This window comes from Epinephelus lanceolatus, chromosome 23 (genome assembly GCF_041903045.1).
Source record: "Epinephelus lanceolatus isolate andai-2023 chromosome 23, ASM4190304v1, whole genome shotgun sequence".
Taxonomy (NCBI): Eukaryota; Metazoa; Chordata; class Actinopteri; order Perciformes; family Serranidae; genus Epinephelus; species Epinephelus lanceolatus.
Genome location: NC_135756.1, coordinates 33,352,809 through 33,641,166, shown reverse-complemented (window position 1 = coordinate 33,641,166; position 288,358 = coordinate 33,352,809). Strand labels below are relative to the sequence as shown.

General features: G+C 43.7%; 3 protein-coding genes and 2 pseudogenes across 8 annotated transcripts; 4 read left to right on the top strand and 1 right to left on the bottom strand.

Moving 5' to 3' along the window:
• Window positions 1–15,801: 15,801 nt before the first annotated feature.
• LOC117249158 (uncharacterized) lies at window positions 15,802–19,943 on the top strand (annotated as a pseudogene). The gene is made up of 3 exons (XR_013490449.1): window positions 15,802–17,069; window positions 17,464–18,433; window positions 18,518–19,943. The product of XR_013490449.1 is annotated as an uncharacterized LOC117249158 (transcript).
• Window positions 19,944–48,232: 28,289 nt separating this feature from the next.
• LOC144461830 (uncharacterized) lies at window positions 48,233–52,435 on the bottom strand. The gene is given in 2 exon segments (XM_078165509.1): window positions 48,233–51,555; window positions 51,799–52,435. Coding segments are annotated over 2 exon segments (3,960 nt in total).
• Window positions 52,436–100,474: 48,039 nt separating this feature from the next.
• LOC117249646 (uncharacterized) lies at window positions 100,475–141,011 on the top strand. Of its 2 annotated transcripts, none has more exons than XM_078165021.1 (5): window positions 100,475–100,745; window positions 134,588–136,071; window positions 136,567–140,073; window positions 140,198–140,252; window positions 140,380–141,011. In XM_078165021.1, the coding sequence occupies exons 2-5, from the start codon at window positions 134,637–134,639 to the stop codon at window positions 140,405–140,407; spliced, it is 5,025 nt and encodes a 1,674-aa protein (XP_078021147.1). In that variant the 5' UTR covers window positions 100,475–100,745; window positions 134,588–134,636; the 3' UTR covers window positions 140,408–141,011. The 2 variants fall into 2 exon arrangements, with proteins under 2 accessions (XP_078021147.1, XP_078021148.1); XM_078165022.1 differs by lacking the exon at window positions 100,475–100,745 and adding an exon at window positions 102,470–102,560.
• Window positions 141,012–141,609: 598 nt separating this feature from the next.
• On the top strand, window positions 141,610–144,123 carry LOC144461829 (uncharacterized; annotated as a pseudogene).
• A 19,589-nt stretch (window positions 144,124–163,712) lies between these two features.
• Window positions 163,713–285,326, top strand: LOC117249518 (DENN domain-containing protein 5B-like). 4 transcript variants are annotated; one of them, XM_033615223.2, is made up of 23 exons: window positions 163,713–164,058; window positions 213,132–213,191; window positions 221,116–221,225; window positions 228,010–228,703; window positions 238,445–238,632; window positions 243,701–244,315; window positions 246,329–246,560; window positions 254,862–255,012; window positions 255,827–255,917; window positions 257,894–258,025; window positions 259,492–259,644; window positions 259,951–260,032; window positions 260,132–260,213; window positions 262,203–262,331; window positions 267,389–267,510; window positions 269,039–269,184; window positions 270,704–270,745; window positions 272,031–272,149; window positions 272,650–272,837; window positions 273,418–273,500; window positions 277,513–277,639; window positions 278,062–278,236; window positions 280,325–285,326. In XM_033615223.2, the coding sequence occupies exons 1-23, from the start codon at window positions 163,950–163,952 to the stop codon at window positions 280,506–280,508; spliced, it is 4,014 nt and encodes a 1,337-aa protein (XP_033471114.1). In that variant the 5' UTR covers window positions 163,713–163,949; the 3' UTR covers window positions 280,509–285,326. The 4 variants fall into 4 exon arrangements, with proteins under 4 accessions (XP_033471114.1, XP_078021146.1, XP_033471116.1 ...); XM_078165020.1 differs by lacking the exon at window positions 213,132–213,191; XM_033615225.2 differs by lacking the exon at window positions 270,704–270,745.
• The last annotated feature ends 3,032 nt before the right edge of the window (window positions 285,327–288,358 follow it).

Below are 288,358 nucleotides of genomic sequence, written 5' to 3'. Positions count from 1 at the left end.
ACTAAGAACTGAATTAAAAAACTGTCTCGCTGTTACATTGGTTCGTCATTGAGCACATCATAAATCCATCTGTTGTCAGACTTAAGCTGCCCAAGACTATGAGAATTCACCCTAGATTTCATGTGTCTTAGTTGAAAACAGTTTCTTCCATCCCTCTGCCCTTCCTCAGACCCCCTCCACCTGCCCAGGTCATCGGTGATGACCTTGTGTACACTTTTCCCACCCCCTGATATGGCCACGGACCAAACTCAGACGGAGAAAACAGCCTGGCCTCAGAGGATAGGCTGGCTCTGCACACACACACACACACACACACACACACACACACAGGATATAAATGCTATCTGTCTATACTCAATGGCTGCAATGCAATGGCTGATGTTCAGAGTTTAAATATGTTCAACGTGGTGTCGGCATCCATGACCGTGTGTGATATCATCATTTTGTACTTCCTCTCACTAGCAATGTAGTACAAGGTGTGTTGCACAGCAATAGCCAAGCAACTCGTCCCGTCCTTTTCCAGAGCCCATTCCAACAGTGACAATTTAAAGACGTCTGCAACTGACGCGTGTCCATGTTGGACCCCGCAGCTAAACGGCGTGGGTTGACTGTAGCCACATCGGGTAATGCGTACCACATCATAAAGGCAGACACGTTGGGACAAGGGGATCCCATTCTACTTCTAGTCCCAGGGACTTCACCGATTGCATTTGTGGCTAATGTCACATCACCCATAAAGTATGTGTGGAGGAAGAATGATCTCTCCGCACATGGAGGCCTAGGTAGGGTCCCGGGAAACGTGTCCATGTCCATCAGTATGTACCTAATTCCAAGTGTCTCCCGTTTATAGTCTAACATCTGCACCTCTTTCGGCAATTCGTTCGACAGTCCAAAGAGCCATGTCAGCACTTTACACTCAACGTCCTGGAAGTTTCGACCGTGGTTGGACCACAACACAGCTTGCAACCCTCGTAACCTCAGGATGGCTTTGATGCATGTCGACTTAGTATCAAATCCCTTCCACCGTAGATCGATTACACAGGCGCGGTGTGTCCTCATAGCTACATCGTGATGCTCACACCCAATGGCAGTCGGGCTCGGGCATGGCTCCACGATCCCCAAAGCCGAAGCTTCGCCGTACAGCCTGTTCCCGTACTCAGGAACCGAAAGTGTAAGTCTGCGGCTTATCACATACAGAGCACTAAAATGATCACGCCCTGGGAATAGGTCAATGGTTATCATGCTGGGTAGTCGTTCGTAGCTTCTGAGGTGTTCAGATAGACTGACAAAGTTGAACTGATCCACAACTGTCAGCGGTCTCTCTGCTGTACAGCCGAAATGAGCCGGACGTGTTCTGTACACGTACAGTCCTGGGGGGAGACTTTGCGATTTTTTCAGTTGATATACGATAACGGCATACCGAATCAACAGTCCAGCTGCGTGTTTGAAGTTGAATCTGTGAGAGGGGCACGTCGACACGTCCGCAGATGTGAGATCGGTTAAACTACAGCCCTCCGCTCCAGGTACATATACCATGTCTCCTATCACAGGAACAGGATCCAAAGTCAGAGCCTTGTACAATGGACAGCACAGAACCGAGGCCTCCATCGTCGATGATAACCCTTTCTTTGCCGGGCAGGTTCCAGATGGCCTGCTGAGAGATTGCAACAAGAAACGTAACAGTATATTGGTGAGCGCAGTACGAAAAGCAACAAACCTATACAGGAGAATATCCACCGTTAATTACAGGATGCCCGGGGCCGTGAACCACAAACATCTGAAACCGTCCAACACGAAATGTTTCGTGTGCCTGGTTACTTTGGTCAAGAGCAGCAAGGATAGACAACGGGCTGGTATCAAGCTCCGCTGTCACTGTAATGTTAGAGTATGCATGACCTGCTTTACAAACAACGCGGAATGGTACTTGACCAAGCCGCACTTCACAACCTGTTCGACTATAAGCAGCTTCCTCTGTGCCGTCTGCGCGTGCTTTGATGGTGTGAAGGAGAAGGTGTGTTGCGTGTGGATGTGCCCCCGGTGTGCATACGGACATAAACCACAAGGTCTACCTTGTTCAGTGTGCAGCAAAAGCTTGCCTCGAAGCTCCCGACGTGAGACCCGTGCGTTGTGGCATGAGGCCACCACCGTGTACTGTGAGACCGACAACGGCACCACCAAGGTGTATGACGAAGGGAAGACGGCCGATTACAGAGATCTGATTAAAGCACGAGTCTTCGAAAGGGTTTCGCAGACTCAACACATGGCAGCCTCTGATATCAGAGTCATGTTCCATGAATGCTTTGCCCCGCAGGTATGCACATGTAGGTCCACAAATGAGAGAAACCCCATGTGTGTCAGCTGTACGCCTGTCTTGACTGTGATGCAGCTACTGGCCAAACACCCAAGACCTCTGATGGATTCCCTCGCCGAGCGTGCTATACCAGGCCGAGCCCTGGCGCGTAATGTGTACGACAGAGGTCTGTTGCTTAACATGCTCAATGACCACGACCTACCCTTGTGCACCAATGGCCTATCCTGTAAAGGTATGCTGGTGAACCCGCAGAGCAATCCCAGACCGCTACGGTCGCTAATCACACCCGCCTCGTACAGTACATTTGTTGCCAACAGAGCACGGACCGGAGAGGTTGAGCGACTTCAACCCAATTGTTGCATCCTATGTCTCCTGTTCAACCAGTCTGCGACCGTCGCACAACTGTTAAGCTCTGAGGGTCTACACATGGAGCCTCATCCTAGTGGACCTGTGTACTACTTCAATGTTAAACTAGCCCCTGACATTGGAGTTCCCGAGGTGTGTATCAAGGACTATCAAAGCTACCTTGTCAGTTTTCAAGGTTCGGTGGGTAGCTACAAGCCTACTTTCTACTACAATTGGAGGGATATGATAAAGGTGTTATGTAGAGACGTGCATGGAGAAATAACTTTCTCACCTTAATGTTGTATACCGCTGCTGTCAGATCATTAGGTTATTACACGTCGATCTCCGGCTGACTGTCCCAACAGATGCTCAAATATCCAATGCTCAGCCACCATATGATGTGTGTGTGTGTGTATATATATATATATATATACATATAAATAAAGCCGAAAGGTCCAACGCGGTGTACACCGGAGATCTCGTGTCTGTCTTCAAATATCCAACACACAACACACGTCCAATGCTCATCCACCATATGATGTGTGACCATAGAGCTTAAACGTCCAACGGGGTGTACACTGTCTATAATGTGCCGTTGGACATTAGAGACAGCGGCTGTCCACCACATGATGTGTGTATGTAATGCCGAAAGGTCCAACGCGGTGTACACTGGAGATCTCGTGTCTGTCTTCAAATATCCAACACACAACACACGTCCAATGCTCATCCACCATATGATGTGTGACCATAGAGCTTAAACGTCCAACGGGGTGTACACTGTCTATAATGTACCGTTGGACATTAGAGACAGCGGCTGTCCACCACATGATGTGTGTATGTAATGCCGAAAGGTCTAACGCGGTGTACACCGGAGATCTCGTGTCTGTCTTCAAATATCCAACACACAACACACGTCCAATGCTCATCCACCATATGATGTGTGACCATAGAGCTTAAACGTCCAATGGGGTGTACACTGTCTATAATGTGCCGTTGGACATTAGAGACAGCGGCTGTCCACCACATGATGTGTGTATGTAATGCCGAAAGGTCCAAAGCGGTGTACACCGGAGATCTCGTGTCTGTCTTCAAATATCCAACACACAACACACGTCCAATGCTCATCCACCATATGATGTGTGACCATAGAGCTTAAACGTCCAACGGGGTGTACACTGTCTATAATGTGCCGTTGGACATTAGAGACAGCGGCTGTCCACCACATGATGTGTGTATGTAATGCCGAAAGGTCCAAAGCGGTGTACACCAGAGATCTCGTGTCTGTCTTCAAATATCCAACACACAACACACGTCCAATGCTCATCCACCATATGATGTGTGACCATAGAGCTTAAACGTCCAACGGGGTGTACACTGTCTATAATGTACCGTTGGACATTAGAGACAGCGGCTGTCCACCACATGATGTGTGTATGTAATGCCGAAAGGTCCAAAGCGGTGTACACCGGAGATCTCGTGTCTGTCTTCAAATATCCAACACACAACACACGTCCAATGCTCATCCACCATATGATGTGTGACCATAGAGCTTAAACGTCCAACGGGGTGTACACTGTCTATAATGTGCCGTTGGACATTAGAGACAGCGGCTGTCCACCACATGATGTGTGTATGTAATGCCGAAAGGTCCAAAGCGGTGTACACCGGAGATCTCGTGTCTGTCTTCAAATATCCAACACACAACACACGTCCAATGCTCATCCACCATATGATGTGTGACCATAGAGCTTAAACGTCCAACGAGGGGTACACTGTCTATAATGTACCGTCGGACATTAGAGACAGCGGCTGTCCACCACATGATGTGTGTATGTAATGCCGAAAGGTCCAACGCGGTGTACACCGGAGATCTCGTGTCTGTCTTCAAATATCCAACACACAACACACGTCCAATGCTCATCCACCATATGATGTGTGACCATAGAGCTTAAACGTCCAACGGGGTGTACACTGTCTATAATGTACCGTTGGACATTAGAGACAGCGGCTGTCCACCACATGATGTGTGTATGTAATGCCGAAAGGTCCAATGCGGTGTACACCAGAGAGCTCGTGTCTGTCTTCAAATATCCAACACACAACACACGTCCAATGCATAAAACTCAAACTTCCTGTTACAGTAGGTACTCAAATCCTTGAAAAAACCTCGAAAAGTATGCAAGTCATATATTTGCAAAATAAAGCAGCCATCATGCTGACAGCATATATTCTTACAGTACTGGTTGTTTTAATCAAAAACAAATACATGTGAGAGCATTCTAATGTGTAGTTTGTCAATGCGGAGCCAAGTGTACATACTTTGGGTAGATTCGGAGTAAAAGTACCGCAGAATGCAATATACAAGTGTATTGTATGTGTGGCGTTCAGCATACGAGTGGGAAGTTTAAGTATTAGGGAATGACCAACCAAACCAGACAACGCCACCTTGGGAATTTCACCCAAGGAAATAGTTTTGTTTTACCTTATTGGAGCTAATACCAAGGCACTCAGGTTCGTTTTACTTAAGGAGCAGGAGACGTGGTTCCAATTATGAAAATATATATTTTTTCTTTTTTTATTACAAAATTTCATAAAACCAACATAAGAAAATCAAAACCAACACATGCTGCATCAGGGCTGAGGCAAAAGAAAGAGGACCTAATAGGGGTGAGAAGTTCTGTCGGTGGGCACAGAACATCCCATCCAGCCCAGCCATACGCATACAGCAAGCACGTGCAGGGCCCAGCAGATTAAAGCCAGCACAGGAGTGATGTGAGCAGCGCACTAAGCTAAACATGCAGCAAAACAGCAGCGGGTCTTCAGTCAGCGTCACACCGCATATCAATTAACATCTACAATGAAAATATAAAATAAACTAGATTAATATTAAAAGGATTAATGCTGAGGCGGAGAGGCTGGGCAACATGGGCCCTACATACCGATCAGGCAGCGTCGATGATGCACACACACTGGAGAGGGTCAGAGCGCTTCAGGTCTCCCAGCGGCAGTGGCAAACGCGGCTGACCAATAGCGCATTGAATGGCAGATTAACCGGCGAGCCAGCCCCACAGGCGCAGCGTCCGCCCGTTGAACGTCTGCACACAGACAAACCATAACTGTGACAACCGCAAAATCCAATGCAAACAACAAAACCAGGCAGCTACCGCTACATTACCTGCACAGGCGATGGCGAAGAGGAGGAAGTGAGGCGACCTGGATGTGGGTGGGCCTCAGAGCCAAAGAGCAAGAGGAAGGCGAGATGGACACTGCCTCCCTAAATAAAGTGGCCTCAGGTGTGGATTGGCTAATAAGGTAGGGGAGAGCAACGCAGCACTTCATCCTGCTACATATGTAAACCTGTCACACAAAGTGCACAACATATAAGTAATATAAAATAAAAGTGACAATATAAACACTGAGAATATAAAAATATATTATTTTATGTAAAATCTCTATCTGAAAGGAAACAAGAGCTGTCAGATTAACGTAGTGGAGTAGAAAGTACAATATTGCCCTCTAAAATGTAGTGGAGTGGGAGTATAAAATAGCAAAACCCGAAAGAAACCAGAATAAAGGGTATACATGCACCGAATAATCTAAAAAGCTAGGAGTGTTTATCTGATTTCTCATAATCAGATAATGGCCTTTGTCTGATAAAGCGCATCGGAGTATGTTGTTTACATGACCACTTGAATAATCAGGTAACTCCAGAAATCAGATAAGGATCGGTTTATTAGTATGCATGTAAACATGCTCATTGTTTCCAATGGCTACCCGTTGCGACTCGCAAGCAACCGTGTGGGGGGGGGGAAGAACCAGACACTGAGATACAGTATGAAGATGGCGTGTTTATCAAGCATCAACAGTGGTGTCTTTAAAACTTCAGCATAGAGGATTTCTTATTGCAACTTCGACATTTTCTGTTGCCTTGCCTTAAAACATCACACTGCTGCTTCAAGGAGCAGTCCTGTCTCCCCCTCCTCTCTCTCTCTCTCTCTCTCTCTCTCTCTCTCTCTCTCTCTCTCTCTCTCTGTGCCGCTGCCTGCAGCGCTGCCTGCATCTACCTTCAGTGTTGATTGGCTGTCACTCACTTGTGCGGTGTAGCCAATCAGCGGGGGCTGTAGGCGGGACATTTGTTACACAGCACAGAGTGGAGACTTCAGGCGGACAGGCAGAGAGAGACGGCTGCATGAGAGCCAAAGGAGCGCGCTTTAATTAAAATAAACGTATTGGCTATCGGTGGAAAACGGTCGATGTACATCATCATAAAAAAACATGTTGAATTATTGGTCGATCCCTACTATAATGTCATTCTGACTAGTCAAAACTACAGTTACAGATATCTGTAATTCAGTTTTGCCAAGTAAGATTCAAACTACTCTTGTCATTCATGTGTATGGGGGTTGTCATTATAGATATCTACAATTACATTATGACTATCTATAATTCCAGTTTGAGATATCAACAACGTCATTTTGACTAGCAATGTCATTGTGACCAGTATGAATTTTAATTGAAGATATCTATAACGGCATTTTGACCAGTCAGAACCGAATTACAGATATCTATAACGTCATTTTGACTAGTAGCAATGTCATTGTGACCAATATGAATTTTAATTGAAGATATCTATAACGGCATTTTGACCAGTCAGAACCGAATTACAGATATCTATAACGTCATTTTGACTAGTAGCAATGTCATTGTGACCAATATGAATTTTAATTGAAGATATCTATAACGTCATTTTGACTAGTCAGAACCGAATTACAGATATCAACAACGTCATTTTGACTAGTCAGAACTGAATTACAGATATCTATAACGTCATTTTGACTAGTAGCAATGTCATTGTGACCAGTATGAATTCTAATTGAAGATATCTATAACGTCATTTTGACTAGTCAGAACCGAATTACAGATATCAACAACGTCATTTTGACTAGTCAGAACTGAATTACAGATATCTATAACGTCATAACCGAATTACAGATATCTATAACGTCATTTTGACTAGTCATAATTCAGTTACAGATATCTACAACGTCATTTTGACTAGTCGTAATTCAGTTGCGGATATCTATAACGTCATTTTCACTAGTCATAATTCGAATTCAAGATATCTACAATGTCATTCTGACTATCTGAAATTCAATGCAAGATATCTAGAAATGACCATGTAGACATCTTCACCTGATGATAATTAAAGATATCCTGAACTTGAATTAAGTCAGTTTTATGTCGGTTTTCAAGGTTCAGTGGGTAGCCACAAGCTTACTTTCTACTACAATTGGAGGGATATGATAAAGGTGTTATGTAGAGACATGCATGGAGAAATAACTTTCTCACCTTAATGTTGTCTACCGCTGCTGTCAGATCATTGGGTTATTACACGTCCATCTCCGGCTGACTGTCCCAACAGATGCTCAAATGTCCACTCGCTTGCTGTCCGGGACTTTGTGACTCTCTCGTCGACCATCCAGTCGGTCACATAAGTGCAAGGAGTGCGTGTGTGTGTGTGTGTGTGTGTGACAGCTGTGCTCATTTGTCCAACGTAGAATGTAAAGTGCAATACCGTGTACCTCATTTAGTACTGACCACACGGTTCAATGCTGGGCCAACATTAGCGACCATTCATCTTTGTCTAACTTGAAATTGTAGGGTGCATACTTTGGGACTCACCCAGTACTTAACACATGGTCCGGTGTGTGTGTGTGTGCGTGTGTGTGTGCGTGTGTGCGTGTGTGCGCGCATGCACTCTACCTTCAGCAACTGATGTGAAGTCGCTTCTGTAGGCTTCATTAGTTCATTTAGACATGCATTTAAAAAGTATAGAAGAATATCAATTGACTTTACTTGGCCTTTAGTGTAAACATACTCATTGTGCTGAGCAATGAAATGTGACTGGTATATTAAATACATGTAACTACAAATTACTTTAATAAAACTAAGTCTGGTAACCACTGAAAGTTTCATCTTTATCTATAAACTGATTATGCTATTTGATGTAAAAAAAAAAAGCAATCTGAAAAGTAATGGTTACCAAAGCTATCAATAAATGAAGTGAGCCAAGGTTCCTGTTCCTGCCACCCTCTTTATCGTTTTGCACTTAATCAGGCTGGATCAGATGTACATGAGAGAGAACATAAGACATCGTTAATTTACTGTTATTTATTTCAGTGAACTTTTATAAATGCTGCTAGAAGATCCCTGAACGTTTTGTTTTTAGATAATTTAACTTATTACCGAGACCCAAATTTCAGTACAGTGCAGTTCGGTTTTTACCTTTGATCTTATTAAACAAAAAAATCAGGGAACCATTTCATTTTCAGTGACCTTTAAGAGATCTCTGCATTTTTTTGTTTTGTTGTATATAATAAAACAACCAGCCATTTCAACCAAGAGTTACGTCAGAGTTTGTGTTACTCTACAAAAGTTTAAGGTCTTTTCTTTTTAATCACATATTTTCAGTGTACAAAAACACACAAACAAACAGTATACCGTTGTATTCAGTCTAATCCCAGGTGTGTTATTCTACAGTTTGACACCTAGATTTTAGTTTTTACTGCAAATGAATATTGGTTCTAAATATCGCATGGACTCTGTGTGTATATGTGTGTGTGTGCGCGTGTGTGTGTGTGTGAGAGACAGCTGTGCTCATTTGTCCAACGTAGAATGTAAAGTGCAATACCGTGTACCTCATTTAGTACTGACCACACGGTTCAATGCTGGGCCAACATTAGCGACCATTCATCTTTGTCTAACTTGAAATTGTAGGGTGCATACTTTGGGACTCACCCAGTACTTAACACATTTTTTTTTTATTTTTTTTTTTTTATTTATTTGAAAGGGACAGTACACATTAATGAACATCAGTATGTGAGTACACGTGTAAATGTGTCGGAGTTAGCAAACCTGCTAATTTACATCCGTAGTCCCTTGGCAGGTAATAGACAGACAGACACATAGGAGGTAGACGAGAAAAAAAGGAGGAGTAATAATAATAACAGTACACAAGGAGTTCACATTAAAATACCCATTCATACATAGACATAAAGTGCGGTGTGGATTCTATAAAGTGCCGGGTGTAAAGTGCCAGTTGTTAAAGTGCAAGTGCATGATAGTTAAATAGATCCACATGTGGTGGCCCACTCCTGCCGCTTAGAGTGGACCAAGACATCGGATACTTAGCAGCAGATGAAAAGTCCCATTCACAATTTAGGTACACAAAGATAATACATCACAGTGCAGTATAGTGCAGTGCATGCATACATACGTATATGTAGGCATGCACTGCACAACAACAATAACAACAACAAAGACAGTGCAAAGCATGGCGGACAGTCACAGAGCACGGCACATACGTATATGTATCGGGCTCTGCGAGAGGTCCGCCTAGCCATGATTACAGTGTTGGTTTGTTTTGAGCCAGTTTTTGAGGTGGGCCTTAAAGGTGCTATAGGTAGGGCATTCTCTTATTGTACATGGTATGTTGTTCCAGATGTTACTGCCCTTAACCAACATAACAGATTGTCCAAAAGTCGTGTGTCTGTAAGGTACTTCGCAATCTCCCCTGGAATAGGCTCTGGTGGTTCTGCCACTGCTAACTTTGAGTTTTATATATTCTTTTAATGGAGGAGGTGCAAGTCCATTCAGTGTTTTGTAAATAATACAGGCGTACTTAAGAACTTTTCAAAACTCAAGAGGTTGTACTTCTCAAGGATATGGCAGTGGTGGTGAGAGATCGGTTTTCTGTCAAGGATTTTTAGGGCCCTTTTATATAATGATTCTATTGGTTTAATTGTAGTTGTTCCAGTGAGAGACCAGTTTGTAAAACAATATTCAATGTGGGAAAAAATCATAGCATGCATAAACATTCTGGCCGCGTTAACTGTCAGCGATGGCCTAATCTGCTTGAAGTTAAGTAGATTGAATTTGATTGTTTTTGAAATCTTTTTAACATGATTTTTAAAAGAGAGAGTAGGATCAAGAACAACACCAAGGTACTGGAATTCTTTTACTAACTCAAGTTCCTCTCCTCTCAGGAATACATTTGATTGTGTGACCTTCACTGGCTGTTTGGAAAACATCATACAAACAGTTTTTTTGGTATTTAAAAGGAGACATGAATTCGTGAGCCAATTCTGGATATCGGGCAACGCTGACGTGAGGATAAGGGCGGCTTCTTGGGTATTTTTTGCAGATGTGAGAATTACAGCATCATCCGCGTACATCTGTATGTGAATGTTTTTGCATACTAACGGTAAATCGTTGATGTAAAGCGAAAATAAAATTGGACCGAGCATGGAGCCTTGTGGGACCCCCACTGGACACTCCAGGTATGGTGATTTGACTCCGTTGACCTTGACACACTGTATTCTGCTTAATAGATAAGATTTCATCCACTTGATGGCTTGTTCCGAGAAGTTATAGTGGGTAAGTTTGGTTAAGAGAATATTGTGGTCAACGGTGTCAAATGCCTTTTTCAAATCTAAAAACACAGCACCAACACAACCATTTTTATCCAGAAAGTTTTTGGTTTTCTCTAAAAACACAGTGATGGCCGACTCTGTTGAGTGGTGGGCACGGAAACCAAATTGCATGGGATGCAAGGGGGTATAGCCCTTGTTCAAATGCTCAGTTAATAATGTTACTACCCATTTTTCTAATATTTTAGAAACAATTGGTAGAATGGTGATTGGTCTGTAGTTATTTTTGTCAGTTATATCTCCAGATTTAAAAATTGGATTAACTACACCTATTTTCCAAGCAGTTGGGACAACAGAAAGCTTGATTGACTGATTTATCAGATGAGTAATCGGTGGTATCAGAGCGTCCTTGTGTGCTTTTAAGAAGTTGGTGTCAAGATCATAGATATCCTTGGCTTTAGAGCTGTTGAGGGATCCAATAATATTGGCTACTTCAGTTTCAGATATCTCCTTTATCTTGAAGATGGGTTGTGTGTGGTTGATAGGAGTATAGTCGTAGTCAGGTGGATTGAACAATTGCGATATCTCATGTACAGAATTAATAAAATAGTTGTTTAACTCAGTAGCAAGGATAACAGGATTTTTCACCAACTTGTTGTTAATATTAAGTTCCAGCTCTTTGTTGTCTTTTTTGGTCTGTTTGCCAGTTAGTTTATTAATATTATGCCAAATTTTTTTACCATTCCCTTTCGCACCTTCAATGATAGTCATGAAGAAATCAGCTTTAGCCTTACGTAATGTCTGAGTCACCTTATTTCTTGCTGATGTGAATTTTTGTCTGTCTATAGTCAGACCCGATTTCAATGCCGATTTAAGAAGGTAGTCCCTAACTTTCATTAGTTGTAAGCAGTCTGAATTTAGCCAAGGAAGGTTGTTTTGTTTTTTTTCTTTGGCTCCCTTTTCTGGAGAAAGTCCCCATAACTGTTTTAATTTTTGTTAAAAAACTCTCACTGTTGTAATTTATATCATCGGAGGAGAAGATGTCATTCCAATCAAGTTCCTTTAATGCCGTTTCTAGATTCTGCTGTTGGCTCTTTGGGATTACATTGTGTGGCATAGTATCAGATCTAGTTTTAAATGAGTTTGAGAAACGCTGTTTGGTGAGTTTTCTTGTAAAAAAAATTGCATTGTGGTCTGATAATCCTGTCAGAAAATTATGGGTATGGGTGATTCTTTCGGGTCTGTTTGTAAATAATAGATCAATTCTGGTTTGTGACCGGTTGGTGACTCTTGTAGGTTTGTCTATTAATTGAGTAAGGCTGAAGTGATCTGCAATGGATTTCAAGTTTTTCCTATCCTTATTGTCGTCCCAGTTTATGTTAAAATCACCGATTAAAATGATCTCATTTTTTTGGTCACATAGGTTAAGAAGTGCTTTAAGTTGTTCATAAAAGTCTATTTTAGCTGTAGGTTTTCGGTATATACAGATCACAGTTAAGGACATGTTCACAGAGAGTGAGATATTAACTCCAACACATTCTAATTTGATAGTGTTCGGCCACTCTAAGCTATTGCATTTCAGGTGGCTTTTCACATACAGGAGGACCCCCCCACCTTTTCCCTGAACTCTGTCCCTCCTGAAAACGTTGTAACCAGGCATTGTAATAACTGCTTCAGGTGAAGAATGTGACAGCCATGTTTCTGACAAGCCCAAAAAATCGATATTGGAATTAAGCATTAAGTGCTCCAGTTGTTCTCTTTTGGGGGTCAAGCTCCTTACATTTAAGTGACCTCCAAGTAGTCCCTTTCTTTTATATTGTGGGTCCCATATTATCTTTGCCTGATTTGGAATAATTTAAAGGACCGATATTTTTTCATTACTGGGTTTCTATGAAGAGCTTTACACTTACCCCCGCTGTTCTTAGCTTGAGGGGTGACCTGCCCTAATGAGTGTGTCAGACCTGTACTAGTCTGTGCATCAATTGAGTGCGGTGAGTCCAGCTGCAGGACCTTTCGCCGTTGCCTCAGGACCGTTGGTTGGACTGGCAAGTGAAGTCTCCTCTGCACCTACAGCGGTAACAGACTCCGAAGTCGTTCCTGTGATCACTGTTGATAGCATCCAGGTGCTGGGCATGAAGCCGTAGGCACGGACCCGCTGGAAGGCCCACCGCTGCCGCCGCCGCCGCCGTGTTGCTGCCCGGGAGCACCAGGTTGGGGATAGCATCCAGCTGCTGGGCATGAAGCCATAGGCACGGACCCGCTGGAAGGCCCGCCGCCGCCGCGTTGCTGCCCGGGAGCACCAGGTTGGGGATAGCATCCAGCTGCTGGGCAGGAAGCCGTAGGCACGGACCCGCTGGAGGGCCCGCCGCTGCTGCTGTGCTGTTGCTCGAGAGAAACAGGTTGGTATGTAGCGGCCAGATTGTCGGCTGAGGTGGCCATGTTGGATGCGGTGAGAGCTGTCGCAGCATTGGAGGTGGAGGCCAGGTTAGCTGCGGTATGGCAGTTAGCTGTGTTGGTAGCCACGTTCGCTGTTGCGTTGCTAAATTGGTAGTATCGAGGCTGTGTGTGTTCATAGATAGCGGTCCAGGGTTCGTTTCAATGTCACCAGCCAAAAGCAGGATAACTGTGAGGTGGATGAGTCCCAAGAGACGTCTGGGAGTGTTTGTTTGTTCGTGATGTGTTTGTGGCCCGGTTCGGCCTTTGTCCATGAGTCGAGAAAGCAAGAGGTGCTGGCTCCCTTTAGCTGCGTGGTAGACTTGTTCACAGTTTTTTGTCATAAACCAGGGACGTACCGTACAGAGAAGCAGATATAGGATCACGAACCCAGTTAAGCAGCACTTTGGTGGTGAAATTGGAGGTTTCTCGACGGCTTTGGTTGGTTTTTGAGGCGAGCATGCAGTACCTGCCTGACTGCGTGCAAGCCTGACGGCAGCCATGTTGTGAGTATCATGGTCCGGTGTGTGTGTGTGTGTGTGCGTGTGTGTGTGTGTGTGTGTGTGTGCATGCACTCTACCTTCAGCAACTGATGTGAAGTCACTTCTGTAGGCTTCATTAGTTCATCTAGACATGCATTTAAAAAGTATAGAAGAATATCAATTGACTTTACTTGGCCTTTAGTGTAAACATACTCATTGTGCTGAGCAATGAAATGTGACTGGTATATTAAATACATGTAACTACAAATTACTTTAATAAAACTAAGTCTGGTAACCACTGAAAGTTTCATCTTTATCTATAAACTGATTATGCTATTTGATGTCAAAAAAAACAATCTGAAAAGTAATGGTTACCAAAGCTATCAATAAATGAAGTGAGCCAAGGTTCCTGTTCCTGCCACCCTCTTTATCGTTTTGCACTTAATCAGGCTGGATCAGATGTACATGAGAGAGAACATAAGACATCGTTAATTTACTGTTATTTATTTCAGTGAACTTTTATAAATGCTGCTAGAAGATCCCTGAACTTTTTGTTTTTAGATAATTTAACTTATTACCGAGACCCAAATTTCAGTACAGTGCGGTTCGGTTTTTACCTTTGATCTTATTAAACAAAAAAAATCAGGGAACCATTTCATTTTCAGTGACCTTTAAGAGATCTCTGCATTTTTTTGTTTTGTTGTATATAATAAAACAACCAGCCATTTCAACCAAGAGTTACGTCAGAGTTTGTGTTACTCTACAAAAGTTTAAGGTCTTTTCTTTTTAATCACATATTTTCAGTGTACAAAAACACACAAACAAACAGTATACCGTTGTATTCAGTCTAATCCCAGGTGTGTTATTCTACAGTTTGACACCTAGATTTTAGTTTTTACTGCAAATGAATATTGGTTCTAAATATCGCATGGACTCTGTGCGTGTATATGTGTGTGCGCGTGCGCGTGTGTGTGTGTGTGTGTGTGTGTGTGTGTGAGACAGCTGTGCTCATTTGTCCAACGTAGAATGTAAAGTGCAATACCGTGTACCTCATTTAGTACTGACCACACGGTTCAATGCTGGGCCAACATTAGCGACCATTCATCTTTGTCTAACTTGAAATTGTAGGGTGCATACTTTGGGACTCACCCAGTACTTAACACATGGTCTGGTGTGTGTGTGTGTGTGCGTGTGTGTGCCTGTGTGTGCCTGTGTGTATGTATATAAATGTGACAGTTCCAACGTAGTGCTCACTGGAGACTTTGTCACTCTTCGGATGTCCATCTGGTCACATAGCTGCAAGGGTATGTATGTGTGTGTCTGTGTGTGTGTGTGTAATCATTGGTTTGATTAGACTGTTGGATATCTGAGACGTTGATGTTGACATATCATTTTACACAGGCTGCTGGATGTTAGAGACGTTGCTGGTGAACTACCAGTTGGACATCGCAGCCGATCGGAGATTTTGAACTCTCAGTTGGACGTCTCGAACTACCCGTTGGACATCACAGCCGATCGGAGATTTTGAACTCTCGGTTGGACTTTTCGAACTACCCGTTGGACATTCCCATCCGATCGGAGGTTTGAGTACGCAGCAGCCAATTAGAGTGGGTTATGTGGGGTTATATCATCTCAACTCAGGTTGGTGGAAGGTGATACAGTGTACAAAGTGTGTTGTGATGATACATCTGGGGAGTTCGTAGAATGACAGTGTGGTTTTAGGGGTTGGGGGGGGGGGAGCTACTCTTGTGTGTAAGATGGCTGTACAACAGTAGACCTACATAGTCCCGGGACTGCCGCAATGGAGCGTAGATATTATTCTAACTACACCATGGATAACAATGCATACAACTACCATGATGTTGACACGAGACGAAATGAATATGCGGATGTGAGGGATCGTACACCTTCGCCCTTGCGCAATATTCAACAAAGACGATCCTATGAAGTGTGTGCTAATAGGAGGCTGTATGAAGAACCAGAGGCTCAGGATCATCGTATGTATGGACGGGACATCCACACGAGACGGAACATGAACACTGGAAGGGACAACCACACGGAACATAAAATGCATGTTTACCCAAGACGCTCCCATGTTTTTAATGGGACAAGGGTAGATGTGCCCAGATCCAACTCAGGTCAGCCTCATCTGGCAGATGGCTACATTAGAGGACCGTCTACAGTCACATGTGGGACACAGGTGAAACGTGATATTCCTCCACGGTGGCTCAACCCACCTGACAGTGGTCGACCTGTCAACAAACAACGCCGGATTGACAGATGTAGAGACAACCGCACTGTGGGGGGTAAATATGAAAACCCCACTAACCGTATACTACACTCTGAGGACCGCAAGAGGGTGCATGGTCCTACTGGCAAGGTATATCAGTCAAGGTCTGAGGCAACCTTCTGTAGCCGGATGACCGGGGCTCTGCGTCCATCCACCAGTACTGCTGCTCGGATGACCGAGGCTCTGCGTCCATCCACCAGTACTGCCAGTACTGCTGGTCGGATGCCCGAGGCTCTGCGGCCATCCACCAGTACCGCTGGTGAGACAATGTGCGTCAATCCCAAGACGCATACAAGGGTGGCTCAAATACCCAAGGTACCAGAGCGTCAAGGTGAGCGTGCAAAGACTTTACGTGCACATCCCGCCAAGAGGTCCTGGAAATGTGCTAGGCCGCAGAATACTATGAATAATCTGTACAGGCACCTGGAACCCGTAAGTGAAGTGGAGGCGGTGTGCTCCAGAGACACTGACAGCGGTGACGAAAGTGACAGCAGCTCTAGCAGCAGTAACAGCTCTAGCAGCAATAACAGCAGCAGCAGTAGCAGTAGTAGTCACAGCAGAGATAGCGCCAACAGGAACCCCCGTTACCCTGATGCAGATGCTGCTGCTGCTGCTGCTGCTGCTGCGGCCCCATCCCCTAGGGAGGCAACGTGTCATACAGCCACACCGTCTACACATAACCAGAGCTCTGGTGGGACAGGGTGCGACCATGAACCGGACCGGTCCCTGCTCACTGTGCCCACCAACGTGAGTCTGCGGTCACTGTGGAAACGGACAAGGTGCTCACTGTAGCTGAGGACGATAATACGGGCTGTGCAGTAACGGAAGGTACCCGCTGCATAGAGAGGCTGGTCACAGGGGCGGCCTGTGGCAGCTCAGTGACAGAGGTTGTCTCATTCGTCGCAGCTGTTGATCGGCCTATAACCGACAATGATGATGCACACACATCTGCCAAACCTCAACAGTCCAACCCTGGTACAGATGTTACAAGTGAAGTCTCCTCTGCACCTACAGCGGTAACAGACTCCGAAGTCGTTCCTGTGATCACTCCAGAGTCCAATATCACACAGCCCATCATATGTGACATTTAAGTATTTGGCCATCGTGTCCATTAACACTGCCTATTACCAAAAGGCGACATTGTAACACCTAATGTTCTTACTTTCCTTACAGGTTACAGGCGGGTGGTGGCAGTCTGCAAGTCATCGGTAATGTAACTGAGCACATGAGGAATGTACTAGATGAGGACCTCAGTGATGTGATAGAGGACATTGGATATGTAAACACAATCCAAGACAGCTATGCGGTCCCCAACCTATCTGTTGGGGAACCACAGCTAGCAACTGAGTGGATTATTAATTGTAGTGAACCTCCTGTAGCGACTACAGCAATCAGGTCAGATTCCAATTTTATACACGTAGTCCCAACTGATACACCTGACACCCCCATGACAGAGTCGGAGGTCATTACACATCTGTACCCGAGCATTATAGAATCCTTCGATACGTGTGAGCCCCAATGTAAGCCATCTGCACCGCCCCCAGAGCTACAATGTGATCGATACGGCTTGTCAGCTGTGTTCCTACAACCCAATCCGCCACCCCCTCAAGCTGGAATGCCGACCCTGTTGAGTGATACATGTGAGCGGCCTAACACGTTAGGGGTAACCGTACCCCAACAACCTTTATTCCTCACCCCACCACAGGTAGAGATGTGTGGCACATATGACCATGGCCCCGATGTCACCAACAATACAGGTGCCACTGTAATCACCGGTGATACACTTATGGCTATAGTGAAACGAGCGATTCTATGCTCCACATGTGGTGTCACCTTCAACAGATTTGTCGCGAGTACCTGATTCAACTCAACAGACCAGTTCAATGTATATGTGGGTGTGTGTTGTGTACACTCTGCTACAGAGATCAAAGTGGATGTAGTGCACACAAGATACGGTCCACACACGGTGCTATCAATAGCACGGCTAACAGCCTAGCAAGTTGCCTTGTTCTAATGAACGAAGGACAGTGGGATCTAGATCGTGTTGACAGTGACGCATATAAGACTGAGCGGGATGTAAACATTCATGTGCAGGCCCTGACACAAGCGGAGCAGCCTCCTGATATTGCCAAACTACAAGATGGTAGGTGTGTTGTGCTATGGTTTCGCGTACACAAATCTGGAATAACACATGACACTGACCATTGTTTGTTTTCCATCTTTATAGCCTTCAATCGGCTTATCACCACGGGTGACACTATGTGCTTCAAGTACTGGCTGAACGAAGCACTCCCAGAGGACGTCGCCTACAGATATGTGTGCATCCCACACGTGCAAGGCTTCTGGGATCACATTGTGGTGGGAACGAAACATCATCCTGCCACGGAGAAGCTGGTCGGCCATGATGATCACCTGCCAAAGTTGTTCAACGTCTGTCTCGGCTCATACAGATTTCACTGGTGTTGCTTTGTGTTAAAGAAGCAGATCGTCTTGGCTATGTGGTGCACATCGGTTCCCAAACGAGGACAGCCTAAAGTGTTTACTCTTGTTGACACTGCACTGAGAAGCATTACCACAAGCATAGAATTCAAGAGCATGGTGTTCTATCTCTCTAGATGGTTTACTGCTCAGTATGCATCACCCCCGGGCAGGCAGCTGCATGTAGTATTGGACTGTAAACCGTCTGAGGGTTCAAGTGGGGTCCACATTATAGCTTTGCTGGCCTCCAGGAGTGGGATGGACTCTGTCGCCCTTCCACAACCTCACCAGCGAGCCAAGAGTGATATGCAGTACACATTTTGCCGCAAACATGCAAATGTTATGTTCACGTGTCCAGGCAATGACTCAGGGAATAGTATCAATATTGTTGAAGAGTTCAACCACTATTACAATGAAGGACTTGCCTGTACTGGCCTTACACGTGTTTACACTACCTCCGAGTTGTACTATACGGAAGTGCTGTCTAAGGGTCCTATGTGAAAGGACAATCCTACCTCTCAAGTATTACAGCTATCTTTAAGTGCTGTCTAAGGGTCCTATGTGAAAAGACAATCCTACCTCTCAAGCATTACAGCTATCTTTAAGTGCTGTCTAAGGGTCCGATGTGAAAAGACAATCCTACCTCTCAAGTATTACAGCTATCTTTAAGTGCTGTCGAAGGGTCCTATGTGAAAACACAATCCTACCTCCCGAGTGAGTATTACAGCTATCTTTACGTGCTGTCGAAGCTATGTGAAAACACAATCCTTTTACATTACTGGAACCTGTTATACTATATCTATCTATCTATCTATCTATCTATCTATCTATCTATATCTATAGATATAGATATATGCTGAAGAATATACAGATATATAGACATCTAGATAGCTATAGAACATAGCCGTATGTGGTGGTTTTATATTATGCCTTTTTTTGTACTATTATTCTATTTCTACTATTATGCCTTTTGTTTTACTATTATGCCATTTCTACTATTATACCTTTTGTTTTACTAGTATGCCATTTCTACTATTATGCCATTTCGATATTGTCATTTGTATATTATGCCTTTCCCTTATGACATGTCTTTATATATACAATCTCGAGATGACTATCATTCCTTTGCAATTCCTTGTGTACTGTCAACATATAATGGCAACAATAAAAAGTGTATCCCCGTCCCACCGATTGTGTTTTATATATATAGATATACAGCATATGTATAAACCCAATGTGGTGTTACTGCAGGGTAGGTAGTCGTGCTATCTATATGCAATATTAGTAACATAGGACAGACGCCCTTGCTGTGTGTATGTACGTACATATCATTTATTTATACAAGGTACTACAATAGAACATGCGTTACACAACATTATCAACTGTTTCATTTATATTGTAGGTTCGATACACGTCCTCGACACTGACTTTAGTGACAGGCTCCCTCAGGTCATCCAGATCTCTTTGTACAGCCAGATTTAACACCTGCCTGTTTATGTAAGCAGATGCATTAAGTTGTAGTCCCACGTTGTCCGCCAGAATCTTCACTGCTCCAATCAACCTATGCACATCAAGTTGCCCCCTGAGTGCGCCCAAAAGATAACGCAGGCCAGCTCTCTGGTTCTGAGTAGATGCCAGTTCTTCTTTTAATTTGCCATGCTCATCAGGTTCTCCTACGGTTCTAATCATGGAGTCCTTGATTAAAGTTATGGTGGCATCTAAACTATCTATGGATCTCGAAACAGTGTTTATTGCAGTGTCCATTTCCGCCTCTTCTCGTTTCCTGAGTAGGGTCAGGTTGTTCTCTTGTTCCATGGGGTGCATGTAGAGAGAGGTGAAAAAGTTTACCCCGCAGGACAGCATAATATCGGTCAAGGTGTATAACCCGCGGGTTATAACATGAGCCAGTCCACTGTCCATTGTGCCGCTGGTGCCCAGTGTCAATGACATACCCAAGTGCATCGGCTACATGGCAATCCTAGCACTGCAGGTACCGGGAGTACCGGGTGCTCTCGAATATTCTGTTGAAGATGGGATTGATTAGGCGTGTGGTTGTATGGATTGGATTGCACGCAAATATGCCCGTTCCACTTATTCTAGGTGCAAGCCTGTCAACCAGCGTTTCCCGAGTTGTATCGGTGACACACATGAGCTTCCTGTGGAGGGTATTACAGAAGAGCTTGAGATTACTTTCCTCATTACGCCATCTTCCGCTGGACCTATTTCTAGCCCCGCTGAGTACAGAGCTGAAGGGATGGAGCAGAGTTGGCATACAGGTATATGCTTCGACTCTCATCAAAGGATCTGGGGTGACGGAACCGTTGAGTCTTTCCGATCGGCCAGTTGTAAAGATGTATGGTCGACGGTAGCCACTAGCACTGTCAGACTCTGGACAGAACCCGTTAAATGCATCTGCGACCACCATGTCAAAGGGGCTGTCAGTGTCTACGTGCACATCCCCTCCACGTACATCTTTCATGTATAGATTGGGAATGTATACCCCAGGTGACTCTAATGTCTCTGGTATCACAACAGACTCACAGTATTGGTTAGCCGTGTGTACCTGATGTGTATTATGAGCAGTCGGTTTGCATACAATTCGGGTGCCCAGTGTGTATAGTGCAGATTCTGTTGCATGAGGGAGATTCCACATCCCGTGAAGCGCACGCCTCTGAACAGTAGGTATGCCATGCCAGAGTAGTACGTGGTATCATAGTGGTCCTGTATAACACTATGCGTCAAGAGAGTGCTATAATGTATCCCCATCAACACCTTTGCCAGATTGTTACCAGTAGATGCCAGTTTCTGCAATCTGATCGCCCACATGTAGGTAACTACGGATGTTGAACTGAAACCGGCGTCGTTGAAGGCGGCGTGTTTCATTGCAGTAGGCTCAAACAACTCACTTACGTCGGTTGCACTGCGAACCGCTACCTTAGAGAAGACACAGGCTCCGGGAAGACGTCACACCGTGAGAGCTGTCGAATTGGACAATTGTAACTCGTCGGTCAGGTTGCGGTCCTGAGCTCTGTATAGAATGCGACTGTCACTTACGGCATGCTCATCACCCCTAACCCGATATACTCGGGCTCCCAGGGCAGGGAGGATGATCCAGTACATGAGATTACAGTAGTCCACCTCGTCCAGGGTGAAGGAGGTTGGGTAGCCGTAGTCTGTAACAGGCTGCGCACCCGGTGGCTGTGCTACAAATGCTGGCATCGAGGCTATCACAGAGTTCGTCCTCGTCCCAACTATACCCTTGAACAGCCCTATCAGACTGTTCATCAGTCCCTCCACTTGTACCAATACAGTGCGTTCCTGGGCTGTGATTGTTCCTGCAGTCTCCTTAGCTGCAAGAACACTACGTATGTGTACCGCGCATATTGGATCGGTAAGCCACGACCAAAATAACCTTCCCTTGGTCCAATCGGCATTATCCAACGTGGAACAATGCTCTCCTCCCAGGATGCGGTCTCTCATGTCAAGCATTGACGCCACACCCTGTTCATAATGGAGCGCCTGCTCGAGAAACACCAAATTCTCCCCCAGTTTCCGTGCGTGGTCAGTGTCTCCAAAGTGTGTGAGTAACTCGCTGCCAATCTGCGTAATTTCGTTGTCAATATTGTTCATGCTCGACGAGTTAAAAAGCGCAACGCGGGGTCTAACCACCCACCGTTCGGCGTTCCGAGCGTCTAAGCACGGTACCACCATGTTACGGGTGTCAAATTCCAACACGGACGCTGGGTTCCTTATCTTACAGTACCAGTCCTTACTCTGTGCAAGGGTGGCTAGTTTCCTGACAGGGATGGCACTGGGAGTCCCTCTCATCAGCGCATCCACCTCATGTTGCAGTTTGGCCCTACGTTCCAGTGTGAACAGATCCTTGGGGTTGCCCACTGCATGTAGGCTCCGAAGGGTGACACATGTGACCGTTCCATCGTACTGATGCACATATGAGGACGCGGGTGATCTCTGAGCCACTTGCTTATAGTCAATATCCTTGGAGTCTGTCGTAGATAGCACGTGTGCTGCGGTGACCTGATTCAGAGCGGGTGCCATGCAGCCAACTGTGAAGTATTCCCACTTGAACCCCTCTGAGTTACAAAAGGCCTTGTATTCCGTAGATGTGTCTCTGTTGCTACTGTGCTCCATCTGCACACTGTCCACGTGTACAATGGGAATCTTATCAATCGACCCTCCTCCTACTCTGATGTAGTTCACCTTCACAGTCTTTGGGGGGCCCTGGAAACACGACTCGTCCGTAAACGATAGGTCCCTTTTACCCAGACCCTGCTGAGTGACCGACTGCATAGTGAAGTGGTAACCTCCCCCCGCTGGGCTATTCTCATTGGCCATGGTGTACACTGAGAACTCTGGGTTGATTGTCGTGTCTTCGCTGACAATATCGGATCGTATACTGTGTGAGCTTCTTCGTGATATCACACAGAACAGAGTGTCCCCAACAATCATAACCTCAGGCTTGGTGCTCCCCAGTACCCTTCGAGCATTTTCCAGGGCACAGAGAAACGCATCAGGTTGCACGTTGACCATACCACACATGAGTTCAGCCATAATCAATACAGCGTCAAGTTTCTCCGCTCGACTCGAGGTTTTGGTTCTTTGTATGACTCTATCCGTCAGAGTGGGCTGAGCTGCACAATATTTGAGCACTTCGATTGTCTTAGTGAGCTCCCATGATGTACTGACCCTTTCCAGCTCTCTTCTGATCAGGTCGGCTGCTTCCGAGGGCACCGTGAAGCTAAGCAGACTACCAAATTGCATGGTGACCACCTTGGATGTGTGTTGGAATATCTGGCTATATTCTCTCGTCTGCACTCCATTGGTAATCGTGTCGTACGTACCCTGCTGAGCTTCACGTTGATCGGTGATGGTGTAGCATCTGCGGAATCTAGCTCCTGTCGGTACGGCATCATCTGGTACAAGCATCTTGTACACAAACCCTGCAAGCACACGGGCTGTATCTTTCTGTTGCGTGAACAAGGTAACCCCCATGTGAGCCGGAGCCATCTCTATGATAGACTCCGCGCGGATTGTACTGTTGACAGCCGAGGGTCTGATTTGCCTGTCGTACGCTATGTACTCTGCAAAGGTTTTGGATGGATTGGTCATGAAGTCAGGTGCGGCTGCCAACCCCATCAGTGCGGCCATTGGTTTTACCATGTAGCTACTCGGATCCATGGTTATACCACTCATGTTGGCAGATGTGAGTGGTGTGCAAACGGAACCCTTAAAACATGTGCGGTAACCTAAAGAAGCTCTAATAGTACGGATTGTGCGATCTGATGCTCAATCACAATAAACGTGTATAGCAAAAACAAAACAAAAAAACCCCAAAACAAAACGTATACGTTACACAACACTGTATGCAGGGTACGATGGTCCAGTGCGAGCCATGTTACACGTCCTCCTACCCGGATTTCCGTGAGGAGTTAGAGGAAGCTTACCAAGAGCACGGTTCATTTCCTCCGAGCACTTGCTGTGGTACATTAGTAAACTTGGATCATCGCCGTGTCGCCTAAGTAGGCTTTCTGCTCCGATTACGTCTGTGGTCACAGCAATGGCATTGCGCTTGAGTCTGGCTCGAGCTTTCATAATACTTGTGTCTTCTACCTCATCGTCCTCACTGTCGTCGCTATCGTCCTGGTATCCATAACAGCCAGTACCTTGCCCGAGAGTATTCAGGCTTTGCCTGTCGCTGCACAAACAACAGAAAGCCCTAAACAATAGCCAGAACATCGTGGCGACACATCACATAGATGGCAAGCTCTGTAAGTATATGAGAAAGCATGTTGGTAGCGTTAACCACCCTTCACAACTGCCACAAATGCTGTATACCAGGTGCCCAATGGATAGGAGGACCACAAGGGGTACAGACCGTGCGGAGCGCTGCGAAAAGGAGCTAGCCGAGGTCGCCTTGTCAGACAGGGGTACCCAATGTGTCTTGGAGGCGTTTCGACGCAGAGAGTTGTATCATCAACGTGGTCGTACTGATAATGTAGTGGATTATGAACGGTATGGTTTGATTCCTATTCATCGGAATGTTGATTCCTGGGTCTACGTGAGCGAAGATCCTCAACTTGCCATAGCAATAGAGGAGATTGTCAACACGTACAGTCCCGCTCTTTCCGTGGAATTGATGTTGTACAACGTATTGGGTAGCAACAGTGAAAGTGCAACATGTCTTGTGCGGTACCTAGTCCACTACTACACTTCCAACCATGTATGTGAACACATCAAGACTACCCTTAGGAACATGATCAGCTGGACCGTCCTGGCTGGCTTCGTGCCCTGTATATTCCTACCCTGGAAGAAGGTCAGGATGTTAGGCCTCGGTTTGACAGGGCAGGCAACTGTGACCAACTTAATATCGGCCAAACCGGCTATACACAAGGATATGTACAGGACGTTAGGTTGTGGCCTGGATAGGGCTGAGCGACACAGAAGCTGCAGACGCGAGAGAGGGTCCTTGCGTGAGCATAGCACGCAGGGTAGACAGCGCAAATTGTATCTGCGGACCGTACAAGATGGACTCAGCCCACCGGAGGCAGCGGCCGAAGCTGTACAGGAACGCCAAGCACACGAGCGGGCTCTGCCTTTGGTGTTGACCGTGGCACTTGATGAACTGGCTGATACATTGGAATTGCTGATGACAAAGTCCGTCCCTGACACTCAGGTCGCGGTCGTGTGCAAGATCATACGAGATTGGGTCGCCCGTGACATGGTGCTCAGAGGAGACCCTGTCAAGGAAACGGAGTTGAAGATGGCTACCGTTGCCCTGTGGGGCGTGATGAAAACCTTCGAGTGCGGCCGATGTCCTGTTATACCTGAATGCAGAGCGGCATCCTGTTTGGCTTTCTACGACACTGAGACTAATCTCGTTACGGCTGCCATAGATGGAGTCCTGTACAGACATATCTCCGTGTGGGATAGTTGCTGGTCACGGGGGTCTGACACTTCCTCGTTGGCCAAGAGAGTTCACTCGACAGCCAAATACTGGGCTACGCTGTTTCACAAGATAATAAAGGGCCTAATCTCGGCCTCGACGAGACACGTGTACACTACAACAGGTGTAAATCGTTCCTCCTTGGTACATCTAGCTGATGTGATGCTTTCCTCTCGAGGTGAGCAACCGCATGCAGGTCTGTCAGTTGCAGGTAATGCATCCGGTAAGCCTTTATTGGACAATCTGTCTCGGTTCCTAGCAAGCGACCAACATCGTGATATGTTCGGTCTGACTACCGCCGAACTACCCGAGCTGTTTCTGAGGTCTGGCGTTGGGACTACTGTTTCTGATCACAAGTCGGCTAGCTTCTCCCACAGCCTGAGTAAATTGATGGCTGCCATGATTTCGGACGGCAAGGAAGTCTTGCTTGTCAGACAGTTTCTGGGGGAGGTCACCAGGTATCCCCACCTCGCCTTGGAACGCCTCAAGCAAGGTTGTGAGGATCAAGGGCTCCTGCAGACAGCGGAATCCATCGTGAGACAGTTGGGGCGTGGTATGGACAAGGGCCATGACACTGATGAAGCTGTGACAGACCTTGGACCAGACGTTAAACTCGTGTGTAACTACCCCTCATCTGTCAGCGTAGCTCACCTAGAGGAGACCCTGAGCATGTGGACCAATTTCTGGAGGAGTACATTATCCGGCTTCAGTCAGTTTAACAGACAACACAATACCATTCGTTACAACAACAGGGACACTGTGAGAGAGTTGGAATCGGGGTCACCTGTGCATGTTTTCCACTGTATGCTGGTAACGCTCCTGAACACATCTGGTGTGACCTTTGCAGACAGTCTGTCAGGACGAAAGCCAGAACATTCACTCACCGTCAGTGATATTATGCTTACACGAGGGTCCTTGCATCCTACCGCGTACGGATTATTATTGGCTAACAAGCTTGGTCTTAGGCCATCTGATGTCAGGTATAATGTGGAACCACATCTGCTAGGTCAGCTGGGATGTGGGCCATCATCTACATCAAAACGCACCTCCCTGAGCTCCGATCTGCGTGACTGTGAGGGGGATGACGCCCGGGTGAATGTACTCTCGAAGGAGGTCCTGGGTATACAACCGGTTGCTCATCCCCAGACACACGTGTCACCTCGGGAACAATGGGACTTTCGGGCCTTTGCTCCACTGTCGCTGGGACACCAGGACTCGAACCCTGGGGAGCGATCTGCTTCTCCATATGGGGGGATGTGACAGACCGGACATTCGGCTGTAGCGGCTGAACTTGGGGGGGCGAGGATGGAGGCTGCGATGACACCCGCGTTGTCTTGTGGCGGCTCACTGGCACCCGATGGGACATGTCATCGAGGAGAAGACGTGATGGTATCTTTTTTTTATTATACATGGCACCCCTCTCTCTGTTGACCTTACGTTGTCTCACTTTCATCCTGGTTTGCATTCTGCGATTAAAGACTGTGCGCACAACCTGTGGTGTATGACCTTGTTTTTTCCTTAAGCGCGGGGTCGCAGAACATTGCGTAGGTTCATGTAACACCTTATCACACTGATTTGTACACGCATCACCGGTACCACTCTCACTGTCAGCCTCGGTCTCGCAGCACGCATCGCCGTCGCATTGTGCATATCCAACTAGACCATCCTTGGCATCTTCGACCACTTCCTCTAGCCAGTTTCTCTCTGGTTGACAGATGAGCAGATGCGACTGAGGGTCCAGAAAACAGGGCTCAATTGAGCGATCGTCGATGGCAATTGTAACCCACTCCTGTTTCGGGTATAGCTGAACTATCCCCTTTGTCATCCAAAGCGGTTCCAGGCTAAGTTCTGACAGGTCCGTTAGCATGACTCTAATCCACAAAGACTTTGAGCTTGTTTTTATGAGCACACGCAGAGATACTTCTGTCGATATGTCTCTGTCGCGCATTGTCTGGATGAACATGTTGATCTGCTGAACGGGGTCGATCCTCAACCCCACACACCTTTTGTGTTTCTCAGTTGGTCGGTACTGTACAAAGGTATGCCCCTGATCGAGCTGCACGATTCCAATTAGATAATCGAGTGTCACCAGGTGGTCTGGTATGGGTTCCATAATCCTATCCTCAGCCAGGTGACAGAGTTGATCCCGTATAGATCCTGTGTTGGACTCGGGACACGTGACCGGTATCACGCGAGGATGATATGAGTAGGAAAACATGATCTTCTAGGTTTGCAGCTGTAAAACCAGATGTCAGAACGTGTCATCGAGGGCTTGGGAAAACTCGTTGTCCGAAAGCAAATATTTTATGTTCAGTTCAGCGAGACTCTGTCCAATCTCACACGTACTCTGTAGAGCTCTGGGTCTGTAAATAGGGGTGTTCCAACCCAATGTATTCTCCACTATCCACCTGGGTGTCTAAGAGCGACCTAGAGACTGCCAGGCTGGTACTCGATTTCCCTTATCTGAGATTTCAAACAATGCATGCTTCCAAAACGCGCTCCTCTTGAATGATATCTGGCAACAAGGACATAGTACACACTCGTAATTGTAGTCAAGTTGACCGCATTCATCGTCCGGGACCTCATTCGCCGCCGCCAACACACTTGGCGGGATAGTGAAGTATGCTGTCTTTACAGAGGCACCCTGGCCAGAGGCGCTGGTGACTGAAACCGTTTCGGGGATCAGCTTCATGTAACTGAAAACACTGTTATCCTCCATGTACAAGAAATACCAGTCCCCTGCCAACACAGAGGGTTGTGTTTGCACCACGCGGTTGGTGCCAGTGTGAACACACTCCTGTTTCTGTAGTTCCGATACGTAATCCTCAATTGTATGTAGACGCTTACTACAGGCGTCTATTAGATTCCGCAGCTCCCCGACCTGCGACTGTATGTTGACCTCAGCCCTGCTCTTAGTAGCAGATCTTTCAGATGATGTTAGCAGCGATTCAAAGTGTCTGTTCACTATATCCCATACTCTTAGGATAGATGCCCTACGTGTCACCGAGGGTGCTAACAGGTCGTCTGTACCCATGTTCCCGGTTGCCATGGCTCTCGATGCTATGGGTTGTAATGGCTCATCTTCATCGTACAGTCCTCCTTAAGTATGTCTCACATGAGACTCGCACCTTGCGAGCACTCTGGCAACAGAGCGCTCGATACGTTTGCTACCGTTGACTGATGATGTGCGGGCTACCATAGGGTAAAGAGATTTACGTAACGCCGTACGGAGTGTTTGCTCTGTGTACCCCAGGCCATCGAATTCTATAGTTGCTACGCATGGCAATCCGCGAGGTGGGTTACATTCGGGATGTTGCTCGATGTGATTTACGACTGTGAGAAGTAGCTCCGCTCTCGCGTTAGCCTTACCCTCTTCTCGCAGGTATGCTTTGTGAACTAGTATCAGGTTGTCGTTCAGTTCGCTTGGGTTGTCAAGGAGCCACGGTACCAAGTGGACAAACTCCGGGTTCTTAAGATGGTAATTCGTGAGCACCTTATCCTGGAATGAGGAGAGGTTACTGCGGTATCGCTCACGAAACGCAACCCCCACAGCCTCTCTGTATCCAGACCAGTACTTTGGGTGGCTGCGATCCTTCACCCGTATGAAATACGTCTCTGTTAGATACACCAAGCACATCTTCTCTTGTGACGTAAGCATACCACATCGCTCCTGAGCTAGCTCACAGCATAACCTGTTGAGATGGACGTGTATTTCCACCAATGTAGCCACCTTTCCCAACGCCTTTGATAGCTCCTCGGATACATTTCTCACCTTCTGAGAGTTGATGGACATCGAGGAGAAGAGCTGATGTCTACTTTTCTCCCCGGTTACGTTCACAGAGGAGAAAAAGAAGGGCGTGTGAAAATCCCTTCTCGTGTTTTTCATTCTGATCACCACTGTCAAGGGATTCGCAACCCCGTATATGTAACTGGTCAAGTTCTCGTTGCTCACCGTGAACGGTTTAGTGGATATCACGCAGGTTCCTTGTGACAGGGCGATGGTCTCGAATACCCCTCTGAAGTATGACTGTAGTCCGTATTTCGCGTTGGAGGTGTAGTTGGCACTGCGACTAGGGTTTGACGAAAACTCGATGCGGGTGTTCTTGTATCCATGTTGAGAGCATAACCTCTTCTTGTCTGAGACAAACCTCAATCTACTCAGCAGCTTGGTCTTAGTGGTATTGGACTGCATTCGAGCATACCGCCGGAGACGACTAGAGAATGTAGTTGCACTGAACTTTTGATTGCCAACCGTATTGACGTGCAGTACATGGAGAAGCACATGGTTTTCCAATTCCACCACGCCACTACCCGTCGCCCGGACCGCTTCCGTTGCACTGGACGTTGATACAGTGGAAGGTTGATACGGCAGTCGCTCCTCTACGCTTGGGCTACACGCTGTGTGGTTCAGGTTTGTAAAGCCAGTGAAGGGTATCCTTGTTGCACTCGATGTCCAGGACCCACAGGACGCCCAGCCAGCAAAGGCGGGACAGTCGCGATTCGTACTGTCTGTTGACGGCGGCGACTCTAGAAGCGCCTTTACGCCCGGTATCGGTTCGCCGCACTGGACACGCCTTTGCTGATCCACGGTGGAGCCGGTTGCGTTCCTTACGTTGACAATAGGGGTCATGCTTGCCGTGCACAAAGATCACAGCCCTAAGCACACGTGGACACAGCTTAATTGACTCCTGGGGTCTGGTGAAGAAGAGTTCGAGATTACACAGCAGGAGCTTGCGATTACCAGCGTACAGTAGTACTAAATGAGACCATAAGAGCTCGACGGCGATTTTAGTTTCAGTTGACACGTCAGGCGATTGACCCATTCAGGGGTTGGTACTGTAGAGAGATTGTCAATCAAGTATACCAAAGTTCTGATTTCATAGTCTATGACTTCGCCCCTAGCATTCCCGGCGGCAGTCTTTAGACATTGTAATATCATCTGCGCAGCCACCCTAGATCGGTCGTGACACTCGACTAAAAAGCATAGCCTACAGTGTACGGGTAATAACTTTCCCAGGTATTGAACCACCGTTGGATCTTTGGGTTTTAGAACCGCAAACGTTCCATGGATAGCTTTGTCGAAGTTAACATATGCCCGACCTCTAGGTGACCAGATAGTTGGACCTGAGATCAACTCTCAATGCTTAACCAGACATTCTATTAAGGCTTCGCTAAATAGATGGATCTCGGTTGCGGTAGTAGCCTCCAACTCGTTCAGCAGATATTGAATAAAGACATCGTACCTTACGATGTCCATGTGTGACCCAAGACAAATGCTACGCGAGTCAGCCAAAGGCGTTCCTGAACTATTCTTCATAGCAACCGCCATTAAAGCGTGTTACGGGAAACTGCCCTGTTGGGAGGAACCCTGGGAACAGATGGCTCACGAATCCGGCTCACCTGCAAAAAGACCAAGGTTGCGGCTAGAGCCTGGATCTGAGCACTGTGACACCGTGGATGCTGTGTATACACAACTATACTGTGACCTGAGGACAAATGCTTTGACAGATATAAAGGCCCTGGTGAGAGAGCACGTAGAAAAACAGAGCAACGTCTCCGCCTCCTATGATTTTATGAACATATACGGCATGTGTTCATTTGACCATCCCAATGTCACTAGGAACACTGGGGAGCCTTATGGTTGCTGCATGTTTACTAGGCTCAACTGTCCAGATGATAACTCTCAATCGAATTCGCATAGACTCATCTCTGTTAGCGGGGTCCTCAATCCGCTCATCAGTGCACGTGTTACACACGGGGAACTACAGCTTACACATTGTGGAGAGTCAGACTACAGCCGAGCCGTTGAAGAGTTTGCTAGACTTGACGCTCGAAGTAAAATGAGGGTACCTAGGGTACACAGGGGGAACCTAGGCAGTACGATCGGTAGCATGGAGAATCGATTTGTGTTTGCTGTAAGAGAAGACTTGCATAGCCTGGGGTGTACATACAGGCAGATTGTTGCAATAGTAGAGATGTTACACCTGACCATAATTCATTTCATATATTCCTGAAACACATGTAGTGCTGTCTGTCTGGTGTTCAATAAAACACATGGACAATTTCACCAGTGTATTCGGATGTGTCTTTATTGTATTTTAGTTGGCGAGCACAGCAAACAAAACATAGGGGGTGGGGAAAGAGAGAGAGAGAGAGAGAGAGAGAGAGAGAGAGAGAGAGAGCTGTCCAGAACCTCCAATCAGTCAGCCAGTTCAGAACAGGTGTCACTGTCGAAGTCTGCATCAAATATGCTAAGGTCGCCATCGGGTCTAACCTTCTTACTGTCTGTGCCATCCCAAGGGTGGGGCCCTCCTGCTCTTTTTGTGGCATCGTAAGAGCTGGGTGATACGAGGGTGGCCTTAGCAGCGGGTGACCTGGGACATGCAGTGAAGCTGGGTTCGTCTTGTCCGATCACTTCGATGTTGTTGTCCTTAACAGCTAACAACAGTGAGCTAAAGTCTTTTTCGTTCAGCTCTGGTGCCATCATCCTAATCCGATTCACATCTATCTTGGGTAGTACACAGGACACCCCTCTCTTGATCCTCTCCACTATCTCTTCCGTGGTGGTATCTGGCTCCTTGGTGAGACAGCTGAGGCTGTCACCACATTGGTTGTAGAGCTTCGTGTCAACACACCTGTTACTAAATACCTTCACGGGGTAATAGCAACCCCGTCTACACAGTTTGACAGAGCCGTAGCTTTTGGTATTGTTTGAGAAGGTTCTCATGTTAGACATCACCATCATGGGAACGTGTATCACATATTCCCCATTCGCGAACATAGATGTGAATTTCATCACGCCCATCTCACCTATGAACAGTACCCTGTTGTAGGAGACATTCTTGTCCTGCATGATCTTGCTAACCTCTCTCTTAGTGTCGCCAATCACACTGAGTGATCTACGTATGTAATCCGGGAGCCGGTGATCGCTTTCCTGTAACCACTCCATAGACTCCAGGTCCCTGTGGTTAACACCACCCCTGCCGGGGTTACCGAAGACTTGTCCCATCAGCTTTAGAAACTCTCCATAAGACGCCTGGAATACGTTGGTGTTCTCGTCGTCTTTTCTGCGTCTGAACTTGGCGGCCATAGACAGTGAGATGAGATGTTTACACAGAGTGAAGTCGTTCACTTTTGGGCCGTATATCGCCTGCGCCAGCTCTGCACAGATAAACCCTGTGATCATCATCACGGTCTGTCGCATGGTCATTGCCAGAGTAAGCATACACATGGGCAAGGCTCCATGTGCTACAGTCAGTTGATACTTTGCGTTGGCGGTCAGGTGTTCCTCGTGGACCAGGTTGTTGTACCTCGGGTCACCCATGGCCTTTACACATGCCACCTCTGTAAACTCACCGGTGTTGAACATGTGATGGTATCGCGCGTAGAAGAATGTATCGGTTAGCACCTTGTTGATCCCCACTGGCCTGTATCCGGTAGACAACATGTTGTGTAAACTGCTGCGTGTATCTCGTTTCAGGGCAACATTCAGCATAGTGTTCATCATCGTGGTGGTCGCGATGCCCATCGTCACCGAGGTGAAGACACCCATCCGGGTTGGATTAGGAGGAGGTCTGTTATCCTCTGGCCCCGTAAAAACCTTCCCGAAATACACAGTGTTACCCTTGTCTTGTCCTGCAAATCCAACCCCACTGGTATACAAACAACTCTCTGGCAGTTTACTGAGGTCTGCCATCAGGCCTGCACTCTGGTGACGAACCACGTCCGCAAACGTGACCATGGAACCCTTGATGGTTGTCATGACAGTCTCTGTGAAGTCACTGTTGACGTGACAGGGTAACATGTTAGAGATCGTGCCAAATAGTGCACATTGTATGTACGCCATTACGTTATCACACATCAGGTAGGAGCATATCTTCATATTCTTAGCAACAGTCTGCCCTCCCATCATCTTCAGGCCAGCCTGTCTAACCATGTCCATCCTGTCACCCATCTGAGGTGCCACAAACCACAGTGTCTTGCTCTCGCGTTCTGCGATCTTATACCCCTGCATACGCTGCAGTACGCTGTGATCGGTCCAGCTAAGTGTCGTTTCCATTCCGCTCGAAACATCAGATCTGGCCATGTCTAGCTCGTAACCCGTGAAAAGCCTGTAATATCGCAACTTAGTTTCTGGGTTATCTCGCTCACAATCGTCACCATCCTGACCTTTCTTATGTTTCCTTTCCCCATGTTGATCATAGTAAGGAATGAACATTGGTTTCAAAAGAGTTGCTGCGCACAGCGGTACGCAAAAGTTTGCCTCCAGGAAGATGGAAGCTGCGAGACTCATGATGACAGCAAGCTGCGGCTCCTCCATGCAGCTGCTCACAATTATAGCCAACAACTGAATCAGGTACAGAAACAACACATGTTGAGGCTCCTGACCCTGTTCGTACTGTATGTCATTGTCACGAAGATCCTCCACGTCAAACAGGTCGAGTAACACGCGGATCAGGGCCGTGAGCTTAGCAGCTTTGTGTTTCTGAAAGTTGACAAACACACAGGGGTATGAGTCATCTTCTCCCGCCCCGTTGTTGAGTATAGCCGACACGTCATCGTGAGTGGCGTCGGTTAGGACCTTGGTATATAGGCCTAGGACCGTCTCCCGTGTGAACAGTTTACATAGACCCTGAAACAGCGTACGTTCCATCACATCATTTATTTTAGGTACACTCTGCAGAGCCAAGAAGTGCCCCAAGTGTTCGGCGTGCACTTTTAGCACCTCGCCCTGGAACAGGTTCGGACAGTGAAGATGCAACATCACAGGAGAATCGAGGAGCACCGGCGCAAACGGCCTGACAGTGCATGTGTAAATGATGCCAGCATCGTGTGGCCCCGTCGCTATGCAAAAGCTGTCCTTCTCCAGGTTTACCTCGAGTGTCTTGATGCCATGTGCCATCTTAGACACAGAGAGTGTAGTTCGACTAATCGAGTGCAAGCGGAGCTGGTCAAACTGCTGACATCCAAGACCAAGACTTCAAATTGTGAACAATTTGGTTTGTGTTTAGGCCTGTGGGACGATTTGTCACCTGCCTTAGTTTCAGAATCAACCACGTGCAGCCTTACTCTGCCAAATAAGGATGACGTATCCAGGATGCAGGACTGTGAGGTTGTGCTTAGATTCGCTCTCCTGGCTGACTTTTATATGTTTCAAAAGGAGGATCTGGGTTTAAATGAGGAGGAGTCTACAGAAACTCTGTGCTCAATCAGGGTTGAGATACTCCGTTTTTTAAACAGACAGAGAATCCAACCAGATCCGGAACGTCCGACCGCCTCACTGACAGAGCCGGGACGTCCGATCATCTCCCAACCAGAGCCGGAACGTCCAGCCGTCTCACTAAGACAGCCGGAACGTCCGATCGTCTCACTACCAGAGCCGGAACGTCCAGCCACCTCTCTAAGAGAGCCGGAACATCCGACCGCCTCACTAAGAGAGCCACGGAGCACGTGTGAACCACACAGTAGACCTTCCAGGCATACCAGCAAATACTGTGGTAAGAGTGAACGCAAGTCACTGACGAGGAACCTAAAGATTAAACGGGTCAAACGAACGTCTCGATTGCAACACGTTGAACCCCTGCGACGTTGTGATGAGGCCGTGAGGTGGTCACGATTCAGTTTCACTGTGCGAAAGAAATCATACTACGCGAAGCTCATAAGGGCCTTCCAAGTAGTAAAGACCGTAGGACATCCGATGCTTACACTACATTCTGAATGGAGCCTGAGTTGTTACTACAAGCTTGCCGTATCATACACAACCGATCAACCGCTGGAGATGGCCGCAATGTGTCTGCCTGACATACGCGAGGCTGTACACCTCATCCACAGTGAACAGTTCAATAAGCTTCGCGACCTAAGCCTTGAGCAGCAGATGCTACTATAAACTATTACTATTATTATGCTACTATTAACTGTCACATAAACTGGGTTGAGCACAACCACAAGCAGATACTCCTCATACCCGGCGAACCCGGCGTGTACCCGCCATGTGAGGAAGGAGACCTTAGGTGCTCCAGGTGTCTAAAGAATCAAACCTTCCACTCCTCGGAGGTGAAAGGCAACCCCAGAAACATTGATGTGGAATTTGATTTTGAACAACTGAAATTTGGTTCATCGTGCTGCGCTGCCCCCATGGTAAATGTACCTCTCAGCACCGGAACGGTAAACACGTGCACCTTCACTGAAATGCAGCAGATGTACATATCGTGTTTGAAATGCAAACAGACCATCTTTTCCGAAGTATTAGTGGATACAGAAACACTGTACTCGCGCTGTGTAGGATGCACTGCACAGACGCTCTGACCCCAAAGGACCACAGCCACCATGGCGTACGAGACATCGCGATGCCAGACAGATGTGGCAGTATTCAGAGCCGTGCACAATATACCCTTTGCAACACTGAAAGATATCATCTGCACACATTACGGCGCAAGGAACGTCGAGGTCGCATGGAGCAAGGTGCTAACTCTAAAGGGTTCGGTTGTGGGTAACTGCAACCTGTACCTGTACCTAAGCATTGTAAACAGGCTGGGTAGAAAACATGCTGCGGTTACAGACATATTGAGAGTGTATGATGACAGAATGAAAGTTGCTACACCCGTGAGTGATGCTAACGTTGTCCAAGAGCAGAACCAGCATATCCTAGAATCATCCGCGGTCCCCGCGGCTCTACAGAGGTCACATTCTCTGCTGGACTCCACTGACCCTACTACATGTGACAATGAAATGCTTGCGGTGGCCGAGAGTCTCATGACAGCCCGGACCCCCGAGGATGTGAGCTCCTATCTTGAGGCCTTTACATGTACCACCACACGCAGCTGCTGTCTGGACCTAGGTTGTTTTGAGCGATATGACAGGGACGATTACTACTTCTCCTCCTCCTCCTCCTCCTCCTCCTCCTCCGAGGATGATTCTGACTATGATGACCATGAGCCGGGGCAGGGGCTCCACATCGACCCGGGTCAATACGGGGCTGAGCCACAGAATGTAGATGACTCGCGGCTCGTATTAGAAGACGGGTGTTCAAGCGAACAGGATCCCAGAAGTCATCTGTTGCTCCAAAGCGGCTCGAAACAAGAGGATTGTCAGTGTCTATTAGATGATGACACTGTGAAGGGACCTAAAGTTATCATTGAGGATGAGTGACTAGCAAACCCACATGTGTTTTGTGCATACTTACTTATACCGTTGTATTGTTTGTTGTAACATGTAATAAATGTTCTGAACCAAGTCTGTGTGGTATACAGTGATTCACAGTAACCCGTTGTGGACCTGTAGCGTCTCATGTGCCACGATGGACGTCTGTCAGGGGGACAACTGGAGCTCTACTCCACATATGATCGTGAGGTTCGATGACCTACGTGGTCTACGGTACTTAGAATACATATGGGTACAAATGTTTGACATTGAGAAACTAATACCTGTATCCACTACACTGACGGACCCAGGACCTGACGGTGTTTTTCGTATACCTGTACGGTCAACCTTACACAGTGCACATTATGTCGTTCTACATGCGGTGTACAAGCAGGGTGGAGAGGGCTACGGCCTTGTTACAGCCAAACACTTTTCCAATACGTACACTGACACCAAAGGCCACAAGGTGAAAAGGCTCAGTGTTCTAGCCAGTGCACCCTTGGCTTGGGTGAAGATGTACACACCTAGCAATACGGCACGCACCCAATACCCTTTCACAGGGGACACTGTGAAGGGCTACCAACCTGAAATGCTTGTATTGCATATATATGCCAGTTTGAACCGCCATGTACAGAATGCGCTTGCTTGTTGCACGCACACCTGGGATTCAACGGACAGAGATGTCATTGCGGCGAACCTGATAAACAAGACGCTGGCAACGCTCGGCGCTCCGCTTACGTTCAAGGTCCTACACGAGCAAAGTAGGCTGACCTTAGAATGGCTAAGATACGTAGAGGACGGGCGGGATATCCTCACCCTACCTGATCCGAGAACAGCAATGTGGGGCACGTGCGTATTGTGGGATCTGGACTCTGTCTGCAGTGTCTCATGTGCGGATGTTAACCAACTACCAACCCCTGTCTCGGGTCGGTGGTTGCGTGCGCGGTTGACATACACAGGGTTAGAAGTGTCAGGGTCTACCGTAGGCACCTTTACGGATGTCATACAGACACCGTACTGGGCCATCATACTTGCAGCCTTGTGCTGCGGAGCGCTAGAGAGTTGGACACGGGCACTAGCCGACATTACCGCTGTGTTGAGGGTCGACGCACATAAGCTCACCGGGGAGCAGGAAGGGGTCGCGGTGTGCCAACGTTGCGGCTACACATATCGATCTTCACCGGAGTTGTGTGATCCCATCCCCAAGCGCGTATCAGCCGTGGTACAGATAGACAGGTTACTCCTGGGTCGACTGTGCACCAGTCTGTGTGCGACGGTATTACGTGATGTAGAGGCAGCCTCTGGTTACAGACACCAGGTCCCTACAAGCTGCAAGCTTGGCAAGATCAGATATTGTCTCAATCACCGCAGGGTCTACGCCGCCAGCATAGAAGAACACAGGGAGAATGATGAAGCGTGGGGATCAGACACAAGGGGGGGGCGAGAAACCAGGCAAGGACAAACCTTATTTCTCGACTCATACAACAAAAGACCTAGGGGGTCAGACTGCACCACTTCCAGGCGAGAATACGGAGCAGGTCACCTCGAAGAAGGCAAAATCGCGCAGAAGGATGAATGTGGACAGACGTCCCCGGTTTGGACACGAGACAACGACAGCCGAGCCAGAAAGCTGTGTCTCATCGAAACCAAAGAACCCGACCAGGGTTGGCGGTTGTGGCAGAAAGAGTGTCGAAGGCGACTACGCGAGGGACGTGGATGCTCCGCCGATGTCCTGGGTAACAGGTTCTGGAATGTGTCACATTCACAGCACAGGGACCTCGATGCAGCTGGACCCTCACTCTCGAGCGGATATTGGGAACAGTTCACGTGCCACGTTCTTAGCTATCATATCAAAACTGTTCCCTTCGGATATCGAGGTGTCCCAATCTAACAGTGACGGGGAGAATGTCACGGGTGGCCTAGATGACACCTTACTTACAATCGAGGCCCTGGAGAAGAATTTCGAGAGCCTGGTTGCGTGGTTTCAAGTATTCGAGGGCACCAAAGCTCGGAACGTGATAGGGTTCGATGTGGCCATGGAACTGGTTGGTTGTTATGATATGGTGGTCCGTAGACTGGGGGTTGCGACACGAAATATGTTCAGAGGGTGTAGGTTCATACAGAGTGCACAACATGTAAAACCCGCTGATGAGGTGTTGATGCAACTCCGTGACGTCTGTACTACGATCTTGGATCATTCCATAATACACGAGCTGCGGGCCACGCTTGCGGATTGTAACCTCAGCAACGAGTGCGTAAAATACATCGATGCAATGCAAAACATATCGCAGGACATTACTGTGCATAAACAACCATCGATCGTCCACCTTGAGCGGGTTCCTAGTGTGTATCTGGGCCTAGTGTGCGCGATGGCTACTCTGGTCACCGAGCTGACACAGAGATATAGGACGTGTGACGGTGCCTTAACACAAGCCAAAAGTGATATGGCAACGCTGAAACTGCAATACAATCTTGACACAGCTAGGAGTGTAGCATTCCAGGAGAGCAACAGTGTTGAATTGGAAAAAGCAATCAACCGTAAGTCCCAACTGCAGGCGATGTGTAACAACATAGAGGCCGAGCGATGCAGCCTAGCTGAGCGGTTTAGTGTGCTGTCCATTGCGCAGGTCACAGAACGATCGACGTGGGCTGCCGAAGCAGAGAAACTACACCAGCGTATTGCGGAGCATGCAGCCACAATCGCCAAATTGCACGCCGGGGCCTACAAGGAGCGCCAGGACCATGAGCAACGCATCCGCAGGCTAACATCACAGAATGAGCTGTTGGAGAGCAATGTCCAGGCGTTGCGGAGTACTATACAGGCCTTGGAGGATAGGCACAAGGAAGAAAGTGATATCGCGAGACGCAACGCAGATGCCCTCGCCGACGTTGTGGCCAAACAGCACGCTACACTCGAGGCTCGGGACAGGGACATTGTGAGCCGTGACATTGAGAGAACCGAGCTTACAAATACTATTATGGCGCACACGGAGAACCTCGGAACACTTCAGGATAGGCTTACCGCTGCCACTACAGCCTTGGCAACATGTAAGACTGCTATGCGTGCGGTTGCACTTCATATTGGCTTGGATGATGTTGGCGATATGACAACCGAGCTAAAATATCAGAAGGATGCTTCCGTAAACCGGGTCAAACGTATGTTAACTCGAACGTGTATTAGGGTACGCATGCACCTTCCTGACGATGATGACATGGTGGACACAATGCGGACAGCCGGCATGTTCAGTGAGTACGAGAGCGAGATACGGGACCTTATACAAACCCTGGACGTTGAGCAGGTTCCCATGGATGTGATGGATGAGCTACACAGTAAGAACCGGACACCGAGGAAACGGCGTGGCTGCAACACCTCCGAACCCAAATATAAGAAGGTGGCCCTGCAAACTGAGGATCCCGTGAAGGAAGGGCAAGGGGCCCTGAAATGTGAGGAGTGTACGGAATCTGTAACCCTGGTAGATGGCCAGTTGCATAGAGCCGAATTTACTATCGAACCGCAGTGTTTGGGTCCCTGCGTATATCACAACCCCCCTTAGGCAGCATGGGAACGTTAAGACTGTACTATTGGGATCGGATAAGCCCATCGAAACCTTTCTGGGTGTAATACAACATGAGGATGATGATAGGAAATACACCGAAATTGCACGAAATTGCACAGGGCTCATGTTTGGAGATTGACCGGCTAGCAGAGAGGCTAGCCTGTGCAATTGTAGTATCATGGGTCACAGGGCATGAGTTATACGGGAGTGAATACAGAAACAGCGGTCTGTACATTATCATAGTAGAGAACCGTGTAAGTATGAGATCCTATCACCTGGTAGCTGTCAACATAAAGAGTGTGTACACGCGCAACCTATCAATGGTAGCCGGTTTACAATGGCTGGAGTCCCACAGACTGAGGTGTGTACATAGACAATATAACACGTGTCATGGTCACAGCCCCGGTTCCTACCTCATGCATTGTACTGGCAGGAAATGAATAAACGTGTTTACACAATAACTTGTACCGAATGTTTATTTTATATGCATACACATACAGTACAGGCCAAAAGTTTGGACACACCTTCTCATTCAATGCGTTTTCTTTATTTTCATGACTATTTACATTGTAGATTCTCACTGAAGGCATCAAAACTATGAATGAACACATATGGAGTTATGTACTTAACAAAAAAAGGTGAAATAACTGAAAACATGTTTTATATTCTAGTTTCTTCAAAATAGCCACCCTTTGCTCTGATTACTGCTTTGCACACTCTTGGCATTCTCTCCATGAGCTTCAAGAGGTAGTCACCTGAAATGGTTTCCACTTCACAGGTGTGCCTTATCAGGGTTAATTAGTGGAATTTCTTGCTTTATCAATGGGGTTGGGACCATCAGTTATGTTGTGCAGAAGTCAGGTTAATACACAGCCGACAGCCCTATTGGACAACTGTTAAAATTCATATTATGGCAAGAACCAATCAGCTAACTAAAGAAAAACGAGTGGCCATCATTACTTTAAGAAATGAAGGTCAGTCAGTCCGGAAAATTGCAAAAACTTTAAATGTGTCCCCAAGTGGAGTCGCAAAAACCATCAGGCGCTACAACGAAACTGGCACACATGAGGACCGACCCAGGAAAGGAAGACCAAGAGTCACCTCTGCTTCTGAGGATAAGTTCATCCGAGTCACCAGCCTCAGAAATCGCAAGTTAACAGCAGCTCAGATCAGAGACCAGATGAATGCCACACAGAGTTCTAGCAGCAGACCCATTTCTAGAACAACTTTTAAGAGGAGACTGCGCGAATCAGGCCTTCATGGTCAAATAGCTGCTAGGAAACCACTGCTAAGGAGAGGCAACAAGCAGAAGAGATTTGTTTGGGCCAAGAAACACAAGGAATGGACATTAGACCAGTGGAAATCTGTGCTTTGGTCTGATGAGTCCAAATTTGAGATCTTTGGTTCCAAGCGCCGTGTCTTTGTGAGACGCAGAAAAGGTGAACGGATGGATTCCACATGCCTGGTTCCCACTGTGAAGCATGGAGGAGGAGGTGTGATGGTGTGGGGGTGTTTTGCTGGTGACACTGTTGGGGATTTATTCAAAATTGAAGGCACACTGAACCAGCATGGCTACCACAGCATCCTGCAGCGACATGCCATCCCATCTGGTTTGCGTTTAGTTGGACGATCATTTATTTTTCAACAGGACAATGACCCCAAACACACCTCCAGGCTGTGTAAGGGCTATTTGACCAAGAAGGAGAGTGATGGAGTGCTGCGGCAGATGACCTGGCCTCCACAGTCACCGGACCTGAACCCAATTGAGATGGTTTGGGGTGAGCTGGACCGCAGAGTGAAGGCAAAGGGGCCAACAAGTGCTAAACACCTCTGGGAACGAGTGGCCATCATTACTTTAAGAAATGAAGGTCAGTCAGTCCGGAAAATTGCAAAAACTTTAAATGTGTCCCCAAGTGGAGTCGCAAAAACCATCAAGCGCTACAACGAAACTGGCACACATGAGGACCGACCCAGGAAAGGAAGACCAAGAGTCACCTCTGCTTCTGAGGATAAGTTCATCCGAGTCACCAGCCTCAGAAATCGCAAGTTAACAGCAGCTCAGATCAGAGACCAGATGAATGCCACACAGAGTTCTAGCAGCAGACCCATCTCTAGAACAACTTTTAAGAGGAGACTGCGCGAATCAGGCCTTCATGGTCAAATAGCTGCTAGGAAACCACTGCTAAGGAGAGGCAACAAGCAGAAGAGATTTGTTTGGGCCAAGAAACACAAGGAATGGACATTAGACCAGTGGAAATCTGTGCTTTGGTCTGATGAGTCCAAATTTGAGAACTCCTTCAAGACTGTTGGAAAACCATTTCAGGTGACTACCTCTTGAAGCTCATGGAGAGAATGCCAAGAGTGTGCAAAGCAGTAATCAGAGCAAAGGGTGGCTATTTTGAAGAAACTAGAATATAAAACATGTTTTCAGTTATTTCACCTTTTTTTGTTAAGTACATAACTCCACATGTGTTCATTCATAGTTTTGATGCCTTCAGTGAGAATCTACAATGTAAATAGTCATGAAAATAAAGAAAACGCATTGAATGAGAAGGTGTGTCCAAACTTTTGGCCTGTGCTGTATGTGTGGTTCACCAGGCAGTGAGTGTACTGGCAGAAAATGAATAAAGGAGTAAGCTGTGGCTTACTATGATACAGGCCGGCGTTGTCCATCTAAAAAGGCTGTTGGATACCCCACACATTTAGCAGTTCCACGTGGTTGGATATTTCGTAACACCAGTTGGATGGTCCACACAGTTGGCTATTACGTAGCATCGGTTGGATATCCCACATGGTTGTACATGCCACACGGTTGGATATCCCGTAACACCAGTGGGATATCCCACACATTTGACAGTTCCATGCGGCTGGATTTGTCGTAACACCAGTTGGATGTTCCACACAATTGGCTGTTACGTAGCATCGGTTGGATATCCCACATGGTTGTACATGCCACACGGTTGGATATCCCGTAACACCAGTTGGATATCCCACACATGTAGCAGTTCCACGCGGTTGGATGTTTCGCTACATTGGCTGGATAAATCGCCGGTCGGACGTTTCAGTGGATGAAGGCTATATCAGACACAGAGAGGGATACAACCATTGTTGAATGTACATGGCCGGAGTTCAGTGTATCTAACGCGTGCAGGATCTTACATAGGATAGGGCAACACACCGCAGTCTACCAGGACGTGATAGGCAGTGCCTTGCAATTGACATAACGCCTGTTTTGTGTGTCACTGGATAATAATGGACACTACTAGACCTAGGTTTATTGTTGCGTCGCGTCCTCCTTGGTACTTTAACTGTGATTACAAAGAACCGTTCAGCTGCGCAACCGCACATGGACTCTTGAGCAATGTGGCTGACATAATGATGAGGGAGCAGGATACGATATTTGGAAAACCCTTAAGGTATCAATCAAAAACCCTGTACAAGATTATCAGGGACAATGTCATCCGGGCATTGGATACCATACCACAAAAACCTTCACGGTCACTGCTCATTGCACTAATGGACCTGGTGGACATTGATAACGGAAACGAGTTCAAGTCAGTGGCAAGTGTAGACAGGGCCGGTATCAAACACGTACTCCTGGCATGTGGCAACTACACAACGTTTTACATACCAAATAAGGAGCTGATAAGTACCAGCGGTAAGACGGTCGTTCCCGTGGTCACCCAGTGCTCCGACAATCTAGCATACTACGACAGCAGTAGGTCCATGATTGGAACCTACACTGTTGCAATCCCGTCCCCGGGGAAGGGTCTTGGGAAATCTTACTTTGTGCAGGAAGTGTTGTTCGTTCCAGGTCTTGAGAGCCTGGAACTGTTGCAAATTCTCACAGGTAATAAGTACGACTTCTGGGACATGAGCCTAGAAGTACCCACGCATGACACGGCTCTAACTCCATCCTTTCAACAGATCCAACCCTTTCAGTTGCTGCACACTGACGATAAGAGCTTTTCCAACCAAGGCAATGCCGATGCACTGGCATCTCACATGGAAGAGATATACCCAATGTGCTGTGTCACAGGCTCGGTGTCGGCCGAAAGGTTGAAGAAAAAGCGCGAGACCAGTGTGGATTGCTTCACTGACAGCCAAGTGAGATGCGACCTCACAGACTTTCACTATGAGAACGGAGGGCCTCGTACCGTCTACTTTAGACGGAACGGCAGGTTCGTGGATGGTAGACGGGTGAATCTAGTACCGGTTGTGACTTTGAGAAAGGGTCAACATCATGCATCTGAACTGTACGTGTCTACTACAGTACGGTTCTGCCGGGCCGTGAAACACTGTTGTGTAAAGGGTAATGGAGAGCTGGTGCGGTGTTGGAATGACACTCTCAAGGAACTGAAGAGGGATTCCTTCATCACAGGACCTGACATGTACCAGGAGATACACAATCCGGCTTTGGTGGCCTTCATTAAGCGGGTTAATCCAAACAGCTGGTGCAACTACCTGCCTAAACACGTCGAAAGCCTGATCGTAGACCCTGTCATGGTTGAAGTAGTAGAACTGGCCATTACATTCATGGACAACAAGATCCCCAATGCCTTCGCGGTGGCCGAGCTGTTACACTGTCCGATTACAAAGGTCAAGGAGTGTATCACGGTGTGGAACAAATACGCCTCCGATGCCACGGTTCACACTGCCATAAGGAAAACACGTATCCGCATGGTAACTGAGCAAATGAGAACAGACTGGGCGGCGTTGGCGCACATTGCCTCCTGTTACGGTAGACTGCGATATGGGCAGGTTGGCAATCACAGAATGGCCTTGGCGTGTGAACAGTTGTTCAAAGAACAGACTTTGGACAACGCGGGTAAGGTCCAAAAGATGTGGCACGCACTAATCAAACATGACACAAGTAAGATAAAGGACAAGGAAATATCTCAGATGTACGCAAATGCTAAGGTGCTCTTTCTCAAGCTTCGCACGTATTACAATAAGTTGTATAGGCGTATAAATAAGCGTATGGACACTCTGCTGCTGAGCGAACCGTGGCTAACAACCTTCAGCGATGACGACGATCTCAGGAGAGAGGCGGTGTGTACACTTCTAGGACTGGACGATACACTGTTACACAAGCGCAACGAGGCTGTTCTTCGAGAGTGGGTCATTAACAACATATCCGTTGTAAACATATTACGTACCAACGGACCACAGGATAGACTCAGCAAAGCTCTGATTGAATGCTTGGACTCTACATCAGTTGGAAGGTGGAGCCGCGGAACGGTGTCCTTCCGTCAGGGTCAACATTGCACAGCGGCACACCGCGATCACAAGGATCCGGGTATATGTATAACCGCCGCCACGGAACCTGGAACGCGTGTAAGAAGAGAAGGAGCTCATATACAACATCAGAGTGTCGCAGCTTGCAACAGCGGCCCCGTGTCTCCACCTTGTACACCTAAAGGCGTACCACATAACAGGGAACTCCGTGGTATACAAACATCCAGCCGGCGCAAAACGCACCGTGGGGGGACTGTATGGCTGAGCGAGGCGGAAGAAGCAAGTGAAGACGAGTACGAATACAAGTACTGCGAGGACGGTGATGTTCCGGGTGAGGACCTAGAGGACACAATGGACTACGATGACGCCGAGAGCCCTGATGAATATGACCAGAGTGATGACTTCATAAACGACGGACCCATTGAGGAGGAGGATGATAGTAGTGATGAACAGGAGGCTGAAGAGGCATTCTGTGATCAAAGACAGAGGAGGATGCAGCTTATGGGAGCAAAGCGCAAGAGGGCGCCCGTGTATAAACACATAATAGCTACAGAGCGTGACGGTGATCAGGGGCTGGCTGTAGAGGAGGAGAGCGGCCCATTCAAACGCAGACTAGAGACAGATTCCGACCCGGACGAGATTCCGATCACACACAAGCGTATCAAACAGACAAAGGCTAGGTCTTCGGGTGATGAAAGGTCTGTTAGTGGCAACTCCCCCAAAGTGAGGCGTGATCGCTCGCCCAAAGTCAAGCGTGATTGCTCGCCCAAAGTCAAGCGTGATCGCTCGCCCAAAGTCAAGAGTGTAAAAAAGAAACGCAGATCCAACACGCTGTCCACCAAGGACAAGTCCAAATCTCCACAAGGTAGGCGGTCGGATAAAAGGTATATGAGCAAAAGGGAGGAGGGTACAAAAGGCAATATAAACCCGTCCGTCGACACTTGGGATTCAGACCCGGAGCAAGGACCAAGCTCGAGCACGAGGCATCCTGACCACAACCCATCAGATCTACCAACAACACCTGAGCAGGTGTCCAATCTCCAAGATGGTAGTCACCCCCGCAAGGCTGAGAATCTAGCAGTACAAGGTGTCAGCTGTAGCTCCACCCGTGCTCATGTACAGCCACGGGGCGACTTAAAGGAAAGTGACACACGGTGGGGACTGTCCGCTCTAGCTCTAGATCAGACTGATCGGGAGAGTGGGTGTGACGCCGGGGCAGAACACCCAAGGGCATTACATGAAGAATCTGCAAATGAGGATCGCATGACGGGACTCAAGGTTGTTGCACGTGTGTCAGAAGAACTGTCCAACCTAGAGTCGGACAGTGATGATATAGGCAGAGATACCTGGTGCAGTGACTCTGACCCTGATATAGGCCGAGACACCTGGTGCAGTGACTCTGACCCTGATATGGACTCTGGTGACACTGAATACTGTATGTAAAATGTCGTCCCATGTGGCCAAAAGGAAACCCATGCCGGGGCCTCAAAGTTCTTGTATGATACGATACTTGGAGACTCTAGCTAACAACGTACATTTGTCCCAACTAAAGGAACCTTGTTCATCTGTAGTACTATCATCTACATATTCGAAGCCAGAGTGTAAACCAGAGACATCCATGGGTGTCCGTAACACACTGGATAGGTATTTTGTTAGGAAGTAACGTGATGTAATGAAAATGGACAGTCTATGTCCTCCCATGAGCACGTCATCACATGGGTATCATCTGCAATATACCAAACGTCGTTGTCTCGCACATATGCTGTGTAGTGGCCGCAATGCTGACTGCCACTGTGAGCTACAACAGCGTACAGATCATATAACGCAGGCCCTGTGGGGGTCTTCAGTGCGTATTGGACATCGAGGATCTTGGGGAATGTGACACCGGCACGTCTCTTGGTCGTGTGTGTAGTCTCGATCGTGACACTCGTGTACTGTGGAATATACATACACATAACCCGGGGTAGAGTTAGAAGCACACTCGACATCTCAGCCTGCGTGTCACTGTAACAGTCCGGGCACCGGTAATCACAAGGTGTCCGAGTGCTGACTGTGTATCGTTTAATATATTCCTGCAGGTCATCTGGAAAGTTATTTCCTATGTACACAGGGAGCGTGTTGACCCCATAGATAGTAGAACTGATTACATTGCAACATAGACATCGGCGGCAATCTTCTCTCTCAAATGTCCACATGCGTCCAATGTGATGCGCAGGTCCAATGTCGGCAGCTAGTGCGTCGAGGATGTAGGCGAACACAAGGTTAGCGTCCTCGGGAACGTCGAAACCCACTCCACTGTACATACTCAATGAGTCTACGAAATGTTGTGGATCGCATGCAGCTTGGTCATCTTTGCACATCTCATAGATAAGACATTCGAGCGTTATAGCAACCGTGTTAGAAGACCGACACGCCCGACCACGGACCTGTCTAATGCAGTTCCGTAGTTCCTGTGTCCCGTACAGGCACTGTATCACACTGGTGATACTGCAATGTGTGCCACGATTGATTAACCCGCACATGTTGCCCGATTGGGGTAGCTGTCCAAGGCCTCCCACTGTATGGGTCAGTAATCCCCCACACCAATGTCTACGTTCTGAAACAGTTCTGTAAGTGTACGCACCGAGCCCTGTGAATGCAACATAACCACGATAAGAGACATCCTATAATAGTCGAAAGTGAATTACAGCAGAGGACCGTGTCTCTTAAGCTTCGTGATTATTATAACAGGGGCCCACTTAGAGTCGCTCCCAATGACATCGTGCGTGAAACACTTTCCGTTATTGTTGTGCGGCCTCGTCCTGTCCAGTTGATCGACGCTGGGAATCCTACAGAGTGCCGACTTTGCAAGGGTCACCTTCAGTAGACCCTGTGTGCAGTCAAGCGTTGTAACATCAACCCTATGGGATCCAAATACAGCAACTCTCATTCTCATCACTATGTTCCTAACGAGTGCATTTAGTTTGATGTCCCTGACAGCTGCATTCTGAGTGCCTCTCGAAGGCCTGGGGTTGCCATACATCAGTAGTTTGGAGCTACTGCTATTACAAGAGTCCTCTTCCTCGCCCAGGTGGTCTAACCAGTTTGGTATGTCGGACGTGTAATCTCTAAATGTGAACACGTTACCATCTAGGGTCAGCATTCGGGGCATCGTTCATGTAATATGACGGACCCCCAACATCTCAAGTGATCCGAGCAGCACATCTGAGACTGGCACAGGCACAGGTGACGCGTGTAGCTTGCGCAGCCATGAACATAGATCCGACCCGGGTAGATGTCTTGCCACAATGACTTCACAGAGATCGATCAGGCTATTGCACTGCTCACCGAACATCTCCGAACCGGGTTTTGTGAAATTCCTACTAAGGTAGGGTACTACGTCGATCACCACGGCTCCGTTACCTACCAAAACATCTCTCCAGTCACACATGTGCGTAGGTAACATTTGCACATCTAGGGCAGCCTTTAGCATGAGTAGGACCTGATGTAAAAACAATGTGCCGGATTCGCGGGACTCTGACTCGGTGCAATTGATTACACGCTTACAACCTCCGAAGAACTGAGGGTATTGGAAAACAAACACTCCATTGCGCCTGGACGACCTACACATGTCATCTCTGGGACCTGCAAATATAAGTGGGTGCTTTCGGGTTATATGTTGGGACAATAGGATCACACTCTCCTTGAACAGAGCTATTTCCCTCTCATCGCGACTCTTGAGAATAACCATGGTTGTATCTAGTTCTCCTTCTACTGTTTTACCCCTCGTGATCACAGTCCCCGAAGGTAGAGTCGGGGGATCTGAGGCTGAGGTGACCAACCGTCCTTGTGACTCTTCCGATTCACCTACTCTTCGATCCATCACTTGAGTAACCCCGCCCTCCCCCTGTGTAGGTTCAAGCTCCGCTGGTGGGTGTACGGCCGGTTCCCCCGTATCCTCTTGTTCCCTTGTTGATACACGCTGTTCTTCTGTGTCTCCTGACTCCAAGTCTCGGCGCCCTGAAGATGTATCCCATTCACCCGATGATGGAACATCCCCTAATGACAGGTCAGCCAGGGCACTCGATTCGAGGCTCTGCTGTTCTGATATTTGTAGTACCGAGTCACTGGCTACACAATGACCCCGCGGAAGGCTGTGTGTAGTAGTGTCAGCGGAATACGGAGTGTTGCATATACCACCCACATCGCTACAGGTCAACATGTCAACAGCGTTATTATTACTCCAGTCAAGGTTGGTGGTCACAGTAGACATGGATGGCGGTTCAGTTGATATAGGTTCACCTGCAGCTGGCAGATCTACGATGTGACCACCGGACCACGGCCCTGGTATGACATTATGGGCTATCGGGCCCGCGGGTCGACCACCGGACCACGGCCCTGGTATGACATTATGGGCTATCGGGCCCGCGGGTCGGCCACCGGACGACGGTCCTGGTATGACATTATGGGCTATCGGGCCCGCGGGTCGCAAGGAGGGCTCACGGTTCCGCATCACCCCAACGTCGGCACTGTCTCTCAAAGCCGCACCCGGGCGCTTAGCCTCCACGCTTGCGTCCAAGGTGCGGGTTTTACGTTTCTTACGTTTACTCATGTATTCCCTGTTGTATACACGTTCAAGAGTCCGGACCTTGTTACGGTACCAGGCGTAAGGCTGGATAATCTCAGGTGCAAGTCTAATAAAGTCTATACTGTAGTACCACTTTGTTTCTGACCCGACTACACCTATGGGGGCTCTGGTGCCAGATCTGACTTTAATCAGGTTGGCAAGTGTCGTAGGGGTGCAGTCGTCGCTAACCACTATGTCGGTCGACCTGTATTCCCCTACTTGTACAGACATCGGGATGCGTTCGGATGGTAACTGGGCTCCAGTGATGTCGTGCTTCAAAGACTGGTACCTGGCTAGATTCAGCAAAGCGCAAGGTGACCACCTTTCCTGGGGGAACAGTGTAATGCATAGCACACCCATTGAGACAAACCGTTTGTCCCTTATGTTATGACCCATTTGTTCCAGGCTACCCATTGTAGCATCCACTGTAGGCCTTTGACCCCTGTGCTTTGTGTGAAGGTCCCGAGCATTGATAGCTTTCATATGCCCGTAGTCCAAGGTCGCCTCCTGCTCCGGGTTGTACACTCCAACCAGGGCAGATAGATTCGCAGCGTAGGTCTTTTTACAATAACCCTGCCCCTGTGGATTCTTGTATTGGACCAGGGGTGAGCCGCTGTGCAACTCCCACATTACACAATACCAGCTGAATATATCACTCCCTGTGGCTGAGGTCAAACACCACAGTATTTCGGGAGCCATGTTAGTGCGGTTCCCTCGCGGTTGGTCTGGGGTAGAGAAGTTGCAAGACGTACCGAAGTCGCTGATCTTAAAGCTAACAGTTAGGGGCTTCCTGTCCGGGTCATAGCACACCAACACGTTCCTGTACGTGAAGTCTCTGTGTTGTATGGTTCTAGATCTCAGGTACTCCAGCCCCTGGAGTGTGTCCAATTCCACCGCTGGTACAATCGAGGTATTCCCTATACGCCACATGAACTCCTGTAGGGAACACAAGGCCCGTTCCATGACGAGTACAGCTCTACCTCCCAGTTGGTAGCCAGGGATGTCGCACCAGAAACCGCCAAATGTGCGTAGGATGTTGGGATGTTTTATCGATACACCAATCATAACCTCCTCCATCTGCGATGCGATGTGTGCGTAGCGATTGAATTCCTCCTGAATGAAGGGCACGCTCCAGTTTACCATTTCAGGAAATAAATTGGTTTTAGCAACAATGCGATCGCAGACCTCGACTGTTACCCCAAACCTCCCTCGACCCAACACTTTACTTGGTGTGGTTATCAAAGCCTCTATATCAATGTCACAGGTCCTATCTATGGGTATACCTGTGTCGGTGTATATAGTCCACGGATTAGCTTGCACTGTGGACTGTAGACACTTGTACAATCACCCGAATCTATCTACCGTTAGCGCAGGCATCCTGGGCGTGGTTGTCTCGTAGCGTGAGGGTAGGTATCCGTCCAGGTGATTATAACCGTGTCAGCTCCTGGGTAGCCACTGGCACCTGGGACTTGACGAAGGTGGGGATTTCGATTGATTGGATGTGGAGTACTGATGGGTGTCCCCACCATGCTGTCTAGTAGACAACCCGTAGCCACATCTCGCCCTCTGGTGATCCCGCAGTCCGTTATTGGTCCTCATGGGCCATCTCGCCCTCTGGTGATCCCGCTGCCCGTTATTCGTCCTCGTGTGCCATCTCGCCCTCTGGTGATCCCGCTGCCTGTTACCAGTCCTTAAAGGACCACCCAACCGAGCTTTCACAGAGACTCTGGTGTGGCGTGGTGCAACATGTGAATCATCAACAGCCTGAGGCCTGGATGGGAAGAGTTGTTTACGGACACCCAGAGTATCCCTGACAGATAGTCTTTCGACGCCCAGTGTTAGATCATGCCCCTTTTTTCGTGGTGCGGGTGGGTATGACTGTGGTCGGTCTGCCACAGTCAGCGGCGCGGATGGCGGTGGGCTTGAACAAACTGTCACCTTCTGTCTAGTTGTACAGGACTCTGTTTGGTCTACCAAGACCTTTTTTATTAGCACCTTATGAAGAACATTGCATAGGTTCCGATGTTGGTCGGCGAAACGTTCTCCGTATTCAACCTTGGCTTGCCTGTATGGAATACTCAGAAACCTGATGAATGTCATTTCCTCGAACGTCTTAATCAGATGACATTGGTCCCACGCCAGCAGGTACGACTGTACAGCCATGCCCATGTACTTTGGCTACTTCGGTGAACTCGTAGACCGGGGCCGAGATTGTAAATATCCTCGTCTTGTGCATCCTGCTAGCTTTTATTACCTTTACCTTTGCCTCGGTCGGATAAATGATATCACAGTATGAGCCACGGCTGGTCATTGGAGTACCAGCTAGTTGACCGTTGGGTGGTGCCGGTTGGACGTTCGACTACCTCCGGTGGGAGGTACGAGTACTTGCAATTGGGTTGGACATATGTACATGCAGTCGGATGTTTGAAATACCCAGAGTTGGGACAGATAAGCATCGTTGGTTGGATGTTTGAGTAACTCCAGACTCCAGAGGTACTACAGACACACAGTGTTCATGATGCGTTTGATCCTGTCATACACTGAGCGACATGTTTTGGTTGCAGATCTGGCCTCCCTCGGTAGCAGGGCTCCCACGGCAGTAATCCCCTGTTGTGTGTAGTAGCATTACATCTACATTCATGTTAAAGGCTGTACACAAACTTCCGTACAACTAACTAAAGTCAAATCTACTAACAGTATGTGTGCAGTGTAATATTATGTCCCTAATAGTGGATTTAGACGTCTCGCCTTATAAGTGTGTAAGGCACGCACTTTCATCGGAACGCTAAACGCTAAATAGATATGATGGTAGACCACAATGAATATTACAGTAATTACTGGTGGATCTATGACAATGCCAATTGGCTCAAGGTCACCTTAATAGCCGCTCCTCTGATGATTGTGTTTGGCTTGACCTTGCTTGTACACAGGCTATAGACCACACGCTCATCAATCATATACAAACCATGTTTCTTGTCTGGCGATGCCGTGTACGGTCCCACAACGTGTGCACTGGAAGATGTGAGGCGTGACGTGGAATGCGGACCTGTCGAGTTTGCATTGGCTGACACTATGTGCGACACTCACACCATGTGCGGCGAACAATACACCGTCAATGCTAACGGTCCTTCAATAATAGGAAGGTGAGAGGTGTTTGTATGTGCTATATTACGACTACAGGCGGGAGGCCACGGTGTGTGACTCACTCTTACTTTACATGCCCAACAGACCCCGTGAAGACAGCCATGTGACGCTGAGCCCAGATGGACACTAGCAGCTGCGGGGGATGGCTGCGTGGCAGATTGTGAACCTGTTTAGGTTTTATTACAATTGTGTTACAAGTATGTCTTGCTATACAATAAAGACACTATAACATGAAGTTATATCACACATGAAGATGTTTATTGAATTCAACCATTTACACTGTAATCAAAGGCAGGCTGCGATATCGTCTCCTTGTTGTGCATAACCCATGTATGTAATACAACCCGTAAATGAGTACCATCACGGCCACTGTCAAATTCATAGCCACACTCCATATACACAACTCTTCGCTGTTGCGTACACTCGAATGGCGCACCGCTGTATTCACTGTGGTGTACATGTTTATAGGGTCCTCTTTATGCCTGGGTATGTGGAAGACCCGGGCCTGGTGTTGTGGCAACCAACAACTTGTTGACGAGGTTTAGTGCATATTCTGCTGCCATGCGTTTTGCGCCTCGCTTACAGGACCCGGAACCTAGGCAAATCATACAGATAGTTTGATGTGTTACAGAGATCCACAAATATCTTTAACGGGGGTGGTGGTGGTGGTGGTGGTGTTGATGGTGAGGAATACCTTTAGCTCGTATCTCGACCTCACACTCGCTGTCCAGGATTGTGGTCACAATGCATCGGCACACATATAGGTGGCTCGTGTGGTCTTCGCTGTCAACGTACGTAGGTGTAGGCCATTCGTTCTTCCGACACAGGTCCTAGGATGCACACATAGCAACGCGGGACACTATTACACACTGGACGAAGCACATGTGTTACATATTCAAATGTGTGGCCCTTGGCGCAGTGCAACTACCCACCTCTAATTCTCTAATAGGTAGGTTTCTGGCGTATTCCTTCGCCTCAGCACACCAATCCCGATCCTGGATGCACGACGCGGTGCTGGCATGCGTCTGTTCATCGTTGTTCATAAGAACAAGTAACGCTTGAGCAGCTTGACGCCTAGCAGCTTTCTTAGTTTTACCGGTGCCCTTGGCTTCCAGAGTAGTACCATTGTTATAATCATCGGTCTTGGGGTTGTCGGTGCATAGGATCCGTACAGTGACAGCGAATGTTAGATCGTGAGCTGGTCCACTTTCCTGGATACGGTAGTCCACGGTACACCTGTTAGCCTCTGCGTATTCCTTCAGCACACCACACCAGTTTATCCTTGTGCCAGTAGCCATTGCTCGACAAGCGTGTAACACAATCCCGTTGTTGATCTGAAAGCAGGGGCTGCAACAGGACAGTGAATGAGTTCCTTCTAATTAAACTGTACACATATGTATTCCGATGTATAGCCTACTCAGTCGGACATTTCGAGGTCTGTACACAGAAATGTCTGTCTGACATTCCGAGTTATGTGCACAGCAATGTCGGTTGGACGTTTCGTCCTCTGTAGCCAGAAAGCTGGTCTGAGATTCCGAGTTATGTGCACAGCAATGGCGGTTGGACGTTTCGTCCTCACGCAGCAATGGCGGTTGGACATTTCGTCCTCTGTAGCCAGAAAGCTGGTCTGAGATTCCAAGTTATGTGCACAACAATGGCGGTTGGACGTTTCGTCCTCGCGCAGCAATGGCGGTTGGACGTTTCGTCCTTGCGCAGCAATGGCGGTTGGACGTTTCGTCCTCTGTAGCCAGAAAGCTGGTCTGAGATTCCGAGTTATGTGCACAGCAATGTCGGTTGGACGTTTCGTCCTCTGTAGCCAGAAAGCTGGTCGGAGATTCCGAGTTATGTGCACAACAATGGCGGTTGGACGTTTCGTCCTCGCGCAGCAATGGCGGTTGGACGTTTCGTCCTCGCGCAGCAATGGCGGTTGGACGTTTCGTCCTCTGTAGCCAGAAAGCTGGTCTGAGATTCCGAGTTATGTGCACAGCAATGTCGGTTGGACGTTTCGTCCTCGCGCAGCAATGGCGGTTGGACGTTTCGTCCTCTGTAGCCAGAAAGCTGGTCTGAGATTCCGAGTTATGTGCACAGCAATGTCAGTTGGACGTTTCATCCTCTGTAGACAGAAAGCTGGTCTGAGATTCCGAGTTATGTGCACAACAATGGCGGTTGGACGTTTCGTCCTCTGTAGACAGAAAGTTGGTCAGAGATTCCGAGTTATGTGCGCAACAATGGCGGTTGGACGTTTCGTCCTCGCGCAGCAATGGCGGTTGGATGTTTCGTCCTTTGTAGCCAGAAAGCTGGTCTGAGATTCCGAGTTATGTGCACAGCAATGGCGGTTGGACGTTTCGTCCTCTGTAGACAGAAAGTTGGTCGGAGATTCCGAGTTATGTGCGCAACAATGGCGGTTGGACGTTTCGTCCTCGCGCAGCAATGGCGGTTGGACGTTTCATCCTCTGTAGCCAGAAAGCTGGTCGGAGATTCCGAGTTATGTGCACAACAATGGCGGTTGGACGTTTCGTCCTTGCGCAGCAATGGCGGTTGGACATTTCATCCTCGCGCAGCAATGGCGGTTGGACGTTTCGTCCTCACGCAGCAATGGCGGTTGGACGTTTCATCCTCTGTAGACAGAAAGTTGGTCGGAGATTCCGAGTTATGTGCGCAACAATGGCGGTTGGACGTTTCGTCCTCGCGCAGCAATGGCGGTTGGATGTTTCGTCCTCTGTAGACAGAAAGTTGGTCGGAGATTCTGAGTTATGTGCGCAACAATGGCGGTTGGACGTTTCGTCGTCGCGCAGCAATGGCGGTTGGACGTTTCGTCCTCTGTAGACAGAAAGTTGGTCTGAGATTCCGAGTTATGTGCACAACAATGGCGGTTGGACATTTCGTCCTCTGTAGACAGAAAGTTGGTCGGAGATTCCGAGTTATGTGCGCAACAATGGCGGTTGGACGTTTCGTCCTCGCACAGCAATGGCAGTTGGACGTTTCATCCTCGCGCAGCAATGGCGGTTGGACGTTTCGTCCTCTGTAGACAGAAAGTTGGTCTGAGATTCCGAGTTATGTGCACAACAATGGCGGTTGGACGTTTCGTCCTCTGTAGACAGAAAGTTGGTCGGAGATTCCGAGTTATGTGCGCAACAATGGCGGTTGGACGTTTCGTCCTCTGTAGACAGAAAGTTGGTCGGAGATTCCGAGTTATGTGCGCAACAATGGCGGTTGGATGTTTCGTCCTCGCGCAGCAATGGCGGTTGGACGTTTCGTCCTCTGTAGACAGAAAGCTGGTCTGAGATTCCGAGTTATGTGCGCAGCAATGTCGGTTGGACGTTTCGTCCTCACGCAGCAATGGCGGTTGGACGTTTCGTCCTCTGTAGCCAGAAAGCTGGTCTGAGATTCCGAGTTATGTGCACAGCAATGGCGGTTGGACGTTTCGTCCTCTGTATACAGAAAGTTGGTCAGAGATTCCGAGTTATGTGCACAACAATGGCGGTTGGACGTTTCGTCCTCGCGCAGCAATGGCGGTTGGACGTTTCGTCCTCTGTAGCCAGAAAGCTGGTCTGAGATTCCGAGTTATGTGCACAACAATGGCGGTTGGACGTTTCGTCCTCTGTAGACAGAAAGTTGGTCGGAGATTCCGAGTTATGTGCGCAACAATGGCGGTTGGACGTTTCGTCCTCGCGCAGCAATGGCGGTTGGACGTTTCGTCCTCTGTAGACAGAAAGTTGGTCGGAGATTCCGAGTTATGTGCACAACAATGGCGGTTGGACGTTTCAGCCTCTGTAGACAGAAGGTTGGTCGGAGTTTCCGAGCTCTGTGCGCAGCAATGTCGGTTGGACGTTCTGGGCTTGGTGTAGGTATATCAACGGTGGAGCAACTCAGTTCCTGCAGCTATACACATAATACAGTGTGGCTGACCCCGCGCGACGGGTCGCCATTGACCGTGAGTAGACCAAATGGAGTACCTGACAATGGTTGTCAGATGGTGCTGTACCCCACAGCCTCACATCAACCTAGCTGGTACTACACCATTTCAGGTGACTACCTCTTGAAGCTCATGGAGAGAATGCCAAGAGTGTGCAAAGCAGTAATCAGAGCAAAGGGTGGCTATTTTGAAGAAACTAGAATATAAAACATGTTTTCAGTTATTTCACCTTTTTTTGTTAAGTACATAACTCCACATGTGTTCATTCATAGTTTTGATGCCTTCAGTGAGAATCTACAATGTAAATAGTCATGAAAATAAAGAAAACGCATTGAATGAGAAGGTGTGTCCAAACTTTTGGCCTGTACTGTATATATATATACATATATATATATATATATATATATATATATATATATATATATATATATATATATATATATACGTGATTGGTATCATGTGGAAGGGAGGGCACGATGTATGTAACTGGACAAGGATCTACAATGAATTGTGTCCAATGTTATTAATAGGCCACACACACACACACACACACACACACACACACACACACACACACACACGCTTGTATGTAGCCGTCCCATCTGTAGCTGGACAAGGATCTACAATGACTTGTGTCCAATGTTATTAATAAAACGGTCATGACTGTGTTTGTGGCAAATAAACACACCTGTTTTGATGTACGAGTGTTTATTTACATCCATATACAAAATACACATACATACATTTATAATATTTTAGCTCGCCTCTTGGCATACCGATTTAGCACAACTCCTCCGCCTCCGCCTCCCCCTCCCCCTCCACCACAGAAAAACAAGTACCCAATGCCAGCCGAGAGGGCTGTACACCAAGCCATAAGTAAGGCCACAGAGGTCCATAAGGCGGCATCACTGGCAAACCCCGACAGCCAGCCTCCTAGTTGAAACGGAGTGACGCGTTTGCCCGTAAGCTCATCATACCGTTTGTCAAAGTCCTCTATAGTCCTTGTGATGTTGTCCAGGTCATCTTGAACAGATAGTAGCTTTATGCTTGTGTTGATAGCTTGCAACAGTTCAACTCCGGGCATGCCCGGGACAGTATCCTTCAGTAGATCCGAGAATGACACGGGTCCATCCGATATATGGGGTCGTGAGAATGGCTTCAACAGAGGTGACTCTATCTCTATGGCTGCAGAACCCTCCATCCAGGTGACTTTGTTATCCTGGTAGCAAATGCCTCGATGACAGGGCGAGCATAAAGTCTTACACTCACTGGGATCTTTGAGGCATCTCAGGTACCTTTCGTGAGGTTCAGGTTTGTAACAGTACTTTCCGTAACATTTGGACGGTTCATAGTATCTACCGTCTATAAACCACACCTTATAGTCAGGCCAACATGGGACCCCATCCGTGCTCATCTTTGGCATGGGTATGAGCCCTCTGGCCACGCTCTTTTCTACGGTCCCGGGTATAGAGTGCACTATGAAAAGCTTTCTATCTTTGTACAAAGCCGTACCAACGGTTGGAAATTCTGACAACCCGGGATGTTCCCGCATGACAGTCATGCCACTGGGGCAGCTTCCTGTGCGCTTCGATGCTATCTGCCGAAGACAATTTTCCACTCCTCTAGCCATGAACTTGGTATGCATCGCAGCCTGCATCATTTGATGCGTTATGCTCTGCATCTGCCCGTACCACATTTGATAACTAACCATAACAGAGAACTTTATATTGGTGTCCTGCATAGCAGCCTCTGTGTTCCTCATCATCGTGTCCCTCATCATAGCAAAATTGCCGTTTACAATCTCGTTGTTCTTCCGTATCTTCTCCTCCTGGTTGGTTATCCTACCGTTCACCAGGGCTATATTGGCGTCAAGCTTGTTGCTCACTTCTACGTTCTTGTTTGCCACTGCCACAAATGAATTCTTAAGCGTATCCATTTGATCCTGCAGTACGTCAACTCTATCGGAAACACGCCACGCGAGCCCCAGGGCTGCGCCGCCTACCACAACGCCTAGAAACCGCTTGCGTCGACCTCGACCAATTGGTTTATCCAGCCACGGGAAAGGCGCGTTGTCAGGTAATTCGTACATCCTAGCTTTGGTCTCCTGTACAGCCAGGTCCGCAAGACCTTCCCTCATCAACTCCCCGGCCCTACGAGCATCGTTGACGATCTCGTGCGCGGAGTTGCACAGCCTCCCGTAGTCCCTCCTGCAGCTGTTGTCACCGCCGCATATTGCGATCAGACAGGGGCGTAGAGCGCTTACGTCGTAGTTTATACATTTGATGTTCAGATTGATGTAGTCTATACCTGGCGTAAAGTTGGAAACGAAATACAATGCCTCCACAGGTTTCACTATCACTCCGTGGTCGGCTTCTACCATTGGTTTGTCGACCGTGTACCCATCGTCGACCGAGACCAGGTTCATGCTGTGTGTATTTTCCCCGCTATTGGATGTGCGGCACACCTTGTTTACAGGAGGCACGTACTCGACTACGTACTCGGAATCTAGGATTCCGACCATGTAGTGATTGCGCTCCGTCGTCGGGATGAAAGTGTTGATGTTCACAGCGGTTTGGGGTGGCTTGGGTGATATCGTGGCCTTTTTGGTGGGCTCTCCAGGTGTACACGATTCCAGTTTATACAGATCTACAATGTAGATTTTATCGTAACTGGTACTGTACATTTCCTTGTGAGGCTCCTTGAATATACCTAACGCCCCGTGTGCGGCTATGAGCCCTGGACATACAACCGTGTTGCTCAAGCCTATGTTGTACTGGGGGTCCAGACAGTTCTTGGACCCCGATGCCGGATCCTTATACTGCGTTTCAGGGATGTTGATCACGACGCCGTCCAGCTTCAACACCCCGGGCTTGTCATTACCCGTAACCGATCGGCTGCGTCTGTGGGACCCGGTCGTGACAGTAGATATCCCAGCGGCGAGCTGTTGTTTTTTCCAGTTGCGCAGCCGGTGCACGGCTGAGGTGATACCCAGTATAGCAGGCGTGTCAGAGCGAGTACCCCGTCTGAAATCCGAATCGACCGGTGATATGACGAATTGATTGATGCCAAATGCAACTGCTACCAGTTCGGGAAAGCGCTTAAGTGTCTCAAAGGAGGTTGATGTTACGGTGATGTTCACCAGTACATCTCTGGCCCACACGGTAACGCTAGACCCGGAACAACACTTGGTATTGAGATCTTCCTCACACTTTAACACAGTATTGGTTTCCATATTGGCAAGCGATAGCTCACCCGTAATGTCAGACTGTTGCCCGTTGCATTCGAGCGGGACGATCTTCAGCCCCCCCGTGAGCGACAGTGTGAACATCACCTTGTTTGCACCGACGCCTTGCCTTAACAGAGTCAACAGATACGGCATGACTCCTTCCGTAGGTTCACTGCCGGAGGTCCACATATTCTGGCAGTGTCCGATGCGGGTCATATCAACCGTTCCCTGGGGTGTAACGAATGCTTCGAAATGACCCAGCTGTGGAAAGTCGATCTTATTCAAGAGCGTGTGAGATCTGGGCAATCTGAGGAATAGTTTCGTCACCCCGTCTCTGCGTAACGCGGTTGCAAGGTTAGCTGCTACCCTGGTGAAATCAGACTCGTTCCATCGAGAACGGGAGCACGCTGCTGCACCCCAATCGGTCCCGTCCAACATGATAGCCGTCGCATACGTGGACACCCTCACGGTAGATAGTGTTTCGGATACAGTATTGATGACCGCCGCGTAGTCCCGGCTAGTGGATGCTATTGGAATGAGACACTCGTCAAACGGAACCTTCATGATTACGTGACCGGCTTCGGCTACTGTGTAGAATGTGGCTACATCGACCTCGACTGAGAGATGGTTCTGTGTATAGACCGCCCTGTCCAGGGACAGTATGATTGCGTCACATGATGACGGTATGAGAAAGTCCCTAATTTCAGAGGCTGTGGGTTTGTACGCCGGATCTCAATTCCTCAGACTAGCTGCACTCGAGACTTCACAGATTGCTATGGGCGCTGACGCAGCACTGTCCGCGTTGGTTATGCCCACTCTGGGAGCCCTGGAATCTCCTATACAGAATCTGTTCCCTTCGGACACAAAACAGCTCTCTCCGAGTTGTGTGTAACACGTGCCGATAGATTCACTGTCTCCCAAACCCACATACGAAAGGACACAAGAGTAGGGAGAGTTTCTGATAGTCAGCACGTCGTCCGTATCGGGCCATCTTCTACTTGCAGGGGGTGCGTGTAGCGTCCTCCTCAAGAGTTTGAAAGCCGCATACTGAGGAGCGGCGCCACAGTCGGACATCGGATCTTTGTCGAAGTAATAGTCTCTGTTGCGTGGACTCACGTGGAGTAGAATGGATATTTTGTTCGAGGGGGTGTTTGTAACAATTCGGTCTGAACACTTGAAACCTCCCGGGACCAGAAGACACGATGCCTTGTCTAACCTCCTCACGTATGCACCGAGCATAGACCCGCCTGTCGTAAATCTGGTAAGATCATCGGCCAAGTGGTCGAGGGGTCTCCAATGAGCGTAGATCATCCCCGGACAGTAGTGGGTACACATGTCAGTTCGATTATAGTGGCCCATGGCCAAAGTGAATCCACTCTGGCTGTTACCTTGACACCACCCGTTCTGTAAGCTGCATGTGCTGACAGTGATCCACACGTAGGGAGCGTAGCCATAAGGGTCGTTGCTGCCAGCGGTTACAGGCGAGCGTAGGATACAGGCGGAGGGGGGTAAGAGCATAAGAGCTATTAGGAGCCTCATGGGTATGGCGCGTTAGGCCCCGTATACGTGCCTTCAATAAGGTTTCGACGGCTCGAACAAACGATAAAGGTGTATAGTATCTTGTGTTTGGCGGAGGTGTTTCTTTACAGTAGAGGATTATAACCCGAGAGTCTCTCGCTGTCATTATTTCTACATTTCATCAAGGCCTGACACGTCGAGGCTAAGCCAATGAACTGTTTTACAGCATCGTTGTGCACCCTAGCCAGGTCATGATCCATGAGAAAGAGAGGTCTGCCCATGTGAGGCCTGATGCTATTCATTATGTGAAGGGACGCGTCGTTTGCAAGCGAGTACGACCTACCGATCAGGTCCACGGACATGTTCTGTAGCACACCTATAACATTTTCATCTGTCGTACTGTGGGCCAGGTGAACGTTCACCTGCGTGTCTGTAAACGTGTGCTCGTGTGAATCTAGGTAGGCCTTCACTTCGTTAGGCCTGAGCACTTTAATGGAGTCCAAGGTATTCCTATCCAGGTTGCACAGGGGACAAGCTGTATCCGCAGCGGCGTACTGAATGTCGGCTATAGCCGGATGCTCCTGTGCACTCAGGTTCATGTACAACATGGGGTACTGTCGTTGTAGAAACCGCTCACACTCCCCAGTGCTATCCCCACTGCCGTGCTCCGCCGGGGGTTCCGGGAACATTTGAAATACAGTATCGTCGGCCATTCTGGACGAGTACCCTTGGTTGACCTCTGGGTCAGCCGCCTGGCGGGTGAAGCGAGTCTCATCATCATCATCATCATCATCACCATCATCACCACCATCATCACCATCATCACCATCATTGCCACGATGTGTGTTGTACCTACTAACAGATGCTGCACCGTCCCCTTGTGAATGTACATACTGGGCGCCGGCGCAACGGTTGTTAGCGCAAGATTGTACAGTGTCCCCGACCCCGGACTCTGTGATTCTTCTCACCCTCTTGAGCACCCGGCTGTCCGCGCAGGGTTGCACGTTGTCTTCGTCGCCAGACTCTGTGATTCTTCTCACCCTCTTGCGGACGCGCCCTCCTTGACGGCGTGCCTGCGGACCACCTGCGAGACGGGATGAGGAGGGGCGCGGTGGGCAGGGGGAAGACTGTGCCGAGGAGGCCTGCGCGTTCATCATCGGTGGACAGCGGATACCTGTCCAGGGCAGTTGTTGCGGTTCTTGAAAGTGATAGATACACAGTGTGCGGTGGCCTTATCGCATTGTGTTGCGACCTACGCGAGGGTTCACACTGCGTATTCCGTACAGATTCCAAGAGGTTCATTATCATTGTAAACAGTGAACATTGTAAATGTTGCAAAGACGCATCGCGTAGATCCGCGCGGGGTAGTGATCATTACGAGACCAGGACGAGTACATACTTACGTGGCGTGGTACAGCTAAAGCTATCGGATGCGTTTGGGCTGTCTGAGTTGATATCGGAACTCATTCGTACTCAACCATACGGCGAACCCCGCACTGTCCCGTTCACTAGTACCCCTCCGTATTGCACCGTAGATAACGTGACACACATATCGGCCACAGCGTTGTCTAGGTTGTTGCAGATCGACAAGGAGTTTGTGTGGGGAGATAATCTGATTTTCAACACCACAAATACGGAATCACAGGACAGTCCCTGATAACCACACAGTGTCGCCCCGACAGGTGAACATGGCCAAGCGTGCGTCTCCGTTGCTTAAACACGGGTCCAGAGTGGGACCCGTGTTTAGCATAAAGGACCACTGTGCGTTTGTAAAGGTGTCAAAGTGTGACACGAAGAGAGCTGTCGTAGACATGACCAGCATGACCCTGGTGGAATACGTCGATAAGCAGGCGTACCCGGAGGGTGAGCTACATTCAGACCAGTCTGTTTTTGTGCCGATCTTCTGCAAAGAGTGCTACGGCACCACTACGGACGATTACCAGGAGGCTATGGCTAGTATTGGGTCATGTGAGTGTACTAGATTCCTCGTGGGAATGTGTAGCGTGTTTGGAGTTGCCCAGGGTGAGGTGTATCCAGACACACGAAAGGATTACATGGTGGACAATGGACTGTCGTACTCCGGCGCGTGTCATCCTCCGCCCAGGAAGGCTGTTTTTCTACACAACATCGACAACGATATAGGTCGAGTGAAGTGCTCCTGGCACGTACATAGCAGGTCGGTTGGTAAGACGTACCTGTACTGCTGTATTGCCTGCGATAACACGGACTACACTAATGGCGTTGTCACACCTGAGATGAGTATGGGGTTCAGCCTAGGTACGGTTGGTGATAACAAATACGGCCCCATTACAGAGGAATGTAGTTTAGTCTCTGTTCCCATGAGACCGGGATGTTTCTGTACACTCGTGACATGTGGAGAGCTTATACCCACTATGACCAGGATGGGGTTCACCTCGCTTAAGGACCGTGTTCTTGATGCTGGCATCACGTCGCATGGAGACTTGGGCACTGTTGCCGATCTGGCCATTGCAGACCGGTCATGCCAGGACATGGCGGACCACCGTGTCATGGATATAGTGGCATCCCTGAGGAAGGCTGTGTTGGACCAGGCCACTGAGATGCGAGTGCTCAAGGGTGTATTGGAGGCCGTAAAGGTTCAGAATAGCGTACTAACGCAGAGGCTGAAATGTCCGGACGACCCAGATTCGTTGTTTACGCTGCAAGGTGCACGGAATTTCACTACACGCACCGGGGTGCGGAACAGACTCTGCGCCGGCACGCGCGCGAGTGTGGACACGGGAGCGGTAACGGACACAGATACTGAATCTGCATCGATGGCGGGTGCAATGGTAACACAGAGCCACCTCGATAACCTGATCGCACTGTTGCAGCAGCAACAGCAGCTGCTGATGCCCCAACAGGGGCAACAGCTATCGCTGTCCCAACAACAACAGCAGCAGACACCGCTCCAACTGTACCAACAACAACAGCAGCAGCAGCAGCAGCAGCAGCAGACACCGCTCCAACTGTACCAACAGACGCAGGTTCAGCCACATGCCACGCAGACCCCCGTGTTCCATCCACAACAAAGTCATCATATGTGGAGCCCGTGGCAACAGACAAGCCAAGGGGTGTCCTCCGGACACATGTTCTGCGGTCCCGGTTTGCATGGAAGTGTGTGCAACACCGCAGATGTTCATTACGGTCCAATGACCGACGAGCAAAGGCGGACCATAGCGCTTGAGTACAACAAAGAGGCGTCTGAGAGAGAGACCGCGTTGCAGAAAGAACAACAGAGACTACTCGATTTGATCAAGTCTAGCATACGGGATGTGATGGTGGAGCAGCAGCATGACCTGTTATCACAGGACGTATCGCGCAACCGGTCACCCGTGGAGGACCTGCAGACGTTAGCAAGGGACACGCCTTATAAACGTGTACACACTCGGCCTGAGGAGCCCTCTCCAGCGGACGTGGGTATACTTCTGGCTGAATTGCTGGAACTTACCAAGCAGATCCGACGCGGCGGTGAGACGGGTGGTGACGGTGGCAACACTGTTACAATGGACGCTGAGGACAACAGTGGGTCTGCACCCACGTCACAGAAGGACACTGCTGTGACAACCAAACAACAGGCGGGGTACTCCGCATCCTCTGATGAACGCGGATCCCGTGTGCCAACCGCATCCACCGTGGCAGACTTCATAGCATCTGTTGTTACAAAGATATGACGTGTATTCTGTGTGTGTGTGTGTGTGTGTGTATGTATGTAATGTAAACTTGCACAATATAATAAAGATGGTACACAGTAGTCACGTTGGCTATGTTGTTTTATGACCTATTCATGATAGTCGGGATATCAAGTGTTTACACTTATGAGGACAGGTCATTGAATACTCCCGTCGGCGTACTATGGCGGCCGCCAGGTCCACCTGTGCATTGTGCAATGTGAGCCGTGTACAGGCAGTTCCACATACAGGCGCGATTGTACAACAACAACAACAACAACGCCTGGTGACAGATGAACAGCATGAGGGCGATGTGATACTACACAGGGCTAGCTGGTATAAGGGACAATGGAACAACTTAGCCCTGGGTAATCTGGACTTCAAGTACGTGCCCTCTCAATTAATCGCTTCGACCACGAAGCACAATCCTGCAGTCGGAGATGTATGCGTTAGACTCATGCCCATCGTAAGCCGAGCCGACGAGTACGTTTCTATTGTTGACCTGTACAATACGTACGTCGTAAAGGGGAGCTCTTTCCTGGCCGTGACATGTATAAACAGCTATACCGGCACCAAGGACCTGTGCATTCCTACGATTCCCATCCACACGTTTGTGTCAGAATGGAATAAGTCGCTCCAGCGATTCCATGACATGATCAGATGCGATGACCTCGGTAACCAGCAGAACAGTCGTCAGCGGCGCCTAGCTGTGATTTCCAACGTCACAGAGATAGGTCTCAAGCACGTACCCCTTCGCAGCGACCATCTGTGGTTCATATTACACTGTATCGTATCAAGACCATCCTTGGTTAAAGAAGTACTGCAGCTGGTAGGGTCCATCGTGTCGCGATCCGGAGCCATGTACCATACGGGCGACACGGAGGGTGTGACGGTCCCCTCTGAGGATTGCAGTCGTCCTGCTAAGCTGTATCTCATAGCTAAATCCGTACCCGCCACCGGTGACAATGTCACACTGTTAGGAAAGGAATCCGGCGCTAGGTTAGGTCTCATCTGGGCCGTCAGTGAGGATGACCTGTACGATCACCTGCGGAATAGTCACAACAGTTACTATCTACACATTGGATCCCAGGCCGGTAACACCTTCAGATGTGCAGAGGTTAGTAACTGGCGCTATTATAACCATGCGGTGTTGAATCGAATGACTACAATTGGACTGAAGACAACGTGTACATTTCCAAGTACAACACTAGTCGGAAATACAGGTGATTCGGCTAGACTCCTGAACTGCATCTAAAGGTATCTGTCTATCCATGATGTTACCCAGACGGTTTCTGCCTGATCGGGATTTGATCCTATGTGCATCTCTGAATAGGACTATGATGACAACAAACATACATCCTCTTTATCTACCGCCCGTAGTGTGTTGGCTCAATCGCGTCTCGGCTCAGGTGCGCCGTGCCAAGGGTGTATTCTTCAACATACACAAGGTCATCTCAACTGTATTAATCTCGAGTACTCTCCTTCTGCACATACACAGATTGTGGAACTCCTTCACATGGGGTCTTCTTGGGACACTGTGGTCTCTGACGGTGTGCATCACCTTTGTCCAGGGGTTAGTCATGACCTTTCACAGCGTGGATAGGCGAACATGTGGCACCGTCAGCGCGCTTGTAGAGCCGCTCTCGGGTATCACATATGTTCGCAAGCTCCTAATGTTCATCTGTTTCCTGACTGCGTACATGGCAACGTGGTTATACTACGACATCTGTAGCAGTACGGAACCTGCCAGCTCACTGCTTACATGTTCGCATGAACGGGGTCCAGACATAGTCCCTGTCGTACAATGGACAACGTTTATCTTCGTCTGGATTAACACAGTTGGGTTTATTAGGCTGGTGTGAGCCTATTGAACACATGTCATCCTACCGTATGCTTAGGTTGGGCCTCCTGTTACTGTGCGTCCTATACCTTTCGTATGGGTTAGCTGCGGAGGACCTGTCAGAGAGGGGTGCGTTATGGCTCGCTGGGTACCAGGTGATATTCGTGTTTGCAGGTGTCAAATCACTCATGGCCCACATGTACGTGGAACTGAGCACTATCAGCGAACGCGCCAGACAGCTGCAATACTCTGCGGTATCTACAACAAGCAAAGGCGAGGCTCTCGCTCTGTACAGAGAGGAACAGCTGTCGAATGTACAGGGTGGGGATCGCTACAGTAAGCGCGCCCTTGGACACACAGAAGACACTGTGTTTATTCAACGGGACCGGATTCCTCTATTTTGGTGTGGCCTTAATGTTCTTTTGGTCCTATACAACACAGCTCATCTCGCTGCGGTGCCCTTATCATACACATCACCCCTGGTGTTTGGCACACCCGCTTACGTATTGTACTGGGGATGCATACGTACGGTCCACGTGCTGCTACGATGAACATTTGACATATTAAAATGGGCTAGTGGACCATAGGCATTGTTGTTGAGTATGGTCTACCCAGACGCAGGAGGGGTGCAGCGTCATCGGGCGACGGTTGAGCAACGTGTGGATCGATGTATACGCGGACTCCTATGCGTACTGGTCGTAATAAACATTGGCCTGTGGTTCACAAGACTGTTTTTCCACACGGGTACGTTATAGAATCACATGCGGGTAATGAATAAACAGTCGAGCTCGTGGATGCCCATTGTGACAAAGCAAGAGGCTGGAGGGGACAGCTGGTGGACGGATCTCATGAGACAAGAGGCGGTTACTACTGTATCCGGCGACCACAGTACACCGTTTGGGGAGACTCTCCCTACATCTCGGCGGACGCACACTCGATGGTGGATGAACATTGCTTGTAGGGAACCCCAAGGCGTTAGAGTCCACACGGACAGTGTCGGCGTGAATCGTAATGTGCACGACAATGGGTCGTGTACGACGCCCCTTCACACCGGGACCTCGGCTACCGGATCCTATACAAGCGCTACCCCGCTCGCCGACGATGAGGAGGATGTGTTACGGAAGATGTATGTAATGTCGAGCAACGCAACACCTGTCAGGTACCACGCAACACAGGATAACCTGAAAGTGTATAGAAAACACACAAAGAGGATCGCCTTTGAGAACCCTGAGCGGCAGACGAAAAGGAAACTATGCGACCAGTCCGGTGAGACGAAAAGGCAACTATTTGACCAGTCCACTGATGCGTGATACAACTGTGATTGCTGTTTGTCAACCCTTGTTATGTATCGGTGTGCCAATAAAGACAATGCATAGCTTATGACAGATGTTCATGTGTTTATTACGGCTACATACAGCACATACAAATCACAACCATTACACGACATACGTTCATGTGTTTATTACGGCTACATACAGCACATACAAATCACAACCATTACACGACAGACGTTCATGTGTTTATCACGGCTACATACAGCACATACAAATCACAACCATTACGGTATAAACCTTCAACGTGTCACAACAGAGTCTCTCACGACAGCCATCTGTTCATGTTGAGCTGAGCCATAAATCGGTCTCCGGTCTTTATTGTGCTACCGGTGTGACCATTACAGGATCAAACCACCTGGCCTCCAGCAAAACCTTGCACGCTTTCCATTATAGTCATAGCACGTGTAAGTACGGTCTTCAGAAACCTTCTAGCGCCATCGTCCTCTATGACACTGCCTACGATGGCATAGTTATAGTCGTCGTTGACCGCCGCAGCCGCTGCCATTCTCGCGTCATTAGACACGTTGTGATAGTCAGCTCCGGTAGCCACAAGGGTTAGCATTGACAGTAGACTCTCTGGTGCGTAAGGTGAAATCAGCTGAAACACATCGAAGTCGTGGTCACATCTAATAGTCTGTAGCACCTCCTCAATTGGATCGCCGCGGGACTCGCAGTTCACCCGTCTAGTAGCCAGCAGGCCGCCCCAAATGCCGTTGTTCACATACATGTTGTAGCTTGGAGAAGCAGCCGCTTCCAGCTGCGCTGTCACATCATGCTGGTTGGGGAGCTGTACCGTAAAACGGTCACCCTGCATCAGGGTTTCGTGTCCGGTGTTAATCAGCTCCACCTCATACAGGTGCGCGGTGTTCAGGAACGGTCTATTCGCAATAGCACTGGTACTGGTGCAGACGGCCACATCCTTTAGGGATTTCAGACCATCGGTGGTCAGGCCATGTAGCGTAGGCATGTACAGGTCCCCATCCTTGACAAAGTGGAACAGTCCACCGGGTAGGAAGTTCCTAGACGACTCGTATTTATAGCTCCCGTACGGTATGTAGGTGCTACCGGCCTGGGTGTCTGTAAGATTGTGTGTATATGTGCGTATCGGCTTGTGTACTCTGGTCGATGACATCCTTGATTATTCGCTCTGTGGGGGCTTGTTACGGCACTGTACTGGACAATGCGCTAGTACAGCTACATGCCAATCCGCTACGGAACAGAAACATTTCGGCTTGCTGTGGATCGCAACAGGTTGGCGAGTACGGTGTGTTGGGTATCGTTAGTAGAAGTGCTGCAGCCGTAAGTAGTTCTAGGAGAATAGGGTTGTCATCACTGTGGAGCCTGAGCAACCGTAATGTAAGCATATTAAGATGTGAATCCGACAACACGCCGAATGTCCATGAAAACCACGGGCACCACCTGAGAATCACGTATGAACTGAGATCGTCCTGCACAGAGGCCCGAGGTGGGCTCACCTCAATTCCTGGTTCGCTTGTGCAGATGGTCCCACTGGTAAACAGCTGCACATGGTTAGGTTTCTTCTCATACTCTCGAGTGAGGTCCTCCAGAGTCTTGGATGATGTGAGACATATCAGTTCTTCCAGTGTTAACTCGTGCCACGGTGTACCACAGCTCGTCCCGGTCGCTTGCATGGTGTTTACGGCGGGGGGGGATAAGTGGTCCGCTGTGCCGCCGTGTTTGTATATATAACGTAGGTGGGTGCGTCACGTCACGCCGAGTAGTTCATCTCAACCCTCTTGCGATAAGCCACTAATGACTCATCGTAAAATGAGACAGCTCTGATCCGCTCAGCAAAGTTACAGTTCGTAATCTGCAAATTCTCTCTTTGGAGCACCCTGGTGAGCACAACATAAACCGATGGCTTTATCGGCGACATGGAAAAGTGTTTGGGTGGGTGGTAGAGTACCTTGCCACACATGGTGGCACCTTGGCAGTCGTAGGTGTTCATCGCCAACAGACACGTCAGTGGGTGCGTGGACACGGTCCAGTTCATGTAGTTCCAGGCGGCAGGCCGGACCCGGTACAATGTACCGCTCTGATTACCCTTTACGTAGAACTCATTGTACAGGCCTTCTTTGTTGAAACGAATCCGTTTCACTACGCCGTCCGTGTCCACTATGGAAGACGGACCTCCGTGTTGCGAGCCAGCAAGGGAATGGGCGGTCGTTGGCGTAGTCGCCACCTGTATTCTATTCCCTTGCATGTGCCAAAGAAGTCTCACCGTGCAACCTATCCAGAGTTTGTCTACCTTCAGATAATCCCTCGATGTGGGGCGGATCCCTTCACGGTATCGGGGCACCGAAAACAGCTTGGGCAGAGCAACGGACGCCTCCTTCATCACGTCGTACCAAGCGCGTGGCCCTTTGGAGCACACCACACGCCGAGTTACATTTAGACATTTTAACCCTGTTCGAGCCGTAGCTGTGACCTTGTTCATATAGGCCGTTGTGTACGTCCGTTGCTGTTCGTCCTGATGAAAGATTCGCAACTTGTCTGGTTCGTAGGTGGGGTCCATCACGTCCGTTTCGCTAACAGAGACCTGGCTCCTAAATATACGCTGGGATTCAGCCGTTATTGTATTGAACTGCAGGTATGTTACGGCTTCAGCATAACCGGGATCCAGACACTGGCGTCTGTTGACGAACAGCGGGGTAGACAAAGACAGGAGCCTTTCAAACCAAGTGCTTTCCCAAAGGCGCATGTTAGGTCCCACGGGCTGCAGTTGCGATACGCTTCCAGATAAAATGATCAGAGGACCCCTACCCAGGCCATAAAAAAGGGCCAGGCAACACAGCATCCTCTCGAGTAGCTGAATGTTCAGCAACCCGTATTCGTCCACAACCAATACGTTCATACCCAGGAACAGCGGGGCATCCGCCATGGGCGCGGGTTGCGAGGGGCGGTCCGATACCCTCAGTCGCTGGAATAGTTTGCTGCACATGGCACAGGACTCAGGTCTCAGGTGTTTACATGTGTGGTGTGATACCGCGCCGGGGTGGCTAACAGCCATGTCGGATCTGTGCAGTGCACTGAAACGAGAAATCACGTTCCCGTGTACCTCACAGTACAGCTGTGTGAACTTGTCCAGTGACAGGCTGTCGTCCAACAGTGTCTTTGTAAACCCCATCATCCTGTGGAATGTACACACACTATCCAGTGAGCGTGATTCCATCAGGGTACCAGCATCAGGGTACCAGCTGCCTTGTTGGTCATGGTGCCCACGACAACACTGATGCCCAGACTCTTCAGTTTCCTATCCAGCAATGATATAGCATAGGATTTACCACATCCGGCGTCTCCACTCAACAGAGCCAGTTTCAAATGGTCCCCTCGTGACATGTGCAACATTACCATTCTCTTCACCCATTGTTCTTGGCAGTACCTGGACGTGGCCAGCAACGCTTGTGATCTCAGAGTCTCACCATGGATACAAACCCTCTTGATATTGGGCTCCCTGGTCGACGTACCCGCGGCCCGCCCGCCACACGTGGCCCTAGCTGCGCCGTCCATAACAACTACATGTCATTTGACCAAGGTGAATGGAACAACACTCGTTTTTCAAGGGGTAGGGAGGGTACATGTGACATCGCGTTGTTACGGGGGAAGTATTCTTGGTTGCTCCGATCGGCCGAGGCCCTAGCCTCGCCGCCTCCGCCCGCCAACCCCCTGCGTTTCATGAATGTCGATAGAGATCGGTCCAAACCAAGTGGGTCGTTATGCGAGACTCTGTCTGTGGTGACGCTTGCACTCATATTACAGATAGGTGCGGGGGGCTCACAGCCCTCAAGTACGGATCGTAACACTCTGTTCCTGATGTTGGGTTGTGGGTCATCTTGAGACTCTGGCTGGGTTGCACCTAGACCTACGGTGAGAGGCATGTACACAACACCTTGTGCCTTCCGAGCCATCTGGGCTCAGTCGTGTACACGTAGGAACCCGTCGTATGCTTTCGATACCGTCTCCTTGAACAGTGTCACATACGAGCTGTACATATTCTTGCTTGTGCACAGTGCGGCAACAGTCACCCCACCTTTGCCTGTGCTGGTGAGCACATTCATGAGCCCGGCGAGAACCTCCACCAGTGGAGTGTGTGCACCATACTCAAATAACAGCCAAGCAAAGTCCTCTGTGTCGATCTTATAGGCTGACTTATAATTGCCACATACGTGGGCTCTACAGAACCCGAAATGTTTGGCATACCAGTCAGGCTCCACGTGCAAGAGCATGATGTGTATATTCTCTAACAGCAGGCTGAACCCAGTTGCAGGTTTATCACCTACCCTCATTTCAAACAGCTTCTGTAACACCCCAACCGGTGTGACAGCCTGACCAGGTTTGAACATGCGATCCTCAGGCAGCATAACCGCAAGGTAGTGTCGTCCCACCCAGTCTAGGTGTGGGTGAGCGTCTCCTGTCTCCTTCGTGACACACGATTCAGTTGACTCGGCGACTGTGACGGTCTGCGTCTCAGCCAGCTTTACTCTCAAAGCTTCCCATTCTTCACATCCCTTTTACACAATTCCAGTTCGTGTAAGGTATACCTGTGAGCATCACTCACGCAATTACCTGTGGTAGCTGAAGACCCTCCATCTGTATGTTTAGCGTTCCCCAGGCATGTAGGACAGGGTCTCTCGGGGAGGGTGTTAGCTCTCTGTTCACGATCAGCTTCCAGAGACCTGCAGAGTTCCAATATCTCACGTTTGAGGTGCACTATCACATTGCTATGCTCACAGTCAGTGCATTGCCCAGATGGTTCCTCTTGCGATACGTTCCTGCACAGAGATGACCTACGTGTAGGTGGCACAGATGTCACCTCCCGTGGCCTCCTTTTAGAGTGTGATGACCTACGTGTAAAGGGTGTAGAGGCCTCATCGTGTGTTGTCTCTTTACACAGAGATGACCCACTACGTGTAGATGGCATACCGCTGTACGTAGATGACTATGCACACACCATACCCGCAGATCTTGTACGTGATAGTGAAGATGTTCCTTTTTGTTTGTTTGCTCGCGCTTCCTACTTAGGACTACTATAACCACATTCCGTCTACATTACGGTTTGTACATGAATATGATGACACCACACACGTACTCTGTGCTTAATAAATGGGTTTTATTTACATGTATGCATACATCTGTAGTCTGCGCACACACGGTTTTGTAGTAACATGTCTGTAATCACAGTTACGCTCGCACACCCACATTCAATAACAGGTCATCACATGCAGGTTCCCCTTTCACCCACCCTGACAACAGTATGAGCAGCATCACCACCAGCTCCAATCCCGCTCGTTGTGATGCCTTGTGCCTTGCGTGCCTGACCCCGCAAGACTCTGCCTGACATTGATAGCGCTAGTCCATACATAATAACACATGGGGACTTTCCACAAGGGCATGTGGCCGAGCAGCAAGGTCTGTAAGAAATGCCGTAGATGATCCATGGGTGTAGATCATGCATAGTGCCACTACACGTGACACGAAACAGTGGTGGTCCATGGTACATTTGTAAACGGAAATATGTTTCGTTGCAGTACTGTACTACACCTATTGTTGGGATCATGAAGCTGAGTGAATGTGATGCATCATATGTATGCAGACCATACTCTTGCCACAATATAATAAACAAATTCACAACACATCTACGTTTCTCATATGGAAAGTTTATTCAATTCAATTTCAATTTTATTTATAAAGCCCAATATCACAAATCACAATTTGCCTCACAGGGCTTTACAGCATACGACATCCCTCTGTCCTTAAGACCCTCACAGCGGATAAGGAAAAACTCCCCCCAAAAAAAACCCCTTTAATGGGGAAAAAAAACGGTAGAAACCTCAGGAAGAGCAACTGAGGAGGGATCCCTCTTCCAGGACGGACAGACGTGCAATAGATGTCGTACAGAACAGATCAGCATAATAAATTAACAGTAATCCATGTGACACAATGAGACAGAGAGAGAGAGAGAGAGAGAGAGAGAGAGATGCAGGTAATGACAGTAGCTTACAACAACATTAATGAAAGTAATAATATTATAGTTATAGTTCTGGCTACTGTGGTACAATATGTTGAAAGTATGTATTAATATCTGACAGTATACTTGTGTGACAATAGTCATATGTGTATAATAACAGTAGAAGTATGACTAATGACTAATGATGGCAGCAGCAGCAGGAGGCATCTGGCAGGACCACGGCAGCAGCACAACCACACACGTCACGCTGTCCAGGCACCACTGCGATATGAGTTAATCTGAGAGACAGTGGAGCACAAAGGCTCCGGAGAAGAAGCCGAGTTAGTGACATCCAGAATGGCCGAGTTAGCAAGATGCAGTAATAGGATGAGAGAGAGAGAGAGAGAGAGAGAGAGAGAGAGGGAGATAGAGGGAGCCCGGTGTATTATAGGGGGCTCCTCCGGCAGACTAGGCCTAAGTCAGCCTAACTAGGGGCTGGTACAGGGCAAGCCTGAGCCAGCCCTAACTATAAGCTTTATCAAAGAGGAAAGTCTTAAGTCTAGTCTTAAATGTGGAGATGGTGTCTGCCTCCCGGACCGTAACAGGAAGATGATTCCACAGGAGAGGAGCCTGATAGCTGAAGGCTCTGGCTCCTGATCTGCTTTTGGAGACTTTAGGGACCACGAGTAACCCTGCGTTCTCAGAGCGCAGTGTTCAGGTGGGATAATATGGCACTATGAGCTCTCTAAGATATGATGGAGCTTGACCATTTAGAGCTTTATAAGTTAACAGTAGGATTTTAAATTCAATTCTGGATTTTACAGGGAGCCAGTGCAGAGAAGCTAAAACAGGAGAAATATGATCTCGTTTCTTAGTTCCTGTTAGTACATGTGCTGCTGCATTCTGAATTAGCTGGAGAGTTTTTAAGGACTTACTAGAGCTACCTGATAATAGAGAGTTACAGTAATCCAGCCTTGAGGTAACAAAAGCGTGGACCAATTTTTCTGCATCTTTTCAGGTCAGGATAGGCCTAATTTTCGCAATATTACGCAGATGAAAAAATGCAGTCCGTGAGGTTTGCTTTAAATGAGAATTAAAAGACAAATCTTGATCAAATATTACTCCGAGGTTTCTTACGGTAGTGGTAGAGGCCAGAGCAATGCCATCTAGAGAAACTATGTCATCAGATAAAGAGTCTCTGAGTTGTTTGGGGTCAAGAACAATGACTTCAGTTTTGTCTGAATTTAACATCAGGAAATTGGTGCTCATCCAATTTTTTATGTCTTTAAGGCAGTTATGGAGTTTAGTTAATTGATTACTTTCTTCTGGCTTCATCGATAAATACAACTGTGTATCATCCACATAACAATGGAAATTTATAGAGTGATTTCTAATGATGTTACCTAAAGGAAGCATATATAGAGTAAATAGGATTGGTCCGAGCACAGAACCTTGCGGAACTCCAAAACAAACTTTGGTACGTAAGGATGATTCATTACGAACGTCAACAAATTGAAAACGATCAGATAAATAAGATTTAAACCAGCTTAGTGCTGAACCTTTTAGGCCAATTAAGTGATCCAGTCTCTGCAGTAGAATTTGATGGTCAATTGTGTCAAACGCCGCACTAAGATCTAATAAAACAAGAACAGAGACGAGTCCTTTGTCTGAAGCAATCAGAAGGTCATTTGTAATTTTAACTAGAGCTGTCTCAGTGCTATGATGCACTCTAAATCCTGACTGAAATTCCTCAAATAAATTATTATCCTGGAGAAAATCACACAGCTGGTCTGCGACTACTTTCTCAAGGATCTTTGACATAAAGGGAAGATTAGATATTGGTCTATAGTTGGCTAACACCTCTGGATCCAGGGTGGGCTTTTTTAGGAGAGGTTTAATTACAGCTACCTTAAAAGACTGTGGTACATAGCCTGTTAATAAGGATATATTGATCATATCTAATATATGAGTGTTAACTAAAGGAAAGACCTCCTTAAGTAGCCTAGCTGGGATGGGGTCTAAGAGACACGTTGATGATTTAGATGAAGAAATCACTGCGGTCAATTCTTGAAGAGAAATTGGGGAGAAGCAATCTAAATATATATTAGGTTCTACAGCTGTGTTTGAGGTTAGATAGGTAGGCCTACCATCTGAGGGCAGGAGGTCATGAATTTTGCCTCTAATAGTTAGAATTTTGTCATTAAAAAAGCTCATAAAATCATTACTGCTAAGGGCTAAAGGAATACAAGGCTCAATAGAGCTTTGACTCTCAGTCAGCCTGGCTACAGTGCTGAAAAGAAACCTGGGGTTGTTCTTGTTTTCTTCTATTAATGCTGAGTAATAGTTTGCTCTGGCATTGCGGAGGCCCCTCTTATAAGTTTTGAGACTGTCTGTCCAGATTAAACGAGATCCTTCCAGTTTGGTTAATCGCCAATTCCTTTCAAATTTTCGTGATATTTGTTTTAACCTACGGGTTTGAGAGTTATACCAAGGAGCAAACTTTCTTTGCTTTGTTAACTTCTTTTTAAGAGGAGCTACAGAGTCGAGCGTTGTTCACAGCGAGCCTACGGCGCTATCAACAAAATGATCAATTTGGGAGAGGTTAAAGTCGGCACAGGAAACCTCTGTTACTGAAGGTATTGGTATTGAATTTAACGACGAAGTAATCTTTTCCTTAAATTTTGCGACAGCACTATCTGATAAACATCTAGTATAGTAACTGTTGCTGAGTGGCGTGTAATCGAGTATAAAGAAATCAAAAGTAATCAGATAATGATCTGATAGCAAGGGATTCTGTGGAAAGACTTTTAGGTTATCAATTTCAATTCCATACGTCAGAACTAGATCGAGGGTATGGTTAAAACAGTGAGTGGGTTCATGTACACCCTGACTGAAGCCAATGGAGTCTATTAATGAGATAAACGCGGTAGCCAGGGAGTCATTATCAACGTCGACATGAATGTTAAAATCGCCTACAATAATAACTTTGTCTGATTTAAGAACTAAACTGGATAAAAACTCTGAGAATTCAGATACAAATTCAGAATACGGGCCAGGAGCACGGTACACTATAACAAATAAAAGTGGTTGTGAGGTTTTCCAGGTTGGATGTAAAAGACTAAGAACGAGGCTTTCAAATGAATTATAATCTAGTTTAGGTTTAGGGCTGATTAACAGACTAGAGTTAAAAATGGCTGCAACTCCCCCTCCTCGGCCGCTGCCTCGAGGAATGTGGGTATTATTATGACTGGGAGGAGTGGACTCATTTAGACTAACATATTCATCTTGACACAGCCAGGTTTCAGTGAGACTGAGTAAATCAATATGATTATCTGATATTAATTCGTTTACTAACACTGCTTTAGACGATAGAGACCTGATATTTAACAGTCCGCATTTAATTCTCCTGCTTTGTCTTTCTGTCACAGAAGAGGTTTTAATTTTTATGAGGTTGTTATGCACAACTCCTCTTTGTTTAATTTTAGATTTAAATAATTTAGGTGGTCGGGGGACAGACACTGTTTGTATAAAACTATGAAAACTATGGCTGGGTAACTGAACTAGAAGCTCAGAGAGACGTTTAGGACTGCAACTCTCTGTCCTGGTCTCAACTCTGGGTTGTCAGGGATTTAAATTACTAATAAAATTTGCCAGGTTCCTAGAAATGAGAGCAGCTCCATCCAAAGTGGGGTGAATGCCGTCTCTCCTAATAAGACCAGGTTTTCCCCAGAAAGTTTGCCAATTATTAACAAAACCCACATCGTTTGCTGGACACCACCTGGACAGCCAGCGGTTAAATGATGACATGCGGCTAAACATGTCATCACTGGTCAGATTTGGGAGGGGTCCAGTTATTCAGTGTTCACAAGGTCAATGTAATGCAGCCAACAACCCCCATACACACTACATGCATAGAAATAGTCATGTGTGCCAGAACCGAAGACCAACAGGTGCCTTGTTGTATATGTCATACTCCGCATTACATTCCAGAGCCTCGCCACGTTGATCAGCCGGTATCAGGTGCCCCAGTTCAGACCTTAGGTGCGTGTAGCAACTCTGAAGTACAGCAGAGTTGAATCGGCCGTCGTCCTGTAAGGCCTCCCGTATAGTCCTAGGGGGATATATGACCACCACCATCTTACTGGGCACGAGACCTGTTCTTCGCACGCTGAGCAGACGAACAGTAGAGTTGGTAATGCCGGAATCTATCAGTATGGTAAACATGCACTCCAGGGGCACTATGTGTCTCTGGGGGCACGGCGGTTCAGATGTATGACAGGGTTCTACAATCACGTCTTCAGGCATGAGGTTACATGGGCAGTTGTCTGGCCGCCAGTGGTTATGCGAGTTCAAAATTCTAAAGTTATGTGCAGTCTTCCTGTTCCAATGTACAAAGAAAGGACAGTTAGCCAGTACCGACCTGATGGTACCCTGGTTCGTGCAGACACATCTTATGTGTAATACAACGTTCCTACCATTCCCCACTCGGTACAGGAAGGTGTGATGCACCTGCTGGAAGATAACGTAGGATTAGCACAGTACACAGTGGTATAGTGAAGACAGTCACCTGTACTATGGACAACGTACGTGGGCATATGCGACACGGTCAGTCTGAGCATCACACGATGAGCCTCGGTTGCCTGTGACGGAGAGAGCCATTGAGAGATCAGACTGTCTAATCTGTCCAGCGTTTAACGTACTAAGTGTATATATAGGTGCACAACAGTCACCATAATCTGAATGCTGCTTTATCTGACAGAAGTACCCTCGTAACGTCCAACCGCAGTAAACGTAGTCCGTCCAACAGACACATACACCCACACCCTTGAAACGCCCAACAGACACATACAACCACACCCTTGAAATGCCCAACAGACCCATACACTCACACCCTTGAAACGTCCAACAGACTCATACACTCACACTCTTGAAACATCAAACAGACGCATACACCCACAGCCTTGAAACGTCCACCAGACCCATACACCCACACCCTTGAAACGTCCAACAGACCCATACACTCACACCCTTGAAATGTCCACCAGACTCATACACTCACACCCTGGAAACGTCCACTAGACACATACACCCACACCCTTGGAACGTCCAACAGACACACACACACACACACCCTTGAAACGTCCATCCGCAGTAAACATAATTCATCTACGGGCTACTGATTTGATAGTTACACAGTACATTGCCACACAGTACAAGGTTTTTACAAACAAGTGTTTTTATTGTATTACACGTCATAGGGCTCACATCACAGGTGACTCACGCCATAAACCCCAATAGTAGCAACAGTCAAACATGTACAATGCCGTCACGTACAGAGAATCCATACTCAGGTCCGGGAGTCGGTCTCTTCAGGGTCCAAAGCTCGCACACATATTTCATGGTCTTGGCCATTAATTCACATTTCATCTCAGTCCAGTGCTTAGTCCGAGTTGTAGCAGGAACCCCGGTGATATCGGCCAGCTTCATACCCATATCGTAATAGTCGCAACCGGTAGGAGTCCCAGGTCCCCACAACAGAGTCCTCATCTTGTCACACCACACGGAAAAGGACTTGTAGTTGGTCACTGCTCCGGTCATCAATCTCTTAATGCCCAGCCCCATGGGCACTATGTTGTAGTCTGTACCACACAGAGCCATGAAAAACAACTTTGTTGTTCTAGTCAGCTCATCGCGACGAACGTACTGCTTTATGCGCACGAACACATGTCGACCAGCCTGGTTCAGCTTCAGAAAGCGCCCGTAGCTGCCCCTGGGGACTAGACCATTCGTGTACGCCTTGCTCAGCTGGTCAAGCCATTCCAATCCCGGTCCTTAGCCGGAGCCAATGCTCCGTGGTCCACCGCAAGGTCTGCATTGTGCTCCTCGGAACACAGTTTTCTCTTGTTGCCGACGCACGGGAGCCCCGGCTCACCTGTATGACGATCTCCTTCCGTGGCCGGACATAGTTCTTTGAATATGTAATTGCTGGTCGGCCTCTCTACAGCAAAGCGGAGTCCATTCAATCCATCTAGTGTATCCTTCTCAAAGAATCTATGAAGGAAGGTGACATATAGAGAGCCTCTGATGCCTCCTGAGCACAGGTACCTAGTTACGCGGTCCTTAAAGGTCGGATCCTCATGTGTCTCCAGAATACCCTCGAATCTATCGTGTTGTTCTCTAGTGCTTGCAGGCAGCAGGTGTTGGTTGTCATCGGTTATGTTGCACAACGTTAGGAATCTATCCTTGGGTGACAACGGGCTATCCCAATGCATACCCAAGATGGTGGGATTGTCAAACAGCAACTCCCCAAAGGGTGAGGTGTGCATATCACGGCCCTGGTAGTAGGTCCTGTTGTCTATCCTCATAGTAACACCCTCACGTCCACAAGCCGTCAGCACGGCTACCACATCGGAATCACCTGTGCATACGGTCACGTGTCCTTGTAGAACATTCGCCAACTCTACTAGTAGCGTGTCAGCCTCTGTGCCCCTGCACTGTATACACGCCGCCCTCAACGTAGCCAAACGGGTATCCTCGTTATCCGCACACGTTGCCACAAAAACACCATTGATTCCCTCCGGTCTGTCTATCGACTTAGCTGTATATCCGGGATCGAGGGTAGATGGCACTTGTGCGTAAGGTGTCCCGTCTTCATCAAGTGCGGTCACAGATATGCCTACACGACTGTTGTGATGGACGGACACCACGTTGTCCAACGAGCCTCTGTCTAGGATATCCGACACCGAGGCGTTGCCCTCGGAACCGACAACTAGATACACTTTGTTTTTCACACCCATGTCAGCCAACAACATCAGCATAGTGTATTCTATAGTGCGCAGATTACGTCTACAGAACTCGATATGAGGTTCAACGGTGCGACGGAGCCTCATCTCCCGTACGGCCGGCTTCTGTGCACCCGAACCATCCTTTACAAGCACCACACAGCGACTGCCCCTAATCTCGGAGATGTAATTTAGCACCAACGTTCTGGCCATATTCGTTATAGATGAGTGCAGGTCACCCTGAACGTAATCCCGTTCAGTGATTCTGTGAATCACCATGAGATGGTCTATCAGGGTCCAATCCTGCCGATGGCATGGTCTGTCAACCACTTCAAATGGGGCCAGATGAGGATTGGCTAGCATTGCATGGATAGCCTTGTGTTTCAATCCCATTTTACTATGTTAGACGAGATGTGCACTGTAGCGCTAGCCCTATGTTGTACAGTGACCATGTACTTGCTATGCTGGGTTCTGTATGTATATATATATATATATATATATGTACACACACACACACACACACACATATATATATATATATATATATATACGCGTGCTGTCTTGTATCCTCCTCTCCCCCCCCCCCCCTCCCCCCACTGTAATGTCCGACCTAGAATAGGGGCCAAGTGTCCGACCCGCGTTCACTGACACGGGGACACATTTGATCACAAGCCTGCGATGTAGACATCCGTTGGACGATTGGACCCTATTAGCAGATGATACTTTGGATTTACCAGATGCTGTTTGGGTCTAGGTTGGGCTGAGCCACTGCTATCATGGAGTATCCGGACAGTCTCCGCTTGTGCTACCATTGTCATTGTGGTTGCTGTGGGCTACTTACCGCCTACTCAGTTGTATGGTACGGACGCCTTGGCGGTCCTGATCTTCATCTTCATCTTCTCCTGGTTGAAACATATGTTCCTGTAGCACAGGTCCTTGCGGTCTAACCATGGGGTTGTGGCCTTTGTGGCAATAGAGGAACGGGTCTCGATTCTCATGTTCACACACATAGGAGCTAAACAATTGAGCACCTGAGGACAGAAGCAGTTCAGCCACGGGAACTTGTTGCGTATAGCCTTAGAAATTGTGGGTCGTAAACAGCGTCGTATAGTAACTTGATTCGTCCCTGGTCTAATCATCACCAGATACGCCGCGGACCTCTCTGCCATGCTCGGGTACGTGAGTGAGAACATAATCCACGTCAACCACAGTTGTGCGTTGTAGCGCCATAGGGTGGCACGGTCCAGGACGTCATTGTTACGGGTTTTGAGCTCTAACAATGCTATCGTGTCTGTCACGGTGTCATGTGCCACAAGATCCACCTTGGTGTAAAATCCCCATGTGGCCCGAATGGAGCTACAACCCCGCGTACAACCGTTGTGGTATGTATACCGGCCTGGCGTACTACTCATATCAGGCGTGGGTATGCCTGCGACCTTGAGTCCGCCGCATACAGGGGTCAGATGCAGCGCTTGGAGTTGTGTGAGAATTAAACGTGCCACCGATCCTACGTCCTGTAGCAATCTCTTTCCGTTGTAGACATCCTTACACTGTGTGTCCACGGCAACACCGATGCAGGCCGACAACAAGCTTCTATCCCACGCACGTTTACATGACGCTAGGCTCAATGTTCTATGCCGGGTCAGTCGCAACAGCGTCACTCTGAACATCACAGTCTTGGCTTCGGGCGCGTTCAAGTGTCTGAGATAATCGGCCACCCAGTCGAGTGTGCTCTTCGGGTTCAGGTGTAGGTCCTGTACAATTCGTCTATACAAATCCATGCTGATCATGTTATGACACCGGCGCCGCTTTCCGTAACACAGGATAGAGTCAAGACGTTTGGTAATACCCTGAACCCTGTACCACCGATGGTCACCTCTAGACTTTGCCCTCAGTGTACCACCTGCACCCTGAAACGTTACGACTGGGTCCTGGAGCTTCATTGTATTAAATGTTCTACGATCGCTACCCTCACGGCTGCATGCTGCACCTGCGCACCCTTTGGATCCCTGACGTGTAAACACGCACCTTCGAGAGATGAATCGCAAAAGGCAGTTCCAGGGAGGGTTTGAATCCTTGATATCCACAAGCAAAGATATGTTTAACACCAGACTCTCGGCAGCGTCCACGGGGGCTATATTGAGCGCAGCCCGATTCAGGGGTAAGCTCGGCGCCGCCATCGCGGTGATCACGTCTCTCATTGTCGGGTTCCTGATCGTACCAAACAACATTCTGTACTTTATAGACAACAATCACGGCACAAGGATCTCAACCGGGCCTCGTGCTATAGGCTCCAGCTCGCAGCCGTCCGACGGTAGACCCGAATACGAATCGGCCTACATTCACGCTGGAATAGCCCTGGTCGTACTTGGGTGTTTGGCTATGGTTGTGAGCATAGTGCTCAGCTACTTTGCGGCTAAAAGCAAGCAGAAGATGGATGGCCCCGACACATACAGAGGCTCGGACGCTCCCAAAAGCACTAGAACCATGCTTGCGTGTCTCACCATGATGAACATTGAGCTCTTCATGGCCGTTATAGCAGGCTGTATGGAGCAGCTCTACAGACCTCTGGTCGGCAACGCACAGAGGTTGCACAACATGGAGTGTGCAATTGCAGTGTTTAACATTATAATCTACATCATGTACGTGGTGACCATGGTGCTTACGTCTACTATCCTAAAGGGGAAACATGAACCGAGCCCGGTTGACACTCAGAGGGAATTTCAAGACGCTGTCACGGTGACCCCATCAGCTCGAGAGTACATGACCAGAAGCGCAAACCCTTATAATTCACAGAGTAGTTTCATATAAAGAAATGTTAGGTGCGGGATACTAGTGTCAGAAAACACGGTCAAGTGTATATAGCATAGCACTGTGTGGACATAGACGGTGCTATAAACCAGCGGGGGTCGCATCCCCTTCGCTGGCCACTCCGTCAACACATCGGGATCGACCAACCCTTACACAGGATATTGTCTTTCTGGTCCAGTCAGCATACCTGGAGTACCCATGTCATTGTGTGTCACGATTCACAACTTCATCGATGTAAATAAATGACACTGAAACACATTCCGAGTCAGTTTGTCTTTATGGATAGATAGATAGATAGATAGATAGATAATATACATAACGCGTAACAGCATATGATGTTAAGTCATATTCCCTGGCCTGCTGTGAGGGACAGTATTAGTCCTGCCATGTTAGTCAGTGTGCAATATCTCCATCTGCCATAATAGTGCATTATATACAGTACAGGCCAAAAGTTTGGACACACCTTCTCATTCAATGCGTTTTCTTTATTTTCATGACTATTTACATTGCAGATTCTCACTGAAGGCATCAAAACTATGAATGAACACATGCGGAGTTATGTACTTAACAAAAAAAGGTGAAATAACTGAAAACATGTTTTATATTCTAGTTTCTTCAAAATAGCCACCCTTTGCTCTGATTACTGCTTTGCACACTCTTGGTATTCTCTCGATGAGCTTCAAGAGGTAGTCACCTGAAATGGTTTTCCAACAGTCTTGAAGGAGTTCCCAGAGGTGTTTAGCACTTGTTGGCCCCTTTGCCTTCACTCTGCGGTCCAGCTCACCCCAAACCATCTCGATTGGGTTCAGGTCCAGTGACTGTGGAGGCCAGGTCATCTGCTGCAGCACTCCATCACTCTCCTTCTTGGTCAAATAGCCCTTACACAGCCTGGAGGTGTGTTTGGGGTCATTGTCCTGTTGAAAAATAAATGATTGTCCAACTAAACGCAAACCGGATGGGATGGCATGTCGCTGCAGGATGCTGTGGTAGCCATGCTGGTTCAGTGTGCCTTCAATTTTGAATAAATCCCCAACAGTGTCACCAGCAAAACACCCCCACACCATCACACCTCCTCCTCCATGCTTCACAGTGGGAACCAGGCATGTGGAATCCATCCGGTCACCTTTTCTGCATCTCACAAAGACACGGCAGTTGGAACCAAAGATCTCAAATTTGGACTCATCAGACCAAAGCACAGATTTCCACTGGTCTAATGTCCATTCCTTGTGTTTCTTGGCCCAAACAAATCTCTTCTGCCTGTTGCCTCTCCTTAGCAGTGGTTTCCTAGCAGCTATTTGACCATGAAGGCCTGATTGGCGCAGTCTCCTCTTAACAGTTGTTCTAGAGATGGGTCTGCTGCTAGAACTCTGTGTGGCATTCATCTGGTCTCTGATCTGAGCTGCTGTTAACTTGCGATTTCTGAGGCTGGTGACTCGGATGAACTTATCCTCAGAAGCAGAAGTGACTCTTGGTCTTCCTTTCCTGGGTCGGTCCTCATGTGTGCCAGTTTCGTTGTAGCGCTTGATGGTTTTTGCGACTCCACTTGGGGACACATTTAAAGTTTTTGCAATTTTCCAGACTGACTGACCTTCATTTCTTAAAGTAATGATGGCCACTCGTTTTTCTTTAGTTAGCTGATTGGTTCTTGCCATAATATGAATTTTAACAGTTGTCCAATAGGGCTGTCGGCTGTGTATTAACCTGACTTCTGCACAACACAACTGATGGTCCCAACCCCATTGATAAAGCAAGAAATTCCACTAATTAACCCTGATAAGGCACACCTGTGAAGTGGAAACCATTTCAGGTGACTACCTCTTGAAGCTCATGGAGAGAATGCCAAGAGTGTGCAAAGCAGTAATCAGAGCAAAGGGTGGCTATTTTGAAGAAACTAGAATATAAAACATGTTTTCAGTTATTTCACCTTTTTTTGTTAAGTACATAACTCCACATGTGTTCATTCATAGTTTTGATGCCTTCAGTGAGAATCTACAATGTAAATAGTCATGAAAATAAAGAAAACGCATTGAATGAGAAGGTGTGTCCAAACTTTTGGCCTGGACTGTATATATGTATATATATATATATATATATATATATATATATATAGTGTGTTGAGGGCTTTAGGCTACATTCAGTACAGTACCATGAACAGACCCATGATGTCGATGACGAGGAGCGACCTGTGTTCAACAAACAAGCCTGGAACCACACGCTGTCACGTAACACCAGTGTCCGACGACAGCCCACTGTTCTACTACACCCAGGTGATAGACAGCCCACTGTCCTACAACACCTGGGTGATATGTGCAACCGAGACCGCTGGCACCAGAGGACAGGTCAAGCGTATACACGTCAGTGACGCCGCAGACCAGGTCGACTTCGTATCTATGTCCCAGGACGCCGTAGATGCACGAAAGTGCTATTGGATGCTTGTCGCAGTGGACGCCGAAAGGTCTGCACGGAGGACCAACAGGATGGAGCCCGAGATAAGTAGGTGTCTGGAGGAGGTCCACCGGGACCTGCATGACTACGACGAGGAGCGACCTGTGTTCAACAAACAAGCCTGGAACCACACGCTGTCACGTAACACCAGTGTCCGACGACAGCCCACTGTTCTACCACACCCAGGTGATAGACAGCCCACTGTCCTACCACACCCAGGTGATATGTGCAACCGAGACCGCTGGCACCAGAGGACAGGTCAAGCGTGTACACTTCAGTGACGCCGCAGACCAGGTTGACTTCGTATCTATGTCCCAGGACGCCGTAGACGCACGAAAGTGCTATTGGATGCTTGTCGCAGTGGACGCCGAAAGGTCTGCACGGAGGATCAACAGGACGGAGCCCGAGATAAGTAGGTGTCTGGAGGAGGACCACCGGGACCGCATGAGAAAATATATACACAGTAGAACCCAGGTCTAGTGTCGCGGAACCCCTGTATCATTGTATTTACCAGCCGGCGCAGGTGTAATGGACCCCGTTGTAATCCAGCGTGGACCCGCGGTGTACAAGTCCTACATCGGGTCATGCTGATTGAAAGCACAGGAGTACACTTGGCAGACCATCGAGGACAGCGGGGTGTACTATGACAATGACATCTTGGTACAACTGTATCCTGGTGAAGGACAGGATTCTAACCCACTATGCCCCAAGGGGTCCAAAGCGGGGGGCGGGGGGTGGGGGTGGTGTCGGGTGTTGTCGAGCGGTAGTGCGCCCGCTGTCCTAAGGGGTCAGAACGACCCGGGGCTCGCGCGCTGTCGAGCTGAAGTCTTCCTTTGTACGTGCAGCAGCAGCAGCAGCAGCAGCAGCCCGCTGTCCTAAGGGGTCAGAACGACCCGGGGCTCGCGCGCTGTCGAGCAGCCCGCTGTCCTAAGGGGTCAGAACGACCCGGGGCTCGCGCGCTGTCGAGCGGTAGTCTTCCTTTGTACGTGCAGCAGCAGCAGCAGCAGCAGCAGCCCGCTGTCCCAAGGGGTCAGAACGACCCGGGGCTCGTGCACTGTCGAGCAGCCCGCTGTCCTAAGGGGTCAGAACGACCCGGGGCTCGCGAGTGGCAGTAGCAGTACCAGTAGTAGTAGTAGTAGTACCAGTAGTAGTAGTACCAGTAGTAGTAGTAGTAGTAGTAGTAGTAGTAGTAGTAGCGTCTTCTTCTTCTTCTTCTTTCTTCTTCTTCTTCTTACTAAAACGCCGCATGTGTCTCTTACTAACGGCATCCAACTGCACGCGCGCGCGTCTGTGTGTGTGTGTGTGTGTGTGCACGTGTTGCACGTCTCCGTGTAGAGTCGTGTGACAGCACAAGGATGGCGACGAGAATGGCAGCAAGGACGACCGCCCGTTTCACAGTCCAAGAGGTTCTGGAGCAGCTTGCCGACGATCCGCACCACGAACACTCGGACCCTCCCTCCGAAGCCGAAGAGGTGTCAGAGGAGGACGAGGGTGACGGGGATGACGAGGATGAGCAACGCGCCCCGACCCATGACGCCTCGCGTTCTGACGCAGCGGAAGGTGCAGACGACAACGAATACGACGACCGCGAAGGAGACGACGACGGAGACGAAAAACGGAGACGATGACGGAGAAGAAGGAGACGAAGAAGGAGACGGAAACGAAGAAGAAGAAGTAGAAGAAGAAGGAGAAGAAGAAGAAGAAGAAGAAGAAGAAGAAGAAGAAGGAGAAGAAGAATGGGGTGGCGGAGGAGTACGCGGACAAGGAGTAAGAGTGCGAGGAGGCCGTGGTGGATGCGGACAAGGTGTAAGAAGAGCGAGAGGAGGCTGAGGTGTATGAATGAGAGGAGGAGGGATAGGAATAGGACGAGGACGAGGACGAGGAGAGGACGAAACAAACTCATTTCTTTCGAAAAACGGGACTATATCATGGTCTCCGGCTCCGCAGTGCGGGACGTAAACATCTCGGAGCCGGGACCACCGGTCGGCGTCGGGTGACCCGGGGCCCACGGACCGGGCCAGGCGCGGGGCCCGAGACGTGGCGTCTACGTTCCGACTGTTTGTCACGGCAGAGTTAGAGGCGCTCATACTGGATCACACCAATCGGGAGGGTGTCCGCCGCCGCGGAGACGAGTGGCGGGAGATGGACTCGGTGGACCTGCGCGCATACATGGGTCTGCTGATTCTGGCGGACGTGTACAGGTCCAGAGGCGAGGCCGCCGCCAGCCTGTGGGACGCGGATAGCGGTCGAGCTATCTTCAGAGCCACCATGTCCCTCAAAACGTTTTACACGTACTCCAGACTGATACGCTTCGACGACCGCGGGTCCAGACCGCCGCGGCGTACCGCGGACAAGCTGGCTGCGATATGAGAGGCGTGAGAGGCGTGGGAGGCATGGGAGGCGTGGGAGGCGTGGGCCGCGCGGTTGCCGCTCATGTACAACCCAGGGCCCGAGGTGACGGTGGACGAGCAACTGGTTCCGTTCAGAGGTAAAAAAAAAAATATATATATATATATATATATATATATATATAAAAACAAAAAACAAAAAACAAACCAAAATGTGGCCAGGAGACACACAACCTCCTCTTCCTCCTCCTCCTCTGCCCCCTCCTCCTCTGTCATTGCTATTATTATTATTATTATTATTATCATTATTATTATTATTATACCATGTGTCTGTGCCCCAAGGTCGGTGTCCGTTTCGACAATACATGCCCAGCAAGCCTGTGAAATACGGGATCAAGTCCTGGGTGGCGTGCGACGCTCGGTCCAGCTACGCGTGGAAGATGCAGGTGTACACAGGCAAGCTGCAGGGGGGTCGCCCAGAGAAGAATCAGGGGACGCGGGTGGTGCTCGACCTCACGCGAGGACTGAGCGGGCGCAACGTCACGTGCGACAACTTCTTCACCTCGTACGACCTAGGACAGAGGCTCCTGAGGCGAGGGCTCACCATGGTGGGGACCGTTCGAAAGAACAAGCCCGAGCTCCCGCCCGCACTGCTGGCGACCAGGGAGAGGGCTGTCCTTTCCTGCAGGTTCGCATTCACGCGCACCACCTTGGCTGTATCGTACCTACCCAAGAGGAGCAAGAACGTGGTGCTGCTGAGCACGCTGCACGCCATGCCCGAGGTCAGCGATCGACCGGACGGCAAGCCCTCCGTGATCCTGTGTTACAACGCCAACAAAGGCGGCGTGGACAACCTGGATAAGGTGATCGGTACGTACAGCTGCCGGAGGATGACCGCTCGCTGGCCCATGGCCGTGTTCCACAACATGCTCGACGTGTCCTCCTACAACGTGTTCGTGATTTGGAGAGAGGTCAACCCCGACTGGATGCCCGGCAAGCGGAACAGACGGAGAGTGTTCCTGGAGGAGCTGGGCAAGGCACTCGTCGCCCCGCTCATACAACGTCGGAAACGCGTGCCCTGCGTGGACGCGGCGGCCGCGCTCGTGAAAGCCGTTCGCGTTGTCGGCGGGACGCGACCCGGTGGCACGGACGGCGATACGGAGGAGGAGGAGGAGGAGGAGGAGGCCCCGGCGCGGCCCGAGCCCGAGCCCGAGCCCCCTGGGCCTGCTAAGAGGAAGAGGTGTCGGTCGTGTCCACCCAGGACGGATTGTAAAACGTCCACGGTGTGCTGCCGGTGTAAGACGTATGTGTGTAGACGCTGCGCTCTCACATACTGTCCCGCGTGCGCAGCCTAAGCGGCAGCGGGTTCTAGCCCACGTCGCGTGATGCAACGACGGACGGACGAACGGACGGACGGACGGTGTACTACACCGCTCTCACTACATACTGTCCCGCGTGTGCAGCCTAGGTTGCAGTGGGTTCTAGCTGACGTCGCGTGATGTGACGACGGCCGGCCGAACGGATGGTGTACTACACTCGGCACATAAATATGCACATAGCACAGAAGGCTAAAGGGTAGCGGGTTGGGTTGGAACGGTATACCTTGTGTTCTACTTATCAAATGAATATATATATATATATACATATATATATATATATATATATATATATATATATATATATAAAATAAATAAATAAATAAATGTATCGACACATGGACTTGCATTGAGAAGTTGTTTATTACCGCACGCACACAACATATGCAGTGCCACGCAACACCCACCCTCCCTGCCAGGACACACACACACACACACACGTACATATACACACACACACACACACACACACATACATACAGTACAGGCCAAAAGTTTGGACACACCTTCTCATTCAATGCATTTTCTTTATTTTCATGACTATTTACATTGTAGATTCTCACTGAAGGTATCAAAACTATGAATGAACACATGTGGAGTTATGTACTTAACAAAAAAAGGTGAAATAACTGAAAACATGTTTTATATTCTAGTTTCTTCAAAATAGCCACCCTTTGCTCTGATTACTGCTTTGCACACTCTTGGCATTCTCTCCATGAGCTTCAAGAGGTAGTCACCTGAAATGGTTTCCACTTCACAGGTGTGCCTTATCAGGGTTAATTAGTGGAATTTCTTGCTTTATCAATGGGGTTGGGACCATCAGTTGTGTTGTGCAGAAGTCAGGTTAATACACAGCCGACAGCCCTATTGGATAACTGTTAAAATTCATATTATGGCAAGAACCAATCAGCTAACTAAAGAAAAACGAGTGGCCATCATTACTTTAAGAAATGAAGGTCAGTCAGTCTGGAAAATTGCAAAAACTTTAAATGTGTCCCCAAGTGGAGTCGCAAAAACCATCAAGCGCTACAACGAAACTGGCACACATGAGGACCGACCCAGGAAAGGAAGACCAAGAGTCACCTCTGCTTCTGAGGATAAGTTCATCCGAGTCACCAGCCTCAGAAATCGCAAGTTAACAGCAGCTCAGATCAGAGACCAGATGAATGCCACACAGAGTTCTAGCAGCAGACCCATCTCTAGAACAACTGTTAAGAGGAGACTGCGCCAATCAGGCCTTCATGGTCAAATAGCTGCTAGGAAACCACTGCTAAGGAGAGGCAACAGGCAGAAGAGATTTGTTTGGGCCAAGAAACACAAGGAATGGACATTAGACCAGTGGAAATCTGTGCTTTGGTCTGATGAGTCCAAATTTGAGATCTTTGGTTCCAACCGCCGTGTCTTTGTGAGACGCAGAAAAGGTGAACGGATGGATTCCACATGCCTGGTTCCCACTGTGAAGCATGGAGGAGGAGGTGTGATGGTGTGGGGGTGTTTTGCTGGTGACACTGTTGGGGATTTATTCAAAATTGAAGGCACACTGAACCAGCATGGCTACCACAGCATCCTGCAGCGACATGCCATCCCATCCAGTTTGCGTTTAGTTGGACGATCATTTATTTTTCAACAGGACAATGACCCCAAACACACCTCCAGGCTGTGTAAGGGCTATTTGACCAAGAAGGAGAGTGATGGAGTGCTGCAGCAGATGACCTGGCCTCCACAGTCACCGGACCTGAACCCAATCGAGATGGTTTGGGGTGAGCTGGACCGCAGAGTGAAGGCAAAGGGGCCAACAAGTGCTAAACACCTCATGGAACTCCTTCAAGACTGTTGGAAAACCATTTCAGGTGACTACCTCTTGAAGCTCATGGAGAGAATGCCAAGAGTGTGCAAAGCAGTAATCAGAGCAAAGGGTGGCTAATTTGAAGAAACTAGAATATAAAACATGTTTTCAGTTATTTCACCTTTTTTTGTTAAGTACATAACTCCACATGTGTTCATTCATAGTTTTGATGCCTTCAGTGAGAATCTACAATGTAAATAGTCATGAAAATAAAGAAAATGCATTGAATGAGAAGGTGTGTCCAAACTTTTGGCCTATACTGTACATACATACACCACCCAGGCCAGGCCAGGCCAGGCCAGGCCAGGCTAGGCTGTGGTTAGTTGTGTACAATAACTGTCCACGCGTTTCCTGGTGCAGCGTGAGTCCTTTTAGGTGCTTTAGCATTGCCACGCCTGGCTATCCTAGTATTAGGCTTAGCAGAACCTCTCTTAGTTCCTGGTCTGGTCCCTGTGCACTTTGCACCATTGGGCCGTCTGCAGGTAGTTGTTGATGTCACATGCTTATGGGATGCCCCTGGTTTGCAGTTCAACAGAGCATCCACTACACCGCCAACACCCACTCTCCATATATCCTTTGGCCTGTTTGTTGTTGTTGTTGCCGCTGCTGCTGCTGCGCGCTTGGCCGTCGTAGCCTTTGGCTTGCGTGCTGCTGCTGCTGCTGCTGCTGCGCGCTTGGCCGTCGTAGCCTTTGGCTTGCATGCTGCTGCTGTTGCACGCTTGGCCGTCGTAGCCTTTGGCTTGCGTGCTGCTGCTGTTGCGCGCTTGGCCACGATGACCCTTTTGGTGGTGATAGATATCACGTCCCATGCCTCGGTGTCGACAGTGCCGCCCCTACCGACCGGTCCGGACACGCCGCTGGCCCCCGTGACTGGGAGGACGCGCTTAGCCGCGGCGTGAACACAATAAACTCGATTGCACCAGATTCTGCCTATCTCCAGTGTTTTTCTAAGTACCTGCCAGCCGAACCTAAGATACTGAATTGACAACAAAAGACATTTTAGAAGAAACAAGGAGGACGGGGTTGGGAGCCGTCAGGCCCAATTCCAGGCACCGATTTTTGTCGCCTCAGTTTAACCTAAAAGATGTATGGCGATTTGATAATCCTTATACCCAAATCTACACATGGTTCAAACCAGATGGCTCAATTAAATCCAGAATTGATTTTTGGTTGGTGTCAGATAATAGGCCTGGGCTGGATCCAACTTCCATAATTTCTGCTGCACCTGTAACAGATCACTGTTTGATTAAACTTAATTTCATGTCCACAAACAAATGCTTTAAAAAAAGGTTATTGGAAATTTAATTCAAACCTCCTGAAAAGTGAGCGTTTCTGCCAAGAAATTATTACAGTGATCAATAATATAACCACAGATTCAAACCTCTTAACTTATAGAAGCAAATGGGAATATTTAAAATACAAAGTACACCAGATTTCTATTTCAAATAGCAAAATATTAAGCAGGGAAAGTAAGGAAAAAGAGATGGAAATCATCACAGAAATAAACAGTATATGTAATAAATCATCTCTAAATGAGAACAGCAAACAAAAACTTATACTCTTGCAATCATCACTGGATAACATCTATCTTTCTAAAGCCAAAGGAGCATATATTAGATCAAGAGCGAAATGGATAGAAGAGGGAGAAAGGAGTTCTGCATACTTTTGTAGATTGGAAAAATCAGAATCAGAATCAGAATCAGAAATACTTTATTGATCCCCAAGGGGAAATTATTTATGTTACAGGTGCTCCTTGCAAGAGAGGAAAGATACATGAAAATGTAAGAAATTTAAACAATAGTATTAACAAATATATAGTTAAATAAACAGGAATTATTAACAAACATAAATGTAAATATATATATATATATATATACATATATACATACATATATATATATTGTAAACAAAATTTACACAAACAGAATATAAACAGTCAGGGTGAATGGGGTTATTGCACAAGTTAAATTAAATTATTGCAGTGTGTGAAAAAGTTTCAGGGCCACTCAGAGGGAGGAGTTGTACAGTTTGATGGCCACAGGCAGGAATGATTTCCTGTGGCGCTCAGTGGTACATCTTGGTGGTATGAGTCTCCCACTGAAAGTACTCTTGTGCCTGACCAGCACATGGTGGAGTGGGTGTGAGACATTGTCCAAGATAGTTCGTAGCTTAGACAGCATCCTCCTCTCTGACACCACCATCAGAGAGTCACACTCCGTTCCCACAACGTCACTGGCCTTGCGGATCAGTTTGTTGAGTCTGTTGGCATCCGCCACCCTCAGCCTGCTGCCCCAGCACACAACAGCATAGAGGATAGCACTGGCCACCACAGACTCATAGAAAATCCTCAGCATAGTCCGGCAGATGTTGAAGGACCTCAGTCGCCTCAGAAAATAGTGACGGCTCTGGAACTTCCTGTTGAGAGCGTTAGTGTTCTTGACCAAGTCCAGTTTATTGTCAGTGTTTACCCCCAGGTACTTATAGTCCTCTACAATGTCCACACTGACCCCTTGGATGGAAACAGGGGTCACCGGTGTCTTGGTCCTCCTCAGATCCACAGCCAGTTCCTTTGTCTTTGCCACGTTGAGCTGCAGATGGTTCTGCTCACACCATGTGACAAAGTTATCCACAACAGCCCTGTACTCATCCTCATCACCCTTGGTGATACATCCAACTATAGCAGAGTCATCAGAAAACTTCTGAAGATGGCAGGTCTCAGTGCAATAGCTGAAGTCCGTGGTGTAGAGGGTGAAGAGGAAGGGAGAGAGGACAGTCCCCTGCGGGGCCCCGGTATTGCTGACCACTCTGTCTGACACACAGCGTTGCAAGCGCACATACTGTGGTCTGCCAGTCAAGTAGTCTACAATCCAGGACACCAGGGGGGCATCCACCTGCATTGCTGTCAGCTTGTCACCCAGTAGAGCTGGATGTATGGTGTTGAATGCACTAGAGAAGTCAAAAAACACGACCCTCACAGTGCTCGCCGGCTTATCCAAATGGGCGTAGACACGGTTGAGCAGGTAGATGATGGCGTCCTCAACTCCAATCAGGGCTGATAGGCGAACTGGAGGGGGTCCAAAAGTGGCTTGACCATGGGCCGGAGCTGCTCCAAGACGAGTCTCTCCAGGGTCTTCATGATGTGGGAGGTCAATGCCACGGGTCTGTAGTCCTTGGAGCCACTGGGACGTGACGTTTTTGGCACAGGGACGAGGCAGGATGTCTTCCACAGCAAGGGGACCCTCTGGAGACTCAGGCTCATGTTGAAGACATGCTGAAGTACTCCACATAGCTGGGGGACACAGGCTTTGAGCACCCTGGGGCTGACACCATCAGGGCCTGCAGCCTTATTTGAGTGGAGTCTCATCAGCTGTCTTCTCACATGGTCAGCAGTGAAGAACATTGTGGAAGTGACGACATGTGGGGGAGGGATGTAGTCCTCATGATGGAGAGAGCAGTCAGTCTGACCACGGGGGGATGAGGTGTGACGAGGAGGAGGAGGGGTCAAGCAGGAGGGTGTTGAGGTGTGAGAGGGAGGAGTGGGGGAGGAGGGCAGAGTGGGAGATGGTTGACCAAGACAGACAGCAGAAGAGTCGGGGGGGGGGGGGGGGGGGGGGGATGGGCAGGGCCAGCAGTGTCAAGTCTGTTAAAAAACAGATTCAGTTCATTGGCCCAAAAAAAAAAGCCAAAAAAAAAGGAAACAAAAACGAAATGCAATGAGAACACTACTGATAGATAATCAAGAATGTACTGACCCAGACTTAATTTCTAAGGAAATCTTTAAATTTTACAGTGAACTGTAATCCTTTTCTTATTCATCCTCAGATGCTGATGCTTTCTTTGAGTATATTAAAAAGTGGATCCCCAGAATTGATGAGTATTTCAAAAGCATGTGCGAGGTAAGTATGGATGAAGTGAAAAAGGCCATAAAATGCTTAACATTAGACAAGTCCCCGGGCTCAGATGGTCTACAAGCAACTTCTATAGACATTTCTAAAGATCTCCTTTTTGTATGTTAAAAGAAATATCTGAATCTCATATTCTTCCAACTACTATGAAGCAGGGGTTGATCACTCTCATCCCTAAGCCTGGTAAAGATTCCAAATTAATTGACAACCTTAGACCCATAACCTTGCTCAATACTGATTACAAAATATTAACACATATTCATGCAAACAGACTGAAATCTGGTATTACACAAATTATCTCAGATACACAATCTGGTTTTATTAAAGGACGATCAATTCATAATAATATAAGGCTTGTGCTTGACTTGCTGGAATACAACCATCTAATTGAAGATGAAGGTTTTATTTTATTCTTAGATTTTTTAAAGTGTTCGATACAGTCGAACATAAGTTTATTTTTAGCACCTTAGAACTATTTGGTTTTGGAGAAAACTTCATTAACATGATTTAACTAATTTATAAGGATACTAACAGTACAGTCATACTATCACAAGGAACATGTCCAAGATTCTCAGTTAATAGAGGAATTAAGCAAGGCTGTCCCATTTCTCCCTTACTATTTATCACAGCAGCGGAAACGCTTTCTATTCTTATAAAAAACACAGATTTTGAAAATTTGATAGTGTTAGGCAAACAACTGGCAATTAGCCAACTGGCTGACGACACAACCATATTCATGAAAAATACTGAACAAATCCCCAGAGTCCTCAATACAATTAATTTCTTTTCCAAGGCATCTGGACTAAAATTAAAACTTAAAAAATGTGAATTATTACCAATACATAGTTCCCTCTAACAACAATTCATAATATCCCTGTTAAATCAACCGTTAAATACTTAGGCATACACATTACTAAGGACATTAACACTCCAGATAACCTCAACATTTGGAATACTTTAGGTAAATGTAAATCATATTTAAATATGTGGTCTCAAAGAGACATCTCTATTATTGGTCAAATTTTCCTCACAAAAATGGAATGTCTCTCAAGATTCATTTACCCAGCCTATTCGCTATCACTCTCTAAAAGTGCAATAAAGACTATAAACCAAGCAAACTTCAATTATATATGGAATAGGAAAACACACTACATCAGAAAAGGAATTATGGTTAAAGGATACGAGGAGGGAGGACTTAAAGCCATCGATATAGATTGTATTAATGGCACCATTAAAATTAATTGGCTAAGATCCTTGTTAAGAGATGAAAATAGCCAATGGTTCCACATCCCAAACCATATTTTTATGAGTTTAGGAGGCATTAACTTTCTCCTTAGATGTGATTTTGATCTGAAAAAGATCCCCATCAAATTATCTGCCTTCCATTAACAGGTTTTACTATACTGGAAAATGATTTTCAAGCATAATTTTAGTCCCCATAACACCCCATTATGGAATTGCAGGTATGTTTTACTTAGAAATAAATCAATTTTTCCCAAAATTGGTTAGGGAAAGGAATATGGTCTGTAATGCATCTGTTAGATAACACTGGAAATATTATACCCTTTGCAGAACTTTGTTCCAAATTTAATCTTAATGACAGAAGACAATACATAAATATAATCAAAGCAATTCCTCAATCTATAATTATAATGTTCAATAACATACCTCAAAGTAATATTAACCCAAATCTTCCTTCACTATTGGTGAATGGTCATTATATCAATAACTTAAAATTACCTAACGTCACAATCCGGCAAACCTTTATTAAAGAATTATATCCATTCTCAACAAACAGAAACTCAATTCTACAATTATTCTCTAAAAAGGAAGCTGAGAATTTAAGGGCCAAATTCTTTAAGTATCCAATTGCACCAAAAATGAAGGAAGTTCACTTTAAAATTCTTAATGGAATATACCCTTCTGCTGAATTTTTACGATGTCGTTCTGGTTTTGAGCATAACAACTGCTCATTCTGTGATGATGAAATTGAAACCACAGAACATTTATTTTATGATTGCAAGTTATGGCATACCTGTAAAAGATCCAACACATGATCTGGGAATTAATACAAAAAAAATGTTTATACATAAGAACAAATTCATGAAAACAAAACCCCAAATCTATGTTTTTCATAAGGAGCTGTGTCATTATTTCTCATCTTTAAAATGCATGGAGAAAAAGACGGCTGTGAAGCTTCGTAATTTAGTAGAGGAGCTTAACCTCACAGAGTTCCCCTAGCTCTCTCCCCTTATTTCCTATTTCTTTACTTATTAAGTTTTTTTTTTTCCATTTACTTATGTATTTATTTTCTTTACTCTCAGTAATTGGGTAAACTTTTACTGTGACATTTTGACTATTTGTACTGTTAAAACCCATCTTGAGGCTTGTCTGTAGCCTATATGGTTGTATAACACTGTTCTATGCCAAATTGTATTGTAAATTTGTCAATTAAAAAAAAAAAAAAAAAGAATTCAAGTTTTCCGCGTTCCGCTGATACATCACATAACTTCCTGCATGTTGTTTCAAAATAAAAGCTGTCTGGTTTACCATGCTGTTTGGGGCTTCTTCTATTATTAGGGTTCGGGCAGCTAAGCCACCAGGACACTATTGTAATCCTAGTTCTTCTTCTTCTTCTTCTTCTTCTTCTTCTTCTTCTTCTTCTTCTTCCTCCGAGGAAATCATACTTCCCATGGGTGAAAACTCACCAAACTTTGCACAAAGGTCCAGTCTCATGCCAGATATCCTCAGCTGTAAACTCAAGCCAATAGTCCTGATGGTGGCGCTACAGCAAGCCTCCAAATTTCGAAACTTTGAAAATTCCTAACAAATCAACCATACGTGCTACAACTTCACAACTTTCATTAAACTGTAGCCCCAATACTGAAGAAACTTTTGTACACTTAAACCTATTAAAAATTATGAAGTTCATCACTCTGTTTTTTCAAAAACTGTAAAACTTCTTAAACCTATCTCCTCCCACAATTTTTGCTCTATTGACACCAAACTTGCTACAGAGCATCTTCAGACTGTCCTACAAAAACTATGTTTCTCCGATTTTTGATTTATCAAGTATTGAGCCTACAGTGCATCAAAATGTTTGACTGTAAACGGTACTTTAAACATATACATGCACATTCTTGCTAAATAAATCTTCAATGTTCATGAAAAAAAATGACAAAATTCTAGAGTCATGGTAGATGACGTGTGGCAAATTTCAGAATTTTATCTCAAAAATTTAATTTTTGACAGCATTTTGAATTTTGCTCTAATGTGAACAATTGGAGTCAATGTAAAAATGGCAATTTTAAACATCAGTTTTTCACTTATGGAGCAAATCAATCATTGTTACAAACAAATTACCAACATCTCCATGCTGTCTAGATGCAATATGTGTATTTTCAGATGTTTGTCTTAATAACTGAATTTTTTACAGTGGTTTCAAATCTGCCTTTCTATGCACGGATGGCTGCTTTCCTACACAACAGTGAATGGCTTACTCAATTTGTGAAGCCACTGTTGAGTTGCTACTTGCAAATTAGTTCAGAGTGGTAGATGACCGTCTAAATTTCCAGCGGTTGCAGATTCAAGCCTCACCTGGTGCAGAATCCACATTGTAATGTAAACATCTTCTTGGATGCGGTATTCACCAAATTCACCAAACTAAAAGTGTTCACCATAGTAAAACTTTAAATTCTGGTGCACCATCGATTTGGGGTGATGAGGGGTGTAAGAAAATCGATTAACTTAATGGCTTGGGGCTTTTCTTGTAAATTATATTCTTTAAATTAAAAGTTTCACCGCATTTTTATTAGCTTGGTGCTTTTATTTTTACGGAAAGACACATTCATCGAATTCCGGATCCTGTCTCACTCGCCCTGGTTCCATTTCCTTACCAAAACGGCCACTAACGGCCCCAGACCATATATGTCTATGCCCCAGACTATGTTTTTACACAACTTATTCAGTATGACACGCCCCTTCAAAAAAAAACACCAATCAGAGCTCACGCTGAACCTCCTATAAATTGTCCTGCCGAGCTCTTCTCCCCCTTGACGTTACTGAACGTTGAGACTGTCGGGAGTGAAGCAGGAAGTGAAGCCCAGCATACGGGGAACTGCTGAATTCTAAACTCGTCTAAATTGTTTTTTCTTCTTCGGACCCATGGGCGTTTATGGATAACAACAAGTGGCTTTCAAGTTTAACCGGTGAACATCCACCAAAGTAAAAATATGAACGCTAGAGAACGTTTGCAGCGGTTTTTAGGGAGCTTTGGGAGTGCTGAGAAACGGATTTAATAAGGTGAAATGCGAATAACTTGATCGGTAAGTAATGTTTACCGTTAGAGAGCACTTCGACATTTGTATTGTTATTTTTAAAGTGTTTTTTGTCTCCTAAGTTTTATTAACGGTGACGAACGGTAAGTTGCACTATGAAGGCATTTACTGTGTTATGTATGTGGCGCAGTTTAAGTTTCATTTACTAAAAAGTGTTTGGCGGTAACGTTACTTGGCATATTTCAGAATACGTTAACGTTACCTTTATTTATTTATATATATATATATATATATATATATATATATATCGTTTTCAAAACTACTTAAGAAAAAGTAAGGTAATGTTAACTTGTGTTGTCTTGTTAGCCTATTTCGTCCGTATAACGTTATGCATTTGTTGTCGGTGACGTTTACGTTCATAAACGAGACAAGATCCGGGCGTTGGCTTGTTTAATAAGAATGATTCAGTCGACAGAGAGAGTTGACTGAAGCCATGTGCAGAAGTTACCATGGCCTCTCCTCGTCTTTGTTTGCTGCAGCTAGATTTTTTTTTCTCCTCTGTTACCAGTTGGTTTCAGCTGGGTATCTCCAATCTCACCATACACACGATGACTGGCTGTGCAGGAAATCACTCACTACTCACTATTAAGTGAGTAGGGAGTAGTGGGTGAATGATTTCGGACAGTCTGTGGGTCATTATCAAAATACGGTGATTTTCCAAGTCAAAAAAGTAAAAAAAATTAATTCAGTTTTCACAATGTAATTTAATGGGAAGTATTTATTAGCATGTTGACCATGTTAACAACTGTAATGGACAACTAGAACATTTGTCTTTTTTAAAATTTTTTATGTTTTTTATAAGGCGTACTTAGTTTTCTGTCATTGGTGTTACCACACTTTCGGTTATAATTACAAGATTCATGAATGCAATAAAATGAATCAAAAGGCACATATCACAACATCTGGAAACTGTTGAACAAACTCCATGAAATAAAACAGTAATTTTTGGAATTAATTTTGAAATATTTAACATTATTACTCAATTTCAGTGATAATGTTTTATTTGACTATATGTGTACTTTTGATAAAAGACAAAATATGCTGATAAAATTACTGAAATTTACCATGGATGAAGTCAAATAATAATATATTTGGATAAAAGTTAAATTGCACTGACATAAGTAATAATAATATCTTAAATGATGTCTAATGTTATATGATCTTCAAATTTCCTTGTAGTAACACCACTGACGCAAATGTAACACCAATGACTTTATACTGTATGACAAATAATTTCTATTCATTGTTACATTTAACATTCCAATAAATGGCACTGTACAACACTGTGTAACAATTAATTTAATTTCAAATTCAATTTCAATTAATTTCATGCATTTCAACTCAGTATGAATAAAATCTAACTGTTCTCATTCATAGCTGATGAAGGTAAAGATAACAGTAAAAAAAAGAACAGAAAACAGGCAAGGATAGGCCTGAATGACTTTAAAACAGCTAAAGACTTCCATTAAAACAGTCATTAAAAATTCCATAACATGGAGTAAACAGGCATAACATTAAAACGTAAACTTCAAGAGCTATTTCATCTATCTCTGTTATTAGTGCAAACAAACAAGGGCCAAAAAAGAAGGCACTGGTCTCTGCAGCTCTGAAAGAGCTGTAAATTCATCTTTGCTTGTTGTTGATTTTTGATGTTTTCTTTTTGTAATGTTTACATGCGAGTTTCTAAATATCTCCACGTCATGGGATCGATCTCAACAGATCTCCGGTTGACAGGGCGAGGTTCAGGAATGAAACACACAATCTGGCTGTCATCATACCAGTTAACATCTTCCCTTGGGCCAGGCCAGTAAAACTTGTTAATTCCATTCCTGTGCATGCACTTTACTTTAATGTTGTGCTCCTCAACATCCAAAATTACCCCAGGAAAGAGGTCTTCATCATAACTGAGTACACACCACCGACCACTGTGATGGTTTCCAATGACATCAGGTCGGGACGGCACTGAGGCATTATTTTTTTCAACTGTGTTCTCCATCATAAAGGTAGCTTCTTGAAGCTCATAACAGGGACAGTCCCACACTCCTTTTGCTAGCTGACAAAAGCAACTGATGTCCCTGTATTTGACTGTTCCAGGTGTGGTGGAAATCACTTGGTGAACATTCATTGTCCCTTTAATAGGGAGGAGAGGGCATATTTATATGTTTTAGTTGAGATAAAACATGCTAAATGATGATAAAACACAGGCCTATAGTCATTGGTGTTACAGGCAAGGGCGGTAACACCAATGACAGTAACACCAATGACAAACATCTATAACAGGCTAATTGCACAAAATGGTGTCTAAGCTAGCTCAAATGTGGCATGAGTCAGCATTTTAAAATCTGTAAATTACACTAATTAACCTGTTTTTTTCCATAAAAATATTTCACTCTAGCACAAATCAAAGTAACACCAATGACACAACAAAAAGAACCACGTCGAAAAACAAAACTTTAACTGAAAATATCTTACTTTTACTCAGTAAAGAGACACTCACCATGCATTGACTTAAATGGCTCTTCTTCTTCTTCTTCTTTCTGACCTTGACCTGACCTCTTACATATTCTTGACCTTTCAAAATAAGGGTCTGTGATACCAGTAACACCAATGACACCCAATCAAGGGACAGATATTCTTTTAAAAAATATTTTTATTATTAAATAGCCAATTTAGTTTTAATTTTATTCATATATTAAGAGCAGTGTTTGTCCATAATTGACCAATTATTATTTTTTTAAACAAAAAAGAGGAAATATTTTTACACCGTCCAATACCGTTGAATCATGGCAGTGGGACAAGTGTTTTTTTTAGCTACAAAGGAAATTAAAATTTAAATAAAAAAATAAAACTGCAAATATATAAACTGAAATTATCATCATTTAAAATGGTATTGAATTACATAATTTTGGTTTAATGTGGATGATTTTTTTTAAATTTTCAAGCATTTGTGTGTCTGGAAAATGCAGGGACATGTTTTTCACCGTATTTTGAGAATGACCCCTTTGTGTGGTTAAGCTAATTGGCCTTTTCCACTCTACTCTTGGCCGCGCTTAGTCGTGCCATGCAAAACAAAGCAGATATCGATAGATATAGAAACGCAAATCGGCACGGCATGGCACGTGCTGATTTGCGTTTCTATATCTATCGATATCTGCTTTGTTTTACTGTTTCATGTCTGCTATCAGTCATATTAGAAGTTGTGTGAAGCTGCTGCTTGAAAACTCAGCATTTCCTTATTTTGCTGCTTCACAATAACATTTTTTGTAACAAAATATGGGGGGACTTTTATTGAGAAGAATCTAATAGGAAATGAAATGTGTTAATCACTGAATTAGCGTAATTTTGTCAGCTATTTTTCTTCAATAAGGAAGAGTGTAATAATACTGCAGGGAGGAAAGTAAAAGTAGAAACAACCGCAGTGAGATGTTAGATGAAGAGCTGTCTTACTGCACCTCTGCAAACAGCTCACCTCCAATGGGTAAACGTCTTTCACCTGTCATGTTTGGTGATGGAAAAACATGTGCAGTAAAAATAACAGGAACTTTAGCCATGGATCAGCCCACTGCTTTTAAACGTCACTCAAGACAAGTCATCATCAGTTAAATACGCACCTTCCAGACCACCTACCAGTGGGTAGCCCTGTTTTAATGGAGTTGCAAATCCCCACCGCACTGGGATGATGGCCCAAACCAAGACATGCCAAGCCAGGACAAGGAGTATAACTGTCAGAACATTAACTACAATTTGCTGTAGCTTGGTTGTCATTTCAATTTCTGCACAGCCTATCATCGACTGTGTAAGATGTGGATGTAGCTACCGTGATGTGACCATTGGTTTGTGGACTCCTGCTTTGAAGCCTCAGGTTTGACATTTTGGCACTCGCCATCTAGGATTTTTGGAGCCAGAAGTGAACACATTTGGACAAGAGGACGGAGCAGGAGAGGAGTTACATTTTTGCATCATTATTCTCTCTTTTTTTTTTTTTTACTAAAAAAAACATGTCCTTTTTTAAGATTTTTATTTATTTATTGTGATAGTCTGCACCAAAAGAGATTTTTTCTTAAGTCTGTAAAATACCATCTGTAGCCCTAGACATCTCTGCAGTACCACAATATTTAATTTGGATTTGTATTTTGACACATATTTACACCTCTATGGTACATAGTATGATGCAAGTTGGTAAAAAAAATGTGGTTTCTTGTTAAATAGAATTACCGTTTTCATTTTTTTTTTATTTATTTTTTTTTTTAAATACATCAATTTTTGAGGGGGTCCATTACTTTAAAGCAACATTGTACCATAATGTTAATAAATGGAAAAAAGGGGTAATGTTTACATTTTTATACAAATTCATAGAATAATCTTACAATTATTCTGTAAATCGAAGAAAAAGGTGTTTGAAATAGAAGCATGCAGTATGCTCTGCAGAGAGGAGTCACACAGTGCCACAGCCTTAACTATATCAAAACTAACATTATTAAATTTATCTAGGTTAATTTGTCAAGATAAAAAGAAAATTATGATGACTATTATGCATTTGAATGGTATATTAACCTATTTAGCTGTCATGGAACCCCGATACCTCGATTCACCATGACAACTGGAGAGAAAAAGCAATGAACTTATTTTACACCTGTGGAATTGGAGGTGTTCATGAATGCCTACAGCGAATATGAGCATATATTCCATAAAAAAAAAAAAAGTAACACTGTTAAAGCTGCCAAGGAGAGAGAGGCGGCATGGGAGAAAACTGCTGCCCGAGTCAACGCGTAAGTTTGAATGCACTAGTCCATTAGTTTAACATTTAACCACACTTAATATAAATCGTAGCATACAGGTAGAAGAGTGGTGGAGTGATTTTGAATAAAATTTGATTTTCATGTAGGTGCAATCTCACAGGGGAAAACGCATTTGGAAGCAGCTTAAAATGAAAAATGAAAACATCATTTAAACAGATAAGGCATATTTTAGCCATGATTGTACCTTTCTTTAGTTTTATTCATATTTGATTTATTAAACAAAGTAGCTTAAATAATCTATCATTCAGTGGCTATTTCATTATGTACTGTAGGTCACTAGTAATTTAAACACCCCCCCCCCCCCAAAAAAATACTGTTGCAGCTTTTATGTCCTCTTGACTAATATCCTGCTTAGTAACATTTGAGTTCTACTCAGCCAACAGAAAGAAGGCAGAGGCCCACAAAACATCACCAATATCATATAAAAAGCTACCGTTTGCAAAAAAAAAATGTAGTGCGATGCACAACATTTGCTCTGAGAGCGCACGTCTGCAATGTGTCAGATTTGTTTGGTATGTGTGGTCGGAGAATGTTGTTGAGGTAAATGATTGAGTCTAATGAAAAACGGTACCGTTCAAACATATTTATTGGGGAATGACGGCAGATCTAAGGCGTAAGGCATTGCGAATTAATTCTGCCTCGATATCGATCTTATTTCCTACATACAAACAACCCATGTCTTTCTGACAGCTTGCTTCAGGTTCGGCAGTAGGGAGGAGACAGGGTGAACTCAGGGTTTCTTACAGAAAACCTGCCAGCGAGCAGGTTAGGTTACTCAGTTTTCACTAAACCCGCTTTCTGGAATACCCCCCAGGTCACAAGTTGGTTCTAAGCTTTCAGCTCCCCTATGCTCTCCCCAGCCAGCTGCAACCTCATTTAGGTTTTTGTTGTGAAATATGAACCATATAGATAGTTCCTTATTTCAACTTATTGAATCAACTGTTCAGCGTGAATTACAGTCCTTTCAAAGCGAGCAATAGAAATAAATTAAAATACTGCATCCAAATAAAGTTCATCTCAAAATGGCGCTTGCAGCCAGTTGGTAAACATCTTTTGTTTGCTTCATATCCAAAATATTTTCATATTGGCACAGTTTTAGTCCTCTTAAGGATCATATCTCCTCACGCCATCCCCCCAAAAAACACACAAACTTTCAAGTAAACAAACAATATGTGCTGCTCTCCCACCTCTACTGAAATTTGGTCTCTTGCATGTCGTCAACAAAGGCCTGGGCGTGGTAGAAAATTGCACACAGCCTGGTAGACCCTCGTGGCTCCATAAGTCAGTTTATAAACATAGCAAGTTAATCTCACTGTCATATTGCTTATTACTAATGCAACATGAGTTGGATTTAGGGCTGTGGCGCTGTTGGCACAGGTTGCTGCTCAATGTTAATTGGCCAGACTGTGCCACAATGACAAAGGCCAGTTCAGCTAATTCTTAAAATCAAACTGGTTTAAGCTCGAACATCTGACCAGACCAGCAAAACCAGAAACGGACCCGAGTCTACAATATTTTTTGTTAAAAAAAAATATATTAATATATCCCACTGCATTTGCTTTTTTTCCCACTGCACTGAGCTCACCAAACCTGAGTATGAACCAAACGGTGACTTCTGTGTACCATCATAACCCCAATAGTCACCCTACACCACTGTTTTCAGTTATGTTCTCTGATTAGATCTCTTCTCAGGGTCGTGTTGGCATATCAAGACATTGCTTATTTGACATCTTGATCATTTGATTGGTTTTTCTTAAGCTTCTGCACAGACAACCGCTGAGGCTGGAGACATTATGTTTTACGCTTGTCTGTCCATTCTATTCATGATATCTTAGGGATGTGTTATCTCGGTATATCTCAGGAGGCGATATCTCAAACATCTTGAGGGAATTTCTTCCAATTTGGCACAAACCACTTGGACTCAAGCATGAGCTGATGATAAGAATGTAGTGGTCCAGGGCCGAGGTCACTGTGACCTCACAAAACAAGTCAAGTATTTTTTAGATCCGTGCAAAGCATTCGATCCAGTCAGTCAAAAAGTTTTAATATATGAACTTTTCACTTTTCACCAGGTCCCCTTGTGTTTAGATTATTTATCAATGACCTGACTCAACAGTGTCATGGTGTAGAATTGCAGATGTATGCCATGACACTTGTATGTATACACACACAAGCAAAACCAGCTGAGTTAGCTGTTGCCAAGCTAACAGTTGCCTTGGAAACACAGACTGTGTAAAATTGAGGATGTAGCTACCATAAAGTCACCTAGTGGTTTATGAACTCTTGTTTTTAAGACTTGAGTTAAGCATTTGGCCGTCGCCATCTTGGTGTTTTGGAACCAAAAGTGACCAAATTTGGATGAGAGGCTCCAGCTGTGGAGGAGCAAGGGTGGATTGGACACACACACTTTGGTGGTGCCTTGGAGTCAGAGTGGCCTGCCCTTAATTATGTGTAACTTTTAGCCTTAATGACATTTAAATGGGTGAGTTAGTTGTGGATGGGTCAATTTTTGGCACTTGTGTGTTGGCTTTATTTTTCAGCCCTGTAGTTTACCACTTGGTTGGAAAGGATCACACATCAGCTTGACCAATTATGTGTAAGTCTAAATGTTAACAGAAGAAAGGGTATGTTTTTGCTGTGTTTTGTTTGGTTGGTTCTTGTTGTTTTTTGTTTTTTTTAAAACCATGGTACAACCTCCTAATGTTGATATTCTCATCAAAGGTCAAAGCATTGACATAGTCACTCATTTTAAATACACTGCTCAAGAAAGTAAGGGAGCACATAATCATCCCACTATAACACCAAGTCAGTTAAACTTCAGGCATATCAGTCTGTCCATTTAGGAAGCACAAGTGATTGTAAATCAATATCACCTGCTTTGGTGCAAATGAAAGTGACATCAGTTGCAATGGAGAGGCAAAAGCAAGACAACCCCCCAGAAAGGAATGGATTTGCAGGTGGTGGCCACTGACAGTTGCTAGTGTCCTTGTCACTACTGGTTGCATGAAGTGGTACCTGCAGCCCAATCAGAATGCAAAGGCAGTCCAGCTCCTCCAGAATAGGACATCCATATATGTGGTCGCAAGAAAGTTTGCTGTGCCTCCCAGCACAGTCTCAAGAGCATGGAGGAGATACCAGGAGACCGGTCGTTACATGAGGAGAGCTGGACAGGGTCATAGAAGGGCATCAACCCAGCAGCAGGACCGGTATCTGCTCCTTTGTGCAATGAGGAATAGGGGGAGCACTGCCAGAGCCCTACAAAATGACCTCCAGCAGGCTACTGGTGTGCATGTTTCTGCCCAAACTGTCAGAAAAGGACTCCATGAGGGTGGCATGAGGGCCCGACATCCTCTAGTGGGACCTGTGCTCACAGCTCAGCACCGTGCAGCTCGATTGACATTCACCAGCGAACACCAGAATTGGCAGGTCTACCATTGGCACCCCATTCCAGAGTCCTGCACGGGTCCAGTTTTCAAGATCCGCCCCGACCCGACCCGGTGACGTACAAACCCGCACCCGAACCGCAAACCCGCGCATCAGGCCAATTAGTACCGCAACCTGGTCTGACCCATTGAAACACGGCCCGCAGCCCGACCCGTAACCCGGATTTAAAGTAATCATTTTGGGTCATATTGGCTGAATATTCAACAGCATATCGCCACAGTTAAGGTGCCAGAAAGTAAACAACGACCTGAATGAAGCAGCTCTCGCAATAAAAACCTGACTTCAGCTCCATCATCAGCCCTCTGTGTTCTTCTCCCATATGAGTGTAAAAGCACTCGTTTATTACGTTTAATGCTTTTAAACTTTTAATCTATGTAAAGGAACTTTACATGTGTAATAAAAGACTTACTTTCTGTCCGGAGCGACGTTCAGCAGTTACGAGCCATCACGTGTTTTTAGAATCCATCGAGGAGAGAAGTAATCCATCAGGGAAACACTTCAGAAACATAAAGTGATAGTTGTACGTTTTAGCCACTTATTTCTCAAATACCTAAATAATTATTTTCTTCTTTGGAAGCGGCGCTTGTTAGACGGTGGCAGCCATGTTGATTCTGTCATCCAATCACAAATTGTGTTATTAGATGGTGAAACGCGTGTAAACAGCTGAACCAATGACCATTGCGAAATAGTGGAGGCGATCCTCAGAGAGTAAATAATGCCCAAGATAGTTATCTGTAGTTTACCGAACTAATGACTGATGTGTTTATCTAAAACCCACGATCCAACCCGCATATTATTTTTTCCACCCAGATCCGAACCCGGGAAAAAATGTTTTTTAAAAACCACCCGCAAATCAGCTGTTAGGTCTGGGTCGGGTACCCACAGGTACCCAACCCAGTACAGGACTCTGCCCCATTCTCTTCAAGATGAGAGCAGGTTCACACTGACCACATGTGACAGGAGTAGAGTCTGGAGATTCTGTGGTCAACGTTATGCTGCCTGTAACATCATCCAGCGTGACCAATCTGGCAGTGGATCAGTGATGGTCTGGTGAGGCATATCCTCGGAGGGTTGCACAGACCTCCATGTTAAAGCCAATGGTACCTTGACTGCTGTTAGGTACTAGGATGAAATCCTCTGAGCAACAGTCAGACCTTACACTGGTGCACTGGGCCCTGGGTTCCTCCTGGTGCAGGACAAAGCCCAGCCTCATGTGGCCAGAGTGTGTGGCAGTTCCTGGATGACGAAGGCATTGATGCCATTGGGTGACCCTCTAGTTCCCCCGACCTAAATCCAGTTGACACCTGTGGGACATTACGTATTGGTGCATCTGTTGCCACCAAGTACCACCATAGACTGTCCAGGAGCTCACTGATCTCACTGGGAGATCCCTCAGGACATCATCCAGTGACTCAACGGGAGCATTCCCAGACGTTGTTGAGAGTGCATACAGGCACATGGGGGCCATACACACAACTGAGTCACATTATGAGTTGCCATGATAAAATTCACACAAGATGGATCAGCTTGTGATATTTTATTTTAAATCCAACCCTCAGTGGATTGATTTTGATTTCCATTGACCGTTGTTACGTCATTTTGTTCAGAGCAAATTATACAATGTACATCAGTAAAGATTTTCAACTTTCATAATTCGTTCATTGTGGTTTAAGTGCTCCCTTAATTTTTGAGCAGTACATTTCAAAAACATGTTTGATTGTTTTGTTAATAATAATAATTATTGTTATTATTATTATTATTATTATTATTATTGTTATCATTATTATTAACAAAACAAATAATAATACATTTTATTTAAACAGCGCTTTTGGGATGGTTTCGATCTTTGATTGAAAAAATGCCAGGAAGGAGTTGCATTTGTCTGTTGTGATGGAGGAGAGGGTGTTGTTGCAGGGTTTGAGGAGTTCATTGACGGTGGAAAAGAGAGTCTTGGGGTTATTGGAGCCAGAGTGAATGAGTTGTGAGTAGCAGTTGGACCATGCGGCAGTGAGGGCGTCTTTGTAGTTTGAAAGGTGGTCTGTATAGGCATGGAGATGGACTGTGAGACTGGTTTTCTTGTAAAGTCTTTCAAGCTGGCGCTTAAGGGTTTTCATGTGACGGAGTTCAGAAGTGTACCAGGGAGATGAGTGAGTGAATGAGACAGTTTTGGCTTTTAAGGGAGCCAGTCTGTCGAGGCAGAGGGACAGTGTGTTGTTGTAGTGGGTGACCAGGTCAGAGGGGTTTGGGGGCAGTGGGGTGGTGGATGTCGACAGAGTATTTGCCAGTGAGTCAGAGAAAGCTGAGGGGGAGATGGACTTGATATTTCTGAGCGATATATTGCGTTTGAGTTTTGGGGGAGGGAGGGGGGTCTTGAAGTCCACAGTTATGGCCAGGTGATCCGAGATGTGGAGGTTGGTATTGGAGAGTTGGTGGAGGGTGGGACTGGTCCCCCAGCAGGAGAATTGAGGGGGATACGGCAGATAGCTGGGTGAGGAATTTGGAAGGACTGAGCAGGAGGTATGGAGATTGTGGACATTTTAAGCATTTCCTGTAGATGGCAGTAACGCCACCAGCCCGTCCATCTGGGCGGGGTTTGTCAGTATAGGTGTAGTCAGTGAGTGTGGTCTGGTTTAATGAGAAGTAATCCAGAGGTTTGTGCCAGGTTTCGGTGAGGCAGAGGAAGTCCAGTTTATTGTCAGTGATGAATTCATGCAGGATGGCACTTTTGTTGGTCAGTGAGCAGGTCTTGAATAGAGCCAGTTTCAGGTGTTGTTGGGTTTGAATAAGACAGGGGGTGGCAGGAATGAAGAAGATGGGGCATAAGTTTTTGTTATTCACAGTCTTAGTGCAGTAAGGGCAGGGTGGTCTGTGCTTTATGATGGACTGTGTGGGGAATGTCTCAGGTGGGAGGGTTAATGATTGATAGGGTCGGACGGGGGCGCTGAGGAGCGGGGCTGTGCTCTGTGCTGCTGTTGGCACGGGGTGAGGAAGAGTGTCGGTGGGGGGGCATGTGATGTAAATAGTCATCGTGTGATGTACAGCATGCTTAATATTGGCTGCCAGCGTGTGGCTTCCCAGGGTGGTAGGTTGAATGCCATCGTGTTTGAAGAAAGAGGGAGGGTTCCAGAGAAGATTAAAATTGTCCGCGAAGTTGAAGCCTCGAGCGTAGCAGGCAGGCTTGAACCAGGTGTTCAACAGGAGTAGTTTGGAGAAGCACACATCCCTGCGAACAAGTGTGGGGAATGGGACCAGAGATAAAAACGGACTTTCCACAAGTGCGTAGGAAGTCCAGGAGGGAGGTGAAAGCACTTTTGGTCAGCTCAGAGGCACCCCAAGCCAGGTCGTTGGTCCCCACCTGCACCACGATGGGGGTAATGAAGGATGGGAGTGACTGCAGCAGCCCAGGGAGTTTTCCCAGGATTACTGGGACTGTGGCTCTGGGGAAACAACAGGTGGTGGCATTGAAGAAGCGGATATTCCTTGTGATGGAGTCTCCGATGATCAGGGTGGTTGGAGGGAAGAGTGGGCGAGGAAGGGTTTTTGCCGGGTTGGATGGTGGCTAGCCAGCGTCCGGGCCGTGTGCTGGTCCGGGAGGAGAGCTGGCGATCCGGGACCACAGCAGAGCCACTCTGGGCATCAGCGGGTGCTGGCAGGGAGGAGGGCTCCATGTCACCCATGGGTGCCGGGGCGGCGAGCCGCGGGGACGCTGCCAGTGTGGAGCCAGCCACGATGATCCCAGAGGCAGGGCAGCTGGAGCAGGAAGACGGTGCACCATCAGCCGCAGGTGTAGGACCAGCTACCCCAGACGTGGAGCCACCTGAGCCCGTGGGCGAAGCACCAGTGTCCGCAAGTGGAGAGGGGCCAGCGGCCTTTCCAGAGCCAGGCGTTGCACAACCACCAGCAGCCGTGTGCAGAGAGCAAGCGGCAGGGCCTGCCAGCACCAGGCAAAGATCTGGGTTGTCTGCTAGCGCCTCGAAGCGGTTGGAGAGGCTCAGGCGAGGAGGAGAGGCAGTCGCATCCTGGAGTCTCTTTCTGTCGCGGATCACAACTTCTGCTCAGGATGTCTGGAGGCTGGGTGTGGAGGAGGAGGAAGGCCGTGGACAGATGGAGGTATCCCATGGGGTGGTGTCCTGTAGGGCTGCTTTGAGGGAGACAATGTGCAAGGACTGTTCAGACCTCCAGGTCCAGGCAGGAGGACAGCATGGCCTGTTTATCTTGCAGTTCCTGAGAGAGTTGGCAGATGTCTTCCTTAAGGTCTGTGATCTGTTTGTTTGCTTTTGTGAGCATTGTGTTGTCACAGACCATGGATGTAGCACGTTGGCTAGCTTGAGCTGTGCTAACGGCTAGGTGCAAGGGTAGGAGGTGCCGGTAGTCAAGGCGTTGGGTAGATGCAGAACTAGGACAACAGTAAGTAGGACCCAGAATAGACTAGAATCCAATATTGTGGAATACAGTAAGCAAAACATGTGAGAGATCAAACTCTATTCGTCAAGACTTCGAAATATATCTCATTAGCGGAACAGCTTTTTTTGTTTAGCAAGCAAAATAAGTGGGTTAATGAAGAGTTTGTTGGAGTGGAGGCTTGGATAACCTCAACAGCTAACGTCTTTCTTGTTGTCTTATTTGTTACCGTTTTCTTTAATCCTAATTTATGGTTGGGCACTCAACACTTTTGATGAGTGATGCTCAACAGGAAACATTTTCCAATTGAATGGTTTTTCTTTTTTTTCTGTAAAAGCCACAAGGTTGAACACCCTGCCTGCATTGTATTGCATGTGTTGTGTGTTCTATTTTTTTGTATCACGTCATGTTGTTTTTCTGTGTACTGTTTCTTATTGTGCAGTTTTTTGTTTTGACCTGTCAAGGGACTACAGATGTGAATTAGAAAATGCATTTCCTGCTGAGAATGCAGAAATATGAAACAAATTGCCTGAAAGATATAGAGCTTGAATGCATTGACTGTGCTGCCGATAAACCTGGAAGATAAGTGTAAAACTGGAATAAGAACTACATTTCCTTGAAGAAACTAAGAGCTTAAAGGACAGCTTCGGTATTTTTCATTCTGGGCTCTAGTTCCCCATGTGTATGTGTGCGTATGATTCACGGGTACCACTCTTTCTAAAATTGGTTCAGTATTGAGCCGCAAAACGAGCTAAAGCGGCAATGGGGGCAAATGTGTCCCGTATAAAAGTGTTTTTTTTTTCGCCACTGACCGGTTCAGATCGCCAGTGCTATCTCTGTAAATAGCATATTGTAGCGGCCCTGGGGCAGTGGTGAGGGTGAATGAGTGGAGTCAGCTGTCGGTCAGAAAGGCGGAAGGCGTCCCCGCTTGGTAATGTAAATGAGTATGTGTGTGTGAAGTATGTGTTACGCTAGAAGAGTCAGAGGACGGAGTCTTTTACGTGCTACCTTCTGGAGTGTTACCGAAGTTTTTGGAGTGCTCAAATAAACGGGCCTTTTTCCCCCGAACGCAAGAACACACAGCTTTCACAGGCTGCCTTTGTCGGACGGCGAGATGCTGAAGTTGTGGCTAGTTGTCCTACAAATGGATGCTAACATTGCTCTCCAGACACTGCGCCTTGCAGACCATCAGGTCTGCAGTGCTCACTTCTCCCAAGATGACTACTGCCAGCCGAAGAAGAGAAGACATCCAATCCCGAAACACCTCTTCCTCAAGAAAATGGCTGTCCCACGAGTAGAGAGAGCTACAGACACAGTGGAGCAAAGCTCGTGACATCACACTGCCCAGAGGTAAGGGAGAGGCTAAGTTAGCATGCTATTTACAGAGATAACACTGGCGATCTGAACCGGTCAGTGGCGAAAAAACACACACTTCACACACACATACTCATTTACAATACCGAGCGGGGACACCTTCCGCCTCTCTGCTCCTACACTGACTGACAGCTGACTCCACTCATTCACACTCACCGCTGCCCCAGGGCCGCTACAATATGCTATCTACAGAGATAACACTGGTGATCTGAACCAGTCAGTGGTGAAAAAAAGCACTTTTATACGGGACGCATTTGCCCCCATTACCGTTTAAGCTCGTTTCGCGGCTCAATACTGAACCAATTTTAGAACGAGTGGTACCTATGAATCATGTGCACACATACACATGGGGAAATAGAGCCCAGGTTGAAAAATACCTAAGTTGTCCTTTAAGTACATTGCTAGAAAAGGTGGAAGCTAAACTGTAATACCGTCAATTGTTGAAAGTAACTGATTGAATGGAACACTTTGTTGCAACACAACTGTTTTGCTCTTATTTGCACAGGTTTAAGTTAAAGATGTAAGATTTCTTTATACTCAGTTCTCTGAAATTTTGGACACAAATTTGTTAAAATCCTGTTAGTGAGCATTTCTCCTTTTCCAAGATCATCCATCCACCTGACAGGTGTGGCATATCAAGATACTCATACAGCATGATAACTACATAGGTGTGCCTTGAGATTGTCAAAAAGCCCACTCTAAAATGTGCAGTTTAATCAACCAACAGATGCCGAAGGTTTTAAGGGGGCAGGTCATTGGCATGCTGACCACAGGGATGTCCACCAGAGCTGTTACTTGTGAACTGACCGTTCAACGTCTCTGATGTAGTTTCTGTGAATTAGGCAGCACATCCAACCAGCCACACATCCATAGACAACGTGTAACCACACCAGCCCAGGACCTTCCAGCTGATGCAACAATTGGTTTGCATAACCAAAGAACTTCTGCAGAAATTGATGCAGGGAAGTTCATCTGCATGCTTGTCGTCCTCACTAGGTCTTGACTTAACAGCAGTTTGTTGTTGTAACTGACTTGACAGGGCAACTGCCCACCTTGGATGGCATCTGGCACTTTGGGGAAGTCTTCTTACCACAGATGAATCTTATAAGGATTTTCTGGAGGCTGAAAACATCCCAGTTCTTGCATGGCCTGGACACTCACCAGATATGTCACCCATTGAGCATGTTTGTGATGCTCTGGATCGATCCTGCCAACAGCAACTTTGCACAGCCATTGAATAGGAGTGGGCCAACATTCCATAGGCTACAACCAACAACTTGATCAACTTTTTGTGAAGGAGATATGTCCTATTGCTTGAGGCAAATGGTGGCCACACCAGATACTGACTAATTCTTTTAGGTATCTGTGACCAAAAAATGCATTTCTGTAGTGCTAGTCATATTAAACCGTAATGAATGTCTATGTCAAGATAAAGCTGGTGGACGGATTATGTGCTTGCCACCTAAATTTGAGAGAAATATCTGTTGAGTGCACAATTAGTGTTAGATGCTTAAGTGTTGTTTACCATATAAACTAGAGAAAAAAGTGAATTGTCTTTAAAGAACATAACGTTTTGACACTCAACACTTTTTGTCATGTTGCGCACATGGAGAATTTTATTATGTTGCAGATATCATCATATTTTGTTGCACAATGGGGTTGTTAGTATTACTGTCATCATTATGGAAAAAATAGTTTTAAATCCAAACGGACTTTGACTTACATTCAGTGTCTTTGTCTGGTGTCTCAGCTCCTTAGCTCTCCTGGAACTGAGAAGACAGTGACCAGACAAACTGCCTTCACTAAGTTGACTGACAACAGACATTTACTGAACCAATTTTTTTTTTGTCAGCTGCACGAGTAGAAATCAATAGTATTTATTTAGTATTTATTGATTCATTAATTTTATTTACCAGCGCACTGTAGTGAGTGAGGTATATCTGCTGCTCACAGACTGAAAGCTGCTCAGCTAATGAATATAAGGTCAGGTCATAATATTGAGAGTTCTCACTAAATGTGACAGAAAAAATCATATAGATGAAATAGTTCTTTAGACCATAAAGAATACAGGGGGTCTCTGGTTACCATGGAGACAGCTGAAACCTTTCACCAAAGCAAAATTTGAAAACGTTAGGCTGCTCTTTAGTTTCGGTCGAGCGACACTCTCCAAAAGTCTAGGCTTTACAGTCTCCTCCACATTGATGCAAAGCTGTGAACTTCATGGATGCTTTTTTTTGCATTTACATGCTCTCCCTTTGCCTGGGTCCATTCAACCTTAGTCTGCTGGAGATGGCATATTTGGTGCCATCTCAAGTGCTTGTCTGTTACCATGTCCTCCTTGGTATACTCCTTTGAGGTTCTGCACCAATACATTCTTAGTTTGGAGGATTTGCTCCATTCCTCCTCCTTTCTTTGTGAACAACTCAAGATGAGTTCGATCGATGTCAAGTTGGCTTCTGGTGAGATCACAGAGCAGGATTTTGAAGCGTGTCACTATGGAAATTACCTCCTTTGGAATGCTTTTTGGAGCCTTGGATGCTGTCTCCTTTCCCCTGGTTGCAATGAAGATACTGTACCACTGTCAGTGAAGGCATGGAACACAGTAAGGACTAGGGGTGAGTCCGTGTACACTTGAGATCATAAACGTTTATGAAAAATTAGTACATGAAAAATGTTTTTTTTTTTAGGAGGGAGGGGGTTGATACTAATTGTTGACTAACTGTGATAGTCTGTGTTACCTTCTCGAGTCTGGTGCTCCGAACCGTAGTTGGGAGACACTGGTTTCCTGTAGATTATCTTTACAATATGGCTCGTTGCTGGTAACTAGCTCTAGGAGTCCGGACCAACTCTGCTTGAAGAATGAGGATGCAGAACTGACATCCGTGCAGAAGCACATTTATTTCTCCTCTACAGCAGGAAAACATAACATGACATAACGCAGGGCCTTCTCACAGAGACTATGCTGTAACTGGAGCCTATCTAAACACTGTAAACAGACTGCAACGACCCGTAGCATGAACAGTCCTATTTTCAAGGTGCATTTCCGTCCGTACACTCTATACACCGCTTTACTTCCCACAACATCTCCTACATCACACCCACATGCCACCATCTTAAAGCGAAGGGCTGACCGGTAACAACTGTGAATATGACAAGAAATGGTGTGAGACCGGGTTTGGCAACAGGTCAGTAGCCTACGTGCTCAGTTCTATTAAAACGGCGCGTTGGTTAAATGGCCCATTCGGTTGGTATTTGGATAATTGGGGCTTTACTGGTATAATGCAATAGCACCACCCAGCAGTGAAAAAATTACCCACTCGAAATATTTAGAGATTTTTGTACATGAAGTCATCCCTAGTAAGGACCTTGGATTGCCAAAGACTTGGCAGTCTCACAGGCAGGTATGTATCTGAAGTTCTTTCCAGTCCCAAATCGTGGGTCATTTCCACTTTAGCACCTAGTGGTCTATCATCTCATCCCCAAGAAACTGATGAGTTCACCTTGTAGGCATGAAGAGACAGATACAGAGACAATACTCCATGTGGTGGATGGTGCCATACAAGGATTTCAAAAGCTCATGCTGGACACAGGTCTTGTGGTCCTAGCCATTGCACATGTCAGACCTGGACATTCAGACATACCTGACAAAATTGCCAAGTCTTTGGCAATCCAAGGTCCTTCTGTGTTCCACGCCTTCACTAGGTGTGACACATTATCTGTATTTGCAGTGGGGGAAAAGAAGACAGCATGGGACACCTGGAATGGGGATGATGAGCCAACAGAGGCCCTCCATGGCTATGGTAAAGGCTCCAACAAGCATTCCAAAGAAGGCCAATTCCATTGTGGCGCAGGGCTCGACAGTGCGAGCGTTTCACTCGCATTTGCGACTAAAAATAGGTGTGTGCGAACTGTAAAAAATATTTAGGGGCACATGTGCGCATAAAAAATCAGCCGAAGCAGCCTATATTTTTGTCAATAAAAAAATATGATAATTCAACCGCAAATGTTGGAGGAACTCCTGCCGCCTTCCCTCTTCCCTCTTCCCTCTTCCCCGTGTGACACGGTTATGGGCGGTTTTTGAAGCCACTGTCGGCACAATAAATATTGTGCGCGACGCCAAGGCTAGCAGTGCCGCTTTGTCAGGCGTTGCTGCCCTCTCCATAGACAAACAATGGGACAGCCAGCGCAAAGCGGTTTGACAGCTGATCATGTGTAGAGGCCTTTAGGGACCGTTAGCCACGGGACTGTTCGCCACAGTACCGCTGCTGGGCAGGGTGGAAATAAAGCCCTTTTCACACAGAGCGCGCAAAGCGCAGACCCCGCCGACGAACCCATTCATTGTGTATCTGCTACCGCGGCGCAAGAGCGCACCGCCAGCCTGCGCTCGAATTGAATTTTTTTTTAATTTCACAGCAACACGCTGTGACGACACCTCGGCGCCACGCGTCCAATAGCAGAGAAGAGCCTGAAGTAGACCCGAAAGCGGTCACCATGGAGCTGTAGCTCCTGAACGAGCCTGTACTCCCCCAAATACTGTCCTCTGCGCCTTACCCCGCGGTGGGCGCCGCAAAAACTCTGTGAGTCCTGCAGAGTTTCAGAGGACCTGGAGAATGTTTTAGGATAGTAATAATATTATATAAGATAATCATATTGCAAAGATAATAAGATAATAACATTAAAGACAAAATTAAATTGCAATACTTTTTCAAAACTTGATGATTTTACCTTTCTGTACATTTTGTATACAAATTCATTAAATAATTTTGCTTGTAAATGTCTATTTGCATCACGTTTATTATGGAAAACACATTATTTGATCAATTTACATTGTGCCCCTAAAGTTCTTTGTGCGCTCCTTACTTTTTCAACTTAGGAGCACCTCCTTGGGAAAAAAGTTAGCGTCAAGCCCTGTGGCGTGTGTCACAATCCTGTGATCGCACCAGCAGCCAACTCATCATTGATCAAGCTCATCTTAAGTTGTTCACAAAGAAAGTAGGAGGAATGGAGTAAATCCCCCCAACTAAGAATGCACTGGTGCAGCAGTGTACCAAGGAAGATACTGTTTGGGACAAACACTTAAGGGGGCACCAAATATGCCATCTCGAACAGACTTAGGTTAGACCTATGTTTTCAGATACTGTGAGTTCCTTCATAGGTCACCAAATTCATCCTTAACTGTTCACCTCCACAGTTTGTATGAACAAGTGAGCATAATTTTCACATACCTGGATTACTGGCAAGCCTCAAGGGCTTCATAATGAGCAGATCATTATAATTGGTAGATTAGGGAGAGATCTAAGTAATGCAGCGCAGTAGCTTTCCAGGAGCAGGGTTGGGCGCCACTGATCTGGGGATTTTTATTTTGAAAATCTGGACAACACCAGTGCAACCATAGGCAATTTTCACGGAGGACATTTTGACTTGTTACAATTAGAAAAGTACAGGTGTGAATCATGAAATTTATGATTTCTGAATTTCATTTAGCTGCTTTTTCCCCAGGTTCCTGGTCTCTTGTATGCTTGGTCATGGTCACTGTAACACCAGAACAGAACATAGCCATCGTTTTACTGTGACAAGTCAAAATGTCTGCTGTGAGAGAGGCCTGTTGTGAGCTCTTCTTTACCTAGTCGTAACCAAGGAAAATCTTTAAGAGGGAAAGTCATGACATTAGTGACAGCCTTTGAGGAGCCAGACTTTGGTGTCAGTTCTGTTGGAGTCAATGGGGCGGGCAGGGCAAATCACACTATAACCCATCATATCTCATCTTCACATCATATCTTGAATGAAAAACCCTTCCACCAGATCATAAAACACACATTACATGATGTCAGCTGGCTTTTTTAAATCTAAATATACGCTTTTGTTTTTCTTGTTTTTGGTCTCGAAATAGATCATCGCTCTGTCAGTCATCTGCATCTTGAGCCCCTGTTTGGTCCAAAATAGCTAACGTTACATCTTGATGCATAAATAAGCAGGGCATGTCTGACCGGTTAACACTGACCAGACTGCAGTTAAAACCAGATCCATTCTTAATGGGTCTAATTATTATTCTGGCTGGACTTAGTGACATGGCTTGTCAGTTAGGTAAAAATCTGCCAAATTAGGACTACCATATGCTATAATGCCTTGCAGTTTGCCATAGTGATTTATATTCTTACTAACGTAAGCGACAACAAAGTAATATGGAAGTTTTATGATTAAGAACATGGCTGTCTGTGGCGAGGCAAGGCAGCGTTTTGTCCCACTGTTTTGTCCTACCTAATGTTTGTCCTACCCCTGAAATCCGCAGCAATATCAATTCATCTTTTGTCAGGAAGGAGTCTCATCATCAGTAGCAGCTCGTGGTGAAATTGGGTGGGAGGGCTAACGCATTAGGCCTGTGGCCTATACTGATCAATAGTTCAGCTGCAGTAACAGTAACATCACACCGAGATACAGTACCAGCAGAGGCAGCTCTTAGGCATGCAGAGATTGTAGGTAATGTTCAGTTTGGCCGGGGAGGCCTGGGGCTTGGCTCAGGCAAACCGGTATGGAATAAAGCAGGTCTCAAAGATAAAAGAAAGCTGGTTGTAGAACAGATACGTAGACAGGAAGAGATGCTAAGGGGTGCAAAGGTAGTGGCCCAGGCTGAACAGGGACAGTGGTTGAATTGGGAAAGTGTAGAGAAGAGGAAGCTTAGTTGGAGGGACCTGTGGAGTATGGAGGAGAATCGTTTTAAATTCCTGGTAGGGGCTACATACGATGTGTTACCAACCCCCCCAGAACCTAAAACTGTGGGTAAATGAGGACCCATCATGCCCATTGTGTTCACGTACCGCAACCTTAAAGCATATTTTGTCAGGCTGTAAAGTTAGCTTGTCACAAGGCTGATAAACATGGCGACATAACCAGGTGTTGAAATGTTTAGCTGCAGGCATCGAAGGGAAACGAAGACAGGTGAATTCAGAATGTGTTAAGGATAGGAGTTTAGTAATTCAGTTTGTCCGTGAGGGAGAGAAACACAGAAGAGATAAGTTAGTGAGGAGGCAAGGGTGTGGCCGCCTAGAAGGTGCTTGTGATTGGGAAATGCAAGTAGATTTAGGGGGAAAGCTTGTTGTTCCCCAGGAAATAGTTTGTACCAGGCAGAGGCCTGACTTAGTGTTGTGGTCAGTGAGTCAACGGATAGTTTATTTCATTGAGCTGACAGTTCTTTGGGAAGACTCAGTGGAAGAAGCCTATGAAAGAAAAAAGCTTAGATATGCAGACTTAGGAGCAGAAGCTGAGCAGCGAGGATGGAAGACTAGGATTTGTCCAGTGGAAGTTGGGTGTAGGGGATTCATAGCAAGATCAGCTGTCTCGCTCCTGGGGAACTCGGAGTGCGGGGACAGAGTTTGAGGAAGACAGTGAGGGAAATGTCAGATGAAGCAATTAAATGTAGCCAGTTTATCTATAAGAGAAGAAATAATGTCAGTTGGGGGCCAGCAGGGGGAACTACTAAACAGGGCACATAACTCCTTGAGATCAGGTGGAGAGATCCACTTCCTCTCAGGAGGAAATCCAGGAAGAGGAAGGTTATTTAAGTGTGGGAGTGGCCTATCTGAATCCATTTTGTTTGAGGCCATGCGGCAAGGTGAATGTGTTTGCTGATCCTGTAAGTTTATTTAGCTCCTTTCACTTTAGCTTATATTGTAGTTATGCTATGTAGCATGTGAAATAGAGTGTGGTGAATGTGCTAGGAAAGGTAGTATCAGCCCTGCTTCTACCTAGAGCTCGCATGTACGGAGCCTGGGTTTGGTTGAAGGTGGCAGTGCTGTTTGGGCTGAGAAAGCCATGTGTAAGTAAGGTAAAGGAGGTTATTGGGTTGGTGCAGGGAGGGGAGCAGTGAGACCTGGCATTAGGGGAGTGTCTCTGGGACGCTAGAGATCACTGTCTATCCTCCTGGAGGTGTCGTGGGACCAACTAGACGAAACACTGGTGAAAGGAGGTTCCCACCCGATGACCCCAAAGACATGCTAGTTATCACTGCTCATTGGTTTGTATAGTTAAGCCTTGCCATATTAGCTTATCATAGGGCTTAGTTTTTTCACTGAGTGTTGATCCTTTCTCTAGAGCACAAACTTCTTGTGTTTATTTGAACCCAGGTTACAGCAACAATGCACTACAACAAAACTAGAGAATTAGGCTAACTACAAAAATGGTCTGATGCCAAAATCTCTCTCTCTCTCGCACACTCACACACACTGACTATTTTCCACTGTACACACAGACAGGAAAGGTAAAGAAAGGAAAGGAGTAATGCTCCTTTAATAAGAGGTTAGGGTTTGGGCCTACGTTATTTGAAGAGAAGCTCACATCGATGGCCTTTCTGGGATGCGAACAGGTTAATCACCAAGTCATTTAAGTCTGATGATTTTTGGATGAGGTCCCGCTCGATGGACAGCATTTAAAATAATCCACCTCGTTCAGCATGATGCTAACGCAATTTGCAAGACTCAACGCTCACTCTCCCACTACGTAAATTAAGGGGGCTTGTCACGACAACTGTCACTCACGCTGTGACAGCAATGATTGGAAGCTGATACTAGGAGTATTGGCTGTAAAAAATCAGCCCATTTAGATAAATTCTGTGTTTTTGTGACTATTTTAGTGCTGTTGCTGCTATAGGTTCAGTTCTAAGGTTCAGTAACTAATATTTTAATATTTTCTTTAATTTAATAATTTTCTCGTCTTTATTGTAAAAGATAGGCAGGGCGTAGCCCTGATAGCCCATTTATACCAGCTGTCTCTGCTCATCATCATTATGGATGAGAACAATGATAGTGGTGCTGTCCACATATAAATATTATGACTGAACTGTAATGAAATGTAACCACTTAAAGGCAAGGCAAGGCAGCTTTATTTGTATAGCACATTTCACACACAAGGGTAATCCAAAGTGCTTTACAAAGCAATGAAATAGAGAAAGAAATAGAAAAAAAGAGAAAAAATGTAAAAGGTAAAATTAATTACTAATGTTAAAAATTTAAAAAAGAAATCACCATTAAAAATAGCGAAAGTGCAGACAAGAGGTGTAAAGATAAAAAGGTTATTTAAAACTAGTCCATACCCATTGAGTACACAGTTGCCCACATACAGTTTCACATGGCATGTGTTTGGGATACAGGTCATAGGAAATTGCAGATTAAATAGTCAACTGAACCCATTAAGAGGAGCAATGTATTCGGACAGAGTTTTTGTGAATTTGATAGTACAATTGTTTTATTTAAAGTCCAGTAGTACCATTGCCAATAGTGGGATAGTTAGTGGGCTAAAACTGTACATTAGTAGTTGAGGTAGCACGTTGAAAGTAGGGATGGGCAACACAAGCAACAACACTATTCGAAAATCGTGGCAAGTATTCGACAATTTTTCGAATAGTCATACCAAAAATTAGAAAAAAAAAATCCAAACATTCGGCCACAGGGGGAGCCATAGCGATCAGTCGCATTTTAGCCATTTTTAAGCATTTTTCTGTTATAGCGCCACCCAGTTGCCAATTAGAGTTAAATTTCCCCAGTCACCTTGAGACGTCCTGTTCTACATATCTACCACGTTTAGTAAAAATCGATATGGTGGTTAGGCCTAGATAAGAAATTATTCTCTAGCACCCCCATTTTGTTTGACTGGGTTAAAAATGGAGGGGTCCCTCAGATTATGTGTGGTCATATGCCTACAAAGTTGCGTGGTGATGGGTGAAACCCTTGAGATGTTATACCTTTATGTGATGAGCCACGCCCTCTGCAATATTCATTGCCTTATAGAAGCTCAGGTTTAGTAAGTTTTCCAACTTTTGCCAAGAGATAACTTTAGATATTGGTCCCTCGATTATGTTCACCGAGTTTCATGCAGATCGGTCAAACTTCGTAGGAAGAGATCGATTTTAAGTGTTTTTTAAAAAATTCAAAATGGCGGAAAATTTGTATGACCGGAAGTTATGGGTTCTTGAGGTAAATTTGTTCCTCATGAGGAGAGGCATCTCTGTGCAAAGTTTCATGTCTCTACGACATACAGGGCATGAGATATGCCTATTCAAAGTGTGCTATTTCAGTCGGTTGCTATAGCGCCCCCCTTTGGCCAATTGATGTAATATTTTGGATTAAAATATTTTTTATTTTACATTTTATGATCAGACATACATATCCCCATTCAAACAAACACACACACACACAAAAAAAAAAGATGTAGTATCGCTTCATTCGCATCCTCCCATTACCCTCTACCACCGTGCCAAATTTCACATGGATTGACCACGTCAGTGAGGAGAAAAATGTGGAACAGACACACCCACAGACAGAGTTTTCGTCATTAGTAAGATTGAGTGTAAAAAATAAGGTTGCAGTCATTACAGGGCGGAGTAGGCAGGGTTAAAAAAGGAATGTTTTTAGCTTTGACTCAAAAGTGGTCAGAGTCAGGGCTTGTCTAACATCATCTGGAAGGAAATTCCAGGTTTGTGCTGCATGATAAAACAATGCTGCTTCACCATGTTTTGTTCTGACTCTTGGGACGGTCAGTAGGCCAGCCCCAAATGTCCTCAGGGTCCTAGAAGGTTCATATGTTAGATGCTTGTCAGAGATATATTTGGGCAGAACCACAGAGTGATTTATACACAAGCAGCATTCTCTGAATGACAGGTAGGCAGTCTAAGGATTTTAGAACTGGAGTAATGCGATCATGTTTCCTAGCTAACCTAATCTACTAGGAATAAAAGCTTGGGTGAGCCTTTCAAGGTCTTGCTTTGACATTCTGCCTCTGACTCTAGCAATGTTTTTGAAATGGTAGTAGGCAGATGACATTACGGATTTGATGGGGCTGTGGAAATTTAAATATGAGTCCAGGATAACACCAAGGCTTCTTGTGAGACTCTTAGTTATAACACAGAGGGATTTGCGGTGAGAGCTGACTCTGTCTGTCTTTCTGAGGCCCAAAGACAGATTTTGAGGCAGTCAATCATTTATTTGCTCAATAAAGTGACACAGGCTTTCAACAGGTCCGTAATCGCCTGATGAAAGTGGTACATTTGCGTGTCATCTGCATAATTATGGTCAGCTACGTTATTATATTGTATGATCTGGCCTAATGGAAGCATACAGAGATTAAACAAGAGGGGTCCCAAAATCGCTCCGTCTGGGACCCCACGTCATGTCCATCTGCTCTGACTTATAGTTACCAATTGAGACAAAGTACTTCCTTTCATGAAGATATGACTTGAACCATTTAAGAACAGTTCCAGAGTCCGACCCAGTTTTCTAGTTTTTGTCACAAAATAATGTGGTCCACTGTGTCAAAAGCAGCACTTAAATCCAGCAGCACTAAAACAGACTTTGCCTGAGTCAGTGTTCAGGCGAATGTTATTTATTACCTTCATGAGTGCAGTCTCAGTGCAGCGATGGGGCGGAATACCTGACTTAAAGTAACTGAAGCAATTGTTCAGCTTCAAAACGTTGTTAAGTTGCTAGTAGACAACTTTTTATAGGTGATGGCAATGCCCATGAGTGGGATCATTCTAATCCTAGACCTTACTAGCTAGCATCTGGCTTGTGAATCTAAGCGGTGGGACAAGGGAGGGAATGGTTGTTACAGAGTCCGAGGAGTGTGAGGATACAGGTGGAGAGGTGGAGCAGTGTTATTTTTGTCATCCTGTGGCTTGCTCTCGCTCTGCAGGGGAGACAGAGAGGGATGCTGGAAGTTTTTTGGTTTCTCAGACTGGAGAAAATTGTCTTCAGTTGCCTTAGTCCATGTCTATTTAGGTGGGGTCCCTTTCCTCTGAAGAGGTTGTTCCGTTCCCAAAACAAGTTGAAGTTATCAATGAAGTTTCCTTGAATCTGTCTTGAGACTCACAGGCATTAGAAAGCCATGTATTGAGTGCAAGTAGGCAGCTGAATTTTTTTTTTTTTTTTCTAATAGTTTTTTTTATTTTTAAATTGTGTGACATATCACAATACAAAACATTGGATAGACAACACAAAACAAACACAGTAGACAGGACACCGCTAAGGATACAGCTACAGATGCAGATAGTTTTAAATATACCAAATAATAAGTTGCAAAAATTGAATTTCCCTTTGGGATTAATAAAGTACTTCTTAAATAACGGAATATTAGAGACTTTGATTAACATTGGGAGGAGGGATTCAAATATCAAAGATAGTTCAAAATGTCTATACATAAATATACAACTGCAAGGACGGCCACAATAAAGCACAGCATTGGTCTATTTCCAAATTAATACAAGCCCTAACCCCAACAAACAACCACACCTCAGTATTGGCAGAAATCCACTTTAACAAATATTTAACTCTTTAACTGTTAATACAAGCTACATAAGAAGTCCATATTTTCTCATATATATCCAGCTTTCCTTTCATTTTATAGTACAAATAATCAGATGGGATGTAGCTTGACAATTCTGCCTTCCACTGAGGTAGGGTTGGAGGAGCAGGGGCTTTCCAGTTGACAGCAATGCATTTTTTTGCAGCTATGAAAGCAAGATTGCAGAATTTCTTTTGGTAACAGTCACCAAAATTAAAATTACCAAGCAAACAGAGATGAGGATTGGGTATACAACTGAGATCTAGACATAGGGAGATAACAGAACATATTTCCTTCCAATAGTGTGTGAGTTTATCACAAGACCACAGCATATGCAAAAGTGACCCTTTTTGTCTTTTACATCTCCAACACAAAAAAGACATTTCTGAATGCATGGCATGCAGTTTTACTGGAGTATAGTATGTCCTATGCAGAATCTTAAATTGTAAAAGCTTATGCCTCCAATTGTAGGTGTCAGAATGTACATTTGACCAGATTTGCAACCACTCCTCCTTATCAATATTTTCCTCACGGTCATCTTCCCATTTTTTCTTAGTAGAAGATGTGTCATCTGGAAAAGCTTTTATCAAACCTTGGTAAAGTCTAGACATTAATTTAGCTGGTTTCTCTGATTTTATTAATACCTCCTCTATTACTAAAGATTTCGGTTCCTCCAATGTTTGTTGTATCGACTGGCTCATGTAGTGAATAGAGGAGAGAAGGGGAGGAGGGCGGTATCGCGCATGTGCGACTTCTGAGAAACAAAATAAAATCTCCAGGCATCCGTGACCAATAATCATTTACCCTAGATTTCATTAATTTTGAAATTGTTTGACCTCAAAATCGTAATCACGATCACCAGAGGATTAATTGCACAGCTTTAACTATAACATGTTTGATTCCAGGGTTGTTTGACAGTACCTGGGAGAAAAGTCCACTTAGCATGGCACTTGGATGGCTGTATGTGATGATCCTTTCATTGTTTACAGCACTGATAACACCTTCTCCAACAAGGAGGAGCTCTTTCCTTCATTTCTGGCACAGGCTCTTTGTCCTTGTGTGCTTTGTGCTTCTTCTGCGTGCCAGTGTTAGTTTCATGTTTTCCCTTATGAATGAGATCATTTTTTATTCCATGCTTCCCATTCATGAAATTGCTTTCCGGCTCATTCACTCAACAGACAGTGGTCGATATTTGATTTTTGGCTGTGGGCCCGGCTGCATTTCTTCCTGCGATGCCATAATTTCCTTATTTGTTCTGTTTTGGCTTAGCACAGTGTTCAACATAACATTTTTTCCCCTCTGGCCCCCCGGGCCAGTAGTTCAGAGTTTCACTGGCCCCTTGTATATTCTTACTGGCCCGAGTAAAAAAAGAGAGAGGAGAGAGAGAGAGAGAGAAAAAAAAAAAAAAGTCTATAAAACTTAATTTCATGTAACATTTCGTTTAACTCCATTATACCTCGCCCTAGTGCGTGATGGTGTATACAGCAGTCCTCACAGAAGCTGATGTATGATGTCACAGCCTCTGTGTACTCATCCAGACTATTGGTGGCGGTCCTGAAAACACCCCAGTCAGTAGTGTCCAAATACGCCTGGAGATCCTTTACAGCATCACTGCTCTACTTCTTAGATGACCTCACAACAGGTTTACAGAGCTTTAACTTCTGCCTATATGAGGGAATCAGGTGGACGGTGGCATGGTCAGAGTGGCCCAGTGCAGCGCGGGGGACGGCGTGATAGGCATTATTAATAGTTGTGTAACAGTGATCCAGGATATTCTTCTCTCTGGTTGGACATTTTATAAACTGTTTGTATTTGGGGAGTTCATGGGTGAGGCTACCTTTGTTAAAGTCGCCAAGGACAACAACTAAGGAGTCTGGGTAAATCCGCTCCACACACAGTATCCGGTCAGCGAGCGTGTGCTGTACCTCCTGCACGTTGGCCTGCAGTGGGATGTAAACACCGACCAGAATGAATGAAGCAAACTCATGGGGGGAGTAAAAAGGTTTGCAGTTGATGAAAAAAGATTCCAGATCAGGAGAGCAGTGCTGCTGGATCACTGTCACATCATTACACCAGCCACCGTTAGTGTAAAAACAGATACCTCCACCTTTAGTTTTGCCAGAGAGTTCCGTGTTACGATCCACTCTGAAGAGTTGGAAGCCTGCCAGCTGCAGCGCAGAGTCCGGTATCAATCCACACAGCCACGTCTCCGTGAAGCACAAAACTGCAGATGTAGAAAAGTATCCGTTTTTCACCATCAGTAGCTGAAGTTCATCCAGTTTATTGGTCAGCGAACGCACGTTGGAGAGAAATATACATGGCAGCAGTGTGCAGTGTCTGCGTTGACGGAGACGCACAAGCACACCGGCACATTTCCCTCTCCTCCAGCGTTTCACTGCAAAGGTGAGGGCACCGTTGGCCTAAAAGCCCAATAAATCCACCAATGGCTCGAGGAAAGTGGGGAAAAAAGTATCCGCTGGAGTTGTTCACCTGACAGCCTGATATATTAGCCTACTGAGGTAATGAGAAAGTTAGCTAATGGGGCATGCTGAGCATAGAACGTCTCACTTGGCTTACAAACCACAGAAATCACGCACACACACAATGACTCAGGCCTGGGTGCGTCTGCCACCAATATCTTTGGAACAGCCTCTGGGCTTTTTATCCGCTTCCGTTGGCTTTATAAAGTTAATGCATCGTGCGTCATTTCAAACTCAACACTTCCTGAATTTGTTTCAGATGAAAAGCCCCTTATAACCTCGGCTGAGAGAATCCCTCCATTTTCCAAATAGGCTTTTATTGTGAAACATTTGCAGGAACTTGTGGAGGATTCAGTGACTTGTATGTTTGCGTACGGTACTTCAAATGTAGCTTCTGTTGGAGCAAAATAATTTAAATGGTCGGGAGCTGGGCCAGTTAGCTCGCGACCTCGCTCTTTTCCTCTCAAACTCAAATACTCAGAGGTAAAAAAAAATCACTGGAGACACGTAGAATCAGATGCAACTGAGTTTAATGTGCTCGCAGGCAACAAACACATCACAACCCAATGAGTCAAGCTCCGGAGCAAGACTGAAATTTCTTTGTTTGCGCACTTGTTTTTATTGTAAAGATTTTCTGCTGAGTCATCTCTTTCTTAATCCTTCCCACTTGGATCTGATCGTAACGATATCCCACCTCTGCTGAGTCACTTTTTCTCCTTTCATCCTACCACCATAATGGTGTCATATTTCTGCTGAGTAATGTTTTTGCTAGACAATCTAAGACCGCCTCCTCTTACTAGGGTCATTCTCAGGACAAGCTGTAATTCCCCTAATTTTCCACCAGTGTTTCTGAGCCCATTCTCATGCTATTTTTAGAAATGATGCCTAGGTACTTCTCCACCACAATGCTTAAATGCTCAGTGAGCGTGTGTGTCATAGGAATACATGAAATAATAAACCAGTGTGTAATTTGTCAATGCACAGAGTACACTGCTTCAACACGTATCTTTTAAAAGTCAACTAAAAGGTACAGTATATGTCTTTAGTAAATCAGTACATTACACTACACTCCTTCCATCTGCTGGCACTTTTTACATTACTACAACAACAATTCGGCTGGCACATGAACAGACACAGTGACTGAACTAATAAGAGATGGCTCATCAAATTTGTGTGTTACCCTCCTTAGCGGAGACTTTTTTCTGCATTTTCTGCAGACAGGGTGACTATCTTCAATTAGTTTCCCCTCAGCATCCTTATAAAATCCAAAATACGTCCTGACTTCAGACTTTGTCCTTTTAGAGGGGGAAAAAATCTGCGGAGCACTGTCCGTGCGGGTGCCTTCAGTGCCGGGAGCGTATCTATGTTTCCAGGGTTCTATGTTTCCCGGGTTCTATGTTCCCCACTTAACCCTGCAAAAAAAGGTTCTATGTTTCCCGGGTTCTATGTTGCCCACTCAACCAAGCGGGAAACATAGAACCCTGGAAACATAGGGATGACCCCTCGGTGCCTTCTGCCATGTTTTCAGAGGCCAAACATTGCAAACTGCGCATGTGTCTGAGGGACTACTGCTGCTACTTTTCCAGGCAATGAGCAGTATCACCGTTTTTCGAAGTGGGGTAATCAAATACGGTTTTAATGATAATTAAAATTTGAAACAGTAATACTAACTTTACCTAATTTTACCGCGGTTTATCATTTTACCTGTAATCGTTACATCCCTACCTTATATACAAAATGGCATGGTGGAATAATGGCGCAATATTCCTGCCTTGAACAGGCAGTGTAAAAGGTGCCAAGGACTGAGTGCAGTGGCACTGTCTGAAGTTTGTGTTCAGAGACAGGATGAGAAGAAGGGTTTTCATCCAAATGTAGCACGCATTTACTGAATTTCCAGAAAATTGGAAAATGGAAATGTAAATTTATGCCATACCTTTTCCATCCTCAACTGTTTAATAGTTGTAGTTGGTTTATTTAGATAAGCAGTAGGTGGCAACAATTCATTAGTCATACTTCTACTGTTATTATACACATATGATTATTGTCACACATGTATACTGCCAGATATTAATATATACTTTCAACATATTGTACCACAGTAGCCAGAATTATAACTATAATATTATTACTTTCATTAATGTTGCTGTAAGCTACTGTCATTACCGTCTGTCCTGCATCTCTCTCTCTCTCTCTCTCTCTCTGTCTGTCTCTCTCTGTCTCATTGTGTCATATGGATTACTGTTAATTTATTATGCTGATCTGTTCTGTACAACATCTATTGCACGTCTGTCCGTCCTGGAAGAGGGATCCCTCCTCAGTTGCTCTTCCTGAGGTTTCTACCCCCGTTAAAGGTTTTTTTTGGGGGGGAGTTTTTCCTTATCCGCTGTGAGGGTCCAAAGGGCAGAGGGATGTTGTATGCTGTAAAGCCCTGTGAGGCAAATTGTGATTTGTGATATTGGGCTTTATAAATAAAATTGATTGATTGATTGAACAAAGCCCCTGTCGAAAGAATAGGGTGCAATTAAATGATGTAATTTAAACAGCACCAGTCAAAAACCAAGAAAAAATGAATGTATTAACACAGGGTTTTGAGCAACTAATATTACAGCTATGTGTTCTTTGAAGAGTTCTGGTAATAGCCTTGTGTGTATACATAGGCATATTAAAAGCCATCCAGAAACGGTGAAGAGAGTTTGCAGTGGCCACTGCAGTGACATGTCAAGACTGAACATCATAATTTATTCGCTGAATCTGTTTGCATTACACTTAGTCACATTTACCTTTTATTAATATTCCATTTTTCCATCTTTTTTGTGATATGTCAAGATTCTTTTTCCAAATGTTTGGCGTTTCCACGCAGGTATTTATACCTCTGCACCGGCGATAGCCATGGCTAGAGGCATTATGTTTTGGAGTTGTCTATCTCAGTAGTTTCTGGTTGACGTAGATCAAAGGTCAAGGTCACTGCTACCTTGTCTATCTCATTCTCTTGAACGCAGTGTTTCAAGAACACCATGAGGGAATTTCTTCAAATTTGGCACAAAGGTTGACTTGGACTGGAGGAGTAACCTACATGAGTTAGATTATCATGGTCAAAGGTTGACTTAGACTGGAGGAGTAACCTCCATGAGTTAGATTATCACAGTCAAAGGTCAAGGTCGCTGTGACCTTGCATCCATCTTCTTCTCGTGAACACAGTATCTGATGAAAAGCGTGAGGGAATTTCTTCAGATTTGGCACAAATATTCACTTGGACTCAGTGACCTGAGTTAGATTTTAGTGGTCATGGGTCAGGGATTAAAGTCACTGTGACCTTTTTGTCTCATGAACATGAACATGATATTTCTAGAATACCATAGGCACAAACATTTACATGGACTCAGTGATGAACTGATTAGATTTTATTGGTTATAGGTCAAAGGTCAAGTCTGTGTGACCTCATCTGTTTCATTCTTGTGAACATGATATCTCAAGAACACCATAAGGGAATTACTTTAGAATTGATTCAAACATCCACTTTTAATAAACTGATAAGAATTTTGTGGTCAAGGTCAGTGTGACCTACCAAAATATGTTTTTGGTCATAACCTCAAGAATTCATATGCTTATTATGACAAAACGTCACACAAATGTCCAATACGATAATATAATGAAGTGATGACATTTTTTATTCAAAAGGTCAAAGGTCAACTGTGACATCATAATTTTCTGCATAAAACATTTTTCTGACTATTATTCAATGTCATATCTAGGGAGCAGAAGGGGAAATGCTTAGTCAGTTTACTTAATTAATGACACTCATTTTGGGTGCCCACCTTGAAACTGTGCTTATTGTACAGATCTTCTGTGCTGTCGTTGGGACAATGGGTGTGAAGTATCTATGCTTTCACAGACATGGATGTAAACTGTTCGAGAAACTTGAGTGGTGTGCAGTAAGGAGGCTTAAAACTGCGTGGCAGTAATTCTCGTTATTTCTCACCTCTTTCCAAGCAGGTGTAATCGTAGTGTGTACATTAGAGTAGGGTGTACATAAAAATAATGGACACTGTAGCGTTGGTTACAAGAACCATCCATTTTGGTTGTTGAAGCCACAAATTTAGCTAACTTAGTGTGGTTGTTGGTATTGTTACAGGAAGGACTGTACAACAGGTGCCAGAGCTCTGCAAGGACATTTTAGAACTTATTTAACATTGTTCGATATCTGTTAAAAAAACATTTGAAAAGTAAGTTCCCTTCCCTTTGAGAGTATCTGGTACTTGAATTTAGAACCACCACCTGAGCAGCTCTCAAATAAAGGTTGAGGAACTCGCCCCAAAAGAAGAGGTTGTTGAATGCAAAGCCTCATTTATGGTAGGACACTTGATACTTTTGATGAGTTTTGCTTGATAGAAATTTAACAGTCAGGTGCCATTTTCAATCTATGCTTAAGTGAAAGGTTTAGGGTCGTCTCCATTGTAACTAGAGACACTTTTTTTTATGGTCCAAGACTATTTGTAATGTTAAGTGATGCATAATCTGCACCAACAGCTGTTTAAATCACAGAAATATCCGGCTGTATATTTGTTTTTAACGAAGCCCTATCTACATTGAATGTTGAAATATTTTGGTTCAGTTAATATCTGCTTCCAGTCAGCCTGGTGAAGGAAATTTGACCAGCTGTTGTCTTCTCATCTTACTATGAGCTGCAGCTGACTGAGGGATACTTCTGGGGAGAGAGATATGAAAAGCATGTCAGAGTTGGTGTGGATTGGATTGAAAACTACTATATCCATGGCATTGTTAGTAGCACTGCAAAAATGACTATGTCCGCAACATAACAAACTTTCCAGGTGTGTGATATGAAAATAAAGTGTCAAAATTTCATAATTTCTGTCGAGCAACACTCATCAGTGGTATTAAGCATGCTACCAAAAATCTGGCTTTAGGTTCCCTGCTTAAAAAAAGACACATAATGTAGTGATTATGACACTAGTTGACCACTGATTTTCCTTTGTTTGTTTTCTAGACCTGAGAAGTGAACTGAAGTCATCGCTTGAAAGATTGCTCTGCATGCAATGCGATCTGGATTTCCACACAGCCAAGGAGGGGCGTATTCTGCGTTCCAGTGCCGGAGTAATGTTGGTGTTCTCCCATCACCTCAGGACATCAGTACTGCACCTGTACCAGTGGTTCAACCTGAAAATGGAATACAAAACAATATGGTAGCCACTCAATATCCTGGGGAGCTTAGAGTGGCTCACACTCCAGCTAAGTTGAAGCCAGGCTATTCACAATCACAACAAAATTTCCAGGAACTCCACCACCATCAGGAGTCACAGGCAAACAAAGTAAGCACTGGGTTGCAGCATCCGTTACCCACAGATAGTAAATATACTTCTTGGAACAGTCACCACCAAATAAGCAGAGAAGATAATGCTGAATTTCATACATCAGTACATGTCTCTAAACAATGCAGCAGTTACTCTGGGACATTGGTGAATGAGAACTCTGTAAGACAATCTGTTTATAATGGTGGAAAACAAAGGGAATGCCACAGGCAAAATTTTAGTAGACATTCCCTGAAAGGGTCAAATTTGAACAAAAATCCTGGACTACGGCAAAGACATTTGAATTCTGCTTCATCACCCAGTACCATTGCCACTGAATCTTGTCCACTGCTGCCTGCCTTACAGAAAGGAAATGATTCAGATTCCAAATACTCTACCACATCGTCGTCTTCATCAGAGGAAACTAATGCCAACAGTGAGGTCATTACTATTACAAATCTTTCAGATGGAAGACACTGCAAAGCTCAGCAAGTCAAGCAGCAGGTTATGTTTCCTTTTCCAAGCAGTCAGTCATCCACAGAAAATGTCCATCCTGTGAGAAAAACAAAACCGCCTACAGATGACGATATACTGGACTTTGTTCATAAAAGTATTGCAGAATATCAGACTATTTTAACTCAGAAAAACATAAAGTACGAACATTCCAATAAGGACTCAGACAGGGTCTACTCACCACAGCCTGACAGCATCATGCCAAAGGTCAACAGTGTGGCCCATCTCCCCACAACCTCCGCCCCTGACAAAGAAGATGTGGAATGGCAAAGTCTCAACTGTGCTGTGACTGAGCAGTATACTGCTGCAGTTGGACAAGAACTTGAAGAGGACAGTTCAAAGGGCAGCAAAACAAATGCTGAATTTACAAACAGGGTTAAAGAGACAGGTGACTGTGCTACATCTGCATCAGAGAGGCATTCAACAGGTAAACTAGTCTCTGCTGTAGAAAGCTCGAAATGTGCTGCCAAAATTGAACCTGTTGAGAGTGCATCAGGTGAGGAAGCATTCTCCATGAACACTGTAAAAAATCTGCTTTATGAAGACATACAGCCAGCCACAAAACCCCCAAACCCGGAACATGTGGAAGTAAGCTTTCCAGCACGTTCTGAAAACCCAATGTATGAAGATGTAAGTGAGGATGAAAGTCAACAGATGGAGGATATCGCTGGTGAGACGTTGTCACATACACAAGCACCTGAACACAACGTTAAGCAGTCACTATTTGAAAATGACAGTTATTATTGTGCTACGTCTGCATCAGAGAAAAATTCATCAGGTACACTAGCCTTTGCTGTAGAAAACTCAAAACATGCTGCTGCTATTAACCCTGTTGAGAGTGCATCAGTAGATTTTAATTTGTCAGTAAAAAAGCACTTGGATGTAATTATGCCTGCAAATGGCAATTGCAAACTTGTTTATTCAGATGACTGCGACTATAAAGCACTTGTTGATAGCAATGATAAAAGTTTCTATAGTAAATGGTGTTATAAGTACTTAAAGAATGGCATGGCCACTCTTCAGTATTCATTAACTGCACTGAAGGAGCTCATTGCTAGTCTGGAGAGTGTAGAGACCATTGCAGAGATGGAGAATTTTTCTGAAGTTATACTGCAACAATTTTGGAATGGAAATATAGATAACATTCATCTTTTTACATCCACAGAATATCAACAAATAATGAGGGAAGTTGCTTTCACCTGCACAAAGAATGAAGATGAGAGTCGAGTGGTTCTCACATCCATGCCTGGAATGACCCTGGATGATCTGACTGAGAAGCAAACCAGTTTAACGCTCAACTGCAGCATGTCACAAGAACAAAACAATTCTCTTTGGTCAAATTCCAAAGATTTGGACACAAAAGTTGAAGTGCCTGATGACAGAGAACGATACATGCCAGAGCGGCAGAGTGGAGCCCTAAAATTAGTGGAGGCAGAAGGGTTGGACAGTGTGCAAAGTATAACTGACATCTCAGAGGATCTTCAAACCAAGTCAACTTCAGTCGCACCTAAAAACAAAACATTCCAATCCACATCACTCAGTAAAAATCTAATCGCAAATACAAAGAAAAAGAAAAGCATTGATGATCAACAACATTGTGGTGTTACCAGTAAAAAAGCAACTGCTCATTCCAAGTTAAATTCATCACTTGATAAAACTCAGATTCAAAATGTAGTATCAATTCCTATAAACCACAGTGAATGGCTGAGCACCCAAACAAGTTGTGAAGATCTAGGAGAGGACGCAGGGTGTGTGGATTCACAAACTGATTTAAGCATGTCACTCTCTGAAGCCAAAAAACATGCCCCTCCATATGAAAGCGAGGGTGAGGAAGCATTCTCCACGGACACTGTAAAAAATCCACTATATGAAGACATATCAGATAATGACATGCCACAGCTGGACACAAAACTTCCAAACCTAGAGCACTGGGAAGTACGCTCTCTAGCATGTTCTGAAAACCCAATATATGAATATATAAGTGAGGACGAAAGTCAACAGATTGAGTATATCTCTGGTGAGACATCTTCACCTACACAAGCACCTGAACCCAAAGTTAAGCAGTCACCATTTGAAAATGAAGCTTATGGACTCGTGCAGGGTCAGGCTCTGATGACGACGGATATCATTTCAGATGAGGAACTGATTCCAAAGAAGCAGGTTTCACCAGAGATAGAGGCACTTACTGTAGCACAACAATATTCTAAAACTGATCCTGGTTTTGAAGGTCAGTTATGTCCAAAATATGACAGTGAGCAACAGGAAAACCACTCTATTTCATGTAGTCCTTACCCCATTTTGAAAGATAGAGAGGAGACTGATGATGAGATGGATGATGACTGGTTAATAATTCCCATAGTTGTGTCAGACCTTAACTTTGAAGCACATGAGCAAGACCAGGATAGCCCACAAGAAAATGTGCATGATGTTTGGGAAACAGGGGAAAAAGAACAGCAGTGTGACACAATTCCAACACACTGGCCATCTCCAAAACCAGAAGCTTCAGCTTTTTCCCCTTTAGAGGTATTTGACACACTTGCAACCTTACAACAAAAGACAGCTATGGAAATTAAGACAGTGGTTGAGTTGGCACTAAGGAGGAGCACACCTGAGCGTGAAATGGACTCTGAGGGAGAACCACTTACACCCCAGAGCAGGAGAGAGTCTGTAGACAGCTGTGAAACTGAAGACAGCCTTGATTACTCACCCGAATTAGAGCACAACTTTATGACAGTGTCCAAGAAATTGTTGGAGAGCTCAGCACCTCTGCCCTTAGAGACAGATGTAGTTGTGTCTGCAAAAGAGGGTGTAAACTCTGATGTGACAAATACGCAAAAAGTTCAAACCAGCTGCTTTAACAAGTCTAGCAGTTTGCAAAGACTTGGGGAGCTGATTAAAGTCAAAGCTGCATCTAAGCGTGTTCATCCCAAAACCAATGGAAAAAAGATTTCAAAAAAGGATGAGATATTTATCAGTGGTTCTGATTCGGAGGATGAATGTGACCAATATTGCAAAAAGAAGGCAAAAAGGAAGAGATTTTTCTCTTCAAGCTCAGACGACAGTGAAGATGCTGGGAACAGTTGGTGTGAAACTGTTGAAAAAAAGTTTCAAAATAACAGCCTGCCATCTAGAGACTTACCAGCACAGCAGCAGATGATTGGCACCAAAGCTCCCTCTGAGCATGTTCAACATAACGGACAAAATGTTTCAAAAGAAGAAATTATTACAATCCATGACACTGACTCAGAGGATGACAGTTACCAAAACTATAAAAAGACAAGCAGGAAAAATTATTTCTCTTCGGGGTCGGATAGTGATGATAACTCATGTGTAGAAGAAACAAGAAAGACCTCTCGAACTGAGGACAGTGAGTGTGAAACTGCTGAAGAAGAAACCCAACTCTCTTTTACAGACTCAGCACTGTCACAGCACCCGTCTAAACTTTATGTTACACAGTATGAAGAAGTGATGCAAGATGCATGCTCTGATGTGTCACACAGTGTGAAAAAGAGTGGACAGCCGATTGAAGCTAAAGGTGAACGTGAGCATGTTCAAAACACGACCAACAGACAAAGGACCTTAAAAAGAAGAGTAACTTTCTGTGATTCTGACGAAGTGGTTAAAAAAAGCTGTTTTAGCCAAAAGAAAGCAAATACACAAGATCTACTCTTGTCAGAATCAGAGGATATTGGTGATGACTTAGTTTCTGCAAAAAACAGACCTTCAACTGAAACTGTGGGGCATCTTTGTAGAACTGGTAATGCCCAGCCTCACAAAAACAGACTGTCATCCAAAGACTCACCAGAGAAGCAGCGCCAGTCTGCGGACAAGGAGTCCAACTCCACATTGGATCCTAATCATTTGATTCCTCGCTTTCTTCTTGTGAAACCCTCCCAACCCGCTGAAAGAATTCACAAGCAGGATGAAAAAGGAACTCTGCCTCCAAAGACCTCCACAGTATTCAGCAAAAAGCCTGACATCTGTGAAAAGAATAAACCACATTTGTACAGAAATAAACAAGGAAGATTTGTGCCCAAACCACAACCTGAAAATGATAAACACCACGCAAAGGAGAATAATATTCAGGCCAAAGTACCAAAATCTAGAACGGTTTCAAGACAGCTTCCCTTACCTAGCCAGGACAGCCCATCCACCTCCCTCAGGAGCTTGCCTTCCACAAGTGGACAACTTTCTGAAGCCAGACAACGCTTAGCCTACTCAAGAAATATATCTCTGCCTGGAGAAACCACATCCTCCAGTAGTTCTACTTCATCTAAGCAGAGCTCATCTATTCCTACACAGCATTTGTCTTCACCTAAACGACACCGGTCTCACAGCACCCCCTCAACATTAAATCCCTGCACTAACACAAAAGGCCCATCATTTTCTGAAAAATCATTACGGGAAAGACTGGTGAAAGGGTGGAAGGAAGGTTATACCCCAGTTCACTTCCAGACCAGGAGAAATGGAAAAACTAGCCTGGGAATGAAGGAGGACTTGAGAACTTTGAATAATTCATTGAGGGAAGCTAGACCAGGACCAAGTCACCGTGACAAGGTACCCAAACAGAGGCACAACTTGCACAAGACCACACCCCTCCTGATGAAGAGGAGCAGGACTGAGGCCATACAGAGGACAAATGACATACATCGGGACCCCACAGTAAAACTAAGTGTGTTCTTTTGAAGTCGCTAAAATGATCATTATTTGTCGTTAATAAATACATATAATAGTCAAATTAAGTTTTTTTTAAGGTGTCTGATTAAAACCCATGTTCCTAACCTTTATTTTTACAGAAGGCTTTGTTGGTAAAAATTACAAGTGGAAAAACGGTGACAAAGCCAATGAAAGGTAATACATTTTCATATGCATAACAACAATTGTTTTAAAGCCAACAGACACATTGTGTATTTTTCATCTGGTTTTCTAGTTTGAGAGATACAGGCATAATCCATTTCTTTCCTGCTGTTCTTTGTAGAATTGAGCTGGACTGGGAAGACAAGTAGACCCCTCTGAGACCCAGTCAGTGAGGGAAAAGGTGGCAGCTTCTACAATTTGTTTCACTCCCAAACTGACAGGTGCTTGATGAGTGAAAACATCAGTTACTGTTGTTGTAATTAAGTGGATCTCCTGATTTTCCAAAGCATTTTCTGTATTTTAACAGTTTGTGTGTGTGTGTGTGTGTGTGTGTGTGTGTGTATGTATATATATATATATATATATATATATATATATATATATATATATATATATACACTGTATGTGTATCACTATCAGATGCCTATTGGAATGGCATTGTTTCTGAATGTTTAGGTGTCAACAAAAAAATTGTTCTTTTTACCAGCTACCTCAAAATGTATGAATATTCTGCATGAAGTTGTTCAGTGTTTTTGCTTTGAAAACAGTTTATATTTGAAAATTTTCACCTTTTTCAGATGTTTCAATCCTTTTTTTTTTTTTTTTTTTTTTTTTTTTTTAAATTTATCATATGTTCGGATTTGTTTTTTAACTTTTTTTACTGTGAAAACTTGGCTCTGATTGCAGTATTTTTGTGTTGCATCTCTTTTGAAAGAAAGTTTATGTGAAAATGCATAAAAGGCCTTAAACAAACTATTTGTCTCGTGCTCTTCTTTTTCAGCACTAGACCAGTGCCTGTGTTAAACCATATATTGTACCTGGTTACATGTGAAATTGGCAGCTTCAAAATTTTGACTCCATAGCTTTGAGATTGGGGGTGGAATTAGCCTACATGAAGTCAGTTTTTGACTGCCTGCATGCCTTAAGGTATAGGCTATGGCAAGAGATTTTAAAGTTAAATCAATAGGGCTGACTAGTAGTGTTTTCACTAGTGGAAATCGTTGTGGCAGTCTTGTCTCAAACTGGGGCCAGATTAGTCCAAAACAGCTGCCCAACAATCTACAAAAAGCCACTTTTAACTATTCAAAAAGAAACCACGCTGGATTCCCAACAACTCTCTGGAGATGAAAAAAAGTCTGATGCAAAAGCAGAGTTTCCTGTGTTCTCTAAGACAGCAACACCAACAAACTCAAGCCCGGTCCTGGGAGCAGACTGAATTGTTATGAACACAGCACTCTTTATGCAGTTTTTCTAGGGGCTGGAAGGTCCCTCCTTCCCATTGGTCACTCAACCTCCGCTCAACTCTAATGGTGTCTGGCAAATAAGGGAAACTATATAGTCATAACCGCTCATGCCTGGCTGCGTCTGCCACCAGTATCTCCAGGACTTCCTCTGGGTAATTTTTTAATAAGGTTAGCATTGACATCATAAATCAGGCTAGTTTACATAGACATAGTAAATGGTACCAAAGGTGTACATAGATATAGGCCACCATCATCCTGGTACAGGTCTCCATGTGCCTAGTAGCAGGTGGAATGGCCAAAGGGAATTATGACTACACGCAGTGGAAAGGTTACATTCTGTTCTAGTCACATCTGTTCCTTGCCTAACACACACAAAGAATATGAGATATATGACAACCGATTACTGTGTACTCCTGTGCTCTAAGCAGTGTGATTAACACTTTTTAAATCAGGAGAGACACGTTTTTATGGTAAAAGAATATTTATTAACATGTGAACGAATGAATAAGAATGTGGAAAGTCTTTGGCGATTAGACCCTGTAGAGATGGTTTGATTTAAGGAGAGTGATGAATCCATAGTCCAATAGGGAACCCCTGGGAAGTCTGAAGGAGGTTGAGGAGGTCATCAAGGCAGCCTGCACAGCATCTACCCTAGGCCGCAGTGGCGTATCCTACCTCGACTACCAATGCCTACGTGTCCATACCACACAAACTGGTTGAGCTTGCTCTACACCTTCACCATGTTCCCAGTAAGATCAAGGACCTGATCCTGAATTATTATAACAATTTCAGGCTCAGGGTCACATCTGGGTTAGAAACATCAGACTGGCATCACCTTGGGAAAGGAATAATAACAGGCTGCACCATCTCTGTTACCCTCTCCGCCCTTGCAATGAACATGGTGGTCAAGGCTGCCGAAGTGGAATGCAGAGGGCCCTTAATAAAGTCAGGTGTACGACAGTCCCCCGTAAAAAACATCACAACAACATCAATCCTAGGGAGCAGGTGGATTTTAGAAGGACTTGAGAAACTCATCACATGGGCAAGGATGAGTTTCAAGCCCTCCAAGTCAAGGTCCATGGTGCTGAAGAAGGGGAAAGTAATTGACAAATTCCGTTTTTCAATCGCAGGAATTGTATTCCCATCCATCACTGAGTAACCAGTCAAGAGCTTGGGGAAGCTCTTCAACTCCAGCCTAAAAGATTCTGCTGCCATCCAGAAGTCCAATGAAGAGCTTGGAGCTTGGCTCACCAAGGTGGACAAATCCGGTCCTGCCTGGTAGATTTAAAGCCTGGATCTACCAACATTCCATCCTGTCCGGAGTCTTGTAGCATCTGCTCATCTACGCAGTCCCAGTGACAACAGTGGAATCCCTCGAAAGGAAGATACCCTGTATGTACAGGGCAGCTATCCTTCAGCGGTCTCACAGAAGAGTTCATGGTGGCACACACAAGAGAAGCCCTGCAGTACAGGGATTCCAGAGACTGTAAGGTGTCATTAGCCGGCATTGAGGTGAGGACAGGAAGGAAATGAAGGCAGAGAGGCAGTGGAGGTGGCGGAGTCACACTAAAGGCAAAAGGCACTGGTGGGGGCCTTGGCAACAGGAAGAGCAGGCTTGGGCTACTTCCCAAAGATCCAGGTCAGCAAGGCCCGGGGCAAGGAGAGACATCAGCTACTCCAGGAAGAGGTCCGGGCAGGCATGGAGGAAGAGCAAGTGTGCAGGGCAGTGGGACTCTGGCAGCAGGGGAAGTGGACGGGGTGGGAGAGCACGTTGCAGTGTAAGGTCACCTGGTCTAACATCATGCAGGCAGACTTCCATCGCATCCGGTTCCTTGTGCAAGCAGTCTATGAAGCTCTGCCAAGCCCAGCAAACCTCCATGTCTGGGGGAAGAGTGAGACACCTTCCTACCTCCTTTGCGGCTCTAGAGGCTCCTTAGAACACCTCCTCAGCAACTGCCCAAAGGCCCTGGCGTATGGCCGCTATCTTTGGCGTCATGACCAGGTGTTCAAAGCAGTTGCTGAGAGCGTAGCCTTAGCCATCAGCACCAGCAAACACCATCATTCTCCCAAGAAGGCAATCCTGTTCATCAAAGACGGAGAGAAACCCTGAGCGCGTCCACAGACAACAACAGGCCTCCTCCACACAGCCCCTGATTGGCAGCTGCAGGTCGACCTGGGAAAGCAGCTGCAGTTCCCCCAGCACATCACAACAATGATCCTCCGGCTAGACATGCTCATCAACTCTGAGTCTTCAAAACATCTGATCATGCTGGAACTCATGGTGCCCTGGGGAGAGCGGATTGAGGAAGCCAATGTGAGGAAACGCACAAAGTACCAGGAACTGGTGGAGGAGTGCAGGGGCAAGGGCTGGAGGACATTCTACAAGCTGTAGAGACTTTGCAGGGTGCTCACTCTGCAAAGTCTTTGGCTGATTGGGCGTCACAGGGGTGGCCAAGAAGAGGGCCATCCAGTCTGCAAGTTAGGCTGCAGAAAAAGCCACAAGGTGCACTAGGGATGCAACGGTCCTCTGTAAAATATTGAACCGTTCGGTCCACCCTGCACGGAACAATATGCCCTTATGGACCGCGGGTTTTTGGGTTTTGCAATTAGTTTTACATTGATGCTTTCGAGGCCACTGTGTGTGTGTGTGTCTCCCTATCCACAGGCCAAGTCCATGGATGTATAAAGAGAACGGCCGAGTCAGCCTGCTGCACAAAAGCCCTCCCCGCAAGTTAATGTCCAATCACTGTTGTGGCTCCGCCCTCTCACCCCCTCACAAATAACAAATTCCAGCACTTGAATAGGCTGGATCACAACACAGCAGCATGTCAAGGGCAAAGTCAAGCAAAATAAAGAGATAATTTTGGGTCTTTACGCACAAAACACATACCGAACCGAAACCGTGGCCCAAAAACCAAGGTACGGACAGTGCCGTGGGCTTCCTGTACCGCTGCGACCCTATCATTTACATGTTACAATGCCCCAGTGGCATATTGGTTAGACAACAAGACCTTTAAAAACTAGGATTACTGAACACAGGTGTACTATTAGAAACCATGACCCATCCAGTCCTGTTACTGTCCATTTTACACGAGCCCACCACAGTATCTCTTTATTGAAGTTTATTAGCATTGAATCTATCAAAGTCAGAGGGGGAGTTCAAATAAACACAAGAAATTGTAGAAGCAGATAATGTTTCATTTTATACCAAAGGTGAAAAATAAGGCCAATTACACTAGGTTTAGGAAGCAGCTGGTCAAATATCAGATTTGGCAGTAAAAAGGACCCATAAGAGGTGTTTTGATAATTTGAGTAGTTTGTGCGTAAGTCAAGCCTTGGGAGGTTAAATGAGGGAGAACGTTCTGGGTTAGGGTGACCTGACCGTTGGAACAGATGTGCCAAGTTTCGCAATAGGAACGGTTGTTTATGCCAGAGAGACAAAGGAGACAGGAAATATTGACGCACGAAGTCCAGCTCTAGGAATAAGTAGGAAATCAGGAGAACTTTAGATTTCCAGGGAATACGACCCAAGCGTGTTCACACACACATACACACACACGCACATGAACGAGCAGACGCCCATTATAAACGCATTTGAAGGGTGATTGCTGTTGGGCTGTTTCACTGTTTTGCTGTGTAGACTAGTATACTGTTGTATGCTGAGTTCTGCGATTAAAGTAACCCCGTTGGCTGTAACTTTCCTCCGTGGTTCTCCGAGTTTCTTCATTTCAGTGTTTGCTGAAGTTGAGCATTTTCCTTACAAAATTTGTGCTCTAGATAAAGGATCAGTGCTCAGTGAATAACCTCCTAAGCCCTATGATAAGCTATTATGGCAAGGCTTAACTATACAGACCAGTGAGCAGTGATAACTAACATGTCTTTGGGGTCATCAGGTGGAAACCTCCGTTCACCAGTGTTTTGTCTAGTTGGTCCCACGACACCTCCAGGAGGCTAGACAGTGATCCCTGGCATCCCAGAGACACTCCCCTAATGCCAGCTCTCACTGCTCCCCGCACTGACCCAACAACCTCCTTTACCTTATTTACACATGGCTTTCTCAGCCCAAACAGCACTGCCACCTTCAACAAACCCAGGCTCTGTTTATGCGAGCTCCAGGTAGTGACTGTGCCGATACTATCTCTCTTAGCACATTCACCATACCCTATTTAACATGCTACATATCATAGCTCCAATATAAGCTAAAGTTAAAGGAGATAGAGAAGATAAACTCACAGGCTTTCTCAGCCCAAACAGCATTGCCACCTTCAACAAACCCAGGCTTAGTTTATGCGAGCTCCAGGTAGAGACAGTGCCAATACATTCCTAGCACATTCACCATACCCTATTTCACACGCCACATATCATAATTCTAATATACAGTCCCTCCAGGAACTCGTGGCATAAAAACCTTGAATTTGCGGCCAAACCCTTGCCTTCTTACTAACTTATCACTTCTGTATTTCTCCCCCTCACGGACAAACTAATTGCTAAACTCCTATTCTTAAAACCATCTGAATTTGCCTGTCTTTGTTTTCCTTCGATGCCTGTCGCCATGTATACCGCCATGTATACCGGCCTTCTGACAAGCTAACTTTACAGCCTGACAAAATATGCTTTAAGGTTGCGGTACCTGAACACATGGGGCATGATGGTTCTAGGGGGTTATTAACACATTGTATGTAGCCCCTACCAGGAATCTAGTACGATTCTTCTCCATATTCCACAAGTCCCTCCAACTAAGCTTCCTCTTCTCTGCACTTTCCCAATTCAACCACTGTCCCTGTTTAGCCTGGGCGACTACCTTTGCACCCCTTAAAGGGATAGTGCACCCAAAAATGAAAATTCAGCCATTATCTACTCATCCAAATGCCGAGGGAGGCTCAGGTGAAGTTTTAGAGTCCTCACAACACTTCCGGAGATCCAGGGGGAGAGGGGGTAGCAACACAACTCCACCTAATGGAGGCTTAAAAGGATAGTGCACCCAAAAATGAAAATTCAGCCATTATCTACTCACCCATATGCCAAGGGAGGCTCAGGTGAAGTTTTAGAGTCCTCACATTCCTTGCGGAGATCCAAGGGGAGAGGGTAGCAGCACAACTCCACCTAATGCAGGCTGGGTGCCCCAGATTAAAACATCAAAAAAACACATAATTGAAACCACAAAATATCTCCATATCTGGATATCCATATCTCCATATCTCCGCAAGGGATGTGAGGACTCTAAAACTTCACCTGAGCCTCCCTCGGCATATGGGTGAGTAGATAATGGCTGAATTTTCATTTTTGGGTGCACTATTCCTTTAAGGCACCCCAGATTCAAATATCCAAAAACATAATTGAAACCACACAATATCTCCATATATGCGCGCAGATGGCACTGGGGATGGGGGGGACTTGTCCCCTCCAGATTTATAGTGACCCCGATCCGTCCTCCCCACTGCTCCCCCCCCCCCCCCCACACACACACACACACACACACACACACACTTAGGTAAAACAAGAGGATCAATGTTCCATTAGTTAGCCTAACTTACATTGCAGCACAAACTTGAAATGGCAGCGGCAGTAGCCTTGTCAGGAAAGATACGTGAAAATATAAGAAATTTAAACAATAGTATTTAACATAAATGTAAATACATATATATATATAGGTTGTAAGTTGAACAACATTATTTACACAAACAGAATATATACAGTCAGGGTGAAATGGGGTTATTGCACAAGTTACATTGGATTATTGCAGTGTGTTATTGCAGTGTGTGAAAAAGTCTCAGGACCACTTAGAGGGAGGAGTTGTACAGTTTGATGGCCACAGGCAGGAATGATTTCCTGTGGCACTCAGTGGTACATCTTGGTGGTATGAGTCTTCCACTGAAAGTACTCTTGTGCCTGACCAGCACATGGTGGAGTGGGTGTGAGACATTGTCCAAGATAGTTTGTATCTTAGACAGCATCCTCCTCTCTGACACCACCATCAGAGAGTCACACTCCGTTCCCACAACGTCACTGGCCTTGTGGATCAGTTTGTTGAGTCTGTTTGCGTCCGCCACCCTCAGCTTGCTGCCCTAGCACACAACAGCATAGAGGATAGCACTGGCCACCACAGACTCATAGAAGATCCTGAGCATAGTCCGGCAGATGTTGAAGGACCTCAGTCGCCTCAGAAAATAGAGACAGCTCTGGCCCTTCCTGTAGAGAGCGTTAGTGTTCTTAGCCCAGTCCAGTTTATTGTCAATGTGTACCCCCAGGTACTTATAGTCCTCCACAATGTCCACACTGACTCCCTGGATAGAAACAGGGGTTACCGGTGTCTTGGTCCTCCTCAGATCCACAGCCAGGTCCTTTGTCTTTGCCACGTTGAGCTGCAGATGGTTCTGCTCACACCATGTGACAAAGTTATCCACAACAGCCCTGTACTCATCCTCATCACCCTTGGTGATACATCCAACTATAACAGAGTCATCAGAAAACTTCTGAAGATGGCAGGTCTCAGTGCAATAGCTGAAGTCTGTGGTGTAGAGGGTGAAGAGGAAGGGAGAGAGGACAGTCCCCTGCGGACCCCCGGTATTGCTGACCACTCTCTCTGACACACAGCGTTGCAAGCGCACATACTGTGGTCTGCCAGTCAAGTAGTCTACAATCCAGGACACCAGGGGGGCATCCACCTGCATTGCTGTCAGCTTGTCACCCAGTAGAGCTGGATGTATGGTGTTGAACGCACTAGAGAAGTCAAAAAACGTCTTTGGCACTGGAATGAGGCAGGATGTCTTCCACAGCAAGGGGACCCTCTGGAGACTCAGGCTCATGTTGAAGACATGCTGAAGTACTCCACATAGCTGGGGGACACAGGCTTTGAGCACCCTGGGGCTGACACCATCAGGGCCTGCAGCCTTATTTGAGTGGAGTCTCATCAGCTGTCTTCTCACATGGTCAGCAGTGAAGCACATTGTGGAGGTGACGACACGTGGGGGAGGGGTGTAGTCCTCATGATGGAGAGTGCAGTCAGTCTGGCCACGGGGGGAGGAGGTGTGAGGAGGAGGAGGAGGAGGGGGGGTCAAGCAGGAGGGTGTTGAGGTGTGAGAGGGAGGAGTGGGGGAGGAGAGCGGAGTGTGTAACCCAGGTGACAAATTCTCTCTGTCTCTCTCTCTGCCTCTCTCTGCCTCCTACATGTTGCACTCATCTCAAAATTTCGCGATATTTCCTCTTGATCTCACGTGACGATCATGTAGGCCAGTTGGCCAATCATTGTTGACGCAGTTGGTGACGTCACGCGGTCGCATGGGTCGGCGCGGCCAATCGGGTTCAATTAGTGCGTGCTGCTGGTCAGTTTGATTTGAAGCAGAGGGAAGACGGCATGTTTCACAAGAGCTACAGGTTGGTTTAAAACTTATTTCTGCCTCGGTTTGGTTGAATAAAGAATGACACTAAGCACTTTGTAAACTTTAATTTATAGGAGCCCTCTACCGCGGCCGAAACAAGAAGAGCAAGAAGAGCGAGTCATGTTAGTTTAAACCCAGGACTGGTGAGTCAAATTGTTTGTTGGTCGTGCTAGCGTCAGCCTAGCCGCCGCCATTCATTTTGAATGGACGCGGTTAGCCTGCGTGTTTAATTAATCAATATGCCTGCTTCTCTAAAATGTATTTATAAATGAGATGACTTGGAAGGTTAAGTGTCCTTAGAATGATTGTATAATGGTTTGTTTATGTGTGTGTAGAGTGCCTTAATGCTGAAAGCATTTAGCTTCCTTTAAAGCATTTTACCATGAGTAAATGTATTTATTATGTCTATGAATTATATGAATTATGCCATTATGCCTGAATAATACAGCAAATGTTATTTATTACTTTTTGAACAATGTAAAATATATTTTTCTACAGTGAAAATATATGTATATTTATATTTATAGAAATTAACTATAGTGCAGTAGTGCTATTTATAGAATTGTGTGCACACTAGGATTTATATGTATTGATAAATGTTCATTTTCATTTATTTGAACTCGGGTCCTGTTCTCCAGGCCAGATTATTGATTTCCCCTGATGGCGAGCTAAGAAAAGGAGCCTGTCTTGAACCTACTGCCAGACCAATTGTTGGAGAGTCGCACCCCTCCTGCCAGGCCGGTAGGGGGCTCCCTGTAGCCCGAGAAAAAAACTCATACCCCACTCACTTTGCCCACTGCCCTTGCCAACACACATTTTCCCCCACAACTTGTCCCATCACTACTTTTCCCCCTGGACTCAAGTCAAACCCAGACGTGGGTTTCCCCAATGAACTGTGGGTGGGCTATTGGGTCTATTGCTGTTATTGTGTTCATTCAGTATTGAAGTTTTTGAACTTTCATGATCTATCTTTTTGGTTTTGTATATAATAATGAATTGAAAGTATTTTTCTAGATTCTGAGCAGCCACTCTGAGTATTCATAGCATATGTCAGTTTTTCACTGTAAATATTTTTCACTGCATTACTGTATGTCATTCACTGTCCTTCAAAAAAAAAATATTATCTCATCTAATCAGCAACCTCAGTCTCTTGTCCACTCCCTCCATGAGCACAATCTAGACTTCTGAACTAGCCCTAGAATAATAACTGTGTCATATACTGTATAACCATAACTAAGTATTAATAAACAATAAATATAAAATATGAATAAATATTAATAATTAATATTAATATTTGACACAGTTGCTACAAGTGGGAGATGGTTGACCAAGACAGACAGCAGAAGAGTCAAGGGGAGGATGGGCAGGTCCAGCAGTGTCAAATCTGTTAAAAAACATATTCAGTTCATTGGGCCTGTCCACGCTGCCTTCAACTCCTCTGTGGTTGTTGGTCCTGAAGCCAGTGATGGTCCTCATTCCACTCCAGACCTCTCTCATGTTGTTCTGCTGGAGTTTCCTCTCCAGCTTCCTCCTGTACCTCCCCTTAGCCTCCCTTATCTTCATCTTCAGCTCTCCCTGTATTGTTCTAACCTCCTCTCTGTTACCAGCTCCGAAGGCCCTCTTCTTTGAGTTGAGGATGACTTTGATGTCCTTTGTTACCCACGGTTTGTTGTTTGGATAACAATGGACAGTCCTGGCTGGGACAGTGGAGTCCACACAGAAGCTGATGTAGTCCGTGATGCATTCTGTGAGCCCGTCGATGTCCTCCCCATGTGGCTCACACAGTGCCTGCCAGTCTGTCACCCCAAAACAGCCCTGCAGTGTCTCATAAGCCTCCTCCGGCCATCTCCTCACTGTCCTCATGGTCGCAGGCTGGCTCTTGACTAGTGGTACATAGCAGGGTTGAGGTGCACCAGGTTGTGGTCTGACCTACCCAGAGGGGGGAGGGGGGAGCAGCTGTATGCATCTTTGGTGTTTGCATACAGCAAGTCCAGTGTTCTCTCCTCTCTGGTAGGACAGCTCACATACTGTGTAAATGTGGGCAATGTTGTTTCCATGGTGACTTGGTCGAAGTCATCCGAGATAGCTATGAAGGCACTCGGGTGTTTAGTCTGCAGGCGGGCTATGGCGGAGTAAATGACGTCACATGCTGTTTACTTCCTCCCCTGCATCCTCTGTGTGTTTTCCTTCACAGTTCAGCTGGTATCTCCAATGTTCCTGCCGCCAAGCCGGCCGGCCTCAGCGCAATCAGCTGATCTCTGGAGTAAACAATGCCGCCATGAAGTTGTTGTGCAATGGTGCCGGGTCCTAATGAAATAAGTAATTCCAGAGTGAGGAAAACGAGCACAACTCTCTCAATCAGCATGTTTGGAGAGGGCGCAGTTTCAAAATGACAGTCACAAAAAGCAAGCACAAATCCAATCTACATTACACCGATTCAAGAAGGGGAAAGGCTGGAGCAGATCCTTGCTGAGTTGGGAAAGCAAGGTGTTCAATTTTCCACGTAATTCTTGGTTAATAACACTGCACAGCTGATCCATTGATAGCTCGTTTTTGTGTTACAACTAATGGTGCGTTCAGTTGTACTCATAAAATGGAGTTTTGAAGTCGGAAAAGCATTGAAATCTAGCATCTACAAGCATAAACGTTGGGTTTTTCGTTTCATTTCATTCTCAGTTTGGAGGTTACGTTGTGCGGAGCTCTGAGTTACGACTTCCTATGTAAATGTAACGCACCATAAGGCACGGGGGTCCTAAGAGGAGCTGGTAGCTGTGCCTGTGCCTGTAGCGGTAACCATAGTGATCATATACAACTGTCTAAAGCCCATCTGCGCCCCTGTCTCCATACTGCTCGTCCGTAGTGATCCAAGTGTCCTGAAGCTCCGACATAAAAAGTTGTTTGGAAAAACGTCATTTGAACTCTGTTTTTAGACTCATTGTAGCCTGTACCTCTAACTGCCTCTCTGTACACCGCGCTCGTGTGTGCGCTTGCGTGCGAGACCAGCGAAAGCACGTGAACACACATGAACGCGGTGCCCATGTCTCACGGTCTCGCACAAGGAATTTTCATTTTTGGGTGCACTATCCCTTTAATATCTCCTCCTGTCTACGTATCTGTTCCACAACCAGCTTTCTTTTATCTCTGAGACCTGCTTTATTCCATACCGGATTACCTGAGCCAAGCCCCAGGCCTCCCCGGCAAAACTGAACATTACCTACAATCTCTGCGTGCCTAAGAGCTGCCTCTGCCTCCTAGAGTGCTGATCTTGGCTTCCATTTCCTTCCCTTGGTTGGATTTGGAACCACACTCCTAACTTCCATGTCCTACTCCCACATAACAACAGCTCTGTCCTCTGTTAAACTAGATACTGGCAGCTGAAGTATCCCTTTTCCATACAATGCAACATTAGCTAGACACCTAGGAGCACCCAACCACTTCCTAATATAGGAACTAACCAACCTTTCAGTTCCCTCCACAACGAATATTGGAATTTCATAAATTGACAGTGCCCAAACTGCAAACACCACAACTTCAACTTTCCTGGAAGTTCTGATTTATCTATTCTGTCCAATCCTTCAGCCACATCTTTTCTAAATGTCACCACCTGTTCCTCATCATTCAACTCCACATTGTACCACCTACCTAAGCTCTTTACTGACTTTTCTCTAATTGTTGGGATTTCCTCATCATCTATGACAAACTTCCTATCACTTAACTTCCCTCTACAAATTGAGATGCTTCTAGACTTACTAGGCTTGATCTTCATGCTGGCTCACTTGAGGTTCTTATTTACCTTCTCTAGTAGCCTCTTTGTAAATGGCATTGTTGTGGTCACCAGTGTCATGTCATCCATGTAAGCCCTAACTGGTGGAAGATGCACCCAGTTTTGCCGTCTCTCCCCACCTACTACCCACTTGGAAGCCCTGATGATTACTTCCATCACCATAGTAAATACTAATGGAGAAATTGTACACCCTGCCATAATACCTATTTCTAGCCTCTGCCAGCCTGTTGTGAAACCTGCCGTACTTAGACACAACCTAATTTCCTGAAAATATGCTTTCACTAAGTAAACAACTACCTGTGGCACTTTGAAGTAGTCAAATGCACTCTGAAGTAGCTCAAAGTAGTCCATGGGGACTTGGGTTGGGAATTGGAAGGTCGCCTGTTCAAGTCCCCGTCCAGACCAAATATGGAGCATGGACGGGTGGCTGGAGAGGTGCCAGTTCACCTCCTGGCCTTGAGCAAGGCACCGAACCCCCTAACCGCTCAGGGCGCCTGTCCATGGCAGCCCCCTCACTCTGACTTCTCTCCACTTTTTGCATGTATAGGTCCTGTTTGTGCATATGTGTGTCTTTCAGACCTGTGTGTAATTGACAAAAAGATTTAAAAAATTGAATTTCCCCTCAGGGGGACTAAGAAAGTATACGAAATTACCAAAATTAAAATTAAATGAGGCTATGTGGTACTGAAGCAAACGCGTTTTCAAGATCTAAAAATATTACATGCAGGTCCCTTTTTTTAATCTTCGCTGCCTGAATTTGGTGCTAGATCATACTAGTACGCTCTAAACACCCTGCAAAACCTGGTATTCCTGCCTTCTGCACTAGAATATCTATTAAGCTATTCCTTTCCAAGTAGCTAGCTAATCTCTGCGCTACTACGCTAAATAAAATCTTCCCCTCTACATTCAAGAGAGAAATCATCTGGGATTGGCTATGATCCAGGGACTCCTTCTCCTTAGGAATGAGGACACCCCCTGCCCTACGCCATGCTCTTGGGATAATTTGGGATAACTATTCTTAGCTGTTTCCACAAAAAATTAAGGATATCAGGTGCACTTTTATAAACCTGGTAGCGGACCCCATTAGGCCCTGGGCCCGAAGAAGCCTTTGCACGCCTGACCACCTCCTGAACTTCCTTCCACCTAGGTGGTCTGACATCCATCTCATGCTCTATCCCTCCTAATGGAGGGATATCCAGTAGAAAAACCTACTATCCTATTCTTCTCTAAATCTGAATATGTATTTCTCAAATATTCTTCAACCTCTAGCCTTGCTGCTTTAAGCTGCCGTCCCTTTTCCTGGCTAGACAATCCTTTAACAAACTCTGAAAAAAGCTGTCCTTGTACATTCCTTCTTCCTCTTCTTTTTCCTGAGATGCTCTGCCCCTCTAAGAGCTGCTAGCCTGCTTCTCAACTCCTCTTGCAACACATTAATTCCCTCCCTTTCTTCTTCTGTAGCCTTTTTCCACTGCTTTCTTAACCGTCTCCTTTCCTTAACTAACTTTTCTATTTCTCTTTGCCGCCTAGACTTACCTGACTGTACCCTCTCACTCCTCTTTCTCTCATGCACCCCACTGCATTTCTTCTAAGCCTGCTTAAGACTGCTGACAAATCTCTATTAACTATCTCCCATTCTTTACTGTCATTTGCCCTAGGCCATCTAACTCTAACTTTTTGCTCCATGGTTCTCTCTCTGACTGGCCTGCTAACCTCAGTGTCACCTGCATCCCCTCTTACTACCTCCTCTTCCTCAGTGGCAGTGTTACTGATATCCTGCGAATTGTGGTTTTCTACCTGTTGCTGGACTTCATCTGACTCAACTGACTTCTTAAGAAGTACTGATCAATATTGCTACTCTGCCACACACTTCTTCTTTTATTGATGTTACTTTCTGCCAGCCGCAAGGACAACCCTGAAGCATCTTGTTCTCGATTGTGCTACTTTTGTCTTCTACAGATGCGCTCGCCTTGTCCTGAGTGCTGCTAATTCTAGCCCTGGTGGATAGGTCCGTGCCCCCATCCTTCACTGAGTCACAGATCCAATGCATAGTCGTGTCCATTCCAATGTCTGTTACCGTGTAATCCACCTGTGAGTCATCTTCCACCCCTTCTCTGACTCTTGTGGTATTTTCCCTATGTTGGCTGTAGCTAATTTTGGTTGTAGCAAGGCTGCTAGGCCTCACCACTGCTGCCATGGGTTGCTAGCCCATGCCAGCACCTTTGGGGTCTTTTCCCTCCTGTCAGCTGTCTTTCCAAGCAGTCACATGGTCTTTCCCTTGTTGTCAGCTGCCCTATTCACAGCAGTCACTAGCTGGGCTAGTTCTGAGTTCTCCTTCTCTGAGTTGATGTTGACTCTCTGCCTCTGAGGAGAGAATTGTACTGGATTTGCACATTGGACACCCTAGCACCAAAGGGTCTCAATGAGGACTTCAATATAAAACCATTCTTTTGAAACCTGTGATATGGGCCGTATCATACAGATAGGCCCTGTCCAAATACCCGCACTTGCGCCCTGAGGTCTTCCTGAAGTGCACTTGCCAAAAATGCAGTTAGGGGCGTAAGTGCGCAAGGGATCGACGCTGTTTAAAAAGGAGAATTGGGACAGTTGCGTACACGTCACTTCCGTTTGGGTCCAGCTGGTCCGTCTCCTAGGAGACGAAACATGGCGATAGAGGAAATAACGTTGTTCACAGCACTGCTGCTGCAAATGATAAATAGATACAATCAGTGAATGATGAGGAGGATTAGGAGCCACAGGAGAAGGCGGCATCTACATCAGATCCAAGTATTGATGCTGATGCCCAACCAACAGGTAAATTAAATTAAATTTTACTCTTGAATTTACCTGTTAATAATGTGTATATTAGCTGTAACATCTTTTTTTACTCTACCGTTAACGTAGCCTAGATTACCGTTATTACTATTAAAACGTTTTTTGCTTTTTGTGTGGTAAATTGTGATATAAAATAAACTATAAAGACATACGGTAATAAAATAATAATAATTAAATACACAATCAAAACTGTAAAGTGATGTAGACTATCATACAAACCTCAGGTCAACTGTAAACTGTATATTATTTCATTATTAACGCCCTGTCATGTATTATTAAGTCCACACAGTGTGTTGATTGACGTTATGTTCATCTATAATGGTTGTTGTCAGTCGGAGTTAACGGCTCGCGGACACATCAGTTACCGTTTGAAGATGGTGAGTTGTACCGGCCAGCTGTGCAGTGTTACGGCGTCACGACACTACAGAGGATTCTGGGTAAAATCCTTCAGCGAAGTGAGGTCTGATGCGCACTTTCGGAAGGGGTGCATTAAGGGCGCAGGTTTGCACCCCTTGATAACAACAGAAGACAATTTGGACACCCTACGCACTTGCGCCCCTTAGCGGGAGCGCGCTATTAAGGGGCACAAGGGCGCAAGTGCGGGTATTTGGACAGGGCCATAGTGGAGTAACTGATCACATCATTTATTCTGGATCAGAATGTTTGTTTGTTTGTTTTTTAAAAAAATGTGATCTTGATTATATCATGTGATCTATGTTACTTAAGATGGCTTCTCACAGCACCTAAGTTGTCTGACGAAGAGCATACGTTGCTCGAAATATGTCACTGTTTTTTTTGTTGGGATGTGCTAAATAAATTTATATTGCACTTCAACTGGGAGCAAAAAGTGTTCAGACCTTCCTCTGCTTTTCTGACTGTCGTGCACCAAATGCCCATGACTTTTTTTCCCAACCTCCAGCCATGACCAACAGGGGACCAAGCACACAGCCACTGGGATCCAAAAGTGCTTGTGTACAGGCCATGGCAGCCAAATGAGCTGAAGGAGGTTGCAGAGGAGTTGCCTGATCCACAAAGGACTGGAGGTGAGGAATGGGTCACAGCCATGCAACAGTTATTAGCCTTGTATAATCCAACCATGCAGGAAGTGGAGGCTGTCTTTTGCAGATGTTTCAAGCTCCAACTGGTACACCAGCCCAACAGTTGGATCAAGGGATTTCACCACGATGGTGGACAGGTTATATGATGCAGTCCACACTTTAGGGTCTACTGGCCTGAAATTCACAACACCAAGCAGAAGGAAGGTGAGTCAGTGGCTGATTATTGTACACGTATGGAAACTGTCTTTGCTGCTCACCCTGGCCACAAGTTGAGGTGCTACAGGTGTGAAGGCTTCGGGCATGTTTCACGTGATTGTGCTACTCCTTGGACTGAGAAACGTGAAGGACAAGATCAGGGGGACTCCTGGCCACATGCACCACCTCAGGGGCTCTTTGTTCATTGTCCGGGATTGCTGTTGATGCAGCCACAGGAGTCAGTGGTGGCAGATCAGCACATTGAGCAGCAAACACAGACACACATACTCAAACACTCACACAAATACACTTATGGCATTGACTGCTGAAGAGGAGACATTGGGTATCAACAGTACCTGATACCCTGTGGGCTTGAAGCAAGTTTGATTTTGGGACTATAAAGGGTGCAACTCCTGTTACTGTTCAGCCAAAGTCAACTTTTAGACAATGTTAAAGACATTGTCCACTTAGCCCAGAGGCTATTGAAGGCATTGCTCCTGTCATCAATTACCCATAGATCAAGGTGCCATTGTGGACTTTACAGGCAGGGTGGGGGTGTTACATGGTAAAGAAATTAAATGGGGGGTGGAGACCAGTTCAAGACCTCAGGGTAGCAATGGGGCTGTGCAACACCCAGCTCCCACTGTCCCTCTTTTATTAATGCAGGCCTACAACATTTTTGAAAAGAAAAAAAGAAATTTACAAATTCCACTTGTATTAACACTTTACATGTTATCATTAACATAAATACTTGTATTTTTTATATTTGTTTTGTATATTTGTTTTGTTTTGTTTTTTTTACTTTGAAAACTCAGCTCTAATTGCACTATTCCTATGTTGCATAACTTTTTTAAAAAGTTAATGTGAAAACACATAAAAAGTCTGAAATGATTGGTTTATCTAATGTGTCCTTCTATTTCACCACTAGAGGGAGACATTGCAATGAAATGTTTAAATTGATGAAAAATTGATTTGAAAAAAATGGATTTATAATAATAGTAATGTAAAGTGTAATAGTAAAATATGCTTTATATGATAATTAGGTAGTAAAAAACTATTGAAATATAAATGTTGCCCTAAAGTAAGGGACTATTCGTTACTTATGAGGAGACGGGGTGGTGTAAGAGAGGAGAGGTATGTCAAATGTTTTTTTAAGCACTGGGGAGGGACTTATGTTTTTTATTTTGCTTAGGGAAGGGAATTTTTAAATAAAATATGCCTTCGGGTTTGGAATGCATGTTTATTATCATTAGATGTCCAAATTATACTTATAGTGCTTGTAGATACTTCATATGCAATGACCGGTTCTGTCAGACAAAAAAACAAAAACAAAACTTAACCATAAAAACTTTATCATAGCCAAACACTGTATAAAGAGAAATTATCATTAGATATTTCCGATGGTGCTTGGAGACATCGTGTGACGAATGCTTTTGTCAGAAAAAACAAACACATCTGAGCTTAAACTAGTGATATTTCATCTAAGTGACTGTCTTCTACGTCTATAAAAATTTAAAAAAAATAATCAGCATGCATGACAAGAGTGAAAAACAGGCTTTTTCACCTCCAAGATTTTGTCTTCAACTTTTATCTTTTAACTTTCAGACATCGAAAAATAGATAATATGCATATATATCCATCCATCCATCCATCCATCCATTTTCAACCGCTTAAGCCTGATTTATGGTCCTGCGTTAAATCAACGACGTCGCTATGTTGTAGGGTACGTGGCTACGCAGAAGGCTCGCCGTAGCCCCTGGCGTAGCCTGACGTGCACCTCCCCAAAAATGTAACTACACGTCGAGGCAACGCAAACCCAGCGCAGACCGAGAGGGCTGTGATTGGTTTGCTTGGTAGCAACGCATTTCCGGTTCCGTATTTCCAGATTGCGCCATCCCCGCCGTCTTTAAACATCTTCTGTTGCGATGTAGATGTTGCAGTATTAAGGCCCATTTATGCTCAACGTTCAATACGGATATGGATACGGACGGAGCCGTCTGTCCGTGCTCCGCGTTCATTTCTCTGTGACCGGAAAAGCCGGAAGCTAAACAAAGAATCAACTAGAGACGACGATAACCATTCAGGAAAGGAACGCAGCCTCCTACCGCTCTGGCGGTGAATTGCACCGCAACGAAATGGAGTGATGGAGAAGTTTGAAGGGTTCATGACGGCGTCACGGCAACAACATAGGTACGTCGTAGGTACGCCGCAGGACCATAAATCAGGCTTTATCCTCTTGATGGTTGCTGGGGGGGTGGAGCCTATCCCAGCTGACATTGGGCGAGAGGCAGGGTACACCTTGGACAGGTTAGGGTTAGGATTAGAGTTAGGGTCGATCGCAGGGCTGACACATAGAGACAGACAACCATTATATATGTATGTATATATATATATGTGTGTATATATATATATATATATATATATATATATATATATATATATATATATATATATATATATATATACATACATACACACACACATATATATATATATGTATATGTATACATGTATTTCTTTAAATTTCTATAAATTATGTTTACTTAGTCTATTTCATGACCAAAAAGATAAATAAATGAATAAATACAAAATGAAAAATGAGAAAAAAAACAAGCATGTTTTTATTACCAACTGGCATTAAAACAACTACCATCAACAGTTGTTGTTTGTCTCAGCTGCTTTTCTATTTCACCACTAGAGGGAGACATTGCAACATATATGCACAAATGGTAGCTCTCCATTTGAAATGATGGACATCATTTCCTGTGTTAAACCATATATTGTAACCTGGGTACATGTTAAATTGGCAGCTGTAAAATTTTGGCCCCATAGTACTGACATTGTGTCATACATTTCAACAGCTGTGATATCACTGGAGCGTAAACACCTCATCTGTCAACAATGGATAAATTCAAATGTCTTTTTCAATAGCTGACCATTTTGCATCACAAAATCTGATGGATTTTTGTGCAGTGAAATAAAATTAAATTAAGTAATTATTTACAGGATGATATGGAGTTCATGTCCACCTTGATAAACTTATGGTTGTCCTGTTACCGTGGGCCACAAACACTGGTCTCTTCCTTCCCTTTCTCGTATTACTGTACAGCATTTTGCAGTGGAGCCTCTGCAAAATGCTCAGAGAGTGATTTATTTATTTTTTGCACGGACTGGGGACTAAAAACTATAAAACTGACCTAATACCATGGAGGTCACCCCAGAATGCGGAAGTTGAAATTGTCCTAATATTTCCTTTTTAGTGCACATTTAGGGCTGGTCTTGTTACTTTGTAAATGTGACCAGACTGACCCCAGATTTGGGAATAATTGATTGATTAACTAATAGATCATAATATGATCAATGATTTTTAAAGGTCCAGTGTGTAGGATTTGGGCGATAGATTGGCAGAAGTGGATTAATCTATAACAAATATGTTTGTTATGCGTGTTTGTTATGTATAATCACCTGTAAATAAGAATTGTAGTGTTTTTGTTACCTTCGAGTTTGCCATTTATATCTATATAGGGAGCGGGTACTCATCTATGGAGATTGATATGTTCACTGCTATGCTTCTGTGGACAAACCAAACACAGGCTTTAGATTGGGCCATTTGCGTTTTTGCAATTTTTCATTGGCCACTGTAATGTCTAGCCCTTCCATGAGGAGAACGTTGGAGAAACACTGATTTGTAACATGATACTGCTTTAATCAATGTTTCTAGCAGTTTTTATCACCTGCTCCATTTGTTTGGCGAGGAAGAGACCTCTGCAGATAATTCAGCTCTTGGTAAAAAACCTCCTGAACAATGAATACTTAAGGAATTCTAACCAGGAGAAGTTTCAGCTGGTTGCAATCTGCATCCTCACCACTAGACGCCACTAAATCTCCCTAAATCTTACACACTGTTCTTTTTAATGTTGTGTTCACACTGGGCGCAAATGAAACAATTTGCGCCAGTGAATAACAAGCAAGGTCAATGTAAAGGCGTGATTAGATGCAAATTCCCACTAGGCAGTGCAATTGACATGTCACGATTTCGCGTCATTTGTGTTTTTGCGAGAAGCATTGAGATCCTCCAGGTGCGTATGACACCAAGGATGTACCGGTGGAAGTTTATTCATAGATTCAGCAATTTCATGTGTGTATGACGTGACTTATTTGCACATATGAAGCGAGTTAACACAAAATATTCTAGCGTTCAAAGTTTGACGTGAACACAACATAAGTCACCACTGAATTTTCATCTTTGATTAAAAATGAAGGCCCCTTTAAAGTATGAATCAATGAGTAACTACCATGATGCGATCACATTTTCTGGGGTTTTCTCTCAAAAACTTCTATAAACCATCCAAAATCACCATTAAAGGCACCTTAAAATGTTAAAATATATGAATTAATCCTTAAATATCACAGGAAAATTTATCCTATCACAAAACAATATCCGTATATCAATATGAAATTAAAAATGGTTCAACTAAATTTACCAATCTGGGGGGCCAGAGGTTGTCCAAAGGCATAAAATGGGCACTGATTAAGTATTAAATTACTAAATGCAGACAAAATTAACATAAACCAAAGTGAATATCCACAACACAAATAAATACAAACATGCACATTGAAATATAACTATTATAAACATTTCCAATCCATTCATTGATTGTAGAATAACTTCTGTAACCAAGGGCTACCTTCTTAGGCGTTTGCATTCTCTAGGAACATAGGCCATCAACAAAAGCCCTCCATCCTCTCCGGTCTTGTGCCTTTGTTCCAGTTGTTGCTATGACAGCCTCTATTTTCATAATGTCTGTGTCTTTTCAAGCTCATCCAGCTGTACTTACAGGGACAGTACTGTTACTATGTTTATAGCACATTATAACACTAAGAACTAATGTTAAGATTTTTTTTTTTTTTTTAAATGGGAAGATTTTTTTTAATTTCTAATGAAATTTAATGATTTTTTTCCTGGTACTATGAAATCAACTTTATCTATATAGCATTTTAAACACAAACAGAGTTGATCCAAAAGTGCTCTTACAGCACACACAAAGAAAAACCAAAACAAAAGAAAGAAGATAGACCCCAAAATTTGAATTATAATAGCATGTTTACAATAAACAAACCATACAACTGAACAATACCAAAACATACATGTTTAAAACAACAATGATTACACAAATAATTACAAATAAGTGTTAAAAATGATACAAAATAGGCTATCTTTTGATCAGAATTTTTCTGATGTATTTGTAAGAGTAAAATGAAGGACCTTGTGCTACATAAATCCTCTATTCTTCTACGTCATCTAAAGTGGACTGCAGTAGAGCCACGCCCCTTTTTTAACAAGCATGGTCAACCATGAGGAAAGGGAAGTGCCATGCATGTTTTAGTCTATTAATCACATTATTAAAGTACATAATTTGTGTTTAAACAGTTTTTAAAGTAGGGATAATATCAGTACATCATCAGTATTGGCTGATATTGGCTTTACAGTGAACTATCGGAATTGTCCAACATGCTTTTTCTCATTTTGCACAATGAATGAATATTACATACATTGTAGTTGTATATTTTACGAGCCAATCTGAATCGCTCTCAAGAACCCACTCTTCTCCCAACGCTCTATGGGCCCCCCCACCCCACAGGCCCCAGTGCAACCACACTGGTCGCAATGTTTGTATTTACGCCCCTGGTTTCATGTAATTACATGATCCTGTATCACATAATAATGTTTAGGCTACTAAAAATGTTTCTTGGTGTAACATAAAATTATTGTGATAACATGAACATATCTCGTAAAAACAATCTTGTTATATCAAGAAACTTTTCATCTTATTAGCCTACCTAATACTGATATTTTTGTGTGTGTTTTGTTTTCTGGCCTGGCAGTTTTACACTTCTGTAAACCTAGGAATAAAAAATTATTAAGCAGGATTTATAGTTGTGTGCAGACCCTACACACGTAACCTACGCACATTGCCTACGCTGTTGTGAGCGTGGTGTGTCTGTGTCACTCTCCAGTTACACCTCCAAAACACTAGTCGGCATTGGAGTTTCTGTGAAGTGCTGTAAAGTTTAGTTGATTCAAAACACACCCAAAACACACATCAAACATGGATTAATAGAGAAAATTTCAAACATAAGTACACAAATTGGCTTCACTATAACTCTCAGGATTCACAGACAAAACACTTGTCTTTTGCTGGACACATTTTCCCCACAAATAGGCTACGACATGTTAATGTTATTAGCACAAACCTATGGCATTTTACACTGTATATTTTAGCCTAGCAGCCGGCGATCTTTTCCTCTTCTCATATTAAACCAGGGACAACGGCAGCATTTAACAAAGGTAACGGTACATACTTCGACTCTGTTACAATTCACAAGGTTCAACTACTAAACACATACTTTTACAGACAAATGTAACATGCTAACGTTATTAGCACAAGCCTATGGCAATTTACATTGTATAAATTAGCCTAGCAACGAGCGGAGATTTCCTCTGCTCATATGAAGCCAGGATAAATCCCGAAGTATAAATCCCTTAAGGATAAATTACACACAAGACTTAAAATGCTATTTTTGTGGAGGCTTTACTGTCTTCATAATTATTGTTTCTTAACTGTAAAATAAAAGTAGCCTAAATAAAAGCTTCCTTTCTACAGAGGGAAATGATTTCAGCTTGCAAAAATAGACAGGAGGGCTGCAACTAGTTTACCACTAGTTACATTGGGTGCACATCAGGTTATGGCATAGGCTCTATAGAGCTACAGCCCAGCCTCGATTCAAACAAGCAGATTACCCAGGGCCCCAGTCCCACCTTTCCCTCACTGTGACGCCTCTGTGACTGTCCCAGTGAACGGACTAAATGGACTGAACGGAGGACTAGATTTGAATATCCCGCCCTGACAGGCGACTCCTCCGAACGCCACCGAGGCGGAGATTAACAACGCTCTCCAGTCCAGCACATGCAGCAGTGTGTCGGTAAGCTCCGCGGACACATTCACTGAAACACAACTAGCACTGGAACAACATTTAAAAGCAACTTCGGTTTACTCTAAAGCTTCAAGTTACTCGTAGGAATCAATACCGAAAAGCAGTGTTCCCGAGTGGAGCCTTTTATCCAGTTTTTCCTTTTTTTCCTGGAGATGTGTCGCTTGGAGAACTAGTAGCGGACAGCGCTGCACACTGAAGCCGGGATGAGTGGGAGCTCCGCGGTGTCCGGCGCGGCGCCCTGCCGCTTCGCCCACTACTTTGTTATCTGTGGGATAGACACAGAAACTGGACTGGAACCGGACGAATTAGCAGGTATGAGCTCACTGTCCTATGACGTCTTGTTGGCTTGAAAGGAAAAAGAACAACAGCCCTCCGGCTCAACACATTTTAGAAATATTGTTGACTAAAAATATTCCTCCACCGCTATGCCGCTAAAGCATGTGTATTAAATTCAGCGTTATTGTATTATGATATACACCACAGAACCCCAAGGTCAGGGACCTAAACAGATAACACTGTAAGTCATCACCGTGACACATACACCAAGTACCTAATTGCTGGCTCATTGTTTCTGCATAGAGTACATACACTAACAAAAGGATAAAGAGTTAGAGCAAGTTTATCTCAGCAGCACCTCTTCCCAGTGAGCTGGTGTCATTTAAAGTAGCCTACTGTTCGTTACTTTACAGCCAACATTTATATGTAGGGCTCATGTGGGTAGTAAATAGGCTTAAAAATAGGCTCTATATGGGATGTTCAGGGGTTCCATAATGGCCCCATGTCCATTAATCACAAGGGTGGGTTTACCTAGGTGAGCCAAATGTCATCAAAATCACTTCATTGTATGTCTTATTTAAAATTTGGTCAAAAACCATGAACTAACCAGCATGCACAACAAGAGTGAAAATCTGAAGTTTTTTCAACTCCAGAATTTCGTCTTCAACTTCTAACTTTAAGAAATCAAAGGGTAAGTTTTTAAAAAATCTAGTCACTCAGGAAGGCTCCAAGAAAAATATTTGTAGTTTCAGGGTCCAAAAACAAAACAAAACAACAAAAAATAAAAAGAAGTCACATCACAGCCACTCCCCCTCCTCTGATAAATAAAGAACAGTCCCTAAGGTAGATGAGCTTCTTGTGTGTCAACAGTGGCAGATCATCTCTATCTTTTCTAAATGTTACAATCTGATTTAAGCTTCCTGTGCTCTGCTGTACCGCTCTGACTCTGTCAAAGTGAAACTACTGTTCATAACGGTTGTTTTTACAAATTTTTTTCCTCACATAATTTGATATTATCTGTGGTCACATATACAGCATGTAGGCTCCTGGAGAAAACCCGTCATATTCTACTTGTCTTAACTGACTTTCATAGCAAAATAAAGCCTACAGGTTCTCCCCCGTGACCAGTATGTCTTGTTTGAGCGAAAACAGAGTTGCATTAAAGCCTGCCACGAGTGTGGTTAGAGGTGGTGATGTTGCCATCACAGCTGGAGGGACAGAGAGCAGTGTTGATTCAGGGGTTGCAAATTTAGAGTTTTGATTAATACCTGTACATTTGACAGGATGTTGTTGTGTTTATTCAGAGGTATCTGCTCTCCTCCTGCCACTACACCTGAGGTGGTGCAGCGTGTTTACTCTGTCACCAGATACATTCACTCATTGGCTCAGTTACTGTACTCCCATCCAATAACAGCCTATTCATATCACCCCAGAGTGGGGTTTTGAGAAGCTTTATATTCTGGATCTGGCTCTAACAGCATAGAGGGCTGCATGCTTTGTTGCTGAGGTGTTGCATCATAGTCAGATTGGTAGCTTCTGTCTGCGTAACTGAGCCTCTTGGCCAAAGTTCAGAATAGTAAAGTGTTTATGTGTCAAAAGTGAGCTGTGATTGCACAATTTTGACCCGATATCAAGGGGACTTCTTTTAAAAAAAATGTACCAGTGGAAAATATGTTTTATTTGAGGGAGACATTTCGCAGATTCTTTAGTGTGTTTAAGTGTCAGTTAATGTAAGTGAGACTTTGTTTATGTCTTTGGGTGTGCTTTTGGATTGGAAGGATCGTATGTGTGTGTGTGTTGTGTGTGTGTGTTGCCCTCAGGCTGTTGCATGTCTCAGAGGAGGCACTGCTAAGTCTCCACCATACTGAGTCCATATGCCCCGCTGTCTGTTCTGATAACACCAATCACCCCAACCCAACTTGCTGAGCACAACTTGCTGTGTGGTTTAACTATTACAAAAAGCAATTAATTGACAATCAGAATAGTTTCAGAATAATTTTCTGTTGATTGATTAAAGCTAGGTTGAGCAGAAATCTGTAAAAGACAAGAAAGAGGGCAGAATGTTTTTTCATTGTACAGATACACGCAGCTCTTTTGCTGAGCCCTTTCTCAACTCGCTCTTTGTTTATCAGACCACAGTTAAGATAAGTATTAGCCGCTAGCCACCCTACAGTCCCTCTGCATCACTCCCTGCTGCTGTTGACTGCTTTGCCAGAAGGAGAGCGGAGACACTGTTGGTCGACAGCGTGTCACAGCAGACCAGTGGTCAGAGGCAGCGCTGGGTCTAACCTGTGTAACGGCAGCAACAGAATGTTTGCTGATCCGACAGGGAGTTGGGTCTGTCCGGTCCTCTGGAGCTGGGGTTTGTGCTGGCTGGATTCAGGTTGCTGCTGTTGCTGAATGGGGGTCTGTCTCTGGAGCTGCTGCCCACTCTCCTCCTGGTGAGGTGGTCTGTGGCAGCGGGGAGGCTTTAGCTAACGTTAGCTACTTAAATATGAAATTGAAGCCGCAGCTGTGTGCCTTTGGCACTAGTTAGCAAAAGGCTAAACTATTGGCAACAATTTATCTCCATTTCTAAAACATTTCACCGGTACTAACGTGTGTTTTATTTCATTTATTGACAGACTCTCTGTTAGAGAGTTTGATAAGTCCGTCTTCTTTTTTGGGTTGCTTTGTAGTGTAGGCAGTTGTTAATGATGCTGGAACAGCAACTTTCTCTGCAGGATTCCCTGCTATTGAATCAGGCTTTCACTAGGGGGACGTGCACACACATCTGCACTTGTAAAACAGCCAGAGTTTACCACATATTTCTTTATTTGTGGCGGCTTGCCATGATTAAAACATCTGCTTCCACATTTTGATTTTGTATTTTTGGAGCTGGACCATAAGCGCTGTTGGAATACTATTCAGTTATTCATTGCACCATGCTCTCGGAGTGCAGAGTGTACTCTGGGCACAGATGGAGCAGCAGAACACCAGACCAGTGAAACTGAAACTTTACCGTTCATTGCGCTGGGTCTACTAAAAGTTTGCATTCACTCACAAACAGCTGCTCCTCTCATCCATCGATCTGATCTGATCAGCTCTGATTGGATCGACTCATCAGTTATCCACCTTGGGAGTTTCGCAGTGTGTACTTTTCTAGTTTTCTATCAGACCACTTGAATTACAATAGGATCAAAGGTTATTATGGGATTTTTGCCCAGTGTACTAAAATTAAACTGCCTATCCCAGCTTGAATCAACTAATCATTACAGCTCAAGGTTAAACTTATAAAAGAGCTCTAGTTATTGAGATATCCATCAATCAGTTATCCACGTAAACAAATGGTTGTGTGAGGTGTTGATGATGCCATTATTGTTGTAGCTGCTGAGATCATGTGAAATGACACATCTTTAAGCGGGGTGAAGGCTAATCAGACATGATTAGCTGCTCATATTGCGACACTACCACCCGTGACATTTACAACTCCTTTTTCCTCTGATGTGTCCTCAGCATTTTGATTGTTTTGCTCAACACAGAATTATTATTTTTGCTGCTATTGTATGAAAGTAGAAGATCTATTCACAGAGCTGTTGGCCTTGGAAATGTTTTCATAGCAAGGCTTCCTGGGTGAATTCTAGGGGTGGAGGAAAACACTGATGCAGCATATTATTGCAATTTTTTTAATATATATATTTTTGTGTGGCAATATGGTATCGTCACACAGTATCTATCTTTTTATTCAATAAATTATTAATATCACAAATACAAATTAAACTTTAGGTAGCCCACTAGATATAAGTATATATAAATATAAGTTGCTTTTTCAGTCCTCTAAATAAATTTTGTTGCTACAAAAAAATGGAGTGAAGTGTTTTCCTTTGGGGACATAATTCACAGTTGAAAAAAGGTTATAAATCGCAATATATTAAATTTTTTTTTATCACAATACTTATTGCCACATATTTAAAATCACAATAATATTGCATCATGACTTAAGTATTCTGATAATATCGTATGGATATATTGAAGAACCTTCTCAAGTTTTTTACCCATGCATGCTGAGGTTGAGAATGTTCTGGGAAGAGGAAAAGAAATGAGCAGAATCACTGTTTGATGTCCTCTCATTCTTTAAGGTCCTACTGGGCAGTGAAATTCAGTTAATTCACATTTTGTTCTGACTCCTTTGACTCCTGTGAACAACTCTGAGGACCTTTGGATCCCAATTTTCTGTTTTTCCTCAACCACGGCCCTAAACGTACTAAAATCTGTACAGTACTGATTAGGATGTTCTTGGAGTCTCTGAGGCAGGGTGTTAACCAAAAGCCTTGTAATAAACAGGAAATTACAGTTGTAGCGATAATTAGATGAATCAATTGGTTGATCAACAGAGAATGAATCTGCAGCTATTTTGATAATCAATTAGGCCTATTAGTTTTAGTCCTTTTTTCCATTGTCTGGTTCCAGCTTCTGAAATGTTAACATTTGCCGTTTTTTTTTTGTCTCTCAAATCTTTGCATATTTAAGTGTTGGTTGAAGAATAAATGCATTTTGAAGATATAAGGACATAGTCCATAAAATATTATGATCAAAAATTCTTGTAATTAGGGATGTGGAGATATACCCGTTTCAAGTTATACCATGATATCAGAGTTGACAGTAAACTACAGTGTACATTTGCTTATCTACAATATTTAAAAAATGGACATTTAATTTCCCCTTCATTTTAATTATTTTCTAAGGGGAGACGTTTTACACATACTGTATTTTTATTAAGAAAATGGTTTCAAGTTGCAGTTATAGTAATGAAATGTTTGTTTAACCAACAATAACCCTTCTGTTTTCATTCTTTTAAGGGTCATTCTGACTGATAATATAAATTCTGTAATACTGTGAAACCGCAATATTTTCTGAGATGGCTATTGCACCATGAAAATCTCATACCATTGCAACCCTACCTGTAATACATCCACAGTTGTGTGTAAAACAAGCTAATTAGTTTGATCCAGCTCCTGTTGGAAGGTGGGTTCAGAATAGAAAAAGAAAAAGCACATTAACAGATATTTAAAGGAATACTTCCCCCTCAAAATGGACCATTTGTATATCAATTACTCATGCGTGTTTTGTCGAATTGTAAAGAAAACTTTCTGGCATTCCTCCATGGTGAACGAAGAATCCAAAAAAAGGGAACATTCTTCATGAATTGAAGTTGTAGGGATCCACATTCAACAACAGCAAAACTATATCAAAATATTTGTTCACAAACTCACTCACAAATCGTGCAGTAGGATCAACATAAATTTTTGCTGAAGTGTTACAAGATTTACACTTCCACCTACAAGTAGCGCATGCTGAGTGTGCCCAGTGCATATGAGCTCCATGTAAGAGTTGAAACATGCCCAGGCATTCAGTGAAAACGCATGTGTTTGGGAAGTACTGAGTTTAAGACTGCATAAATGAGACTTGGATTATACTACATGAGTTGTGTGAGAGTTTGTAAGTGGATGTTTTGATAGTTTTGGTGTGGTTTAACATGGTCCCCATTTTTGTTTATTCATAAAGATTTTTTTTTTTGTTCGCCATGGTGGTATGCTAGAAAAACAACAATTTTTTTTTCATAAATTCAAGGCAACATGTGTTGAGCAATTTTGCAGGTGAAGTATTCCTTTGAAATCTAAAAACAGTATAAAATTTGTGTAAATATCTGTGAATGAACCCATGTCCACCCCCACAAACTGATGCTGTCAAGAGGATCATTATTGCAGTTTGATGGACGTTGATGCATCAGGGACACCACTGTCCTCTTGGCGATGCAGCAAAGCAGCCTATGTGATGTGTCCGGTGTGCAGCACAGGCATTAATGGACATGTTGCCTTTGTGTTTTGGACATGAGGCACCAGGAAAGCAACTAAGCAAAAGTATGTGTTGTACCAGCTGATCTATGTACATGTTACCAGAATACTGAAGAACACTATGAATATAAGTTTATATCCCAGCTTTTGTCTGAAGCGAACATAAATCAAGCATTAGTAGAGCATTATATCCCCCTCCCTTTCATTCTTCCCCAAAGCTGCCCACCCCCATGTCTTTATCATGTGTCTCAGTTTGCCCCTACCCTTCTACACTTCACTGGAGATAATTTACAATTCTGATCAGGCCTGTTGCTGTCCTCCCCCATGATGCACCATCATCCAGACGACACTAATGCTGCCATGATTGATATCAACATGTTGCCTTTGGTGCTCCATAAACCATATTTATTTATTTATTTATTTATTTTTGTCAAGCACATCTTCACAACATATTCCTGCACCCTGAGTTTGAGGCAGCCATAATGGCAGTGACCCACATTAAGCAGTGTTTTATGCCTTCACTTATTTTAGGCTGTGATTCCCCTCCTCCCTGCTCTTTGTGTGGCAGTGTGGCCTTATTTCCTTCAGCCCATTGTTCTACTCAGAGGGCCAGACTTCCTGTAGACCTGCCTCAGGCTTCTTCATGGTTTACACAGCCTCCTCTTTCTGTCTGTGTGTGAGTCTACTGTCTACAAGATTAAACAGTATTTAACTCATTTATTTCAGCTCATGACCTGCTATAGATGCTGAGCTCTTTGCTCCCCAGCTTGTAGGCTAATGAGCTGCTTTAATTCCTCCCATAGCTGGCCTCTTTATCAGTCCAGCACCCAGCCCATACCATGCCATCCAGCCCCAGTGGTATAAATACATCCTGGCTGGCATACAGAGCCTGAATTAGTCCCTGCATTCTAACACCAGATGCATTTAGGGTCAGCAGCAGCACTGTGGAGTGGAAAGGTGAGAGGAGGAAGGAGCTAATTTGGGGAGATGTTTGGCATGCCAGTTGTAGATTGAGATATGAGGTCAGTGCTGCCACAGCATAAGATGTGTATCTTCTACCCCTGCTCTGGAGATGGCAGTCATCCAGTAAGGACACACCAATGTGTGTGGAGTTTGCATGTTCTCCCCATGTCAGCGTGGGTTTTCTCTGGGTACTCTGGCTTCCTCCCACAATCTTAAGACATGCAGGATAGGTTAATAGGTAACTCTAAATTGAAACACTCACTCTGTGCTTGGTATGAACACACTATTACTGTTGTTGGGATTTCTAAATTTTCGTGAAGAAAATAACCCAACAAATGTTTATATTATTGATTCATCTGTCTGTTATTTCTTTGATGTAATGTTTAGACTACAAAATTTCAGAAATGTATAAAAAACACTTTCCACCGTGTTTCATCTACAGTGCTATGAAACACTGGAGCTAACAAATAATTGACATTTTAGAAAGATAAGTGACTCGCATGTTTAATTGATCATCTGAATGGCTGGCAATTAATTTCTGACATCAGCTAATCACTTAATCAACCATAATATTAATCAGTAATAAATGAGGAAAGTGGCAATGCAAAATCACTTAATAGCCCATTTGAAATTATTAGATACAGTAGATTAATCTACATGAGGAAATAATGTCTGTTAAAGAAGAAGAGATCAAAAACATTCCCTTTAAAATCTTGATTAATGAGAAGCAATGACACTGTTGGAGTGGGGCAAAAGGTTTGTATGGTTTGTATGCATTTGCATTTATCGTTACTGAAATGCATGCATGAACACACACAGATGTTTGTACCGTCACACGCATAGACACACAGTGGAGGCTGTGATGATGATGATGATGATGATGATGATGCACTTCTGAAAACAACAGACTGTCAGTTTCACTTCTGAACTGTTCTTTTAGGTGCTCAACTTGCCAGCACTTGCCAGCACTTGCCAGTTACTATTGGCTCTAGCAGCTTTAGACTTTCTCCTCCTCCTCTTCTTCATCATCTTCCTCCTCCCCCTTCATATACTCCTTCTCTTTCCCTTTGTGTCTCACACCTCCCACTCCTCACACCTGAGCGTCGCCCACTGCTCTCCCACAGCAGTGATCCCCTGCTTTGGTCTAACAGACAGGCGGTTGTCAGCGTCCTGTCCCAGGTTAGTCATTGGCCGAAACTTGGATGTAAATGAGTTAATATCACCTCAGGGAGAATTGGCTGAGCTGGTTAAAGGACAGGGATTTATAGCCACCTCCACTTCCTCACCAGGTGCCAATAACTTGCCTTAGAGCAGTAAAGGTTTCCTCTCTTCCTACAGGTTTCGGCATGTCTACTTCAAGGTGAATGTCTGTTATAACAGCTAGACTTCAGAAAAACCTTCATGTAAAGATTCAGCTGAATCAGTGAGAAGACCTTTCTGTTCGGTCTGTTCAGTAACATCAATGTCCAATTTTTACTTAGTTACAGCATCAAAGACTAACCATGCAGCAGAATGACCTGTGTTTTTTGAATATGCATAATGATGACAGCCTTGCTGGTGTGCAGGTAGTCATTTATCATTCTTACTCAGCTGTCATTCAAGTCAAGAGTCATCACCAAGTGTAAAAAACAGACAAACTAGATTTAGTTGATTTGGCCACATCAACCAGCCCTATGTCGATGCCCCAATGAATAACCATTGTTAGCATGAGGGATGCTCACTTCTCTTCTCACAGTCAGTTTCCTGATAATGTTTCTCACCAGTTTCTTCATTTATTAGAGAATCTGCACACAGTCTGACAAAAAATGACATAAAGTTAGTCCCATTTTCTTTCATGCTACATGCTACAGTGTTTTGATGGATCTTCGTGGAGTTTAATAGAAAATAGGGAGGGAGTCCTTGCTTGATGTGGTTGGTTTGGTTCATTAACCTCCATACTTCCCCCCTCCCTACCCTGTTCATGACAAGCTAGCATGACATGGTTGGTAACAATGGATGCCTTAGTTTGTCTAGTTTCATACAATACCCACTTCAGCCTATGAAAGTGTCTGGCATCCGAGGTTTACAGTGTTTTCTGGATTATTGAACTGATTTTTGATGCATTATGTGCATATTTGACCTTTTTGTGTTGCAGCCTCTAGGTTCATCTGGCAGCATTCATTTCAGACTTGTGTCATGTTTAAAGTGATACAGGAATATTACTAGGTCTGATCTCGTGGGATGCAGCCATGACTTTTATGTGAAAGTGACTCAGGTGGCTATTTAGACATGAACTGTTGTGATGGTGCTGCATTGAAGTAAAAGGACTATGCTCATAAACATGACTACTTTGACCTGTTCTCCTGAGGTAGATGTGATAAATGTATAACCCTGAAACACACCTGTGTAACGCTGGCCTGACAGTTTAATGTAAACAGTCTGGGCCGTTTGAACCTCGTCTGGGAGAACTCCCACCCACAATGGGCCAGTCTGATCCTGCTCCTGACTATTAATATTCAGATTGTTCAAAGAGCTCCCTTGCTGCCATTGGGAGCTGGGAAGTTGGCCAGTGCAGCTTTAAATTTGACTGGAGCACAGAGGTGTGTATGCTGGGGCTGAGGTGGGAGTGTCCTCGGGCTGCAGTGGGACACAAAGGGATTTGAGCAGCTAAAGCTCCCCTCTGGCCTGGACCATCTGTCCACACATAGACCGGCCTGGGAGTCAGTCAGCACAAAGGCTGCACACTGACACTACCCACTGACATATGCTAATGATGACAGGGACTAACAACACTGACGCACGCCCCTGTTGACTTATGCTAACAAAAGTATGCTTGGGTAATGGGCAGATAATAGTATATGGCATGTACAATGATAATGCTCAGTAAAACAGAGCAAACCACTGCACACTTACTGTGAAGGAGGAATTATCTTGTTTATCTCATTCTGTATTCAACAGTATGACAATGTTGTAACCTCTCTCTTTGTCACATCTGTTTGTTTGTTTGTTTTTTGTTTTTTTTATGATGAATCGGCTTTTGCCAAGTCTGCTTTTGTTAAGCGTCTTTCCTTTTTTACTCTTTCTTTCTTTCATGGCTCATCAGTTCCTTCCTCCTCTCTTCCCCCTGTGGTGATTTCCTCCATCTCTCTGCATTTTGTCCCCAGCTCCGTCGCCTCGTGCTCCGTCAGCCCAGCCGGGCTGCTGTTAGGCCTGTTAGACTAATCCATTCAGACAGTTCCTCCGGGCTACACTGAACGCATCGCTGTAATGTAACACATGGCCAAGCCTCACTACTGTCTCCTCTGTACACACATGACCAAATCAACTCACTGTTGGTCAGATGTTGATGTTGATGTTTTGGCCTCACTGGACAAGTTATGATTTTGTGATTGATTTTTTTTCTGGATTCTTTCAATAAGTGGAGTTTAGGGGTCTCATTTATAAAACAGTGCATAGGACCCATACTAAAAATGTATGTACAGACAAAAGCCATAAATGGCATACACCAAAAAATATTTGGCAATTTCTACAATCCAGCTTCCACATCACTATTTGCGTCACAAAGTTCCTGTCTCCAAAATGTTCATAAGCATGGGTCAAAGTTTCTCCCATCAAGTCTGTTTTTATATATCACAACTTCTGTGTTGAAAGTGGCACACACCTCTTTCGGGCCTTGTTTTTGTGTATGCAATGAATATGAATGAGACCCTGGTCTCCAAATTTCAAGAAAGAAGCAATGCACCTGCACTGCACAAAAAATAAAATATATATGATTCCTGCCCAATGGAAAGGAGTACAAGTTGGGGGTTTTGTTCATGAGTCAAGGTAAAATGTAGGATGAGATGGATAGGTGGTTTGATGCTACGTCAACAGTGTTGCAGGCTTTTCTCCAGACCAGAGTAAGAGGAAGCTGAGCTGGAAGGCTACATTCCAACCCTTTATGGTCACAAGCTTTGGGTAGTTCCCGAAAGAATGACCTTGGGGATACAAGCGGATAAAATGAGTGTTTCCTCCATAAAGTTGCTGGGCTCAGCCTTAGAGATAGGGTAAGAAGCTCGAATATCCAGAGGGAGCTTGGAGTATAGCCACTGCTCTGTCATGTCAAATGGTCCCAGTTGAAGTGGTTCGGGCACCTCATGTTAGAGGTTTTCCAGGCATGTCCAAGTGGAAGCAAAGGGTAAAACCAAAACATACTGGAGGAACACCTTGGGATCCCTCAGGGGGAGCTGGAAAACATTGCTGGGGAGAGGGAGGCCTTGAATACCTTGCTGAGCCTAATTTGCAACAATTCTGACAGGTGATTAATTGAATGTAAAGGAGAAGTCCCGTATTTTGCACGTTTTCAAAGCCATGAAACTCACCGAGTGGTCAGTGGTGTTCGTTGGTGTTCTGACATAAAAATCGTAGCAAACTGTGGTTTCCATGATGATTTATTTGACATTTTGTCTACCCTATGGTTTTCTATAGAAGCCTCATTGCCCGTTGGTAGTAATCCGTCGCCAGAAATGGAAAGGGGGTTGTTTATGTCAAGGTTGTAGTCATTGTAGTCTTTTAGCTCAGCGGAAGTGCCGTCTTGACAGTGCTGTGTGTGCTCCTGGAGGAAGAACGAGAACGAACGAAAAAGTTTTGTAATAAGTTTAAACAACTGCACAATGGATTACTCGCAACCCTAAACAACCCTTCGCAGTATGATGCCTGTGAAAACAACGCCAACCTTCTTCTTCTGCTTCTTCTCTGTGTCCCATTACCGCAACCAGTTACTATGATTTTTATGTCAGACCATCAACAAACACCACTGACCACTATGTTTCATGGCTTTGAAACAAACATTTAGGGTGGTTTTAGGACAGGTTCACACATGGCCATAGGTAGCAGTATTAAGCCAGGCAAGGGAAAGCCAAATTCTCTGAAAATTAGCAATCATCACTATTTTGGTCTTAGCCACTCTATTTCATCATAAACAACCCAGAAATGGGGCTCACAAAGCAAAATACCAGACTTCTCCTTTAAGTCAGTTAAGTGAAAATGCCTAACATTATCTGGTTGAAGCTTCTCCAGTTTGCTTCTTTTGTCTGTTTTGTGATATTATGAATTATATTTATTGTATTATAAAGAATATCTCATATAATAGCTTTTGGATTGATTGTTGGACAAAACAAGCTTCAAACACACTATGTTGTCCGTATCTATATGCAAGACTAGTTCCAAGTGGCCACATTGTAAGCTGGGGCAAAAAGCCTGCTGTGTCTTTGTGGTCTTGATGTATTGAATCCTATAATAGGGATAGTAACTCTCAAGACAGTTTCTCCTCCTTGAGGGCCCTCCTGGTGTTGGACTACATTGTACACACACACCTTGATGGAAGTAGCTGTGTGAAGAATGACTTAAAGGATAGCGCACCCAAAAGTGAAAATTCAGCCATTATCTACTCACCCATATGCTGAGGAAGGTTCAGGTGAAGTTTTAGAGTCCTCACATCCCTTGCGGAGATCCCAGGGGAGAGGGGGTAGCAGCACAACTCCACCTAATGCAGGCTGGGCGCCCCAGATTAAAACATCCAAAAAACATATAATTGAAACCACAAAATATCCCCATACTGCTCGTCCGTAGTGATCCAAGTGTCCTGAAGCCCCGACATAAAAAGTTGTTTGGAAAAACGAGCCTGTAGCTCTAACTGCTTCTGTGTACACCAAGCTCACGTGTGCAAGCTTGCGAAACCAGCGAAAGCACGTGAACACACTTGAGGGCGGTGCCCATGTCTCACGGTCTCGCGCAAGCTCACATATGTGAGCGCGGCCCACAGAGAGGCAGTTAGAGCTACAGGCTACAGTGAGGCTAAAAACAGAGTTTAAATGACGATTTCCAAACAACTTTTTATGTTGGGGCTTCAGGACACTTGGATCGCTACGGACGAGCAGTATGGAGATATTTTGTGGTTTCAATTATGTGTTTTTTGGATGTTTTAATCTGGGGCGCCCAAGCCTGCATTAGGTGGAGTTGTGCTGCTACCCCCTCTCCCCTGGGATCTCCACAAGGGATGTGAGGACTCTGTAAGGAAGCTGGAGAGAGACACTCGTACCCTGCCTACTTCCACAGCTGTGCACACCTGGACAAGTTGCTGGGTAAAATAAACATTGTCCATTTTGGAAAGTTAAGAAATAGTTTGACAGTCAGCTTCCCATTTTGTCATTGGAAGGTTGGTGGAGGAAGAGGCTTCTCACACTGTTAGACAATCCGACAAGTGTCTGAGTCCCTATATCATTTTACTGTATTCAGCATTCCAGTCATATTGTAGTGTGTACCATTAGCTGTGGGTGTGGTTAGAAATGAACACAACAACAACACTTGCTCACGTCCCCCATTGCCCCGAAAAAGGTGCTTTCTGTTTAAACAAAAGTAGGCAGGCGGCATTTTGCCGCACTCCCTGATTTTGCTTTTATACTGCCAATGCTGAAAAAAGAGTGATTGGGCTTTCCTGCAAATTTGCACAATCCCTATCTAAAAAGGGCTTTTGGTTGCCTCTATTGTTTGCTTTGCTAGGTTCAATGCTCTTGTAAGTTGAGGAGTCCTAAGCCTGCCTGTCATTTGACTGACATGTTGGGTGTCAGGGATGTGTGGTCTCATCCTAGATTCATACAGTGTAGGAGAGGCTGCCATGTGCTGCTAGTCAAAGTTCAAGGATCGGGGGGGGGGAGCAATAATGATGAATCGTTTGCCTGTGGGAGTCAGTGGGACCCGGTGACCTCAGAGGACACTGCTAGCTGTTGCTGACTGATCATATCCCTTTGCAAATGCCTCTGTGTCTCCAATAGCAAAGAGAGCAGTTGATCTTGGGAGGTTTGAGGAGCCCCTCCCTCAGAATGACCTCTGACCTTGAGCTCCATATGTTATCTCTATGAGAGACGAAGGAGACAAAGGAACCAGGGGGAGTTTGGGAGCTTGTTTTGGCTTATCCGAGGGGCCTTGACCATGGAAAGTCAATGTCACTGTTCTTTTGCATTTTTGTGTGTAACTTTATGTAAATTGTGCTTTTTATAAACAGCTGAAGGTTTGGATTTGATTAAGACAAACTAGTTGATACAGACTGTCATTCAGCCATGTCTAAAGGCCAAGAGTGTTTATAGCTGTTGTGAACAACCACTCTTGAAGGCCTGATGTCAAAGAGAAACGTGAGACTAGATAATCAATTAAATGGGGATAACTACACACAATTTGAGAAAGCCTTTCCTAAATGGTATTCATGGCGTTCAGAGAAGAAGTTACAGAGATAGTTGCATGAAGACTGAAAAAGAGAGCCTGGGAGAAAAGGTCAACTCTGGCCTACCCTCTCAACAATGGACACCTGAACAATCCGGTGAAGTGGGCACAATATTTTGACTGTCAGCTTTGGAAAATGTTAAAAAAAAAAAAATGTAGAATGAGCCTCCAAATTGGGGCGGCACGGTGGTGTGGTGGTTAGCACTCTCACCTCACAGCAAGAGGGTTGCCGGTTCGATCCCAGGCGTGGGAGCCCTTCTGTGCAGAGTTTGGGTTCTCTCCGGGCACTCTGGCTTCCTCCCACAGTCCAAAGACATGCAGACTGGGGACTAGGTTAATTGATAACTCTAAATTATTAAAAGGTGTGAATGTGAGCGTGAATGGTTGTTTGTCTCTATGTGTCAGCCCTGCGATAGTCTGGCGACCTGTCCAGGGTGTACCCTGCCTCTTGCCCGATGTCAGCTGGGATAGGCTCCAGCCCCCCCGCGACCCTCAAGAGGATGAAGCGGTTAGAAGATGAATGAGCCTCCAAATTTAGACTTCAGAAAGGTGTACCATGGAAGTGGCTCCAGAAGCCCTTGATTCAGCAACTTTTTAAATAACGAAAGTGGATCAGAAGAAGCAGTGGTCTGTATAGCCTTGAGGGTGTGCTAGAGTCTGCATGATGTTAACTTAGTTGGCTGTTAGTTAGTAGGCTGCCCATATGTGCATTGACAAACAGTAGAAAAGTAGTAGAAAAGCAAAATGGATGCCTTATATGCAAAACATCCTCCATCCTCACTTTACCCAGTGCAGCGTGTGTAGCACCAAGCGCACATTTTCCGTCCCTATATGTTTTTATGTATATCAGCATTCCAAGTTGTAAAAGGTCATTAACCCCATCCTGAAAACCAAGTTTGTTGTTTCCCTGTGGTGCCATCTCAGAATGTCAAATCGTGTCCTGCAGGAACTCAAGCTTTTGTATGAAAATGTCACTGACATTTCCCTCATAGCTTGTTGTGTTCAAGGTTGCTCAGATAAAACGGTGTAAGCTCAGAATTGTGTTTAACTGTAGCTAGGCAGCCTACTACAAAAAAATCTATCCTGAGAATCTCTTTTAAAAATGATTTTCAGTTCCTGAGTTTGGGCAATAATGCCAAAGCTACAGCTAAAACAGTTGATCAACAGAAAAATAATCTTGTTCTAGCTTCTCAGCGGTAAGAATCAAATCATTTACTATCCCTATATTAATAATAATAATATAATAATAATATTTTAAGAAATTTAAAATCCTAAATTGAATACCGTACTAAACCAGCTTTTACTAGAGATGTCCCAAACCTACCTTAAGGGTCAGTTTTTTTGCTGAGCATATTTTAATTGATCTTTTTGTTTTTTAGAATGGTTTAAAACTTGTGGTATTCTGGCATTTTGATAGACGTACCTGAAGGCAAGGAATGGGGCTGCAAGAATGTGACATTGTCAGTTAGGCAGTTAGTTCTCATCAGGATTTGCTCAACTTGAACATTAACCAGTCAATGAGGGTTTGCAGTAAAAGCGGCTTATTTTAAGTATACCCCCAAAGGTTTTGGGTATACAATAAAAACACATTTAGGCCTATCACAATAATTACGTTACCATCTTATGGTATTTTACATAGACATGACCATGAGCATTTCGCTGACCTTGATATTGCCAGTTGTGTTTACATGAGTGTTTGTTTGTTTGTTTGTGTTTGTTCGGTAGTACATTAATGAAATATTTATGGGAGCATAGTCTAGTGTTTGGGCTTACACAATCTCTTGTCCAACACCAATTATTTATTGTCTGGATGTGCTTGCTTTTGTAAACTTTTTAAGTAACCAACATTTTAGCCAACATGATGCCAGAATAAACAGCAGGGCTTTCCAGACCATTGTAAGACTTGGGTGCAGCAATTCTACCTTTTTTTCCTCTTTTCACCCCCGCCTACTACAACTCTAAAAAATATAGCAAATATTTCATATATTGTCCAAAAAAAGTAGTTAACATCAGGGACCTATAAAAGTTCCATAGGTATTTCAAATCTAATATAACTGCAGTATACCACCCATACTGTCATCTTATTCACTATTTTACCCTGCCTCCCTGCTCACTGCCCTTTCCCATTAGTGCAAAGTTTGACTTGTGTTTAATTTGCTGTGTTTATACTGAGGAATCAATAGAACATGTTTATGTAGTGTGATGACACACTCTTTGCTCTGTATGTTAATGTGTGAGTCTGTACCCAGGCCATGCTAACACTGACAAGCATTTTAACCAGCAAAGAGAACTTAGCCTTACAGAGAGAGAAGGGAACACAAGGGAAAGAGTTGCAAAAAGTAAGTTTTATAAAAAGTAAACTAACTTAGAAGTATTTATGTGCACTCAGAGGCAGGTAAAACAGAGATGCAGGGTGGCAGTGACTGGGGAAAACAAGCTGTCCAGATTTTAACCACAACCGACACAACTATGATTAATGAGCCCGAATTAATTTTTATTGATTGCTGAATGTAATGCCGTAATATAATACCTCCTAGTCCCCAGTGACACACACAGGCGACATCAGCTCAAACGAACCTCATCATTGTAACAGCGTGGAGTGTGGTGTTATGTCAGGCAGGCTGTAAATCTTCTTACGTAACTGTGATGGGCTGCACAGCGGTAACTAAGGCCCCTTATGACAGATTAGAGCCGCTGTGGTACAGGGGCCCTGCTGCCTACTGACAGGCCATCACCTCACTGTGAGACATGCTGGACACACACAGCAGACGCTGGATTATACAGAGCATTACAGCTGAAATGCATTTATTTCTTATATAATTGCTTTTCAGGCTAATAATAAGCAACAGTGTGTTTGACGGAGATTGCAGGGGCATGAAACTTCACAAATATACAAACTTAGTTGCCTCCTCTCATGCATATAGCTGTTTGACAAGCTTTATTTAAGATCAACACATAGTGCTCTTTGCACATAAGATTAGGTTTCACTTGAAGGCAGACAGTGACATTCATTAGAGGTAAGGATGCATGATAACATCAGCATGTCATCAGTATTTGTTTGCACAATGAATGAATATTACATACATTGAAAGCATTCTATTTCATGTCTCCATCTGCTGGTGAGCCATCACAATAAGAGTATGCATGCATAATATGATGTTAATGTTAATGTTGATCACTAAAATTAGGTAGAGAAAAAAGTGGATATATTGATATTGGTTATCGGCCAAATAAGTTGTTAGATATCAGGAAAACATCCAATATTGTGCATCCTTCATTGGAGGCTCAATTTTGGCAAATTGAGTTATGAGCTTTATGTGAAACCCTTTATTTCACAAAAAAATGACAAATAGCATTCTGATCTGAGCAAATCCATTGACAACACTGGATATATGATCAAACATTAATGCCTGTGTTTTCCTAACTAGTATCCTATTGTGGCTGCGGAACAATTTCTCAGATTCTGAGTCTCTCAGATACAAAGGCAGAAGTAGCATGAGGTTTTATATTGCTAAACACCACCTAAGAGTGAGGAGATGAGGGTTTGCATTAGGAAGGGATATCACGAGAAGTGATACTTTGATACCAAGTCAATGCCAACATTTTGAAAATGACAGTACTTGTTTTTGTCCAGTACTGCAATTACTACAATTGTAATTCTTCCGGATATAAGGGGGCGACACAGTGGGCTACAAGTGTACTAGGCTGCCATTAAATGCTAAAGGAAGAAGAAAAACGCCTTCCAGCACAGAAAAACAACAACACATTGAAGATGGCAACCACAGTTGTCAAAAAGAAGTGTAGAAGTGAGCGCTGTGTATTTACACTCTGCTACAAACACCAGCAATGTGACAAGGCGCTGAGCGTCTATTCTACACTGACTGCTGCACATTTATTGTTTCTTTCTAGTTGCTAAAAAGTTGAAAATGTTCAACTTAGGGTAAAATGCTGCACTTGTCACTATCACTTTTTAGCCGGCCGTCCAGTCAGAGTGACAGAGGTGCGGGACTGTCACATCTTCTATGTACAAGTGCTGAACAGCATCAATGGTGGATGAGAAATATGTTCATATAGTATAGGCTGTAAAAATCATTCTTTATGCTTTATTCAGGATTCCCATTAGTTATTACCACAGTAACGACTGCTCTTCCTGGGGTCTAAATATGAACCCATATAGACTAGTACTTTGCCTTTTAAGGCGGATTGGTGTGTTGGTTGATTTTTTTGTGTGTGTGTGTGTCACGTCAACGTCATGGACAGGCCAGAGAACAGGTAAACAGTAGACAGCAGCATGGAGGAAAGAAAACTTTACGGTGGTTACTTTTTTTATCTCTGACTTATTCAGTCAATCTTTCAAAGTCTGTACAGACTCATTTGGACTGATGTTTGAGCACTGCTCGGGCGAAGACTGACAATGTTTTGTGAGGACGGGTCATTGCATCCCGATAGCTAAGGAGCTAAAATAAGCGTGTTCACCCGGGTGTTGTGTTCCCATTAATGACGGTTAGAGCCAGAGACAATAAATACTTATGACTACTACAGAGTCTGATTTGATTTGGGTGTGAATTCAGATTAAAACCTTTCACATTGCATAAAAAAGCCAGGTGGATTTTTTTTTACAGTGGTTTTGTATTTGGTATTGAGAACTGTGGAATTTCACTGATATTGGTATGGACTATTAAAGTTTTGGTATTGTGACATGGCTAGCATTAGGGTTGGGCTGGTATAAAAAAATCTGAAAAAAATGCGCCTGTCTGTATAATGAGGACATTTGGTTGTCTGGCCATACTCACTCTAGAAGTTTGTTTGGTGTGTGTGTGTGTGTGTGTGTGTGTGTGTGTGTGTGTGTGTGTGTGTGCGCGCGCGTGTGTGTTTTGTTGGCTGTTTAATTGGACTTTGATCTCTGACTGATTGAGTTCCAACTCATCGGCTGATCTCTGGTCTGAGTGATAAGGCTGGGTAAACAAAGCATGACCGCTATCCGATAAGTCCATGTCATATTGTCCCTCGTGTTCCAAACTTTATTTATTTGTTCTAAAACAGAGTGGATTGAATTATCTAATTTTTGCCTTTGTCTTGCTCTCTGATGTCTATCTCATTGTTTTATCCTCTTTACCTCCTTTCTTTCCCTCCTCCCTCCCTCTGCTACATCTTCACCACCCACCCCCTGGCAGAACACACCATTAGGCTGAACACCCTGTACGACTGCACAAGACGGTGAATGTAGTGAATCAAATCAGTGAAGCCACCTAGTCATGACCTCCCTCTGCTGCAGCAGAAACATCCAGGCCGGAGGCAGCTCAGCTCAGCAGAGGCTCACAGCTCCTGGGTGGCCATCACGCAAACACACGCACACACACACACACACACACACACACACACACAGAGCAGTGATGTAAGGCACCGCTGGCAGACACAACTGTCTAAAGTGTAATGCTGTAAGGTACCTGATTGAAGCCAATAACCTCGATGTGTGCGTGAAGGGGGGATTGTGTCGACTGCTGTTTGTCGGACTCGTCAGAAATGAATGACCTCAGGCAATGAATGTTCCCTGGAGAAAAATAAGAATTAGATGGCAAAGAAGTTTTTATGTTTTTGGCAAGAATGAAATTGAAGGTTGTTTGCATTTTGTCCTGTTTATCAGGCCTGTCACAATACTTATGTTATCAACTTACTGTACAATACATGGACATGACCTTGATCATTTTGCTGCCCTTGACATTGCTGGTTGTGTTTAAGTGTATGTTTGTTTACATAAGAATGTCACCTCTCCACCCCTGCCTACTTGTGCGAGTCTAGAGAAAAAAAACAAAAACTCTAAAGACACCGGGACAGCTTACCGTAGCCTGCAGCTGCACTTTTGGAGTGAAAGAGGCAAAGTCCTGACAGTCATCAGCTTGCCAACAAGGGCTCATCGACTACATCGTGATATTTTATTTCCCTATATTGGCCAGCCCCCTTTTCACATTTTGATGTTGAGTTCTTCACCATGAATGATGCTGGGGTTGATGGCAGAGTCTAGAGGACAGCCTGCAGTCGTTGTTTCCAGAAACCCCAAATGATCTATGATCTAATGATTTTTTTTCTGATTCACTCATTTAAATCCTTCCTACAAACACAATAACAATTTGCATCAAATTGAAATGACTAAATAATGAGTTACAGATGAAATCAATTAGCATTATTAGCATTATTAGCGGGAGCTCAGGGCAGCAAGGGATTAGCTCAATATGATTATGTCACAGCACACAGCCGCTCAATGTGAATCCTCCAGAATGATTTAACACACAGCCCAAATCTCCTCCAACACTACAACATAGTCACTTATTAGTCCACTCTGTTTTTGTGTGTATGATTGGACTTGGGTCACATTCGCTCCCATCCAGACGAAGCCCTCTCTCCTCCCCTAAAAACAGGTTATGTAATTGGGCCAGCGGTGGGCCTGTCATCACAGATCAGACAGACTCTGCAGCTATTTCTGAAGCAGTGCCTTGGATTGTTTATCACAGTGGAGTGAAGGGTAAAACGTGACAGGAGAGCAGAAATTAGAAATGGGAGGAGTAGGTGTCCTAATGTGAGGACAGGGGAAGGATGGGATCAGTTTTGATGTGCCCCTTAGCTCAAAGGAAGTTTGATGTTTTTATTTGAAGGAAATTGGACAGGACTTGATCATTGTAGATACAGACTGAAGCTTGAAAAAGAAAAGAATGAATAAATCAAATTTACAAGATAAAAGGTCGAGATCTTCTGAAATTTATGCTGCATTAACGTGTTCCTTGGATGGTCCCATTTTCAGAGTTGGAAAGTAATTTTCAGTTAAAAAAAACACTGAAATAAAATTGAAGCAATCTTGTCCTTACTTGGATCTTGTTTACACCTGGTATAAATATGCATCTTTGGGGATCCAGTCACAAGTGGACAATACAAATGTAAGCGACCACCAAGATGATCGTGATCTGATCACTCAAACTACTTGCAGTTGCAGAGTGGTCGGGGACACATTTTATCACATATCCTTTGTAGTGCAAACGATGCAGCATGCTAATGCTCTATAGTAAGACGAAGTGTTGCATGACCATTCATCGTGTTTCCTTATGGAAGGAGACATGTTGGATTCTGCTGACAGCGATATCTCCAGCCGTACTAACCTAACTGCTAACGTGACTAGCAAGCATGATAGCGAGAGTGTGAATGTATTAACTGTGTGTAGGGCCCTTTGATCTTCTAGTGTAAGTGACATAGAACAACAGTTCGTATGATATTCTACTAATACCCCAAGAATGATGTTACATCCTTGGCTTAAGTTATGTTATTAACCAAACCAAGTAAAGTTACAGCGGTTAGAGTTACGTAAAGAAACATGCTGAGGATGTAAAGTCCACACGGTTACAAACTCCAGTCTACTGGGGAAAATCCTGGGGGAACCTCCTGTGTTTTGTGACCCATCAACTGCCCCAACCTTCCCCCAAACTAGACTGCTCGGGACCGCTTCCTTCTTTACTTGCGTCAGCGCATTGGTCACATGATTGCTGCCATCCAAAATATGTGGGATATGTATGAATATTGGTGCATTACTTTTCATAGGAAAACATATGAACATACATGCATGAGAACAGCCTGCATAGGAAATAATGAAATCCAAATACAAGTGGTCATGTTCAGACACATGATAGACACAGGTGTAAAAAGCAGTGTGTCTTGGCAAACCAGTCTCACTCCTAAGTTGTCGAATACCCGTGCTTGGTCAGTGACCTCTGGTGTTAGCCACTGAGGAAAAAAGCTGTCCTTTCATGTCGGCATGATATGTGGCCGGTTGCCGGGTGAGAGGGGTGGTGGAGGGTCCAACAACCACCAACTTTCTCCCTGGAAGCCAGTGTTGGCTTCCTGTAAGATTGTAAAACCAAACCCTGTTCTTTTTTCCTAAACCCAACCACATGCGTGTGTTGGCTAAACGTGACCACATGTGTTTGTTGTTGACGGAAAAAAACAGCAGTTTACCCTGTTGTACCGACGTAATTCATTTATTTTGAAAGAGACTGTATGCAAACTGTACATTTCCTGTGAAAAGGGAACTGCATTTAGAAAACAGACAATCCATGTCACAGGCTGAAATTGACACAATGTCCCAGAACATCACTAACCAACAAACCCAGGGTACCTTGCATATCATATCTCGAGGTGGAAAGTCCAAATGTTGATATGTGACGAGTTCAGAGTGAGAATGTGTTGAAATAACTTACAGAAACATTGCTTGTAATAGTCCATCTTTCATCTTCTCTTGCTTCTTTTTCTGTGACTGTTTTTCACACAGATGCAGCATATATGAATATGAATGATTTCTTTTACTTTTATAAATCGTGCCAATAATTTATTGGCCCTATATTTATCATGCGTCCCCCATTGATATGTTACAAGGTAGGAGTGAGAATGTGTTGGTCTCAGCCATCTACTTGTGTTCAGATCACTGAAAAGCATGTTAATACCAGGTGTAAACAGACTCAGATGTTGTGCCTTGACATTTTATAAGAATAGTCATCACTCTTCTAATTTTGGACTGAAACTGATCCCTGTAAACAGGTCCAGTGCTCCCAGCTGTTTTTATCTGAGCTTCAGTGTAAAGCTGAAGATGTAGAACTGTGTGTGGACAGATGTTTTTCACTGTTTGACAGATGAGAGTCAAGCAGATTGGCTATTTGCATGAAATGCACCAGTGAGTTGTGTCCCTGTGTTCCGGTGTATCTCTGTGGTTACTGTCAAGGCAGCATACACTAAACACACCCACCTGCATACACATACACACCCATATCCACACATTTCAGTAGTTCATTTGTCTCCCTGGGATTTTTAAGGTGAGGTTGTTATACCTTAATCAACTCTAATGTTTTGGGTGTTAAAGTGAAGTTTGCTTCATACTTTGCAAACAGTTCATATATACAAAGATTTGTATGATTTTGGTTAGGGCTGCTGAAAAAACAACATTGCGATATTTTTTTCTGCAGTATGTATTGCAATATAAAATAATACAGGAATTTGCACCAGATGACTTAAATGGCTTTATTTGGAAGTAATTATTTTAAGGGGGCCTCCCTAGTGTAGTGGTTAGAGCACTTGTCTCTAGGGTTCAAATCCTGCTGGGGTCGACATCAATAAAGGCCAAGTCCTCAATGAGGGCATTTCCAAAGCCAGTTGTAGAAGGGAGGTTCCAGTTGTAAGAGCATTTTCATTCAGTTATTCATTCTAAGATTATTAGTGTGATTGGCATAGAAATTAGATTACAAATAAGGAAGGCTGTAGTTTGGAAATAGTTCACAAACCGGTACTTCTTTGGTGATGAATGGTCGGAAGATGTCGTGATAATGTTGCATTAAATAGATGCTTTATATCTTCTGTGTAGCAAACACAAAACCTTTTTACAGTTGTTAACTGTGGACCCTGAGCATATCTAGACACTTTCTGCTGACTACCGAAAAGCATGGGCTTCACTGTGTCTACACCACTTGTTGGCTCAGTTACCATACTTTTCTACACACATGCAAGAGAGTCTCCCTTCTCATAACATTAGTCGCCACACGACATCACATATACATGCAACCTGTCTTAAAGGGGAAGGCTTGGCAGCCAACATCATTCACATAAAATGAGAACCCTGTTATTTTTTCCTTTTGTATCAAGCAGCAAAAAAGTTGTGACATGAAGTCTCAAACCTTTATTTAGTCTCGAAGGACATTGAGGTTTCCCTCATTTCCAATGTCGAGATTACAGACACATTTGAACCACAGCACAATAAAAACAGTACAGAATAATCACTGTGAACAACAATCTCATCAGTGACCAGGTAGATAAAATAGAATCAGGTACAGGCCACATGTTTTAAAACAAGGGCTGCACGGTATGGAAAAAAAATAAAATGAAAAATTGCAGTTTTCTTCACAGATATTGCGATATGATTTGTGATTTTAGTAAGAATGGTGATTTTTGTATTTTATTCTCACTGAAAAGTGAAATACATATAAATAAAAATGATAATGATATTTGTGATATCATTATCAGTGATATTTGCTGGGGTGTGTACCAAACAAGCATGTTCCCTTATGTCTGGAATATGATGTGTAGGCCGAGGCCTCTCTGTAGCACCCAGCGTTGGTGGTAATGTGTTGTAAAAGTAACCTGTTACACTAATATTTTACCTTCAGTAACGAAGTAATATAACGCATAACCAACAGGATTTAATTTAAATAAGCTGTTTATTTTTTTTATTCTTCATTTATCCACACTGATCCACACCACTCCACTTCCGCCAGTGTGCCACCGGAAAAAATACCCAGAAGGTTGTTGTGTGTTGTCATGTCATTATAGGCCTAGATGGGTGTCGGTGATCGGCACAGCTAGGTAATGTCGTACTGTGCGTTATCACGTTCAGTGTGTTTGCATTAATACACCTCTAACGTCTACAATGTACTCTGTTCTGATCTTGCAGCCTAAGGCCGCTAGAAAGTCACAGAGATAAGGAGCTGGCCTCTGGTTTGTTTTTTTCCTCATCCCTGTGATCTGCACATCTGGGTGATGTTAGTATATGTTGGATATGTACGAATATGTATGTACAGATATGTACATGCCCTACAACTGCAGAGCAATGCTGGCACCCGCTCTTATCCATAATTCTCTCTCCTGTGCGGGAACCGGCAGGTGGGTCTTCCAGCTCCAATGTATTAATTTGGGCTCATCATAGTGACTTGAAACAGGAGTTGTAACTGTGATGCATCTAATGGTTGACTGTAATGTAAAGCACACACAGTTTATATATGGTCAAAACATCAGTATGGTCCTGTTGTTGAAGTGACTTAAACTTTTGTCTCTAATCTCTCCAGAACCTTCTGCCATCTTCAGCTTTTACTCACCTCTGTGAGTTTCAGAAACAAAATGGCATCCTCTGCTCTCAGTGTCTTTTTCTTTTCATCCCTCCATTCACATTATATCAGCCGTCTTGCTTGAAGGCTGCAGTATGGGATGTACGGCTGAAGTAGCTTATGCAACTGTCCTTTATATCCTGCTCATCCGTAGGGCTATTTTAATAAACATGTCTGTCTCTTCCTTTTACTTGTTTTCTGTCTGCATCTCTGCTCTGAGCCTTTATCATTTCCTCCCCTCGCAGCCTCCTTAAACCTGAGGCCCCCTCACCATCCTCTGGGTTTTATAGAAGCCAGAGGGGGTGTACCCATTCTGAAATAACACTATTGTCTGCTGCTTGTCCATCATCCACCCTACACTCAGGTACCCCTGTGTGATGAGCTGAGGGGTCTGTTCAAAGGCAATGCAATTACCATGCGCCTGGGTTCAAATGGGATGATGTAACCTCCATTAACAGCAGCCCTTTAGCCTTTTCTGTGTGCTACAGGATGCACAGCGGTTGCCTTGGAGACCGCAGAGAGCATTTAAGCAAGACAAATTATTTCGCTGAAGGGGGTTGATGAGCTAAAGAGAGCTCCTAACATCTCCACACACCCCTCTGCTGACTTTCTCTCATCCTTTCTCCTTGTGATTATGTGCAGTCATTTATGTTGACTGTCAGCTGGCAGTGTTTGAAAGCATTTAGCTTCACTGTGTTTCTGCACCTTCTTTTCTAACACAAACACACAATATAAAGGCTGTACATCTCCATCAAGCACGGCTGCCATGCATGATGGGAAAACACCATGTTTCCTATCTGTTCTCATTGTTCAGTGGACAGTTGAACAGTGCAGCTGCTGGAACATTATTGGACTTGGAATAGTACGCTAAAGAGAAACTTGCAAAGTACTGACAGGGACTTTATCAGCTGGTCAACAAATTTAGTTTCCCCGATGTGTTCTGACAAAACTCAGGATGGAATCTGTTTGGGATAGATGTGTTTTCAATAAGAACAACATCAGACTCTGATTGTATAAGCATTTAACAAACCAGAACTAACAGAGAGATAACAACTACAAAAATTAAGTAATTTTTTAGAAACAAGGCTGGTATTATACTGTGTTTTATTCTCAACAAATCCCATGAAAAGACTGTAAGCAACAATGTTGTTAGTCTTTTACTCAGTACTCTGTGACTTTCCTTCAACAACAAATGCATGTGGTCACGTTTAGCCAACATACGCATGTTGTTGGGCTTAGGCAACAAAAGCACGTGGTTGGGTTTAGGAAAAAAGAACAGGGTTTGCCTTCACAATCATACAGGAAGAGGACACCGGCCTCCTGTGTGAAAATCGGTGATTGTTGGACCCTTCCAACTCCCACCCAGCCTTACACAGTAATGGCATCCAGCCGTGTGAATGCTGACATGAAAGGATGGCTTTTTTGTCTGTGTCTGGTGCGGGAAGTCCCTGACAAGCGCAGGTGTTTGATGACTTCCCAGTGAGATGGGGTTGGTTTGCATCATGAAACTTGAAACCATTTTTTTAATGGATGTGTAAAAAGTCTCCCCTTAGAAAATGACTAAAATAAAGAGGAGATTCACAGCCAGTTGCTTTTTCTCAATATTGTAGATAAACAACTGTACACTGCATAACAACCATCAACTTTGATATCATGGTATACCTTGAAACCGGTATATTGCTGGAGCCCTAGAGAGGGTCAGTGACTGCACTAAAAACACTTCATTCCTGCCACCTCCTTTCAGTTTCCTCCAGCATTTGTAATGGTGAAAAACAAAACAAAAATCGAAGCATTATAATACTGATTCAGATGTTAATTACCATGGCAAAGATTAAAGCTTTGAAGCTTTGAAGCATTCTGGTCAGCCCAAAGTGTAATATTCTATTAAAATGGTTCAATGGTAAAAACTGGTTAGCTAAAACTATTACTTTACTTTGTCTTTCTCTTTGAGCTGTTTGATTAATATGGGTCCAGACATGTAGACTGCAGGGGAAGCTCCCTACAGATGTGTTCTGGGGATTCAGTTACTGTGTTGTCATGTCAGCTTTAAAAGAGCAGCTCTGTTTCTGTCCTGTGTAATGAAATGTCCACAGCTGTCCGCTCTCCTTCGCTTTTTCTTCCACCCACCATCTCTTGTTCCAGCAGTCTTGTTTGTATTCCCATCCTCTCTCTCTCTCTGTCATGCTCTTTGCTTCATGTTCGTCTCTCACACCTCGCTGTCACACATCTCGTTGTTTCTCAGCATCAGTGCGCGGCTTGCTGCGTCTCAGATCTGTCTGTTGGTCATCCCTCGCGGTGGATTGCCACATCTATTCATGTGATGCCTGTTGCACTGCCTTCATCTTCTGTATTCATTCAGACAACACAGGGGCTTCATCATTGCTGCCAACAAAGATGATGTTTATAACCCCCGTCTTTCTGTCTCTGTTAGCAAGATGTCTCACAAAGTTACAGATGACTTAAAGGTTTTCTTCAGCCATAATGCAAAATATATTCTACTAGGAAAGTTCAACATTTCAGAAGTACTATTACCATATTTTCTCAAATAAAATCCAGTTTTAAAATAAGGCTGCAGCAATAGAATTATGTCACACTTCTCTTTTCAACAGAATTAGGCCTCGATCACACAGAAAGTGTACAGCAGCTGGAGGTGGCTTTTTGTAATTGTTTGTAATGAGAATGAAGCTTTTGGCTCCTGGACTACTGGTGGTACTCCCCATGATCAACCCTCTTTTTTGGGGTCTCATGTACCCACACAGATCTCCGTTTCCCTGTGCCCAGCAAACTATTTGCTGACAGCCTCTCACCCTCAACCAGAGCTACAGCAAGTACCCTCTGCCTGTTCATTTTAGGAACTAGCTGCTAATTACTGTCAAATAACTAAAATAAATAAATGAAGGGTGGATTGATTACATGGGGAGGTCAGAATAAGGAGATGATTTCGTGGTTGCCTGGCAACAATAAAAAGGCGCAGCAAGCTTCTTCTTTTTTTCACTTGTGGCGTTCAATTTAAAAAAGGCAGCATGGTGCACCCCGCGTTTTGCAACCTGCAAAATGGTTTCCATGTGATTGGGGCCTTACTGTTCTCTGATCTATTTCAAAAGCAAATCTCAACACTTTTAAAAACGTTTCACATTAAAATAGGGTTCCCAAGGTCATAAAATTAATTATGTGATGAAATTGGAAATTATTAGAAATCTGAAAAATAGTCTTCCAGGCCTGGAAATAGTTTAGAATTAAAAGAATATTTTTGAAAAGTTTTGAATTTACATTGTGTTGGATATTATTCAAAATATGTTCATAAAATTCCCCAAACATGGCTAAGATTATGAGTAATATATTTCTTGTATTACTAATTTAAAATCTAGCTCTGCTTGACCATTAAAATGTCACTAGTATCATGTGATACATTTAGACCAGAACGCCATTGCATTATGGCAAAGGCCACAAAACAAGCTGTCATATCAGAAGAAAAACAGGGAAACATCAAAAAGCAGTCATGTAGCTGGTTAGCAAGGCTTTCACACTGAGATCTGGGTGAGTGGGAACAGCACTTTTGTTTAAGAAGAACAAAATGGCAACAAATCAGAAAGCAAAGGAACTCCTCTCTAAAATCTGATCAAATCTACTTTGAAGGAACAGTGTGTAAGATGTAGTGTTCATTGTTCAGGTTTTTTTTACTGTGAGCCAAATTATCCGCAGAGGTCTCTTCCTCTCCAAAACAACTGGGTGATTTTAAGCAATAAAAACACTGAAAAAAGCAGTTTCACGTAGCTCTCTAATCGCAGAGGGGCTTCTTACTATGGTGGCCGATACGAAAATTAAAAAACTTGAATGGCCCCATCTAGAGTCAGTGTTTGGTTTGTCCATTCTGGGCTACTGTAGAAACACGGCAGTAAACAGTGATCTCCACAGAGGGGGACCCGCTCCCTATGTAAATATAAACAGCTTTTTCTAATGTAAGGAAAACATAAGGATTTTTATTTTCTGGTGATTATACACTAAAGAAAACATACTTATTATATTCTGTTTCTGCAGATATATCCTCCTAAATCCAACACACTGGGGCTTTAAAATTGAATATTTAAGACATTTTAAATAAAGGTCTGCTTCCCTCTTCGGACAACTAGCAGCAACAAGAGCCCCCTGCTGCATCGCCTCACGTTGTTGTGTCTCAGCCAGAAAGTTGCACATGAACACACCAAATCAACAGCTAACAAACATGTATGTCCTGCACCTGTGTGAGAGGACATACCCTTCCACACCAGCAGACTGCAGTCATCTGTGATCATCATTCAAAAAGGGAAACCTGAAGACCGTCTTGACGCTAGTTAGCCAGTTAGCACATGAACAACCCAATTCAATGTTGAAAGAACAGAGCACATTTAACTTGCACCAGTGAACAATAACACAAACCATCAGGGAATGTTTCTGCTAAAGAGCTTGGTGTATTAAAAAAAAAAGTCTTACCTCATGTAACAAGTTTGTTTTGGTCTCACTCCCTCTTGACTTTAGCTCTTTGTTTACTTTCCTCACTTCCATTTTACTTCTTGTGCACTGAGCTGAACTGCCAATCACCGATTTAAACATACTGAATCGTAGAGAAAAAAAACGACTAGCACTAACGAGGGCCAACGGTGTGGGACGCACCACACTGATAAGGGCAGTAGACGGTCACCAGTGGCCTAACTTTGACTGATGGCAGACTGTCAACTTGGTGTGTCAGGGCCTTGTAAATGAGGTAAATGAAGGCTCTGACCAGTATGAGAGAGTTTATAGAGACTTCTTTGAAATGCCAGACCAACAAGGCAAACAGTTTGAGAGTATTAGTCTCCACTGATATGTATATGAATTGAAATGAACTTTTAAAAACTATCATGAATGCAGAGGAGCCAGATGAGCCCTGAGCCTGACAGACACACCTGCCTGCCTTTATAATAAACATATATCTATGTCTCTTCTCTCTACAAAGAGTGACTCACTCCCATCAGGCACATCACCATCACCACCTCATCATAGCCTTGCAGCTGCTGTGAGAACAGCTGCCATTTACTGACACACATATGCACAGACACACACACACACACACACACACACACACACACACACACACACACACATACAACTACTTCCTGCCTGCTTGACATAGCTATTTTTCATAATAAAATAAATATGTGGAGGAACTGTGTTTTTCATCCCTGTTGAATCTAATGCTTATTTATTCACAGTCTTTAACCTATGTTTATACAGGATAGGGTGCCTGAGATACATATTCTTTCAGCGAAACACTGTTAAACTTTAAGAAGAATAACAGGAACAAAATATTAACGATAGACAGAGTTATTGATGGAACAGAAAACAGACTATAAACCAGTTACGATTCTAGCTGATTCATTATATCCCTTTAAAAGCGTATTAAAGTAGCTGTCACTTCAGTGGTCACAGTGGCCTAACCCTGTTGAAATCTTTTCAGTTTACATGAGAATATTCAGCATTTAAAGTCACCACAGGCCTGTTGAATTTTGTGGCAATTAATTTGCATAATAAGATAAAATAAGGTAAGATACACCTTTATCAATCCCGTAATTGAGAAATTCCAGTGTTACAGCAGTCAAGGAGAAAGTCAGATTAAAGATTTCAAATTTAAACTTAAAAAACTTAAATAACTAGGCATGCAAATAAGTACAAAAAATACAAGAGATGGCGATAAATAACAATAACAATAATAATAACAATAATAGTAATAAAAATAATAGGAAGTAGATAATAATGAGCAGCAGTGAATGAAAATGACCAGTGGATAAGGTGCAAGTGATTGTATGTGCAAAAACAGCAGACTGCTGTGGTGTCCATAAAGTGTCCATAGTGTCAATAAAGTGTCCATGGTCCAGTCTACTGTGAACAGTGCTGGTTATGTAGCCTGACAGCAGCAGGCAGGAAGGACCTGCGATAGCGTTCCTTCACACACTTTGGGTGAATCAGTCTATCACTGAAGGAGCTCTCCAGAGGTTTTATCTCCTCCTGCAGAGGATGGGCGTCGTTAGTCCTCAGAGATGACAGCTTGGCTGTCATCCTCCTGTCTCCCACCACCTGCACAGAGTCCAGAGAGCATCCCACGACAGAGCTGGCCTTCTTGATCAGCTTGTCCAGTCTCTTCCTATCTGCAGCCGAGACGCTGCTGCCCCAGCAGACCACTCCGTAAAAGATGGCTGATGCCACCACAGTGTCAAAGAAGGTCCTCAGGAGCACCCCCTGCACTCCAAAATTCCTGAGCCGCCTCAGCAGGTAGAGTCTGCTTTAGCCTTTCCTGTACAGTGCTGTTACGTGATTAGTCCAGTCCAGTTTATTGTTAAGATGAACACCCAGGTACTTATAAGATGTCACCATCTCAATGTCCTTTCCCTGGATGTTCACCAGTGTTGGGGGGAGGAGTCTGCGCCTGCGGAAATCCACCATCAGCTCTTTGGTTTTCCCCGCGTTGATCTGAAGATGGTTCCTCAGGCACCAGTCCACAAAGTCCCGGTTCAGTTCTCTGTACTCCCTGTCGTTCTCATTTGTGATGAGGCCGACTATGGCAGAGTCGTTTTTTGTTTTTTTTTGCGCATTTCCAATTCGTGCATAAACAAATACCAATGGAAGCACGAGAGATTAAAAAAGAAGTTAAAATCTTGCAAAATGTGTTAATGCCTGGCTGAAATATAAATAAACAGTGTACTCATAAAAACAAAATGTGACAAAGTGCAATAGAAATAGACTTGATGAGTACACTTGATAGCCATACTTCCAATTTTTTGCTGGCATCTCGGCACGCTGAACTGCCAACTCCCTTGAATACACCATGCTCGACTTTACCACACTACAGACTATACGGGTTGTAGCTGCTGCAGGTAGTGGGCTACTGATACGTCACATTAAACCAAAGAATGCTTGTGGTGATTGGCTGACAGCAAAACCATATAAATAGTCATCATTTTCTAGATCTGGGTACATAAAGAAATGGATGCAGGTATCATTCGAGTGGAGAAGATTTGATATGATTTGGTACTGGGTTACCTCAGTCAATACCTTAAAGGTATTGCGTACTGGGGATGCACCGATTTATTGGTTGAACATCAGTATCAAACAGCATTCACCTTGTTGACTGCCATCGGCCTATTGGCTGGCAGACTAAAACGCAGAGCTCCAGACTAATGGCCACAAAGTTAAATTTAAGAGCAGGTACAAGAAGTGTATAGTGACTGTTTGGCAAATGATGATCTCACTGTTGAGGGATGACATGCGTAATAGCAGATGGCATCTGGTCCTCTCTGGGACACCAGAAAATATGTTCGGGAGAAACAGAGATCTTCGTGATGAAAGGATGCCATAAAGTCACTTTTATTGCATCAGGGATGCACCCTGTTGTTTCCTTGATAATGCTACATTGTGAACAACAAATCCTTTTTAAAATCAGCAGGAGGGGAGCTAGTTAACGTTGGCTATTAGCTGTTAGCTATTTGGCTGCTGATACCCGATATGCTGATAAATAACAACTCATTCGGCCAATAACCGAAACTGATATCGATGTATCCACCTATTCCCCACCTAATTTTAGTGATCATCAAGTCTCTTCTATAGTGGAATTAACATCATGTTATGCATGCATACTCTTATCATGATGGCCCACCAGCAGATATAGTGATTATAGTGAAAATCTATTGGACCAAAACGTGGAAGTGGACTGCTCTCCTCTGCTATCTAGTTGCATTATGGAAATCTGGAGGCCAGATGCTTAAACACCCTGCACACGTGTGGTGAGAATGTGTGCACCTCACGTATTCTTCAGACCAGGTGTATGCACAGCTGGATATATTAAAATGTGGGACATCTAAGATAATAGAAGGTGTGTATTTGAAAAGTTTTTATCGAACTTTTAATAAATTTAAGGGGAAGTTTATGGGCAAAATCAAGGTGCAACAGGTTGGAGGAGTATTGCTGGTTTAACTTTCCATTACTATAGTTGGTTTGAGAAGCTGCAGCAGAGCTCTTCTCTTACTTGCAGCCAGCCTGCTGACACGATTGTGTCATGAGTAAAGAATGCTGGATGTTTGGCACTGTGGCGACTGCAGCTCAACAGGGATAAATGGACTTGTGGGACACATTTTCCCCTTGAAATCCCTCAGTGCAACAATGCCTTATCATCCTGTATCACTGCACATGTAAACACATCCTCCTTCATTGTACCTATCACTGATTTCATCCAGTGCAGTGAGGGTTTTCTATGTTCCTTACATCAGTCACATCTCAGAGAGCTCTGAACAACAAGTAGATCAACAGCAGCTGCTAATCTACTAATACAGTCAGGTGACAGTGAGTCATGAAGCAGGGACACAAAGGCCTCCCATGATGGAAGGACCCAGGGGAGCCACCAGAGCATGTGCCTGAATGAAAATGAATCTGCCACCCTCAACACCTCCTGCCTCAGCCTCCCCCTCTTTTCCTCTCCCTCTTCTTCTCTCCGTCCTCCTCCTTGCCACCTTAAAGCGAATAAAAGAACAAAGCAGTGTTTGACAGCATGACAGGGTGGTGACATCACTGGGATAGCGTCCTGAATAGGGCCGATAGAGCCAGTTTAGCCCTGGCACTGGGACACTGGACCATTGTAACACACACACACACACACACACACACTTACCCAGTGTTCTGATTCAGACTCCCATCAGCCCTGATCCCCATCATGTATGGATAATTCATAATGATTAAGAGATTAGAAGGTGTTAACCGATGCCTCCCCACTGCCCAACACCCTACAACAGCCCCCCATCCTTAGTTGTCCTGTTGCCAAGGAGACAGATGGGGGCTGCTCTCACCCAGCCTGTGCCAGGCATTGGCAGCCCAGCGCAGCGTAACAGGCGCTAGCTCCATTAATAGAGAATGAGCTGTTTGGATGCTCTGTGTGTGTGTGTGTGTGTGGGTGTGTGTGTGTGTGGGTGTGTGCCAGGCGGGCTGCCCAGTTGTAGCAGGTGCTGCTGGTGGAGCACTGGGTGGTGGAATGTGTTGGTGAAGCCAAATGGATGAGCGTTATGGGAGCAGTAGATCAACTCCTGCTGATTTGTGGTGAGGCTTTGGCCATGATGAAGAATTTTCTTTTCTTAACTGCTGCTGAATAGGGACAGAGCTGAAAGTAATAGCTTTGTTGGCCTGCAGTGTGGGGGAAACCTTCATTAAAATTCTGAATGTGGAAAAACATTATCTTGAAAGTTAAGATATTACTGCTATAACTAAATCAAATATTTTATCGTTGTTTTTTGTGTGATTTGTGTCAGTTCACTAAAGTTTTGGGAGCATTATTTTGGATGCAGATATTGTCCATATTCTCCTTTATTGAATCGGTTATCCTGTACTAGCCTAAATCATGGAGGGATTTCTAAACAGGCCTACTGGACACAGGCCCAGTGGTTCAAGAGGTCAAAGGGCCCCTAAACAGCAAAGAGAGTCAAAATAACCACGTTGAGACTCAAAATGACAATGAAAAGATGCAAAATGAGGCAAAGCAACTACTAAGAGATGCAAAACAGCCACAAAGCGATAAAAAGCAACTACAGAGAGACTCAAAACAACCAATAGAGATACAAAGCAACTACAAAGAGATGCAGAAAGACTACAAAGAGATGTAAAGCAACCAAACGGATTCAAAGAGACTACAAGGAGATGCAAAGCGACTACAAAGAGATATAAAGCAATAACAAAGAGATGCATTACAACCAAAAGATCTGGAATGAAACTACAATGAGATACAAGACAACCACAAAGAGATACAAAGTGACAACAATGACATGCAAAGTGACTACGAAGAGATTCAAAACAACCAAAATATATTCAAAACAACCACAGAGATGCAAAGGAACAACAAAGAAATATAAAGCAACAACTAAGACATACAAAACAACCCAAAGAGATTTAAAAAGACAATGAGTTAATAAGCGACCACAAGGACATCCCAAACCAGAAGAGATGCATAACAACCACAAAGAGATGCAAAGCAACAACAAAGAGAAATAAAGTGACAACAAAGAGATTCAAAACAAACTCAAAGAGATGCAAAATACAGAAAGAGATGCAAAGCAATGACAAAGAGATGACCACAAAAAGACAAAAAAACAAAGAAGACAAAAAGAGACACATAAAGAAAGAGATGCTATCACATTGCATCTAGGGGATGTAGGATCTATTTTTTGTAGGGCTCGATCCATACAGACCAAATTTCAGGATATCTCAGCCTCAGCTTTATCTGTCTCTTGTAAGTAAGTACCCCAGTCTTGTGATGTGTAAAATCTGTCGGGATAGCATATGCATGACAAATGGATCAATTTGTATCTGCAGCTTTTATTTTTTATTTTTTTACAAACGTGACTCTACCTGTTCAGATTGAAACTAGACCCGAGTGCTTTATGAAGTGGTTGTTTGTTTGTTTTTTAGTCCATATTTCCACGTCAGTAGTGATGGTGTGTACTCCACAGGCTCTTTGTGCCCAGGATGCGTTGTTGCTTTCATGCATGATTGACTCGTGGAGGGGGATGATTTAATGTATTCAGAAGTGCATATTTAGGATATGCACAGACAGATGCTTTTGATGTAGCACAAGACATACAAGCCCTGGGGACTGTGAATAATGACGACCACAGGCCTGCTGTCAAAGCCATGAATGCACACTGTCTGTACCTCTATGCTGCAGGTGAATCAGTGTCGTCTCTCAGTCGGCTGGCGGTTGCAGAGTTTTCCTTTCTGTCTGTCAGTTCCGTCTGCCTCTAAAGGACTCACACACACACACACACACACACACGCAGTGATGTGAATCTGCATGGCCTTGAAGCCAGGCAACAAAGCCAGTTACTCAAACGCCGTGACTATGGAGTCCACACACACACACACACACACACACACACACACACACTGATTCTCACACACACTCGTAGAGCACAGTGTCTGATCACCTGGTCTAGCAGGGCAACAGGCTCCACATGCATTATCCATCAGTGTCTATGGCCAACACATGATTAGTTCCTCTGTTTCTTGTATTTGTCTGCATGCAAGTGTGTCTGTGCACATGCATGTGTGTGTGGTAATTGGGCTTTTTTCCTCAGTGTGTGCTTATTAAGGGGCTGGGCTTTAACATTTTGGTCTAATGAGATGCTGTCTCACACATGCTATCGTCATTGAGTTCTGTGTATACAGCGTTTTTGTGTGTGTGTGTGTGTGTGTGTGTGTGTGTGCATTTACATGCAAGTGCGTATTTATTCTCCTGGGGCCTATTGCATGTAATTAGAGGTGCATTAAGTGATTTGTGGCTCTAATGATGCAGAGTTTGTCATAGAATACCCCACCCCTGACACCGGGGGACCTCTCCTGCAAGGCGTAGCAGACTGTAATGGTTGTCTGTTGATGGAAATGACCTCATTATTTTGATGATTGTCAGCAGAAATACAGAGGCGAGGTGGGGGGGGGGGGGGGGCTAATTTTTGCAGCAAAAAGTGTGTGCAGAAAGATTTTGTAAATATGAAAATGAAACAAAAAAACTTGTGAAGTACAAGTACTTTAAATTTGTACTCAAGAACAGTAAATTTATATTCCACCACCACACTACTGCTGGGTGGGGTTTAACAAACGGTCAATTACTATTTGGGTGCTGCATGTAATGTGTGATTGAATGGCTCAATATTTACTTTGGTAGGGTCAAGGGTACTTGCTGACGACTTGAAGCAACTAATCCAAAGAGCAGAGTAACAGTGATGTTAGAGCATCACAGCAGGAAGTTGCTGGCACACGATAAATCAGGCACTCTATTGTTCCTTTATTCCCTGATGCAAAGGTCAAGTTCCTCTCAGAGCCTTCTGCTAGATGTTTGTGGTGTGTGTATCCATGCAGTGGCTGTTGGTGAGAAGTAGACCCAAGTATACAGTATTTGTGATCATTTGTTTCAGAAATATAAAATACGTATTATGCTATAATGTTCATTACAATATGTACATCAATAGAATAAAGATTTCATCATCATATAATATATGTTGAATAAATATACACATAACTTTATTATGGCAGTACTTACTTTATTTAACTTTATTTATGGCTGCCCCTGACTAAGAATTTTCCTGGTCGACCAGTGGTCGTCATTTAGGGTCATTATTCGACTAGTTACCCATGTGTTTACAATATTAATGTAATTATTAAATCATATATTTTGTGCGAGGCAACACAATGGTTTGAGTTCAAGGTCTGAGAGGGAATAGTATCAGTATCATTGTTAACACTGTGCTACATTACAGAGAAATACAAAACCATACCAATGAACCTTCATTAATATAGGTCCATATTTTATCTACAAGTGCACGTCACACACTGAGCGAGCCACCTGTTAATTACACTATCGGCAAAGCAGTAATGATTGTGCTAAGTGGCTAATGGACATGTAGCTACTTCCATGTTTCAGATGATACTTCATGTTTGTAGTCGACAAATGTTTGCCTGCAGAGTTTACATATCACTTTAGGTTCGTCCTCCACCTTATGAAAATGATCCCACACTTTTGATTTGCTGTGTCTTTAACCACTTGGATAATGTGAGGTGGGGCGCTGGGTGCTACTCCTGTGCCTTTTTTGTGCCAGCTTTCAAGAGCATGGCAGCAGGTTGTGTCTAAGGTTGCTAAGCAGCCTTAACAAGCACCATATCGTAGCCTATTTACCTGCAATCCTGAGTGCGGAGCTGATCTTCTTCCAGACGCTTTTTATAAGTGTGTAGGCTTATTGTCTGTGGGCCAAATCTAAAGCTGAGATTTCAAAATATGAGGATGTATTGCGAAACAGCCTAGAAATATCACAATATTGTGTTTTGGGCAGTTGTTTGGACAAAAGAAGCAACTTGAAGAAATAATCCTGATGACAGGCATTTTTCACATTTCAAAAAACATTTCTATATTATCATGAGGCTATTTTTTAGAATGACTGGGGTTTAATGTCAGGCATGATAGGCACTTTGAGATACATTTATTCTTAAAACAGTTCAGTGTCAGTGTCAGTAAATTAGTGTCAGAAGAGGTTTGCAGTGGAAACCAGAAAATAAGCTGAGGGCCAGAAGTGGGACTGTTTTTAAGAAGACTGTTTGAGAGGATAGCAGAGAAAGAGGCAGGTAGAGACACAGTCACAGTCTTCATTGATCTGTTGTTGCTGAACTGTTGCACAGCTGCTGCTTTGCAATTCAATTTGGGAGGCGGCAGTGAGGGCTGTCCACAGGGGCCCAATCGGCCCTCATACTCATAACATACTCTCATTCACTTTTAATAGCGGAGCTGCTCTCAGCAGCTGCTTTCTCAGTCCAGCGGTATCCCATGGCAACCAGACACTTTCACCTTGATGAGGGGAAAGGGGAGGAGCTGAGGAGCAAGTGGACAAATTGCTGTTACTCCTCACTCAGCTTTGATCATGGAAATGAAAGACGAGAGTAAAACAGGTGGTTTGTTAGTTGCGTGATAACCCAGCAGACATTGTTCTGTCCACAGTCAAGAGTAGTCCTGAATGTTCATGGTAATAGCTTTAATTGTGAACGGCAAATGGATGACGTTACAGAGCGCCCGCTGGAAAAGACTCCATCGTAATGAAATAGACCTCAGATTAAATTGAATGGAGGGCCAAGGGAGTGAAATCATAGTGGCAATTGTGGGTAATGAGTGTATTATAATAAATATGAATCTGGCTGAAAACAGTCAATCATCTGCATCAATACTGAGTCCCAGAGGGTTGTGGGGTTTTGGATCGACACTTAGTATGTTAACATGACATAACAGAGGATCTATTTATTGTGTTGTCCGACCAAAACCAGACTTTTAAAATGCATGTAAACATGTTTGTCTAACTGAAATCGTACTACATCGAATTTCTCAAAGTCAGACTAACACACCTAGATAACGCAATTGGGAGTTGAATTACTCCTGCATGTATACAGTCAATCGGACCCAAACTGGCCTACACGCTCTGCACAGTTCCCTATGTTCGCTATGTTCGCTATGTTCCTATGTTCGCTATGCAACTCCCAGGTCAAAGCCCTGGGAGTTGCATAGCGTTAAATGTGTAACTGAAGAAGAGGCTGGTAACAACATGGCAAAATCTACATCCAGAGTCATGCATTTTTGGATGGACAAAGAGGCACAGTTCTTGCTGTGTCAGCTGAAAGAGTTAAATGATGATAAAATACATGGATGGGAGGAAAACAAGGAATGGCATCCTATTCAGAACAGCTGGATGACACTCGATTGTTTGGTCTGTGACCTAACAGGTCAAGGGGAAGAAAGTCCAATTCTAACAAGCTGAAAGGGAGCATATCACCACCTATGGTAGCAGAGTCTGACATGCTTTGGTCAATAAATTGATTCCCTTCCCGTGCTTGTATACTGGGACAAAGACAGTAGTCCAATTAAAAGCGCTAGTTGAGCTATAACCATAGCTCCACTTAACTGTACATGTAAATGTACTGACTGACTCACCATTGTAACTGCTTTTATTTGCTGTACATTGAGCGACTGAGAGAAGATTTCTGCTCTCATGCACACGGTTCCCACAGTCATGGAAACCTGGAAATTCCACTGTCATTTTCCAGGCCTGGAAAAGTCATAGAATTTGTAAAATCACTGAACGTTTTGAAGAAGTCATGGAGTTTGGTGGTGTGTAGAGAGATTATCACAGTAGTTTGGGTGGCACATGGAAGTAACCTTTTTTACTGTTACGTAACAGCAAATTTATTTTTTGTAGCTGTTGATGTAACGTAGCTCTAATATGCATCTATTTGTGATGTTTTGTTTACCATTACAATGTTTCTACATTTTCTCCCCCTTACTGCATGTCAGCTAGCTGGAATTATGTTTGAACAGAGTTTGAGTCTGATATGTTTGAATAACATTGGACAAGTGGAGGAAGAAATATAATGTTGTGACAGTGTGATTTAACATGTAGGTTCATGAATCCCAAAGTTTCCATACCTATACCTGACTACTACTTTTAAATTGTTCTGTGTTTTAGAAATGGAGCTGTTGACATCAGCAGCATAGGGCGTTCAGTTATCACTTGGAGCACCAGTGTGCACTTTGGTTTTGTTTTACCTGCTCTGAAAGTAGAGCATGGAAAATCAAAGCAGAGCCCTGCACAGATCCATTTTTGAAAGCCTGCACCTGCCCATACCTGTAAAGCTCAGTACAAGAACCAACCCATTACCCGTCATTATGTTTAAGTCATAGCCGCACCCAGTCGCACCCATTAGTAAAAGTCCTGCAACCCTCTTTACCTATGAATTAACCACAGGGCCAATCAAACTGTCAGCTGTCTCCCACTCTTAATACAGGCGGTCTGTGTCTGTGGACTGCACCTATAATAACAAAATTAAGATTTGAAGTACTATACAGCTCTGTTTGTGTTATACATTATGAATGGCATGGAAATTTTATTATGGGTCCTTGAAAAGTCATGAAAAAGGTTAGACATTTTTGTCCATTGGAATGCTGCATACAGCTTTTGTGCTTTTCTCGTCTTTCTCACCATATTGACCTCAGTGCTGTTAAAGGACAACTTCGGTATTTTTCAACCTGGGCTCTATTTCCCCATGTGTATGTGTGCGTATGATTCATGGGTACCACTCGTTCTAAAATTGGTTCAGTATTGAGCTGCGAAACGAGCTAAAACGGTGATGGGGGCAAATGCGTCCCGTATAAAAGTGCTATTTTTCGCCACTGACCGGTTCAGATCACCAGTGCTATCTCTGTAAATAGCATATGGTAGTGGCCCTGGGGCAGTGGTGAGTGTGAATGAGTGGAGTCAGCTGTCAGTCAGTGTTGGAGCAGAAAGGCGGAAGTTGTCCCCGCTCGGTATTGTAAATGAGTATGTGTGTGTGAAGTGTGTGTTTTTTCGCCACTGACCGGTTCAGATCGCCAGTGCTATCTCTGTAAATAGCATGCTAACTTAGCCTTTCCCTTACCTCTGGGCAGTGTGATGTCACGAGCTTTGCTCCACTGTGTCTGTAGCTCTCTCTACTCGTGGGACAGCCGTTTTCTTGAGGAAGAGGTGTTTCGGGATTGGATGTCTTCTCTTCTTCGGCTGGCAGTAGTCATCTTGGGAGAAGTAGCTCATTCATTCAAGTGGTTTCGAGTGGTATGTCCACACCTTTAGTGTGAGACTGTTTGAATGTGGCTTGTCTCAGCTGCAAGTAACTGCCTTCTGAGTGAGAATGGAGTCCAACCTAACCATAGGAGATGACAGGGAAACACAAGGCTTTATGGGTGTAAGGAGGCAGGTGTTAGAAGAGACTGTCTGTACTGATCCTTGTACTTTCTTAGAGGGAAACAGATTAAGCTGCCAAGATCACAGGATCACAAAACTCCACTTGTGTCAGTGTAAAAATCAGGCTCACAAATATATAGTTTCATTTTAGATAACGTCTCAGTAATTTCCTAAAACAGATGGTCACTGTAGTTTTGACCGAATGTTCCTCAGAAAGCAGGAAATAGTGCTTTGTTGAGGGATATTTTTAGCTGTGGATTAATCCACATTTGGTGCTCTACTTTGTATTTGCAGCAGGACAGTATATGTGCAAATGTAACTGTGGCTCATTGATGTTTTTGATATCACAGTGGTGCTTTATGGCACAGAGGGGGAAGACACATTTATACATACTAGTGCTGTCCCCAACTAAGAATTTATAGAGTCGAATCTGATTGGTCAAGTCTTGCTTATTGTCAAGCAATGGTCAAATTGTGCTTTTTGTTGTTGTTTTGCTCACTGATGCATATTCTCATTATAACATTAGCTTATATTTGTTCCACACTAGACAAAGTATGGGAACACACAATTAAACAATGTGTCTTCTTGGCTTGGCATAAAAATTGACTTTGTAATGCGACGTCTATCATCTAGCGCGCTTTATTGTGTTTTGGGGGTGTATGTAACAGTGGAGTATTGTTCATAGTACTGAAACTAAGCAGAGTAGACTGACGGACAGACTGATGGAACACGTCACACAAACAGCTGTTTCTACGAGCCTCCCTCTGCTGATTTAGACAGAGAATTTCTCATAACGTCAAAAAAAATTCAGCACTCTGCTAGTGCTGTGCTCTTATGTGCGTCTTCTGTTCAGTAAATTTATACATAAATAGCCTATATCATGTTTTTTTAGGACAGACCAAGCAGTTCAGTGTAAAATCAGATATTTAACACCCCCATGCCCAAATGGAATGATCTATTGTTTCGTAACCACATTTTCCCGCCAGTGACAGTTGACTCAACTGTGAGATTGGGAGTCGAATCAAGCTGCTTAGATTGAATAGTCAACTACTGAGCCCTAATGCACAGACAATACTTAAGTGTTGGTTTGTCTCTGCACGTGAGATTTGGTATACTTTATTACTGAACCCAGATGTAATCCCTGTGCACACATTAAAATGGATTACCAGGGCTGAGCTGGAAGAATATCAGAACAATATTAGATGCAGTTTAGATGTTAGAGGCATTTAAGCAGCATCAATAATCATCTTATGCATGGAGTGCTTTAAGCAGCAGAATATGCAGACCAATACCTAATCAGTTTAATACGCTACTGATTGATCTCATGCCAATTCTGATCTCTATAAAGACTCCAAAGTGCCTCATTGGTGCAATCATTGCATGTCAGAAAGAATCTATGGGGGCAAGTGTGTGTTTGTTTCATAATCCAGAATATGTCCAAAATGTATTTTTGCATCTTTCTATAGTATGTGACTTTGATTGATTTTGAAAGTTCTTGAGATGAATGAGAGTCTGAGACATGAGAACGCGCAGATAAGAGTGAACAGAGGCGGGCAGACAGACGGACGGTGGTGCAGTGATGTAAGAAGCAGATAGTGCCAGCAGCACTGTGTGTGTGGTTTTCCTGTCACATACTGTCGCAGCTGAGCAGTTTCCCTCACTTCTGATTTATTCACCATTTGAACTTGGTGACACGTCATTTCACAGAATGACTGGTAAGACTTTCAGTTCAGTCCCAGGTGCCACAGCAAACCCTGTGGTGAAAAATACCAACCTGTGCAGAATTTTTGAACTGAGAACAGGTTAATCTTTTACGTCTCTGCAGCTCAGGGGAGGACGATTAGATGATTCTTTGGACGTTCTCAGAATTACTTAGTTTTTAAGAAAATGAAAGAACCAGTGGATTAGCATATTGTAGCCCATTAATAAATGTCACCTCTACTATTGATTGGTTTCCCCCTAGTTTATGTCAGCACACTAAGACAACTAACTTGCAGAGACTTGTACAGATAATCCATTATAAAGATAAAGCTAAAGGTTTGATCGAATCTGTCTTTTCTGTTTAAGTGATTGTATCATATGGCACAAGGTCAGGTCCAGTTTGGCAAACTCAAAGTGAAGTCAAGTCAAACTCTTAAGTAAAATAGTGCAGTGCAGGGCTGCAAAATTAATCGAATATTAATCACGATTTTGGCTTCCCACATTAAATGTACATGATCAACTGTGATATTGATGTTTAGAATGCGTGCTCCACCCATAGAAAGCTCTGCTGCATATCAAATCAAGCACTTGCTAAACTAACAGCAGTCTCCACTTTTTAAGAGCTGTCATGCAGCTATGCATGCACCTTGCAGTGACAGCCATGAAAACCGTAAATGGATGTTGTAGCTGCAGACGTGCAAAACAAAATCATCCGCCACCATCCATCCGTTGTTTGGAAGTATTTCAGATTTAGGAGGGAACAAAGAGTGCATAACATTAATTTATTTGTGGCGGCTTGTTACAGTTGAAACATCCGTCATCACGTTTTGATTTTCTCTTTTTGGAGCTGGACCATTCATTAGGCGCAATGTTTTAATTTTTTCAACCCATTTTTAACCAGGTAAGTCCTGTTGAGATCAACAACCTCTTTTTTCATGGGAAACCTGGCCAAGACAGCAGCATCCAAAAAAGTTACAGCCAAGCAGCAACACAATATAAAACTTACAAGATATCCAGTAATATGTAGAAATATTAGAGCACCTATGTACAATGACAAGAACCAACCAATCCATTCATCTGTGTACTTATAAGAGCTTTAAAATCAGGCAGAGACATAAAAGCTTTTTTACCCAACTCAGTCCCTGCACTCAGATTAAACAACAAAACAAAGTCTTGAGATGTCAGACTATAGCTATAGTCAGATTTCTGTTCAATCAACGTACAAATGTACGAGGGGAGTTTACCTAGTATGGCTTTATAAATTAACAAATACCAGTGACTGAGCCTACGAAAGATCAAAGATAGCCACTATGATATGCAGTAACTAACATGCAAACAATGTGCAGATGCATTCATGTACAACAGATCACTGTAATCCAGAACCAGTTAAAACATGGTAGCAACCAGTCTTTTTCTGGCCTCAAATGAGAAACAGGACTTGTTTCGAAAATAAAACCCTCAACTTTTTGAGAAGATTATCAATCTGAAAAAGTCATCAAGCCAAATACAGACATATTTGTAACAAGTGACAACCTCTAACCCCCCCCCCCCCCCCCCTTCAATATTGATCAATTACAATTCAATCAATTACAGCCATTTCAGGCAGAAAACAAGTACCTGAACATGTGCACAGATAGTAAGTGAGCTGGTGGAAGAAACTCTTTTCCTGTCCCAGACGGAGTCACACAGCAAGGAGGGAACTGCAGAGTTAGCAGACTTAATGTCCTAGACTTATATAACACTTACAGGGAGGTGTGTGTGTGTCATAAAGATCAGCAGTATAGACAAAAACCTGACGGGTGATTCACAAAAGGATTGCACAGCTTTTGCAACTGCTAAATCTGCACAAATTATACAAGAAATCATGTAATTGTCAAAGCAGCCACAAAGGGTGAAATGCACCTCTAACTGCACTGCAAAGCAAATAGCGTCTCAGTGCTCCTGTGCGGTTTGCACATATTTAAATTATGTAATATACAAATATTTCGGCAAAAAATTGGCCCTTTTCTTAACAAATTAGCTACATTGCAAAAACAGTCTAATTCACAATGGTCTGTGCTAACAGCTACACACAGTTACAGTGAAATTATTAGTGTCTTCAGAAAGTTGGTAACTAAAGCGCACTGACAGACTGGGGTGTTAAGACTTATCCAAAATTCTGTGTCTCTCCGTTATGTTTAAATTCTTGCCTGAAGTTTTGAGGAGTGCCTCTGTACCTTGTCAGTCAGGACCTTTAAAGTCTCCTACAGACTGTGAGGTTTTAGCAATCTTGTAAGTTTAGTACAAGTTTGGGTAAACATGGGTACGACATCAAGTTTGAGGTATGCAAACTGTACAGCTGTAGCTCAGGAGGTAGAGCAGGTCGCCCACTAATCGGAAGATTGGCAATTTGATCCACAGCTCCCCCAGTCCACATGTCAAAGAATCCTTGGGCAAGGAGCAATGGCCTTTTATACACTTGAAATATGTACAGGAATATAACTGCCACATTTCAGTCCAGAGTGTTGAGCTGGATTGTCTCTAATGTCACATTATTAATAACCTAAAGATTTGTGGGCACTATATACTGCTGTGTTTCTGTGTCTGTTTGCCAGCTGCTAGGTTGCTCACCTGGCAGCTATAGCTTTGCCGCTATTTCCTTTCATGAATTGTCCTTCTTTACTGGATTATGGTAAGAGCTTGAGGGTTGGAAGGTTTTCCTCTTTGCTGGAATCTTACACATTTCTTTTTTGCCTCCATGGCAAGCTGCTATCCGTCTGTTTGTTTGGGTCTAGCACCAATGCGTCATTTCATGCTGCATTTCTGTTGGTTGGTTAGTAGACATAGGTTGTAACAGAAGTCACACAGTGAGATAGTCATCCCAAATTTCTGACACTGTCAGAATTTTATCCCAGGCTGTCTTTGATTGCAAGACCATGACAACCATCCTTTTTTTTTTGTTTTTTTTTAAGATATTTTTTGGGGCATTTTTAGCCTTTAATGGATAGGACAGACAAGTGTGAAAGGGGGAGAGAGAGAGAGAGAGGGAGTGACATGCAGCAAAGGGCCACAGGCTGGAGTCGAACCCAGGCCACTGCAGTAACAGCCTTGTACACGGGGCACCTGCTCTACCACTAAGCCACCAACACCCCCATGACAACCATCCTTGAACCTCTCTCACTGAGCGACGTAGGACCACTGCTACCACCAAAGCTATTTCTATATTTCTTTCACGTTGGTCATCTTTTGTGCGGGACAGCCCAAAATCCCACAGTGTAAAAGCTGCAAAACTTAATGGACCTTTGGACCTTGAGACAAGACAGAGGGGTCGCAAGTGAACCGAAATCATGGTGCTATCACGGCGGCAATCCACTCATTGTGAATTTGCCCCTCAGAGTGCTGTCCCTGTAACACAAACACACACACCCACACACACACACGTCCTGAGTGTGCACTTCAAAGTCTATTTTAGGAATTTACTAGCTGCATAAAATTACTTACATCACCACAATGACCTTAAAATCCAAACTTCTACTCTGTGTGTGTGTGTGTGTGTGTGTGTGTGTGTGTGTGTGTGTGGAAGTTATATTCCTGTACATATTTCAAGTGTATACAAGGCCAACACTGCCAGGATTTGGGATTAATTTCTCCCTTTGCTGTGTTCAAAACTTTTCTCAAAACTAAGGCACTTTTCCTGGGGAGTTTTGTGTGCAGGAGAGAGCTGATTAAGGCTTCTAATCTCCAGCCTGGTGACTCCAATTGCAAGAGCAGAGATGATCTCACAGGGATTAGCCTACACTCTGTATGCTCACAGAGTTTCTCCATCAACATACAGATTAGACTGTTTGTATGCTGGTGTAATCGAGACATTTACAGTAGACGGTGTAAGCCTGTTTTTACTAAATATGGTTATAGTGTGTTAAAGGGGAATGCCACCAATTTTACAGAGTGACGTAGTCCTGGGGAGTAACACTCATCCTGCCCTGTCACAATAGTTGTATAATGTCTTCTGTGGCTCTGGAAGAGCTTTGTCAAGTCTAAGAAAATAATCCTAAATATGTCATAATGATGTCATCAGAGTTATCTCAGCTTGGGCTTGGAGACTAAAATTTATAACAGAAAGCCTGTATTATAAACTATGGGGGCTTTGAGTTTGAAACTGTTCAAGCTTTAGGTCTTTATTTTTAGGGCTGCACAATAACTGTATTTTTGCACAACAGACACATTGCAAAAGACTGCCTGAAACGGGATGAAGTTTTTAAAAAATATATAATTTATCAGGGTCCAACATTAACACCAGCCAGACCTATATGTTAGATTTTCCGTTTGGCGAGTAAATCTCAGAAGGCTATATGATAGCATCATGCATTTGCTGCAGATTTGTCGGCTGCACATCAATTATGCGAATTTCCCGTTCCACCACATCCCAAAAGTGATCTATTGGATGGAGATCTTGTGACTGTGGAGGCCATTGAGCTTTGTGACATGGCACATTATCCTGCTGGAAGTAGCCATTGGAAGATGGGTACACTGTGGTCATAAAGGGATGGACACAGCAACTCAGCAACAATACTTAGGTAGGCTGTGGTGTTCAAACAATGCCCAATTGGTACTTAGGGGCCCAAAGTGTGCCAAGAAAATATCGTCCACACCATAACACCACCCTACCATCTGAATGTCGCAGCAGAAATCGAGACTCATCAGACAGGGCAACAGTTTTCCAATCTTCTGTTGTCCAATTTTGGTGAGCCTGAGTGAATTGTAGCCTCAGTTTCCTGTTCTTAGCTGACAGGAGTGGCACCCAATGTGGTCTTCTGCTGCTGTAGCCCATCTGCTTCAAGGTTGATGTGTTTTTTGTCAGAATCAGAATCAGCTTTTTTTGCCAAGTACGTGTGTACATACAAGGAATTTGACTCCGGCAGACTTGCTCTCAATGTACCAGAATTGACATAAGTACTCAAATTTAGGCAAGAAGTGGAATATACAGAATATACAATATACAAAAAATATACAACTATACATCAAATATAAAAAAATATATACAAGGATGCAGTGTTGTTTGACCTGCCACTCTTTGAGTGTTTAGGAGTTCATCAGAGCGACAGCATGGGGAAGAAACTGTCTTTGTGATGGGTGGTTTTGGCAAACAGTGCTCTGTAGTGCTTATTGGAGAGGAGTTTAAACAGATTTAAACAGACGTGGTCTTCTGCGTAACTTGGTTGTAACAAGTGGTTATTGGAGTTACTGTTGCCTTTCTATCGATTTGAACCAGTTTGGCCAGTCTCCTCTGACCTTTGACATCAACAAGGCATTTTTACCCAGAGAACTGCCGCCCACTGGATATTTTCTCTTTTTTGGACCATCCTCTGTAAACCCTAGAGATAGTTGTGCGGGAAAATCCCAGTAGATCAGCAGTTTCTGAAATACTCAGCCCGTCTGGCACCAACAACCATGCCACATTTAAAGTCACTTAAATCTCCTTTCTTCCCTATTCTGATGCTCAGTTTGAACTTTAGCAGGTTGTCTTGGTACCATGTCTACATGCCTAAATACATTGAGTTGCTGAGTGGCCTATCTATTTCCTTGGAAACCGTCCAAGGTTTGACTGAGATCTAAATATGACGTCAGTGGTTTGCTGCTCCTGGATGTCTTTTTGTTGTACAAATGCTGCTTGGTGCAACTCCAAAGAGTTTGCTGCTCACTAACACTAAACCACAAGCTACTACTTCACTTACAGCTTCATCTTTCAAGGCATACGCTGACATGCATCTTAACATTTTCATTGAGTCTTGCACGTCTGAAATGGCACTTTTTACTCTCTCAAAGAATACATATATTTATGGACAAAGTCTTATGATGAAAAAGAAAGGAATGTTACACTACGCAGACGATTACCAGCAATTTGTGTCATACATTCTGCTTGTGTCTGCAGTTTGTGGCAATTACACTTTGTTGGTGGTTCAGTGTCTAATAAAAGTAACACTAAAAAGTGCCATTTTAGAATAATACACCCTGTCAAGCCTATGTGTTAAATGCCATGCCATGCTCTGTTGTGATATTGATAGTGTCTTGTTCATGCTCTACTCATTCCCATGCATTTATTAATCTGCTTTTCTGTGTGCATTTGTTTTGACATTGCGCTCTTTTTCTTTGTTTTTTCGCTCCATGTTTTTCTGCATGTGGCTCCTCCATAGCTTTGTACCAATGGCTTGAAGCAGACCGCCAAGGCAGGGATCCAGAAACTGCAGCCACAGGTAAAATACCATCCACTGTTCACATCTTCATAACAGAGCGCAACACCTCACACTGTCTGCATGGCCCGCTTGCTTTACCTCAGTCAGCTGCTCACCTCGTAAGCTATGTGACCTAATATGATGTCAGCCATGCCCCGGTATAGATTTACAGCTCTAAAGTGATTTCACTGGAGAAAATGAATGGGATTTTTACAGAATCACTTCATGCACAGACCAAGTTTATCAGGTTTGTTACACTTAAAGCTATAGTGCGTAACTTCTACAGGTCCGTAAATGTCCGTTTCACCCAAGCCACTACAAGAGGAGATGACACAATGCTGATTAAGCCGATCGGCTCCTCTAACATCTTGCGGTATTTTTCAATATATATCATTTTTAGTATGCAACATTCCCGCGCTGGCCACAGGAAATGCTTCCTCACAACAAGAAGGGAGGGGGAGGAAGAGCAGAGAGTGTCATAGCAAGAGGTAGAGCGCAGGTAGAAAGAGAAAGCAACATGGTGGAGAAGCGGCCGAGACAGAAGTTCAGAAGCGGATCACAGAGCAATCAGCTGATAATAGAAGCAACAATAATAATGGTTTGAGGATTATGGTGCACTACATACAGCCATGTTCATATTACATTCTTTCTTTATTTAGAGTATCAAACTAGCTGACGTGATCCAGCAATCCAGGCTGATTTTGAGAGAAAAGAAATCACTTCAGTCTAAATTTGTGTAAGGCGGACATCACTTCTATGGTCTCCAGATCCCTGTGTCCCCCACCTGGATTACTTCCTTCAATACAGTTCATCCTCTTAGCCTCTCTCTCTCTCTCATTTTCTTTCTTCATGGTACAGTATTTGGGTCAACTTTCTCTGAGCTTGTTATCCAAATCAGTCCCTCTCGCCCTCCCTGGTTGTAGCTGACTATTTTTACCTCCGGCCCTCACCTCATCCAAACCCTAATGAAAGAAATTCAGTCATCCTGTTTCCCTGCCTCTGGGTTATTGTTTGTTTCCCTGCTTGCAGACCAGAGTTTGAGGAGGTAATGAGAGCAGAGGGTGGAGGGGCTTAAACATGGGGCATCTTCTCTTCTCTTTCCTGTTTTCTTTCCTTTCCTCTTCATCCTTTCCCTGTCACCTTCTCTTTGTCCTTCTCGTGCTGAGAGAGATACAGATACACAGCCCTGGACCCCTGGGGCACACAGCTAAGTAGTGAAATCATGATGTGTGTATTTGGATCTGTGTGTGTGTGTGAGGGAGAGGTAGACAAAGAGATTGAGTGTGTGTGCGCAGTATGTCCTCAACAACTTGAGGCCACTGCGCTGCTGTTTGTACATGAATCAAATCAGATATCGCCTTATCAGGTGTTGTAAAAGTCATCTCATCCTTTGTGTACAGTAGTGTGTGTATTGTGCAGGTGCAGGGGAAAGAGCTAGAAGGAGTCAACCCGTGGCAGACAGTCCACCCCTGACTGTGAAACATTGTTTTGCTTTGTTTTGTTCCTCGAGCCTCCTTAAATGTCAGCTAGCCTTTTCATTATTCATCTGGCGCTGCCTCTCAACCTTTCACCTTCTCTCTCTCTGTCGATCATTGAGGCCTCAGGGGTACACACAATGCAGTTTAGAGAGAAGCATTGAGTGTAAACATAATTGTGTTTATTTGCAAGAAAGCTCCACAGGGTGCAACAGATCCTGGCTGGAGGCATTATGTTGTCGTTGTCCATCCATCCCATCCTTGTGAACATGATATCTCAAGAACACCTCAAGGGAGTTTCTGCAAATTTTTTATTAAACATTTATCATGAACGTTAACCTGGCTGGTGGCACACATTAACATTAGCCGTTTTACTATTAGCATTGGGTGACAGCCACATTAACTCACCCATTTACATTTTGCATTAAGCCTTAAGGCTTAATTAAAGTTACGCATAATTAAGGACTAGGCTGCGTTGAGTGACAGGCTGTCTACAAGGTGTCACCACAGTCTGTGATTCAGATCCACCCCTCACCCCTCTATAGCTCCACCCTCTCATCCAAATATGGTCACTTTTGGCTCCAAACATTCAACATAGTGATGGCCATAGTGCCAACCTCGAGGCTTCAAGGAGTCCACAAACCAATTATTTTTACATTCTATGGTTTTACTGACAGTAGATAAACACAGTATGAATAGTGCTATAGAAATATACATTGTACTGTATTTATTGAGACAGCTGGTAAACATCAAGAGAGTATTGAGTCTTACTGGAATATGATAAAATATTCTTTAAAACAAAGGAAATTAGGATTAAAGGCCTATGTATAATGTAATAAAGGCTCCTACAGGTAAGATTAACAGGTTCTATTTGAGAATTTCTTGTAATTGTAGAGAGTCATTGTGTTAGCCTTGTGTTAGCCATATCATCACACAAAACCCTTATTGATCCAGTGACAGGGCCACCCTGGAATGATCAATGATTAAATGTTCCAAATGATCAGTCTGCCCCTCCTCCTTCATCCTGCACTCATCTTCAGTAACCTTCTGACCTCGTCCCAATCATATAAAGGTCCATACTATCTGCAGTCAATACACCAGTGCTCCCAGTTACAGAGCTCATTCACTCAAAAGAAATCAATGGAGGTTTGTCTCCATGTTGTAGCAGAACTGTCGGAGATCTGGTCGCTGAAATGTAATGAAATGGTGGTGATTATTGGTGAGATTTAATAGTCCACAGAGAGTCATTACAGAGCGACAGATTTGACTCCAGTATGAGAGCACCATCAGCACTTCATCATTGAAAAAGTTGTGAGTATTTATCCTGTTGAACTGCCCCAGAGTAAGACTCGTCATCATCTTTTTAATTGGTTATTGTCCCACTGTGGATAAATGAAATCAATGAATTGACTTGATTCAGAATGGCTTTCAACTCGTGGATCACTGGTCTATAGCTGACTGCCAAAGGAGACTAGCCAAAAGAGAAAGCCCACCATTGTTGTGCTTTTAATGGTTGGTTTACCCAAACTCCAAAAAACTTTTGGAAGTACTTTGTACTGAGGAATTAGTCATTATGATGTCTAAAGGTTGGATGTTGTATGTTTCCTTGTTTCCTGTTAAATCAAACACACCAGGGGAGAGAGAATGCGACAACAATGTTGTATGATATTTTTGACATTACACAAATGACAATAGTCAGCAGAGCAAAATAGGTCATTAAATTAGGGAGCAAAAAAAGAAAAAAAATATATATATAAAGTACAGATAGAGAAACGTGTATATATATATATATATATATATATATATATATAGATGCGTATTTCATATGTCTCATATGTTTACCTTGTTTTATGAGTTTGTGTGTGAAAACAAACAAACATAAAATAAAAGATATGGAGTAGAGGAATAAATAAAAAGCAGTCTGTGAGCTGTAAGGAGATGGACTCTGGCTTTTGTATGTTGTTGCTCGTGTGTGTGTGTGTGTGTGTGTGTGTGTGTGTCATAGGTTTACTGTGTATATATAAGTTACTCTGCTTAGGATCAATATAGAAACAATTAACAATGTATTGATACAAAATTATAGATGCAAATTGTAAAGAAAAAAACTCATGAAATGTAGGACTTAATAGAAGGATCTGTCAGAGAGTGTATCAAGTTTTTTGTAAAGATAGATGTCTTCATATATGTTACATTGTAACACGTTGCTCTTTCTCCACCTGTCTCTGAGGACAGAGCTGACACAGCCTGACTTCTCTCTCTGTCTCTCCCTCTCTTTTTTTTATAGTTGCTATTTGAATTGTGCCATTATGAGTGGCCATCGGGGCCTTTTTCTCCATTTTTTTGGGGGGCCCCAAATATTTGCCTGGTCTGCCTCTCCTGACGGAACACCACTATCTATTGTGTAAAGATATAGCGTCCTAAGCAAAGAATGAAGTCATGCCACCACTGTTAGCTCTGTTATCACTGTTTATGGAGTAAGCACTGTTAGCTGTTAGTAGGGGTGTACCGATCCATTGATCTGGATTGATATATTGATTTAATGATCAATGATCCAATATCATTGATGTAAAGTGAAAACATTGATCCATATCGTATGTCTAGCATAGGCTTTTAGTCTGTGTCACTGTCAAACAGTGGCAGGCAGCTGGCAAGCAGCCAAGAGAAAGACAATGAGGATAATGTTATTTATGCGGGAATAAATCAGCAGAGTGGAAATATTTTGGTTTTCAGAGAAAATACAGGACAACAGACAGAGCACATGGCATATGTAAACAATGATGTTATGAGATAAAACACTAACATAACGTTACCTGCCTGGAACAGCATCTCACGCCGCTAACTTCTTGCTTTAGCAACATTAGGTGCGCTGTTTTAACAATGTTCGGCTGAAAAACCGTGCATGCAGGCTGAAATTCAACCGTGCTGTTCTGTCAGGAGATGCAGTGACTTAAACCACCGGGGAGTAAGAAAAATAATAATGCTGCATGTAATTCGTTAAGCTATGAGTAGAGGAAAAAAGTCTGCTAGCTGCTAGGCTAATTTATGTTAACATACTAAAGCTAATAATGGGTGATTAGCAAAAAAACAATTGTTTTGTCCATGAACAGTTTTTGAATAGTTTTGTTGAATGATCTTGTCGTCAGTCTGTGTTTTATGGCTGTTTGGAGAAGTTGGCCTTCAGGGCTTTAAGACAGATATTTCTGAAGTTTTATGAAAAAGATGATGGTTTGGGTTAAAATGAAAAGATTTCTTCCAGAAAGGTCTCTCTGACAGAAAGCCCTGCAGGTTAACTTATCCCACTTGCTGTGTTATTTGTGTCGGTGGAGTCAGATTAAAGTGAACTTTACTGTAGGCCTATTTATTATTTATGTGTTGTTTATGTGTTTTATGGCCAAAAGTAAAAAAAAGAAAGAAAGCGGTGGCAGTGTCTTCTGTAACAAACTGTGTTAAATGGCCAGATAATATTGCTTAATATTGATCACAGACCCCTGAATTGTATTGAATCAAAATCGTATAGTGGCAGACTTTGTCGAAAATATTGTATCATGGTCTAAAGAATTGATATAATATTGTATCGTGATGAAACTGGTGATTTACACCTCTAGCTGTTAGCCACTGTCTCAGCTAGCACGTGGAGAACCGTGTCCAGACAACTCGTAATCAACAAACCTTACACAGAACCCCATTAAGCTTTTCATTCGAGTAAATTTCTGTTTCTCCTATAATTAGTGAATGATGTAGTTCCCTTTGGGAAAATTACAGGCGTGTAAAATGAAACAAATAAATATTTTTTTAAAAACAATTATAAAATGTTATGTAAAAAACTGAAACGTAGGCTTTTATTTTGCTCTTTTTCTATCCAGAGCTTTTGATATCCCTTCTGCCATGATACCATCATATTGCACTTAGGCCTACCTACATTTCCCATATTTTCTGCCTTTGTGCATTTTGCTGATGCTGTGATTCAGAATGATTTAGAATAAGCCCAGGGTCACAGTCCATTTCTATTCTCAATCACCAAGAGCAATAGTGTGACTGTGGTTGAGTGGTGCATACACGGAGAGCATTAGAGGAGAGTAAGACTGTGATGGAGTCAGTTGTCTGAAGACACAGATGTAGTGAGACAGTAGGTAATATAACCAGCTCTGGTGGTTAGCTGAGCAGCTGTTGGGCTGTCCAGCATTAGACACAGATTGTCTCTGCTATGTGCCGTGACAACTGTCTGTCTCACACACACACACACACACACACACTCACACACCATGACATGTCAGTTTATGGAGGAACACAGGGCTGTGTAGGCACTATTAGCTATATTTGATTTTATGCTTTTCACCATGAGGTTTTGCTTACAATCTCATTCCGACAAACATATATACAGTTCCTTGATGTAGTATAAAATATACTGTTCTAGGAAGGTATAGGCTAACATGAAAACATCAATACATTTACATACACCAGACCTAAGACACAAGACTCATATACATTCATACCACATTCGTTCATTTTCATAAAATACATATACCTGTTATTCCGACTGCCAACCTCACTACAAACACTACACAAAAACACACTCACACACAGATTATGTTAGCCAAGCACATGCTGTGTTCTCCAGCTGTGTAAGCAGCAGAGGAAAATGGATATTAATGACCTGATTATTTAATTGTCTCCTCTCCATTAGTAATAATAACAAAACACTTACCACTGATTCTGAGGGTGAGCCCGAATGTATCCCTGATGTCCTTTTTCATGATAGCATCTTTTTCTTTTTTTTCCTTTTTTACTTCAACGGCTTTGTTTACATGCACACTAATATTTCATTATTATTCAGAATATGACAATATTCCAAATTACATATGGGTCATATAAGCAGCATATTCTGTTTAGATATTCCAAATGAGTCATTTTACGATTAAGATGTGGGAAATGTTGGTTTTATGGCAGTTTGTGACACATGGCCACTTGCCTGTTTAAGGTCATCTCTGTGCATTGTAGGGTTGCAGTGATATACTGGTTTCAAGGTATACCATGATATAAAAGTTGATGGTTATCATACCGTGTATATTTGCTTATCTACGATAAAAAAATAAGTGTAATTGGACATTGAATAAAACGTTTGTTCAATTAACAATAACCCTTCTGTTTTCATTACTTTTAGGGTCATTCTGACTGATAGTAAGATAAAATTCTTAAATACTGTGATAATGTGAAACTGTGATATTTTCTGAGACGGTTATGAAGCGAAACTCTCATACTGTTGCAACCCTAGTGCGTCATCATGCATACGTTGTACACAAACCACAAACTACTGGTCGGTAGAAGAAACACACCTACATTAATTATTAAGACCTGGATATTCACAGGTTTTTAGATATGACCATATATTATGACACCGACCTTTTAACAAAGTGGTTGAAGGAATAAACAGTGAGGCTGTGTTCCCACAGTCCAACAAGTCCACCACCCGTGGAAAACTGAAAAATCCTATTTTTATGCAAAGAAACAAAATAATAAGCAGCACCAGCTGTTCCACTTTTTCCATATGTCTGTGAGATAGACAACATGTTACGGCACGTTATGTAAGTCATGTAAAAGCTTAGAAGGAATGTTGTCTTTTTGGAATAAGGGCAAAAACCAGAATATTGTGTATGTAAGCTTAGTCACCGATGAGTCTCTTTTTTAAACAATAAAATTATTACAGTTATCGTTCTTAGTGTGGACATCCCTTTACTCTGCATTGGAATCTTAACCATCGCTGTCATCCATACTATCTCAGCCTGGTATTAGAGTTGACACAGTTTGCAAAGCTGGAATGATAAGGCTTTAAGGCATGACATGTTTTCATTGTTGGTGTTTATTAATGTTGATTTTTACAGAAGTTGGTGCACTTCATAGAAGCTGCTCATTTCGTGTAGTTCTCTGATTTTACTGGGGGTTGACACAAGTAAGGAAAGCACTTTCTGTGACAAAAACAGACGTGCAACTTCAGGCTTATTAGAGTTGTGTGTGTGTGTCCAGTGAGGTGTGTGTTAATATGGGGGATGGGGGAAACATAGAGCTGTCCAGCTGCTGACAGAGAGGAATCTCATGCATGCAGTCAAAGTGGCTGTCAGTGACACATAACTGTATGAACTCATCCTCCCACTGTTGTGTTCTCTCCTCCAGTACAAAGTTTCATGTGTCTTCCATAGATTTTCTATTTGACACTTGCTTGATCATTTGCACCAAAAACACGCAACTCTGTAGCTTACATAAAACTTACTGTAGACTTAACACATTTATCACAATCTCCCACTAGTGATAGAAACTGTGTGTTAATATGAAACATTTGTCAAATGGATATTTTAAGCTTCATAGGAATATAATAAAGATTGTTTATATTGGAGGTTGTTACATGATTACCTGGTAGACATGCTGAACTGCTGTGTTAACGCTGCATGATTGCCTTTGTCTTCTTGTCTTTTCAGGTGAAAACTTTGAGCAGAGCCCCTTGAAGAGGACGTTCAAGTCCAAAGTTCTGGCACGCTACCCTGAGAATGTGGAGTGGAACCCCTTCGACCAGGATGCTGTTAACATGGTAGGTGGATTGTACAATTATAAGGGGAAAAATGAGCAGCACCATGTTGCCATGTCAGTGGTCTCAATTTAGGTGGTTCATGTCAAGGAATTAGAGGCAAAGTAGATTGAGTGAGGTGGCAAAGGCATAAAGGCAGTTGTCTCTAATAAGGGGAAAATCACTCCTCTTCTTAATTTAGTCATAATTTAGCCACATAGGTTTCTTATATTCTACCTTAAAAACGTCTGATCAACATATTACAGGAAATTATAATTCTCATCTGTGTGTCAAAATGAGCTTGTGTTACAAGCTCATTTTTTTGAAGAAAGGTCATGCAGTATCAGTATGCAGGCTCAATGACCCATTGTGACTTGTGTCCTCCCACTGCTGAAACATTCCCACTCTGTTTACATGATTCTTCATGATTCATTTCCATCTGGATTTTTTTTACAGTTACACTGCAGTTTGTATTTAGAATCACTGGGTGTAGAGGTTTAGGTTTAGGGTTTCACTTATTTATTTCATGTTTTAAATGGTTTAAAGGTCCAAATATCATGTTTTTTGTATTTAACATGTATGAAGCTAAACTTATACATAACTAGAAAAGTGTACTCAGTGGAGTGCAGTGTTCATTTTGACAGCTATTTTAGATTAAGTCTTAGTCTTGAGATGAAAATGTTTATTAGTTTTAGTTACATTTTAGTAATTTTTATCATTCATAGTGTTAGTCTAGTTTTAGTCGATGAATTATTCAAAATGTTTTAGTCAACTTTGAGTCATTGTGTTGTCTGTATGTTTTTTATCTTCAAACGAATCCAGTTAGGCTAATTCATGTATCAGAGATTTGAATCAAGGTGACGGGTTGTATACAAATTACGTTTAGACAATTTTTTCTACAACTACAAAAACTTTCTACACACTTACAAACTGTCATTTCTCCAGCGGATAGCTGGTACAGGTGATTTACAAGCACACACTTATTGCTCATCATTTGAAAAGCTCACCATCTCCCTATCTATGTTCTTAAAAAATTTGACACCACAAATAACTAATCTGAGACAACTAGGATTTGTACCCAGGTTCATGGTAAACTCTGACTTATGCATCTCACTGTTAAGAAGCAGAAAAATAGTTTGATTAAAGCCTGAATTTTTTCTGAATCTGCAACATGTTAGTCTGGAGGTTTAAACTCATGTCCTCTCACATAGTTGGTGATTAAAACTAAACTTTCATCTCTGTCAGAGAAAACTGATCTGAGTTCAGACTGTTATAGCACAGCTACACTCACAGATAACTGAGCCTCCTACCTGCCTGTTAAAGAGCATTGATCCACTGAGTGGAGTCCTGTGGGGATCAGCTGTGAAGTCTGGCAACCAGTGGCTGCTTGCTCCGCCACCATTCAGCAGCTAATGAGCAAAGCTAACCGCTAACAGCCACTGCTGCGACTAACAAACTCCACAAATCCATTCAGTAGCTCCACCATCCACAGTCAGACACACACAGCTGATTATTTACTGCTGAATTATAGTTCAGAACTCGCACCAATGGCTGAAGCTGCTCCAGTGTGAGTGTTTTTGCTGGTGAGCGAAACATCTTGGTGCAGACTATTCACTGGAGTTTACCAACCTGTAGCTCATGCAGCACTTGAAGATAATTACAGCCACGACAGTTCTCAGCTTTCAGTGTCCGATAGTGCACCACTAACATTTTTGTCACGTCTTGTCTCGTCAGCAAAAACGAAACATAGATTTCGTCCTAGTTTTTAGGATCAAGATTTATTTTTAGCTCATCATCGTCTCGCTTTCGTCATGGAAAAAAGATTATTGAAAAATTATTTTTTTCGTCAAGGAAATTAACACTGGTTGAGTGCAGGTTTCCGCCAGGTGGCTTCCCGAGCTGATTGCGGCCAGTCCAGACAGTTCCTGTAATTCCAGTAGGCCTGTCAAAATGCATTTTAGAAGCGTCCCAGAAGCTAATGAAAATACACCCCTCGGCTATTTTTGATGGAACTGCACTTGGTTGCACAGAGCAGATCGAGTCTTCCTGCTAACATGCGCTGTATGTGAAATATACATACAATGTGATTGTAAGGATAAATGTATTTTTAATAACTGAAACACAGCCACAAATATTTGATCCATGTATTCAAAACTGGACTTGTAATGGTAATAACTTTGTCTGTAGGCTGTCGCTGCAGCACAACAAAATAGGAAATAACATCTACAAACAAAATTGAAATGAAAATAAATGTAACTAAAATTATAACTATAACTACACAACTGGCTTACTTACTCATGGTAGAAACACCAATACCAAGGAAATATGACCAAATCAACAAAACCTGCAAGTTTACCAAATTGGCAGGCAAAGTGCTTTGCCTCTGAAACGCTCCCACTGTGGTTTGATGCCATGCGGTGGATGAAAAAAAACTGAGTCACAGATATGGCAGCCAGAATGCGGCGCAGCTGCACTCAGTGAAATTGTTCCCCCTGGCTCCCTTACAGTCAAGTGAAGATATGGTATCACTGAATAACTAAAGTGGATCATAATATATCTGGTATAAAATCAATCTGCAGATGCTCTGATTCAAAATGAGACCGAACTTTTCTATGGATGTCGTTTTTGAACCACTACAAAGGCCAAAATGTGTCCTGCAAAAGACAGTAAGTCTTGTTATAAGCCGAGTTGATTTCTGGAAAACTTGCATCCCCTACCGGCCTAGTGAGAGGAGTGAGAAGTCAGCAGTCAAAGACGGTATAAAACAGATTTCTTAACAATTGTGAATCACCGAAACCACGAGAGATTCTTGAGCATACAGTCATAAATGTGCACAGAAAATATGAGGCTGATTGGTACAGTAGTTTGCAAGACTAGCTGCAGACATACACACAGGAACACACATATACAACCAAACACATGATCAAGGCGAACGTCCTTTGCACAATGAGTCATTGAGTGGGTTTTTTGTTTTTTTTTAATTTATCATCCGAGAAAAAAGTGATAAAGCACAGAGACCTTGCACACTGAGTCTGTGATGCATTTTTTTGTTCTATGCTTTGTGAAAATTTGCAATACCAGAGACAAAATGAAAAGACATACAGTATTACCTCCCTGGCTTCTCTCCATTGGAGTTATTTATCTGTCACCACCCATGACTTGCATTCGGCACCAAAGCTTCATGAAGGGGCTGAGCTGTCCTCCATCTCTGTCTCCTACTCTCTCTCTCTTTACAGTCCATATCCTCCTCCTCGTCATCATCACCATCATTCACCTGAATATCATTATTTGACCTGTTGAAAGTAAGCTATCTGAGTTATGAAAGGATACTGTGTGACCCGTTCCTCTGTCTCATTGTGAATGTGTCCAACCGATACATTTTCGTCACTGATTCTTGGTCAGACAACTCCCTAAAGGCTTCTGACGGTTGTTCCGAAAACTTTAATGAGGGACGGAAATTTCAGTGTCAGCGGTCATATTTATTTTTAGATATGTGACAATTGCGGACGAAAAAACAAACTTAGTGTGCAAAGGCCTTTACTCTGGCGGGTATAATGACAGTAGAAATTAGTATAACACTGAAAATGAGACACAAAGATGTGCATGGGAGTTTTGCATCACACACTTGGTGATAATGTCCAGGAAGTGTGCAGCCCGCTGAAGATTCTGAAAACTCAAAAGGAGATTTGAGACATTTAACAGACAGAAATAAATAAACCAAAACAATTATATTTATTCACAATTATATCAACAAAATTCATCAATCTGAGCCTTTCTCCTTCACCATATCCCACTGGGAGGAGAAAATTGTGATGAGAGATGATGTTCAGAGTTACAATCAAAGGGACGTCTTGACAGGATAAGGGCCTGTAATGAAACATCTGTTTCAACCATGCAAATTTCTGGTCCTTCTGTTTCACAAAACCAGACCTTGAGAGTTATTGAAAAGTCGAATTTGTTTTTGAAAAGTGTGATTGTTGGACGATGTTTTGCTGAAGGTGCTAAATTGTCAGTACAGTGACCTTGACAGGATAAACAAGAGGGAACTGTCCATGTGAATGTACAGGCGGTGTGTGTGTGCGTGTGTGTGCGTGTGTGTGTGTGTGTGTGTGTGTGTGTGTGTGTCTCGTGGTGACCGCCTATTTTTCCACCTGCCCTGGCGTCAACACTGCTGAATAATTCAGCCATGCTTCTCACCTTACGTCGGCATGGAAACGAGCCATTATGCAGCAGTGCAGCAGCAGAAACCCAACACCCAGATGATTGCGAGCCGTCGAGGGTGATGACTTAGAGACATTCTGTATCATTCTCTCTCTCTTTCAATGTCTTGTGACCGACGCACCCCTCATTTTCCCCTCTTCCTCCTCCTCTGTACCTCCATCACCCACTCTACCCATCATCCTCTCCTCCTCTTTGGAATGTTCTCATCCCAGCTGCTCCTCCTCCTCCTGCTGTGAGGTGAGAGATGCGAAGGTTGGGGGAGTGTAATCACACTTCCTGTGCTGGCATGCCGTCACTAAAGGCCCCAACATGCACATACACACACTCACACACAACTGTTACATTTTGTCTTTTCAATAACACTTGTTTTTTTACCACCTTGGCTCTCCATCTGCACTAAACCAATGGTTTCAACCACAAAAAATGGATCTAAAATATTAGAAATCTCTAATTCATCACTGTATTGTGAATGGAGGTTGTCTGATGCTGGTTTACTGTCATTCAGGTTTTTTCTGTACACAACAAACAATAGTTTGAAAGTTTTGTAGGAAGCTACTGTATTAACTGCTGAATGTATGCCTGTACAAGACATTGTAGCATTTCTTTCTGTTTCTGTAGTGTTTGTTTCTTTGGTTGAATGGGTCTTTATGCCTCTGTGCTGAATATAGCCATGGTCAGAGGCATTATGTTTTTGAGTTGTCTGTCCATCCGATTGTTGTGAACACAGTATGTCCAGAATGCTGTGACCATTAAGTGTTCCCTTAATTTTTTTAAGCAGTGTAGTTACCATGAGATAGATGAGATAGATGATAGACCATGAGCCTAGATACAAATGGCATATATGCTGTAAGCTGACAACAGTTTCTACTGTTTGATAAAAACCTGAGCATTTTTCTGCTCTGTGAACAATAAATCATACGCACCTCCTCTGCTCCTGATGTCCTCGTTCCTTTTTCACATGAACAGTGTAAACAGGAAAACAGTTGAATGAGGTCATTTCTTACTGTGACTCCTGCCTCATCAAGGTCAGATGTATATTTCTTCCCACGTCACGCCTAAACTTGTTGCTTCCCACTAATGCAGCTGAGTGATTCTCAATGCGCCCTGGCTTGCCGGTGATTTGATACTTATTTGACACAAAGCTTGCCACATTTCATTGCCACGTTGTGAGAGATTTAGAGCATTTTTCTCACTGCTCTGTTGGATTTCAATACCTTCCTCAGCTCGGCGGGGCTGAGAGGTGAAACACATGAAATGTTGTTCTCTAGACAACAAAAGCAAATGTAAAATGTGGTAGTGGTGATGACTAATGACAGACATGGGCTGGGTGTAGGGAGAGATGATCTGTCAGTACTGATCAGTGAGACACATGACTTATGCATAATCCAATCAGATCCAGTCAGGCCAGCGTGGGAGTGTGTGTTTGTTTCATTTGTTGTCTGTGAAGACAACATGTTCGTAAATAGGAAAACTGTAAAATGTCACAAATGTTTATGTTAGTAAAGGTAAGGAAAAAAAAAGCATATGAATGTAAATGTATGAGTTTGTTCATGTATGCAGACTCTAAAGCTCATCCATATGCATGATGTATCTGTGTTTGTAAAGCAGTGAGCTCTAACACATTCACAATCTGAATGTGTGTTTATGTGTGTTGGCACGGAGCAGCTCTTCTCTCCACTCAGTTTCTGTTCAGCTCTCAGCAGCCACAAAAACATAATGATGCTAATAAGTCAGATTTATTGCACGCTGCTGCTAACGGCGTGTTTATATCAACAGTTTATGTGGGTTTGGCTGTGAAAGCATCACACACACACACACACACACACGCACATAATAGCATCTTGTTAACCTGTAAATTTTGGTTTGGATAAAATTTTAAAAAATCACAGTATTCCCAAATCAACTGGATTATCTTGATACCAGCACAGTGATCAACCTTAATTGTGACTTGACTGAAGAAGATTTCTCGTTAATTGCATGTATGTATAAAGAGACCTGGATACAACATTGAAGATGGGCCCCTGTTAATTTCTATGAAAATTGCTCAGTGGTGCATGAAGCCAAAAAAGTTAAATTTTAACGCTATGAAATTACTTGAATCTTGTGCATTATGGGGCCCATAGAGCAAGCGCGGCAGAGCTGTTTACTTCTGTTGGCTAAGCAGCAAATTTCTAGGGGTGGGAATCACCACCATCCCATGATACGATATTATGACGATACATAAATCGCAAAACAATATTATTGGGATTTTTAAGGTGCTGCGATATGCTGACTTTGGGGATAAATGCAAAATGTATCAAAAAAAAAATGTATTTTAAAAAGCAGTTGATAATATTATTCTAGTTGGCTACCAAAAGTTTAATTTGTGTTTGTAATACTAATAATTTCTGTAAGAAATACACATACAATGTACTGAAGAAGAGCTAATATACACAACAACAATTTTCACCGGGGCTCTATAAAGAAAAACTCGTGCCGTCAGAATTATGTTAAAGATAATATCCATAAGAAAATAGTGGTTTTCACTAGAACTGACGATTTGTGTTGAAGCAGTGACTGACTCCTGTTCCCTCCCCTCTCTTTACAGCTGTGTATGCCTAAAGGCCTGTCGTTCAGGACACAGGCAGACCAGCGGGATCCACAGTTCCACTCCTTCATCATCACCAAGGAGGACGGCTCTCGAACCTACGGCTTCGTCCACACCTTCTTCGAGGAGGTGACCAGCCCACAGATCTGCTCTGCCATGCAGACCCTCTACCAGATGCACAATGCAGAGAGTGCCACTGCCAACACCCCTCCCTCCTCTTCCTCCTCCTCTTCCTCCAGCATGGACTCCTTGGCCAGCAGTTTAGACGAGGCCGACTCCCCTACATCCTCATCTTCCTCGTCTTCGACTCGCAGGGTAGGTGGCTATGACTCATCACGGGACACCCTCTACGTGTCCAAGGCCTTGTGTCTGATCACGCCCATGCCCTTCATGCATGCCTGCCGCAGCTTCTTGTCACAGCTGCACAGGGCTGTTACTGCAGCCATGGCCCCTCCGCTGCCGCTGGAGAGCTATGTTCACAACATCTTGTACGAGGTACCGCTTCCCGCTCCAGGACGCTCGCTCAAGTTCCATGGTGTATATGAGCCTATCGTGTGCCAGAGGCCCGGGCTAGGGGAGCTGCAGCTGGCTGACTTCCCCCTCGCCGAGGCCTTCAGTCTGCTGGGAGTGGAGAACCTGGTCCAAGTGTTCACCTGCACCCTGCTGGAGATGCAGATCCTGCTGTACTCACAGGGTAAGGATGCATGTTGATTATGCCAAGATCAGTATGCCTGTCAGACATATCAGACTTATCGGGGGTTTGCCATTACAAACTCATATTATGCACTATTCAAACAGGCAAGATCCAAGGATATACACAATCACTAGATGTGTCAGAATTACCAGGAAATGTGCCGTGCCCTAACTAGATGCGACCGTCAGACTATCGCGCAACACTGTGTTACAGCGGACACTCTCCGTCCACACTGGAGCTGCTAAATATGGAACTCTGGTCACTTCATGTAAACAAACCACACATCTAGCAGCTGTGGCCTCATTGAGTGAATTAGCCGTACCTACAGTACTGGATACCTCCTTATTTCACTACAAAAAAAACAAAATAAGTTGGTATCTGGCTGAAGGGAGATTGTCAGGATAATGAACATTTCTAGTAAGAATTGTGTGGGATGCTAGTTAGCTACCTTGTTTTACAAAGTGGACATGGTGGTATGATATAGTATGGGAGCTACAACAATGATATCTCCTGCGATAGTCTTGTAAGTATAAATAAGTAAGGGTTAATGCCCGACGAGGTGTCCATTATCAGGAATTAATGGACGACGCGGAGGTGTGAACCGTCCAACGCGACGGACAACAGTTAGTGTTTATTGCTACTAGTTCTTTGATGTCAGTTTGGTGTGTCTGGGCCTTTAAATTATACTCATATCGAGAACATGATAGTATGCCTGGAATTTTCCACCTGATGTAACAGCAGCCCTGACATAATGGCAATTTGGATTTTTTAAATTTTTGTTCTGGACCAAATGCAAGTGAAATAATAATAATAAGTGAAATAAGCTTTCACTTATTTCATGTTTACATTGACTTCTTACAAACATCAAGCAGTGTGAACATGAAGTCATGCAGAGTGACAATGAGCTCACTCATTGTACAGTTTTCGGTGATGTCATAGTAAATTGTGGGCATCAGATCAGGGGGGAATCAGATACCACAAACTGACAGGAACTAATCTTTATAGAATCTAGCTTTGAATCAAGAGTTCAGGAGGTGCTGCTGTTGCATGCTTGAAGAGGCAGGAAGTGATTAACTTCACCTCTATTTTTGTGGTCCAATTGCATAAAAGTACTGTACGTAAATATAGATAGATAAAAAAAACTCTTAAAGTTGCTTTTAAATTAACATAATGTTGGAAGAAGATAAGAAGGCAGGCTGTTCCATAGGCTGTGTTTGGACCATCAGTGGCACTGAGTCCAAAAAGGCTTTCTTATTCACTACAATCAGAGCAGTCTGTTGGCACATCAAGGGAATCTGCCAGAGAGGAAAGTTACAACACAAACTTATGATGAAGACAAAGATATATTAGAGTGACTCATTCCTACATAGGCTGATTTTTCAGTGCATTTAATATGTAAGTCGGAGTGGGTGGCTGTTTTCAGTGGAGACGTTTTGTTCAAACGTAAAGGCAAGAAAACCTCTTTCTTAGTGTTCAGTTAAAACTTGGTGGCTCAAAGACAAAGGAAAATGGTCTCAGGTTGGTTCAGCTACACATGAGGCTAACTGAGACGCACAGTGATCAGATTTTCCTCCTTCTGGGTTTCCCTTCATCCATTATTCACATCTGCAGTGAGGCTCCGTTGTAGAACATCACATAGAGAGCAGCAGCTTCTTTGAACTACTCTGTGGACTGAGATCACCTTTTGTCCTACATTCCTCCGTCCTACTCTTTCTCAGTTTCACTCCTCCAGTCTGCTGCAGCGCACTCTGTAACACTTTCTCTGTTTGTTTATCTTCAGTGTCGGATGAGTCATGTAAATAGAAAAGCTCCGCACGCACACCGAATCCACAAGCCCAAACTAAAACCATGTCTCTACTGTATTCTGCAGCATGCACACAGGAGGATGCAGTCCTGTGGTGCAAACTAATTACAAGAGGTGAACAAGTGAAATTACTCTGAGTAAACTAACTTGCGTGGAAAAAAAGGCTAAATTAGGAAAGCGCAGCTGTAAAACCCTCTGAACTGCGTCCTTCAACTAAGTACATTCCTCATGTTTGGCACGATAAATGATAAAATAATTTTCACAACTCGAGTTGCAGTGTCCTTTGTCATAGTATTATAAAGTGCTGTGCAGACTTTTGGCATCTGAAAAGGCTTCAGACTCATGGATCTGAGAGATTGCTTAGTCAAGCAGTTTATACTGCCAACCACTATGAGCTTTGTAACCTATAATTGTTATGTTATCTCATAGACCACACACTTATTGTGTGTTTTAGTATTTTATTTCATCAGTTCAAATTAGAGAGGAAAGTTACAAGAGACACATTGCAGGAGGAGCTCACTGGTGATCATAAGGCTTGTAGTCTTTTTACCACAGCAGCATTCATGTGTTCCATATAGAGCAGGCTTCTCTGCAGATCCTTGAAAGTCCAAAAACGCTCTGAATTAGAAATAAAACCTCAACTGGTATTAAAATGAATTAAATCAATCTTTCAAATGTCTTAAAAATTGTAAGACATAGGAACTACAGTAGGATTTTATCCATCCTGTGTTTCAGATGTTGCATTGTTCGTCCATACATCTGTCCCATCCTTGCGAATGCAATATCTAAAGAATGTCTCATGGGAATTTCTTCAAATTTGGCACAAATGTTCGCTTGAAATCAACAACAAACTGATACGTTTTTGGTGGTCATAGGTCAAGGTCACCTTGCCTGTTTCATTAACATGAACGTGATATCTTGACAACGCCTTGAGGGAATTTCTTCAAATTTGGCACAAACATTTTCTTGGACTCAACTGATTTTGGTGGTCTAAGGTCAAGGTCACTGAGGGTAATTACATGCACAGCAATATACGATAGTCCGCCACTAACATTTTCGTCACGCCTTGTCTCATCGACGAAAATTAAAACAAAGATTCGTTCCAGTTTTATTATCATTATCTTTATTTATTTTTAAACTCTTCATCGTCTCATTTTCGTTAGGGAAAAAGGTCATTGATGAAAATTTTCATCATTTTCGTCAACAAAATGAACACTGACTAATAATGACGAAGGCTGACTCTTGTGTCAAATTACTTTGCCTGTGTTGCACTTGAACACACCTTAAAGACTACAGCCATTGGCCAACCAGCACGGCTGTTCTGTGCCTGCATGAAAGGAAATAACTCTACACAGCAGCAGGCAGTGGTAGTCTGTATTTCTCATTTAAGAAGGGAAACTGGAAGACCCACAGGATGGATTCAAGATGCTAGTTAGCCAGTTAGCACATAAACAACAAAAAGCGATGTTGAAAGAACAATGGATATCACTTAGTTGCTGTCGAACAATGACACAAACAAACACTTCTTCTGAAGCGCTCAATGGCAAAAAAACATGCTGAATAGTCAAAAAAATACAGCCGACAAGAGCTGACTAGTGCCAGCATTGTGGGAGACACAAAAACTAAGGTGACAGACGTTAACGGATGGCCTGACACTGACCAACAGCTGACCATCAGCTTGGTTTGTCAGGGCCTTTAGCTCATTAGCATTTGCTAACTAAGAAGTATTAGCTTAGCTGATAAGTCAGTTGTGTCACCATCATTTTTTATTTCCCAAATTTGAAGTTTGCCATTACTGTTGGAGCAGCTGAGAACTGTACAGGTTCTTCCTGAACTCCTACACATCACTGTCAAAAATAACATTACATAGAAAGAAAAGATAAAAGCTGACAATTGTACAGTTTGTATACTAATGCATGTGTATGGCAGAAAGACATCACAACCGTAATGGCACCTTATTTACTTCCGTTACTTCCCTGGACCCTAGTATGCATATTCATACTCCTCCACCCTAATGGAGCCCTGGGGTTCTTTCTTTCTTCAGCTTTCCCACCACATTGTGAGATGGTGTGTCTCTGCACCAACAGCTTGTAATGACACCAAATGGGTTACGGATTAGACGCCTTAATCTGATTGGCTGGCTGTATTGCTCTGGACTGTACTGCAGCACAGTGGCTCAGCTCCGAGGGAGTGATTTTGGGTTGTCAGTAGGTCACAGGGTGAGATTAGAAGACAGCTTCAGGACTGGTGGGATATACTGCAGTACTGCGACAAAGCTATTGATTTCTGCTCTGGATCTGTGAAAAGTCAGCATCTAAGTAAAAATCATCTGAAACATTCTTTAAGAAGAATTACCTGATTTGAGCAATAAAAGATTGAGTGCAATCCAATTCTGTAATATAATTAAAAAAAAATGTTTCCAGTAGTAGCAAAAACTCAGATTGTAAGTTAAGTAAGACTGCGTTTAGGGCTATTTGAGGCAGAGTCATATTAAAAATGTTAACAGAAGCGTTCCCTGTGGATGAAGAAAAAAAAAAAACACGCCTGCTCCTCTCTCATCCCATCGTCCTTTGATAAAAAATGGGTCTCAGTGTTTTATTCATCAATGTCAGCGTCAAAGGCACTTGCTCCTGGAGGGAAACGATTAAAACCAGCCCTCACTCCAGTGAAAAACATCCCTGTTTTGTTCAAGTGTTCATCACTTTTTATCAGGAATCACCGTTGGCATTCAGCCCAGGCTTTGCATGACACGTCTCTCTGAACGAGCCCTCGTTTTGTTGTAATGAGGGGGAAAAACCCTGCATGAAGCGTCATTTTGCTGGAGTCAGGTGATGGAAGGGTTCAGCTCAGGGCAAACATGGAGAATGTTCCCTGGATGTTAATGAGACACCACTCTGCCATATGTTCCCACGCTCCTCCTAATCAATCCACAAGTAATTACACCATGACAGATAGAGGCATCATCAACCCCCCCACCCTACAGTACCTGTGCTCTTCACACACGTATTGGCTGTGACAGGTAGTAATAGGGAGTTAAGGAGAGTCTCTCCTCCAATTATGGGGCACAGTGGGGGCTGGAGGTGGGGCATGCAGGAGTGTCATTATATCAGTGAAGTTAATGTACTGTCCTGGTAGGCAGATATGTATGTAAATGCTGATAGAGCTTTCACCCAAATTATATAACACCATTTTTCTAACTGCCACTGGTACACTATTTGAACAATAGGTGTGGTGTGTTTCTCATGATTTTGCCTGAGCCCATTAGTTCCAATAAAGAGCAATCTTAATGCTACATCACCAGTGCAGGATGGCAGTGCTTGTGTCCTGTATATTTTTGTACAGTAATTGGAAATGGAGACCATGTTGTCCAACCTTATAAACAGTCTATGACCAAGCTTAGCCCTCAATGCTATTGTAGCTGAATGGGGGCAAATTCCTGCTGCCAGGTTTTGTAATCTGGTGTAAAGCCTGGAATCAGACAGTGGGGAGACTGTTTTGAAGCATATCCAGGAAATTCAGTGGCAGAGGTAGTGGTCATAGGATTTAAGGTAACGTCAACATTCTGCTAAGATTATACTAAGCTTTCTTGACAGTCACACTGAAGACACACTAAGACAAATACCCCTTGCTTCTAACTGTCACATGCGTGTCAGGGCTGTTTGATTTCATCTATTCTGTTTACTGTGTCTAGTTTTCTGTGTGTGTGTTTTTCCCAGGTGAGTTGACCATGTCTTTGCACAGAATAAGTAATTTCTTGACTTGATTTGTCATGGGATAAGACACTTCTCTAAGCTTTTTTTATTTTGATTTCTTTCTAGTCTTCCCTCCATATAGTCATTTTCTGACTCTTTTATTATATCACAGTAATATCACATTATGTAGATGAACTAAAGTCTACCATCTCTGCATTTGAAGAACACCTAAAGTCAGCTGTTCACCACAGACAGCTTGCTTCTTCCCTTGTGAGATTGAGCTGCCTGTGTTTATCAGTCCCTGATGCACAGTTGCAGTTTCACAATGACTTGACATGTCCTGTCCTGTTTTTCAGCATCCTTGAGCCCTGTCTCTGCTGGGGCTTTCTGCAGCGCTACAGTTTGCCATATCAGATTTGTTCTTTTTTAAATGATTACGCGCTTGCTCATCTGTCACAGGCACTTGTATTTGTCATATTGCAAAGGGAGTTTCTTTGGCGAGGCAGCAAATGTTGTCAGAGATGAATCTGCCCTTTTGAGAGGAACACCCATAGCTGTTTCTAACTGGAGCAAAAATGATGAATCAGTTCAACTCAGTTCAGCAAAAGGAGAAAATAAAATCAGTGACTGTTAGATTTTGTCCTCATCTTCTTGTTTTCCCCCATGAGGCCTTGCTGTGTTGAGCTTTGATGTTTTTCAGTTGAGAAAAAGAAAGAGGGTGAAATTTATGAGGCTATAACAGAGAAGTGTTAATGAAGCCAGTTGAGACGCCGAGGCTAAACTTATCGTAGTGTGACGTGAGTGTGAAAGGAAACGGGTTGGAAAGGATTTGATGTAACATGAAAAAAGAAGTGGTGTGTTTCAGTCAGACTCCTGCGCTGTGTTTCCCACAGAGGGGGGTGTGGGGGGAGAAACTACGAACCTGTTCAGACTTGAGAGAAAACAAATGCAGCCTTGAACACACAATACACACACACACACACACAGAGGTTGGATGATTCTGACTGGCATGTCGACTTTCTCTGATGTTGTATTGATGCAATGTTTTGTGGTTCACATGAAATGGAAAGTTGGCTGATGGGAATGTCATTAGTGTTGCAGGTATCTGATCATAAACCAAGGTCATGCACAGAGGGAAATTCTGTGGTGGCACTAGATGAAACTTTGGGGTCATCAAAGTTAATACAGTTCATTCTGAAGGGAAAAATGTCTGAACAAGAGTTATCAAGACATTTTAGGACTTAAGTGGTGACCAAAAGTCTGACCAAAACCAGATGGACTGATTATTTATCCACCCTGCAACTCAGACTCAGGGAGAAAAAACAACTCTGCTTTTTAATTCTTACTCGTGTTACTTGTCATATCTTTACTACTACCTTTTCAGCTACAAAAGCCAGTTTAAACATGGAAATAGATTGCTTCGGTAGAGGTTAAATGTTGTGACTGAATAAGGTTACATAAAGGAGAGTGGACAATGATTGTATTCAGGTGGTTAAAGGTGAGATTACACCACCATCCCAGCATAAAAGATTAATTACTACTGCAGCTACTAGACATTGCGCACAAAAAGTGAAAGTAGCGTAAATATGAATTCAGATATGAAACAAAGAGAAGTGGTTGAAATCTCTCTCTCTCTCTCTCTCTCTCTCTCTCACTCACACACACACACACACACACACACACACACATTTTCCTGTCACAACATGCCTGTTTGCCTGTCATCATCCCTGATGCCTTCTACAAGCACTGGTAATTGTTAACACACACACACACACACACACACACACACACACACACATACATTTGTGTCAGGCTCTGCTCGCTGTCACTTTTCAAACACATAAAGGAAAAAGCAAGTGTGCTGACACTGATTTATTGGAGTGTGTGTGTGTACCCTGCATTTTTAAGCTAATCTTGTCAGTGTGAAGCATGGAGACCTGTCTCAAGTATTCTGCCCACTTTATCAAACTCTGATTCTTAAGAGCTGTCGTTTAAACAAAGTCAAGACGGCTGTGATTTTATGTGTGATTAAAAGACATGTATAGTATATACTTACACACACACACACACACACACGCACTTTGAGAAGTGAACAAGCTGAGCAGCTGCTTCTCGTCCTGGTGAATATAAACCATTGTGCTCTGTGGTTACAGCACTGGAGAGCTTAATGCATTTTCATTGAAATTGCACAGATTCCATATGTGCACATACAGACAGGATGACACTGACTGAACCTTACACAATGAAAGGAAATGAGAATGTGGGGGAGGGGTGTATGGTAGAAAGCAACTGATTGGATACATTGTTATAACTCTATCATTTTTTATTCTTATGTTCCCCCTTCCCTTTCCTCGAGGTCGCGCAGGCTTTTCACTCTGGCCATCACAATAACGTGATGAAACTGCTGCTGAGCTCAATACTAAAGCCAGCCTTCAACCACTGGCCTTAATCTGTTTTAGGGAACAGAGGCAATACTCTCTCTCACACACACACGTGAAAACATGATTGAAAAGAATCCATCAGAATGTAATTCCTCTTCTTTAACCCTAACTCACTCTTAGATTCAATTTGAATCACTTGATTAAAGCCTCTCTTGCACATCAATACTCTAAATTTATATGTATTTTATCAGCCCCTCACTCTTTCCTCCCTGCTCCCTCTACACAGTTCAACAGTCTCTGTGTTGCAGTAAAATCACCCTTACATGTTCATTAAAAACACATCACGGACCTACTTTTATACACAATTCAATAATCAATCACTGCTTTTTTTCTCTTTTTGAGAACAGCTTTATTAGGAAATTAAAATGAAGCCCCTAAGGGGACATGGGTGAGAAAAACTTTAATGGATGAAAAAATAAAACATGGGGGAGAAAAAAATTTATATGAATACTTCCGTGTTTTCCTGAGAAACTTTTGCATTCTACCGAGAAATACTATGCATGTATATTATATAGTACGGAGCAGTGAGCTTCTGCTGAGTGAACCGTGATCAAGCCATACTGCCTCTGAGGGAGGCAAAGGTCCTGAAAGATAAATATATGTTTTCTTCAATGTTTTTATGGCTCTGCGCTGTTGATAGCCGTGGCCGGAGGCATTTTGCTTTTGGGTTGTACATCCATATGTCCATCACTAATGTCTCATTCTCATGAAAACGATATCTCAAGAACACTTTGAGGGAATTTAGTCAAATTTGGCACAAATGTTCACTTTGACTGGACTTTGAACTGACTAGCTTTTGGTGGTCAAAGGTCAAGGTTACTGTGATCTAGTTTCCATCTTATTCTCTTAAATGCAATATCTCAAGAAGGCCTTGAGGGAGTTTACTCCAATTTGGCACAAACATCCACTTGGACTAAAGAATGAACCGATTAGAAATTGTCAGTCAGAGGTCAAAGGTCAAGGTCACTGTGACCCCATAAAACAAGTTTTTGGCCATAACTCAAGAATTCATATGCTAATTATTTCAAAACTTCACACACATTTCTAATAGGATGAAAAAGTGGAGTGATGACATTTTATATCCAAAATGTCAGAGGTCAACTTCACTGTAACATCACAGTGCTCTGCAAACACTTTTCTGGCCATTATTCAGCATCATAACTCAGGAACAGAAGGGGACACATTTGGTCAGATACTAAACTGGTGACACTACTCTTGGGTGCCCACCTTGAAACTGTGCTGATTGTATAGATCTTCTGTGTTGTCAGGAGGAAGATGTGTGTGAAGCATCCATGTTTTCACAGAAATGAACAGAAATGTGAAAACATAGATGTAACTTCACCTTCACTAGCGGTAATTCTGTTCTATGTTTTCTTTTGAACGGAACCCCCAAGGAGATATGGGGAGAAAAAATAAAGAAGGGTGACAAAAAAATTAATGGGTAAGAAGAAAAACAACACTTTGTTGCCTGCTGAGAAATATTACTGCAGTACAGAGCCATGAGCTGCTGAATGACCATGATCAAGCCAAGGTGAAGGTCCTGAATAATAGATTTATATGTTTTCTGACGGACAGCCTCTGAGTGAGGAAAAGGTCCTGAACGATACATATGTATGTTTTCTTGTATGTTCTTTATGTGTACTTTTATGAACATAAAAGTATTAATAATAATTTAATATAAATGCAAAATTTGCAAAGCATTTCACTCACTCAGATATCTGAACAGGCTGTATATGCTGTACATAAAATTAAATTATCTTATTCTTATTCTTATATTGTTATGATTCTCTTCTCTTTCTGTCAGACTACCAGCGGTTGATGACAGTGGCTGAGGGCATCACCACCCTGCTGTTTCCCTTCCAGTGGCAGCATGTCTATGTTCCCATCCTGCCAGCCTCTCTCCTCCACTTCCTGGACGCTCCTGTTCCCTACCTGATGGGCCTGCAGTCCAAAGAGGGCACAGACCGCTCCAAACTGGAGCTTCCTCAGGAGGTACACAGCCTACCTATGTAGTGTTAACCCCAGAGCTAAGTGTAAGCCTCAGGTTAATACAAGTGTGAAATGATGCTGTTAGCCTGGGCTTTCTCTGGGGAATGTGGAAGGTATGTGGACTATACTAGGACTCTGGACTTGGGACTCAGGGTTTAATGACTGGAGTCAGGCTTACATTTAGGCCCGGGGGAGGGCTTGGTGAGCGCATAAACTAAAATGGAAGGTTCCCACAAGTGTAGGAAAACAAGTACTGTCAGTGTGTGCATGCACAAGCTGCAGCAGTTTGCAGTCAGTGCTCATTACTGCTGACAATACATTGTCCAAGGCCAATACCAAACACACACACACACACACACAAACAGGCAGACTACAAGGCTCCCTTTTAGACAGACAGGAAATTGCAAGAAACACCTCTCTGTTAAAAACAACTTCCGTACACACACACACACACACACACACACACACAAAATCACCTCACAGCAACGTGAGTATGAGGTGGATTTCAGTCACTGCATTCTTAACGCCCTTTTATTTCGGCCTTTACAATTGTCACACAGTGAGGAGGTGAATGTGCACTGGATTTAACCCAGTATTTAGCCCAACACATTTCATGTGTGTGTGTTCATGTGTAAAAGTGAGATAAGGCCCCAACAAAGCGGAACATCCAGGCTCGCCGGCTTCCGGCTTTGCTTACATCCCCCGACTCCCAGCGCTTGTTAATCCGGCACATTCCGTATGGATGCTAATTATCCCAGCCAGCGCAGGAGGCTGCAGCAGGGCACCCACGAGCCCGTCTGTCTCCCTCCTCCCCCCGCACAGGCTCCCCCCGCCTGCCTAGACTGGTGAATCTCTCTGTTTGTGAATGATCCTTTGAAGTGGCGCTGACCTAGAAATGAGCTGATGATGAAAGAATGGCTCAAAGCAAAGCAGAGAGGACATGATGAGAGAGAGGAAACTAGGGATGTAATTGGGGAATTAATGCCAGACAAGGTTTGCCTTTCTGAACCCTGCACTTCAATCCAGCTCTTCTTCTTTTTACCTCTTGTCAGATGATAACATTAGTTGTTTGCATTGTAGACAAGAATACGTGGCACTATTATCATCCTTTTTCTACATTTTCTTCCTCTTTTTGAACATATACAATTGTTCCTAGTGGGCTTTAGATCCAAACTAGGGCAGCCTTTTTGGAGACAAAGATTTGTGATATGCAGAGTTTGCTCATGTTCTTTGAGCTTTTTTTTTTTGTTGTCTCACAAAACATTGAAGAAAAGTCAAAGTATCTGAGCCTAACCAAGCCCCAAACCCAGATTTGAAAACTTTGATGAATATAGTAGTCTTATGAAGAGTAAAGGTTTTAGTGGCAACAAATACTTCTGTGTTCAGATTCCTGACTTGAGTTGTGTTCAGGGGTGACCAGAAAGCAGTGGTTCTCAAAGTTTCTCTGCCATGGCCCCTGTTAGAAGCTGAAAAAAGTTCATGCCCCTCAACCTTAGAGTTTGTATGCCTCCGCACTGGTGATAGCCATAGCCAGAGGCATTATGTTTGCGGGTTGTCCATCTGTCTCATTCTCCTGAATGCAGTTTCCAAAGAACACCTCAAGGGAATTTTGGCACAAATGTCCACTTGGACTTAAGGCCTTTGCACACTGAGTCTGGGTTTTTGTTTTTTTTTTTGTTTTTTCAGATGCATGTTTTTTTTTATCTTGCATCCAAAAAGCGTTACGCACAGAAACCTTGCACACTGATTCTGATGTGTTTTATTGATCTATTTGTTGTGAAAATTCGCAATATGTGACAAAATGAAGAGACACATTTTCTACTTTGCCTTTCTCCAATCTCTACCTATCTGGCTGTCACCACTCCCACCCTGTCTTTCATTTGGCACCACAGCTGCATGAAGGGGTGGAGCTGTCCTCCCTTTTTGTCCTCCACATTCTATGTGCAGTCCACATCCTCCTCCTACTCCTCTTCCTCATCATCGACCTGAATATTACTATTTGAAAGTGAGCTGTCTGAGTCATGAAATTATTCTGTACACCCCGTTCCTCTTTCCTGCCACCCATTTTTCTTCACTGATTCTTGGTCAAACAGCCCTCTTAAGTCTTCTGACAGATGTGAAAAACATAAAAGAAATCGAACCTGATCAGAAAACTTTAATGAGAGACTAAAGTTTTACACTCAGTATGTAAATGTGATTGACACAACATGAAGTCGTATTTATTTAGACGTACAACACTCAACAGACTCAGTGTGCAAAGGCCTTTTAATGATGAACTGATTAGCTGTTATTGGTCAGAGGGCAAGGTCACTGTGACCTCATCTTCAGATATGGCAAAAATGTAATCTTTGACTCAAGGATGAATTCATTAGATTTTGGTTGTCAGTGGTCAAGGTCACCATGACTTTGCATCCATCTCATTCTCGTGAACACAAGGCCTTGAGAAAATTTCCTCAAATTTAGCACAAACATCCACTTGGACTGAGGAACGAACTGAGTCGAATATGATCATCAAAGGTCAAGCTCACTGTGACCTCATAAAACATGTTTTTGCCATAACTCAGGATTTCATACGCTAATTATGACAACATTTCACACAAATGTAGGATAAAATGATGAAGTGATATTTTATATCCAAAAGGTCAACTTCACTGTGACATCATAATGTTCTGCAAAAACATTTTTCTGATTCTGTTTCACTCCATGTCTTTCCCGGGTTATCCATGCAGTGGCTCTGTGCCCCCCCCCCCAGGGGGCTTTACCCACAGTGTGAGAACCACTGTTCAAGTATCAGGTACAGGTGCTTAATTAAGCAATAAGCCATTTGAGGTTGGGGTTTACAGAGCTGTTAAAGAAGCTAAGGGGCGTTGTAAGACAGACAGAGAGGGGAAAAAATGCAATAATTTATTGATGAAAAATAACCATTCTTCGACCAAACAATGAAGTTCTTCAGTGACATTTAGCAGAATAGTTGCCAAGCAACACACAGACACAGTGGAAAGTGCCAGCTGCTTTACAAATCTGTCATTACACAGAGCCAAAGAAGCTCACTCCAATGGATTATTCACCCTATTAGGAGAAAGAAACAGAAAGTTCTCATCACCATGTTGCAGTTAGATTATGTATCTGTCGTCAGCAACTTTTACACTCACTTTCCTCAAGCTGTTGTCATTTGCCAGCAATATCATTTTGTACAACAGTGTAGCCAGGTTACTGAGTAGCCAAGCTACACTGCAACTACACAGCTTGCAATCGACAGCATGGCTAGAGAAAAGTGAGCATTATAGGCTACAAATGAAAACGGGCAAGCTGGCTAAAGTTACATGCATGGTTAACTAACTTTAGATCATTGTTGTAGTTGTCGACTTAGGATGGAGATGAAAGGCCGGTGGATTGGTCAGCAGCAGCGACAGGTATTTCTCCAATGAAGTGTCAGGACACAATAGGTACTCTGGCCGCTCAAACATAATTCCCTACAGGCTCTATTTAGCCCCTTTCCCAGTGTACAAAAAACCCACTGACACTGGCAACATTTTGGCTTTTGTCTTCAATAGATCTTATTGATTTTTTTTTTTCCTCATGCATTCATTGAATGACAGCAAAGCGTACCACCAACCATTCTCATCCATTGATAAATGATCCAGGCTTGAGTTGTTGCCCTCTTTAGTTCTGTATCTCACATGACAATAGGTGACTAATTGGTGCAGTAATACTGAAATTGTAATGTGGTCACAGTTGTGTGTTTGTAGAGTATTTTACAACACATTCAAACACTGCTCAGCCAATCATAATCAAGAACTTGACCATTTTGTTTCATAATATTTATTTTGCATCAAAAGGGGCCAATTGAGGTAGTTCAGGCATCTAATCAGAATACCTCCTGGGCACCTCCCGTTAGAGGTGTTCCGGGCACATCCAACTGGTGGAAGGCTCTGGGCCAGACCCAGTACACGCTGGAGGGATTATACATCTTGTCTGGCCTGGGAATGCCTTGGGGTCCCTCAGGAGGGCCTGGAAAGCATTGCTGGGGAGAGGGGCATTTGGAATACCCAGCTTTGGATAAGTGGTTGAAAATGGATGGATGGATGGATGGATGGATGGATGGATGGATGGACGGACGGATGGACGGATGGATGGATGGATGGATGGATGGATGGATGGACGGATGGACGGATGGATGGATGGGTGGATGGATGGATATATTTTAAAGGCTAATGCTGAGAACAGGAAACACATTGCCAAAAGTAGATCCAAGAAACATGAGCAGTTGGACAGTTAATAAACAAACCTCCAGGTTAGTCAAACTCCCAACATTTGGAAGAGAAAACAACAGTGAACATTAGGATTTTTGCCCAGAATATCCATTAGAAACATTCATCATAGTTTACAGGATGCATTCCTTATCTTCAGGCTGTAGTGATGTTCCACATCTCCCAGCTTGGTTTCATGCTTTGTACTATTGAAATAGAAAATTAATCTGTTGTTATTGCACAGCTGGTTTGTTTTTCCAGCTGTTCTAACAATAAAACTGTAGCATTGCAATAGCCTACGTTGGGCAGCCCATATCTGGATGTTGGAGATTCCACCAGCACATGAACACACCACACACTGGGGTCTGACCTGGAAATTTCAATCTGGAGGTTTTCCATCACTCCTGTTTAAAATGAGAGTTTATATCTGTGTTTTATGGCATGTGTATATGAGTGCGTTCCTGTTCCTGTGGTTTTGAGTGGTTTAGAGTATTATCAGGTCTTACTTTAATCCCATATAAGGGTGTGATGATAACTCCATTTTGTCAGATTTAGGTTGATCTCCCACAATGTGCTATTATCAATCACACACTGACCCACATTTTCCATACTCAACATCTCCCAGCCCCCATCATACCTCCTAAAACCAATCTGTCCTCAACATGCATCCTGATGATACCTGTCCCAGCATTCTGGGCTCACACTGAGCTTGCTTCTTCTGTCAGAAACTGTGATGTAGAGATTTAATTAAGTTTCAGTTTATAGGGATCATTGTCTATTTCTGAACTATATTGTTGTAATAATACATTTTTCTGTCCCAGGCCAATCTGTGTTTTGTGGACATTGACAACCACTACATCGAGCTTCCAGAGGATTTCCCCCAGTTTCCCAATAAGAGCGAGTTCATCCAGGAGCTCAGCGAGGTGCTGCTTAGCTTTGGCATTTCTGCCAACACAGGGGCCCCACCACGGACCCGCACAACTCCTGGCAGTGCTCCCGGCAGCGCTCCCGGCAGCGCTCCCAGCAGCACCCCCTCCACCCCTGGCAGGGAGCGTAAGACTGTTGCTCTCCGGCAGCTGGAGGATGATGGGCGTAACGGCAACCTTGCAGGGGAGGAGCTGGCTGTGCTGGAGCTGCTGCAGGGAAATGCCACACTGGAAAGACTACAGGCCCTGACCAAGCGCACTGGGGTGACAGTGGCCCGCGTGGACGCCCTGAGGGCTGGAGTCAAAGCTCAGGGAACTGAGGGGCAAGGGGGCCGGACTGCAGCCGAAGAGGAGGAGCTAAGGAACGCCAAGCTGAATGTCCAGCTAAGGGAGGTGTTTGCCAGCCGCTTCACTACCATGTTTGCAGACTACGAAGCCTTTGTCATCCAGAGCGCCCCAGACCTGGAGTCCTGGCTCACCAACAGGGAGCAGATGCACAACTTTGACAAGGTGATGAAATCAAGCACAAACACATAGAGTGCAGAAAATTTGGCACAAATGTCGACTTTAACATAACGATAAACTGATTCAGTTTTGGTGGTCAAAGTCACTATGACCTTGTCTGTCTTATTTTGAGAAAACAAAATGTCAAGAACAGTTTGAGTGATCTTTTAAAAAATTTGGCACAAACTCTCACTTGGACTCAACGATGAACTGATTGGATTTTGGTGGTCAGAGGTCAAGGTTATTGTGACCCTGTGTCCATCTCATTTTGTGAGTGCAATATCTCAAGAAGGCCTTGAGGGAGTTTACTCAAATTTGGCACAAATGTCCACATGGGCTCAAGAATGAACTGATTGGAAGAAGGTCATAATCGTTGTGACCTAACAAAATATGTTTTTGACCATAACTCAAGAATTCATTGGTGAGTACACCTGGACTCAATGATAAACTGATTAGAATTTGGTGGTCAAAGGTGAAGGTCACTGTGACTTCACAAAAAATGTGTTTGTCCATAACTCAAGAATTCATGCACTAATTATGACAATATGTCACACAAATGTCTAATAGGATAAAATAATGAAGTGATGACATTTGATATCCAAAAGGTCAAAAGTCAGCTTCATTGTGACATAATGTTCTGCAAAATAACTTTTCTTGCCATTATTGAGCATCATATCTCAGGAACAGAAGGAGAGACATTTGGTAAGATAATGAATTGGTGACACTAATCTTGGATGTCCACCTTGAAACTGTGCTGATACAATAGATCTTCTGTGCTTCTAGGGGTGTGTGAAGCATCCATGTTTTCACAGACACAAATGTAAACTGTTAATGCAACTTGACTGGTTCTCAGAGGCATAGAGCCACAAGGCTGTAATTGTAGTTTTTTAAGTATGTGTTTGTCTTTTTAGTGCAAAGAAAGGCTAACACACACTGTGCCCATGTTGTACAGAGAAAGGAAAGAGAGAACTGGGACATAGTCATCTGAATAATTATTTGAGAGTGAAATTGGATTGTGTGTGTGTAACACTGGAAAACAAATTCAGGTAGAAATGTCACGTGCCTGGGTGATTAATTTCACCCTGCGTTAAGTGCGCTGAGGGGGCTCTAAATGACAGTGTTTGCACACCACATGCAGTACATTCTCTTGTGAATACTGTAAATGCCATCTACTGCATACTTTTGACAATTGCTCTGCTGTTGTAAATAGATTTATATCTTATAAAGCAGTAATTAAATGTTTGATATTGAAAAAATCCCTTAAATAATGGGAACATACTCAATAGAATTGTCAGGCTTACTGGTGTGAGTCTACAGGTGGTTTATGTCAGGTCACGTATCTTCTGCCCACTCTTCTTTTATTCACACAAAACTTACATTTTAAAAGTCAATTTACTCGTGAAACACCTGCACTGATGTTTGTTGGTAGTTTTTGTAAACATCTCTATCCCCACTGACTTGGCAAGCAATAGAAATGTGTATGGCAGCCACAGCAGTGGGAAAGACAGCCCTGTTATTATCTATACCATGATTCAGAACAGACCAGCTCACAGTTTAATTGGTCTCATTTCTTTCTTTCTTTTTCGACAAACAGGTGAATAAGCTGGAAACTGTTATTTGAGCGAAGCCATAAATGCTGCTGTACATACAGTACAAGCCAGAGTGTTTTTTCCCCTACAGCAGAATTATAATGTGTGCTTCCAGATCTTTCTCTAGTGCTGACACAGATCTGGCTACATGAGACTACTATACAAATGAACATTCTTTAAAAAACGATTAAAAAAAAGCTTAGTTTCTGTATGAAAAAATGCTGCCTTAGTGTGGACATATTCTAAATGTTTTTCCACTTTTCTGTAAATGTACTATTAATACACACTATAAATGTTTTATATCTGCCTATAACACAGATGATCACATTGATTGAATGAGTATTAGGTTTTTTTTGATGCTGTCTTTAATTTGCCGGAACAAGCTGCACCGTTAGCTGATATATTATACTTGTATCTCTGCCTGCTCCAGGCCTCATTCCTGTCAGACCAGCCGGAGCCCTACCTGCCCTTCCTCTCCCACTTCATCGAGACACAGATGTTTGCCACATTCATCGACAACAAGATCATGTCCCAGTGGGAGGAGAAGGAGCCACTGCTCCGTGTCTTTGATGCTCGCATCGACAAGGCCCGCCTCTACAATGTCCGTGCTCCCAGCCTCCGATCCTCCAGCTACCAGAGATGCTCCATCCTCAAGGAGTCTGGTAAGCTCGGCACAGAGAGGTGTGAGTGCTTAAACATGTTCAAGTGAGCTTTACTTCGCATGATTTAACACGACACATGATTAGAATTGGAACAAAAGTGTTTGGAGAGATCTCTCCACCGGTAGAGGGATCCAGAATGGTAGTGTTTTGATTCACAGCAGGAAAGGAGCTCATTGATCAGCATGCTGTTCATGTGCGTCCGTCCTTCAAAGCATACCAATCATCCATCAGCCGAGGCCAGACAGGATTGCACTGTGCCATGCAATTTAAAAACACACAGAAACACTCTGCATCCATCTCTCTGCCTCCTCCTCCATTTCTCCTTCCCCTTCTTGTCACTCATTTATCGTGTGGAAGCAGCTCAGCTCTCCCCAGTGACCAGAAAACCACACTTCTCATTTCTCCACATCCCAACACAGCAAACACTCCATCATTCTTTCTCTCAGTTAAGCACAAACACACTCTTTGACGCTGTCTTACTGCAAGAGTGTTTGGTCAGGTCTTTTTTTCTTCTTATTTTCTCAATTAGTGCTGCTTGGCTTTCCCTTCATTAAGCCTTTAATTGGTGCTGAATGTGCAGCATGAGGCAGGAGGTCAGACTCAGGACTGACTCAGACTGGTGGAGGCCAACAGGGAATCTATGAAGCTGCATGTGTCTGGGTTTTTTTTTGGATTACTGATGTTCATACAGCCGGAAAAGAGCAGGATTCCAGGCTCACTTGTGTATTTAAAAATGAAGAACCAAAGTGTGTGATTTTGTAAAAATGCTATGGTAATTTGCATATATCTAACCTGACAAAATGTTGTTTGATCTGAGCTTCTCTGTAGATTGTTGTGGTAAACTGGTCTGGCAGCACCCACATTTGGCTTGCTCTTTGCTTCCGCTCTGCACTGTGCTCATATCAGAATGCCATCATCACACAGGCATTGTGCCAACCTTTCAGTTCCCCCCTGGTTATCACAGTTAGCTCTGTCAGCACTGTTGCCATTGTTTGCCGTTGTTTATGGAGTTAGCACCATTAGCTGCTAGCTGCCAACTCAGCCACTTCCATGTTGATAGCTGTGTTCTCATGCGCTCAGAATTTTGCATAGAGCCCCTTTAGCAATAATCTAAACTGTTACATAGGCCTACATATAAATATTCAGTATTTACCAACAAATTATCAAAAAATAAAGTTTCTAAAAGTTTCATTAGTGATGTCAGAAATGACTAAGTTAACATGTTAGGTTAGCCTATTCAGATATTTCTCACTTGCTCCAACTGCTTGAATAAGGCTGTTTCATGAAAAACATATATCTGCGTGTATGTAAATACCAGCACCAGGATATGGTTAGCCTAGCTTAGCATACAGACTGGAAGCTACAGAAAGTAGCTAGCCCGGCTCTGTCCAGTTAAAGAATATCCCTACCAACATGTAAAGCTGTTGCATTAACTAATGTTTTGGTTACTTGGGAGCTGTGAAACAAGCCGTACAGACAACACTAACAGAGTTGCCCCTTTAAAGGTATTGAAAGGGGTATTGTTAGCAAACAGCTGCCTACTTACAAATCCGGCACACGTGCAGCACATTAGCATTCAGCTAGAGTCTGTTTCTTGCCACCAGGTGAACATAAGTTCAATGTTCACACTTTTTAGCTCTGGTTATGGTCTCCATCAACTCCAGAGAAAAAAATGTGGCTCCTTTGTTGCTGAATGCTCCACATTGTCACCAGCTCGTTTGGTATGCTGTCTATCTGTTTGTCTGTCTGCTGAACAGGTAGTGGATGCAGATACAGTTTTTTTTAGAGCATTTTCTCTAAAAACTGCTGCAAAACAATGAACTAAAAGATGCTAAGATGCTACATAAAGCTGAGGGGAACAGCATCACTATGAGCGACACCTTCCACATGAGTAATTTTTTCCCACATTGATATGAAAATATTAATTAGCTTCAACATGAGAGTGATTCTAATCTTTTCAACTCTTTTGGAAAGAAAAAGTAATTATAGTGTTACTGTAGGGTATACTGTGTGTACTTTATATATCCACAGTTAGTAGCTGTTTAACAGAAACATTTCAGCATTGTCTGAAACAGTAGGGGCTAGTATACCCTAATGAAAACAAAAATGCAGAATATGACTTTAGGAAATGTTATGAGCTCATACTGAAACCGTTTTAAAAACTGTTATATCAAGATACATCTGATATATCAGACATTATGATGATTAAAACACAGCTGTTGCTGTAACTATATATATGACAGGACAGACAGTGATTATATCAACTTTCAGTTTGCCTCAGTATTCTCAGTTTTGCAGCGTTTACTAGCTGTGATCATTATCTTCCTCTGTACGAATGATCATTTAAGCCATTTCTTCCCTGCATTCTTCTGGTGTGTGCGCACACATTGGCTTGTTGTGACCCACACTGTTTCATGCTAATGGGCCGAGCAATGTAAAGCTTTAATTGCGGATGGGCAGCTTATTTGGGGGCGATGGTGCATGCTGGTACCCAATTACCCAGACGTCAGGCAGCCTTCCCCTCCGCCTGCCTTCCCCTGTGACGACTCGCTCTGGTGCCCTCGCTTACTGCTCACTCCACAGCTGAGATTAATACTGCAGCTCCTGTCTGAGGAGTTCAGTCACACACAAGTTCAGTGCTCAAACAGGGGCAACATAACCCAGACAGTTTGACAACAAGCAGTGGCACTGACAGGCGGACGATAAGGTAGTTTGCAATGTTAGGAGAAAATAAAGCAGGTGAAAGTCTGAGTGTGTTTGTGGATCCCTGGGGTGAGAGAGGGAGGAGGAGAGAGTGAGATGAGAGCACAGCATACTTCATCTGTGATTTATAATCTGAACAACCTGTTTTGAAGTCCAGCCAGTTTTTCTCTTCTTGGCTAATGAGCAGCTGTCAGAGCATATTATACTGTCTTCATTAGGCGAGGAGCAGTGTGTGTGTGTGTGTGTGTGTGTGTGTGTGTGTGTGTGTTAGAGTTATTTGTCATTGTTCATGTTTGTCAGGTCTTGTTCTCCATTTGTTTACATAGCAATCTCTTTGGCTACATTCCCACAATGCAGCTGAAGTGTGTGTACTCATTATGTCGTAGTGCCAAGTTGCTGAAATGTGGGAGTACTTTTGGGTAATAATTTTACCATGTGAAGGTTTAGAGATGTTGCTGTGCTCTCAGATCTCAATAATTACTTTGGTGAGTACAATGGCCCTCATGCATAAACAGTGCGTACACACAAATCTGTGCTGAAGCTGTGTGTATGAATGTTTTAGTAGAAATCTGTAATACATCAATATTTTCTTACCTGAACTTGTTCCTACTCTGCAAACAAATTTAGAGCTGCCTCAGACCATATGTACTGAATGCACAAATAATAAAGGCCTGACTGTCTCAGAAAATGTAAACACACACCTTTTAACTAAATGCATAACATATTTAAACCATGATTATGTTAAAAGACTTTAATAGACAACATTTAACACTTTTAATTTACTAATGCATTGGTCAATTGTATTAACTACTTATGAAATTGACGCCCATTCATCCTCATCAATTATTAGTTAAAAAATTCCAAAACGGAGTGTCCCTGTTTTTATTTTATAGAAATTGTGCCTATGTTCATTTGTAGCCAACTGGTTAATTAGTGGCCCACTGCTAAGAGTGTGGGGTACTCAAAATATTCTAATCTACCTTCAAGCAGGTGTTAAGATATCTAGCCTTGATGGAAGATATTGCAGCTCATGCTTTCAGTTGAGAGCGCATCTTTAGAGACCGACATAACACAAAGACGAATGGCTTATAAGTCAACTGCCAAGACAAGTTTTGCTGCAGCTGCGTAATTCCCTGGAATAGCATTTAAGTCATCGAACAGACTGCTCTCACCCAATAACCTCTCAAGTCCCGTCCACCATTTGTTTCCTTGGCAGAAGCGTGTGTGTGGTGAATCTGATGGTAATTTTACGTGTGCAGTTGTTTATTGCGCACAGTGAGAACATTTCTACACACATTAATGTATAAGGCCTAATGAAAGTGGATTAGGTGTGTTATCAAGCAGCTGGAGTGCTGTTTGTGTCACTAAATATTATTGAAACTATTGTTATAGTGTCATTCAATCCAAGATGGCAGCATGTCCATTGTCTCCTCAGTGTCCATCTGTCTTAATTATTTTTAATTGACCTTAGTGCTGTTTCTGTCACTAAATATTGTTGAAACTATTGTTGTAGTGTCATTCAATCCAAGATGGCAGCATGTCCATTGTCTCCTCAGTGTCTGTCTGTCTTAATTATTTTTAATTGACCTTAGTGCCTTTTCTCACTCTTGAAAAAGGTTTTTTTAGTCGCTTTTGTGAATTTACTTCAAGCAATTTGAACGTTTTCGGGACTGTGTGCCTGTCCTCTGGCTGTAGCTATCTCAGTGAACCCAGGGAACTGCTGCAGTGTGGTTTGCTTTCAACCTAGATCTGTTACAGCAATACAGGGTCCCATCTTCTGCTGCACTGTGGTGTGCTTCTAGCCTGGAACTGCAGCAGCAAGTTCAGCTACATTGGCTATATTGGTTTGAGCTGTGTGCTGATACCATCTACACCATACTGAAGCCTGTGCTGTTTGTTGAAGCCATCCACACCACACTGAGGCCTGCACTGTCTGCTGGAGCAGAGGCCATCCACATCACAGTGAGGCCTGCACTGTCTGCTGGAGCAGAGGCCATCCACATCACAGTGAGGCCTGCACTGTCTGCTGGAGCACTCTCACTACTACTACTCTACTCTCTCTACATTTATAAGTGTTGAGAGTTGTGAAGTTATGGCATTTCTATTGACTTTACTTTGTTTATCGACTGTGTGGGACTTGGGGGCAAGTGATCGTTCCTGGGTGAGTACATCTGACAATGTGTTCAACCTGCTGGTCATTTCTCACGGATGCACTTGCACTACAGCTGCTGTGCAACCTGTACAACTACCACTCCATTTGGCACAGGACATGAACTTATCATCTGATCTGCCCATAGACTTACCCCAACTTCAAAGCTTTTTAGCTCTGCATAATCACCTCACGTTCAGTGAGAGATCCTGCTCGGCTTCAGCATGTAATGTTACTAAGCAGAGATTGTTGATTGTCTTATTATTACTTTTATCTGGTAACATGCAACCTAACCCTGGCCCTGAGCTGCAGTGTATCCGGACACCATCTGATTTTAAATTCTTGTCTGGTCTTAAAATTGTTCATCTTAATGTGCGCAGCTTGTTAACTAAGATGGACATGGTCAGGATTTGGGTTAAATCAACAGATGCAGATATTGTTATTATTTCGGAAACTTGACTGTCCAAATCTATTGCTAATGAAGATATTAACATGGTTGGATACAATGTTTATTGAACAGACAGGCCAAAGAAAGGTGGCGGTGTTGCCATCTATATCAAATCAAAATTTGATGCTTGCATAGTTCTGTCTGAATCCATCTGCAAACAACTGGAATTTTTGGCACTGAATGTGGAAATCATTAAGGGCCTTTGTATAACTGTTGTTGGGTGCTACAGACCTCCATCTGCCTCCAAGGAAGCGTTACAATCTTTGAAGCATCTTTTGTCAAGACTGAATTATAGTGAACTTGTTTTAGGTGGTGATTTGAATTGGGATTGGCTTAAGCCAGTTTCTGATGATTTTAAATCTTTGTGTGACTCTATTAATTTTACCCAGTTGGTCGATTCACCCATTCGGCCAAACCTCAAAAGTCCTGAGAAGTCCACCTTGATTGATTTAATTTTGACAAATGTTCCTCATAAATTCTCTTCTCTGGGTGTGTTCTGCAATGACTTAAGCGATTACTGTGCTGTTGCTGCTATTAGAAACACTAAGATGCCCAAATCAAAGTCTCGTATCATTTATAAGAGGAACCTTAAACTTTTTAATGAGCAAGCCTATCATCACGATTTGTCTAATTTTGATTGGAAAAAAATAGGTTTGATCCCTGATGTAGAGTTAGCTTGGACATTCTTTAGGGATGGTTTTATGCAAATTGTGAATAAACATGCCCCTATTAGGAGATTTAGGGTAAAGGGGCGAGAAAACCCCTGGTTCTCTCCAGAGCTGGCAGAAAATATTTATGAGCGTAACCTGGCTTGGGCCAAGGCAAGGAAAACAGGTTCTCCTAATGATTGGCTTGTTTTCAGACAATTGAGAAACAAATGCTCTTCTTTTATCGAGAAAGCCAAATCTGAATATTATTTGTCTGTCACCACTGAGAACCTAAATGATCCACGGAAATTTTGGGAAGTTATTAATTCTCTTACTGTGAGTAAAAGCACTCAAGCTCTACCTACATATGTTTTAAAGGATTCTGTCCCTGTCTATGACAAAATGGAGGTATTGAATTGTTTTAACAAGCATTTTATATCTTCCGGTTCTCTATTTGATTCTGTGGGATCTGTCTCTGAGAGACCGCCCACCGACCTTCCAATGTATAGTGGTCAGCCTTTCAACTTTGTACCCTTCTCTGTTCAAGAAGTTCATAAAGCCCTTAAAGATTTAGATCCCAGAAAATCCTCTGGACCTGATTTAATCGATCCTTACTTTTTGAACCTGGCAGCTGATTTTGTAGCAGAGCCTCTTGCATTCCTTTTTAATCTTACAGTGGAGAAGAATGAGATTCCCTCTGTATGGAAATCTGCTTTTGTTCTCCCTTTATTAAAAGGGGGTGACCCAGCGATTTTACTAATTATAGACCAATATCTAATTTATCAGTGCTGGCCAAAGTTCTTGAAGCTCTTGTGAGTGAGCAAGTTAAGGTGTTTTTACATTCTAACACCATTTTATCAAAATATCAATCAGGCTTCAGGAAAAAGCATAGTACCATTACAGCTGCAATGAAGGTGGTAAATGACATTTCTGTTGCACTTGACAAGAAACAACATTGTGAATCTCTTTTTATTGATTTGTCGAAAGTATTTGACACAGTTGACCACGATATTTTAAAACTTAGACTCTTGCAATCAGGACTCTCGGAGCAAGCAGTTACTTGGTTCACCAGCTATCTCAGTAATAGGACTCAGTGCATTAAATATGATGGCCTGTGTTCTGATATTGTTACCCACACGGGGGTGCCGCAGGGTTCTGTATTAGGTCCCCTTTTATTCATTATTTATATCAGTGATTTGGGTATAAATGTGACAAATGCTAATTTGCATTTCTATGCTGATGACACAATTATTTACTGCTGTGGATCAACTCTTGTTCAGGCCATTGAATCCCTGCAGAAAGCCTTTGTTGCTGTCCAGCACTCATTACTTAAGCTGAAACTTGTTCTCAATGCAGACAAGACTAAGCTTATGCTGTTCTCTAATTCTAGGAAGAGGCCACAAATTATCCCCTCAGTGACCACTCTCGAGGGAAATGAAATAGAGGTGGTTCACGAGTATAAATACCTAGGTGTTTTGATTGATGCCTCCCTCACTTTCAAGCCGCATATAGAGAAATTAGTGAAGAAGCTGAGGATAAAATTGGGTTTTTACTTTCGAAATAAGCTGTGTTTTTCTTTTAATGCAAAAAAGCGACTTGTTGCTGCTACCTTTTTACCAGTGTTGGATTATGGAGATCTTTTAGATATGAATGCGTCTGCTAAATGTCTTCATATGGTTGACACTGTCTACCACGCTTCTCTGAGGTTCATTACTAATTGTAAACCATTGACACACCACTGTGAGTTATACTCTCGGGTTGGATGGGCTGCTCTGGCCACCTGAAGGCTCAGTCATTGGTATACTTTTATATATAAGGCATTACTTGGTCTACTGCCTTCCTACATTTGTTCCTTAATTGCACAGAGAATTGCTGGTCCTTACTCCTTTCGTTCGCAAGACTACTTGTTGCTTTCTGTTCCATATGCCCGTACTGAATTGGGTAAAAAGGCTTTTGTCTACTCTGCACCTTCAGCATGGAATATGTTGCAAAATGACTGGAAACTAACAGGGTTAATTTCTTTGAGCGCCTTTAAAGCCAAACTAAGAATACTTGAGGCCGACTCCACTACATGTACTTGTTTTTCATAATCTGCTTGTAAATTCAATACTATTTGTTTGTGTTTTATCTGTGTAATTTGTAACTGTGCTTCATACTTGCTGCTGTCTATCTTGGCCAGGTCTCCCTTGAAAAAGAGGTTGTTAATCTCAATGGGATCTTCCTGGTTAAATAAAGGTTACTAAATTAATAAATAAATGAATTCCCTTCAGTAACATGCTCTCACTGGACTCCTCCAAATGTCTACATTCTGTTGGGCTTACTCTGACCATGATATTATTGTGTCTCCCCCGCAGCTCAGGCCATTGAGCAGCGGCTGATGAAGATCGACCACACCGCCATCCACCCACACCTGTTGGACATGAAGATCGGTCAGGGCAAATATGAGCAGGGATTTTTCCCCAAATTGCAAGCCGATGTGCTCAACACGGGGCCGACCAATAACAAGTAAGTCAGTTTCCACCTCATGACTGAAATACACATATGAAACCAGCAGATGAAGTCAGCACTGAACACCTCATTCATTAAATATAAAAAAAATGAATAGTTCCACTTTTTAGGAAGTTCTGTACACCTATTAGGGATGTCACAGTGAGGAACTTTTCCCACGATTAAATTTGTGACATCAATTACTGATTTCACATGACAGTTTACAAGAAGATATTCATCGATGACGCGCAATATCTGTAGGCCGCTTACTTTGATCTTTGACATTAGGTCTTTAGAACTTCCCCTTACTTTGAACAACATGGAACAGAAACAGTTGGTGCAGCTGTGGCAGCAGCTGCTTTTCTTTTTAATATACTTGCTAAAGTTATTTTTCTTTTGGGCTGCGGCTCGGGCTCAGCTTCCTCCTCTTCATCCCCCACAGGGTGTGCTCTCCACCTGAGGATGACCTTTCTTCCTCTGCCATCTCTCTCTTCTTCTTGGTCCCCTTAATATTTGTGTCATATTCACCTTGATAGCGCATGTCCATGAAGGTGGCCTTGCACCTAAGATTTGTGCCTGCTTCTGGCAGAGCTCACTACAGTCATATCGCCATCTTTACTTTGGAGAGAAGAGTAGAATGGCAGCGTCACCATATTCTGGAGTTTTGTGCTGCGACTCTGCAGCTACTATACATAGCAGGCACTTTCACTTTGGAATTCTAGTGACCGTAGTCTGACAGAGTATTGATAACTCTGAGTGTTAATAACTTGTATTTCAAAGGGTTTTAAAACTATTTTCGAACCGGTCTAATTACACATTGTTGTACCTGCAGGTGGTCTCACAGGACGGTGACAGCTCAGCGAAGGAAAGACCGTCACAGACAACAGACGGAGCATCTGGGCCTCGACAACGACCTGAAAGAGGTAAAAAAAACTCCTCACAACCAACTCATAACCTGTCCCCTCCTCTGCTCGCTAACGTTATGTAGTCTTCATGTCTTTAATTTCTCTGTATGTGTCATGGCTTCATATTTTTGTTTGTTCTGTTTGAGCTTTCTTTGTTTCTTTTTCATCCTTTTTGAAGTCTTCATGTGCATGCTGCCTTCTGTTGTCTTTTCCATTTCTTCTCTTTTTGTTCTGTCCTCTCTTGTCTGCTCATGCGTCCTGTGCCTGTCGGGGGTCGGCTCGTACCCCTCTTCTTCCTCCACCTCCTCCTCCTCAGCAGGTGGAGGGCTGTCTGGTCCTGCAGAATTCCATGGCATTTTGGGAGTGGGATAAAGCGTCCCCTCCACCTATCAAACCGCCTAAAAAATCTGCCTCTGCGTCCTGCCTGGTATGTGGAGGAGCTGCCTGTGTAGTGGACTCCCTCTCTCAGAACCCTCCACCCCCACCCTTACACTCTTACCCAGGGTTCCCGAAGATTTTGTGTGCAATTCAATCCTTATCCATTGCTGTCCTTAAGATTTCAGTTCTGGTTGATTTTGCGACACTCTGTGTTTAATACTACACCAAACCATCATTGAGCTGGTGCTTTGTCAGAAATGCAACATTAGAGCAGAGCAGAGACCCAGTGTTTCCACTCTGAATGTGAAGCAGCAGCAGCAGCAGTAGAATGTCCTGATTGCTGTAGCAGTATAATCCAGCTCTGATTTGGTGTAAAGAGACTGAACCGTAAACAGTGAGGCTGATACCATGAGATTATATTTTGCTGGATTACATGCATGTGTCAATCCCTGGTCCTCAGATCTGAGTAGCCAAAGTCATGGTAAAGTTGCTGTGATTTGGACAAAATTGCAAGGTTGTACAGTAGGGATGCACCATAGTATCTGCACGTCATTGGTATCGGCCAGTATCAGCTTTAAAATAAGCCATCAGAATGCTTTTTTGTTATTTCACACAATGAATGAATATTACATACATTTAAAAGCATTCTTTTTCATGTCTCCCTCTGCTGGTGGCCCATCACAATAAGAATATGCGTGCATAATATCATGTTATTTGCACCACAGAAGAGACGATGATCACAAAAATTAGGTGGGAAAAAAAGTGGATGTATCGGTATTTGTTATGGGCCAAGTATGTTGTCATATACCGATATTGGATATCAGCAATAAATCCAATATCGTGTATCCCTATAGTGCAGAATTCGTGAGAATTGGCTAAATTTGTGTTAATTATTGGGATCGCAACATCCTGGAGAGACTAAAAAATGAAGACTGTTAGCCACTGGTCACCAGGCATATTAGCATGTCAAAATTGAACTCGTCCCAAAAGCACTGCACACATGAACTGTTCCTCCACTGGCAAATCCACTGATGGTAGCAGTATATTGATTTCAGCCTAAAAGTTCATTTTTAAAAAAAGGTTGCACTTAGATATCTGAGCTTAAACGCTACATTAACCAAAAGCAGGAGCAGATGGAAGGTTTTTACTACAAGGATGTAATCTGAGCCATAGAATATTGTGGAAAAGTTTTGATTCTTCACTTATGACTTTAGTGGGAACCAAGCTCACCTCCTAACACACCCCAATGCACATACCCCATGTAAAAGGACGCCCCAGCTTTCACTCCGCTCCTGTGTCACACCCTCTCCTCTTACCTGACATCAATCAAGTCCTGTGAAGTGTTGATTTTCACTGTTTGTCACTTTAAAAAATGGCACCAGCTGATTGAAAGCAGATGAAGATATGTGTCAGGTGGAAGTGACTGTTTTTTGACCCATAGTGTTAACTCACAGCAGGGCTGTGTGTGCACTGAAGTTGAATATTTTAATCTTTTAGCATGTGTGCATTAAAAACTAAGCAACAGATAAATCATTTCTCCTACTGTCTGTATTGTTGAGGCCTGATCAGAGTGCATGATCACTAGGGCTCACTAACTGCTTCTGTTTGATCTCCAGAAATACATGCAGGAGGCCCGCAGCCTGGGGAAGAACCTGCGACAGCCTAAACTGTCTGATCTGTCTCCTGCCGTCATCGCCCAGACCAACTGGAAGTTTGTGGAGGGGCTGCTCAAGGAGTGTCGCATGAAGGTGAAACATAAAGCTACAGCATGTCACTGCACTGTGATCCATTAGTACACTCACTGACCTCCTGACATCATTCTCCTCCCGACCCCCCCCCCCCCCCCCCCAACACACACACACACACACACACACACACACACACACTGGGTGGTTTTCACAAACCCACAGCTCTGAGGGCTTTCATCTCTCATGAACAATACATGCAGGGAGACAGAGTTCATTCATCATGTTGCATCAAGACTAAATTATTGTCAAATTTGTTTATAGTTTACATTTCAATTTCAATTTTGTTTATAAAGCCCGATATCACAAATCACAATTTGCCTCAGAGGGCTTTACAGCATACTACATCCCTCTGACCCTCACAGTGGATAAGGAAAACCTCAGGAAGAGCAACTGAGGAGGGATCCCTCTTCCAGGACGGACAGACGTGCAATAGATGTCGTACAGAACAGATCAACATAATAAATTTACAGTAATCCATATGACATTGCATTATAAAATATCACCTGGTAGGCTTTATTACTTTTTTATGCATTTTCTTTACTTATTTATCAAGTTTTTTGCCTTAGTGCCAGCAATAGCCATGGCTAGAGGTATTATGTTTAAGGGTTGTCTATCTGTCCCACCCTTGTGAACCTGATATCTAAAGAACACCTCAAGGGAATTTCTTCAAAACTTTTCTTCAAACTGCAAAAATGTCCACTTGGAAGAATGAACTGATTAGAATTTTGTGGTCAAAGGTCAAGCTCAGTGTGACTTGTTACACAAAGTATGTTTTTGGCCATAACTCAATAATTCATATGCTTATTCTGACAACACGTCACATAAATGTCTTATAGGATAAAATAATGAAGTGATGACATTTTTTGTCGAAAAAGGTCGAAGGTCAACTTCACTGTGACATCATAATGTTCTGCATAAAACACTTTTCTGGCCATTATTCAATGTGATATCAGGAAAGGAGAACTTTGGTCAGATAAATGAATTGGTGACACTCATTTTGGGTGCCCACCTTCAAACTGTGCTGATTGTAGCGATCTTCTATGCTGTCAGGTGGAAGACTTGTGTGAAGCATCCATATTTTCACAGACATAGATGTAAACTCTAAGAGAAACTTGACTGGTGTGTGGAGGCATATAGCTGTGGGGCTGTAATTCCAGTCCATTTTCTGGACTCCTCAGTATAATTATTTAGCTTTTTTGAAAAATAAGTGAGTTTGAAATAGAATAATAAAAGACAAATGCTCTCTGTAATTTTGAAAAATTGAGTTTCAACCATGGCACTATGTTCAGTACACTGGAATTATTCAACAATAAAAAAACAATAATTCCAGATGATGATCTGTTGAACTCTACATCTGAACTATCCCTTCAGAACATATGTATAGTTATCCTGGCAATCCTATTGCTTATTCAAACAGCATCTTTGTGCATTTGTGTGTGTGTGTGTGTGTGTGTGTGTGTGTTCAGACCAAACGTATGCTGGTGGAGAAGATGGGCCGGGAGGCAGTGGAGCTGGGCCACGGTGAGGCCAACATCACCGGACTGGAGGAGAACACTCTGATCGCCAGCCTATGTGACCTGCTGGAGAGGATCTGGAGCCACGGGCTGCAGGTCAAACAGGTCAGCACACACACACACACACACACACACACACACACACACTTTAACACTCCGGTAAACACATGAAGCTTCATACTGTCACTAGCCTGTGCACATGCATTACACATTTATAATAAAGCAAATCTGATGGCACACAGACACTCTGCTGTCAGTATAAACGCATTGTGCTTAATCAGGTTTGTATGATCATATTGGATATTAAGGTTAAGAGGTTATTGCCTGATAAATCCTCTTTGTGTGTGTATAATCTTCCTCCTCATCAGTGGATGCTTTAGCTGTCTGTATGTGTGTTGTGTGACCTCTCAGGGAAAGTCGGCCCTGTGGTCCCACCTGCTGCACTACCAGGCCCGAGAGGAGAAGCTGGAGCAGCAGCAGGCTGAGTCACCTGGTAAAACACACACATACACACTCACTGTCTGCCCTGTGTTATCTAACACGCATTTCTGATAGTAACAAAGCCATCATATCCTGTATGTCTCTTCAACAGTGTCACATGTCCCTGAGAGGAGGAAGTCTGACTCTTCCATAGCGATGCCGTCTCTACGTGTGTCTCTCATACAGGATATGAGGTATTTCACTGCTGAATTACATACACATTGGCATATATTTTCCACTTCCAGTAACCTGATGTCAGAATTGCTTTCTGACACCAACACCTGACATCAGAATCAGAGAATTAGCTCCTCTATCTGAAGCTGTGTCTTTGCACTGACCATATAGTAAATGAACAGATAAGTCACAGGCAACTGTCAGTGATAACAAAAGTAATATATGTTTGGGTTTTTGACTGGTGTGCAGACAAAGCAAGACATTTGAGGATGTCAACTTGCTCTATGAGGAATTGTGATTGGTACTTTTTACTACTGTCCTGATATTCAATAGACCAAATAGTAATACAATGAGAAAATAATCACCTGACCTGCAGCTCTCACTGTTGCCACTATGCCAAATTCACTCTGCAGCCTGGTGCTTAATATACAGCACAAAAACCTCCGTCTCTAGGTGCTGTTGAAAAGCAATCTGGGAAATGAAGGAATCAAGTCATGTCAGTTTGGTTAATATAACCTAAAATCCTCAGAATTTGCCTTAGACCCCAGTTTCAAGTAAGAAAAAAAAAAACACAAAAAAACTTTGAACAGGAGCCATTATGTCAGCTTTTCAAAGCCAGACTCCATTTAGAAAAAAAGCGATTTTACATTGCTGAACACAGGAGCTGCTGCTCTACTGCTGCCTCGATCAGTTAGTTTGTACTGCTGTGGGACTTTGGTGTTTAAAGGGTTGGATCAGATTCACCAAAACACACAGTAACACTAACTAACTAATTAAGGCAGTGGTAGACCAGCAACTTCTGTGTTCCGCTAACTAAAATTACTGTTTTTATGCCTTGCCATGGCCGAAGGCATGTTTTCGGGTTGTCTGCACGTCCATTCGTCCGTCCATCCCGTTCTTATGAACACAATATCTCAAGAATTCGTTGAGGGAATTTTTTCAAATTTAGCACAAACGTCCACTTGGACTCAACAATGAACTGATTAAATTTTGATGGTCAAAGGTCAACGTCACTGTGACCTTGTCTGTTGCATTCTTTTGAATGTGATTTCTGAGGAAAGCCTTGAGGGATTTTTTTTTTTTTTTCAAATTTAGCACAAATGTCCACTTTGACTCAACAATGAACTGATTAAATGTTGGTGATCAAAGGTCAATGTCACTGTGACCTTGTCTGTCTCATTCTTGTAAACGTGATTTCTCAGGAAGGCCTTGAGGGAATTTTTTTTTAAATTTGGCACAGACATCCACCTGGACACAACTATGAAATAATGAGAATTTGGTGCTCAGAGCTCAAAGTCATGCGAGCTCACAAAATATGTTTTTGGCCATAACTCAGGAATTCATAAGCTAATTATGACAAAATTTTGCATAAATGTCTAATAGGATAAAATAATGAAGCGATGACAGTTTATGGCATTTTCATTGTAACATCATGATGTTCTGTAAACACACTTTTCTGGCCATTATTCAACCTCATATCTCAGGAACAGAAGGGGAGACTATTGGTCAAATACTTAAGTGGTGACACTAATCTTGGGTGCCCACCTTGAAACTGTGCTGATTGTATAGATCTTCTGTGCTGTTGTTGCATCCATGTTTTCATAGACATGACTGTAAAGTCTAAGAGAAACATGACTGGTGTGTGGAGGCATACAACCATGGGATGGTAATTCTAGTTGTCAATGGAGTATGGTGGCTTTGAAGCAGGCATAGGTGGGGAATTTAGGCCATACAGCAAGGCAAGGCACTGAAAATATTCCATACACAGCGCACATTCAAACCGTTATTGTGTTTTCTGTAGGTGGCTAAAATACCTTTACATCCACACATTGACTTAAAAAAAAAGCAGATAAGGCAGGTAAATGGAAGTGGGGACACCAAAAGATAAATTACAGTAGTTTATCACTCAACTCCTGAGAGTCACTGAACGTCAGAGTGATGAGGGTAGATTTTTATGCCAGGGTGCCTGTTTTTATGAGCCTCCATCTCTCTGTCCTCCGTCTCCTCAGGCATATCCAGAGCATGTCAGAGATAAAGACAGATGTGGGACGAGCAAGAGCCTGGATCCGTCTGTCCCTGGAGAAGAAGCTGCTCTCCCAACACCTCAAACAGCTGCTGTCCCGGCAAGCCTTAACCAAGTGAGCACACATATGATCAACCAAACTCACACATACACACGCTTTGTGCTTTTGATAGGTGAGATTTATTTCCATGTTATTCTCTGACAAGCAGCTGGACTAATATTGTTGCATGTGCCAAACAATGAGTTATTATTAATTAAAACAAATTTAATATTATATCAAAGTTGTGAAGACATCTTTAGATTTGACATTACAGCTTTTGGAGTAATTCCACTTTCTCTGTGAGTGCTATTAAATCTCTTTGTCATCCATCTCATGGGAGACTGTGGCTGCTCTTTATCAGGTATGATAAATAGATATGATATGTATCTGACAAACCAACTATTTGTTCCCATCCTTAAAATCTTTTCTCTTGTGAACGCAAAATATACTGTTTGAAAATTTACTCACATGGATCATAGACCTCACACTGTGTAGCTTGTCTGAAGGCTCATTTATGCTCCCTTTACGTACGAAAATGTATACGTCCGTTTCAAACGATGTTACCATCACTGCCCACATACTTCCATGCGCCCTTTACGTTGGCATGGATGTTAACCAATATATCCACCAGGAGGCAGCCCAGCGTCAAAAGTTTATGACAACAACAAACTCAAAAACACACATGGCGACTGTGGAGGAGATACTGATAATGTACCTCTTGCATAAAAGACAAAAACAGAGGCAGCGTTGTAGGAGGCGGTGGTTGGTGAGGCTGTTAAATACATCGCGACTGGAGGACGGAGAATTCTTTTCTCTAGTACTGCCGATGAGAGAAATTGAATTGTTATTTCTTCTTCGTGTCTCTCTAGAGCTACGTATCGGGTAGTGACAGCAACATTGCCCCCACGGTTCCCGGTTGTACTGCTTTGTTTGACCCGTATCCGTAAGCTTTATGGAAACGTGCAGAAATACGGACGAAATGAACGCGGAGCACGAACAGAAGGCTCCGTCCGTATCTGGATCCGTATTTAACGTTGAGCATAAATGGGCCTTTAGTAAGCTTTGAGTAAGCCTCACTGGGGTTCACTTGGCTGGAATACACTCACTGCTGCCCCTTGTGGAAGATTACAGTACAGACTTGTACAGTGAGTGTGTTTCTCCCCATCAGCCACCATAGGCAGCAATGAGCATATTTAAGCTGCATTCAACAGCAGCAACAGCAATGTGTGTGCCAAAATATGAAGCTGACGAGGAAGTGCCAAAAACTGCAGTTCCTCTAATGGCCACTTGAGGGCTGGCTCAAAGAGCGAGTCGATCCCCATAGCTCCCCATGTTAAAATGCCCAACTTTACAGCTGAAATAAACATGTTTACAGCCTGGTACAAAAAATGGTTTTGCTGTTGCAGGCTTGGCAGCATGTCTGTCCATAATAAACAAAAATCATTTGACAAATCTCGGTATTTAACATCCTGGACGTGACCACAAAGAACAAAACTGTATGCATCAAGAGATTTGTGCACCTAAGTAGTGTTGCATTGTATGGAAAAGGGATACTTCAGCTGCCAGTATCTAGTTTAACAGAGGAATTTAAATGTACCAAGGTCAGGACAGAGCTCTTGTTATCTGGGAGTAAGGACGTGGTAGTTAGGAGTGTGGTTCCAAATCCAACCAAGGGGAGGAAGTGGAACCCAAGATCGGCAGTTCAGGAGGCAGAGGCAGCTCTTAGACTTGCAGAGATTGTAGGTAATGTTCAGTTTGGCCGGGGAGGCCTGGGGCTTGGCTCAGGTAAACCGGTATGGAATACAGCAGGCCTCAAAGATAAAAGAAAGCTGGTTGTAGAACAGATACGCAGACAGGAAGAGATAGTAAGGGGTGCAAAGGTAGTGGCCCAGGCTAAACAGGGACAGTGGTTGAATTGGGAAAGTGTAGAGAAGAGGAAGCTTAGTTGGAGGGACCTGTGGAGTATGGAGGAGAATCGTATTAGATTCCTGGTAGGGGCTACATACGATGTGTTACCAACCCCCCAGAACCTAAAACTGTGGGTAAATGAGGACCCATCATGCCCATTGTGTTCACGTACCGCAACTTTAAAGCATATTTTGTCAGGCTGTAAAGTTGGCTTGTCACAAGGCCGATATACATGGCGACATAATCAGGTGTTGAAATGTTTAGCTGCAGGCATCGAAGGGAAACGAAGACAGGTGAATTCAGAAGGTGTTAAGGATAGGGGCTTAGTAATTCAGTTTGTCCGTGAGGGAGAGAAATACAGAAGGGATAAGTTAGTGAGGAGGCAAGGGTGTGGCCGCCTAGAAGGTGCTTGTGATTGGGAAATGCAAGTAGATTTAGGGGGAAAGCTTGTTGTTCCTCAGGAAATAGTCTGTACCAGGCAGAGGCCTGACTTAGTGTTGTGGTCAGTGAGTCAACAGATAGTTTATTTCATTGAGCTGACAGTTCCTTGGGAAGACTCAGTGGAAGAAGCCTATGAAAGAAAAAAGCTTAGATATGCAGACTTAGGAGCAGAAGCTGAGCAGCGAGGATGGAAGACTAGGATTTGTCCAGTGGAAGTGGGGTGTAGGGGATTCATAGCAAGATCAACTGTCTCACTCCTGGGGGAACTCGGAGTGCGGGGACAGAGTTTGAGGAAGACAGTGAGGGAAATGTCAGATGAAGCAATTAAATGCAGCCAGTTTATCTATTACAGAAGAAATAATGTCAGCTGGGGGCCAGCAGGGGGAACTACTAAGCAGGGCACATAACTCCTTGAGATCAGGTGGAGAGATCCACTTCCTGTCAGGAGAAATCCAGGAAGAGGAAGTATTTAAGTGTGGGAGTGGCCTATTGGAATCCATTTTGTTTGAGGCCATGCGGCAAGGTGAGTGTGCTTGCTGATCCTGTAAGTCCAGTTAGCTCCTTTAACTTTAGCTTATATTGTAGTTATGCTATGTAGTGTGTGAAATAGAGTATGGTGAATGTGACAGGAAAGCTAGTATCAGCATTGCTTCTGCCTGGAGCTCGCATGTATGGAGCCTGGGTTTGGTTGAAGATGGCAGTGCTGTTTGGGCTGAGAAAGCCATGTGTAAGTAAGAAGGAAATCCAGGAAGAGGAAGGTTATTTAAGTGTGGGAGTGGCCTATTTGAATCCATTTTGTTTGAGACCATGCTGCAAAGTGAGTGTGTTTGCTGATCCTGTGAGTTCATTTATCTCCTTTAACTTTAGCTTACATTGTAGTTATGCTATGTAGCGTGTGAAATAGAGTATGGTGAATGTGCTAGTAAAGGTAGTATCAGCATTGCTTCTGCCTGGAGCTCGCATAAACGGAGCCTGGGCTTGGTTGAAGTTGGCAGTGCTGTTTGGGCTGAGATCACTGTCCAGCCTCCTGGAGGTGTCATTGTTGTGAGGGCTCGTCCTGGGGAGGTAGACTGTACAGCCTAACCCGGCGGGGGAGTGTGATAGCCTAACAAGGCTTCCTTCCCTGGGTCTACCTCCTCTGTGGTAGTATAGGTAAGGTAAAGGAGATTGTTCGGTTAGTGTGGGGAGCAGTGAGACCTGGCATTAGGGGAGTGTCTCTGGGACACCAGAGATCACTGTCTAGCCTCCTGGAGGTGTCGTGGGACTAACTAGACGAAACACCGGTGAAAGGAGGTTCCCACCCGATGACCCCAAAGACATGCTAGTTATCACTGCTCACGGGTCTGTATAGTTAAGCCTTGCCATAATAGCTTATCGTAGGGCTTAGGAGGATTATTCACTGAGCGCTGATCCCTTTTTTTTTTTTATTATTATTAGAGCACAAACTTCTTGTGTTTATTTGAATTCCTCATATAGACACTTGGTTTTTCCACAAGGTATATGAAGATGTCCGGCCACTGTAACTTCTACTGCCTTTTAGTTGGATCCTTGACCCAGTGTCCCGACTCAGGGTTAGTTTGTTAGTGCAAGATCATAGACACTTAAGCATACATCCATACATTATGATCCATGTGTAGTAGAAAATAAAGTTTTGTCTTCATTTCATTTAATTATAACATCATTATATAGGCTATTGTCTCAGCAGCCACAAGTAGATCATAAAGTCATGGATATAAAAACAACTTACTGCAATCAAATGAGAAATGTAAACGTTATATTTCTTTTCACGTTTTATTTGGCGCTCACATAGACACCACTACCGTCCCTTACTGCCACCAGTTTTACACCGCCCACAAAATGTTATCACTGTGTACAAACAAAGAAAGGGTCTAAAGTTACCATATTCTATTTTTTTTTTTTTTTTTTAATCACAAAGTTTAACAGACACCTACAAAAGTCACATTGCTTCTTCCTCTCTGGTTTACTTGTGATAGAAGCAGTTAATACATGCTATCCCATAGACAAAATAAAATATTAGAGATAGCCACTGTGATGTCATTCATTGGTTTGTGGACTCCCCTTTTAAAGCCTTGAGTCTGGCATTTTAGCCGTCATCATCTTGTGAAGATAACCCTAACTCTAGCTGCTAGCTTGGGTAGCACGGTGCATGTACATCTATGATTTACTGTGATAAGACTAGTGCTAAGTACTGCTAGCAAAAAAATGGGCTTCAAACCATTGAAAATAATATGCATTTACCTGAAAAACAACATTCAACTCCTCAGAACGTCTTTTAGTCCACTGAACAAGACTTTTTAGGTGACCAGAACATTACAGTTAACTCTCATGAACTGTAAACACGCTGATGCTGGGAATTGACTCAGTTTTAGAGCCAGCTTCAAGCACTTGTGTGTCATTTTTCAGCCCCAGAGGCTGACGCTTGGGCTATCCATAGCCAGCACCTGACCTAACATGAGAACTTATCCAAACACAAATCTGACACATGCTGAGAAGTTCTTCATACATATTAAGACAGTAAATAGTAATGATAGTAATAATAATAACTTTATTTGTATAGCACTTTTCAAGCTGAAAACACAAAGTGATACTAATAAAACATAAGCATATACATATGCCTACACCGACATATTCACTTAAACACATATATACCTGTAAAGTTTGAACAGCAGATGGTAATATTCAGATGGTGAGGGAGATATCCTAGTGATACTTTGGTGTATTTGAAACTGACCTGGCTATGCTGTGCTGTGGTTTTTCTACAGGAAGCTGTACAAACGTTACGCCTTCCTGCGCTGTGAGGAGGAGAAGGAGCAGTTCCTCTTCCACCTGCTTTCCCTCAACGCTGTCGACTACTTCTGTTTCACCAGCGTCTTCACCACCATCAGTGAGTTCCCCCTCTGCTGCATGTGACCTCTGACCTCTATTCACCTGTCTCCTCCTCTGTACACCTCTTGTGCATACACTGCACGCTGTACTACTGCAGGAATGTTATTTGTTGTATGAACAGCTGTGGCTTTAGGAAGCTAACTAATCTTACCACTGGCACCTTCCTGTCCACCAAAAAACAGGCCAACTCCATGTCACTCCTCATCCCCATACTTTCCTTCAGTGCTCACTCGTAAAAGGGAAAGTTAAAGCCAACCCCAGAATCACTTTCATTTTGGAATGAGCTTTGTTTGCTTGCTGTTTGTTCTTGCTATATTTGCATTTTTTTTTTAGTGCTGTATTCACAATTTTTATAGCTTGCTCTTGGTTGCATGTTGCTGGCGCCTGGTCACTACCTGAGTGTTGTGTCTGGGAAAGTCCCAAACATAGCAAAATTATTAGAAAATAAGGAAATACAGGCAGAGGGCAGAGTAAGTGATGATTGAGAGGGATTGCTTTTTTGTAAGTCTATAAATTGTTGTTATGCCTTTGCGCAGTCGAAAGCTGTAGCCAGAGGCATTGTTTTGGGTTGTACGTCCCATTCTCGTGAATGCAATATCTTAAGAACACCTCGAGGGAGTTTTTTCAAATTTGGCACAAACATATGGACATATGGACTTAACAATGAACTAATTCGATTTTGGTGGTCAAAGGTCAAGGTCACTGTGACCCTGTCTGTCTCATTCTTGTAAATGCAATTTCTCGCTAAAGCCTCAAGGAAATTTCTTAAAATTTGACACAAACGTCCACTTGGACTGAAGAATAAACTGCTTAGAATTTGGTGGTCAAAAGTCAAGGCCGGTGTGACCTCACAAAACATGTTTTTGGCCCTTACTCAAGAATTCAATGCTAATTACGACGAAACTTCACACAAATGTTTGAGAGGGGTTGAGAAAATCATGCCTAATATACATTTAAAAGTTGTGTTGATGTTGATGAGTAAAATGTTTTCGGTACTTAGAACAAGGAGGGATGAAATTATGAAGACAAGATGTAGCTTTTTAAAAATCTGGAATGTATCCTCACTGACTGCTGTAGGCATCTATAAACCACCACACTCCCCCTGCGGAACATCTAAAGCCTTGTGTATCACCATAGACTCCTCTTCCCGCTTGTTCCCGTCTGAGTTACTGGGTTAATAACAGATGAATGTGGATCAGTGGCAGGCTGAGATATTAGTATGAATAAACCATGAGGATGTATGTACAATTTAATCAAAGATTTAAAACACAATGTATTATTCAGCTGCCAGAACAGCTGAGCCTCTCTGTCAGATAAATGAACACTGCGCATGTGGACTGTGCATGTGTGCGGCCACAGGTGATGCTTTGAAGTCTCTGATGTGTTATTCTGTTTCCTCCCTGCTGCAGTGTGAATCTTTGGTTCCATAATTAAATTGACCCAGTTAGATAACCTAGATTGAGTCTAATGAGCATGTTAGTGTTTACTCCTCTGTTCTGCCGCTGACGTGGTGTTCACCCCTGCAGTGATCCCGTATCGAGTCGTCATCATCCCCATCAAGAAACTGAGCAACGCCATGACCACCTCCAACCCCTGGGTGTGTGTGTCAGGAGAGCTGGGAGACTCGGGCATCATGCAGATCCCAAAGAATGTCCTGGAGATGACCTTTGATGTGAGTAGTGTGACCTAAAACCCCTCATGAGCTGAGCACTCAGTCACTGGTTTGTGGAGTGCGGTGCAGTTTGGGTGATGTCTGCTTTTGTGTGTCACTTCCACTCTCTCTGTTTAGCTCCTTTGTCACTATGACATCATCACACTCTGCATGCTAGCAGCAAGTACATTAAAAGAACTGCAGGTAGTTTTACTTTTTCATTAAAGGGTCATTCCAGTTTATTTCAAAGTTAGATAGACTGGTCATTGTCACACAGTTATCAGCCCTATCTCTCACGACTGTCTGTTGTGAACATTTATCACAGTTTAAATCCTAAACTCCTGCTTCAAATGTGAACTACCGTACTGACTGTAGTTATGCTCACATACAGTTACTAGTTACATTTCAGGTGTAGGCCTACTCACTTTCAGTTTGACCTCCAAATGAAGTGGTTTAGATAATCTGAATTAACTGCTGGTTTGTTCACAACCCAGAGGTGGGACCATGTCATTAACTTGCAAGTCACAAATAAGTCTCTAGTCTTTGCACTCAAGTCCCAAATCAAGACGGACAAGTCCTAAGTCCTTAATTTTGATGTTTGTGTCCTAAACAAATCATAATGCACTTTTTACAAAGTGTAAAGCGAGATTATACTTCTGTATGGAATCAGTGCCATAGCGACAGATTTATAGTTGTGCATGGGCTCTTATGCAGAGCCTATGCCGAAGTCTACACACATGGCCCACGCCATCGTGAGTATTTATACTTGGTGCAGTTGTGTGTCTTTGTTGCTTTGCAGTTACACCTCCAAAACACTAGTAGACGATGAGATTTCTGTGACGTGCTATAGAGTCTGATTGATTAAAAACACACCTGAAACACACATTAAACATGGCTCAATAGTGACATTATCAAATACAGGTACACAAATCAGCTCTATTAAAACTCACCAGATTCACTGACAAAACACTTGTATTTTGCTGGACGCACTTTCCCCACAAATACAACATGCCATAGCCTAACAACTTTCTATTTTTGTAAGCTGAAAACCATGAATGAATGAATAGCGTTAATGTTAGCTGATTCAGGAAATGAAGGCGAATTAATTGATTTGTGGAACACTTTTGAAATAATATGTTTTTTTAAATTGTAGGTTTCCAACGTCTTTCACGCCAAACTGACTTCCTGCACAAAGTGTCAACCTGCCGCCGTGCTCCAGTTATGAAAAATAATTCATAATTAGGGATCCTATGTATCTAAAGAACATATTTACCTCACAAAAAATAAAGAAAATTGATCTGACCAGTGGAGGTGATGTTAAAATTACCTGACCTACTTTAGAGACATAAATCCAGTCCCAATGGGGCTGGAGACTTTTTACTGTCCTTCTCACACTGCATGTCTGTTCAGGTGCATGTTGACACAGGTGATGTTTTTATTCCGTTTGCATGCGGACATTTTTGTTTTCGATTTTGAGATCAACACGCCTCATTTTGATGTCCATCCATTGTGTCCTAATAAGTGTTTTCGTGTCCCTCAGTCTGCTTTCAGGCCTCACACACACATCTGCGCCTTGTTCAAGGTTAGAGGAAGCCCCTGCTCCCTTTTCATCCATCTCCCATTATCTCCATCTGTCTCTTTAGAATGCTTCTGTTCCAGTTGTCCTGCTGCCCGTTTCCCCTGTTGGCATTGCAGTCATGCAGTCAGCCTCATGTCACTTTTGAATGGGTTGTAGTTGGCCTTTTATTCTGTTAGAAAGTGCTTTAAGAATAGAACAGCACCTTTAATTCAGCTACAGTCACACCCTTGAATCTAAGTGATGTCTGTAGTATATTTCATGCCTGTACTGTAAGTATGAGCACTGCTTAAAACTACTAAGCGATTGGGTTACAGATAATCGTTTAATGAAGCTAAATGCTTTGACTTACTAAGTGTGGAAACTTCAGCACAGTGCATTCTGGGATAGCATCATTGAAAAGGTTTAAGGATTGAATCCAGCTAATTCCTCTTCATCTTCTTAATAACACACTTACATTGAACTACCATAAAACTTCATTTAAACGCCAGGTCCCTTTTACTAGCCCGATGTGGCTACACATTTTGACAAATAAACTCCAGTCTCAATTAGACTCCCGGTCTTGTTGCCAAGTGGTTCATTGTTTTTATGGAAGTTCCCCGTATGTATAAAACCAGGTTGTTGGCGACCTGAAATTATGTGTCCATTCCTCAATTACCCTGTAAGCTTCATATTCCTTTAGTCCATAAGGGTCCTCAGATCAAAAGAATCAAAAGTGTTTTTCATAAAAATGAACCCAAGTTGAGAGTATTGTTTTAACAGGATAAAGTGGTGTTGTGTCAGTATGTCAGGAGCTGTAATCCTCTAGTGCAACAACTCTCTTGCTGATGCCTTGTCTGTTGGAGCTAGATCAAATGAATGATTCATAGTTGAGATGGTATCTGAAGCCTAATTTTTAAATAAGTAATATTCATACTGGTTTAATAAACAGTTTGATTGTATTTCCCAACCTTTGCTGAGCAACAGTTTTGTGTGAGAAGAATTAAGGCCTGTCTTACATAGAGGCCTGTCACAAATTTAAGCAGATAATAACCTGGGCTATTAACTGAAGTTTTACAGTAACTGAGAGATCTATTCACTTTAATTTAAAGACAGTCCAATATAATCATTCTGGAAGTAGGCACTTTTTATGTTCAAGGGCAGACAGCAGCAGCACTGTAGTAACAGTCCTGTACATCAGGATACACCGATAAAGTATAGAAAGTAGGATTTGATATTGCATTATGATATTATTAAAATGCTTTGCATCAACTACAATTTCTCCCTGGTGTCTGTGTGTGTCTGTAAACAGTGTCAGAACTTGGGGAAGCTGACCACTGCGCAGCTGGGTCACGATAACGCTGGCCTTCTGGCTAAATGGCTGGTGGACTGTGTCATGGTGCGCAATGAGATCACAGGACATACCTACAGGTGAGTGCAGCCTGTGTGTTTTTAGCCGTGCTAGCAGCTCAGGATAGTCAGTCCCTCCACCACTTTGGCCCAGATTGAAATATCTCAACAACAGATGAATTACCATGACATTTTGTACAGATCGGTATAGATAGATAGATAAACAGATATCTAAGGTCCCCAGAGGATACATTCCAACAACTTTTTGGAACCAGAAACATAAACTCTCTTCGAGGTTTTTGTCCTTTTCTAAAAAATACACACTACGTGAATATTAGGGGTGGGGTGAAAAAATTGATACAGCATAGTATGGCAGTATTTTTGGTTTGGCAATATCTAATCATCTCACAGTGCTAAGTATCAATTTTTTTATCATATAAGTTATTAATATTACAAATGCAAACAACAAAAGGTCAAGACATGGGGGAAGTGAAAAGAAAAGAAATAAATATAATGTAGTAATAAGACAAAAGCAGGTCCATCTAAACCCTTCAGCACTTTGTTGTCTCCGTCCCCTCCAGGTTTCCATGTGGTCGGTGGCTTGGTAAGGGCGTGGATGATGGCAGCTTGGAGAGGGTCCTGATCGGTGAGCTGGTGGTGCCTAACGGAGAAGACGATTCTGGGAGAGGGTGCCGTACACCCCCCCTGCAGCGCTCGCCATCCCAGACCAGACGCATCAGCATCACATCACTGTCTGGACGAGGATACAGTCAGTATCTGTCAGGACTCACATGCATCAAATGCTTTCAGCTCCTGATAGCTGCCAACTCAGATGCAGAACAATTCTGACTGTAAATAGTAGAGTTAATGTAGAGAGGACAAAATAACACTAGCAGGGAGTTTAAAGTTTCATGTAGCAACTATTTTTTGTATCGTTGCACAGAAGGAAGTGTGCATCTACTCATGGACAAGAGGCTTGTGACAGTGCGAGATGTGAACATTAATGGCGTCCTCCTCAGCTGAGCTGTAATGTTAGCTAGCTTAGTGGTGCTAGGTGAACTAGCAGTGGATGCACGCTTCCTGCTGCGTATTGATACAATTGGCGGGTGTAGTTCAGTAGACAGAAAGTAGTTCCTACATCAAACTGCTCTAGGTCTGTGGATTGTCTTGAGTAACCGGGTCATGATTTCTGGAAAGACACATTACAGTGGAGTTTTTCAAATGCATTTTTTTGGCACTTTGAGCCTCACAAGCAGAGTGCTGTCTTGATTCATTATATTGATGAGAGGGCAGGCACCTCTACTGCTGATATCTCCAACACTAGCATGAAACTCTTTTCTTAATTATAGAACCAACATCAGCACAAATCCAAGAGGCCATCGGGGAGGCTGTGAACAACATCGTCAAACACTTCCACAAGCCAGAGAAAGAGGTGAGTGACTGATCTCAGTCTCAGTGGTGTCTGCCTGATAATGAATGAACTCATTTTTTAGCAGCTTCATCACTGCTGTACTTTCTCTGAACCTTTCATCATTTAATTCTGTCTTTATCCACAGACTGTGTTCATGATGTTGTAGTCGGTAAAGTGGTGTTTTATAGCTGCTCTAATGGCAGTCCTACAGCCACAGCTCACTAAGTGCTCTCTGTCAGTGGACTGATGGAAAGAGAATAAAGAGTGGAGGGCAAGAGGCCATGAACCAGACAGTACTGCTTTCATGTAGTTAGAGGCTGAAAATCTGCCACAGTGAAGCCAAGAGAACACTGCAAGACTCGAAATTCTACAAGACAGTAAAAGGATTTGTAGCATCAGCAGTCTCAAAGTGTAAGATCATGTTCTGGGGCTGTCCAGTATTATGCGGCTAAATGTTGGTTCCTAACTAGCCCAATTCGGAGAAACTCCTATAGATTCATAAGGATATAAGTGCTAACCAGCTGCACCTAAGGCCCTGTCTACACCATGACATATGGAGACATTTTAACACTCGCCAGCATTAACCTGCTGCCAAAGTCTCCCCTCGTTGCAAAGCTAGTAAAGTGTACAGGCGAACAAAACATTACCTTTTTCAAAACACCATCCGGAGGTCTCATCAACGTTCATTCCCCTTCAATATAAGGGCTCAGGAACTCACTCAGTGATATGAGTGATGCTCTGGGCATGCGAAAGTTTTCCTTCAACTCATCATTAACAACAATCCCACTCTGGGAAGTGTCCCACCATCTGCTGTTATATGACCGGGCCTGATCCAAAACCGTTGTTTCTGATGGACCAAATAACACTAAGCGCAGTAGACGACTCTGTTCATCTGTGACGTTGTGCAGCAATACTAAGTTTAAGTGTAGTCATAAGACCAAGCAGTGCTAACCCAACATAAACAAACCACCATTTTTATGCCTCCGTGCCAGCAATAGCCCTGGCCGGAGGCACTTAGCTTTTCGGGTTGTCTGTACATCCACACTTATCGTGAATGCGATATCTCAAGGACACCTGGATCTTCACCGGGACTCCAAAATGAACTGAGTCGATTTTGGTGGTCAAAGGTCAAGGTCAGCCTGACCTTGCATCCATCTCATTCTCGTGAAAGCAATATCTCAAGAACAGCTAGAGGAAATTTCGTCAAATTTGGCACAAACATCTGCTCAGATTCAGTAATGCACTGATTAGTTTTTGGTGGTCATAGGTCAAAGGTCAAGGTTACTGTGACCTTGCATCCATCTTATTTTGTTGAACACAATATCTCAAGTACAGCTTTAGGGAATTTCCTCAAATTTGCCACAAATATCTGCTCTGATTCAATAATGAACTGATTAGATTCAGATATTGAATTGGTGACACTAATCTTGGGTGTCCACCTTGAAACTGTGCTGATTGTATAGATCTTCTGTGCTGTCAGGGGAAAGATGTGTATGAAGCATCTATGTTTCCACGGAATAATCTTTGTAATCTGGGAGAGAAACTTGACTGGTGCACAGAGGCATACAATTACAGGGCGGTAATTACACAATACACAAAGCAACAACGGGCATGCATGAATTGAGGAACTGACAGAATGGTTTCCCAAATGCTCCATTTTACATGTCCATACAGATACACAGTAACTGGAGTTTTAAAAAATCTTTACCTTAAAAGGCATTTTAAAATACCTCAGTTTTAGGGACCTAAAACTCAGTTTGTGTGTGGACGAGAGGCCAAAACATAGAGGAAATATACTTTTTCAGAAAATGTCTGTATATATGTAGACAGGGCCTCAGTGGGAGAGAAGTTAGAAGTAGTCCAGGGGACTCCTGGCTCACTTAATTCTACTCTTGGGCAGTGGGCAGCTGCAGGTGGATTAATGAGGATCTAACAAAATTGGCTCTACAGAATTACTTCATAAAAGGATTAGGACTTGATTTGTTAACTGGACAAAAATCAAAAATTTGTGACTGTAAGAAGTGTCTCTGCTAGCGATGAAGCTTCAGTGAATGATCAGCTGAATTTGCAGCATCCCTCATCTTTATGAATCTTAATAGAGAGTGCCAGCTCAGTATTTATCTGTCCAGCCCACAGCTTCTGGTTCACTCTCACTGCTCTCCTGTTGTTGTTTTCTGCTGTTTTTTGGAGAAGAAGCTCTGAAAAGTCACTGTACGTTACAAACAGCAGACACACACAGTTAGCTGGTAAATATTTAGCAGCTGAATATAGACTTAGATTCATCGAGTGGACACAGACACAAAGACTCCAAATGAATAATAACATTGCTGTGTAACTCATGGATTAGTCATTTTGCAACTGTTTGCTGACAAGTTCAACATATCAGATAAAATAAGATAAAACTGTATTACTCCCACAGTGGGGAAATTTACATGTCACAGCAGCGCAAGAGTCAGAAGCAGAAGATAAGGAAAAAAGTCATTAGGTGATCAGTGAAGTGGGACAAGACAAAAACACGGCAAAAATACATATAAGATAAAATCATATCATTCTGTATACACTATATATACTTTTTATATAAATAAAAAGTATATACACTATATATACTTTTTATTTATATAGATACTTTATGTTCATAATTGAGAGTGGCACAGGGTAACTTTATTATAATAAAATGGAAATATATCAGTATTGCAGTAAAATATAGTAAAATATTGCACAGTAAGAAACCACAGGAATGTTGCACAGTATAAATAGAAAGGATATGTGTAAGGATATGTAGCTGAACCAAAACCAAATCAAAGTTCCAGCTCACACCAGGATACTCAGACTGACACTTATTTTATAAACAGCTTACATTAAAAATAAAAAGGAGCAAACGACACGTTTCGCCTGTTGCTTCATTAGATTTGCTCTGAGCTTAACTGCCATCAGGTGTGTCTTTTAAATCATCACCTGCTGGCAATCAAAGAATCAGACAGGTACTCTACAAAACATCAACAACAAAGGCAAGAGCAACTATAATTCTACCATACAAAATGTCATTATGAATATTATTCTCATTATTCATGAGATAATGAGAGACAATTAAACTTAGGTAAGGATAAGAATATCCAGACTGCATACATTACTGCATACATGCTTGTTTTTAATGTAACCTGTCAGTACAATAAGTGTCAGTCTGAGTATCCTGATGTGTGTTGGACCTTTCGTTTGTGTTGGATTTCTTTTGGTTCACTGTGGTTTATCCTGCACAGGCTGGCACCCAGGAAAGAGGCACACCTAAGCAAGGGGTATCTTCACTTCTAACGATATTTACATGTATATGTATACAGGCTGATATAAGAATATGAATATGATGTAGTGTTATATTATGACAGATATAAAGATAAAAGTGTTACACAGTAACACAGTTTTCCCTGTGGTCTGTCTCTGCTATTGCTGGTTGTTGACAGTCCTGTTACATTATCCCCACCTCTCGTAGTCACCATGTTTTTCACGTCAGCTACTTGTTCCATCAGTGCAGACTGACCTGGTGGCGCGTGCTCTGCGCTACGTACAATACATCCTCAATACAGCCTCTCCATCTGAGTTAAATAGGAAGATGAGCATCTGTTTTTTATATGGTATTAAAAATGATACTGTCAGGATTTTACCCTTGTATACCATAATAATATATCTATACAAGGATAATTTTGATTAATAATTATCAGTAATGTAGATATAATGACCAAGTGGGTCAATAGAACAGCTAGAACAGTCTGATAAGTTTAGAAAATGACATCAATTAACTGTAATGCAGCCTTTAAACCAATGTCTAGTCTTATATCATGATGTCTGTATAATATTGATATATTGCCCAGCCCTATATCATAGTATGTGTACTAGTAAATATAGCTGTAGACCCACAGTAATTTTAAATTAAAGCACAGGCAGAGTTTATGTGGAGAGAGCTCAGTTGCCTCTCCTCATCCTGCTGATTTTTGTTCTGTGTATGTGTTTCATGTGTTGCTGTTTGGCTGTGTGGCTGCAGAGAGGCAGCCTGACCGTCCTGCTGTGTGGAGAGAACAGCTTGGTGACAGCTCTGGAACAGTTCTTCCATCACGGCTTCAAGTCTGCCCGACTCTTCCAGAAGACGATGTTTGTGTGGGACTTTGTTGGTGAGTGTGGAGTGACAGTGCCACCTGCTGCTGAGAAGATGAAGTGTTTATTTGGCCCATTACAGGAGATTTATGGGGAAATGTGTTAGTTTCACTTTTTTAAAATCTAATTTTATTCATTAAACCAGTTTTTGTTCATGCATATCCATCTGTGTATATTTTTGTCACATGTATATTGTTATTATTTAATAGTCTGCTATATGTCTGCTGCAGTTTTTTGAAAAGACTTGTGAAAAGGGAAGGAGTTGCATCACTGAAGTATCACTGAAGAGCAGTTTATGTCAGGACAAAATGAACATTTGTAGAAAGTTGTGTTAGGTGACTGTATAGAACACATGCTCAGTGTTCTTTACTCACAGCAGTGTTTGTTTAGCTGCCAAAGCACAGTGTGAAAGGAAACATGCCCTCCTTTCCCTCTGCAGAGAAGGCTGTTGCCTACATGGAGTCAGCTGACCAGATGGGAGACCTTCAGGAGACCGCCGAGCCCCTGGGGATGACCTGTCAATCACTCTGTCACTACGTCAATGCTATCAACTCCACCCCCAGGAACATTGGCAAGGATGGGAAGTTCCAGCTGCTGGTCTGCCTTGGAGCCAGGTACACTGCTGTTGTTCAACTACCTGGAACGTGTCTGCTCTCCTTATAATGAATTATAAGTCTCTTCTGGATGACCTTGACTAATTATATACCAGGGGTTAACTGATGGGGCTTATAATGCATTATGAAAACCTATACCTGCCTATACACACTTCAACAGTCAACTGTAGTAAGGATTCATTGTATGTTAAAGTCCATGCAGTATTATAAGTTATCATTGTATGTGATTAGTTAAGTGAAATACATATTGATGCATCTATAATAACGTGTGTGCTGTATGTGCCGCCTAGCTAGCTACAGCTATGATATAGTGGTTAGCACTATTGCCTCACAGCAAGTGGGTTCCTGGTTCAAACCCAGGGTTTGGGAGCCCTTCTGTGCGGAGTTTGTGCGTGTGTGTCTGTGCATGTCAGTGTGGGTTTTCTCCAGGTACTCCGGCTTCCTCCCACAATCCAAAAACATGCAGGTTAATTGGTGACTCAAATTGCCCATAGGTGGGGCATCGGTGGCTTAGTGGTAGAGCAGGCGCCCCATGTACAAGGCTGTTGCCGCAGCGGCTTGGGTTCGAGTCCAGCATGTGGCTCTTTGCTGCATGTCACTCCCTCTCTCTCTCTCTCTCCCCCCTTCACGCTTCACTGTCCTGTCAATTAAAGGCAAAAAATGCCCTAAAAAATATCTTTAAAAAAAAAAATAAATAAATTGCCCGTAGGTGTGAATGTGAGTGTGAATGTCTTTGTATGTCAGCCCTGTGATAGTCTGGTGACCTGTCCAGGGTGTACCATGCATAATCAATCAATCAGTCAATCAATCAATCAATCAATTTTATTTATAAAGCCCAATATCACAAATCACAATTTGCCTCACAGGGCTTTACAGCATACGACATCCCTCTGTCCTTAGGACCCTCACAGCGGAAAAGGAAAAACTCCCCCCAAAAAAAAAACCTTTAACTGGGAAAAAAACGGTAGAAACCTCAGGAAGAGCAACTGAGGAGGGATCCCTCTTCCAGGACGGACAGACGTGCAATAGATGTCGTACAGAACAGATCAACATAATAAATTAACAGTAATCCGTATGACACAATGAGACAAAGACAGAGACAGAGAGAGATGCAGGACAGACAGTAATGACAGTAGCTTACAACAACATTAATGAAAGTAATAATATTATAATTACAGCTGTTGTGGTACAATATGTTGAAAGTATATATTAATATCTGATAGTATACATGTGTGACAATAATCATATGTGTATAATAACAGTAGAAGTATGACAAATGATAACAGCATCTGGCAGGACCACGGCAGCAGCACAACCACACATGTCACACTATCCAGGCACCGCTGCGATATAAGTTAACCTACGAGACAGTGGAGCTCAAAGGCTCCGGAGAAGAAGCCGAGTTAGTGACATGCAGTACGGCCGAGTTAACGAGATGCAGTAACAGGACGTTAGTGTAAGCAAAGGACAGAGAGAGAGAGAGAGCGAGAAGGAGAGAAGGTGCCCGGTGTATTATAGGAGGGCCCCGGCCTATGTCAGCCTAACTAGGGGCTGGTACAAGGTAAGCCTGAGCCAGCCCTAACTGTAAGCTTTATCAAAAAGGAAAGTCTTAAGTCTAGTCTTAAATGTAGAGACAGTGTCTGCCTCCTGGACCGCAACAGGAAGATGATTCCACAGGAGAGGAGCCTGATAGCTGAAGGCTCTGGCTGACCATTTAAAGCATTATAGATGTGGTCTTCATAGAAAGTGTTACCAGATTTTTTTTTATTTTCATTATTTTAGGCCAATTTATTGAATGGGTTAAAATAATACAGACACAAAAAAAACCTGGGATCTTCAGCCACATATAAGCTACTCAGATAATATCGTTGTTGTTCAAAAGGGGTAAGAAGTTAAAAACATTTTTGGTCCTATCCTTTTATTTTCTATATATTAAAAGAAAATTAAAATTCAACAGTCATCAACGTCGGTGACATTTATCTCAGTCGGCATCCTGCACTACATAGGCATTCTGCTGAGGGTCAGTATGTACTGATGTATCACTCCAGCCACAGACGTAGAAACGTCATTTTACTATTTGTTCTGCAGAGACCGGCTGCTGCCCCAGTGGCTCCCCCTGCTGGTGGAGTGCCCGGTGATCCTGAGGATGTATGAGGACACAGCTTTGCTCAGAGACCGCACCACTGTCAACGCCCTCATCGGAGTCCTGGAGACGCTCCATGACTTCCCCATCACACTGGAAGCCTCGCTGGTCAAAGGCGTCGACCTTTAGCCCCAAGAGACACCACTGGGCTGCAACTCAGCTCTACATTTTCCTCTAACACTTCTCCTCACTACCAACAACTTCACCCACCCTTCCACTTTTAGCCTCTGGGATTAGACACATGACAAGGGAAGGAGAAAGTGAGGGACAAGAAATGAAAACTGAAGAGACATTTGGTTACCAAAGCAAAAAGTTCCACTGCTTCCTGTGAGAGTTCAGGGCTTTGGATGAGCCATAAGCTTGGATGCAGTATTATTACCCCGCCTGTGGCTCTGAAAGACCCTCTCTAATTAAATTATAAGCAGTGCTTAATCATGTTTTATTTCATAAACTACAAATCCCAATTACCTTACATTAGTGTGTAGAATTTTCCAGAACAAACTGTGTGTTTAAGGTTGATTTGCTATCTTCCAGGCAGCCATTCGTGACACCTTTTTTCATTACACCAAAAATCTTGAAGCAACGTAAAGCTTACTGTAATCCATCAGAGTATTTCATATTTTTCCTACTGTCAAGCCCTATAGTCCTGCTGAAGCATTGTCGCCTCACAGCAAGAGGGTTCCCGGTTCGATCCCGGGTGTGGGAGCCCCTCTGTGTGGAGTTTGCATGTTCTCCCCGTGTCAGTGTGGGTTCTCTCCGGCCACTCCGGCTTCCTCCCACAGTCCAAAGACATGCAGATTGGGGATTAGGTTAATTGATAACTCTAAATTGTCCATAGGTGTGAATGTGAGCGTGAATGGTTGTCTGTCTCTATGTGTCCGCCCTGCGATAGTCTGGCGACCTGTCCAGGGTGTACCGTACCTCTCGCCCAATGTCAGCTGGGATAGGCTCCAGCCCCCCCCGCAACCCCCAAGAGGATGAAGTGGTTAGAAGATGGATGGATGGATGGATGGATGTTGTTTAAAATGCACCAACATGTAATGCTGATGTAATGTTAAGTACTAAAAACAGTAAGCTAATGTTGAGTTAATGTTTCTACAAGTTGATTTCCACAGTGTACTAAAAATAACTGACACAGTGGCTGCTTGGAGGGAAGAAAATCTAACAATCATAAGTACGCTTTGGAAAATTGCTGACAGTATTGTAGTTTTTAAAACGGGGGGGGGGGGGGGGGGGGGTGAAACCACTGATGTTTCTTTAAATGTAAGTAGCAGCAGAAGACGTGGTAGCTGTGTAGCCTAGTCTGCCTTCAGAAGGTACAAAAACTGTGTGATAGATTTATTTTCCTGCCTGCAACTGGCGATTATAGCGCCACCATCCCTACACCCATGTTAGCGTTAGCATTAGCAAGCATGCCTATGGGACATGGAAAGAAGAGACTATCTCAGGAAGAGACTGAGCGATCAGTGACACACTAGAACGAGGATTCTGTTCTGTAACCTACTGAGTGACTGAGTGTTACAGAGTCACCAGCTCTCCATGCTTCTCTTTCTTTTGATTCACTGGACTTGTGTTGGGCATTTTCTCTTCGTTCAGCCTATGGATGAACACAAAAACTGATGTCAGTGATGTGGCTCAGAGTCTGGAGCTGAACCTGTGGCTGCATGGACATTCCTACTGAACTACAGGCACCAACCTGGCTGTTTAAAATGCTGTTTCCAGTGTGTGTGTGTGTGTGTGTGTGTGTGTGGTTCAGTGTGTCATATTTCAAGGATGGTCATGCTCTGGTGCATGTTTTTGCCCTGCATTTATTTTTATATCTTTCGACTTAATGTTTTCAAAGTGATCAACTGGTTTCTGTAGTGTACTGTAACAGAGTGTGTGTGTGTGTGTGTGTGTGTGTGTTTGTCCTGGTAAGAGTGCGTGTATATCCTGGTAAGAATGCGTGTGTGCCTCATACATTAATTTATATTTTCCTAACAGTTATCAATGCCAATATTGTCACTTCAGTAACAGATTAAATGTTCAACAATATAATCTGAAGTCAAGGTTCACTTACTAGCTTCCTCTGGTGGTAAAAACTATAAAGTGGACCTTGAGTTATGATTATTTTGGAAGTATTTTTCCCAAGGTCAAGAGAGAACTTTTACGCAAGTAAGCAAAATGTTCCTGTTTCTAAATGAATGTAGTAATCGCTGAGATAGAAATACTAACAGTAGAGAGTTTGTAGAGAATCAACTGCTTGCAGTTTGGTCTACCTATGGGACATGTTTACATTAGCATGATGCATTCACTTGAGAAAAACAAATTAATCTCTGTTTTTGTGTTTTTAATGATATTATTTTAGAATTCTGGGAAAAGTTTTCATTGAGGAAAAAGTTCAGCTTTTCTTTTAATCAATTTTTTTTTCTCAGATTCATTAGAAAGATTTTCCAAATTCTCTTCTTGTTTTTTTTTTTTTTTCTGAATTTACAACATTATTATCTCAGTTTCATTAGAAAAGTTAAAAAAAAATCTGCTTTTGTTTTTCTGAATTAACATTTCTAGGTCAGATTCATGACAAAAGTTTTTTTTTTTTTAATTCTGCTTGTTTTTCCGAATTGACATTTTTATGACAAATTCTGCTCGGTTTTTTATTTATTCATTTATTTTTTTATTAATACTTCTGACTTAAATTCAGAAAAACAAGAGTGGTTTTTTTTTTTGTTTTTTTTTTATCCATTTAAACTAAAATGACTGTACTCTCAAGTGAATGCATTAGGCTTCAATATGTTGCATGAATCCTTCCATGGATGTGCTTTCAGTATTGTAATGCAACATTTATGTCAAACTTAACAGCAGGTGTCAGTAGTTCTTCCATCTTGGACATAAAAATAAGATAGCTGTAATGCTTAAATTTTAAAGGTGTTATCCTGTTTTTTTTTTTTTGTTTGTTTTGACAACTAATCCCATGACAAGACCAAGACCAATAAGGTGTTAACGTACGATCATACGAGTGAATGCAGACAAGTGGCTCACCTGCCGAGGTCATATTCGTGCCTAATGTGGGCAGTGCTGGGTGTGATGAACACAGAAAGCTAGTTTGCTAGCTAATTTTAGCTAGCTTGCTAATAAATACCACGAAATATGACGTTACTGGTTCCATTTTCAAATGTTTAATGCTTGTGTCGGACTCACTGCCGGTCCGACAGCATCTCTCATGTGGGGTGGTTTGTATTTTTCATGGCCATTATCTTTCAGTATTGGCAACAATCAGTGTCTTCCCCACACATACTCCATTGCTATTGGTTGAGGCTGCGACTTCACCAGTCAAAGTCCATCAAAGTTAAACTCCACGCAACGCGAAGATGCAAATTTGCCTTGCTTCTGCAAGCAACGTTTAGTTCGCCCCTCTGCTTACACTGAATGGAAGTAAACTGGAGGCGAATATTCACTAGTGTTAATTTCACACGTGACCGTAACCTTAGCCCATTTCAGTACTTTCTGACTTCCCTGCCCTGTCTGTTAGAAAAGGCATAAATTAAGGATGCATGATAATTTCGGTATGTCATTGGTATTGCCAGATATTGGCTTTAAAATTAACTATCAGAATCAGCCAACATGCTTTTTCTTATTTTGCACAATGAATGAATGAATATTACAAAGCAAAGCATCCTATTTCATGTCTCCATCTGCTGGTGGAAAAACGTAGGTATACAGATTATCAGCCAAATAAGTTGTTATATATCGGCATATCAGATATCCGCAAAAAATCCAATATCGTTCATCCCTAGCATAAATTTTTGGTACATTTGTTGGGGACTATTTTCTGCAGTGGATGAATACACATTTTGTTATCAAGAGGGCATTTACTGCGATAGGACGTTTTTTCTTTTTTTTTCTTTTTTCTTTTTTTGGCACATGGGTATACTGTGTGTGTTGGTCTTTTCATGAGATTTGTTAAAATGAAAACTATATTAGTCTTATCCTTTTATGTTTTAGCATACAGTGGATTCATTTGATACGAGTGTGTGATGTTACAAGCCAGCTGATAATTCCCATATTACATAAATGCAACATGACTTCTGTCAGATTCCAAGGGAGAAACTGGAAGAATTAAACTCAACCTTAGCAGCAGCCAGCAGAGATGAGTGGTAACAACTATTTTTCGTTCTCCTGTTTAACTTAAGCTGCATGATAGATTTTGCCACTGTAGAGACTTACTGCCGTCTAAATGAACCCTTTCTGAGAAATGGTGTAAATATTCTCATTAGTGCATGTTGACATGTAGACTGAGATGTATTTATCGTGACTCTCGCTTATGACTTCTAGATGGAAGATGAGTTCTGAGGCGATAAAGTCTTTCCCTGTAGTGTGAGGGAGCCACAGTCTGTCATGATTTGTTTTGAATGTCTTGATTTCATGTATTTATTAATTTAATGTTAATCCATGGCAGGCAGACAGCAGCACTGGTATTTTCAGGTTGATTAAGCCTGTGGAAACATTCATGTCTTTAAAGCAGTAACCACTATTTCCACTTGATGTGTTTTTATCATGTTTTAACCCTGTGTTCTCCTGCTGCTGTGCCCCTAATGCCTCACCTTAAGGACTGTCCACAGTTCCAAAGCACAATAACAGCTCCCCCCGTCTCATCATGGACATGTCTGTCTACAAACTTTTCCGCAGATGGCTCGGTCTACAGGGCAGATTTCTGGAGGAGGAGATGCATTTTGGACAATTGAGATTTCTCCTGAGACTACTGCACAATGCTTACTGGGTGGATTACACACCCAAGTCATTACATGAACACTTCATGTAACGAGTGGTATTAACCCCGAGTGGATCTGCTCAAACAGGAAATGCTACGGACAGCGACCAGACAAATGGAGTTTCACGTCTGTGTTGGACTGACTTCTCTGTTCTGATATTTATTATGCACATTTCAATAAAAACACCCAGTGTGTCAAAGGTGTCAACTGTTTGTGTGTATGTCCATAAACTACACTTTATGTGAACAGTGTGTCCATCTTTTAGAAATGTTTAAGGTCCATTGTAGGATTTAGGGGGATCTGAAATCAGAAATGGAACTAATATGTTTCCTTTAGTGTATAATCACCTGAAAATAAGAACAGTTGTGTTTGTTACCTTAAAATGAGCTGTTTGTATTAACATATGGAGCAGGTTTTCATCACGGAGTCCACCATGTTTCTACAGTAGCCCAAAACGGACAAACCAAACACTGACTTGAGATAGGGCTATTTGCATAGTTAGAAGCCCATCTGTGACAAGCGGTGTCAGAAAAACACAGATTTTTAACATTAAACTGCTTTACTTAGTGTTTGAATCAGCTGATCTGTCTGTTTCAGAGAAGAAGAGACCTCTGTGAATAATTCAGCTGCTGGTTAAACGTCCTAGGCCCCATTTCCCAGAGCCTTCGTAGCGCTATGTGCATCGTAAGTTGTATCTTAAGGTCTCTCTTAAGTTTACGGGCTGTTTCCCAGAGTCTCCTTAGTGAAGCTATATCTTCTGAAAGGTATAGGGTGGTCTGAACCACTTGTAAGCTGTCCCTTAGTGATGTGCTCTGTTCATCCTGTCACAGTTTGAGCTTTATTAGGCCAAAATTATGCTTTTTAAATGGACAGTTGCAGTATAATTCACATCTAGACTCCTTGCGCAAATTACATCATTAGTTTAAAATTAACCATGAAAAATAATAATGAATTTTGAATATTATGAATATACAGATTTATTTATTTATTTATTCATCCATTCATTCATTCATTCATTCATTCATTTAACGGAGCTAACTAACTTAGGATATCTTTTTTCTGACGAGACCACAGGCTGTACCCTCCCACTATATACTGAAAATCTGACAGATACTTGACAAATTGATCAAATTGAAGTCTAATGAGGCACGCTGGAAACTAATCAAGCGGGCAGCACCAGCTATATAGGCGATCAAACGCGTCGCCTCTGCTTGCTTCATTGTAGACAAGATTATGGCTGCATTACAGAGTATCGTTGCGCTCAATCAACTGAACCAAAGGCGTCGCCATCTGCATAGACATTTGGTTCATGTTACCTGTGAGCTCATATAGGCTACATGAACCAATCCCAGTGCGCAATACATTAAATTGGTAATCGCATGCATCTGCGACAGGGGCGTAAATATAGACAGTGCAGGCGGTGCAGTTGCACTGGGGCCCATGGGGTGGAGGGGCCCGACTGCCACCTGGAAATACGCCCATGTTCAAAGAAGAACTCACATTAAAACAAAAATGGTGCTATTTGCCATACATGCCCTAAATAAGGCAAACCCATCTCCATCATGGTTTCCTGGTTTATTATAAACTTATTCTACATAAACTATTTAAAAAACTATAATTTACCAATAAAAAACTATCAAGTTAAACTAATAATTTCCTATTTTCTTTTGTAGATTTGTCTTATACAGATATGTAATGATGATTGCTGGTAATATGTATTACTAGAAGCGCCAGTAAGACACACTGTGTCACCTAAAATATATACACCTAAAACTGTGTGTGTGTGTGTGCTTCATAACTTGTAACTAGGGCATAATAGGGCCCCTCATAATAGCGTGCACTGGGGCCCATTGTAACTACCGTATGCCACTGACCTGCGATTAATTACGGCACACACACACACACACACACACACACACAGCAATGAAACATGGATATGCTGCTGCTACAGGTGCCTATTGTGTGACAACAACAGATTTGCAGTCTGTACATTGACAGAACTGATGTGGGGAAACTTATATGTACGACACAAACTGGCATTGAACGGCAATGATGGAAAAAGAGAGACAAACACGTATGCTGTTATAAATGTTTCAATAACAACTGGTGAGCAGAAATCACATTTCTCTGCTTCATCATTAGTCTCCTTGTTTATAATGGGATGCGCTTGTAAGTCATTTTTTAATGTGATATGCTTCAGGCGTATTAGGACAGTGATTTTTCCTGAAAAAGTGCCAAAATGCTCGTCTGGACAGAAATTTTGTTTTAAAGCGTTGCTTTTAAAAATACCCGTGTATGTGTGGACTAGGCTTCAAATAGATAATCAGATGTTCTGTAAAAGGCATAGCCTCTGTTATGATATCATTTTTGATGGAGGTAAAATTATTATGGCAATACTTTTTATATTACAACCTCATATATTTACCTTTATATGAGATAATAAACTTTAAGCACCGTGGTGAAGGACAGCTCTAACTTATGATGTAGCCTACCTTTGCAGCTCTCCTTACGAACACCCTAAGGGACAGTGTGGAAAACACTCATCGGAAAAGAAGTCCCTTACCTAAGGTAGCCTATATCTTAGAGACCTTTGTACTTTGTACTAAGGTACATCGAAACTGGGAAACGGGGCCCTGATCATTTTGGGCCGTATTCACAAAGCTTCCTAATACAAAGAGTTGCTTCTTGTGACAAAATTCTAAGAAAATTCTTAAAATTGTGAGGTTTTCTTAGAATTTTCCCCTAAAAGTTAAGTCTAGGTCTCTGCAAAAATTAAAGTTATTCACAGAGCATCTTAGACCTTAAGAGAGCTCCTATGGTGAAAAACTGTAAGGAGTAGGGAGGAGGACCTTTAAGTCGCTGAAGAGTTTATTAAGCAGAAGAGAAAATGGTGGAAACACAAAGAGGTCGGAGAAATATTCTCACAACGCTGGATGACAGTGAGTAAATGAAATGCTACAGATTAGATTGTGCCGGGATAATATGTGTGGTTGATGTCATTAGGGATACACACACATTTTCTACCTAACGCTGTAACGCCAGAAACAAAATAATCACAACACTAAGATATTTGGAACACTGGAGAAATGCAGCAGTGATGACCTGAGTCTGTCTGCACCTTCCATCAGCAGAGTGATCTTTGCTCATTGCGTTCAAAAAGTTCTATTTTAACTTCACCAGGACTTGTTTCCAAAAAGCATCAGATTTGTTTACGTTTCTTTGCGAGCTTCT

What these genes read in the sequence shown, in the direction of transcription:
- LOC117249518 (XM_033615223.2), top strand. Translation starts at nt 163,950, where the DNA reads ATGAGTGGGAGCTCCGCGGTGTCCGGCGCGGCGCCCTGCCGCTTCGCC. An exon ending in TCCAGAAACTGCAGCCACAG is followed by an intron (nt 213,192 to 221,115) that starts GTAAAATACCAT and finishes TTGTCTTTTCAG; the next exon opens with GTGAAAACTTTGAGCAGAGC. An exon ending in CAGCGTCTTCACCACCATCA is followed by an intron (nt 267,511 to 269,038) that starts GTGAGTTCCCCC and finishes TCACCCCTGCAG; the next exon opens with TGATCCCGTATCGAGTCGTC.
- LOC117249646 (XM_078165021.1), top strand. Translation starts at nt 134,637, where the DNA reads ATGCGATCTGGATTTCCACACAGCCAAGGAGGGGCGTATTCTGCGTTC. An exon ending in GGACCCCACAGTAAAACTAA is followed by an intron (nt 140,074 to 140,197) that starts GTGTGTTCTTTT and finishes TTATTTTTACAG; the next exon opens with AAGGCTTTGTTGGTAAAAAT. An exon ending in GGTGACAAAGCCAATGAAAG is followed by an intron (nt 140,253 to 140,379) that starts GTAATACATTTT and finishes TGTTCTTTGTAG; the next exon opens with AATTGAGCTGGACTGGGAAG.